Source organism: Schistocerca piceifrons, chromosome 3 (assembly GCF_021461385.2).
Source record: "Schistocerca piceifrons isolate TAMUIC-IGC-003096 chromosome 3, iqSchPice1.1, whole genome shotgun sequence".
Classification (NCBI taxonomy): domain Eukaryota; kingdom Metazoa; phylum Arthropoda; class Insecta; order Orthoptera; family Acrididae; genus Schistocerca; species Schistocerca piceifrons.
The window spans coordinates 941,176,464-941,464,821 of NC_060140.1; the positions used below are offsets into that span (position 1 = coordinate 941,176,464).

General features: G+C 40.7%; 1 protein-coding gene across 3 annotated transcripts; it reads right to left on the reverse strand.

The window, feature by feature from the left end:
* Positions 1-29,996: 29,996 nt before the first annotated feature.
* On the reverse strand, positions 29,997-216,462 carry LOC124787760 (activating transcription factor 7-interacting protein 1-like). 3 transcript variants are annotated; one of them, XM_047254633.1, is made up of 16 exons: positions 216,429-216,462; positions 211,152-211,811; positions 104,510-107,065; positions 90,314-90,645; positions 84,380-84,520; positions 82,870-82,980; positions 82,490-82,561; positions 70,287-70,487; positions 69,854-70,055; positions 63,567-63,733; positions 61,482-61,583; positions 52,935-53,037; positions 41,147-41,301; positions 38,786-38,894; positions 33,060-33,226; positions 29,997-31,568 (listed from the first exon to the last, which is right to left on the reverse strand). In XM_047254633.1, exons 2-16 carry the CDS (start codon positions 211,759-211,761, stop codon positions 31,464-31,466), a joined length of 5,133 nt encoding a protein of 1,710 aa, XP_047110589.1. In that variant the 5' UTR covers positions 211,762-211,811; positions 216,429-216,462; the 3' UTR covers positions 29,997-31,463. The 3 variants fall into 3 exon arrangements, with proteins under 3 accessions (XP_047110589.1, XP_047110590.1, XP_047110591.1); XM_047254634.1 differs by lacking the exon at positions 216,429-216,462 and adding an exon at positions 215,886-216,303; XM_047254635.1 differs by lacking the exon at positions 216,429-216,462 and adding an exon at positions 212,713-212,738.
* Between the last annotated feature and the right edge of the window lie 71,896 nt (positions 216,463-288,358).

Consider the following 288,358-nt stretch of genomic DNA (forward strand, 5'->3'; position numbering starts at 1 on the left):
AGCCATCCGACCGCCACCTCTTCCTAGTAAATGGTGAGGAGAGGCCTCAGCCTGTGCTGGGATCCTGGAGAGAGGAAGGAATGTACTTTATTTATTTTGGAACAATTTATTTAGAGATGAATTTTGAGAGATAGTATATGTATCACAGTAATACAGAACACACTCTCTGACATGCTTGGGGTGTCACGCCAAACAGCATGCAGACATGAAAACATCTCATTAATTACCCATTTATAATGCTCTGCAGACGCATAATCCATCTAAAAGACTCTGCAAACATGCTTGCTAATCGTCAACTCTCGAAATCATGCACCACTCTTTATTTAAACAATATGAGGCACTACAACCATCCAGTGTGGTCGCCATGGGGTCCAGAGCCCAACTGACCTAGTACACAGTACAACACCAGAGGGCACTGTTGTCCATTCCATGACATAATCCTAGATGGCGAGGGAAAATGGCGGGCAACAGAGTGGTCACCAAGGGGTCCAGAGTCCAACTGACCTAGTACACAGTACCGCCACCAGAGGGCGCTATATCTTGTTCCATGATATAATCCAAGATGGCGGGCCCCAGGGGTGAGGGAAAATGGTGGGAAACAGTGTGTTCACCACAACGTCTGCAGTCCAACTGGCCACCAGAGGGTGCTGTCTCTGTTCCATGACGTAACCCAAGATGGCTGTCTGGAGGGGAAAATGACTCAGCCTGTCCTGGGCTGCTGGAGAGAGGAAGGAGTGTACTTTATTTATTTTGGAACAATTTACTCAGGGGCGAATTTTGAGAGATATTATATTTATCACACTGATACAAAACAGATGCTCTGACATCCTTTGGATCACGCCACGCAGCCTACAGACCTGTATACCACTTGTAAATAACGCTCTGCAGACACGCAAACAACTCCTAAATTAACGAAATAATTTCAGTACAGACATGCAAACTCCTCCTAAATAATGCAGTATACTGATGTGCAGACGTCAAATCTACTTGTAAACTGTCCAGATAATGCATAGCACAGCCCAGAGACCTGCTCACAAAATAATGCAACAGACACGCAATCAACATGCACACAGGCATCGCCTGCTGCCACCTGTGCACTGGACCGCACACAGGACGCTACCGACAGCCGCCCCTCCCCCCCCCCCCCCTCCCCCCTGCGAAGCTCCTTGGCCGTCAGCTGCCAAGCCACACACAGGTGCCCATTCAGCTCCCTCAAGCATGAGGTGGTGGCATCCCTTTCATACTTGACACCTGAGAAATTCTTATCGAAATACGTGATCACCTAGACACCATTGCTGACATGGCCGGGGGATGGAAGCGAAGACCTATTTGCAGAGCGAAGAGGCTCCAAGGGCGCACACATGTCGATGCCACTGCCGGACGCAAGCCAGCGCGAGCCATCGCTCTCAAAAAACGGTTCAAATGGCTCTGAGCACTATGGGGCTTAACAAAAATGGTTCAAATGGCTCTGAGCACTATCGGACTCAACTTCTGAGGTCATCAGTCCCCTAGAACTTAGAACTACTTAAACCTAACTAACCTAAGGACATGACACGCATCCATGCCCGAGGCAGGATTCGAACCTGCGACCGTAGCGGTCTCGCGGTTCCAGACTGACACGCCTAGAACCGCACGGCCACACCGGCCGGCCATCGCTCTCATGCTGCTGCTGTCTACAGCGAGCAGGTGAAAGTTGCCTCTGTTTTTGGTTATACAGTTAGAGTTCTTCAAGTATTATACTGATGTCACAGAACTCCAAGGCACGCTCACGCCAGTCCCATATGCTAGATGCCTCTGGGCAACACGTGTGTTTACCATTGCTGGCGCAATACCTGTGGATACTGATGTCTCAAAATAGCACAGGGTGCATTGACCCTAATGGAACATGCGAGCTGTATCTAGCCATGCAAGCGTACCCAGCGTGGTACACGCATCGCGCAAAATGTTCGTCCTGCTATCGATGTATGTCCTAGAAACGTTAAACATTCTGACTGCTAAAAGCCTGTGCACATTCATGAAAACACCGTTAGTCATAAAAGCATTCTTGTTGTTTGGAAAGGGAGCACAGACGAGGGGAAATCAGAACAATTACGGAAACAGAATTCGAAGCACTGTCTTACAGAAGAGAAAAACTGGCTGGAATTTTCGGTATCCTACAGCTACAGGTCTTGAGATGTACCAATGGCACAGTGGTGGATGAATGACAACATCCCCGCCAGAGATGGATGGTCTTGGCACAAAGGAGTCTTGTGAATGAATAGAGCATTATGGTTGTATTCTGGACAGATCACCATGTTGCACCAACAATTAAACCCTGCAACATGCCCTAAGATCGTCAAATACAGAAAGACCCTTACTCAATTATACTGCTCTCTCACTTGAATATTAGCTTGAATATTAGAGCACAAAACAGTTCTCCAATCTAGTAATATATCACCGCGTACCATGTCAATGTAGTAAACATACAATTCGTATCCTGTGCCATACAAAATCAGTCCTTTTGCATAATTTGTACATACACCACGAAGACAAACAACACTGTATAAACTGCTCGCATCTCTAGACATTTCCCTGTGATGTCGGCAGACATCCACCCCTGACGGGTGACCAGATTGCCCTCAGCAGACTGAAGTCACTCTCAAAACTGTGCTACAAATTTGGGCTCATCACCCCTCTGCACAAACGTGTTATTGTTTTTGGTCCAGACCTGCCTGCTTGCTCTTCTACACCCATCTCCAGACACTGGGATTCCAAGAACACATGTATTTTCGCATGGTTTGTAAGTGGTGGGTCCTTGAGGTACAGCAAAACGCGAACACAAGAAGTAAATTTAAACAGTTTTATTAACAAAGGCGGATTATAAAACATGCACGGTACACGCTCCTATCATCACTGTGTCTGACATTTTAACACCGGCTAACTACGGTCATATCGAAAGGCTCCATGGTGAACTAAGAAAAGAGACATATTTGCGCCCGTGGCCATGCTAGTTAATACAGCCCGCTGCAGAAGGTGGCCAGTCGCATTCTCCCTGTCTCAGTGTGGCCGGACGCTCGTCTACTGACCAAGCAAATTGTCAGCATTCCAGACAGGTCGGCTGGCTGGCACGTGTTAATGTATGTACGGCTGCGCGCAGTCCGTAGACCCTTACAATTGTCTGCTTCCGTGATTCTCTACACTTTCATGTCGACGTTTTCTCGGATTCCTCTTCTTGCCGCATAGTTGTTCCCTTGTACAAATTGTTCTATGTGAACCAGAAGATACACAAGTACTTCCTCAGTTTCCCCACATTTTGGTGCATATTTGACCAATTTATACCTATCCTGCTGTCATTTTTCGCAATTCTTTCGATTTTGTGTCAGATTTATCCACGCGATCATGACATAACCTCTCGTTCTGTGTTCTAAAATTGTTTCTAAGTGTACCACACCTGCCAACACCTAGCCCAGATGCACTGATCGAGAGGTATAGTATAGCATTGTACTCGGCTGTGTCCAGTCACCTGCACATTTGGAGAGGGTTTGCTCTGTTCTCCGTATGTCTGTGTGTGCCTACGTATATGTGTCACGGAAGGCTCCCACAAGCCAGTCCCCCCGCCCCCTCTGGTGGACCAAACTTCAGACATAGAACTCGTTTTCATATGTAGCGCATGATTGATCCACCTGTGAGCCCTATCCAAGATGCGGTGTGTGGTGGTTCTGCCTCTGAACATCAGTCCGGATATATATACAGTGCATAGCAGATCCACACTTGAACACCAACTCGGTTGTGGTATATTGTGGATCAGAACCCCAACACCGCTTCGTACACTGTGTGTGCCAGATCCACCTTCAAACCCTATTCCGTGTACAGCATGTCGTGGATCTGCATCCCAACATCCCTCCGAATATAATGCACAGTGGATTCACACTTGAACCCTAACTCAGGTCTACTATGGCTTGTGGATAGCTTTTGTGATCGCATGAAAATTTGAGAAGATTGAATATGGAGGTGTGTTTGTGCTGCACTGTTCTTCCCTCCAATATCAATTGTTCAGTTGATTGCTTCTGCATATTTCGCGCCTTTATTTAGCAGAGAGGAGATCAATTGTGGTGTGTGCATCTAGCATGTGGAAGATACATTTGACTGTTCTGTAGACATGAGAAACACTTTAGTTGAATTTGTAAATTATAGGGATAATTTGGAATCTGCTACATCACCGATATCGGTATTGACGAGTGGAAATATCAGTTTTCTCTGTTTTTTTTCGAGTTTCCCCGTAAATGTCTTCGCAGATGTGACAAGTTTCTAGTTAGTCAGTGGTCTACAGCCTGCCCCATATAGCCAAAGTTTTGGGTTTGTAGAGAAATAATTTCAAGTCTTCATCTTCTGAATTAAGTTGCACGAGTGATCAGTATGATTCTGCTGTGCGCTTTATATCGAGAAGTACTGTGAAAATGGTATAGTATTATGGCAAACCATGCGAAAATACATGTATTCTTGTAATCCCAGAGTCTGGAGATGATTGTAGAAGAGCAAGCAAACAGGTCTGGACAAAAAACAGTAACGCGTTTGTGCAGAGAGGGGATGAGCCCAATTTTGTAGAACAGTTTTGAGAGTGACTTCAGTCTGCTGAGAGCAATCTGGTCACCCATCGGGGGTGGATGACCGCCAACATCATGGGGAAATATCTAGTGCTGCGAGAAGTGTACACAGTGCTGCCTGTCTTCGCAGCATATGTACAAATGATGTAAAAGGACTGATTTTGTATGGCACAGGATACGAATTGTATGTTTACTACATCGACACGGTATGTGGTGATATATTACTGGGCTGGAGATCAGTTTCGCACTCTAATATTAAAACTGCTGTCCTCAGTGGGCGAGAAGTGTAATTGAGTAAGAGTCTTTCCGTATTTGACGATCTGTAGGGCACATTGCAGGGTATAATTGTTGGTGCAATATGGTAATCTATGTAAAAATACAATCATAATGCTCTACTCATTTACAAAACAGACAGCCACCTTGGGTAACGTCATGGAATGGAGACAGCGCCCTCTGGTGATGGTACTGTGTACTATGCCAGTTGGACTCCAGACCTCTTGGTGAACACAATGTTTTCCACCAATGTCCCTCACTCTCCAGCCGCCATCTTGGATTACGTAACGGAATGGACGACAGTGCCCTCTGGTGACGGTACTGTCTACTAGGTCAGCTGGACTCTGGACTCCCTGGTGACCACACTGGATGGCTGTAGTGCCTCAAAATTGTTTAGATATAGACTGGTGCATGACTTCAAGAGTTGACATTTAGCATTTTTGCAGAGTCTTATAGATGGATTATTATTTCGACAATTTACAAGTTGTTTGGGTCTCTGGACATAAATGTATTTCATTATTTTACAAGTGGTTTGCAGGTCTGTAGGCTGTGCAATGCATTATTTTTGGCTGTTTACAGTTACGAAGTGCATCTGTAGAGCATTATACATGGGTAATTTACGAGTTGTTTGCATGTTTGTATGCTATGTGGCGTGATCCCAAGCATGTCAGAGTATGCGTTCTGTATCACTGTGATAAATATACTACCTCTCAAAATCCATCCCTAAATAAATTGTTCCAAAATAAATGAAGTACACTACTTCCTCTCTCCAGGATCCCAGCACAGGCTGAGGCCTCTCCTCACCATTTTCTAGGAAGAGGTGACGGTCGGATGGCTTAGGTTAGTGGAGGTAGCCCAAGTGTCCTTTCTTTCCCGCCATTTTCTTAGTTTAGTAGAGATAGCCCAATTGACCTATCTTCCTTCCAAAATTCAAACTTCCCACCAATCCCTAGGAAGAAGTGTGTTGCATTGTCCTGATGAAATTTGAACTTCTCGCCATTTTCTGGGGGAGGGGAGGGGGGATAGGTTAGTGGAGATAGTTCACTTGGATGACATCACGGCCGTCATATTAGATGGCGTCATGCACTGTTGCCAAGTCTACACACTGCCATATTGGATGACATCATCGCCGCCATCTTAGATATCGGTACTTGGGGTAGTGTCCCTCTTGTCCTGATACTTCAGCCAACTATAAACGCAATTTTTAATGGTGTCAGCCAACTTTAAATGTAAGTCACCACACTGGACTTTACAGGACATCAATGTAAGTCTTCTGTATTATCTCAGTTTGTACAGTGTGTATTCTGTTGATGCACTTGTTCATATAAAGAGTAGAACTGGGCAGTAAAAAATATGAAGTGTGACTTTCTATTGTTTTCAAAAACTTAGTTTTAACATTCACTCCCCCTGCAGGCAATACCTACTCATGCCAAATTTAGGCTGTTGTAATACACCGCAAGAAGTAGAAGAAAAATGATATTCAAAACATTGAGTCAACATTTGTGACCATGTCTTGTATTTCATAACACATTTAAATATAAGTAAAATTACTGATATTGCTCAATTAATCACCTGCTCGCATAGAAAAAAATTCCATGGCCGAGGTCGTTAATGCACGCTTCTGGGTTGGCACTTGACTTGCAGGTATCGAACCCTGCTAGTGGGAAAAAATTTCACTACCAGCATTTGGCCGGCAAGGGAGAAGTTTCTGATCACCAGACTTTGCGATAATCTCTTGGTTTATGTTCCAAACCTTTCCACAATGTCTCTTGAGGTGAGGACGAACTGTTCCCAATGGTGCCAACTATTAACGAACGTTTCACATACACTCAGTACATCTTGGGGGCCGGCAGCCAATTTATCACATTCTTGCAATAGCTAGTCTACTGGGTGCTCATAAAATACTAATTTATGTAGTTTACCAATTAATAATAAGATTGGTACATATGTGGATGCCCCACAGTGTCAGTATCTGCTCTTAAGCAAAAAAGTTTGACGGTCAGGTAACTGCATTGAAATGTAACATTGTTAAACCCCTCTATAAGCAAAGCGATAGGAGAGATGCCAATAACTAGCGACTTGCTTCACTACTAGCATCATTTTCCAAAATTTTGAGGTCATTCATTTTAGAATAGAACACCACCTGAGCAACAACTATATCCTCAGAAAATCATAGTTAGGGTTTAAGAAGGGCTGCCCTACTGAAAATACCATTCACAAGTTCACTCTCCAAATGTTAAAAACACTAAATAACAAAATAGCACCAATTGATGTTCTCTGTGGCCTATCTAGTGCATCTGACTGACGTAATCACAATATTCTCCTAGATAAAATGAGGTTTTTGCAATTGATGGAACATCCAAAAAAATATCCGTACCTGACCAAAAGAAGGCAGAAAGTTGTAGTTAATAATTCAACCAATGTAATCAGGAGAGATTCTTTTGACTGGGGAGAAATAACACATGTGGTTCCCCCAAGGCACAAAATTAAGTCTGCCATTGTTTGTCATCTGCGTCTAACATATAAAAGCAGAATTAGTTATTTTTGCAGATGACACTAATATTGTAATCAATCCAAATGCACACACAGTAGCAGAAAAATGGTAAAAATCTTCACAACAATATCATTGACTTGCTCCCTGTGAGTAATCTCAGTGTCAATTTTAAAAAGGTGCTACATATTCAGTTCTCCGTCTACAGAAGTACTACACAAATGATAAGTAAAACCTGTGTAGAAAAATAATAAATAGGATGGACACTTCATAATTTTTAGGTGAAGAAAAAAGACGTTTGTTACTACATGTTGCAGTTATCCTTGGCACAAAAAGGGACACACTTACCAAGTGATACAAAAAGTCTGACAGACAGCAAGGTACAATATGAAAATGAACTGAAAGGATTTCTTCTTGACAACTTCTCCTGCTCCACAGAAGAATTTCTATTATTGTTAAACGTTAAAGGTGGTGGTTAGGAATTACTAATTCAGATCTATACTTTTTTTTTAAAGAAAAAAAGGCAACTTCACAAATGTTCAGCATGTAGCCATATTTACAAATTAATAGGTCATGTGAATATAATACGACTCATTCCACATCATTACAGTTTATAATGCAAATGATCCCTGAAATATGAAACTAAACTAAACTCAGGGGTGCATTCAGCCCTGACTTGACTTGTATGGTTGACAGTGTACAGCCGCTTTGAACAGTGCATGTGAAGGTGGAGCTCTTGGAATGAGAGAATATCTGGCAGTGGACTGGCCTATCCATTCCCCCGACTAACGTCCCGCCGAGCACATCTGGGATGCATCGGAGAGAAGTCCTGTAGCACATCCACGTGCACTAATGAGTATCCAGCAGCCATCAACTGCACTGTCGGAGGAATGGAATACCCTGCCACAAGAACTCCTGACCAATATTGTGGCCAGCATGGGAGCGCACCACAGAGCACGAGCTGGCAATCGTAGTGATCGCACACCTTGTTAAAGACCAGGTCCCGGGGACCACCATGGATTGTGGTGACTTCAGTGTAATTACTGTCTTTGAATAAAAGTGCCATTTCTGTTCATCTCAAGCATATGTCTTTCAGTTACCTTCTGTGCTATGCTGCAGCAGTTCTTTCTATGTACAGTCCCAGTTACATCGAGCTACATTACCTGGCAGTGACATGTCATGCAGCAGTTACTTCCATCCTTAAGTTTTGTACACCAGTGTATTAAGACTTAACCTAAATTAAAAAAAAGAACCTACTTCTCAGTCAAGTAGCTCCTCAAGTTTCCTCTTAAGCCTGAATGTACACTCTTCCAATAAAGGAAAAGTTGCTGGCAGGACAATTTAACCCGTATCCTCAAAATGTCAGTCAGACATATTGAGCTCTTAGCTAAATATAACATATTGAAGTTAGCAGCAAAGCCATTAATTTGAAAAAGAAAAGTATTCTGTGGCTTCCCCAATAATTGCCCTTCTTATTGTCCTCATTTGGATACTTTTATGACACAACTGACGCCAGTTGTCTCATAACATATTATGAAGTCTACAACTTAATACTTCTCTATCTTAAGAGTTAGGTGCTAATCTTTACACCAGACTAATATTTTGTCAAGATAGGATTCAGCATTACACAATAAAAGCTGTTGTAGTATATTCTCATAGATAATCATGTCATACCATAAACAATGAGATGTCAAGTAACACTTCATTCGATTATTAATGTGCTGTATGAATCACAGCAAAATTATGTGAGAAACTATCTTTTAGATCCAAGAGTCACTTCAAACAATAAAAGAAAAAAAAAACTTTGACATCATAACAATATTAGGAACTGAGTACAACAGTCGGCCATTCAAGACAATGGCTGAAGGAAGAAACAATAGAAGAGAGTCAATGGACATTCAGCAAATGGTAGAAAGAAACGATATGTTTTCCTGTAACATTTAATTTTCAAGTCCCATTTCATACACAGTTTTCTCTTATTTAAAAGATACAGGATCACTTGCTGAGATAGCCAGCACCCCTGTCATATCTCATGTTTGTGCCAGCATATGTCACTACCTGGCTACCAGAAGCACCTCCCGACCTTATTTCAACTGAAGATTCAATTAAAGGATGCAAATAATTCCAGTTTCAAGTCCAAAAAAACTTTGTGTTATATTTAAATTCATTTTGTTCTATTTACCTGAATATGAAGGAATATGGAACAAATCAAGATATAACTCATGGACAAGTGCTTTAGTCACCAAGGGAAATGGAATTTTCCGTCGTGTCATATAACTAATGTTGGCAGGGGTTCTACTGGTTGTCTGCTGGTCATTTTAGTGCAGGATCAACAAGACTAACAATGTACAACATAAAACCCACCATTCCCTAATTGTGTCAGAATAGTCCGAGGAATACATGTATGTGAGGCTATGAGAATGCTTACATGGCCACCATATCACCTGACTTAACTGTTACTGACCACACCTGTGACACCACACTTCTTGATGCACAGTCATGGTTGCAAATATGCATAGGGTGTGCTACACATTACTTGGTAAGGATATCTAACTTCCTCAGAAGTGTACAACAAAGCGAAGCAGCAGTTATAAACTAAACAAAGAATTAAATAATTGTTACACTCCTATCAGCCATGTGTACCTGTTGATGCTTTTCTAAATATAGTAAAAGTAACAGTAATGCTACAACTTTGAATAACTGATGCTTACCCACTTACATTAAATTGCTGTTATTTCCTCCATATTGCTGGCTTAATATTTGAACTAAATGATAAACTGAGAACTTATAACTGCATTAGTACCTTCGGCAAACACTTGGAAAAACTGCATTACCCAGGAGGAAACAGGGAGCTTTAAGCCCTAGATTACATAAAAGATATCATACATATCATTAGTACTACAAAATAGTTTATGAATTAACAGAATTTAGAGTGATGTAAGGAGGCACCTATGTAATGATCTCAGAGCCCTTAATGATAATTTGCACATTCCTTATTGCATACGACTGGTCATTGTCCTTGTGTAGCCTGGTACATGAGACATCTTGGGTTCTGGAAAGGCAACACAATAGCATGCATGCAACACATCTAGCTCACAGGAGACTACAATGAACTGTCTGTCTGAACAGGCCCCCTCTCCTTTTTGTGTTATAGTATCATTCCAACACTTGGTAAAGTTGTGTGTTTACGTTACAGCTTTCTTACTCACACAGAGCAGCCTCTTCCCCCCTCCCCCCCCCACACACAGCTCCCCAGTTAAAAAATGTACCTGCGTGTGGGAGGGGGGGGGGTGAGGGGACAGAAAAGAATTTGTCTGAATGCTAGTGAAGTTTTCAGTCCTGTTCATGGGTCTGTCGATGAACCAATGCCTCTACTATATGGTGAGTTGTGAGCTTTACTCCTAAACTGTTTATATTCAACTAGAACTTTCCATGCCATATTTATATATGATCATAGCTTCTTATGGCTATTACCAGTCCTATTACTTACCAAATACTTTGGGTTTGTTTGGCAAATAAATGCAAACATCCTTTCAACATAGCTAAGGGAAAGCAGTTTCACCACTGGGTTTGATAATGGGCTGGAGAGGTGAAAGCAAAGCTCCTAAATATACAGGTGGAAAATGAGAAATTAGCATATAGTTGTAGTTCTTCCATATAAATGTTTTATTCATGCATTATCTAAACTTAATACTCTCTTTAAAAAAAATGACACACCATGAAGAAATACTCTGAATGGGATGGAAACTGGTCGATGGATGCACATGTGCAGACAAATTAATGCAATATCCCCAAGAAATTGGATGATTTATTCAAGAGAAAGAGCTTCATAAAATTGAGCAAGTCAGCAACACATTGGTCCAACTCTGGCACTTTTGCAAGCAGTTATTCCACTTGGCACTGATTGACAGAATTGTTGGATTTGCTCCTGAGGGGTATCTTGCCAAATTCAGTTCAATCAACACATTAGATCATCAAAAATCTTCAGCTGCCCTGACTATAATGCTCCAAACTTTTTCAGTTGTGGAGAGATCCAACAACCTCATTGGACAATATAAAGTTGGCAAGCACAAAGACAAGCAATAAAACTCTAACCATTTGCGAGAGGGCATTATTTTGCTGACACGTAAGCCCAGATTGGCCTGCCAAGACATGCAACAAAATGGAGCATAGAACATAGACAACATACTGGTAGTATGTCATGGATGAGGATCAAAGGAGTCCTGCTATGAACTGAAATGGCACCCCAGACAACCACTCCTGGTTAGAGGGCCATACGGTGGGAAACGGTCAGGTTGGGGTCGCACGACTGTTTGTGGATCTCCAGACACGTCTTTGTTGGATATTGGGGCTCAGTTTGAAGTGGGACTAAGCACTGAAGGCAATTCTACTCCAGTCAAAGAGATTCCAGGCTGAAGGTGCCCAGCACCACTGCAGACACACTTGTTGGTGTACGGAGGTCAATGGTAGTCAATCTGAGGGACACTGTGAGCCAACTATTAATGGTACTTGTGGTCACTGAAGTACTAGCTGCATGTTAGTTCGATGACAATGATGAATCTGGGGCTCAGGCAATTGCTCATTCCTCACGTTCAATCATTTCTCTAGGTCGACCGCTTCCTTTTTTACGCTGTGTTTAGTCGTGGTTCACCCACTCCTGTCAACATTATCAAATAGTATAATTGTATATTAATGACCTTGCAGACAATATTAATGGCATGGAATGTTATCGGGAAGGCAACAAGAATGTGGTATGCAAATAGAATAACTAATTCACAGGATAAAGTTAAAACCACAGTCATTTGTGAAGGAAGTGTTTGGTCAGCAGCACAGGGTCAGTTCATAGTAAAAATATTTATGTCACTGATAAGTCAGATATATGTACAATATTTAACAATCACTTTCTGAGAATTGCTGGTGAATTAAATAAAAACTTAGTTTCTACAGGATATCACATAACTCTCTTGGAAAATGCCTTTCTGAGGCTGATGTTTGAAATACTCCCATGTGATACAGACTAGGGGAGATGGAGTCAATAATTAAATCACTGAAGACTAAGGATTTCCTACCTAGCAGAATATTAAAGTACTGTGCTGCACTTGTTACCTATGTACTTAGCCATATTTGTAGTTTTTCCATCAAGAATGGTCAGTTACCTGGACAATTAATGTACTCACTAGTAAAGACACTTTATAAAAAGGGAGAAAGGGATAATGTACACAATTTTATACCCATTTCTATGCCATCAGTGTTTTCTAAAATAAATTGGTCATTTTATTTCACATAATTTGCTATCAAATATGCAGTTCAGTTTTAGATGTGGTTTAACGACTTAAAATGCTATATTCTCTTTTCTCTCTGAGTTACTGGATGGATTAAATAAAAGGTTTCGAATGCTAGATCTCTTTTTTGGTTTAATTAAGGCATTTGATCACAAAATTGCCCCAGAAGTTGGATCTTTATGGAATATGGAGAGTAGGTTACAATTGGTTAAGCTCTTACTTTAACAACAGACAGAAAAAGGTCATTATCCACAGTGTCGAGGACGGCTATGATGTGGGGTCTGAGTGAAGCATGGTCAAATAGGAGTGCCCCAGGGATCAGTGCTGGAGCCTCTCCTGTTCCTTATTTATGCCCTCTAGTATTACAGGTGATTCTAAAATGTTTCTGTTTGCTGATGACACTAGTATCTTAGTAAAGGATGTTGTGTGCAACATTGGCACTGTTTCAAATAGTGCAGTTAATGGCTTGTAGAAAATAAACTAATGCTAAATCACACTAAGACTCAGTTTTTACAGTTTCTAACACACAATTCAACAAAACCCGATGTTTTAATTTCACAGAATGGGTATATGATTAGTGAAGCAGAACAGCTCAAATTTCTTGGTGTTCAGATAGATAGTAAACTGTCATATGGTGTTGTATTTTGGGCAATCACAAAGGATATTTTTGGCTCATAAACGGGCAATAGGTGGTGCAAGTTCAGAAACTTCTTGTTGACCCCTGTTCACTAGTCTGGGTATTCTGACACTGGCCTCTAAATATATATATTCCTTACTGTAATTTCTTGTTAACAACATCAACTTATTCCCCAGAATTAGCAGCTTGCACTCAGTTAATACTAGGCAGAAATCCATTCTGCATTCGGATCACACTTCCTTGACTCTTGTGCAGAAAGGTGTGCAGTATACTGCTGCACCCATTTTAAACAAACTGCCACATGAATTCAGAAATTTTAGCAGCAATCCACGCACTTTCAAATCAAAGCTGAAAAGTTTCCTCATGGCTCACACCTTCTATTCTGTCAAGGAGTTTCTTGAAAAATTAAGCTGATTTCTGAGTTATATTGTTGATTGCATTTATATAAACTTATTGCTTGTCTTTGTTTGGGTTCATAATCATTATAGTTTATCTGTTATTACTTTTATGTTGAAATTTCATGTACTTGGACATTTGCTCCTCAATTTGGTCCTATGGAAATAGAAGTGTAAAATAAATACAACATCAGACATTTTGCAGATGATACAGTTCCCTGTAATGAAGTACTATCTGAAAGAAGCTGCATAAATATTAACAGTCAGATCTTGATGAGATTTTAAAGTGGTGCAGGGATTGGCAACTTGCTTTAAATGTTCAGAAATGTAAAATTTCGCACTTCATAAACCAAAACAACATAGTATCCTATGACTATAATACCATTGAGTCACTGTTGGAATGAGCAAACTCATACAAATACCTGAGTATAACACTTTGTAGGGATACAAAATGGAATGATCACGTAGGTTCAGTTATCGGAGGGGAAAATTGCTGCCCTTCAGGCTGAATTAGACAAGGCCAGGGGAGATCTTGACAGGTTAAGGAGGGAGAAGGGTAAAGAGAGGTGGGAAGTGGCAACAGGCAACAGGAGGAAGAGGCCTAGAACTTTGTCTGACAGCTTTATGGTGAATGTGGGAAATAGATTTGACCTGTTGCTTCAGTTAGAAGCTGGTGAGCCTCAAGCAGTTGCAGGTGTAGACAGGGCACAACAAACTTTCAGCAGCAGATTGAAAAGTAAGAATGTAGGGAAATCAGAAAAGAGAAAGAAAGTGTTGTTGTTAGGTAGTTCCCATGGAAGAGGTGTTGGCCAACTCTTGCAGGATGAACTAGGATCAGAATACCAGGTCACCAATTTTTTTAAACCTAGTGCTGGTCTGGAGCAGGTGACAGAGGATGTAGGATCACTTTGCAAAGATTTCACTAAGGAAGACACCGTGGTTATAGTGGGTGGGGCAGGTAACAGTATTGACAGAAATCCTGGGTACAGTATAGAGTGTGACCTGGCGAAGATTGCATCAGCATCGAAGCATACTAGTGTTGAGTTTGTATCTGTTCTTGGGCGCCATGACCGACCTCATTTGAACTCTTCTGTCAAGAGAGTTAATTTGGAGCTGGAACGGCTGCTCATGTCGGGTGCGGGGTCACACATTGGTGTGGTTCATGTTGATTCTCTCAGTAGGTGGGATTATACTAGGCATGGCCTTCACCTCAACAGGAAGGGGAAGGGTAAATTGGCTGGGGAAATAGCAGGAAAGTTAAAGGGGGGAGGCACTGTCATGAGTGGTAAAATACCAGTGGTTATAGGATTCAGAAAAGACCCTTTTTTAGGGTAGGGAGGACAGAAAGAAAGCAAATTTTAAGAGAGGTTAGAACTGAGACAAACCTTCAGTTTGAAAAAGAAATCAAAAAACATAATTCCAGCTTATTACATCAGCATAAACAGCCATTGGTTAAGAATTTTCAACTGTCAGCAGATATTTTAACTCCACCCAATTTTAACTCAGACAATGTGAAATGTCAGCTATCTTTATTGCATCAAAATATTCGAGGACTGAGAAATAAAATTAATGAATTAACTATATGCATAGATGAAGTAGAGTCTTCAAACCCAGCTGACGTAATCTGCCTCTCTGAACATCATGTGACCACTGGTATAGAACTTTTAAGTGTTACAGGGTTTAGGTTAGCATCTCACTTTTGTAGATCAGAAATGGAGAAAGGAGGAGTTGCCACATTCATCAGGAACTGTCATAAATTTAAGAACATAGACATTCATAAATTTTGCCTAGAACAGCATATGGAAGCATGTGCAACAGAATTAGATTTTCACAAAAAATCTTTCATAATATTAAGTGTATATCGAGCACCTGCAGGTAACTTTAATCTGTTTGTAAACCACCTTGAAGCTGTACTGGCCCATTTAATAACCAAAAACAAAGAAATAGTGGTTGCTGGTGATTTCAATGTAGATTTCCTTAAAGACTCTCCGAATAAGAACTTATTTGAGTTAGTAACACTATCATTCAACTTAATTCCCACAGTAAAGTTCCCCACTAGGATAGCCACTTGCTCACAAACAGCCATTGATAATATCTTTATAGAAAAGTCCAATGAACAAAATTATATTACAAAACCAATAGCCAATGGCCTCTCAGACCATGACATGCAGTTCCTTCTGTTAAATGTTAATACTGAACAGAATATAAAATCTGTTAAATCTGAGCTCAAGAGGGTAATCAGTAAGCCAAAAATTGATTATTTTAGGACACTCCTCAGAGACATTCACTGGACTGATGTTTACAGTGCTCATGGCATGAATGAAAAATATAACATTTTTGCTAATAAAGTGCTTACCTTATTTGAACACTGCTTTCCCCCAAAACTTACCAAGGTTAGAGGAAAATCTACAAAGAAGCCATGGATTACTCGAGGAATAAGGGTATCTTGTAAAACAAAAAGAAAACTGTATCTGTCAATCCGAAACATTTCCAATGTTGATGCTATAGCACATTATAAGAAATACTGCAAAATATTAAAGACTGTAATATGGATGTCAAAGCAAATATATTACAAGGAAAAGATAGTCATATCAGATAACAAAATAAAGACAATATGGGATATAGTGAAGGAGGAGACCGGTAGGACCAGACATGAAGAGGAACAAATAGCATTAAGAGTAAATGATACATTGGTGACAGATGTGTATAGTGTTGCAGAACTTTTTAACAAACATTTTATAACTGTTACTGAAAAGATGGGGTTGTCAGGTTCGGTAGATGCTGCTATGGATTACCTTAGACCAGACATTTCAAGTAATTTCCATAATATGAATTTGACCCTCACTACCCCAACAGAAATAATGTCCATCATAAAATCTTTAAAATCAAAAACATCTAGTGGGTATGATGAAATATCAACAAAGTTAATTAAAGAATGTGATTCTGAGCTAAGTAACATATTAAGCTATCTGTGTAACCAGTCGTTTATCAGTGGAATATTTCCTGAATGGCTGAAATATGCTGAAGTTAAGCCACTGTTTAAGAAGGGAGATAAAGAAATAGCATCAAATTTCCGTCCAATTTCACTGTTACCAGCATTCTCAAAAATTTTCGAAAAAGTAATGTACCGTCGTCTTTATAACCATCTTATCTCAAATAACATACTGTCAAAGTCACAGTTTGGATTTCTAAAAGGTTCTGATATTGAGAAGGCTATCTTCACTTACAGTGAAAATGTGCTTAATTCATTAGACAAAAAATTGCAGGCAACTGGTATATTTTGTGATCTATCAAAGGCATTTGACTGTGTAAATCACAATATCCTTTTAAGTAAACTAGAATATTATAGTGTAACAGGAAATGCTGCAAAATGGTTCAAATCTTATATCTCTGGCAGGAAACAAAGGGTGTTATTAGGAAAGAGCTTGATACATGTCTATCAGGCATCATCCAACTGGGAACTAATTACATGTGGGGTCCCACAAGGTTCCATTTTGGGGCCCTTACTTTTTCTTGTGTATATCAATGACCTTTCATCAGTAACATTACCAGATGCCAAGTTTGTTTTGTTTGCCGATGATACAAACATTGCAATAAATAGCAAATCAAGTGTAGTCTTAGAAAGATCAGCCAATAAAATATTTGTGGACATTAATCACTGGTTCCTAGCCAATTCTTTGTCACTAAACTTTGAAAAAACACACTACATGCAGTTCAGAACTTGTAAGGGGTGTCCCAAGAGTATATGTCTAACATATGATGACAAGAAGATAGAAGAAGTGGACAGTGTTAAATTCTTGGGATTACAGCTTGATAATAAATTCAATTGGGAGGAGCACACCACAGAACTGCTGAAGCGTCTTAACAAATCTCTGTTTGCAATGCGAATTTTGTCAGACGTAGGGGATATAAAAATGAAAAAGCTGGCATACTATGCTTACTTTCATTCCATAATGTCATATGGGATTATTTTTTGGGGTAATTCATCAAGCCAAGCTAAAGTTTTCCGGGCACAAAAACGTGCAGTAAGAATTATATGTGGTGTGAACTCAAGAACATCCTGCAGAAGCCTGTTTAGGGAACTAGGGATACTAACTACAGCTTCCCAGTATATTTATTCCTTAATGAAATTTGTCATTAAAAATATATCACTTTTTCAAACCAACAGCTCAATTCATGGAATCAATACTAGAAATAAGAATAATCTTCACAAGAATTTAAAGTCACTTAGTCTTGTACAAAAAGGTGTGCATTATTCAGGAACACACATTTTCAATAACTTGCCAGCAGCCATAAAAAGCTTAACAACCAATGAAATTCAGTTTAAGAGAAGCCTAAAGGATTTATTGGTGGCCAACTCCTTCTACTCCATTGATGAATTTCTTAGTAAAACCAACTGATTTGTATATAAGTACAACATAACTTCTGCACAATTTCAGTGCAGTAATGTGTTCACTGAAAATTTGTGTGTGTGTGTGTAAGTATAATCTAACTTCTGCACCATTTCAGTGCAGTAATGTGTTCATTGTAAATAAGTATTACAGTAGTTGTATTACATGTTTATTACCTTATAAATAAATAAAAAACGTTTTTTATTTTAAATTCAGTGCATTAGTATTTGTAAAATGACTCTTAGTGTTCATTAAAAATGACGATCATTCCACTTGGGACCTGTGGAATGGTACATTAGCTTATTTGTTTTAGTTGTAAATATTTGTCATGTATTGTTGTTTTTCTGACATGTTCCACATCCAGGAGGACCTCCTCACTACGGATCAATTGGAATGAAAGTAAATCTAATCTAATCTAATCTAATCAGTAATGCAGGTGGCAGACTTCGGTATATTGGTGGAATATTGGAGACATGCACTCAGTCTGCAAAAGGAGATTGCTTACAAATCAATCATGTGACCCATTCTAGAGTATTGCTCAAGTGTGGGGGGACCCATACCGAATAACACTAACAGGAGATGTTGAATGTATACAGAGAAGAGCAGCATAAATGGTCACAGGTTTGTTTAATCTGTGGGAGAGTGTCACAGAGATGTGTCTCAGGCAGAGCCCATCATCAAAACATCTGCCAAATAAAACTTAATCATCATAAAAATACAAAGTACACATGACACAAAGAGTAAAAATATAAAAACATTCACAAAAGCATACATCCCACACAACATGCATTAATACATAAATTTGTGTCATGTAATTACATTCTCAACATTGCTACTCAACTGATGGTAGGCTGTCACTTCAAAAACTGACTACCAGAACATGTGCCATCAGGAGGCATACTTATATGGTTGTAGTGGTATAAAAAGTGTACATAAAACGTAAACAGACAAATTAATAATAAATAGGAGCAAAAAACTTTCAGGAAAATTATTAAGCAATAGTCAAACACGTATAAACAAAAATACATCAATGTATCATGTGATTCATTTGAGAGCTGGTGGGAAGGGTACGAAGGGAGTACGAAGGAAGGGGAGGGAGTGGTAGGAGACAGCACACTGAAATAATCACAAACCGACTGTAATTCACATAGACGAGAGGAAAACCAACAACATATAGCAATGTTGAATCCAGTGTTATAGAAGAAAGAATCACCTCAGTCCCTTTACAAGACGCCTGTAAACCAGACTGGGCACAGGAAGGAGAGGATACATAAAGTATAGAGAGAGGTGCTCTGTTACTAAAAAAAATTACAAAACAATGAAATATTTGAAATTTCCAGGTAGTGTATGGATTTACAAATTTCACTGAAAATCGCAAATAGTATTAAGCCTATAACTAAAGCACCAAGGAGACAGTCACTGTGGTTTTGTTAGGTAATGTACCATATGCACATACAATAAAAGTGAAATTAATGCAGTATCAGGATACGAGGCATGGAAGAGAACGCTCCACAAAACTGAGATGGGGGTGGCATAAGGCATGCAGTGAAAAACCTTTTTTGACTTAAATGCCATTGCAGCCACAAGGTTAATATACAGTATATTAATTTAAAAGTGGTGCAACAGACATCTGAACTGTATTCACTTCTCGCCAAGTATTTTTCAGCACTGATGAGAGGCTGGGGAAGAGGAGGGGGGGAGGTACAGATTGAGACAGTCACAAACCCACCATAATTCATATTGATGAGAGCCAGTAACACAAATCATAAAACTTCCTAACAGGTTAAACTGCTGTTTGGTACACTTGATTCTTGACACACACACACACACACACACACACACACACACACACACACACACACACACACAAAATCCAGCGATCTGGGAACTCGAACTCATGATCCAATAACTGCTTAACCCAGACACCCTTTATGACTAAGCATTTAGCACCACAACAGGCTAACTAGACATGATTAAGTAAAGCCTGACAAAAAAGGCAGGAACAAGTCAGAAAATGAGGAAAGCCACCTATATGATGAAACTTTGCCAAAATAGCAAGGCAGTACATCTCGGGACATTTTCCACAGCTGGCGGATCCCATGAATTCGAGGGTTGAACAGTTACAGATACTCACACCAAATGTAAGCCTACCATGTCATCTCTTGGTCGGGTTAGTAACAGAACATGACAGTCACTAGTTATGACAGACATTAACACTAACACAGGTCAGTCAGCATATGTACCACTGGTGAGGACACCAAGGGAGAGGATAGCAAAGATATTAAGGAAGCAATGTCAATTGGAGCCTTTTTGTTCATTGATAACTCTCTCCATTCTGGTTTTTAGGGTTTCTGTAAATAACCATATATGATTCTTCTATACTGCCAAATTTGACAGTGCTGTATGTTCCCATAATATGTTCACTCTGCAGAAGTGTGTGTGTGTGTGTGTGTGTGTGTGTGTGTGTGTGTGTGTGTGTGCTGACTTGAAACTTCCTGGCAGATTAAAACTGAGGGCCAGGTTTGAGTCCTGACCTGGCACACAGTTTAACCTGTTAGGAAGTCTCATGCTTTATGTTACTGGCTGTCATCTGCATGAATTATGACTGGTTTGTGACTGTCTCAATCCCTACCTCCCCCCCCCCCCCATCCCCCATTTCCCACCAACCCTAAAATGAATCACATAATTTATTGAATATATCTAAAAACAAAGATGATGTGACTTACCAAACGAAAGTGCTGGCACGTCGATACACACACAAACAAACACAAATATACACACAAAATTCTAGCTTTCGCAACCAACGGTTACTTCGTCAGGAAAGAGGGAAGGAGAGGGAAAGACGAAAGGATGTGGGTTTTAAAGGAGAGGGTAAGGAGTCATTGCAATCCCGGGAGCGGAAAGACTTACTTTAGGGGGAAAAAAGGACGGGTATACACCGCACACACACACACATATCCATCCACACATATACAGACACATTAAAACGCAAAGAGTTTGGGCACAGATGTCAATCCACGAATTGTATGTTTGCCCATTTACTTCTGTCTCTGTCATCCTCCAAACTAGCTGTTGGATCTGCTTCACCTCTTTGATGTCTACCAGCTGGCTGACATACTAATACTTTCTTAGGGAGAGTACCGTCTGCTCAGAGAACATTTCCTGCCCATCTAGGAATCACCTTTTCAATATCAGCTTTCTTGAACTGTTGATACAGACCTTCATTGTGCCTTCTTTCCCTTGTTTCAGCTTCTGTATTCTATACTGGACCATATGCTTTCCTTAACAATCCTCCTCTCAAATGGACAGATGTGCTCTTCCATTGTCTGTGTACTAGCTCGTGTCACACAATCATACAATATAACTAGTTGCACTCGGGACACGTACAGCTGTATCTTGCTTTCCTAGAATACAATGTGTGATGAGTATAGGTGGTTTAAACTGTAGTTCACCTGGTTCGGTTTTGATGTTTTTTGTCAAATTTCCTTCTCTATCTCACTTTTATTCAACAATGTTGACCCCAGTAGTAGTAGTAGTAGTAGTAGTAGTAATCTATTTTGGCCATCCACTTTTAATATAGCTACAACCATACAACTATGCCACTTGGTGGCATGTGTTGATACCATCAATTGAAAATCTATGTTGAGAATGTAATTATGTGACAATACTACTTGATGAGGCATTCTATATGCTATATAAACTTAGTTGTGAGTTTTGTAAATATTTTTACTGTTAATGTCATGTGTGCATTGTGCGTGGCTTTCATGGAAGTTAAGATTCATTTAGCAAATATTTTGATGACGGGCTACACCCAAAACACATCACCAAATATAATTTTTAACAGCTAGTAATCTGTTGATGTTGCCACCTAATAAAGCATTAATGTTAAGACATGCTCAAAAAATGGCTCTGAACACTATGCGACTTAACTTCTGAGGTCATAAGTCACCTAGAACTTAGAACTAATTAAACCTAACTAACCTAAGGACATCACACACATCCATGCCCGAGGCAGGATTCGAACCTGCGACCGTAGCGATTGCTCGGCTCCAAACTGTAGTGCCTAGAACCGCATGGCCACTCCTGCCAGCTAATACATGCTCAGAATTACCAACTGTTGCATCACACACTACAATGCCTGGAGGTGGTCCTTTATGTCATCCATTGTAGTAGTTGATGCTAACGTAGTAGAAGCTGCATTCATTCCTCCAGTTAGTCTTGCAATAGGCTAGCAGACTTAGGTTAAAAAGTGATGCGGTGAGAGTGGAAGCCTCAGACAGTAGTTTTGCTAATAGTCCAGCTTTCCCAATCCATCATTTACCGACATGCCTGGCTTCCCTCACACATTTGTTCCCATTTCCAACTAATAAGAGGGTCACTCCAAAAGAAATGCACACTATTTTTGTAAAAATACAGTTTTCATTCCGCATGTGTGAAAGTTTTACAAGTTCAAGCTGTTCCCGTGAGTGGCACCGTCACAGCAGGTCCTCAAGATGGCTGCTACACTTGATGTTCGTCAGAAGCAACATGCTGTCATAGAATTCCTGTGCTGTGAAAACGAGACAGTGGGAAACATCCACAAGAGGTTGAAAAAGGTGAATGGAGATACTGCTGTTGATCGCGGTACAGTCAGTCAGTGGGCAAGCAGGTTACGTGATGAAACTGGGCACAACAATATTGAGGATTGTCCTCGCAGCGGCAGGCCTCGTACTGCACACACTCCAGACAAAGTGCAGAGACTTAACAAATTGGTGACTGCTGACACACGCATCACAATGAATGACTTGTCATGCTACGTTGGGACAGGGGAAGTGTTTGCAGAATACTGAAAGTGTTGGCGTTAAAAAAGGTTTGTGCCAGGTGGGTTCCCAGGATGTTGACAGTGGCTCACAAAGAAACAAGAAAAACGGTATGCAGCAAACCTTTAGAACAGTACGAGAAAGGTGGAGATGAATTTCTTGGAAGAACTGTGACAGGTGATAAAACATTGCTCCATCATTTTTCACCAGAGACGAAGAGGCAATCAATGGAGTAGCATCATGCAAATTCACCCAAGAAAAAAAATTCAAAACCACACCTTCTACTGGAAAAGTTATGGCTATAGTGTTTTTCGATTTCGAAGGACTCTTCCTTGTGGACATCACGCGAAGTGGAACCACTATAAATTCTGATGCATATGTGACGACACTGAAGAAACTTCAAGCTCGACTGAATCGTGTTCGACCACATCGGCAAAGGCAGGATGTTTTGCTGTTGCACGACAATGCATGGCCACATGTCAGTCAGAAAACCATGGAAGCGATCACAAAACTCAATGGACACCGAAACACCCACCTTACAGTCCTGACCTGACTCCATGTGACTATCATCTCCTTGGGAAACTGAAATACTCTCTTCGTGGAACAAGGTTTGAAGATGACTCCCTTGTGCACGCTGCCAAACAGTGGCTCCAACAGGTTGGTCCAGAATTTTACTGTGCAGGTGTACAGGTGCTGGTTCTAAGATGGCATAGGGCAGTTGAGAGGGATGGAAATTATGTGGAGAAATGAAAATATTGTTCCTAAAGGATGTATCTACACACTGTAAAACTTTCAGACATGTAGAATAAAAGATGGATTTAAAATATAAAAAAATTTAAAAAAAATTGTGTGCATTTCTTTTGGAGTGACCCTTGTATAAAAGTTGTTCCACACTCAACTATAAAAATGATGTAAGTCCTTTTTCTCTCAAAGAACCTCTTACAACAGGTCTTGCGAAGTAAAATTTATTTTTTTCGAATGAAGCAAACTTTGGGAAAGCAGTTATAAAATAGCAATCCAATGAAAACAAAAAACAAAGCTGTACCATTACGGCTTTGATTTTTTGTACATAATCTTAGGACAATACAGAAAGAACAAAGTCAACAAAAATTGTACAATTGTTGCCCAGTGTAACTGTGTTTTGCAAAGATGCCCTTTTATCAGTATATTCATGCATGCAGTAACTATGAAAAATTGTACACTTTAAAATCTGGGCACCACTTTTCATTTTCGTGACACATTTGAATTAATACAAAATTTTGTTTTACCTTAAATTTACACGTGAAGACATTTGTTGTATATGTGCTTTACCGTGTTATGGCCATTTGAACTTTTTGCTGCCCAAGTCTGCATCTTTTACTTCTACATCTGTCAATGACACACTATCCAAGATAACTTGCTGCATCCTCCCTATCAAAAAATCCTCAATCCAGTCACATACTTCACTTGATACACCATACAATCATACTTTTGACAATAAGCATTGATGTGGTATTGATTCGAGTGCTTATTGGAAATTGAGGAATACTGCATTTACCCAACTCCCTTGATTCATGTCATGTGAGAAAAGTGCAAATTGTACTGCACATGATCAAGATTTTCAAAATCCACACTGGTTGGTGTGAAGGAGGTCATTCTGTTCGAGAAACGTTATTACATTTGAGATCAGAATGTGCCGAGATTTTACACAAATGGATGTTAGGGATGCTCAAAAGTAGTATTCTTGAAGATGAGTGTCTTCCACCTAGTAGGCACGGTTTTTTGTTCAAGCTGTCTACAGTAGATTAGAATTAAAAGAGGGGCTCATTCAGCTGCAAATTCTGTATAGAAACTGAAAGGGATTTCATCGACTTCTGGAGCTATGTTCAGTTTTAATGATTTCAGCAGTTTCTCAATGCCACTGGCACTAACATCTATTTCATCTTTTCAGTGGCATGAGTATTAAATTGGGGCAATACTCCTGCATTTTCCTTTGTAAAGGAACATTTGAAAATGGAATTAAGCATTTCTGGTTTTGTTTTGCTATGCTCAGTTTCAGTTTGTCTTGTTCATGACTGTCAGGATACTAACCTCAATGACATTAACAGCCTTTAGTGAAGCCTTCAGCATACTTGGCAAGAGAATCTTCATCAATTTCCTTGTGTGTCCAGATGCTATGAGAGTTATTTTTTTGATGGGAGTGGGATGACAGCTGTCCCAACTGTAACACTGTTGAAAGCAGGCTTGATATGAACAGAAGTATGGATGGAGCCATCAGAGGTGGAGGTCAACATCCAGGATGGTACCACATTTAGCTGAGGACCAGGGGGAAGCATATGAGAGTGAAGATGCCGAGGCTATGGAGGAATGACGATAAGGTGTCTTAGCTCTAACTCCAGATCATAAATACCACTTATGAAGCTGAAGGCAAGGGGTTTGAGATGTTGGGAAGCTAGGAAGGTTTTCTCTAGATGGCCAATAAATGGCTTGATATAGATCACGGTGTCCTGTAGACATTCACTGCCATACCATAAATTAGTTTGTGCAGGTTCCCCTCAAAGTAATATCTGTACGTGAGGATGTAATTATATCTAAAAACAAAGATGATGTGACTTACCAAACGAAAGTTCTGGCAGGTCGATAGACACACAAACATACACACAAAATTCAAGCTTTCGCAACCAACGGTTGCTTCGTCAGGAAAGAGGGAAGGAGAGGGAAAGACGAAAGGATGTGGGTTTTAAGGGAGAGGGTAAAGAGTCATTCCAATCCCGGGAGCGGAAAGACTTACCTTAGGGAGGAAAAAGGACAGGTATACACTCGCGCGCGCGCACACACACACACACACACACACACACACACACACACACACACACACACACACCCATCTGCGTGTGTGTATGTGCGGATGGATATGTGTGTGTGTGTGTGTGTGTGTGTGCGCACTCGAGTGTATACCTGTCCTTTTTTCCCCCTAAGGTAAGTCTTTCCGCTCCCGGGATTGGAATGACTCCTTACCCTCTCCCTTAAAACCCACATCCTTTCGTCTTTCCCTCGCCTTCCCTCTTTCCTGACGAAGCAACCGTTGCGAAAGCTTGAATTTTGTGTGTGTGTTTGTGTTCTGGCAGGTCGATAGACACACAAACATACACACAAAATTCAAGCTTTCGCAACCAACGGTTGCTTCGTCAGGAAAGAGGGAAGGAGAGGGAAAGACGAAAGGATGTGGGTTTTAAGGGAGAGGGTAAAGAGTCATTCCAATCCCGGGAGCGGAAAGACTTACCTTAGGGAGGAAAAAGGACAGGTATACACTCGCGCGCGCGCGCGCTAGCGCGCACACACACACACACACACACACACACACACACACACACACACACACCCATCTGCGTGTGTGTATGTGCGGATGGATATGTGTGTGTGTGTGTGCGCACTCGAGTGTATACCTGTCCTTTTTTCCCCCTAAGGTAAGTCTTTCCGCTCCCGGGATTGGAATGACTCCTTACCCTCTCCCTTAAAACCCACATCCTTTCGTCTTTCCCTCGCCTTCCCTCTTTCCTGACGAAGCAACCGTTGCGAAAGCTTGAATTTTGTGTGTGTGTTTGTGTGTCTATCGACCTGCCAGCACTTTCGTTTGGTAAGTCACATCATCTTTGTTTTTAGATATATTTTTCCCACGTGGAATGTTTCCCTCTATTATACTCATATCATTAATGAGGACGTAATTACATGGATAAGAAAAGATGCGGTAGATTTTAAGTCTGAAGTATGTCAGGAGAAGTAGCATTTGACAGCAGCAAGCGAGTGGACATATGGGATGTCTGTGCACAGGGAAGTGGCATCAACAGTGACAAGTGGGGATCCAAGTGGTCAATGAGTCGGGACTGTTAATCTGCAAAAGAAATAGTTTGTATCTCCGATATGGGAGGCTAGAGATTAGATTTTGTCTGCAGGATTTTCTTTTTCTCGTCATTTGGTTTTCTGACAATTTCTGTTCACTTCCTCACAAACATTCCAGAATAATTTTTTTTTTTTTTCTGACAGTGGTAGCTCATCAGGGAATCCTTTATTTTTAATCTGTTAGTACTGGTCCCAAGGAATTGCACTGAAAGTCTCTGTTGGCTTTCGAAATAAAGCTGTCTGCTATTTTTAAAAGAAAATCCACCAATCATAATATTACTATGTGAACATGAAAACTGATATATCGATTTTTATTATTAATTAGGCAAGGATGCCAATGAAACTTACATAATTCGAAAGGTATTTTGCCATAGATGTGCACAAAGAAAAAAAAAAATCAAGTGTGTACGTAACCGTTGAGAGTGGCAAAAATCAATAGATGCTTTCATAATCATAACTGTGATAATACCTCTTTATCACGTGTTAAATTTCCAATAGGTAAACATCGAAAACTGAAGCACTACCACTGTCCATCTGTCCCACGTACCAATCAGGAGCGATGGTATAAATGGCAGACAAAACTAACATCATTTCATAAAATCGCATTCCAGACACTTTCGTGGTTACATGGTGCAGTTGCAGGAAAACATAAAAACTGATACATCAATAATGTTCGTCAGTCGTAGAAATCAAAATATTGTAATAATGAAGTCTATAAATAATGTTGTGTGTTGGTGTCCTTGTTTCGCTTACTTTTCTGTGAAAATAGCTTTGTGGTCATTTGCTGCCTTTACCAGAAAATCTGAAGTAATTTCCCGACTTTTAATTTGTGTGTTTTGAATAACTATGACTTCCAACTTCCCTTATTATATGGCAACTATATTTTTTTAGTCTATGCCTTGAACGAGAATGCTAATGGGTCGGAGTGAAAGATGCACAGCTAAACAGACAAAATTTTTGAGAGGAGAAAATATAAGTAACAGGAATATGATTATTTCTAACGATAATGCAACTGTTTTATTTAACATTACATTTAGAGGTGCACTAACCATAATTCCATGTAATTTTGAAGTTACAACTGTGGTGTGAGGATCTACATTGCAGATTTTGTGATGCAAAACATTTCGCATCAGATGTTACTGTACATGACACAAAGGCATTTGTATTGTGATGTCGTAAGGGAAAAATTAATTTGCTGGTGTTAATACAAAATTTATTTTTCCAACACACTTTATCAAGGGCGCTCTTTGAATAAGCCAAGAATTGAAGATAAATTGAGAATTACTTCAGTGACACTGGTAGCTACTATCAGCATTTACTATGGTCAGTTCTGATACAAAAATTTTATGAAGAGTGTATGACAAACGAAGTTTCTTCATCATAGGTCAGGTCCAATGACTTCTACATATGGTTATTTTCACCATTGTTATATGGGATTATATTCTCATGACAGGCACTCCTGTTCACAGCAGAGTAGAGACTAAATGAACAATCAAACCACTTGTGCAGTAACAACAACAACAATGTAATGCATGAAATTGCATTTGAGTTAGAAAGTTCTGATCATTTTGTGCGTTCTTTCACTGCAATGAACGATAACTGTGAATTAGTCTAAAATAAAAACAGAAAAATTTGTGTGGTTATACAGTTAATAAAAATTTAGATCTCTGGTGTTATAAGACACAATCAGACTGATGTGGCCTCTATTTTTAATACAGTTGATGGTGAGCCACCATTCTAAAGAAATATGGTGAGGGTTTTTTTTAGGAACTCTGGTATAGTCAAAAACATCTCTGTTTTAGACTTGTCACTGGATATATTAGCACATCCATTATTTTCTAATGGAGATACTGGGTGGTATGCTGATTTGTTCCACAACCCATCAGGTATGCCCACTGCAAGAGTGCATAAAAATGAAGTTGTTATTCCGCAATTCGCATGCTGTCACCTCACAATTACAGCAGTGTTCAAGCAAGAACCAAGAACTTGCATATGAATAAATTTCAATTATTATACAAAAATTGGACTTGTGTAACTTCATAAACACAATTGGTCGAATATAGACCACAGGTGATTCTAGTGTGCATAATTTTCTTTAACTATGTTGGCAGTTTTTCAACACAGAATGTAGTGTGGGTGAAATTAAAACATGAAAAGAACATATTCTCCAGAACTTTAGATACTTCCGTTGAAAGTGTTAGTATGCTGTCATTTGACTAACTGCCCTGCAAATGGAGTTCAGTTACAACATTGCATCCGTTTTTTTCTAATGGCATCTGCAGGCAGTTGTGCAACTACAGCAGCTGCATGACGTTCATGGACTTCAGAAATCTGATTAGTACCTTTGTTACTGGCATAGGCAATTTCTTTTGACTTAAATAATTTCACCTTTATTCAGTTTCTGTTTGCCACCAATATTTTTGGCAATCTCCTTTGTGTTTGTTATACAGGCACTCAAAGCTGTTGAGTATCAAATGCATATGCAATCACAGAGAACAAGTGAATTGTTGGAACGGGCATTAACTGCTGCAACCTGCCATCTCATAAGCAGACCGAGCAAGGCTCTGCTAAAATGTTAATATGCACATCCTGCTATGGCTGAATGTAGTATATCCCAGCCATTCCCAAATGCTACAACATATGAAGAGAGACCTAAATGACGTAAAGTCTACATTCTTCAAAACATTGGTTCACTGTGGTTACACAAAAGTAGGCCAGTAGTAGAAAATAAGAATCGGGAACAGCCAGCAGCAAGAAAACTATGGAAATGTGATAAAGGCAAAGCAAGCATTGCCTTGCAAATATGCCACAGCCACTCTTTCCAGCACCTCCACTGGCGACAGTTCTAACATACATGTCAGTCACTATACAACCCAATATAAAAACTCATACTTATCTTACAGGCAGCGGGACATTAAAGGTTGCCCCGAAACAACAGCCATTAAAAATTGCCTCAATTTCAATGGTACTTTAATGTTATCCAAATAAAAAGTTGTGCCAGTTATATAACACACCACAATGATTTTAATCCTGAGTGTACAGAAATGGTCCATTTTCTAAATTGAGCGGGTCCCTGTAGTAACCATCAGAGCAGTGTAATTACTTCTTGTTTAATTTTTAGGAGGAAAAATATTTTACAGTATTTGACAGGAATAGCCTACACAGATAATCAGTCTAGTACCTAATTGAAACAGCAAAAAATTACCTTCAGTGGTGGTATCACGCAGTGCGTATCATTTTTTCCACAGGATCCAGAAATGATAACATTTTAAGAATCAATTACTTTTATTTACTTTCATATTTTATTGTTGTTACACATTTGACTGGAACAACCATTCTGCTGGCAGTGAGATCTGTAGTCGACATGATACCCAAACCATGCCGACAACGTGGCACAGTTTTTTCGAAGTATTAACACTGTAGATAGTCTTAAAACTAACCGTTAAAAATGAACACAAGGTACACTAAAAAGAATTGCAGGTAATGAAAAGTTCTCAAAATTTATGTAACAACAATTCTATTTTTTAAAAAATGCAGTTTTTCTTTGTAGGAATTATTATAAGCAAATTTACCATTTAAAGCTCATTTACACAAATAATTAAATTATATATATGTATATTTACAGACAGAAAGAAAAATATATACAACTTTCTACATCCTGCTGGTAGCCATTAACAGATTTTCTGAAGGGGGGGAAAAAAACCAACAACAATAACAACAACAGAAATTGACATAGCAAACCTTTTCTTTCAGGGTTAAGTTCACTCCAAAAGACCAAATAAATAAATAAAAAATAACTGTTTTATCAATACACTAGAAATTTTATGTCTTAAGCATTGCACGTATAATACACACATCTCAGGTATACTAAACAAATGCAATAACAATCATTGCTTCAGATTCTGCAATTCACCAATAAAATGGTGGCAAAATGTGAGTAAATTTCAAAGACTAGTGCTGAGTGCTTCAGTTAATGCAAAATATGAATGAAATTTTATGCTATTTCTTCATTCATCCATAATTTTTTCACGAAGGAATACATGTCGTTTCTGCAGCTAAAGTTCACTTTTAGCCTATTTACAATTAATTTCGAAGACTACAACTGTATGACAAATTGTGTATCATCCATCAAAACACACACACACACACACACACACACACACACACACACACACACGCGCGGACACTAAATTAATTGGACCTTACAAAAACAAGAGTAATCTTCACAAATGTACTAAGTTTTGAGGACCACTATTTATCAATGTGTTTGAGCAAATACTTTAACATCTGAGATTACTTTTTTACACTCTTGTTTACATATTGGGACACCATCTAACTGCAGTAAGTTTTGGAGTTATTGTGTACATTCTTTTTTCTCCCATGAATGATGGTAAGAAACTTACATTCCATTCCTGGAACACAAACCATTGACATTCAAGTAGTCCAAATTTGCAGCTGCCAAAAAGATTTTCCATTATAAGATTCTGTACATAAATATTTACACCTGTTTCTGTTTTTCTGCTTTCACTTTTTTGCGTGTATTTACAACAAACATTTTCATTACACAAAAAACACATGTAATAAAAAAGTTCTCAGCAATTTATTTACATTGTACAGCAGCAAAACACTGTCTGTATGGCATTCAGAGTTACCTCAACTATTCACAGATTTCTATATAAATACCATGGCACTATTTACAATAAAACAGCCAGCAAGAAACAATGCATCAGTATCTACTTCCGAGTCAGTACAATACTCCCTGGTAAGCTGAATGGTCCCACACGAGAATGTATGTCAACAGCTCTCACAGCAAAGTGATATTTGTGTCCTTCGACAAACTGCAAAGAAAAAGAAATGTCTACAATAATACAACAAATTTTTGTTACTTATAAAATTATTACATTTTCACCTATGAAATCAAGCATAGATCAAAAGCATAGACAGTACATTTCAATCTACAAACCAAACATGTGCACACCCAGCTACAACATATAGGCTTGTTGGCAACATTGACACAGAAAATGTTTTAAATCTGCTTGCAGCCTGTGCTAGTCAGATGTGCCCGATCCACATGGTGTTCACTTGGCTGTGATGTGAAGGAAGGAGGGGGAGGGGAAGTATTCTTCCCCACAATCTGACTGCAGTTTCCCAAGCGCCACTGCACTTGCATAGTATTTACGGCCCTGCAGATCCCACTCTCTTGAACATAGATGCCAAAGTTGTATGCGCTATGTGCTCCCTTTACTTGCCACTACAACTGGAGCTGTGAAGGCTACACAGCTGTTGAGTTATAATCACTGAGTGCTCACTCACAAGGCAAGTGAGGCGAGCCATGTGCATATCAAGTCACAGGGAAAAAATTCCGAAAAAATTCCATCACTCCACTTCACTATGCAGATGTAATGCTCTAAGTCTCGTGTCATTATATTTGCTGAGAGAGAGATATTTCAGCATCAGCAACGGCTGATACAGATGTACTGTTTTCCTGGGTGTATTTGTAACTTTATACAGTGTTACTTATGGCACTTTATGAAACTGCTAGTGGTATTAATAGCTTCATGAACACTACTGGCATATAGCATGCCCATTTGGCCAAAAGTATAGTATGCCAGCCTTAGTTTGCACTCATACCTCAATAATTCTACATCTCTGAAAGTCTATTTTCTGAAAGTTACCTATTGTATTACAATTTCACTTACACCTACATTAATGTGTTTACAGTATTTGAGATCCATCATGATGCTATAATGCTCTTATCATCATTTTTCTTCTATCTCACTACACACAAAAGTAATACCTGAGTAAGACTAATAACAGTCCACAAAAATAAAAACAAACTATAGGAGCATCAAAGTAAAACTAAACTTTTGTCATGTTTTCTTGACATTCCTAAAGTGTTAACTTTCAAATGTGGAAAATGGACGATATTCCAGCTCATTACTGATTACTGTTTATCACATCAGCTGTCAGCATATTTTCATTTTTTACCTGATCTACAATATCTTTAATCTCAAAGTCTAACTACAGCCAATATTTTCAATCAAGTGTACCACAAAGCACAATATGTCCTTTTTTCTGCACTTCCTATCATTACCTATTACACTGATGTAGGCTGGTTCAAAAAATAAATTCTTTTCAGTCTACAAAGCCTCTTCCTATAATCTGCCCTGTCATTTCAAATTTTAGGCTGCATAGTCTTATTTAACACACAAGAAGACTGGATAAAGACAAATACATATGAGTCATGGTGTTTACAAATTATATGCAAACCTAACTCCATAAAACTGTATCTACACGTCACATGAAATTAATGTCAGGCAGATACATACCTGTGTCAACGTGCAAGCCATTGGCAATGGTAAAGCCTTGACATCTCCAACTTTTTTCCAATGTGCTGTACTTGGAGGCGATGAACTCTCCTGATACGCATACAGCTGGTAGCTGGCAATGGCTGCATATTCATTTGTCACAGGCATATTCCACGACAGAACAATACCTGCAAGACATTTAATATTAAAAACACGCAGTTGTGATTCGAAAGGAAGGTGAGAAGAAAGAATAAGTTTGATTATGTATCATTAGAAAGAAAACTATCTTTTGGATACAGTTTGTAAGAGATCTGCATTAACCATTATTCAGGTAAACAGCTGTCTGAAAATTTCTCCCATTATTACATGTGCTTATGTACTCCAATTAATTTAAAAAGCAGATATTATTAAGGATCTAGTTCTACTTGTTCCAAAACTGTTATTCTTCCTTAAATAATATCAATATATTCATGCTAGCCAAATTTATCCTCATACTTTGATCTCAGTGAAAATCCCTTCGAAAAACTTCTACAATAGTATGGAGGCATAAACCAGAAATACAGGTAAGTACTGAAGTCTACGTCAGAGTCATCTTTATTGTTCTTCTGTCACTACTTTGTATTTTTATAAGAGTTTTAAAATAAGAAGTACCAATTCTCAAACATTATTTAATTGCATTCAAATAACATAACAGTAACTATCATGTCTTCAGTACATATTACTCCCTCGTGAAAATCTATTATTTTTCCTTTTATGCAGTAGATTTGAAGCTACAAAATCATTATATAAGAAACTTCTGTGTCAGAATCCTAACTATATGTCAATCAATACTATTCTAGGACCATTCCATTCTAATGTAGCCTACTTAGTAATCCAGTCAAAAACAACCAACCATAGCACTTTTTTCCTTTATATTAATTTTGATGGGGGCTTAACTGAAAGATCTTGCTCTGTAGATATTGTAAATACGTTTCTGGTACCTGATACAGCATTTTTTCCAGGAACTGTCTTAAAAACAAAAAGAAGGTTTCCCAAGTTGGTGCTAATCAGTTCAAAAGCAGTAAGCTTATAACAGTTCTCCCACTTCTCAATGACCATGAAAATTGACCTGCTGAACTTTATAGAGTTAACATAAAAACTTACACAGAAGGGGAGCTGTTAAACAACAAGAAAACGGACATAAACCTAGGAAGCTATAACTGAATTACCAGAAAAATTTACATATGCACAGAACAAGCTGCAGTGCACTAGTGCAAATCTCTCAATCTTGACAGGTGCTCTCCAAGTACTACAACTACTGGTGGTACGAAGGAACATAAGTAACAAGCAGAGGTTCCAGTGGTGCAATTGACCTTTTTGCAACCACCTATGTGGCGTTGCAGATTGAGAATCTGGGTATCACATCCTGAAGCCCTTCTTTACGAGTAAAAGCCAAAAAACAGTTTGGCCTACTCTACTAGAGCTTTAAATTAATACAACATTTTCAAATGACACCACAGCATAATGGATAGCGTTACAGATTGAGAAACTGAAGGAGACCCGTTCGAATCCTGTCACATGGTTACAAATTATTTTGTTTAGTTATTTGCTTCAAATGTAATGGTTTTCTAAATTTTTTCAAAGTGATTTTTAACCATTGTATTAAGTTTCTTATTTGTTCTCATTTCTCCATTGAGCTCAAAATCATTGATGGATTTGCAGTTACCAATAAGAAATTTGTGATTTTGTTGCGTTTAAAATGCCTGACAATGTAAATTCATCAACCAGCAAATGTTATGACGAACGAATGGAGAAATTTGATGAAAAACAAGGACAACTTTCACGAATTCCTTATGCAATGCATTGTCTATGTAAAAGAGGTGGTTTCTCCTTTCTGAAAAACCCAATTTTAAAAATGTAAACACAGTAGCGATGAGTGAACAAATCACAGAGAAAACGATTCAACTCATGATGCAGAGTGTTATTGTTCAGGAACAGTGAGACTGATTAAGAGGGTTTGCATGATCAGGTAAGACTTTCCATACTACCATCTGTAAATTTTTGGATTTCCTCATCCGCTATTAATATAACTGCAAATCCACCAATGATTCTGAGCCCATTGGAGGAATGAGAACCAATAAGGAAGTTAATACAATGGCTAAAATGACTTGGCAAAAGTTTATAAAATTCGAAACATTTCAATTCAAGCAAATAACAGAAGAAAAATAAAATTAAAAAAATAATAAATAAAAATTGTAAGCAAGTGACAGGATTCTAACCCGCCACCTTCAGTTTCCCAATCTGCTACGATATCCATTACACTATGGCAGCATTGGAAAATCTGGTATTGAATTAATACTCTAGTGGAACAAGCTGAATTGTTTTTCGGCTTTTACTCATAAATGAGGGCCCACCACGGTGAATGGCTTCACAGTGTGATACTTGGATTCTTACCCTACACCATCATACAGGTGGTTGCAAAAAGTCAGTTGCAACACTGGGTCCTCTCCTTTTAAGTCTTTAGCATTATTTTCAACATAGAATGCTTTCCTAAATCAAATGGGTACATTCATGATGGCCACACAAATAAGACACATCAACACTACCAGGTGGCCCACTGCTTCACAAGATCAACTGCAATAGATGCCCGATGAAGCAGGCAACAGGGGAGTTGAGTGTACTGAGCAACATTTTTATGTAGCACAGCCACACAGAATCAGCTGGTGGTGTTATGGCTCTGGAACTGGCACAGTGTCATGCTGACAAAAATGTCATATAAGCCTTGTGGGCAAATGAAGGCTCAAGAGTTAGTGAGACTGAGGTCTTATTACCTTGCCCATACTATTCACCATCTACTCTCTGCTGCTTTTGTCTTGTTTGTTTAATTTATCTTATGTTCATCTCCTCTTTTCCTTATCTCAGTTGCTCCTTCCATTACCAGCCCACACTCTATTTGCCTGCATTTATTTTCTCCTCAAATTTCCCAACTTGTAGTCCTTTTGCCAGGCTGATATTATGTAGTTGAATGGATTAAAAAATCTACTCACCAAGCAGCGGCAGGAGAACACACATATACAAAAAGGTTTTACTTATGCAAGCTTTTGGGGCCAGTGGCTCCTCCTTCCAGCTGAGGCAGAGGGTTGAAAGGGATGGAAGAGGCAAAGAACTGGAGAGGTTTAGAAAAAGGGATAGAGCTCGGGAAAGTCACCCAGAACTGCAAGTTAGGGAAGACTTACCGGACAGTGTTGGAAGGAAAGACACTGTTGGAAACTACAATGAACGAGATTTGAAAACATGAGAGCTTAAAGGTGTAAGACAGGGTAATATGCAAGACAGAGATTACTGCTAAAATATCGTTCACAAGTCAAGAGTGAAATGCTTAGTGCATTCTATGTAACAAAGGTGGAAGCGGGCAACAAAAAATAGACAGGTCAGAAAATGAAAGACGTAGAACACTAAAACGGAGTGAAGGAAGGAGAAGTTACAGTGAAGAAATGGTGAGATGGAAGAAATTTGTGTAAAGTAAAGCCAGGTGGGTGGCGAGAACTGAGGACATGTAGTAGCACTAGTTCTCACCTGTGAAGTTTTGAGACACTTGTGCCTGGGAGAAGAATCCAGATGGCATGTGTGGTAAAACAGGCACTGAGGTCATGACTTTATGTTGTAGAGCAAGTAAGTTATCAGTTAGGACAAATGGGTATAGGCAGAAGGTGTGTACCGGCAACACACAATATCGTGTTGCAGAGCAAGCTATACCCCATGACATTCGTTACTTCAGTGGCTGTTTCACCACAGGCTGTAACTGGATGCTTCCCCCACATGCCAGTTTCTGAGAACTCCACATGTCCTTGGTTCTCGCCACCCACCTGGCCTTAATTTATGTTAATTTCTTCACAGTAACTACTCCTTTCTTCACTCTGTTTTAGTTTTCTACATCTTTCATTTTCTGACCTGTCTATTTTCCGCCAGTCCCCTACCTACCACTTCTGTTACAGAAAATGCACTTAGCTTTTCACTCTCTTATTAACTCGTGCATGATGTTTTAGCAGTACTCTCTGTTTTGTATATTATCCTTTCTTCCACCTTGAAGCTCGCTCATTTTGAAATCTCATCCGGTGCAGTCCCCAACAGTCAGTCTTTCCTTCCCAGCCCGTCCAGTACGCCTCCCCTGACCCGGGGTTCGGGGGACTTTTCCAAACTACTCCTTTTCCTAAACGTCTTCAGTTGATTTCCCTTCACTCCTCTTCCTGCCCCTTCAACTGTTCTGACGGAAGAAGGAGCCACTGGCTCTGTAAGATTGCACAAGGAAAACCTTTTTTTTTATACGTGTATTCTCCTGCCGCCACTTGGTGAATAGATTTTTTATTTATCCAATTACATTATATTGTCAAAAATTGATTATTTTCTTTTCCATGTTGAGTATCTTTACATAGTTTTATAAATTTCCCAGTTTAAATCCCCCATCTACCCTTTTACCTCACTATCTCCAAAATTAACAGTAAATCAATGAAGTCTAATACAGCTATTCCACTTTTACGTTTCTGGAACTAAGGTTTTCCCAGTATTTATGACAATTATTACTGCTCCCTTCAAATTTCCTATCTTCACATTGGTAATTCTCACCCTATTTTGCATGAACATATTTATAATTATCCTGTGATTTATGCTTTACGAAAAACTGTTCGCAGAGAAAAACTGACAATTGATGTGAAATGACACTGGTATGGCACTGGATATCAAGTACTGTTTACAAATGTTACATGGTTAATGTTTCCTGACACCAGAGCCTTTTACTCAGCAGATCTGAACAGGTAAAAATTGGAACAATTCATGTTTATCTCCTGCTGTTGCCAAGCCCTATTCAGTACAGAGGCTGATGGGAGTAACTGGGTTTGTTCGAAAGAAAGTATCATGATCAAAACCATTTTCAAACTGTCTCTACTGTGTAAGTGCACATGCGGAGCTTTGTGACTTATCATCGTGACACCTTTGTTGAATCATATTAGCATGTTTCGCTGTTTGGCTACTTGGAGTGCTGACACCTTTGCTCACTTTGCATTGTGCACGTTTTTGGTTTAAATATAACACTACTTCCATATTTTTTCTTGCTTAGCAAGACAGGACTACACAGAAAGAGATGCAGGACAACACATGTGCAAACATCATACAAAATACTTACATAAATGCACTTGACAAGGAGAATAAATTTTTGAAATGCCTCTCGGTAAGCATGAAAAAATATGTAACTGGTGCAATGTTTCACTATTTAAATAACGAATGACAGCTGCAGGATTTATGAAATTAAGTCAAATGTTTCTATTTTCCACACAGTTACCAGCAGTTTTTATTAGATAATAAACAAGCCCTTATGAGTATTTTGATGCCTATTATGTAAATATATCGTACACAAAATGTGAACATTGAAGAGAGGTACTACATGAAACGTTTACTGCTTCAAACATTATTTCCTACATTTCAGATTCTCCCACATTTCACATTTTCCCTCATTTTACACAATTTTTTTAAAAATGTACCCTGAAAAGTGAAAAAGTAGCATTTCACTGTATTTATTAACTGTGTACAATTTAATTCCAGTTATTAGCATAGTCATGCCATAAAAGTTATCATTACACATAACTATTGCAAATTTCAGAAAAATAATGGTTTTATACTTACGTGAATGAATATTATTTCCCTTTAGAATACACACAAATCATTAAAATGAAAAACAAAATTTAACAATAATATCTTAAAAAGTAAGTACCTACCTTGGTGCCTGCTCTGTTTTGATATTTTTAATTCGGGTCTTGGTGGCATCTTCTTTAAGTCTGGATTATTTAGATTCAAGTTTGGTGCCACGGGAAGAGGTGCAGGGTGCTGAAACAAAGAAGATTATATTGTAATTTATTTCGTAGCAGTTGAAAGTGCTAACAGGTGAAATACAGAGGCTGAAAAGATGGATGGTAATTTATATTCCAGTCTCTCTCTCTCTCAAGCACAAACTTGTTATCCTGGAGCCCTGAGCAAAACAAACTACGTAGAGTGTCAGTAAACTGAACAGTCAGTTCCTACTGAACCCAAGACAAGTATTCCGTTAGTATCTATCATTCATTTGGTAGACACCTCTTGTTCTGTGCAAGCTGCCTCCCAACTATCTCCACATGGAAGAAACATACATCTAAGCACCTAAGATTTAATACCAGTACTTGATTTATTTAAGTTTCTGTCATACGTACCAAGGTTTCCCAACTGATTTCTGAGAGTGGCAAATGGTTTCCATACTTGATTTTCTTATTTATTTTATAATAATGTACACTCTCAGTTTTAATTATTCAAACATTATCTCTAATCAAAACTGAGATTACATTTAATGCTATTCAATGTAAATACAATTTTTATCTGAAATGTACTTGCATCACAATGTTGAAAATTTCTTCAAGAGTTAGTACTCAATCTCTATTTGAGGTCTGCATCAAATGCCATATGAAGTAGATATGTAAACAATGTTTCAATATCTTTAATGTAATGCTACCAACATATGACAATGTCTGCAACATGGGGACATAATGCACCACCCATTCAGAAATTTTGACATTTTCTTTTATTACAAACAAATGCAATAATGCACAAGTAGTATCAGGAATGTAAGAACCTTTGATTCAAATATGTTTGGCATTACATGCGTTGTTAAAGTTCTTACTTTAAATACTGTGCACATGCTGGAAAAACAGAAAATATCAGCTTTCATTTTTCCAGTCATCGTCACTTTCTTCTCCCTTTTATCCAACATCAGGCCATGTTTGGACATTTATGGTACTTTTCCACTTTCCTTTGCCTATCCATAATAATTCTTCGGTAACTGCTTTTGTTCCAGTTCAGATTCCGTCCTCTTAAACTGGTCTTGAATTAGTGAATCCACCTAGCTCTGGGTCTCCTCCTTGCCCTCAGACATAATGGTGTTCTTGGTATTCTCCCATTTTCCATTTTCTTTACATGTCCAAACCTATTAACCAACTCTTCTAAATTTTATCATTCAACTTTTACACTCCAATTTCCTTCCTAACATCTTCATTTCCCACTCTGTCTCTCATTTCCTCTGGCACACTTCTTAGGAATTTCATTCACTGGCTTTGATTGTACTCTTCCGTCTTCGACTCATTGTCCAGGTCTCCAATGCATACATCAATTTGAGTGTAAAGTACGTTTTGTACAGCACTTTCTTGCACTTCATTGGTTTCTCCCTTCCCCAGACATATTGCTGAAATGCACTGCTGTGTTGTACCCTTTTGCCAATTTCTTTCTCCATCCTTACATTCTGCATTACCTCAGATCCTAAATATTTAATGTTGCCCACAATTTCACTTTCCGAAGAAAGAATAGAAAAATTATCAACAAAAGTTTATTAATTTATTGTAGCCAAGTATCTAACTTCACTCTGTTCTTCTCCAATGGTAATGCACAGTTTCCAACTGACCGTTAACAGTAAGACGACACTTCCTTGAACACTCATTACTTTCAAGTATGTATTTCATAACCACATCTCAAATGTGCATCCAATTCATATATCCAAATTATTGTTAACAAAATATTTGTTATTTACTGTACCTGCTGCATTCAGACAGAAATATTGTGCTTTAAACACAGTGTCGAGACATTTGGCTTAAATAACTACATTATTATTTTAACCTGACAAAAATCTGTGAGCAACCGATGAAAATGTGAGTATTGTATGACAATGAACAGACAGTTTTCTCAGATGTGGAATACAAGCAGTCCATAAGGCTGCTTTATATTTTAACATTCCACTATTTTCCATCAGAAGCTCACAAACTATAACAGGGACTCCACAAACACAGTCAGCTGTAATTAAGTCAGTAATGAGCACTTCTGCTTTCAACATTGATAATGCAGAACAGCATTTTTTTTGTCAATGTCTCCACTTTTGACTACAGAATGATTCCTTGAAAGGTTACAAAACAGGTTTTTGCAAAACAGATCTGTATGTTAAAAATGGCTATATTAACAACGAACAATCTAAAGAATATAAAAAAAATTAAATGGCAAAATTTTATACTACTGTTTGTGGAGCAGATGTGTTCTACAATGTTATAAAGAGTTCCTGGACACACCTGAGCATGTTGAGGCAAAGACCGCGACTGAGGAGAAGCTGTTAAACCCTGTGCAGGACGAATTTGTGGCCTGCTCGGTGAACCTTGGGCTACTGATGGTTGCAAACCCGCAGGACGTGTCGATGTTGGAACCTGCTGGCCCACTGTTCCAGACCCTAGGGAAGAAAATTTAACAACACCTACAGACATACCCACAAATTACTCTAACTTTCTGTTTATCACACTTAAATCTAACGATATGGCTACATAATTCAGTGTGCACATACCTGCACTAAAGCAATAACACATTCAAAAATGTGCACTAAAGCAATTACACATTCAAAAATGAGGACATAAAAGCTTTACATGATTACTGAAAACAGATTAGCACAATTTTTCAATCCCTTCAAGACTGTCTGCCTTATTTCAGAATTTTTTTTTAGTTTATCTTGTCGGTTTTACACATTGTGCTGTAAGCTGTACAAGTAGTGAATACATATCCAGTCCAAGCTCTGTCTCATCAACAATCTTCATAAGGAGTGTATATGCCCATGAAAAATGACAATGACGCAAGTAGAGGAAAGTTCCCAAAACTGAATCCCCATTTCACTTTCAATTTTTAAAAATAGAAAATAGTAAGTATGTTTTAAAAGGCTTGGTGATGTTCTGCATCATTTACATTTTACTTTCAGAAAATACACTGAAAAACAGTTGTCGAAATTGGACCCCTCAAAAAGAAATGAAAATGAAAGGTAGCAAATCGAATAAAGCATCATACAGTTTCAAAGCATCATACAGTTTCAAAGCATCATACAGTTTCAAAGCATCATACAGTTTCAAAGCATCATACAGTTTCAAAGCATCATACAGTTTCAAAGCATCATACAGTTTCAAAGCATCATACAGTTTCAAAGCATCATACAGTTTCAAAGCATCATACAGTTTCAAAGCATCATACAGTTTCAAAGCATCATACAGTTTCAAAGCATCATACAGTTTCAAAGCATCATACAGTTTCAAAGCATCATACAGTTTCAAAGCATCATACAGTTTCAAAGCATCAATATAACTACGGATATTAGTTTTTTAGAAATATGTAAATGCATTAAAAATACAGAATAACAGTAATAAATATGTTTAGTGACAGTAATCAAAGACATTCTTTAACTTTTACAGCTTCCAATTGGGCTGTTTAAGGTGTGTATGCGATTACAGTAGAACTTTACCTTTACTACGCATCAAAAGACGTAATCTTTTACTGATGTAAAATAGGCTATGACATCAAACAGTTTTGTTTTAGAACATGTAGAACCCTGAGATGCTCAAGTGTACCTGATGACTGACGAATACTCAGACCTGCCCAATATGTTTAAGACTGACATGGGTCAAGCTCTACAGTCATTTGTGGTTCATCCCTATCACATTCTACTGTTATCTAGAAATCTCTGGTTATCTAGAAGTATCTGATTTCATACTATTTGTTTCTTTAACATTCATAGATGAAGGAATATCATTTTTTGTTTGCCTGTTCAATGTATTCAGCACCTGCAAACAGCTTCTCATTCAATGTGCTTGCACTTGTTACTTTAAACCCACAAGAGATTCACTTTGAAGTGAGGGGACAGTACTTCTAAACACACAATAATGAAAGAGATATAAAGATTGGACACTGATGACCAATTCCAAAGAAATGTAAATACAGAAGACTGATAACCAATTCTGCAATCCTGTACATACACATCCCTTACAGGCGCATATATGCTTAACAGATGACAAACCATTTAAGGATGAAAACCACTCAAACTGCATTTTGTCTCAAACTGCATTTTGTCCCACTAATATACTGTATTTGTTCGACTATAAGGCAGCCCTTAACATAAGACAACCCCTTTGCTTAAGAAGTTCCTTGAGACATTTTTATTGTTAGCATACTCTGACTAATCAAAAATACAAGCTGTTTTGAAGTATCTGAAAAAAAAATTAACATACTTTTTGTAAACTTATGCAGTTTACTGACTTTTTATATTTTGATAATGCAAGCAGAAATAAAATAAAAAGAAATTGTTTACATTATTTTTTATTTTCATTTCCTTTTTCTAACTAGCTTTGTCTGTGTCGTCATAATCATCATCATCTGTAAGCCTACTAGCATTTCTTTAATCCTGACAGTCCCACATGTCACTTTCTGAACCATCCACAGCACTGGCTATAAAGCACTTTCTGAAACCTTTCATTACAGATTCACTTGAGATTCTGCACCATGCAGTAAGAATCTATTGGCCAAGTGTGGATATTGAAGGTTTCTTTAATTTCCCCCTGGAGTGGGGACATGGTCCCCTTGAACAGGCCACTCATTGTAAAACTGTAGCAGGTGAACCTTTAAAAAGGTCTATTTACAGTAACATATATTACTTGAAGTTGTGTGGTTATCCCACCAGTAATGGGCTAGGACTGCTGTCAGATCCTTAACTCTCTGGGTGAGGTGTCCCCTGAAAAAAATCGGATACCAATTATTTTCCTACTGTTAAGCAAAGAGCCTGGTATTCTGTTTGAAGCAACCCAATCTAACATCAGGACTTTCTTGGCACATAAAGTTAAGTCCTGCAGGCAGTTTTCCTATCTGTGTTACTTTCCTGCGAAAGATCACATATGGGGGGTGAGCTTCCTTCCACTTGCTAACACACCCAGCATTGCTGCTATTCTGGCATTTTCATTGCTACAACTTCTTATAGGAACACTTAACACCCTTCATGTTGACAATAACATACCAAAATAAACATGCATTTGATCGGGATTGCCAACATGGCCCACAAAATACTCATGCCATTTCCGAAAATGGATTATCTGTAGGGATGAAAATTTAACATCTTTTATTGTGTGTAAATGATTACACAAAAACATTTAGAAAGTTATCACACTACTTGACTACAAACTAGGCCTCAGTGATTTGAAATTGGCTGTTAAAAGTTGTTACTGTGGAGGCTTTTTCATTGGAATGTTTGCTTTTTCTAAAACTTCAACACTTTTTTTATGGTCTTTGGCTCTATGTAAGATTCCAACAAATGACTTATACCTGTTGAGAAGCTGCAGCATTATCCTCTCAGTGAATGGAGTGTTTCTTGATGATTATCAAAATTGGCAGAACATTGATCTTTACCTTTTGTGGGCATTCATAGCCACCTGACCTACACGTTGCGTCACAACAGATAGAACCGACAATGTACTTAGCAATGAAGTAGAACAGAGAATAACTAACTCTCTTCACATCATACGGGAAGATTTTCGGTGTGGCCTAAATATTGTTACATGTTTTGTGGTCTGCAGACACTATAAACTGGCACTCAGCTCGTGTGCGTAAAACTGGAATAAATAGCGCAAGAGGGGAGAGGAGCAATACTGGGAAACAAGCCCCGCCTCCCTCTTGCAGGGCAACCAGCCTACACCCTTCTCAAGTGCTTTTGTAAAAGCAGAAATGGCACATGGCCATTGGGCTCACTGATCCCTTCTGCCGTAATAATCCAACTCTGATGGGACCAAGATGTACTTCAGAATAAGAAAGGATAACAATGATCAACGCACAACCAAAACATTCGGTAATGGCTACTGAGCAATTGCTTGTTGAGATTGGCAGCGTCATAAACGAGGCAGTTCAATTATGGCCTCTACCAGTATTTTAACTAAAGCTATCATTAATGCCCAAAATGTTAGGTCACGATAAGGCAGAAAATGTAAAATCCTGTGCTCATCGGTTTTGTTACATATCAAATATGTTGAAATATTTCGTAACTGCGTAGTAAAAATGTGTACAAAAAGAAGTTGAAATGGATAAATTACAATGCAGATGCTTGCCGCTGTATGAGAGAGGTTTCAATACAAATATAACTTGAGAGCTAATTGCTAATATTACGTTCAGTTTGGCATGAATTATTATTATAGTTCTGGCTGTAGGGCATGTCGTTATATATTAGATAAGAGTGATGATAATCTAATTATAGCAGAACTATACAAGAGTAATAGAAGCAAAAACAGTACAGAATGAGCACATACAATAGTGAAGTATACAAGTTACACTGATGTACTACAGGGTGACGCATATAAAACCAGTACACCTCACGAACTGGTTTATCATCTCTAGCTGAATTGCTTGTGAAGTTTCAACACTTTCAAGAAAGTTGGCTGAACTGCATTTTATCAGAAAGTTGAGGGCATATATATATATATCTCTCTCTCTCTCTCTCTCTCTCTCTCTCTCTCTCTCTCTCTCTCTCTCTCTCTCTCTGTGTGTGTGTGTGTGTGTGTGTGTGTGTGTGTGTGTGTCAGTTGTGAGAAACTCTTATAGTTAAGTTATTACAAAAATGGGGCAGTTTGCATTATAACAGCGAATTGATACTGTGCAGAATTACATAAAGACAGCCCCCAATTAAAGAATGTAAAGAAATGTTTCAAATGAAGTATCCTGGTAAAAATTTATAATAATAATAATAATAATAATAATAATAATAAAAACTCCTCATGAACAGAACTATTCAAGATCTGTATCAGAAATGGAGGGCTGTAGAACCCATTCAGAATGTGCAGAGAAATAGGCATCTGACAGTGAGGACCCCTGAAACTATAGACAGAATCCGCATGGACATTAAGAGAAGTCCCCATTAAGTCAGCAGGGAAGTTATCACAGCAGGCTGATGTATTTTGTACATCTTGTACTAAAATATATGAAATTAAAAGCCTTCCATATGACGGTAGTGCAAGACGTGAAATTTGAGGATCAGGAAAAAACAGTGCATTATTGTAACTGGATGTTAACATCAATTGCTAACAGTTACTTTGACATCTTGCTTTACACCATGTCAGATGAGGTCTGGTTTAATTTTTCACATTATGTAAATTCCTGGAATTGCAGATACTGGCCACAGGGAAACCCACATATCCTGTATGAAGAACCTCTCCACTTAGAGAAGATAGGAGTTTGGTGTGCATTGTCTGGCGGGCACTTATTGGCTCCATATTGTTCAATTATACCTTACACACACACACACACACACACACACACACACACACAAATCGTTGTTCCATAGATCATGAATATGAAACGTGTCACTTCAACATAAGTTTTCTTTACAGAAAATAATTCATTCATTTATTTATTTATTTATTTATTTATTTACAGTTACTACTTCATATCTAAGAATTCATCTGTTGAGTAGAAGTAGTTGTAATTCAGAAATTCTTTTAATTTGCTTTTAAATGTTGGTTAGCTGACTGAAAGACTTAATACCATTTGGCAAACGACCAAAGATTTTTGTGGCACCATAATTAACCATTTCTACGAAAAAGTGAAGTTTAATCCAGAATAGTGAAGATCATCCTTTCTTCTAGTGTTGAAGCTTTTCACTTCGCTGTTATTTTTGAATTGGGATGGGTTATTAATGACAAATTTCATAAGTGAATATATGTACTGCAAAGGCACTGTAAATATCCCCGAGTTTCTTAAATAAATGTCTGCAAGATGATTTTGGGTGGGCTTCAGCTATTATTCTGATTACAGTATTTTGTGCAATGAATACTTCCTCTCTTAATGACGAATTTCCCCAAAATATGCCGCCATATGAAAGCAGTGAATGAAAAGAGGCATAGTAGGCTAATTTATTGATATGTTTATCATCAAAATTTGCAATAACCCTAACAGCATAAGTAGCTGAAGTTTCAGCAGATCATCAACATGCCTCTTCCAATTCAATTTCTCATCAATACACACACCCAGAAATTATGAGTATTCTGCCTTAGCAACAGACTTCTGTTCATAGCCTATATTTATCAATGGTGTTATGCCGTTTACTATGCAGAATTGTATAAACTGTATTTTCTCAAAATTTAGTTAGAGTCCATTTGCAGATAACCACTTAATAATTTTCTGAAAGACATTATTTGAAATTTCCTCAGCTGATTCTTGCTTCTTGGGTGCGATTACTATACTTTTATCATCATCAGCAAAAAGAACTAGCTTTGCGTCTTCATGAATATAGAGTGGCAAGTCGTTAATATATATTAAGAACAATACGGGACCCAAGACTGAACCCTGTGGGATACTGTTCTTGATACCTCCACAGTTAGAGGACTCTGTTGGTCTTTGCAGACTATCTGTATTGTTAATTTCAACCTTCTGCATTCTTCCAGTTAAGTATGAATTAAACCATTTGTGCACTGTCCCACTCATACCACAATACTTAAGCTTATCTACAAGAATTTCATGATTCACACAATCAAAAGCCTTTGAGAGATCACAAAATATCCCAATGGGTGATGTTCAGTTATCCAATGCATTTAATATTTGATCAGTGAAAGCACATACAGCATTTTCTGTTGAAAATGCCTGTCTGAAAACCAAACTGACATTTTGTTAGTACTTCATTTCTACAAATGTGTTATGCTACTCTTGAATACATTACTTTTTCAAGAATTTTTGATAAAGCTGTCAGAGATGAGACTGGGCTGTAGTTGTTTGCATCACATCTATCCACCTTTTTGTGCGATGGTTTAACAATAATCTATTTCAGTCTCTCTGGAAAAATGTCCTGTTTCCGTGAGCTGCTACATATGTGGCTGAGAATCCTACTTATTTGTTGGGAACAAGCTTCTACTACTTTGTTGGAAATGCCACCATGCCATGTGAGCTTTTACTTTTGAGTGAATTTATTATTTTCCTAATTTCAGTAGGAGAGGTAGGTTGAATTTCAATTTTATCAAATTGCATAGGTACTGCCTCTTCAATATACTGCCTTGCATTTTCTAATGAATAGCTGGATCCTATTTTCTCTACAACACTTAAAACTTCTTTTAATACAATGCAGTAGTTTTTATAATGTTTCACTGTTTCAGGGTCATTACTCCTCCTAGCTATAAGATGCATTTCCCTTTTCTGTTTACAAGATATTTTTATCCCTGTAGTAAGCCATGGCTTTTTACATGGTTTCTTTCAGTTATATTTCACTGTTTTCTTAGGGAAACATTTCAAATATACTCACAAAGGTATCATGGAATAGGTTAAATTTTAAATTACCATCATGTTCCCTGTACACCTCATCCCAGTCTAGCTGTTGCAAGCTTTCCCTAAAATTTTGAATTGTTAAATCATTAAATGACCACACTGATTTGGAGGACTGTTTTGCATTACTGTATGGAGCTACATCATATACTGTAAACTAGCTGTGCATCATGATCAGACAGACCATTCTTAACAGGGAAAGTTTTTAGAATGAGATTTTCACTCTGCTGTGGAGTGTGCACTGATATGAAACTTCCTGCCAGATTAAAACTGCGTGCCAGACCGAGACTAACTCGGGACCTGCGAACCGCAGTAGAGCTTCTGTAAAGTTTGGAAGGTAGGAGGCGAGGTACTGGCAGAAGTAAAGCTGGGGCGTCAGTCGTGCTTGGATAGCTCAGATGATAGAGCACTTACCCATGAAAGGCAAAGATCCCGAGTTCCAAGTCTCGGTCTGGCACACAGTTTTAATCTGCCAGGAAGTTTCAGTAAAATTTTTTATCTGAATAAATTTATCTTGGTCTATGAAAACATTATCAGTGTGCTGCTTTCCTGTACCACACAAAGGATGCATTCTCCATAAATGCAATTCATGTCATTAAATCACAAATATTCATTATAAGTCCATTCATAATAATTAAATCATAATATGATACTTATTTCAGCAAGTCTTTTCTTCCTTTTGAGCCGACAGCTTCGGCACCTGCATGGGCACTTCCTAGTGGCAGTTCTCGAAACATATAAGGAAGGTGCTGTAGTTGACTCGACTCCCATTTGGCCATTTGTAATGTCACAGGAAGGATGCATGAAACATGGGCAGATGCATGTGCAACAGGAAGATTGCATTCAGCATCTTTTCTCTTATGCTTCCTTGAACTCCAGGTGCATTAATGATGGATGAACAAAGCACATTTAATGTGTCAGAATGATATTTTAGCCATCAGTTTCAGACAACGAGTGACTGTAATAGTGATGTTATAGAGCAGCAAGTGTTTTTATTAAACTTTCCACTAACAGCCATTCAGTGAAAAGTTGGAACTTGTTAAGAATTGTCAATCAACCCCATCTCAGCAATTTACAGACAGAGAACAAATCCAGGAATTTCACACAAACATTTAATCCTGATTACAAAAAAAAAAAACAATCTGGTTATGCAGCCATGTTTGATTCTCGGAAAAGACAAATCTCCCTGTAAAAGTAAATATAGTTATGCGGACCTTAATAATCTACACACTGCAGGAAAAATCAGAATCTCTATTCATGCCTGGATAACCCTGGGAACACTTGGTAAAAGTAGGACTAATTTACAATTAGATGAACAAAAACATACGAGCATTTGAAAGCACAATGAACAAATGTAACAGGACCAGGAAATGCTTAAGAGATTGACAGCAGCCATCCACTTTTTAAGACAATTAGAATTAGAATTATACGCTACTGGCCATTAAAATTGCTACACCAAGAAGAAATGCAGACGATAAACGAGTATTCATTGGACAAATATATTATACTAGAACAGACATGCGATTACATTTTCACGCAATTTGGGTGCATAGATCCTGAGAAATCAGTACCCAGAACAACCACCTCTGGCTGTAATAACGGCCTTGATACGCCTGGGCATTGAGTCAAACAGTTTGGATGGCATGTACAGGTACAACTGGCCATGCAGCTTCAACACGATACCACAGTTCATCATGAGCAGGGACTGGCATATTGTGACAAGCCAGTTGCTCGGCCACCACTGACCCGACATTTTCAATTGGTGAGAGATCTGGAGAATGTGCCGGCCAGGGCAGCAGTCCAACATTTTCTGTATCCTGAAAGGCCCGTACAGGACCTGCAACATGCGGTCGTGCATTATCCTGCTGAAATGAAGGGTTTCGCAGGGATCCAATGAAGGGTAGAGCCACGGGTCTTAACACATCTGAAATGTAATGTCCACTGTCCAAAGTGCCGTCAATGCGAACAAGATGTGAACGAGACGTGTAACCAATAGCACCCCATACCATCACACCGGATGATACGCCAGTATGGCGATGACGAATACACGCTTCCAATTTGTGTTCACCGCGATGTCGCCAAACACGGATGCGACCATCATGATGCTGTAAACAGAACCTGGATTCATCGGAAAAAATGTTTTGCCATTAGTGAACCCAGGTTCATCACTGAGTACACCATCGCAGGCGCTCCTGTCTGTGATGCAGCATCAAGGGTAACCACAGCCATGGTCTCCGAGCTGATAGTCCATGCTGCTGCAAACGTCATTGAACTGTTCGTGCAGATGGTTGTTGTCCTGCAAACGTCCCCATCTGTTGACTCAGGGATCGAGACATGGCTGCACGATCCATTACAGCCATGCGGATAAGATGTCTGTCATCTCAACTGCTAGTGATACGATGAGACAAACAGAACATTGATGTGTTTGAGCTTTGGTGCTGGTGTAGGATGCTATGCATAAAATGGACCAAAAGAACAACACACCACCATTGGGATCCAGCACGGCGTTCCGTATTACCCTCCTGAACCCACCGATTCCATATCCTGCTAATAGTCATTGGATCTCGATCAACGCGATCAGCAATGTCGTAATACGATAAACCGCAATCATGATAGGCTACAATCCGACCTTTATCAAAGTCGGAAATGTGATGGTACGCATTTCTCCTCCTTACACGAGGCATCACAACAACGTTTCACCACGCAACGCCAGTCAACTGCTGTTTGTGTATGAGAAATCGGTAGGAAACTTTCCTCATGTCAGCATGTTGTAGGTGTCGCCACCGGTGCCAACCTTATGTGAATGGTCAGAAAAGCTAATCATTGCATATCACAGCATCTTCTTCCTGTCGGTTAAATTTCGCGTCTGTAGTACGTCATCATCTTGGTGTAGCAATTTTATGGCCAGTAGCGTAATTTCGAGGATACTGGAAAAAGCTGTGTTTCTAACAATCGAGGCAACTACTTTGGAAAAAATCACCAAAATTTGGATGCACCTGCTATTAATAAAGCAAGGCGATTTCTCATTATGTTACGAGATTTTCAATTTAACTTCCTATCGTGTGTGTTTTGGAACTGGTTTCATGACAGCTGTTACATTTAACAGTGTGCAGTCAAATTCTTTGGAATTAAATTTGCAGCAAAGAAACTGAAGACTTGAAAGCTGTGCACAAGATACAATAGCTTTGACAATGGCTTTGAGAAAGTACAGTGCAAGACTGAAAGCAACCAGTATGTGATACTCCAAGGAAGATAAGAACAGAAAATTGCACAGAAACATATGCAAAGGGTGAGAGAGGATTGATATTGAGATATTAGATACTATAACCAAGCACTTAAATCTCAGACTTGATTCACTGCCTGACTTAAAGTTTATTGAAATACTGAACTCAAAGAAGTTCTCGAGTTTTGCAGATGTGTTTCCTATGGAGCCATTTGAAAGTTTAGGAAAACATATGGGAAGTTGTTTCATATTGTTAGGTTGAAGTCTGAAGTGCAGGCCATGTTTATGTCACATCTTGTAGCCATGACTGTGAAGGAAATACAAAGTTTTCTGTATCGAAGTGAACTTCACACTAGACTTCCAGAACTCTATAAACTAAGTGAACTGATGTTAACGATACTGACTACACTATCATCAGTAGGACAATCATTTTCCTGCACTGAAAAGAATAAAGACCTTTACTGGGAATGCACAAGGGCAAAATCGTCTGTCTGTATTCTCCATCATGTCCACAGACAAGGAGCTATTGGTGTAGGTGAAAGTTTGAAACTCATTTTTCGATGACATTACTGAGGAGTTTTGCAAGAAGAACTGCAGAGTGGAGTTCCAGTACAGATAAAATCACAGTTGTGTACAACTGGCAAGTTTCATGCTGCATGCCTTACCACCATTTTCAGGATATGCCACTGATGTAAATACTTAAGAAACTCATTCTCCAAGGAGGAGGAAGGGAACAAGATTAGTGTTTAATGTCGCATCAACAGCAAAGCCAAGAAGCCATTAGGGAAGGAAACCTGTGTGCCCTTTCAAAGGAACCATCCTGACATTTGCCTGAAGCAATTTAGGGAAATCACAGAAAACATAAATGTGGATGACCAAACATGCATTTGAACAGTCATCCTCCCACATTCAACTCCAGTATGTAGGCTGGCAATGGCAAGGAAAGCGTTTCTGAAGAAGAGAAATTTGTTAACATCCAGTATTGATTTAAGTGTCAGGAAGTCATTTCTGAAAGTATTCGTATGGAGTGTAGCCATGTATGGAAGTGAAACATGGACGATAAATAGTTTGGACAAGAAGAGAATAGAAGCTTTCGAAATGTGGTGCTACAGAAGAATGCTGAAGATTAGATGGGTAGATCACATAACTAATGAGGAAGTATTGAATAGGATTGGGGAGAAGAGAAGTTTGTGGCACAACTTGACCAGAAGAAGGGATCGGTTGGTAGGACATGTTCTGAGGCATCAAGGGATCACCAATTTAGTATTGGAGGGCAGCGTGGAGGGTAAAAATCGTAGAGGGAGACCAAGAGATGAATACACTAAGCAGATTCAGAAGGATGTAGGTTGCAGTAGGTAATGGGAGATGAAGAAGCTTGCACAGGATAGAGTAGCATGGAGAGCTGCATCAAACCAGTCTCAGGACTGAAGACCACAACAACAACAACATGCTGAGCACTGCGCCACCTGCGCCACCTCTCTCAGTCATTCTCTAATGAAATTCTGTGCACTGCACAAATAATATTGCAAAAGAAAACTTACCCACAAGTGGTGACACAGAAACAACTGCTCCATTTTTAACATAAACAGCAGGTGCTGGATTTTTTTGTCCATTGGTCACAGTTACTACAGCATTCGGAACAACCTGTAGACAAAAATTATTTAATCCTTAGAAATCATATCCAGTTCGATTACTTCAAACACAATAAAAAGCACAAATAATAAAAAATATTTAAAAAAATTGAAGAACAGATAAACTAGAAATAAAATAACAAGTCTATAGTCTGTCTCTTTCTCATACTGAATTGCAAATTGTTTTAATAAATGAATTGTCCAAGAGTATAAACAGTATTGGGTTTCAACCTGTCAAAGCATGAATAATTGAAGAAAGGCATTGAAAAACCAGACAGCAGACCCAACACATTTTTAGCAACTCACTAATCTCTCATTTGGAGGATTTTTTACATTTTCTTAGCAACATCTGCAAATCCTCCCCTTTCTACATCTTACGTATGTTTCTCCTGAATAATCTAAAAGTAAAATACAAAGGAAAATTAGTTTTTAATATTCCATAAATAACAAGGTCATCAAACACTAATGGGGAAGGACTGGAAATGGCAATGACCTTTTCAAAGGAACTATCACAGCATTTGCCTTGAGCAGTAGGGAAATCCAGGCAATGTATATCTGGATGGTTGGATGGGAATTTGAACTGCCATCATCCTGATCAAAAGCACAGTATCTTATCGCTGTGACACTTTACTACGTTTCCTTAAAGTTCCAATAACACGATTCACTATTTACTTGAGTCTTCTGGTTACAGTACAAATGTTCCTATGGCAGAAAAAACACTTCTGCACACAGCATTTATTATGAGTTAAGATTTTCAAAGAAGTACTTCACTCCAGTGCATCCCTTAACTAAGGTCACAGGATGTCACTCTTTGAAATTAGTTAAGTGATGAAATCCTAGTGCAGCTTTTCAATATTTTAGGGCCATTGTAAACACACCACAGCCATATACAACGGTACTTTTGTGTGTGTGTGTGTGTGTGTGTGTGTGTGTGTGTGTGTGTGTGTGTGTGTTTGGGGGGGGAGAAGAGAGAATACAACAGGAGAAGAGTAGTATGACGACGGAAATGATGCATCTGCAATCGGAAAATGGCCCAGAGCTAACACCAACAACTAACAATGTCATTCTACACCATGCAACTACCTACCTGAGATGGTAAATAAAACCCAGAAAAGTCACTTCAGACAGGTGTTGTCTGTATGTAAGGTTTTTATGTTTGTTCAATACCCAATATACAAAAATCTGTTTCACAGAAAAAGGCTTTTTTTGCAGTTCTATAGAAAACAGGAGAATAGACCATGTATGTAGGAACTTCAGAAGTAAGTTATGTATGTTGTCCCACACTGAGATCACTACAAAACAACAGTGGTGCATTGTCAGAAAAAGAGTACATATTCTGGGCATCCTTCAAATAGATCTGCTGCTGCACATGTAATAGCTGCATCACAGTGTAACAGCAACTGGAAACATAATCCAAAGTTGAAGTACGTGACACAGTACAACTCCTGTGGTCAAAAGATCTACATTGCAAATAGATTCACCTCGAAATTCTGGCAGTATATTCAATGTCATGACCAACTTGGATGCTGTGTAGGTTTGGTGAGTGGCAGAATATCACTGTGAAAGGGGTGAGAAGGATAGTGGGTAGAAAATTCCTCCTTTAAGGGTATGGTGAGAGGTAGTCGAAATCCTGGCAGAGAATGTGATTTAATTGCTCCAGTCTTGGATGGTACTGAGTCATGAGGGAAATGCTCCTTTGTGACTGGATAGTGGGAATGTGTTAGGTGATAGGTGGCTGGATAGAAAGAACATAGGACACCTGCTTCTGTACAAGGCTGGGAGAGTAATTTCTGTCTGTGATGGCCTCAGTGAGAACCTTAGGATATTTGGAGAGAGACTGCTCATCATTTCAAATGTGACAGCCACATGTCGCTAGGCTATGTGGATGGATGTCTCGGTATGGAATGAGTGGCAACTGTTAAAGTGATTGCTGGTGGTGCTGGTGATTGGTAGGTATGATACGGACTGAAGTACTGCTGTAGCTATCTTTGAGGTGTAAGCCAACATTGAGGAAGGTGGCTTGTTGGGTTGAGAAGAACCAGGTATGCGCATGGGGGACAAGGTGGTGTGGTTCTGAAGGAATATAAATAGGGTTTCTTCACCCACAGTCCACATCACAAAGATGTCATCGACAAATTTGAACCATTTGAGGGACTTGGGATTCTGGGTGGTTAGGAAGGTTTCCTCTTGATGGCCCATGAGTAAGTTGGCATAGGATGGTGTCATGCAGGTCCCCACTGCTGAAACAGATTTGTTTGTAGACGATGCACCCAAAAGCGAAGTAATTGCGGGTGATGATATAGTTGGTCATGGAGACCAGGGAGGTAGGTTTATCAAAAATGTATGGACTATCTTGGCACACTCCCCGGCCGACCCACATTCCCACCCACACTAGGTGGAAATGTGGATTGGCTGGGGAGTATGCCGAGATAATCCACGCATTTGCAATAAACAATGTGTCCAGATGGCACAATGGTTAATGCAACTGCCTAGTAAGTGGAAGATCCCAGGTTCGAGTCCCAGTCAGGCACACATTTTCACTAGGCGCCACCAGTTTCGCATAAAGTCCCAATGCAGATGACATCTCCCTTTCCCTTTTCCCCTCCTCCAACTTCAGTTTATATAATATGTATCACAGCTGCAGATTCTGCTTCGTGTCTTTCTTCCAGGTGTGTCCACAAAAACAGATAGCATGCATTCGTATAAAATCTGTTACCATTCATGCTGCACTTCTTTCTATATGTTCTATATCACCTGTTAGTCTGATTCGGTAGGCATCCCACACACTTGAGGAACAATCTAGGAAGGGTTGCCCGAGTGCTTCATAACAAATCTCCAATGTAGACTGACTGCACTTTCCTACCAGTGAAGCAAAGACTGCCAACCTGCTTTACCTACAATCTGGTCATAACATCTCATATCACTACAGATAGTTACACCCAGGTATTTGTATGAGCTGACTGATTCCACTTGTGAGTCACCAATATTGTAGTCAAATAGTACTATATTTTATCATTTTGTGAAGTGAACGATTTTACATTTCTTAACATTAAAGTTAGTTGTCAACCTTAAAAGATTTTATTGAATATTTCTTCACCCCCTTCCTCCCCTATCCCTCTCAAAGGCATGTCTACATTTCCCTGAGGCACTCCTGACATTATTTCTTCATCTGGTGATGATGCTCAACCCAATATCACATGATGCAACCTCATTACCAAGATACTGTCAACAGTTCCCAAATTTCTTTTGACACTCATATAATTGTATTTCATTAATAAGTGCTAGAGTGGTACTGAGTAACTTTTTTTCACCCAATTGACTGCCTTGATCTGTAGCTTTCAGGAGATTACACGAAAAAGTGAGAGTTGGGTTTCACGTGAACAATGTTTTGGGAATTCACACTGGTTGGCAGGGAGGTCATTCCGTTTGAACTCCGAGTATATCCCAAGATTCAACAGAAATCAAGTTAGTTTCATGTTCCTTTCAGTCTGCTTTTAAATTTTAATTTGCAGTCCCTCAAACATATTATATCACTGAGTAAGTTATCAAAAATTTTAGCTGCAGCACTGTGCACCTCTCTCTGTGCTAAAGAGAACGTTAATGTGGAGTAAATAATGCTATTTTTCCTGCTGGTACTGTAATTATGTACATCACTGTTCATTTTGAATTTTAGTGAATAATTTACAACAAGCTTCATGGCGGAATAAATATAATGTGTTGCAGTAGTCAGTATGCCCAACTCCTTAAATAGGCTTCTACACGATGGTTTCAGGTGAACATCACACATTATTCTTACCGTATTTCTTTGAGCAACAAAGACTTTCTTTCCTAAAGATTAGCTACCCCACAACATTATTCCGTACACATTATTGAATTACAATACATAAAATATGTCAACTTCCTGATTTCTCTCCCACCAAGATTTGCAATGATGGGGCAAACAGGGCCGAACTAAGTTGTTTTACGAGTTCCAATAAGTGCTTTTTCCAATTTAGATTCTCATCAATACGTGCACTTAAGAATTTTGTAGTTTCCACTAAACTTAATATTTCTTCACCATGTGCTACATTTATCATTGCTTTAGTGCACCTAGAAGTGAAGAACTGAATGTTTTGTCTTTTAAAAATTGAAGATGGGACCATTCACAAAAAACCAATCAATGATAGTTTTAAAAAGACTGTTTAACATTCCTTCTGTTGGATGTCAATGATATTGGAAAGTAGTATTGTATAACACTTCCACATACACTTTTGTAAATGGGTGTGAGCTGTGTTTTCTTCCAATAGAGGGCACTGTTTTTTGTTGAAAGGATCTGTGATATGTTATTGTTAAAAGAAGGACTAACTCAGACACAATGGTTGCGAAGGATCACTGTGAGGAGTAGGTTTGGTAGAAGTCACAATGTTTGTATAGAATCTGATATGATTAACAGTGATCACTCTCTTGTCTGATAAATGTTTAGCAAGTCAGTTCCAGTTGTACTGGACAGTCCATCCCTCCCCCCCCCCCCCCCCTCCCTCCCCACATCTTTTTTGCAGCATGCATATTATTATTTCTGGCAACCAAGTATTGTAGTAGGCGAGAAAGGTTGGATAGGATCACTGGGATTGTGGTATAATGAAATACAGAAAAATCTCCATGTAGGGGCTTTACCAGTTCTGCCAACTACTATGCTCTGAAGAATAATGCAAGTTCATATGTACTGCATATCATATATCATCCTAAGTTGTCATGCTCAGTGCTGAGCGTCGTGACCCCATGAACCAAAGGTCTCCATCCCGGACAGTTGCCAGCTTCTCTTAGTGCCTGAGAAGACGTAGACCTGCAATGATCTTGATTTGATATATCCATCTGCTCACTGCTCTTCCTCTTGGTCTCGTGCCCTTGATCTTTCCTTGCAAAATTATTTTCTCTAGACTCTCTCTGCCTCTTCTCACAATATGGCCAAAGAACTGGAGAATTTTATCGGTGACTCAAAAAGAAAGGTGTCTGGAGGTACCGAGTTGTTTAATAATGGACACATTTGTTGTTCTTTTGGTCCATTTTATGCATAGCATCCTACACCAGCACCAAAGCTCAAACACATCAATGTGCTGTTTGTCTCTGGCCTTGAGTGCCTATGTTTCGCAACCATAAAAGAAAACAGAAAACACGAGTGTTCCAACTAGCCGGATCTTTGTGCTGTTCGTTACTGCTCTGCTCTGCTCTGCCTGATCTTGGTGAGCTGCTTCACAGCCACTCGCCCTAGCGTGATCCGTCTTCTTATCTTATCTTCACAGCTTCCCATGCTGCAGATGGTTGACCCAAGATAGATGAAGGAATGCATGAATTCCAGTTCCTTTAATCGACCTGTGAGCTGCATCTGTTCTTCTCAATCAATTATCATGAGTTTGGACTTGTTGAGGTTGATGTCTAATCCATATGGTAGACTAATGTCCTTTATTCTTGTTAGTAGCTCAGCAAGTTCATCTTCGATGTTGGCTAAAAGCACAATGTCACCAACAAAATGAAGGAAGTTGATAGTTATCCCACCAATTGAGATGCCTTTGGTCCAACCATCAAGAGCTTTCCTAATGACATGTTCTGCATAGATGTTGACCAGTTGTGGGGATATGACACAACCCTGTCTCACACCTTTCGATACTCTGAAGGAATCTGATGTGCCAGCACTTGTCTTTAGAGCTGTGAAGTGATTATTGTATAGACTTTTGATCAATTCTATCAAGTGGGGTGACACACCGAACTCGGCAAGCAACTGCCACAGCTTTTCCAAGTGAACACAGTCAAAGGCTTTCCTATAGTCAAGGTAGCAGATGAAAACAGGAACACCAAACTCTCGCAATTTTTCTATTATTTTTCTTATGTTGAGGATCTGTTCACAAGTTCCTTTCTCTTCAACAAAACCCTGCTTGTTCTGTGGATATGAGAGGCTGAATGTACGGCTTCAGATGTGGGTTCAGGACGTGGAGAAAAATTTTACTTGTGTGAGATATTAGGGCAATAGTCCAGTAGCTGGAGCAGTTCCTGATAGTCCCTCCGTTGTGTAAGGGGATGAAGAAAGACTGACCAGTCATCCAGTCACTCCCCAGTTTCCCATATTCTTTTACATAAGGAATGCAGCACATCAATACCTTCCTGTCCCATTTCTTTGATCATTTCTCCAGATATACCGTCCAAAATCCCGAAAACACAGAAACAATCAAGCAAAATCATTCGCAGTGAAAAACAACAGTATGATAAACAGTGACTAACGGAGATTGAATCAGACTTCACGAAGAACAATACAAGAAACTTCTATAGAACGTTCAGAGAAAATATGACTAGATATCAACCACCCAACTTGTGCTTCAGAAGACCGGATGGAACGCTAGAAACCAATACCAAAAACAATTGTGACATTCTGGCAAATTACTTCGAAAAACTCCTCAACACAGACCCCGCTATGAAAGAAATAATAACAGAAACGAGCACGTACAATCCACATAGTGAACCTCCAACTCTAGAAGAAGTTAAAGAAATAATCAAGTCACTCAAGAATCTTAGAGCACCAGCAGAAGACGGCACCATCATAGAAGTGTGGAAGTTACAAGACCCAGAACTCACCAAAGACATCCACAGGATCTTGGAAGATATTTGGAAGACCATGAAAATTCCTGAAGACTATAAAACTGCCCTGATACACCCACTACACAAGAAAGGTGACAAGACTGACCCGAACAACTACCGAGGAAAATCCCTACTACCGGTCACATACAAGATTCTCGCTAAAGCTTTACTAAACAGAGTAGAATGCCAGACCGACAACTTGATTGGGGAATACCAAGCAGGCTTCCGTACAGGGCGGTCTTGTGCGGAACAAATTTGGAACCTGAAAATGATTTTACAACACAAACAGAACCTGATCATTACCTTCAAAAAGGCGTACGACTATCAACCAGTAAACTCACTTCAAAATTCTAGCAGAATACAAAGTAGACAACAAAACACAGGCTATCATAGAGCAAACTTTGACCAACACAACCTCCAAAGTAAAGTTCTGTGGGGAATTATCAGAGTCCTTTGAAATTCGCACAGGTGTCTGACAAAGCGATGACCTCTAAGCTCTCCTTTTCAATTTAGTGTTAGATAAGGTAATAAAAGAATGGGAAACATCACAACAGGGGATAAACTTAGGAAACCTACAGATTAAAAGGCTGGCTTTTGCAGACAATTTGGCGATTGTCACGAAAGGTATAAACCCAAATTACGCCACTACGACACGGTGGTGCTCCCCGAAGCACTATATGCAGCAGAGACCGCACTAACACTAGGGCATACACATATCAGACAACTAGAAAAAGTAGAACGGAAAATACTTAGGAAAATATTTGGCGCAACTAACAACAATGGAATATAGAGCAAGAAACGTACAGAGGAATTATACAAACATATGGGCACAATCACAGAAAAGATTAGAAAATGCAGACTACAATTCTATCACACAGACTGACCAAACAGTTCTTTGAATGGGTAACCACTAGAAACAACAAATGGGTGGCAGAGGTAAAAAACGACCTGAACCAAGTCAACATAACAGCAGACACAATAAACAACAGAATAAAATTCAGAAACATCATTAAGGAAATTAAACTACATGAGATACACTGTGACAAACGAACAGGCGTAAAATTGACAGAAGAACGCAAGCAAGACCACAGCCGGAAGATGAAAGAAATATGGGCAAACCAAAAAGGCAATCAAGATGAAGCCGAATACACGAAGCCGACGAGAAGCGTGGACAGAGGACCGGAAAAAGAAACACAGAGAGCGAATGAGGGAAGTTTGGGCAGCAAGGAACTGGCCATGTAGTTTAGTCCAACTGTGCTCTTTAAGGGCAAATCATCATGGCACATCTGTCATGGGTGATCAAGTATGATCTATTTCTATCTTAAACACATAACTTAGTAAAATAATGTGGCTAGAGTGAGGTAATAATCATTAATGCTCTTCATTTAGTTCTCCAACCTCATGAAAACTGGATACACCAAACACATTCATAATCCACATGGAAGAACTTTTACAAGTGAAATTCACACACTTTGAATGCAAACATGTTATGTTAGACCCAAATATGACTTATGAATATAATTGAAATAAGAATACTCTTTAATTTGTCACTTATTCTATGAATTCACACTGAGTTTCGGAGGATGTATCTCCGTCACATGAATTCTGTTAAAAATTTAACATAAATATTGATTTTTTGTGTTTATTATTTTATGTGCGATATGTAGCTCTTGGCTTTCAACGATCAGAAGTTGATTTTCAGAATCATATATGCTCTGCATGCCTCACACTTCAAAATTCTTAATGAATTCACCTAATGAAGAAAGTTATGATATCCTGAAATGTGTCTCAGAAAAGTAAGTGAGAAAGTAAAGGAGTGGTGTGTGTGTGTGTGTGTGTGTGCACACTGACCTGTGACGGGGAGCTTGCCAATAGAACAGGTCGCTGCTGCAGCTGATTCGTAGCTGGTACAAGGTATGTTAACCGAGGCACATTGCTGTTGGTTGTAACGCCCTAAAAAATTTCACACACATCTTTAAATATAAATAAAAAGAAAATATTTTGAGTATTAACCTAAAACTTAGCTAGTTTGTATCAGATGACCTACAGTCATTACAGATTTTTAGTAAATGAGTAATCACCACGTATTAGGAGAAAGAACTGGAAAAATGGAATTATAAATAAATATACCAGCAAAATTTTCTATTTACTAAACATCAGCAGAACGAAGCACATAGTGATATGTTCATCAACTTTTAAAATAGGAGATTCTATCAAACAAAACAGCAGATAGTGTTCAAGGATACAAATGAAATCAAAGAACATACTGAGTAAAAAAAAGTAGATATCAATGAGCTGAGTATCAGATTACACATACAAGGGAGACACTTAAAATACAATTGCAAGCATCTCATATCTGGTTAAATATGTGCACCAATTCCACTGATCACAGAAATGATTTCTGTTTTTGTTTACATTAGACTGACAAATTACGTTCACTTAAAAGACAATCAAAATTTACAGTGAAAGCATTCATCTGTAAACGTTTTTTATTTATTTCACACCTCTCTGGTCCCCCCCCCCCCCCATCCAACAGTTACATGTTCTACAATGCAGAATGAGTCAGATTTCTCAATGGAACATATTGCTGCATACAGTGATTTATATTGAGTTGTGTTCAGTCCATCTCCCTCTCTATTTCTTCTTCTTTTCTTTTTACACAAGATTATTTATGTTTACTTGTAGATGGATGAGCAATGTCATCACACACAGAAATCTGCAAAAATTCCTAACCACAAACATCGGATATATTTTCTTCCTGTCCTAATAACTTCCTCACATCATTACATTGATGTGATTTATAGATTTTCCAGTTCATGTGATTTAAAAACCAATCACCCACTTGAAATATGACATTTTATACAGAATCAAAATTAGCTTCTGTTGTATTGAGGGCTTATATAAAATCTACTGCAGTGCAGATTTGTAGTTGGCAAAAGTTTGTTTCTTGTGAGGATGAGCAATGGAGATCAGCATTTTTTCCAGAGTAAGTTGCCCATACATCAGGGTTAGTGAAGAGACTTAGAAGACTGAAGATTACTGAAGTTAGCTATTATTCATCCAGCTGACTGAAATACTTTCTCAAAATAACACAGCTAACTACAGGACCAAAACAGTGACCACAGGACAATTCAGTGCTGATTCTGAACACAGCTTTTGTTCTCTCTTGGTTTGGGCACACTGATCCATTTCTGAGATCACTTCAGATTCATTGCCTGCAACATGCTTTTTTACAAAAAGACAAAATTCTTATCAATAATTAATGCACTTTAGGTAACTACTCGTTCTTTCATTTAACACTTGACAGACAAATATAAAGGTTGGTTGGTAATAGTTTGCTTACACTGTAACAGGATCTCCCACTATGGACTGAAATACCTGTGTAGTATATTACAGCTTCTGCTCATTTCAATGCCTCATGTTGTAGGCTTCTTTACTACTAACTATGTGTGTTGGAAAGGTAAATACAGACTGGTATCTCGACTTCAGAGGCCCAACATTAAACAAGCCGGCTTTTACACATGCAGTTATTTGCAGCCCACACCTGCAGTGCCAGTATAAAACTGTTGAAGTTTGGAACCATCCAGCTATGGAAGGCAGCTAGAGAATATGGACCTTCCCCCCTCCCCTGAAGTATATACTTGTGTGTCCAACTGCTATTGAAGGGCACAGAGAGAGAGATGAATATTATTTGCTCAAGGAGAAAACCTAGAAATACTTACAATATAAGACATTAAGCACGTCATATTTCAATAGCAAACCAGGTTTCATTTGAATTTTTGACATGGTGACAATTCTAACTCAATTTTGTAAGACAACAACACACTCCCATTTCTTGTTAACTTTGTGACAATTCTCATTCAATTTTACAAGACTATAACGTGTGATCAAGCTTACTATAATATGTGTGATCAAGCTTCTGCAAATAGATATTACCGTAGCCAATATGTTTGCACCAGCAGCTACAGCAGTTGCAGTCACCGGTTGTGGAAGTATTCTGATGGAACTTGTGGGTGTCATGGTTGTGGCCGCACCAACAGAATTATTGGCTGGGACTGTATTTGTATTGACAGAGGTCATTACAGCTGTTGTCCTTGGTTGTGCTGCAATGAGAAGTTTTTTCCATGATCGTTTAAGGCTTCATTGGAAGATCATGAGTAACGTGGTACATATCTGCATATTAATACTGAAAGACACCTCAATGCACAAATAATTATAACAGAAAAGTACATCATATTTATTTGGCAACAGAACAATCCCTACAGTCTCTACAGCAGGACAGTGTAAATGTGTCAGTTGCTTTACTTAATGCCATGAAATATACATCAAGAATTTTTTTAAAAGCATGAATCCCATGAGTAGTACTTATCCACAAAGAAAGTTAGAAAGTCAAATCAATGCAATAATTCTTCCTGTCTTCTACAAATATTCTGTGCATTCCCTGGCTATTTCTCAAAACTGGATTTGCACTTACTGGCACAGAAAACGCCAACACATAATAACTGATATGTAAACAACCGTCTAATCGAAGCGTAGCACTTTATCCTGTACTTTCAGACTGAATATGGTAGGGACTAGAAAAATTCACATTTTGCAATAAATGCGAAATAGATGCAAATTCTGCCTCAAAATTCAAAAAAGGGAAATTACTTAAAAGACACTATTTAACAGTGAACTGTATTCATATGAACGATTTTATCAGAATAGTCTGAAATACCTTTAATGTCTGCATATAAATATTGAAAATGATCTGGCGCCATGCCAATTGTGGGCGGCTGAATCGTCTGTTTAAGATACATGCCAAATAGTGCAACATAGTAGTACTCAGCCATGGGACCTAGCATTTTACATCAAAGAAATGCATACGTTTGCTTGTTAGCCAATGATCAAAAGATGGTTAATGCGAAAACTTTTAACATGGAAAATTATATGGCTGATGTATTTAACTGTGATCGCATCAAATACCACTAAAGGGAAGGCATGAACTATGTCATGCTAAACTCGACAAGCAACTGCGCAGTAGACGTCCCCGAATGCCTTGTGTTGTGCATTGTTCGTGGTTTTCTTTTCTTACTTTGAAAAAAGTGAAGCAACTAATGCTGGACATCATGGATTTTGATTACCACCCTTACAATACCAGAAGAGATCAGCGATCCCTGTAACAATGTGTCAGTCCTGCTGTAGGCTGCTCTCCTGCTAAAGGGAGGCAGGGCTTGTTTCCCTACACCTCTCCTCTCCTCTCCCGTCTGGCAGTCACACTTCTAGTACATTTACACTCTTGGCTCTCTGTTACTATAGCCAATAGTGCCTGCATTCTATGCAATAGCGACTGGAAAATAAAATTCTACATTTTTCGACTGCGCTGAAATCCTTCCCCTAACCATAAAGTCGAAATACCGTACATTCTGTTCTACTTCTATGTTAAATAGTGTCTGTTCAATTTATAGCATTGTGAAGCATGGATCGCACTGTTATGAAAGCCCACGAAAGCTCGAAATAGCCTGCAGATTTTGTAATCATCGAATTGGGTGGAAAAAGACAAATAATGTCCCGAAACACCATAATTCGGTGACACATTTGGTTTACTGGTGGGAAAATGCTGCTGCTTTTAAACAGGCAGTCATTCTTGAAAGCTTAAATACTGTCAAACCAAGAAAACAAAGGCCATTTTGGAACTAAAAGTGCTGAAGTTTTTGCAAATGCAAACAATCCAGTCAAAAAGTTCACATCAGGACTTTTTTTTAAAAGCCAATTTCAAAGAACTAAGGCTTTGTTCATCTTTACTCATGTAGCACAATAACCTTTTATGTTAGTCCATATAATCGTTTACAAAAAAGTGAATTTTGCCAAAAATAGATGCTACAGGTTCCGGTTCCTAGTTATTGGTCTGGCTTTGCGAGCAATCAACGAAGTTTCAATCATTTATTGCACTAGCCTTGTTTTAGCTGTGTAACCTTAAAAACAGATCACTGGATACTCTTGTTGCACCTATCATAGTATCTTGTGTTGTTCTCCTTTGAATCACATGTTTTTGTAATATCTTTCTGTGATCATTATCAGCTTTCTAGAGTAAACATGCCATGACGCCCTGAAGACGTTGCTCTGGTGGAAAATGCTCAGAGCATGCATTACATTGCAAAGTGTTAAGAACTACATCTTCCACAATTTCCAGAATTTTAAGAAGGTACAGGGAAACACGAGCATATGTAAAGACAAAAGGGTCAGGCTTGAGAAGAGCAACGTTGGCAAGAGATTACCACTGCTTACAACTTCGAGTTCTCTCCAACTGAAACAACAACTGACATTTGTGACGGGCGAAAGTAGAGTTGTTGTCATCTTGAGGAAAAATTGTAGCACAACTCAATTAGAGATTCATGGTAAGCGCTGATTTCTTGCTAGTATGATTTTTTTTTTAAAAGTACATAGTGTTATAGATGAATAAAGACAGAGGAGCTGAGTGAATGCAGATGCTGATGTGCAACATCGAAGAGGAAACTCCTTGGCAGAAAACCATAATCTGCAGCAGAGAATCTAGCCACATGGAGATGGTATGACACCATCTGCTTAAGCAGTACTGCTGTTAAAAGTTTGAAAAATGGCATTGTTTTGTCAATTGTAAATGGTTCCATAGTATTTTAATATGGGCTTCGTGGTTCTGAGGTTGAGCTTTAGTCCTGAGCTGACCACAGTTTCAGTCAAACTATTGATCCATCTGAATGAAGCAACAAATGCCTAAGGGGTGGACCTTGGAGCCTTAGCAGAACAGTGATAAAGTCCATTCTAGGTAGTATTTTCAATTATAATTTAACGGAGTTCCCTTCACTAGCAATTTTCAGTAATTTTATTGAAGTGTAAAACAACAAAACTTGTCTAATCTCATAGCATTTGAACCCAGGATTAGGGAAGAAATAAAGGTTGAACTAACTTTAACAAGCACTTATGGATTATAGTTTTAGGAGCAGCTCAGTTCTGGGTTTTAGAGTGGGGTCGAAGCAAGATTATCTGAAACTGGAGGAATATCCAATTGTTGAAATTGGAGGAATATCCAACTGTTATCTTGTACAGAATGGTTTGCATTGCAGAGGTCTTGTCTACAAAGAGCAGTGTCTCCTTGTCTTATGACTGCAGGATTGTGCGATTTGCCTTGAGGGCTTTTAATATTCTGAAGTGCTTTCCTGTAAGAGTAACCGGGGCTACTGTTTAGTACTGGACGCTGAGTTACGGCCAGAATGATTAGATACCTTTCCTAAGAACTCATTTAGTCACATCTTTGCATGCATTTATGGAACCATTGGAAACTGAAGAACAGCTCTTAGTCACTTTGTTGAGACTGGATTGATTTTTCACAACCTTCTACACCAAATCATTGCGATAAGTACGGTAGATAGTATCCAACGCCTCAGAAAAATGAGTTTTGCTAAATTCAATAATTATACATAAAGACAGAGTAGTTATTTCAAGAGGAAAATATTAACAACAACATCTGAGCTAAAATGATTAAGAATATCATTTGAAAAAGGGTAGGAACATGCATTGCTTCATGAATATCTATTCTATAGCAGCTTAAGTCAGAGACTACTAATACAGTGTAATAGCGTAACTTAATTATTCATCTAAAATCATATGCTTACAGTTATGCATTTTTAAGAGTATGTATTCCTTGCTTTTGAATATGAATATACATAAAATTAATGATCAAAACCACAAGCAGTCCCTCCTATCAAGATAAATGTAATACCGGTTTTGCAACCATCATCTCCAGTTAATCAGGGGCGAGGTGCACATTGAAGCATGAAATCTATTTCACCAAGTCTGAGCGGTTAATGTTAGTGAGAGAACCATCCAAAGAAGTGTGAAAGAAGCCAATCTTCAATCCAGAAGAAATGCTATGGGCCTAGAACTGGCCAGAGCATCACACATCTTGACTACATCCCCACAAGAGCAAGCAGACCACCTGTGCATCTATAAAAGCATATATTATCTTCTGTTGCAGCAATCACAGTACTCAACACTTCAGGCATGCTCCCGATTAGTGCTGCAGTGTCCTCTGAAGGAATCATCTCCCATTCTTTCAGGAGGGCCTCTCATAGGTCCTCTAGGATCTCTGAAGGATGCTGTGGGCCTGGCTCCCTAGCTGATCCCACAATGGGAGCAAGTGTTGTTCACTGATGAGCTGTGATTTGACCTGCAGTCATCTGATGGTCAATTGGGGTCTGAAGGAGGATTGGAGAAACGGATACCCCTTGCACATTCTCACCCAGGACAACTTTCAAGGGTAGTTCTCTGACGATCTGTGCAGGAATCAGTATGACTGCAAGAACAGATTTGATCTTTGTGGAGCATGGGAGCCCATTTTACTTGTACATTGGTATGTAGATGAAATCCTTTTGGAGGGTGTTGTGCTGTTCCCTCTCTTTACTAATGACAGTTTAACATTAAACTGAGCACATATGGGATCAGCTAGGGAGGAGGGCCCATCAGCACTCTTCAGAGACAACAGGGGAAATGCAGGAAGCATCCTTGAAGGAATGGGAAACATTCCTCAAGAGGACATTGCAGCATTAATCAGTGGCTTGCCTGAAAGGTCGCATGCCGTGATTGGTGCAACAGGAGGTATATGCTTTTGAAGATGCGAAGGATGCCTGCCTGTGAAGTGACAGGTTAAGTGTAGAAAACCAAAACAGAAGTGCATCACCTTCATGAACTTGGGTCAAAATTTGCTGTAAATGTGAATCAGAATCTTTGGCACAAGAGCCATGGCATATTTAACACTATATCATCATACACTATGTGATCAGAAGTATCCGGACACCCCCCAAAACATAAGTTTTTCATATTAGGTGCATAGTGCTGCCACCTACTGCCAGGTACTCCATATCAGCGACGTCAGTCATCATTCAACATTGAGAGAGAGCAGAATGGGGAGCTCCGCAGAACTCATGGACTTCGAATGTGCTCAGATGATTGGGTGTCATTTGCGTCATACATCTGTACGCGAGATTTACACAATCCTGACTATCCCTAGGTCCACTGCTTTCGATGTGATGGTGATGTGGAAACGTGAGGGGACATGTACAGCACAAAAGCATACAGGTCGACCTCGTCTGTTGACTGACAGACTGCAGACAGTTGAAGAGGATCAATAATGTGTAACAGGCAGACATCTATCCAGACCATCACACAGGAATTCCAGACTACATCATGATCCACTGCAAGTACTATGACAGATAGCCAGGAGGTGAGAAAAGTTGGATTTCATGGTCGAGCGGCTGCTCATAAGCCACACATCGCACTGGTAAATGCCAAACAATGCCTCGCTTGGTGTAAGAAGCGTAAACATTGGACAATTGAACAGTGGAAAAACTTTGTGTGGAGTGACAAATCACAGTACACAATGTGGCTATTCGATGGCAGAGTGTGGATATGGTGAATGCCTGACGAGAGTGTCATCTGCCAGCATGTGTAGTCATGTTTTTCATGGAGGGGGCTTGCACTATAACAGCACAGGCCTACACTGATGTTTTAAGCACCTTCTTGCTTCCCCCTGTTGAAGAGCAATTCGGGGATGGCACCTGCATCTTTCAACACGATCGAGCACCTGTTCATAAGGCACAGCCTGTGGTGGATTGGTTACACGACAATAATATCCCTGTAATGGACTGGCCTGCATAGAGTCCTGACCTGACTCCTATAGAACACCTTTGGGATGCTTTGGAATGCCAACTTCGTGCCAGGCCTCACCGACAGACATCGATACCTGTCCTCGGTGCAGCGCTCCGTGAAGAATGGGCTGCGATTCCCCAAAAAACCATCCAGCACCTGATTGAATGTATGCCTGTGGAAGTGGAAGCTGTCATTAAGGCTATGGGTGGGCCAACACCATACTGAATTCCCGCATTACTGATGGAGTGTGCCATGAATTTTAAATTCATTTTCAACCAGGTACCTGGATACTTTTAATCACATAATATATGAAGTCACATCGCAATGTCTGGCATGAGATAGCGTTGGAAACACTTCTCATTACTATAGCATAGAAGAGACCAATAAGCAAAACCTATGTCTGCCACGCAGGTTACATCCTATTCCAAAATGGGAATACATGACCAGAACAGTTTAACTAAATTCTGAACCTTTCCTAGAAACCACAACTGTTACTTGCTTAAATAGCAGGACACCCAAAGCAAAAATTCTTTACCGACACACACAAAATGTCTTCTCACCTGAACGCCCGCGATCTCCGTCATCAGTTAAGTCTATTACTTGACGTGAACTTTTGTTGACAGTCCCAACAGGACTGTTACCTGCAGTGCTCGCAACCTTTGAACGTGTCATTTGTTGGACACGTGAATTGTTTGCTGAGGATGGGCTAGTGGTAGATGTATTGGTGTTTACACTGACTGACTGCTGCCTAGGCATCAAAGTCTGAAATAAGAATACACAATAGGCATTAAAATTTGTGTAAAAGCATGACAACCTGATCTGTAACTCACTCTCCCCCCCCCCCCCCCACCCCAAAAACACACACACACACACACACACACACACACACACACACACACACACACACACAAAAGAACAAAATTTCTTACGGTTAAAAATACGCTTAAGACCTAAGCCCATCATTACCACCATTGATATGTATTTCCATCTTACTTTTAAGCCACTATTTGGTTTCGGTGGTACACGAGTGCCTGCCGCTGGCACATTTGTCTGATTGTTCGTACTTGTTGCTGTTCTAGAGTACTGAGGTGATGACGTAGTTCCACGTGTAGAAACTGAAGCACTCTGTGTTGTGGGCACAGTAGAAATATTCGATGCAATAGGAGACTGAGGGCTTTGCCTCTGCACCGTATTCTGTAACACAAAAGAAATGCAAATTAAAGCCACCAAACCTTGCATTTCAACATCAGATATATATTTATGACATCAAAAGCAGACAAAATGCATTGCTCATTAGTCACTAGAAGAGTTCAAGGCCAGATACTACAGGGTGACAGCAACCAGATGGAGAAAGGCATAAACAGGTGCTCTGAGGACTAAGAAGAGGAACTTAGGAAAGCTACTTAAAGGAGGAGGAAGAGCACAAAGCATCAAGATGACTGGAGGGGAATGGTAGGAGCTTAGGGAGAAAGATAAGTACTGCAGAAGAAAGAAGTCCTTGGTGCCAAAAGACGCTGTGCAGGAAAGCGGTTAATCAGTTTGTTAAATGTTCCATAAGCCATTTGAATGATTCTTTTATCAAAATGATGTGTAATGAGTCAATTTACAAGATAATTATGTATACATGATTAATGTTAACATTAATGAACACACAATTGTGTTTAGTCCTACACAAGCACCTACATCTCATATTTTAAATTATGATTTAAAGCTGGCTTCAAACGGCCTACCCGACGGGAGGCATTTCCATACCACCCGTCACAAATTTTATGTTACTGGGCAAATGACCAAAAATTTTTGTTGGTGCATGTTGAGCTCCTTTCTGAGCCACTGACAGCTTCTCCTTGAACAGGTACCTATATGATATCCGTGAGTGAACACCACATAATATTCTTACTGCTCGTTTTTGTAGAATCAGTATTTTCTTGCTATATGATGAACAGCCCCAGAAAAATACTGTAGAAGAAATTACTGAGTGGAAATGTGGAAAATGTGTCAGACAATTGATTTGCTTGTTTCAGACAGTTGATTTGTTTGTTTCAAAACTAGCAATTACATGAAGAGCAAAAGTAGCTAATTTAACTGTTTGAGCTCACTAATTGCTTCTTACAGTTCAAGTTTTCATCAATATGTAAACCCAAAAATTTGGAGGATTCTACCATATTTACTGGACATGTACTACATCAATTGTTGGTATAATTCTATTTGTTATCCAGAATTGCATACAGCGTTTTTCTCCAAATTTTGGGTCAATCAATTTTCAGAGAATCGCTAAATAATTATTTGTAAATAGTCATTAACAATCACTTCTGTGTTTTGTTCTCTAATGGGATTTATTGTAACACTACTATCAACCACATAAAGTACACATTTTGCTTGTTGACTGTTAAGTGGAAGGTCATTCACATATATATAAGAGGAATAGGACTGGACCCAAAATTGAATCCTGTGAAACTCTTTGTGAACTGCAGTGCTCAGAGACCATAACTTCAACAGAGGGAGGCTGAAGCAGACAGCTCATCACCATGTGGAGCTCATTCCCTACATTGTCAATAGCCAGGAAAGAACAGGTGTTGGGTGTTGTGTTTATCTCAAGCAATGCGAACAAACCTATCAAAGCCACTGGGTCAGTGTCTTTTAAATTGCCAGGGCAGCAATGCAATCATATGGAAGAAGTAGGTGATCTGGATTACTTTCTGAGAACATTTTACTTGATACAAGATTTGGTATGTATTCAAGAGGCAAATACCTGATTACAGACAATTTTGTTTCACACTTGGATTTTAGTGACAGTCAATGGACAATGTTAAGGATGGGCTTTTGATACCATACGATGAACAATGCAAGAAAATTCCTTATGGAGAGAAGTGATACTGTTGCTTCATGGCCTGTATCTTTAAGAAGAATGCAGGAGATTCGAGACAGCGTGACATGTCACTCATTACTTGGACAAAATCTATATGAACCAGAATCATGCAAGGACATTGTGCTGAGAAATGAATGATGGGGTGTGGTGGTCTTACAGTTGCAATATTCAATGGTAGTTGCTTTACTATTGTACTTGCAGGGTCAGGAGAGAGAAGATTTATTCGCAAAAGTGAACTAATATTTAAGGCTTCAGAGTCGAACAGTTCTGCGGATTACAAGAGTGAGACGACGTACAGTGTATTTAAACAACAGCTTATAAAGCAGTTATTGCCATACCTCAACCAAATTCAGTTATTGTGAGGGATAACGCGAATGTCCACTCAGTGCAACTGAATGAAGTCCCATACCAGGAAATCTGGTATTATCGTTTGGATATTGGGCAATAACATCCTTCACAATCCATCTGAACTAGAGCAGAATTGATGCTGCCTGTCGATGCAAGTACCTACGAGATAGGAAAGATCGCTGAACAACATGGGCACCAAGGAATTAGCCCACCACCATAACACTGCTATTACAATCCCATCATGATTAAATGCGCCCCATTTGAAAGTTTATGATGCATAGAATAACAATACTTTTAAAACTGCAGATGTCGGAAGACTTATGCATGCAGTGATTGAGAGCATGGGCATGGGCAGATTGTGTAAGACACGCAGAAAAATTACAGGCCAAGGACTATTAACAGTAATTAGTAGGGACCGTATTATGGAGCCTTTTGTAATAAACCTTTGTGGGACATACTCATTACAATCTGACAGCGAAGACAATGGCATCAATTTATTGGCTTGAACTTGGCAAGTATTAAATTTCTCATTGCCTTGTCTATGTGGATGATGAATCCATGATTGCATTACACAGTTTTAGTAGCAATGAACCCATCTCTGAACCAATGATGGAGTTTTACATTTATTTGTGTAGAGGCAAATAATGATATCTTGAACATGCATGGAAATAATTTCTCAATTTCACAAAATTGGTCATCTTGTTATGATTTGGCAAACAGGCCAAGTAGAAGATTATTTACATGACCAGTTCAGGCGTGAGTCGTGCTTCGGTAGCTCAGATGGTAGAGCAATTGCCCGCGAAGGGCAAAGGTCCCGAGTTCGAGTCTCGGTCGGGCACACAGTTTTAATCTGCCAGGAAGTTTCATGACCAGTTCAGTTCATACGGTTAACTAATTTACAAAACACTAGTAAACAATCAACAGATAGCATTATTTCATTAATGCCACTGGTGAGTAACACACAATATACTGTTTATATTTCCACTTAGGTGGTTTCCTCTCCCGCCACCCCCCCCCCCCCCCCCACACACACACACACACACACACACACACACACACACACACACACACACACACACACACACTCATCACTGGGACTGTTGTTACTGCCTGTCTTGGCTGGTGCACATGTACGTGGTAGAAAGTGTCATTTGTAATTGTTGTACACTCAAGTCATTATTAAAATTCATTCTCATTTTTGTCATGTTCATATGACCACAATATTTTCACTTCTGCAGTCAAAATCCTATCAGTATGCATCCTTTTTGCTGCTGTCTGTGGTCATCACGAATTTTAGCAGACAAAAACATGATCTACAAAACCAGCAGTATATTGTCGGTCTATTCGCTATTATATCACTTCCTACATATGGTAAAATCCCGTTTTTATATTTCCCGAATTTTACATTTTCCCACTTTTTATGTCGATTTTGTTGGTCCCAACAGAAGTTCCATCTATCAATACAACGCTTTCCCATAATTAATGATTCCACATTACAACATTGCATTCCTGCTCAAGTCAGCCTTGGAAGAAAGCAGAAAATGCAGACTATATGCTAAGTTATTGATCATGTAGTGTAGTGTTAGTGTGGTAAGCAAGATATTCACTGCGGGCATATTGGGTCACAGACACCTGTACTATAGGTTCGCAGTGTGTGGAAGGGGGGGAAAGCATGCGGAGTTACTGCCATCATCATGATCGCAATCTGATGATAGTGACCCTAGCATCAACCTTCCCTCTGCTCACTTCATTGTATTACAACAGCTATAGTTTACATTCACAGTCATTTACACACGTTATTCCCTGATGCCGTAATAGATGTCCTATCATCATGTCCCTTCTTTTCAGTATTTTCTGCATATTCTTTTCCTCTCCTATTCTGTGCAGAACCACCTCATTCCTTTCCTTATCAGCCTACCTAATTTTTAGCATCCTGTTGCCACACTCCTCAAATGGTTCAACTCTCTTCTGTTCCAGTTTTCCTGAAGTCCATGTTTCACTATCACACAATGCTGTCCTCCAAACATACAGTCTCAGAAATTTCCTCCTCAAATTAAGAACTATGTTTCATGCTAGTGGACTTCTCTTGGGCAGCAGTGCCCTTTTTGCCAGTGCTAGTCTGCTTTTGAGGTTCTCCTTGCTCCATTTGTCAATGGTTATTCTGCTGCCTACGTAGCAGAATTCCTTAACTTCATCTACTTCATGACCATCAATCTTGTTAATTTACTCGCTGCTCTCATTTCTGCTACTTATTATTTTCATCTTTCCTTGATTTACTCTCCATCCATATTCCGTACTCATTAGCAATTCATTCCACTCAGCAGATCTTTTAATTCTGCTTCACCATCACTGAGGATATCAATGTCGTCAGAAAATTGTATCATTGCTATCCTTTCAACTTTAATTTTAATTCCACTCCTAAACCTTTCTTTTATTTCAATCACTGCTCCTTCAATGTATAGATTTGACAGTAGGAGCAAAAGACTACACACTTTAATCCAAGCACTTCGTTCTTGGTTTTCTGCTCTTCTTATCCCCTCTTGGCTCTTGTATATTACCTGTCTCTCCTGTAAGCTTGCCCCATATTTTCCTCAGAATTTCAACCATCTTCCACTATTTGAAACTGTAGAATGCTTTTTCCAGGTCGACAATTTGTTTCTTTAGTCTTCCTTCCATTATTAAACGCAACGTCAGAATTGCCTCTCTCGTACCTTTCCTGAAGCCACACTGATCATCTAACAGTGCCTCTAGTTTCTTTTCCATTTTTATCTATATTGTTCTTGTCAGAAATTTGGGATGCATGAATTGCTAAACTGATTGTGCAATAATTCTCACACTTGACAGCTATCGCAGTCTTCGGAATCGTGGGGACAATGTTTTTCCACAAGTCAGATGGTATATCACCATACTCATACATTCTACACGCCAACGTGAATAGTCTATCTGCTGCCACTTCCCCGAAATGATTTTAAATATTCAGATGGAATATTATCCATCCCTTGTGCCTTATTTGAGCTTTTAAGTCTTCCAAAGCTCTTTCAAATTCTGATTCTAATACTGGATCCCCTCTCTCTTCTAAATCTACTTCTGTTTTTCCTTCTATTACATCAGGTAAATCTTCTCACTCAGAGGCCATCAATGTACTCCCCACCTATCAGCTCCCACCTCCACACTTAAAAGTGGAATTCCAGTTGCACTCTTAACGTTACTACCATTTCAACGAAGGTTGTATTGACTTTTCTATATGCTGAACGAGTCCTTCCGGCAATCATTTCTTTTTCGATTTCTTCACATTTTTCATGCAGCAATTTTGTCTTGGCTTCCTCCTTTGTATCTATGTTTTCTTTCCACCTTTTGTCATTGCCCTTTTTAGACATGTCCATCCCTCTTCAACTGTACTGTCTACTGAGTTATTCCTTATTGCAAGTATCTAAAAACTTAAGAGAACTTCTATCACATCTCTGCATTCCTTAGTACTTCCATATGCCACTTTTTTGTGTATTGATCCTTCCTGACCAATCTCTTAAACTTCAGCCTATTCTTCATCACTACTATATTGTGATCTGAGTCTATATCTTTTCCTGGGTATGTCTTACAATCCAATACATGATTTCGTAATATGTCTGTTTCTCCTCTCTCATTCCTATCACCAAGCCAATATTGTCCCATAAGCATTCCTTCTACTCCTTCCTTTACAACAACATTCCAGTCCCCTACAGCTATTAGATTTTCATTTCCCTTTATGTACTTAATTACCCATTCAATACCATCATATACTTTCCCTATCTCTTCGTCTTCATCTACAGTTTGCAACGTCAGCATGAATACCTGAACTGTCATTGTCAGTATTGGTTTGCTGTCAATTCTGATGAGAACAACCCAATCACTGGTCTGTTCACAGTAACACACTCTCATCTCCTATACATAACAAATCCTACATCCATTATAACATTTTCTGCTGCTGTTGCTATTACTGTATACTCATCTGACCAGAAATTCTTCTCTTCTTTCCATTTCACTTCACTCATCCCCCCTATATGTAGAGTGAGCCTTTGCATTTCCCTTTTCAGGTTTTCCAGCTTCCCTGCCGTGTTCAAGCTTCTGACATTCAATGCCACGACTCTTAGAACATTGCCCTTTTGTTGGTTATTCAATCTTTCTCATGGTCACCTCCCCCCTTGGGTGCCACCTCCCAGAGATCGTTATGACACTTTTTCAATTACAGGCCGCATGTCCTGTGGATACACATTGCTCATTTCCTTTTAGGGGGCATAGGGGCAGTTTCTCACCCGGTAGCCAGAGGCTGCAATCGTGTGTGCGCGCGCGTGTGTGTGTGTGTGTGTGTGTGTGTGTGTGTGTGTGTGTGTGTGTGTGTGTGTGTGTGTGGGAGGGGGGGGGGGGTCGCCTGCACGCACTTGCTCGTTGTCTCCGATGAAGGCCTTGTTGGCTGAAAGCTTATTTTCTGACTGTCTTTTTGTTGTGCCTACCTATGACTCAGCATCTCCGCTACATGGTGAGTAGCAACTGTCCTTTTCATAATATGGTTAAGAAATATTTCGTTACAACGAAAAACTTTTTAAGCTATGAAAACTGGTATTTCATTTCTCTGTCAGATATAAAGAAATGTGTGTTAGAGGATGAAATTTTCTATGGACTCACCATAAGAATGCAAGAGGCATGATAACAGAACCATTTTACTCAAGCTAACAGAATCACTTTTCGGTGAAAAGTACATTTGCAAAGACCATGCTTCTGTAGCCTTAGTGTGGGAAGTTCAGAAGGTGTTGCAGTTTGTGAAAAACATGAAAGTCTGTGCAAATCATACAGTCTACACAAACAAAGCAACAGGCTCTAGGTTAGAAAACAATAAAATTGAACCATTCTCGATCTAGTTACACTTATTGGGCTAAATCCTATAATTTTTGATATTTTTGAATTATTTCCGTTTGTGTAACGTCATGTTTACATGGACAACTGATGTTTACAGGTTCTTTAATGCTGATTAGACTCTAAACAAGTTATCTGACAAGCATCTCATTTATAGGGAGGTATACTGCAATATTCTAGCAACAAAGCGTCTGTATGCAAAACAATTACCACGGAAGAGGTTAACAAACATTTCAAAGAGTTGATGGTTGCTTTTGTGAAACCAGCAGAACTCAACAGTGTGTAAACTGTTCAGTTTAAGGAAGCTGTATCATAGTGAACTTAGGGCAAATCCAGTACCAGCACATGGTCCAAAGCCAAGAGACTAAATACCACCAACATTCATGTGTGGATTGTTATGCACAAGACAGATATACTTCACTCAGTCTCAGAAGGTATAAGTTCTATTAACTGATGACTATGGACAGGAAAAGTTTGCATTTGTAATAAAAGCAAATTTAGGTGCGAATTGAGTCAAAATGCAAAAAAATTCAAAACTGCCTAATAAATGCTATTTTTGTGCGAAATATATCCAAATAAATTATTCTATTTGCAGAATTTAGAGGTAACTTTATTTTCTACATATAAATAGATTGTTGACAAGGTAATTAACTGAAATAACTCAATGAATAGAAGTTGATATACGTTGACTTGGTATTGCTTTACTGTCACGACCAATTTTAGCTGGCCAAAGACATAATGATGATTGTTTCTCACATGTCAACAAATATGACGACTTCAATCTCAACTACACTAAACAATTCAAGAGTCATTAACTCTGCATGTTACTACTGGTTTTATAGATACAGTTGCCCTAAACACAATGTTGCCTTTTAATTACTGCTGGTAGTGACAAGAGAGCAATTAATGCTGGTCAATGTAGTTTGATGATCTATTCTGCTACCCTCGCCAGCCACCATGTCGAATCCAAAAATCTGTCTCTCAGATCATTTTGTTTTTACTGTTTCGTTGCTTGTATGTGAATTATGGTTTGCACGCCTATGAATGCATATGACAGGTACAGCAGTATGCGAGTTGTGGTTTAGATGCCACAGATTCACAGATAGTGCTCAGCAAATTTTGCACCTATCAAAATAAGTGGGAGAAGAAAGATTACATCAGAGAAGCATTACGCCCACTGTCAAGAAAATGTTACTGCTTCTCAAAAGAGGCAATCATCAATTGTTGAATGCTTAAGTGGTGCTAAAAGAAGAAAACAAGACAAAGACATTTTCAGAAAATACTGTTGACACATTTTTAAATGCAAGTTGGAAAATGATGCATTATGGTCATGGACTTCAGAATTATCCAACGATGATCTGTAATGTGGGAAGACTGTGTAAGAAATATTTGTCACATACACAATTTGTGTTTGTAACTTTAGATTGTGGTGTACGATACAAGTAAGGGAAACAGGCACTCTTTGGGTCTGGTGCGTTAAGTCTTACATGAAAAACACGTGAGTTTTGTGCACAACACGAATATATCATCATTTGCAGAACTTAAGTAGTGAATGAAATGGCATATTCTGGTCACTTTTGTCTTAAATTCAAGAGGAATTATCCAAGTGACAAAACTATTTCTCAAATGGGTGATATATTTTTTTTAAATCACATTTCGTATTATATTGTGATAACTGGTGTAGCGAGCTTTGTTTCAAAATAAGCTGCCGAAAAAATGAGAAATTCACAAAACAAGTAAGTTAATACTGTAGTCCTTATCATGCTAGTTTTCTCATTGACAATTTTCCATCTAAGATTTATGAATTAATGTTGAAAGTTAAGTTTCACAGCACACACACAAAAAAAATTCTAGACCTTGTGCATCATATTACTTGCTACAGTATATTCGTAAAAAGAGGTATTTACTTTTTCATATACCAAAACGTTTACTGCATTTTATGAGTTTTATTCATTTCATGTCTTGACGTTATCTATAGAAGCGCTTTTTACTGCTGCGATATAGCATGCCTAGTGTGGCATGCAGTGTCCTCTTTAAAGTCACATGAACATCTTATTTTATCCTTACCAACCTCCTTTACTTTACAGATACTGGCAAACGGGAAAGTGACTAACATAATTTTGAAAGTCATCTGTTGTAGAAAATCATATGGTAATGATCACTTGCACAAAATACACTCCAAGATTTTGTCATAATTACTTCACACTTGGCCAAGATTCACCAGTAACAATAAAATTTTCATGTGTTAATTACAGCAGTACTTAAGATGCCATAATACAGGAAGACTACATGCTTGATAATTACTTGCTGGAACATGCAGTGCAAAAAATAAAAGCAATGACTGTAGATGTAATAAATGCATTACCAAGTTCCAACAACCATTTTATACTGAATAAAATGAACTTGTAAAACAGCAGATCTACTACACTAATTTTACTGCCAAAACTAACTTCTCGTCAGATTATGACTATGGTGTTTATTTTGTGACTTGTGTTTCACTGTTTCTAGAAATTGCCTCTGAGCACAAAAGTGCACAAGTGAAGCTGTAGCTGGGAGAAAAATATACATCTTGTGTGACAAAACCACAGAAAGGATGGGATGCTGTGTTTTCACTGTCCCGTTTCAGGTGTTAGACTTTGAAGACTTCCAAGTTATTCCTTGCTGCAATGAAATTCCTCATCAAGTCAGATAATTCAAAGAACTGATCTCTATTAATATTAGAGATAAGTGATCACAAAGTCCCATATGAAGCAGTACAGGCACTAGTAAGTGACAGTGCTCCATATACGACACTATGTTACGAAACTTTTAAGGTCATAACTGATATCAACTAATGCACATACAATTTTGGGCACACAAGCTCAGTTTGGTCAGCAAGTGCTTGACTATAGCTAAGTCTGACATATCAAGTTGTGACAATGGTAAAATCTGCTTTCTTAAACACCCGGAAGTGAAAATATAAATACATTCAGTTTTTAAAGTCCGACAGTGGAAATGTAAAAGAAACAAAAATTTTATTGTGACTCGTTGGAATAGCTAGTTTGGAGCTGTATTTTATTTGGAAAATTACTTCCATGAGATTGTCAGTTTTTCCAGTTGCCAGATATGAGACATACTAGCAATAGTGGTGTGAATTTTATAAAAAAAAAATTGACACAGAGATGTGAACAGAATTCAAACACACATGGTGTTTGTTCATGATCATGCCAGGTTTATGGATCTGCTAACACTACTTGAGGGACCAAAATATCCACATCACATGCTGTATCTTAAATTAAACAACCTAGAATTAAACTCTGCAGACACATGTGAGGGACAATATTCATACTCAACAAAAAATGACGTGCAAATTGTTTTGGGAGCAAACCGTTTGTAAAGATCTCTCTTTTCAAGTCAAATAACTTTGCCAAAAGTAAGTTTACAGCATTCTGAAGCAAGGAAAACAACTGTAAGGAACTTGGGGCTTTGGCACATGCATTTTATCTTAGAAATGTCATTTTGAATAGTGCTAAAGATTCTCAAACTGAGACACTTCCGAGTTTCTCAACTGTAGCAACACACACAGTGCCTAGTGGGTATGCGTGTCTCAAAAGAGGCGGTTGAGAAGGAGCTAAAGGGATGTAACAGAGTTGATGTGATCAATGTTTTTATGATCATTCAAACAGAAGTGAATACAGAATGTATGCTAAACATTGTTTGGATTTATTGTGGACACCACAAACAATGGTGACAGTGAAAGAATTCAGTCCCACTATAATACGGTTGTTTTTCATTCCTCAAACTCACTGATGATACAGTAGTATTAAATGAAGCAGTTGCCAAGAATAGGGTGTAACTGTGGGTAATCAGATTATGATTCTAATTATAACTAGAAAAATAGATGCTCATTCGGCAGAATTCTGCCACTGGTATTTACACCAAATTGTAAATATTCTTGACTTCCACAGAAGTGCTTTGCTCATGGACTTGGCTGCCTTCATAAGGAGACAAATATATAGCAGCCATCTTTGGAAGTTGGAAAATCCTAATGCAACTCATTTGTTTCACTGCTCACAGATTTGCTATAAATGTGCTGGCTAAAATTGTTCATGACGACCTGAGTGGGCCATATCTTATGCCTAACACGTTCTGTGGAGGAAATTACTGTATCTTTCTCCATAAGTACTACCAGAGATGTTGGGGAATGTCAGTTAACCCTTGTACAACCTTGTTAGTATGCAAAACAGACATTTTGAATGCAGGAATATTCACAATTTGGTGTGGGTACCATTGGTGGGATTCATGTAACCATTGTGATTCCAGCCTGACGGGGCTCCATTACACTCACAAACTGTTGAAGTGGGAAGGATGGGGAAGTACCATGGCCATCACCATATTCTCCCGACCTCACTCCTATGGATTTCTTTCTATAGTAGGGGATGAAGTATATGGCTGAAGTGGCAGCGGTTATTTATGAAAACATTTGGTAGTTTTGAGTGGGTTAGACAAGTATTAGCACATAGGTGCCAGCTGTATATTTACGCAAATGGATGCAGTTTTCAGCAAAATCTCTAAAACAATATTCATCCACAGTAGTTTCAACAGCACCACCTACCACTGCTAGTGCCAGAAACCTGCACAGACACCTAGCAGAGAAACAGTGCACCTGTGATATTTTTGTCACATAGAAAATATTTTTATCTCCTCTAAATGCACTAAAATTCTGTGTATGTAGCTTTTTAACATCTAGTACATACAGATTCTCAGGAGGATTCAGTCTGTGTTGGATGCTAAAAAATGGGCCCGCACCATGGATTAATGTTCATACTGCACACCGACAAGTAGTACCACACAAACAGCACAACAAATCTACAATAAAACTTAATTACACAGGACAAATATTGACATTTGCTTACAGGGACTTATATCCATGATGAATATATAGTAACATCACTCCCAGAACATAACATATACAATGCAACACTCGAAATGCTGTTAATAAGACTTACATTCTCAGAATTTTACACAACCTTTTTTTTTCCTTCATCAACGTATCTTAGCATTCTTCCACAACTTCCATTCTACACATCTCTTCAGAAGGCTACAGAAAACTTACCACTGACGAAACTTGCTGTTCCATTCTTTTTCTTTTGTGGAGGAGGGCCCTGGAAGGGTCAGACGCTACATCCTAAAAAACACAAAAAATTAAGAAGTCAATATCCGTTATGTTTTCCTTTCTTCTTTTTTAAACACTACAATAAACTACCAAGTGATGAAATAACTAAACCTCCCTGACAAAAAATGAAAAATTTTAACAGTAAATGTGAAATGTTAGCCATTCAAAGTGGATACGAAAGCAGAATTAGCTCCTTGTCACTGGGAAATGCCCACAAAGATACCTAATGCTAAGTGTTTAATACAGTAACAACTATCTTACAGTTACAATACCGAAATTCTTCCCATTTATGGGCATGAAAACACAGTACATATACTCACATGTACTTGGAGTCCTACTGATCTAGTCACCTTCACAGGAATCACAGGTCGATCTTTCCGTGTCTTCATATCATTCTGGTACCTTTTCATTACCAGCTCCATGTCTCTAACCTTGTAATTAGAATGAAGGCCATATTGTGTAAGTAGAGACACTTCACTTCAAACAATCTGTACAATTTTTTTTTTCAATTAGATTACAAGAGATTTTTGATACTTGTTCTCACACAGTGTTTTGAAAGGACCAGTCACAAACTCATGATACAAATAATAATAATAATAATAATAATATCAAACAACGGAAAATTCAGGATGGAATGTAACAATATTATGAACAGGGAAGTTGCTACTCACCATACAGCAGAGATGCTGAGTCACAGATAGGCACAACAAAAAGACTATCACAAAAAAAAAAAAAAAAAAAAAAAAAAAAAGCTTTCAGCCATTAAGGCCAATGTCAAAAACAGACACGCACGCAATAGCGCAGGCGTGCAATGCACACGCACAAACACAACTCACACCACACGACTGTGTGTGTGTGTGTGTGTGTGTGTGTGTGTGTGTGTGTGTGTTTGTTTTATTGTTGACGAAGGCCTTATTGACCAAAAGCTTTATTTGTGACAACCTTTTTGTTGTGCCTATCCATGACTCAGCATCTCCGTTAAATAATAATAATAATAATAATAATAATAATAATAATGCATGATTAACTATTACATGGTTAACAGTTTTAATGCTCACATGCCCAAAGAGGTCTGTGTCAACATCTTTCCAGGCAATGTTATGTATGGACAGAATTTTTTAACAATCATACAAGTTTTAAGTCACAGACAGGCACCACAATAAGACAACTAGACATTTGAGCTTTCGGCAAAAAGGCCTTCTCCTAAAGTATGAAAACCGCACACACATTAAGTAATTGGGCTACTAATGAAGATATGTCACAAATGCAATTCAAAGTGGGCTAAAGTGCAGTGAATTTAAAAGAAGAATTCTTGAAATTCAAACACAGCATTTCCGATAAGACAACTGACACAGAGGAAACTCTCTCCTCATACTGAAGACAGCAGAAAATTTGAAGAAATAGGGGGTTATTCCATACCATTGATTATTCTCTTTAAATCCATGAGGAAAAAACCCTGTCAATTTCCAAATATTTTAAGACGGGCAAACATCTCTATGAAAGTCGCCACGGGATATCTACGTAATAAGTTTATTGCAGCACATTTTCATTTTCCAAAGAATGAATTATTAAATTTAAATCTTACTGTTCACATTCAAGCAAACAATTAAGTATTGTTATTTCCGATGCAAATCAGTTACTGTTCAGATTAGATAATAAAGGACAGTTTCTTGCACAGTACCTACACTCACATTTCAGTAACTATGTCATACAGCGCACAAGAAATCAAGTTACTTCATTATGCTGTTCCACTGCAGTTTTAATATTAAGGAACTGCTTTCCACTAACATGCAGATTGTAGCATTAATTCTCCAGGAAACATGTTTTTACCTGCTTACACATTGCTAAACTCTTCTTTCGCCATAGCTCCATTTGATTTTCAACAGCTTGCTGCTTCTGACGCAGTAAGCCTATTTCGTGACGATAGGCTAGAGCTTCACAGATTTTTTCCACGAAAAATTCCTCCAGTTCCTGTAAAACGAGAAGTCAATTTTTAGCTGATAAGCCTTTATGTTCTTCAGTACAACACTCATGTGCATAATGCAGCATAACTGACTTTCATACTAACTTTTATGGTCTAATAATAGTATGAAACATCTTTCAATACACACAAAGAATATATAAATAATAATTCCAAGACCTAGCCCTCATTTATACCTGTGAATAAGCATTTAATACAGTAATTACTAATTTCAATTATGTCATACTCTCATTTTTTTCAGTAACTGACTGTTTAAAACATAAATAAAAAATGTGATGCTGTCACTAATCTTTAAGTTTTGATTTACGATACATTTCAGAGGCTTTGCTCTACCAGGTGGCAGTTCCGGTGTTTAGATCAGGTGCATTGTTCCCACGAAAACCAATTATGTCTTATCTGCAGATTCTGTGCACCTTCATTTGGTACTTACCTCAAGAGCCCTGCATTCGACCTTTACACATTCATTGTAAATAATGAATGTGTAAAGGTCTAACACCAAGCTCGAGAGGAGAGCACACTACAAAAACACATAGGACTGCAGATATGTCAAAATCACTTGTTTTTCAGGAAACAAAACGCCTTGTGGTACTGCCACATGACTAAGCAAAGCTACCTAAACACAATGAAAATCTAAACTTAAACGAAAGTAAACAATTTATGAAAATACAATTGGATAGGTAAAACAATCCACTCAGGAAACAGTGGCAGAGAAAACATATATGGAAATTAAGGAAATTTCCAAGCTTTTGGAGTGTCTTGGGAGAAGGGCTTAAAAGGAATGAAGAGGGGAAAATACTGGAAAGGTTTAGGAAATGAGGAAATTGCAGAAAGGTTACCCAAGGCCCCAGGTCAGGGGAGACTTACTGGATGGGACAAGAAGAAAAGACTTTTCTTCTCATCTTCTGCCAGTAGAAGATGCCACTGGCTCCAAAAGCTTGTACATTTTCTTAACTTTTGTGCGTGTGTGTTCTCCTGCTGCCACTTGGTGAGTAGATTTTTTACCCATCCAATGACATTATTAAAAGTAAATGAGTAATATTTGTACACATAATTCAACGTTTTCACTAATTATCCTAAATTTTTCCCATTTTGTGTGTACTGTACATTTATTATTTGGTATGGGCCATAGTACACATCTTTAATACTTAATAACATTGTTATACAGTGTTCTGTCAGAAAACCTGCGGTGGTATGATCATGAAATGGATACTCCGTGGAACTAATAGAAATACCCCTTCATCGTCAGGATAAAAGATATTCATTCTTCAATAGTAAGTTACCCCCTATTGTTTAAAGACAAATTTGTAGATAAAAAACTAAATGAGGCTCATAGGAGGATTGAACCAGATTTATTTAGGACACGTGCAGGGCAAAGTGGTGGACAGAAGTAGGAGGCAGCTGATGCCAACAATGAGGATTCTTTAGGGATACCAGAGTTCAGCACCCCATTGGTGACAAGGTCAACAGAGAGGCTGTGTGCTAATTATCTATAAAAAGTATTAGTGCTGTTGTGAGTTGTCAATTCCTACTCGTCTCCTTTTACACAATACAAAATTATAAATTATTTTACAGAGTAGAATGAGTAGTCAAGGACAAACTTAGTTTGTTTTCATATTAAATTTGCTGTCTGTTATACATTTTGATTGTGTAAGTGATCAAAAATTTTGGTGGCAGCATTGTGCACCCCCTTTTTTGTATTAAATATAATCTTAATGTGGAGTAATGAGAATAATATTTCTTCAAGTATTTTAATTATGTACATCACTGTTCCCTTTGAACTGCAGTCAATTATATAAACTTCAAGAGTGAATAAATATACAGTACTGTGAAGCAGTAGTCAAAATGCCCAACTCCTTAAACAGATGTCTACAAGATGATCATTGGTGAGCACTATATACACTCCTGGAAATGGAAAAAAGAACACATTGACACCGGTGTGTCAGACCCACCATACTTGCTCCGGACACTGCGAGAGGGCTGTACAAGCAATTATCACACGCACGGCACAGCGGACACACCAGGAACCGCGGTGTTGGCCGTCGAATGGCGCTAGCTGCGCAGCATTCGTGCACCGCCGCCGTCAGTGTCAGCCAGTTTGCTGTGGCATACGGAGCTCCATCGCAGTCTTTAACACTGGTAGCATGCCGCGACAGCGTGGACATGAACCGTATGTGCAGTTGACGGACTTTGAGCGAGGGCGTATAGTGGGCACGCGGGAGGCCGGGTGGACGTACCGCCGAATTGCTCAACACGTGGGGCGTGAGGTCTCCACAGTACATCGATGTTGTCGCCAGTGGTCGGCGGAAGGTGCACGTGCCCGTCGACCTGGGACCGGACCGCAGCGACGCACGGATGCACGCCAAGACCGTAGGATCCTACGCAGTGCCGTAGGGGAACGCACCGCCACTTCCCAGCAAATTAGGGACACTGTTGCTCCTGGGGTATCGGCGAGGACCATTCGCAACCGTCTCCATGAAGCTGGGCTACGGTCCCGCACACCGTTAGGCCGTCTTCCGCTCACGCCCCAACATCGTGGAGCCCGCCTCCAGTGGTGTCGCGACAGGCGTGAATGGAGGGACGAATGGAGACGTGTCGTCTTCAGCGATGAGAGTCGCTTCTGCCTTGGTGCCAATGATGGTCGTACGCGTGTATGGCGCCGTGCAGGTGAGCGCCACAATCAGGACTGCATACGACCGAGGCACACAGGGCCAACACCCGGCATCATGGTGTGGGGAGCGATCTCCTACACTGGCCGTACACCACTGGTGATCGCCGAGGGGACACTGAATAGTGCACGGTACATCCAAACCGTCATCGAACCCATCGTTCTACCATTCCTAGACTGGCAAGAGAACTTGCTGTTCCAACAGGACAATGCACGTCCGCATGTATCCCGTGCCACCCAACGTGCTCTAGAAGGTGTAAGTCAACTATCCTGGCCAGCAAGATCTCCGGATCTGTCCCCCACTGAGCATGTTTGGGACTGGATGAAGCGTCGTCTCACGCGGTCTGCACGTCCAGCACGAACGCTGGTCCAACTGAGGCGCCAGGTGGAAATGGCATGGCAAGCCGTTCCACAGGACTACATCCAGCATCTCTACGATCGTCTCCATGGGAGAATAGCAGCCTGCATTGCTGCGAAAGGTGGATATACACTGTACTAGTGCCGACATTGTGCATGCTCTGTTGCCTGTGTCTATGTGCATGTGGTTCTGTCAGTGTGATCATGTGATGTATCTGACCCCAGGAATGTGTCAATAAAGTTTCCCCTTCCTGGGACAATGAATTCACGGTGTTCTTATTTCAATTTCCAGGAGTGTATTACTCTTACAGCATGTTCTTCAGCAATGAACACTTAGTTTTTTAAAAAAGATGTGTTACCCCAGTATATTAATCTGTATGACATTACTGAATGAAAATACATAAAATATTTGAACTTACTGATTTTTCCCCCTCCCCAAGATTTACTATTTTAAGTGCACATAAACTAAATTGTTTTAGAAGTTGTACAATATATTTTTTCAAGTTTAATTTCTCATTAATATGGATACCTAAATTTTGGACATATCCACGTTAGTTGTTATTTGCTCACCATGTGTTAAACTTATCACTGGTGTAGTACCTCTAGATATACAGGACTGAATGTGTTGTCTCTTTCTGAAATTGAGAACGAGACTATTTGCAAAAACTCACTAAATAATACTTTTAAGAACATTATTTACCATTTTTTTCTGTTGCTTTATCTATGTTTGGACTGATTCCAATACTAGTGACATCCGCAAAAAGAACTAATGTTGCCTGTTGTGTGTTAGATGAAAGATTGTTTATGAACAGCGTATTTCTTATAACGTTTAAAAATCTCCGAAGTGACTTACATGACGCTGAGGCAAGTAATATAATGTAAGACACATTGGCTTGCAAATGTGAGGATATACCCCTAAAATGGATGAGAAATGTTGAACATGTGTGATCACCAGATGATGTACCTTGCTGCACATGCTGTGATTAAGCCTACTCGTCTGTTGCACTTGATCATTCCAACACAAATAAGTATTCATGTTGGTGTGGCCTTGGACCCAAGTGTGCGACTATAGCACACTAGGCTCAGGGTTCGAGTCTTGCATTTGGGAGGCAGTATTTTTTTCCATTACTTTAAATAATCGTGTGTTTTGCACTGAGGTGAGATTTATTATTTTTTTTAGTAGTCTCTCAGTCTTTGCTGGTTTCTTGCAAAGTATAGCTCCATACAACAAAAACATACCATACTACGTCACAAGTAAACTAATATAAGCTTATGAATTACATCATTACCAGTAAAGAATCTATGTTTTCTTTACTAAATAAGATCTTTAAATAAAAATAAGAAGACACAAAAGGAAAGAGAAACAAAACAAGAACGACTTTTACTTGGATACAGTGAGGACAATAATTCTGTAACTTCTATGTTTACAACATATGACATTTGCCAGGTGACATCACATGAAACATTTCTCATTGTTCATTTTTGGTTTATTTCCCGACATTTGCAATCCCGCGTGTCTTATATTAAATTACTTGTCTCAGTGTCACCTACATCACTTCTACAATTTTTAAACGATAATAAGAAACACCCTGCATACAATAAACAAAAGTGGACCTAAGACTGAGCCTTGTTGAATCCCAGTTATTTCTCCCCTGCTTCCATGAGTTGAATTATTCAGTATAACTTTCTACATTCTTTTAGTTACATATGAAACTATTCATTGGTTTGTTATACCATCAATTAAAAAAACAAAAAAAAACAACTCAGTTTGTCCAAAAGAGAATACTGTGATTCACACAGTCAAATGCCTTAAATACATCACAGACAATACCAACTGGTGCTATTTTGTTATTTAGTGTTTATCTTAAGTTTGGTTAGTGAATGTGGAAGGTGGCAGTCTCAGTTAAGCAACTATTGTGAAAGCCAAATGTGATTTACTGAGAATATAATTGTTGCTCAGGTAGGATACTATTCTAGCACACAAGACCTCAAAAATTTTGGAAGATGTCAGTAGTGAAACAGGTCAGTAGTCACTGACATCTCTCCTACCATCTTTCTTATTGAGGCATTTAACAATGGTGTATGTCAATCATTCTGAAAAAAGAAATACCCAATTTCATGATGTGTTACACATTTCAGCAAGACAGTGCTCGTTACTGTTAACAAGCCGACTGTTGGAAACTCCATCAAATACAGACAAGCTTTTATTTTTGTGAGAATACATAATTTTCTTAATTTCAGTATAATGTCTACATACACCTGAATTATTGTGAAGGTAAAACATTATTTATGAGCTTTGTGTTTCAGTACAGCATGCAAGACCTGATACCTTATAAGTCTTTTAACAGAATTTTTCTGCAATGTAACTGTCCTTGGATATGGTACATTTCGTTTATCACGTTAAAACATGGTCTCTAGCCTTTTACCTTTATTACTTTCAAATCTTTGTATCTTATTACTTTGTTCTCGTCTCCAAAGGAGACGGGCTCTTCAAATTTCAGAGTCACTTGCTCTCACTTCATGATCTTGTCCATATCTACAACTAATAGCTTCAGCTTCATATTTATTTGACATATAACTCTGAAAACACACATACTTTGCTGTGATCCATTTTTGTATGCCTGTTCAGTAAGCAACTTGGATGCGTGTAGTTTAGGAACCTTTGCCTGTTTTACTTTACCACTTCTCGAACAACAAGATTATAACACAGTCACTAAAAGTATACATTGAGGACCTTAATGTACATACTAACAATACTTACAGCTACAGTTAAATTCTTTAGGTCTTTGGCTCTAATTTTCTCCAAAAATATTCGGCGATTTCCTATCTCTCCAGTGACTACACCATTTGCAACTACCGTTCGTTCAATTTTTTTCACAACTTTATTGTAGTCTTCATTCAACCGCACTCTTTTTGCATCCTCTTCTGTAGATGAATCCAAGACAGGTCTCTTTGCAGATTCAGCACTTGTCTGGGTTAGTTTTTCAGGGCTGTTAGCTCCAGAACTGCTGGCCAATGAAGCTCCACGTGTACGTTTTGATATTCTATCTGGCACCACATCTTCAATTGAACGCTTCCGTCTGCGTCTCACAGCTGCATAGATAAAGGTAGAAATCATACAAAAGTCAGAAAAAATGTGGTAGTGCTACTGAAACTACTTTCTTATCATAGTTAAAATCTAATTTTGCTATGAAATAAATATGAGCTACAGTGATGAAAATTTTTGTTGTATTCTCTCTCTCTCTCTCTCTCTCTCTCTCTCTCTGTCTCTGTGTGTGTGTGTGTGTGTGTGTGTGTGTGTGTGTGTGTGTGTGTGGTTTTTACAGAAAACAGCTCATATTTTTAAGTTTATATGTTTCAACTGAATGCATCATGCAATGCAAAATATAGTGACTGTAAAATTAGCTCTAATTAACACTCACATTCATGCAGCTTATACTAAATTTGTAGAGCATTGTAACTTAACAATTTAAAATAGTATTTTCATTTACTTAGGAATACTCAAACGAAACTACTACTTTTTCATTTCTGCATTCATAATCAGTGACTCCTCTTGTGGTGATAACATTTAAACCACATCTGACAAGGACTAATAGCTGGATACAAATAATTTATGGACTGATATACTAACTAGACTGTGGTTAAAATGACACAAATACCAGTGAGCACAGAACCTATGTCATTAAAAGTAAAAAAGGCCGCAGTACTGGATGGGATACTAGTGAGGTTCCGAGCCAACCATATGGAACAACTGGCCTCTTTTACTATTGTTCACTGGAACAATAAAAGATCTCACATTACTTGGAAAGCTTTCAGGTTATTCCAGTCTCCAAGAAGGGCAGCAGTACATATAAGCAAGTAAAGAACTAGAAAGAAACAGAATCAAAGAATCGGAAATAGAATTTTTGGAGACAACATGGATAGCAGAAAGTTAAGGGCAACACAAGAAGACGACGAAGGAATACAGGAAAAATAGGAAATGATCAAAAATGGAGAGTCAGAAGTAATGTTATTCTAGTTGGTCAATACGAAGATAAAAGAGCAAAATCAAATGTTACCACAATTTCTCAGTATTTATGAAGTTGACATACTGCCTGATAATAAAAATGTGAACAGTTTATGAGGAATTATTATTCAGTTTTTGCTTTATTCTTGGGTAACACTTCAAACATAAACTTTGTTATAAATTACTCAACAAGTTGCCTGCCACTGTAAGAGGTTACACCACATTCCTCGACATAAATGAATATGAAGAACACAATATATAATGCAACTCTGATGACATGACAAGAAATTTATCTGTTTCTAGTAGTTTAGTGATACATACAACATTTTATATGCTGCATAAATGCTGAACCTAATGAACAGAAACAGACTCTACCAAACTGCATGTGGGTGAGAACTCCTATGATTTCTGCAAACTATTGTGTACATGAGGTTTAACATTGCTGCCATGAGCATCATGCATACTTAAAAAATAGAACTAATGACAAGTGGGAGTACCTAAAAATAAGCACCAATTGTCAACTGGGATGAACAGCTTCCATAGTATACATTAAAAACCACCATTAAAGGTGAGCAGCGTATGTTTGTCAAAGGAGCTTCCCATACTTTGCTCCAGGTGCAATAAAACTCCAAATTATGGGTGCTTGCCACACTTTCTTCTCTAGCAACACCAACAGGAGCCAGAAATATTGAACATTACAGACTTCATTAATATCAGTCCAATTACAAACTTACAAGTAATGTCGAAGTTCTTGGCTACAGAGTGAACAGTTCTACAGCCATGCACTACTATACAGGTGACGGAGGAAGACAAAATTGTAGCTCAATAGCTAAACATTTTGGAAAGATCACACAGACTTAACATCTAGCAACCACGAAATTAATCCCTTCTGCATTTGCCACATAAGGTGAACAAGCAATGACATATATTTTCATTACGGTGACAACTGTGACAGGTTTTCAAAGAATAAGCACACACAGAATCTAAGATGATTTGGGAATACTCTGGGAACACCGATTATGATACCATGTTTTACTACTTCTGCCTATTGAGTTAAAGAAGCATTTCCATATTCTGGAATGTATTCAACTTCAATAAATGATACATTCACAATTGAATGAGGTTTAATCACTAAAAAAGTCATTGTCCATAAATTTAGCCATCTCTAAACAATTAGTAAAGGAGCTGATGTACACAGACAGAAATCTTCATAAAACTCATGTCACTGTTAGTCAACTAAGAACTGAGTGTAAATCACAATATCCTTTTAAGTAAACTAGAATATTATAGTGTAACAGGAAATGCTGCAAAATGGTTCAAATCTTATCTCTCTGGCAGGAAACAAAGGGTGTTATTAGGAAAGAGCTTGATACATGTCTATCAGGCATCATCCAACTGGGAACTAATTACATGTGGGGTCCCACAAGGTTCCATTTTGGGGCCCTCACTTTTTCTTGTGTATATCAATGACCTTTCATCAGTAACATTACCAGATGCCAAGTTTGTTTTGTTTGCCGATGATACAAACATTGCAATAAATAGCAAATCAAGTGTAGTCTTAGAAAGATCAGCCAATAAAATATTTGTGGACATTAATCACTGGTTCCTAGCCAATTCTTTGCCACTAAACTTTGAAAAAACACACTACATGCAGTTCAGAACTTGTAAGGGGTGTCCCAAGAGTATATGTCTAACATATGATGACAAGAAGATAGAAGAAGTGGACAGTGTTAAATTCTTGGGATTACAGCTTGATAATAAATTCAATTGGGAGGAGCACACCACAGAACTGCTGAAGCGTCTTAACAAATCTCTGTTTGCAATGCGAATTTTGTCAGACGTAGGGGATATAAAAATGAAAAAGCTGGCATACTATGCTTACTTTCATTCCATAATGTCATACGGGATTATTTTTTGGGGTAATTCATCAAGCCAAGCTAAAGTTTTCCGGGCACAAAAACGTGCAGTAAGAATTATATGTGGTGTGAACTCAAGAACATCCTGCAGAAGCCTGTTTAGGGAACTAGGGATACTAACTACAGCTTCCCAGTATATTTATTCCTTAACGAAATTTGTCATTAAAAATATATCACTTTTTCAAACCAACAGCTCAATTCATGGAATCAATACTAGAAATAAGAATAATCTTCACAAGAATTTAAAGTCACTTAGTCTTGTATAAAAAGGTGTGCATTATTCAGGAACACACATTTTCAATAACTTGCCAGCAGCCATAAAAAGCTTAACAACCAATGAAATTCAGTTTAAGAGAAGCCTAAAGGATTTATTGGTGGCCAACTCCTTCTACTCCATTGATGAATTTCTTAGTAAAACCAACTGATTTGTATGTAAGTACAACATAACTTCTGCACAATTTCAGTGCAGTAATGTGTTCACTGAAAATTTGTGTGTGTGTGTGTGTGTGTGTGTGTGTGTGTGTGTGTGTGTGTGTGTGTGTGAGTATAATCTAACTTCTGCACCATTTCAGTGCAGTAATGTGTTCATTGTAAATAAGTATTACAGTAGTTGTATTACATGTTTATTACCTTATAAATAAATAAAAAACGTTTTTTATTTTAAATTCAGTGCATTAGTATTTGTAAAATGACTCTTAGTGTTCATTAAAAATGACGATCATTCCACTTGGGACCTGTGGAATGGTACATTAGCTTATTTGTTTTAGTTGTAAATATTTGTCATGTATTGTTGTTTTTCTGACATGTTCCACATCCAGGAGGACCTCCTCACTACGGATCAATTGGAATGAAAGTAAATCTAATCTAATCTAAACGCAACATCTTTGAAGATTACAGGGTCTTAATGGGGTAAACCTCAATGTCCAAGCCACGTGTTTAGATCCACGGGAGTTACTACTATGGTGGTTTGCAGAGTACAGAGGTAGATGTACAAGACAGCCATCTTGATGGACCACTAAGTATACCAAATATGTGGTGGCTGCTCAACAAACTGAAGTGCAGATAACAGGGTAAATCAGTGTTTGTAACTATTTAGACAAATTCATTTCCAGTCCAATAAAAAACTGGTAATATTCACTTGAGCTCTCTTCTGACACAATCAGAGCATGAAATGTGCATGCCGATACCAAGCTTTGAGATTCAGAAGCTTTCTGCTCAGTTTTGGGACTGCTGTGAGCATTGGTCTGTAGAGAATTACCATTATCAGCTTATCTTGTGAAACTCTTCAATATTTGGCAAGTTAGTGGATCACATTTATTGTTCTCAGACAACCTACTGCTATGTGCAAGTTAATGTGACATATTAAGGTCCAAGTGAAGGAATATAAACAGCCTTGGGAAAACATCCAACTACTACTAAGCCTCAATCATACTACATACAAGTCTTGCTAAATGGGTAATAATATAGAGCTTAGTAATACAACCACTTTTACTTTCTATTTAGGAGCAAATTACAGAACCCTAGGCTCCAGATAAGCTAGTGGAATTGAAAGAAGAGTTGAGTAAAATCAAAAGCTATATATAGTTACCAGAAGTATGACAAAAGAACAAACACCAAACTGAATCAAAATACATAATGTCATGTTCTACAACAGAGGGACAGAGCACGGAGGAAACTATGGCATATACTTTATTTAATCCAGATTATTAACAGTAACAAGATGCGCACTAAAACTGTCACAGACTACCTATACTTTTACAGGTACCTTCTTCTGAAATCATTCAAATCTATTCACCAATGTGTTCTTATTCTAAAGAACAGCAAGAAACCTCTGAAGAATTAAAATGTGTTACCCAAACGCCACAGCAAGAAAACTATAGGGAATTTAACTAAAAAGGACAAAAACTAATGAACATTTGTTCAGGGGGAAACTAGATATATCAGTCACACATAACTAGAAAATGTACTTGACAAGAACTAAATGGAACCAAAAATGAAACTGCATATTTTAACACAAAAAAACTAAATGTATAGGATGTGAGAGTCCTAAATTAGTACAATGCAGAGCATTCATGTACAAAGTAAAAAAGAAAAAAAATTCATCATGAAGAAAATTAGATACGCACATTATTAAAATTCATTTAACAACAAATTATATTACACAAAATGTTCAGAATGCTACAAAATTAATATGATACATCGACAAAGATTTGCATACAAACATCCTAAAGATGTTGTAGGTACAAAGAAGGCAAACTAGAAGGAAATCTAAAATGGAACAAGGCAATTATTAGAGAGAAGACAAAAATTTCAACAAAATAATATTAGTGTCATCATAGAATATGATTGATTAAACAAGACAATTTCTAAATGACTGGGAGGATGTGGGATGATACAATAAGAATTTGCTAATAGAAATAAGCTAAAATAATGAGTATCAACAAAATAAAACTTTTACTGGGTAGACACTACACATCAGTGACAATGGTAGGTGAAAACTCTCAAAAACAAAGCAAAATCATTTGAAGATTTTTTAAACATCTGTTCTGGATATTAAGGTGCAAATCATTACATGCTATTGCACTCTCATGGAATCGTGGAGTACATATAAATATTCACAAACCGCGAGATTACATTTTGTTTCGTGTACGATCTTTGGAGTTAATTAACAGTTAAACAAAGCTTCTCTTTTATTGTATACAAACACACAAAATTCCCTTTGTGGTAGCAGAGCATGGTTGGGAGTGGTTACATCTGTTTTTGCAGTTACCATTGCACCAAGTATTTAAAAAGCCCCTAGCATGTTGTCTTTCGAGTTCACGCAAACAATATCAGAGCTATGACAGGAACAAACAACAGACAATTATGCAAACCTCTATTTGCTGAGGCAATACTGACCTTACGACTTATCTTAGAAGAAAGATTAAGGAAATGCAAACCTACGTTTCTAGCATTTGTAGACTTAGAGAAAGCTTTTGACAATGTTCACTGGAATACTCTCTTTCAAATTCTAAAGGTGGCAGGGGTAAAATACAGGGAGCGAAAGGCTATTTACAATTTGTACAGAAACCAGATGGCAGTTATAAGAGTCGAGGGACATGAAAGGGAAGCAGTGGCTGGGAAGGGAGTGAGACAGGGTTGTAGCCCATCCTCGATGTTATTCAATCTGTATATTGAGCAAGCAGTAAAGGAAACAAAAGAAAAATTCGGAGTAGATGTTAAAATCCATGGAGAAGAAATAAAAACGTTGAGGTTCGCCGATGACATTGTAATTCTGTCAGAGACAGCAAAGGACTTGGAAGAGCAGTTGAACGGAATGGATGGAGTCTTGAAGGGAGGATATAAGATGAACATCAACAAAAGCAAAACAAGGATAATGAAATGTAGTCGAATCAAGTCGGGTGATGCTGAGGGAATTAGATTAGGAAATGAGGCACTTAAAGTAGTAAAGGAGTTTTGCTATTTGGGGAGCAAAATAACTGATGATGGTCGAAGTAGAGAGGATATAAAATGTAGACTGGCAATCGCAAGGAAAGAGTTTCTGAAGAAGAGAAATTTGTTAATATCGAGTATAGACTTAAGTGTCAGGAAGTCATTTCTGAAAGTATTTGTATGGAGTGTAGCCATGTATGGAAGTGAAACATGGACGGTAAATAGTTTGGATAAGAAGAGAATAGAAGCTTTCGAAATGTGGTGCTACAGAAGATTGCTGAAGATTAGATGGGTAGATCACATAACTAATGAGGAAGTATTGAATAGGATTGGGGAGAAGAGAAGTTTGTGGCACAACTTGACTAGAAGAAGGGATCGGTTGGTAGGACATGTTCTGAGGCATCAAGGGATCACCAATTTAGTATTGGAGGGCAGCGTGGAGGGTAAAAATCATAGGGGGAGACCAAGAGATGAATACTCTAAGCAGATTCAGAAGGATGTAGGTTGCAGTAGATACTGGGAGATGATGAAGCTTGCACAGGATAGAGTAGCATGGAGAGCTGCATCAAACCAGTCTCAGGACTGAAGACCACCACAACAACAACAACTACTACTATTTGCAAGCCTTGACTTATTGACAATTCACATTATTTGAAAATACTCCGTATTACATTGCTTTGAAGCTTAGCAATAAAATACAGCCAGAGATCAAGGACTGCAAGCTAGAACCAACAGGAGTAAACCTTGAAATATGTTTCAAAAGGAAATGTCACTAAAGTGTGGTTGATTTTATAAATGAGGAAGACAAGGAGGAGGTATTAAATTTGGTTTGTTCTATGCGCATGCGTGTGTTCTTTTAATGAAGATGTAGTGTATGTTGTTTTCATGTGTGTCCATGCTTATAAAACATGTACGGTATGTGTGTAAACTATGTATGTAAGTACCCAGGTGTATAGAAATGTTCCCTTTTTATGGAGAATGTGTTTTTTTACGTGTCAGTGTCATCATAGACACACAGATTGCATGTCCATATTTATAAACAACAGAAACAATCATGAAAATTACTTAAAAAGAAAAAAGTTTAAACTATAGCGAAAATTTTCAAAAAAGAACAAGAAGAAATATAACATGTATTTATCTTTTTCTGTTGTAATGTGCTTCTGGGTACACGTGTATGCTTTCTTTTAATGTATCTCTTTATGTATACCTACGGAGGCATAGAATTACTCATTGATGAGTCACCAATGTTTCAATCAAATAACTGCATATAACATGTCACATGACAATAAAGATTCTATTTATTCTCTTCTATTCAATATAACCACAGCTACTGTGTATGTGGACTGTTACTGTTTTTGCATGCTTTTAACACAAGAAGACAAGTCCAAATCAAAACCAATTTTACACTGACAAACTCACCAGATGTGATAATTGTGAGAGTTGGAAGTTCTCTCAGTACAAGCATTTTAGGAACATGTTGAATACTTGGACTCTGTTTGTGTGGGACCAACACTAATAAAAAGAAAAAAAGTCAAGGTGAGATCAAGACTAATTTTATTATTAGATCCATTCAATTATGTGCCCATACAAGATGCATCTAAAACCAAAGAATTCTGGGGAAAAATGGAGCAAGCTTTTGATGACAGCAGTTGTAACAGGTGAGTAGTATTAGCAATGGTGAGTAACCTTATTACCACTGCTTTGGAATCGTCAAAAGTGTATAAGTTTACGTGAACAATATTATGTCCACTGTTCATAAATTAAGAAACATTAAATTGTATCTCCATAATGAGAGGCTTGGGAACATAAGCTGGCTGGCTTGTCTGAAACTTAGAAACCAATGATCTGAACTGAAGGCTTGACAATAAGACTGGGACAGACCTTACAAAAACAAAGCTTTTATTAGAAGTAACAGACTGTAAGAGGCTAGCACTCTTCACAGGAAAAAGGTGTGTTCAAGAAAAACAAGTGCAAGCGCAAAACGTAAAGAAAGGTAACAAAAGGCCATGGTGCTTCAATCACAAGAAATGTGGCCACACTGCCAGACAGTACCACGTAACAAAGAGAAACACAGCAAGCGAATCTGAGGAAGATAAAACTTTTGTCAGAGGTTTTACAGCTACCACACTTCAATTTTGATGAATCCAGACATACAGTATGTCGACTCAGGTGCCTCAATGCACATGACAAATCTATATGACTGGATATATTGTAATGGCCTAAAGACAATAAAATCTTTATTATTATTATTATTATTATTATTATTATTTTATGTACGGAGCCCACCAATAACTACTGTAACACAATAAATACACCAAAACTTGCTACTAATATTGTCAGTTCCTGCAATGGTCACAAATGGATGCTAAGTACATTTTTCGCAAGATGGTTGTGATGATATATGTAGCAGGGATTGAACATTTGTATTGTGCATTTAGCAACACTGATAAATAGAATAAAATTTTCACTCTGGGGCAGAGAGTATGCTGATATGAAACTTTCTGGCAGATTAAAACTGTGTGCCGACCCGAGATTCCAACTCAGAACCTTGGCCTTTCATGGGCAAGTGCTCTAACTAACTGAGCTACCCAAGCACAGCTCACGACCCATCCTCACAGCTTTACTTCCGCCAGTACCTCGCCTCCTACCTTCCAAATTTTACAGAAGCTCTACTGCAAAACTTGCAGAAGTAGCACTCCTGGAAGAAAGGATATTGCAGAGACGTAGCTTTGCCACAGCATGGGGTATGTTTCCACAGAAATTGAACACTTAAATAATTTACATTTACTAAACACACACAGAAGAGACTGCTAATCTAACATTTTCCTGTGGCATCAATGCAAAAGGCATTTGAATTTTACAGATGTAAATAAATTATCAGATTTGTCTGCTATTGGTACTTTCACATGCACAACATATCTTGAAGTTAAGCAAACCAAATGGCCATTCAATAATGCTCAATCAAAAGCATCACAACTATCACAGTTATTTCACACTGACATGTGGTCCCATGGGAGCAGGATCACTGTGAGGTGTGGGATATTTAAATATTTTCGTTAATGACTACTCCAGAAGAAATTTTACAAGTATTTTCTGAACGCAAACTCTGTATACTGGGAGCTTTCAAAAATCTACTGGAAAATACTATGGACAAGTAATTGTTTGGAGTATTCAAAGGAAAGGGGAAAAAAATCAACATAACAATAAAACCATTTGAAATTTTCATATGGCATTTTGGGATAACACAGTGAGATGAGTACAGGGATGCGAATGCAGAGCTGGCACCTCTGCCTAAGAAATCAATGCTGTGCCTGCAGCAGGCAAGATGGTGCTCACCATCTTTTGATGTCTGAGGTCTGATATTCATCGAATTCCTCGAGCGCGGAAAAACCATTAAACATGTATTGAAAGACATTGAGTAGCCTATGCATGTCCATCAAGATCATACAACCTGGGCTGCTCATGGAGGGGGTGATTCTGCTCGATGATAATGTATATCCCCACATACCAAAGTTCACATGAAGTGTTATGGTCAAGTTCAAGTGGGGACAGCTTTAGCATCAACCCTACAGCCCAGACATGTCTCTTGTGACTTAAATGTGTTTGGTCTATTAAAGAAATAAAAAATCCCAAAGGGACACACTTCCACTCAATGAGCTGAAGGACACAGTCAAGGACTGGCTCCTGTCACAGCCACAGGAATTCTGAAAACAGGGAATCATTAGACTTGTGAAACACTGGAATAGTTGTGAACTGGCCTCTGGAGATTACTATTGAGTACAGATTTCACTTAAACCCACAATGTTGCTTTGTACTTTTTCCTCTTCCCTCATAAAAATCATTTGTTCAGACAATGGTAAAGGGTATTTTACCACGGACTTTGACATCATCTTAAACAAAAATAATATAAAGCATCAGATGATTTCTCCATATTTCCGCAACAGGATGGGTTCACACAGCACATGAACAGAACACTTGTGGAAAACGCTAAGTGTATGTTATTTGATGCTGGTTTACGTAAACAATTCTGAGCAGAGGCAACAGTGACTGCTGCCTATATTATTAATTAGTCACCTACCAAAGTGACTGACGGATAAGTGAATTTTTGGCTCCTAAATTATGACTAATTTTCAAGGAAAAAAGCCAAAAATGAGACTCCTATTCCAGAAAGCTTATATCTCTCAGCTAATTAAAGTCTACAAAGGGCATCATCAGACTGATTTTGACTCATATGTGATTATAAGAAGAAATTAAACACAAGAAATGAGAAGAGATGATATAAAAACAAAGACAGCTTGTAAATATACAGATGATATTTTCACCACAAGCATTAGCAATGATGATGAATGTCACTCAGAGATGATGGGAGGATAAGACATACTCTTATGAGTCCACAAAAACGTGTGTGTTTAGTACAGAGAGAAAATAACAGAGTGAACTCAGTTTATTTTGTCCAGTTCCATGTATGAATGAACCTCAAGCTGTTTAAGTTTTATTGTCTGCTCATGATCAGTGGACAAATGTGATGGATGAAGAATATACCTCCTCGATGATAAATAAAATGTAGTTATTGGTAGATATTCCTCAAAGAAAAAGGTTTCACTTTTTACATGGTTATTTATAATGAAGTTCTGAATTCCCACTGAAGTGATTGCAAAATCTGATGAAGTCCTACTGAAAGAAGAGAGAGCATATCTTACAGACAAGCAGTAGGATATCTGCTGTATCTTGTAGAAGTGACAAGACCGGGTGTCTTTCATAATTCAGTGAACAAGTCAATACTCCAGTGATCCACCTACACTGACTCAGTATGACACTAGTTCCCAGGTAGCTTCAGGAACCGAAGGAGCTACTCACTATGTTTCACTAAAGAAGATTCTGTAGAAATAACTGGATGTTATGATGCTGACTGGGACAATGATCCTGCAGATAGAAGGTCCTGTACTGGATAGCGAGCTGTAGCACTTTCTACGACAGAGGCAATATGTATTCATGGTTCTGTGGCTTCAACAGCTACAAACTGAACTCTATCAATGAGGAAATAATGCAGTAGTCACACACTGCAATAATCAAAGTTCGATAAGATGCTGTCTACAGGCAGCTATAATCCTAGAATGAAACTTAAAACAATGGAAAATCCAGGATGCTATGTAACATCATTATTAAAAGGATAGCTGCTACTCACCACACAGCAGAGATGCTGAGTCACAGAGGCAAATCAGAAACACCATCAGAAAGTGACCTTTCGGCCAAAAAGGCTTTTTTGATACAACATTACAAGGTCAAAAATCAAGTTTGTGCTCATGAAAGCTCTTGAAAGGGAGTGACATGGTCATGTAAGTCATACATTTTTATTGTAATTAATACAATGGGTATGCATTTTGGTGGGATTTTTAAGACATTAGAATGCAAATCATTATATGATTTTAGTGTCTCATGAATTGTGGAGTATATACACATATTCAGAGACTCCGAGATTTTCAGTTCTGTGTTGGAGTAGATAAAGTTGCGTGTTTCTGTTATTGCACTAACTGCTTAAAATTACCTTCAGTATGCATATTGCAAGAAACTACTAAGAAAATTGTGAAGTTAACACGGAGACAGAATGGCAGCCAGTACTTCCTTTCAGGAGGAGAAATTCTGAGTAGTCGTTGAGAGGGCCCCACTTGTGACATGTTTGTTGGCAGTACTTGGAATTTTCCCTCCTGAAGGTAAGTAATGGCTAGTCATTCTGCCTACTTTTCATTTTAAAAATCCCATGTGATTTTTGTATTCTGATAATATAAATGAAAGACAGCAAGAAAAAAGTAAAACTGTAAATTAATTTGATATTTTAAGAAAGGAAATGTGCCTAGAGATAATGGTAACTGAAAATAAATGACTAAACCTGGAAGAAATGCAAAAAGAACTTGGAAAAAAACGGCTGCAGAGGAATAACATGTCTCAAAATTATAAGAATTCCTCCACGTCAAATTAAAAGCACCAGCCAGAATAAAATTACCTGTAATATGAAAGATTTATTTTCATATTTTCACTAACTGCTTAGGAAAAAACTAGATGGGTAAATAAACATGGATGGCAGATGCACCAGTTGTGGTGGTTAGGTGATATTAGAATACGTCAGGTGGAACACTGATGCATATGTCTGGAAAGTGTAGCACATGGAAAAGTTTGTACATGTTCTACATCCAGTAATGGGAGCTTAATGGCTGGTGGTTGTGGTGGTGGTTGTTAATGTTGTTGTTATGGACAGATAGTGATAAATCAATTAAGCAATCTTCTTAGATGAAGAAGCACACTGTGCAAATGATAGGGACATTTTTGTTAAACTGTAAGTACAGTACCTGTTCATGCAAGAATAGGTGGAAACACAACAGACTTTCAGACTTTTCTGCTTCCCAAGTAGTTTCTTACTAAAGTTTGAAATTATATCAAAAAATATTATGCACCACTAAATTATTTAAAAACTGAACCTGGTGAAAAGTGCTCAAAGTAGTGCATCAGAAAATGTCTCCATATCCTACTACTATGCCTACCATAGAAAGTAGACACTGAATCAGTAATTCACTGATTATTTCCAGTCCTTCCCCCTCTGGCTATCTAAAAGCCTTTCTTTTCTCCCAGTTTTCAATTGTTCTGCACATCCACCTCCACCAACCACTGCCAACCAAGGAAATTCAGTTCAATTCTGGGCACCCTATCTAATGTCACTGGACAGTGATAACTGATCTTATCAAAAAACTTTCAGTAGCAATGTAATTTCATTGTGCGTGTGCGCGCGTGCTTTAATGTGTTTAGGGTAGTTTTGTATAAAAAAAAAAAGCACAATTTGTAATTTCAATAGTGCAAATGAAGACAAGTGGTCCCTTTTTAGCTGTAGTTATAAATGCCTACAGATGATGTCAATTTTCAAAATGGCCATACAGTAAAATAAAAAATACTAACACTTTGTCAAACAAAAGCAGCATAGGGTTCACAATTTCTCTCAATTTGGGGTCAATTTACTTTGTTTTAAATTTATGTATACTGCAACATGCTGTAGAACTGAAAGGGGTTAACCAAATAACACTTAACATTATCTTAAAAAACTCTGTACCATTTGACAAAGGATATTTTAAGAGTAACATATACGCAGAACTTGTCTCTTAAATACATCCAGTTAAACAACAGCAATACAGTGAAACTTTAAAACCTCTTACACCTCTTTTCCATCACATGTCATTTTAACAGTTTAGAACGCAAGAAACAATTTTAACATCCAGAAAGCAAATGCCCAGTGCTATGAAAGAAGGAATACAGTGACTTAATGTTATATACTAGCCACAATAATCCAAGGAAGGAGCACATGCTAGAAGCACAATGAGAAGCTAATGCAACTGTGAATGCCATGCCGTGTTATGTTACGTATACTTCAGCAGTTCAGAATCAAAAACATGTTGCTCTATGAAATTATGTAGCTGGAAGCATTGTTTAAGGAATAACTGCATTCCATATAGATAAAAATCAGGCCATACCAAAAGTGGCAATAAGAATAGTGCATGCACAGTAAAACACACATATGCAACTCCTTCACCCCCAGAAGCTATCAACCGTCTGTCCCTACCTTCTGCTATGCCTGGAGCTTCCTGAACGTTCTCAGGCTGCACTTCTTGGTCTGCCACATGAACTCCTAAGGCAGATGTGTTGTCAGAAATCAGCATATCAGATGGTGGCAAGTTATGCACTTCCGATGGGAGTGGTGGTACTGAAGCCTCACAACCAGTGAAAGGGACACTCTCCCCATCTTGCAAAGTAACTGTATCAACAGCATCTTTTAAAGCATTAGCAACATCTGACAATGTCAGCGGTTCTTCATCTTCACAAGTACCTGCTGTAACAATAGTGCCACCGGAGGTCCCTTCTGTAATATTACTATCTAGCTCAGAGTCTGTTGTTTTTTGTGTGTTGTTACCTGCTACATCAGTTTCTGGTAATCTGACATGGCTTTCCACTTCAGCTTCGGTTGCTCTTGATGTCTCACAGCCTTTCACTTCATCTGTAGTTTTATTTTCCAGGTCCAACACTTTATTCGTAACACCGAATAGTTCACTTTTAGAATCCACATATTTCTCTTCCTCCACAGATCCTTCAACTTTCAACTCATCGTCTACCACTTCGTTTGTTTCACTCGTGTTAACATTTACATCATCAACAAGAACAGATGACTTGCTCTCTTTCATCTCCAGTTCACTCTCTCCAGCACCTGGCTCAACGGTTTGATTCATCGTCAGCACATTCTCATTATTATCTGCCATCTTATCACATTCAGAAGAACAACTTTCCTGCGCTCGCAACCCCTTTTTCTTAATTACATCTCCTATCCTGTTATCCACTGTACCATTACAAACCACTTCCTTCCCACTGACACGTATGTCACTAGTTTTTTTATCACTATTACTTTCAGACATTGCACTGAGCATCTCCCCATCCGCTTGTTTATCTTCCAATACATTTTTACTAACAGCTTCTAAGCAATTCGACATCAGTTCTGAATTCTCTTGAGAAACATCAGTACAAGAGGAAGCAGAACCATCAAGAACAGAGACAGAGTTTGTTATAGCAATAGAGTTTTGAGGGGCAGCTGATTTGCTTTCTGCCAAGGGTAATACCATCTCACGCTCTTTCGTGTCGTCATTCCCTTCCTCGGGAACAGTGTCTGAGTTTTGAGAGAAAGCTAATTTGCTTTCTGCCAAGGGTAACACTGCCTCACTGTCTTTTGGATCATCACTCCCTTTCTCAAGAACAGTGGTACTGTTTGTTATAGCAACCAAGTTTTGAGAGGCAGCTAATTTGCTTTCTGCTAAGGGTAATATTGTATCAATGTCTTTTGTATCATCACTCCCTTCCTCAGAAACATCAACAGCGTTATTCGTAGTAACTGAGTTTTGAGAAGCAGCTAATTCGCTTTCTGCCAAAGGTAAAATTGTCTCACTCTCTTTAATATCATTGTTCTCTTCCCCTGGAAAAGTGACAGAGTTTGTTATAGTAACAGAGTTTTGAGATGAGGCTGATTCGCTTTCTGCCAAGGGTAATACTGTCTCATTGTCTTTCATATCATCACTCCGTTGCTCAGGAACAGTGACAGAGAAAGAATCCATTATACTAATGGAGTTTTGAGAAGCACCTAAGTTGCTTTCTGTCATAGGTAATATTGTCTCACTCTCTTTCATATCAACACACCCTTCCCTTTCATTTTTCACACAAACCTCACTTACATTAACATCACTATCAGGCTTCATATCATGGTTGTTAACAGAAGACACATTTTCCCTGTAATTAATATCTTCATCTGCAATGCTTAACTCATTTATGTCTTCACTTTTTACTGAAAATACTTCCAATGTCCTTGTATTATCAACAGGCTCTACCGCAAAAGATCTGCAGTCTTTATCTTTAGAAGTTAAATCTTCATCCTCACCATTACTACCAACTCCACTGAAAGAATCACTCTCAGCACTTGTTCTAACAGCTAATACGTCTGTAACTGACTTGGCATTCTCCCCAATTACAGGACAAACTATTTTTGCAATAGAAGATGGCACATCCTCCTCTGTGTTTGTAACAGCCACGTCCCCTGCAGTTTTCAGATCTGTTACTGATTCCTCAGAAGTATTTTCTTTATCTACAGAAGAATTCTGTGTTATATCAGAGGCCACCTCACTTTCAGAAAATTTCGGCTCACTCGCTGGTAAAACGTTATTGGTTGAGCAATCCTCTGGAAAACCAGTCTCACTATTACTGCTATTCTCTCTCTCACTTATATGACTATCTGAGATACTTAAATTACCACTTTGTTCTCCACTATGAGTAACTGAATGTTCTGTAGTAAATTTGTCTAATTCCAATGAAATATCTGACTCAGTATGAGGTTTCAGTTTACTACCAATTTCCTGCTTTGAAACAGAAGTAGAACAAGTACTAGAACACACACCATCACAAGAACATTTCACAGTATCAGAATCACTTGCAACATCACAGCACAGCTCAGATCTTTCTGGCTCAAGTTCTGTTGAATAACAGTCATCACTACCAGGAGATTCAGCATGTGCGTTGTTACAGTCCTTCTCCTGCATACAAGTTGTATCTGATCCACATTCTTCATCACTTCTGAGCAGCTTCCCTGAAAATAATTAAAAAAACACGAAGTTAAGATGTAGAAATATTGGGAAATTTCAGAAGTTAACTAGGGACTTGATGTTGAATTTATCCCAGCATATAAACTGTTTAAACAACTCTCAGCAATGCAGACGGGAGGATGCCTTCGACAACTGCGATATTTCAGCAGGTGCACATCCTGTTGCTTTTACGGCACAAATGCCATGAGAGAGTGCTGTGCCACGACTTGCATTTGTGTCTCGAAAACAACAGAGTGCACACATGCCGAAATATCAGCTGTTGTTGAAGATGTCACTCGACTAGGTTTATGTAAGTTGTTTGACAAGGACTTAATATTCCTTTCAGATAAATATCACTTGCAGGAGGGAGGTAAGTTTAAGTAATAAAGGTAACCAGAATTTATTAGATTTTATAACTCAACAGACAGCCTCCACAAGAAAGGAATATTAAGAGTTTAACATAATGATAGTAGTAACATCATCAGAGACAGATCACAAGGAATCCCTTGAGTACGAGGACAGAAATTCAATCTTTAATAAGCCTCATTTGCAAGTGTTGTGCTAACAATTACGACAGGGAAAATAATAGCAGTTAATGACTCACCATTTGCGTCAGTCAGGAGGATGAAAGAAAATGAATGTCCAGGAAAAAGGGGTGATGAGGACTTATGGAATGTGATGGCATGCAACTGAATGCAAAACAGTATGTCATGGAGCTTATTGTTAAAGCAGCTATCCTTTAAGGCATCACTGCAGATAGTGAGATAATATGTTTTATAGGAATGGAAAAACAAACATCCAGAGGCTGATTCCAGGTGGTATGAACTGCAATGTCACACACTTTTCAGGAGGGATAGTTTGCTCTAAAGGAGTATGATTTTTATACGTGGACCAGGAACAGTGCAAAAGCAAGTTATTTTGATCAGCTATTGGCCGAAACAGTGCTGATGCCGTAGTTTCAGTTCTCTTATGCCCATTTTCCTGCTCTTGCTTGCTATGACGTAAATGTTCCGCACTGCCCTTACAAGGTCATGCACAAAAGAAGATAAATTTCCAGCCAATTTACCATCCAGGTTAACAGTCAGCATAATTTTATGTGAATGTATTAAGCACTTAAGTTACTGATCTGGTTAAAATTCTCTTGGTACCTCTACTTTTTTGGGTTCCTTTCATATATATTTCCTCTTCAACTCCTTATAGTCTATAGAGTTTCACAAATTTCTTAGTGAATGAAGGGGTTAGTTTGTTTATCTCATCTACAAATTTTCAGCCCAATTCCGCAGTCTGCTATGCGTTTTCAATTTGACACTTTGTTTGAAATTTCATTAGCTTGCAATGTCCAGTTCTGTAGCACTGTTTGGGTTATGCAACCATCCACTGATTCCCTTCAAATCACTAATCCATATCATACACACATTTTGTTGTGCATAACATAGGAGGTTAATATCAAGCACATTCTGTAAATTATATCAAGTGTCCTTGATACATGCAAACACCAGTTTTTAAAACAAGTGCGCCTTGTCCTCCCTCAAATATCCGTAATGCACTACAAATCATATTTTTGCAGACTTATCCGAAATCTGTTCATGATTGTTTTTAACTATGCTGCAGATGACCTTCCATGTATGTAATTATATTTAGCATCTCCTCCTTGGACAAAGATTGTCTTTTACAACATTTCACTGGAAATGGGATCTGTGGCTCCCTGTCCAACAAGTATGACGAAATACATGGCTGGATGCTTGTTTCAATATCACTTTCACTTACTAACCACGTACTGTCAGACTAAGCAGTTCAACCATGCTCCATAGATGCATGCTGGGCTCATCACTGGATACCTCCAGTCTTGTTCCACTGCCACTAACAACCAATATTTTTGTGGCATGGCAGACACTATGTGGGGCATCAAATGCCATAAGCAACATTTTTCTTTTGCAACCTCACAGTCAAGACGTTCCTTGTCAGACTGGACTATAATGTGCACAGGAATGATAGGTGAAACAAAATAAACTCAAGGGTAGAAAAGTAAAAGCACTTTCTTGCTCTGCTACAAAAGTAAGTGATATTAATGATTTCAGCAGTTTCTTGCTGCCAGTAACACTAAAACTGAACAAGGCCCTAAGGCCTCGTGGGACTCCTATGAAATTCTCAACAGAGTTTACAGTTGAGTTAACACCTCTTATCATACTACAGCCACTGATCACTAACAAAAAACTGTGTCCAGTAGCTCGAAGAAAGTTCAAGCCACATTCATCTACAAACAAGGGTAACAGGAGTGATCCAAAAAAACTACTGTCCAATATCACTGACATCCATATGTTCTCATGTGCTCTTGAATCTTCGAAAATATTCTGAGCTCAAGCACAGTGACATATCTACAATCTCCATGCCCACCCACATCGATTTGAAAATATCGGTCACGTGAACCCAACATGACATCCTAAAAGGTACAGATCAAGGTCATCAGGTGGATGTATCACTTCTTAGGCTAAAAAGTACTTTCAACTCAGTGTCACACGAAAGCTTGTTAATGGAAGAAAGACCATGAGGGGTGGCAAAAAGAATATTTGTAAGGACTGAGGATTTATTGGTAAGGAGGATGCAACATGTCATCTCACATGAAGCATAACAAAGATGCTGTAGTTATTTCCAGTGTTCCCCAGAGAAGGGCGTTGGGAACATTGCGTTTCATTTTGTAAACTGATGACCTGGTGTAAAATATTAATAGAGACATCACACTCTCTGCAGATGATGCAGTTATTATTCCATGAAAGTGTGCTTACAAAGCTTCAGAAACCATTATCAAAAGAGGAATCTAGGAATATACTATGGCCTCCTATTTATCACTCCTACAGAGCTGTAGGAAGAGCAGGACAAGACTTCAGACATGGAAAGGTAAGAAACCCTAACAAGTTGTGTGCAATGGCAACTACTATACCCCCATGCACTTCAAAGTGTTTTCCAGAATATTTATGTGGATGTTCAATTTACCTCAGTTTTTCACAAGACACCATGCAGTGTGTAGCACTGCTTGTTTGTGCTGCTTAAAAGTAATTCCTAGCATTTGTGTGAATTTATTTAAGAAAATATCATTATCTTCAGATACCACATTACAATCTCTCTCTCTCTCTCTCTCTCTCTCTCTCTCTCTCTCTCTCTCTCTCTCTGTGTGGTGTGTGTGTGTGTGTGTGTGTGTGTGTGTGTGTGTGTGTGTGTGTGTGTGTGTGTGTGTGTGTGTGTGCGCGCGCGCGCGCGCGCGTGTGTGTGTCCACGTAATATATATTTGAAGGACAATGAACAGTAAAGACAAGAATGGTATAGACTCTTTTGCAATGTGGTGTTACACAAGAAAAATTAAAACATGATGGATACACTGGGCAATCAATGAATAGCTGCCTAATCGAGTTGTGAGAGAGGATCTTTATAACACAACTTGACTAGTTGACTAAATAGGTTGACAGGAAACATCCTGAAGCATTATGGAATAGATAGTATGGTAACAGAGAGGAAGATGCAGGTGTAAATTATCAAGAGCAATAAGTAGGTTCAAACTGATGTGGGGTGCAATAGTTATGCAGAGATGTAGAGACATCCATAGGATAGACTAGAAAGGATAACAACACTGCAGGTGCAAGAAGCATATTAAGGAAGCTTGCCTCCCCCCCCCCCCCCCCATACATAGGTTTCTATGGAGGGACATTGTTTTAACATGAACACTCAACTATTGATAGTATGCAAAATTGGCAAGTTTTTGCTGAATGTTTAATAACCACAAGTGAATCTACATAGATACTTAAGCAACTATGGTTCTTGATGAAAAATGTGCTTTTTCGAACAGCAACAGCTTGTGAGGTACCATGCCTTCTAGAACTGACCTTACATTTAGCAAAATAGTTTACAATTACTACTACTACTAGTACTACTGCTACTATTATTATTATTATTATTATTTTGCAAAGTGATGCTGTGTGTTCTGCCAATTTTGGATCTGTGTTTTTGCCACAAACTGTAAATAATCTACAACTTCTGCTCAGCCCTAATTACAACTCAAAATGTTATATACAACGCCATACACAACTACAAGTGGAGGTGCCCAGAGAGTAAACTTTTATTTCTCCAAACGTACAAAGACTCATTACCAGTAGCGCAGCTATAAACTATCACAATGGCTACGAAGATGAGGCACAAACAAAGGTGTCATAGTGAGGTGGCTCCGAGTGCAAGTGAGCCAAGTCGCTGCCATCGGGCATCCTACATCATGGCGGTTGTAGCCCAGAGCCAGTGGAGCGGTGACTCTGTGTGTGTGTTCCAGTGGGTCCGCTGGGTCCCGGACAACCGCTATTGGCATTGGACAGAAACTTGCCATTCCATTACCAACATAACAATGCCCGTGGAGTGGTACCGATACGTAATACCACACAATATTACTCATTATTCCCTTGCCATATAATTTATCCACAGTCTAAGTTGTTCTCTTTCTTCATTTTTTATAAATTATAGAGTGCAGCAATCAGTTGTCCTTTTTTTAGATTTTATTATGCAAATCTAAATTTCTGCTAGTGGCTAGCCATTCTCATGCACTATTCTCGATGCATGTAAGTCCCTGTTGTGACTGATACCTGAACATTTCTTTGACTACTACTTTCTCCACTGTTTCACGAAAATAAAAACTACATAACAAATCCAGTGCCTCTACTTCGATATCTTTCTCCCGGTGTTTCCCTTCTCTTACTTGTGTTGGATCTCTGTTACTTTTGTAACCACATTTCTCATGCACATATTTTATTTCTCCATTCCTCGCAATGATGGCTTCTTCAATTTTGTAAGAATCATCTTACTTTACACTTACCTTCTTCAGTCAAAATTACACCTATAGTACCTTATAACGCTTGCATCGTTTTTGACTTCTCAAACTTTATCCATCAATAACTAAGAAGTCTGATCCGTTAGTCATCAGAGTTCTGTTTTTACAATTACCTATCTCCCTATTGACAGAGAAAAATCTCTTACCAGAAATTTAACTGAGACATATTAAAACTTTTCTAAAGATACACACAAGCATAGTGTTCCTCATTTTGTCGCTTTTATATTCCTATTCGTCTGATTTCTGTGCCACGTAACGGGAATTACCAGCTTCCTCATAGTTATTCCATGCTGAATAATGATTTCCCTGTCTTATATTTGAATAAATAGTCTTTTTCTCTAGTTTTGCGCATCATTTTACAACAGTATCATCCATGGCTGTTCTTGTTTTATTTAAACTTATTCACACTATATCTACTAAAATGTGGTTTTAATTGTATTTTCATTTGCTCTTGTGTAATACATTTTTGATGTCCACATATCTGTACTATGTAATAAATAAATCTTATCTCTTTCAAGGTTTTCTTCCTGATTTGTTATGAAGTATATCCTGCACTATTACACTTATCTTACTATTTGATATTTAGTAATTTTTCATACTTAAAGTTAGATTCTCAACTTACTCTGAATACATCTAATGGTCTCCTTTCACCTTTACAAGAAATTACAAGTGCTCACCTGTTAGTAAATATTGGTTTAATTCGGTTACTAGTGAGTGTGTCCCTGTCCTGTTTGTTGTAACAAACTACTTAGACTTCCCCATCTACACACATGCAACTAACATTATACCATTTCTTAGTGATGGGCTTAATCTGTGACAATTACCTATCAAAAAGTAATTTCATCCTATAACAAAACTTACCTTCAATGGAATTATCCTTTTTCTCATTTTAGCAGTATTCCATTGTGAAAATATGTAATGCACTTTTCTATTTATGACGGAGAGAATTCTGTCTCTCTATTGCGCACTGTTTCCTAGTCAACCTGTGATCACATATTTACACTCTTTGATATCAGTGCTTCATAATATGATTATTTTATATCAAACTAATGTTCAAATTTAGAGAGATTAAGCCACCAATTACATATCTGACACGCATGGCCATTACAACTACGAAGATAGGATATTAAAAGATATTTAATCTCTCTGTGGGCAAATTTGACTATTACTTTTAGTTTAGAAAAATTCCAATTACTGCTGTCTGTATTCTTATTTAAGTAAGAGGCATTTCCCATTTCACTGTTATAAAGTTTTAACCTTTTCCCCCAAAATCGCTCAACCTTGTATGAACGATGTATGGAAACAAACAACCATTTGTTCAGACAATTACCAAGTAAAGAACCTAACCATTCAAATACATGAACACAGAAATATACACTTTGATGATGGAGTTATAACTTTAAAATATTATAATTCAATAAAAAGAATTTGTAGGCCTGCTTTGAACATGGGTCCTGCATCTATATCCACATCTTATGCACAGAGCAGGAGTAGTATTCTGCTTAAAAACCTCTGTGCACACCATAATTAGACTAATCTTTAATACAATACTTTGGGGGCCGAAGAAAAAATAAATATTTATTTTCTTCACTTAATACTGGTTATTTTAAACTTTGTAAGTAGACTTTGGCAGCAGGATAACTGTCAGCTACCTTCAAATGCCTGCCAATTTTCAGTGTTTATGTGACACTCTCCAGTAACTCAAAACTTGTGATCATTCATGCTGCCCTTCTTTGTATACATTCAACATCCCTTGTTAGTCCTATTTTGTAAGCAATCTCCACTGTAGAGAGAATGCGTTTTCTCATTATCTTACAAATGAAGTTAAGTCTGCCACCTACTATATCTACAATTGAAGCTACGAGATCATTCCATTACAAATTGCCAGAAATTGTTACATACTGGTAATTGTCCAAGTTGACTGATTCCAGCTGTGAACTGATGATGTAGTCACATGATACTATGTGTCAGTGTTCTGTGAAATGTACAATATTGCATTTATAAACAGTTTAATCAGGCGCCCAATCTTTTCACCATTTCAAAATCTTTTAATCAGAATGAGTATTTGTGCAGTTTTTTTTCCTTCAGATAATACTTCATGAAAAATATTTCCTCATCTGCAGTTTACTATTAATATTTAACGCACAACATGTATTGGGTTCCTCACTGTGCATTTCACTCAGACACCACTAAGTTACTTTTACTTACGTTAATATAAAATAATCAACATTCTACATGTCAAGGTATTCTCATTCAGTCACAGATTTCGTGTGTGAGGCCATATGATCATACTTTTATTGATACGCATTTGTGTGGTTCTGTGCCTGATGCTTTTCAGAAGTGAAGAAACACAGTACCCACCTGATTCCCTTGATTCATGACTTTCAGATATCATGTGATAAAAACACAAGTTGAGTTTTGCATGACAAATGTATTTGGAATCCATGCCAATTGGCATGTAGGAGGTCATTCTTCTTCAGTTAGCTCATTATGTTTGAGCTCAGTACATATTCTAGGATTCTACAACAGATGGACATCAAAGACATTCAACAATTGTTTTATGGGTAATTTCTACCACCCCTTTAGACAAGTATGATCTGTCCTTTCCTCCAACTACTGGGCAAAGCTTTTTCTTTAAGGGATCTATGACAGATTATGGTTACCAACATAGTCCAATTCAATCCCAAATTCTGTATAAAATCTGGTGATGACTGGGCCCTGCACTTCTACAGTTTCAGATGTTTCATCTATTTCTCAACACCACTGAGACTCATATCACTCACCTTTGCAGTGGTGCAAGACAAAAGTGGAGCAATGTCCCTTTACCCCTGCTTTGTAAAGGAACATTTGAAAATTGGGCTCAGCATATCTTTTTTTCTTGTTTTATTACTTTCAGTTCCTGTGTCATCTGTAGTACAATCTTTATATGTATGATCAAATAAATTAATTGGATAGATAAATCTACTCACCAAGCGGCAGCAGAACACACACAAAATACGTTTATAATCACGCAAACTTTCGGAGCCGTGTCTCTTCCTTCAGGCAAAAGGATTGAAGTGGGAGGAAGAGGTGTGAAGGAAAAGGACTGGAAGAGGTCTAGAAAAAAGGGGGAGATTTCGGGAAAGTCACACAAACGCGGGTCAGGGGCCCATCCTTTTTTTCACCCCTCTGCCTTGCCCTTCTGTCTGAATGAGCCACTGGCTCCGAAAGGTTGCCTAATGATAACCTTTTAAGTGTGTGTTCTGCAGCCACTTTGTGATGATTTTTTATCTATCCAATTAACTTATTTTGTCAAAAATAGATTGTTTTCATTTTTACATATGATCAGAATTTCTTTGGGTTTTTGAGAAACCTTTAAATTTCTTTCCCTGGTGCAGAACTGTAATTAATAATGATTGTAAGCACTATGTGATGAATATTTTGGACTATGGCATAAGGATGTAGACAATGTGAGAAATGGAGATTATGATTGGTCTGGAGAGTATGCACAGGTAGCCAAAATTATTTTTAGACGGCCACTCAGGATAAGCTGGAAATCTGGGTTCGAGTGCCAGTTTGGCACAAATTTTCACACGTCACTAATAGGTTGTATATGCCAAAGAATTTGCAGTCAGCAAATGAATTATGGACTATGCCATACAGCTGTGGATAGTCAACAAGGTCTGCTCTTTCAGACAAAGTCAAGTATTACGCAGCAGCTGCTGTGTCAGTGTGTTTGCAATAAAGCATCCCTCCCATCACAAACTGTTCTACTAGGTACATATATATCCAGTGCATGATCACCTATTCTTCTAAGCTTGAGCCAGACTACTTCTATATGCTCCTCCCCAAGTATAATTGTTTTTTGAATTCATATTTGCAATACGACAGAATGTTTCTTTATCCAGCTCATTGAACATTAAGCATTCATAACTTCTCAGGATGGCTGGTCATGCTCACTACCTGTGAAAATAAAATGATCCAAGCATTTACTGAATCACCCTCAAACATATAGGACTTCAGCTATAATAGTAAGGCAATAGACAATGTCTTGAAGGAAAACTGCTAATGGGCACTAACTATTACAAGTTGTATTCTAATTCATACAAAGTGTGTGTGTTTACACATCAAAACTTTTCCTTGGATGGCTTGTACATGAAGTATTTTACTTGCTTATAGCCCAACTGTTTTGAAAATTTAAGTTTCAGTGCCTGTGAAAGTTTTTGTTGCAAAGTGATATACTAAGACCACACACTCTTGTCTTTTATCACAAGCACATGTTACATAGTAAACCAACTAATATCTAATGCAGGAAAGAGGTATTAACTTTATCCACCAGTAAACTCGCAATACAAACCTACAGCTGAATTACTCTTTTAGTAATGAATATAAAATATTAATATAATGTGTAATATTAATATATGTAATATTACAATTTTAAGTACAGTCATTGTTGTTCCCCAATGACATAAAATATTATCCTGCTTTGGGTAATGAATATTTTTCCAATGTTGAATACTGTATATGTTTAGAAAGTTTATTAAGGTAACTATTATTTCATATAAATCTGTAGTCCACAAGGTACTCAATGCATTACACAAGGTAGTTCTTACTGTACCATGTATTAGGGTTTCTTTCTGTTGCATGTGCTGGTGGAGCAGAGACAGAACGACTGCTCAGTGTACAATGTAATTAGTCTTCTCTTGATTTCATGGTCACTATGATGCCAATATTGACGACCATATAATTTTATACAAAAGGGGGAATTTTATTTCCTGACTTCATAGTAAGAAATCTACAATTACCCTTAAGCTTTTAATTGAAAATGCTAATTCACGGAAACACCCTTTCCTTTGCACTAGAAAGCCTGTAATAACATTTACACGGTCTTGTGGTGTGGCAGTTACGCTTTTTTATTAAAGAATAAAATACTGGAAATGATGTGTACAATCTTGATTTAGATTGGGTGTTCGGCTATCTATGCTCATCGGATGGAAAGGGGGTGGGGGTGGGGGGCAGTAAACTATCTGCGCTGCTTTATCTGCCCACAGCATCTGAAACTATTTTAATAAATTATTAACGAAGCCCAATAACGACTGCACCTCCCAGCAATGTTTCTACGTTTGAGCAATTGTCACAATATTATCAAACAGAAGTTTCTCACAATGCATCAAAACTTTGTTTATTTTATTATATAGAAGAAAGTGTCGCCGTCCCAATCAACCCTCTTAAGACTCAAGCCGGCTACTGTTATGTCAAGTATTAATAAACTTCCAAAATGCTTCCCACTAGTCATTCCATTTTTGATTTGGGATAATTATCAATTTTCTGTTCTAAATTCTACGATATGTGTCAACAGTCGCCAGTATTCATTGCATTGGTATTAAATTCACCCCCATTTAAAGTTGTGACAAAATGATTGTACCACTTAGAAATGAACGCTTTCCTTGCACGACGACGACGAATCAAGACTGCAATATTTTATGTGGTTTCGCCTTTCTATTCTATTTCATTTCGCTTTCATAGTGTGGTTCGGAATAAATTTGAGACAACGCACATATGCAATGCACGGACAATGGTGGAATATGTTGTGTTCCCTTACATTTGAAATACGCAACCTGTAGCATTTTATTCTGCAACTGTTTCGGCACTGACATTTACCAATAACTTTTTAGTTGCCGCAAAGTTGACTGACGGCTGGCAGGAATACGCGAGACACTCGGCAACGCTGCAACGTTGCCACGCACAAGCACATCCAATGCAGTTTTCTTATCCCTGAGGAAATACATTACATACTTCAGCAATAAATAAATACGTTGCGATATTTCGCTTCTATGTAAGTTGTTTAAAAACGTGCACAGTAACACGGAGGAGGGGGGGGGGGGGGGGGTTGTACCTGCACAACAGACTTTGAACAAATCGATATGGCAGGGCTGGCAAGAGTTTTCAGCAATTGGTTCTAACTCCGAGGTACATTAAAACTGACACGTCAAAATTAGCACTGTCATCAACCTGAAGATTGGTTTGAACACCACATTACCTTAATACGCATGGTCCTATTTAGAGGTAAAGTGCGGTTGTTCCTCCGACCTCTGAACTGACTGTCCTCACCAGGTATAGGGAGACCTACAGTTTAATGTGGACTGCGGCGTAACTCTGCATTTTTTCAAATCAACAAAAATGCAAGAGATGAAAGAAGTCATAAGTGACCGTTCAAAATCTCAGACATGGCCGGGGATCGAACTATAAACCTCTTCTTTCGTAGTCTGCCATTTTACTACTAAGCCACATCGTCACATAAATCAGTGTGTTCGAGTTTCACCACATGTAATGTGCTACAACTGCTGTTGGTGCCAAGATCAGCTAGCTAATGGCACGTAACAAACGCGACAGTTTCTATTGTCAAGGAATAGAAACAGACGTCGATACATTCTGCAGTTATCTCAACAGAGTTTGTAGTCCCTTTTTAATTCCCAACTGGTACTCCAACAAACTGTAATGCATAAGGTACACCTGGAATCTCAGGACCCATTTACGTTTTGAGTATGTTTTGGGAAAAAAAGAAAGCAGTTGGATGGAATTTAAATATTAAACATCTATTTAAGATTTTTTAAAATTACATTCATCATTTTTGGTCATATCTTACGTTTAAAAAAGAAAGTAGAAAGACACTGTAGTGCATGAAATGCAGAATGTGAAACATGCTTTTCATAAGTCCTACACATCGGCTACAAGTACTAAACTACACAGCTGAAACTTCACATTTAAATGCAGAATAGACTATGCTTCAAAACTTAAACCAAAAGGAAAGTTCAAATCCAGTACAAAAATTTCTTTAGGTACAATTTATGGGGGGATTTTATTATAATATTTTCAGCTGAATGACAACCTCATTTCAGAAAATAATACATAATAGCAATTGCTATACAACAATAGATTCTGGTCATTCATTCAATGTCTTCACTAATCAATTTCAATATTTTGATTCATCTAAATTACTGAAACCGATTGGCCACAATCGCTGTAACTTTCACTTATGTCATTGATATCACTGCCCAGTGATTCGTTTAGGGTATCTGTAATATCTTCCTCGTTCATTTTTCTGACATATGGTAGCGCAAATTCAAAGTACTGAAAAAAAACTTTCACTAAAGATACATCTGGGTCCTGGTGCCCCAATCACCTTCATATAAGCAAAATTGGCAAAGCCACGACTTCATCGATGTTGTGGGCTGTAACCAACTGAATTGTAGGGAAGGACAGAGAGAGGCAAGGTCCGTGTTACCACACAAAAAAGGGATTTCCCTCGGGTCCCTAAGATCCAGGTGTATCAGTAAAATGTTAAAATTTACTACATTGAGTGAGCAGATCTTTGCTGACGACTAATGAAAAGGAAAGCTAAAGTGTTTGAAGTCCCATCGACATGGACGTCATTTGCGTTTGATTCCGTCAAGTTTGAGGAAAAGATTAGACAACGTATCATTGCGGCTTTCTCAAGATATGTATATAAGCAAACGGCATCATAAATGTTGATGGCAGGATGGGAATTTGGAAGTCTTAGGCTACATATACTCTACAAGCCACTGTTACGTGAGTGCGTCCTATTAGGGCATTCTTCAGTTCCATCATGTATGGATCACGGAAAGAATACTTAAAAGTGCGTGTGCGTGACCCCATCCCACGGAAGCGACATGTAGGCGGTTGTAATATATACGTAGATTCATAACCGAGTTGGTTCTACAAACCTAAGTAAGTTTTCACGGGGCAGTTCCTGTCTACTTCAAGTCTGACAGATCATTTCTTTCAGCATCTTCGTGACACTCTCCTTTTGATCAAACAAACCTGTAATCACTTGTGCGGCCCTTCTTCGTATCCGTTCAATATCCCCTGTTAGTACCATTCGGTACTGATCCCACGTATTTGAGCAATATTGTAGGCTGGGTCAACTTGAATGCAGCGTCCTTTGTACCATGACTGCATTTCCGTAGTATTCTACCAATGAACCGCAATCTGCCGCCAGATTTACCTACAACTGAGACTATGTGATCATTCCATTTCGTATCCCTCCAAACTGTTACATACAGGTATTTGTATGAATTGACCGAGTCCATAACCGTGACTCTGGTACTGCATTCATAGCGAACGACGTTTTACCGCTTTGTGAAGCGCAAAATTTCACATTTCTGAACGTTTAAAACGCATGGATAATATCTGCATGATTTTGAAATTTTATAAAAATATGACAAAATTTGCACAGCTTCCTTCAGACAGCACTTCATTATAGACAAAAATCTAGGAATACTGCAACTACCTTACTGCCTTGATCCATTGCTTTCAGTATGTCTTGAGAGTTGGTTTTCACATGATCTACGTCTTGGGAATCCATGCCGGATGGCATGAAGGTCATTCTCTTCAAGAAATTTTAGTATGTTTGAGCTCAGAGTATGTTCTTAGATGCTGCAACAAATGGATGTCGAGGTTATTGGACGGTAGTTTTCTGGATCACTTCTGCTACCCTTCCCGTAGACGGCTGTCATCACATACCATGTGCTACAAAGCCACTCTTTGTGCAAAGATCAGCTAGCTGGGCACGATTTTTTGTTCGAGGCATCTATTGTAGATTATTAGATTATAGTTAAAAGTTGGACTAACTCGCTCGCGCATTTAGTATATAATTGATAAAGATTCCATTAAGCCTTGGAGCTTTTTAAAATTTCGGCTGTTTCTCAACACCACTGACACATCTATTTCTCTCAGTTCTGGAGTGGTACGATAAATTGGGCAATACTCCTGAAGGAACATCTGAAAACGGAGTTAAGCACTTCTGGTTTCTCTTTGCTACCTCGGTTTAATTTCTTGTCTCGGTCATAAGAGACGACACAACTTCAGTGTCACTAACAGCCCTTACATACGACCAGAATTTCTTTGAGTTTTGAGAGAGATCCTACGATAATACTCTGTTTCGATAGTGCTGAAGGCTTCTCGCAGTTATCACTTGATAGACAAATGCATTTCATTCCGCTTTCACACTTATTCTACAGTAATCTATTTCTTTAGAAATTTCCTTCTTTATAGTGACTGTATAACATGGAGGGTACCTCCCGTCATGAACTGTTCTGCTAAATACACATCTACAGGTGAAAGGTCAACTATTCTTCTAAACCTGAGCCACAGTAGTTCTACATGCTCCTCTGCTGAATTCCTTTTTGAGATATAACACTATGACCTCTCATCTAGTTAGCTGGAAATATAAGTTCTTCTACTTGTTTCAGTTTCCCTTTGTTACTTTCATGATCACTGTTGTTACAACTGCCTGATGGTCACTCATACCAGTTTCCATAGTGACTGTATAACATGGAGGGTACCTCCCGTCATGAACTGTTCTACTAAATACACATCTACAGGTGAAAGGTCAACTATTCTTCTAAACCTGAGCCACAGTAGTTCTACATGCTCCTCTGCTGAATTCCTTGTTGAGATATAACACTATGACCTCTCAGCTAGTTAGCTGAAAATATAAGTTGTTCTACTTGTTTCAGTTTCCCTTTGTTACTTTCATGATCACTGTTGTTACAACTGCCTGATGGTCACTCATACCAGTTTCCATGTGGACATCCTCGAAGAGGTCAGATCTATTTGTTGACTTTAAAGCTTAAATATTTCCATCATGAGTAGGGTTACTAACAATCTATTCTTGGTAGTTTTCAGAGAAGGCATTTAGTAATGATTCACATGAAGTCTTGCCCCACCCACCAATAACTAAACTATACTTTTCCCAATTGACTGTTGGGTAATGAAAGTCTCCAGTATTATTGGGGAACTTAAGTGCAAGCGAACTGAGGTTTTCGCAAAAGTTTTCAGTTACATCAAGAGGCGATTCTGGTGGGCGATAGAAGGATGCAATAGTAAGTTTATGCCCACCCCTAATGCTGATTCTTGCTCAATCTCGCATGCAGCTTCAATTTCTACATCAGAAAATTCTCTCTTCTCGAATACGACTCAAATGTGGCAACAACTCGCTCAAGGACATAAAAAAAATGGTACCGGCAGAAAGTGAATGAGCTTTTCCTCAGAACGTCGTTTATTTTAATATCTGGCGCTACAAAATTTCACACGCACACATTTTCCTCTACCATCACTGAAATCAACGGACAACCCAAACTAGACTATCAATGGCTAAATAAAAGGCTTTCCTAAACCCAAAAGTTGATACCAATACACTAGTTCTGTATTTGGTGCTATCATATTAAGGATGGTATGGCCTTTTTCTACCATCTGAACTGACATAACCAGTCATCTATCAATTTCAAGACATCCTGTTTCTTTCTTATGTTTTCTCCCCTTTGAAGTATGTAAACGTTCAAGTACAACTAATGAACATTCCGTTATAAGCTTCCACTTAAACTTTATTTTACACTACTTATTTAACGTCTTATTCTTGCATGATTTCGAGGGGTTCTTCACATTTTGCTTCATTTCCTCTACTGGCACATAGTATAACTACTCGAAAAACTGAACTGACACAGGATCCTATTTTTGCTCATGTCTCTCAAATGGTGAATTTGTCCTACTTTGTATCATCTAATTGCAGACAAACATTTTAGAAACCCTTCTGTTTTATTCCAAGCACCAAAATCGTTCAATTTAAAGTGACTTCTTGTTGCACCTACTCTTGCTTTTATAATTTTTGTTGAGGTCTAGATGAATTAGAATAAGTCAAACTATAGTTTATTCATGACCTCCATTCCTGCGCTTTATTCAGAACGATTTAACTGTTTATGATCAATAACACTGCTGGCCTCTCCCAATTCCGTTCATCTTACAAGCTTCTCTTTCCCTACATCCAACCTGTCTCAGTTTACAAAACTGTGAGACCACATGTAGCAAGTAAATTTTCGTCACTCTTTTTGTGTTTGTATTTGTTACTTCCACACCTTAGTCTTATGAAGTGAAAAAATCTCTTCATCCGTCGAAACCAACCAAGTGAGCACTTTCTCCTCGAGGTGACTTCTAGCTGATTAATTCAACGCAGTATATTTAGAGTTATTCAGACACAGAAAATGCTATTTTTCCAATAGTCTCTCCGTTTGTGGCAAAAATAAGGAAAACCGAACAAAAATTGAAGAGACGTGTAGTAAGTATGGACTATACGGAGACATAAATACTGAAGATTTAGGAGGTGGTACTTTTCTGAATATGAACAGGGAATGTAATTCATTTCTTATAATTAGTAGAAAGTTTCTAGAGAATCCTGCGATGTTCTCCTCCATTACAGCTACAGCGATTCCAGTTTCTATACCACTGGGGCTTCACTCAGTTCAACTGATCTCAGCTCAAGTTTAGTTGAGAAATCATTATCAGCGATTACTGCAGCTTTGTTTGGATGGTCAAAGTTTGCTATTTGTGTTACCTTTCACAGACACACTTCAAATCATCAATAGCAATACTCCGCCCAACAGGCAAACAGTTTCCTTTATATTCATTTTTCAATATTCTTTGTAACATCTTTTAAGGTTTCTTGTAGGTGTTACAAAATGGATCTGCAACGACATACACGGCAGTCTCTTGATACCTTGGAAATTAGCTTAAAACCTACTTTTTATTCAAACTTGAAATCACATTTTGTGTGACTAATTCTTCAAAAAGCACGAGAAATTATGTTTAAAATTTTCAAATATGCCAGGACTAAAGTTGTCTTCTACCCTCAGAATTAAGTCTTTTCACGTTTTCCGGTTATTACAGAAGGAATAAATTTCTGTATTAAAATGCTATCTGACACTTGATCAGCACAATAGGAGGCAATAAATTATTGCTTACCATATTTGTCATTTATTCCGTATCACAAACGTAGAAGTTCTAAGACGCTTTCTTTGCTGCAAAAATATTGAAATGAAGCCAACTAGTGCTGCCTCCAAGAGCAATCTCCCTGAAACGCAAATGTTTATATCAATGTGGCCACCACGTTTTCTAAAACAGATGGCAGCCCAGGAAAAATTCCTCACAAATTCTGTCGGGAAAAAATATTTAAAATCACAAAAAATATCAGAAAGTATCCAATTGTCCAAGGGCCAAACTCAAGAGATGACCGTATTCTTTAGGTTAATGTCTGTTTTACGTTCACTGAACTTGGCGCAACGTTCCTCGCGTCTGTTGTTTTCACTAGACCAGTAACCTTAATTCTCATTATTACGAGTTTTTATTCAGGGTTCAATAAATCTTATAATAAAGCCAATCTCTGCTCCACCTCTCTCTCTCTCTCTCTCTCTCTCTCTCTCTCTCTCTCTCTCTCTCTCTGAAAGAATGACAGATATATGGACACATCATACTATCACGCAGCACGGTTCTTAAAAATGACGCAATCCTCTCATTAATGTCACTATTTATTACCACCACGGAATCAGAAAGAGACTTCGAACTTCAAAAAACAACCTCGATACACTAACTCTTAGAAGCAGAGATCATCCACCACTGTTCATGTCACTTATCAAGATGGCGGCGCAGTGGCTTTCAACCTTGCTGTCCAAATCGGTAGTAGAGGATATTTGGCATTTATCGCCATAATTACCAACTAAAAGAAGAAAGCTAGTATAATAACAATATATGGAGAAAATTTTCAGAATAAACCAATAAATCTCAGCAGAGCTTCTTCGTAATTGTGCCCTACAGCAACCACCACCCTGTTCAACTGCAGTAGTAGTTTCATGACAGACGGCGCGGATCCAACCAACAACCGCAAAAACAGAACTACAAATGATACATTGTAAATAATTTAAAAACCCCTTAATTACGTCAACGAACTTCGTTAACAGACAATGCTACCTTTTAAAGTTAGTCTTCACAAGTGGCATTTGAAAAGCTAGCCATCTTTTGCGTTTGTACATTGTGCGAAATATGTTCAGACTATAGTGCAGTGATCAACTTATTTACTGCCATAGTATTTATGGTTTCCTATGAGCATCATGATTTTATGAAGAATACATTTCCGAAACGGTGCTACAGAAATCACGGGGCAATTTAGCTGAAAGCGGATCACTGGTTAGGCCGAGATCAGCTAGGACAACACAATTTACTTATGTGAGAAAACCACAAAACGTACACGAAGAAACCGTAACATACTAGGAGCCTGAGCAAATGCAACTGAAGAGAAACCCTTAACATTGGGTGTGGCCGCTCCTCAACTGACTGCTTTCATCAGAAGTTTCTTATACTCGACGTCTGTTGGCTTACTCCAACATGTACAGAGAACATAACAGAATGTATAAAAATTTGTCAAAAAATGACAGCAAGTCCAGCAAGAGTTCGTCGCAGGCTGCTAGGTCTATCATTCGACAGTTTCAAGTGTGTCGAACACATGCAGCATACTCCTCCAAGATCCAAAATTATTTGTAAAATATACAAGTGTACCCAGCAAGTAATATCCAAAGTTATAATGCGAGTAGAATCTTAGGACACAAATGTTTTTCAACTCTCACGTACTTAAGATACAATACTGAGACACACAAAATACATTCTCATCTTCCTACGATTTCCTCGACTCTACTAAAAGCCACGTGACGTACGACTCACCCGGACGGTACGTTCGAAGAACGGCCGTTCTAAATAGCTCGTCGCTTTAGCGTGAATTTCTGCATTCCTCGGCACCAACAACATAGGACTGCCAAGTAAACGTAGAAACCGCCGTTGCTTCTCCCCTCAAAACAGGGAGCGCTGCCACGAATGCAGCGAAACAGGCTGCTCAGCGCGAAGGGTCCCGTCACGTGACAACATGGCCGCCGCACAACATGCATTATATCGTGCTGCCCCGTTCAATTACAAATCTCTAAAGACAATCTTCGCTCTTCATTTGAAACATATTGGCAGTTTCTCGAACTGCGATGTGCACACCAACAGCTATTAAGTATGCTAACTGGTGACCAAGAGCTTAACACTGTGGACACATTGATTATCAAGTTTACATGCCCACATAAGATGCAAAGCAAATGGAAGTGGACAAAATAATGTATTATATGTGCAGTTTGTGGAAGTCTGTGCGAAAAAAATGGGAAAGGACAAGTAAGAATTGTAATCATGGAAGATTGGCAAAATGGAAAAGGCACATGAAACAACGCAGCTAGCGACTATGGACTAATCGGAGACTGGAATTGTGAGAAAGGGCAGAAGAAACAACGTAGGTGGAGACTGGACTGAGAAAGAGCAATGAAAGGGGAGAAAAATGGCAGCCTTCTGTGGAGTTTAATACCTGGATTTCTAATTCTTGCTTTAGGCATCATCAACGACGATTATATACATGGAAAGCTCCGAGTGATATTGCTAGGGTGTCAAATACACTTTTTCATAATCAACCTGAGATTCAAAAACACGAACGAAAACTAAGTCTACACAGTCACTATGTCGATGATAATTTTGAACAAGTACGTGTAGTAGTAGTCACTCAATAGTGTAATGTCATTAGCAACACAATGCTGGAAGGAGATATAAATTGAAGAAAAGCACAAGGCATATGAAAGGGTGGATAAAAGAAAGTGTATTGGATAAAATGGATGAACTTGTGAAACGAAAAAACGGCAAGGCTGAAAAGGTAGAAGATTATATAGAAAACAAAGCAATGAACTAAGAAGGTTAACCGAACTGGTTACAGAGAACTGGATGAGGAACCAAGGTGAAGAATTAGAAGAATTGGGAGAAAACGAATAAATATACAGAACAGTGAAGACGGTCAGTAGAGGAGTACCGAAAATAAGCAAACAAGGGCGTTATATCGTGTCATGTTACACAGGCTGCAACAAGAGTCATGCAGCAAGAAAAGGAAGATACTGGGGAAGACCAGTTCCGGTTCAGAAAGGGTAAAGGAACTACAGATGGTGCAGGTTATCTGAAGTAGATTGGATAATAAATGACAGAAATTAACATGGTGATGTACATTTGATTTATCGACTGAGAAATGGCATTCGATGGAGTCAGCTGGAGAATACTGCTGAGAAGAGACTGGAAAGACAGAAGGATAATAGAGATGTGCCCACAGCACAATGTAATAGAGTACGGAACGAGGGGACTGAACAGACGAGCATTGGAAGGGGTCTACGGCAAGAATGCTTACCGTCGTCTAAACTATTTAACATGGACAAGAACGGATAGGTGAGTACGCAGTAGGTGACGAAGCAGGAGGTATTGCAATTGGAGAGAGAGGATAAAGGGTATAAAAAGAACGCGGATGTTCAAGCAGTGCTGGTGGAATCAAAAGCAGCTACAGGAGTGACATCTTGGATATTCGGGAATCCAGCCGGATGTTCGCGTCGTTCTCGCACGATATTTCAACAGCGTGCCTCGCTGTCTTCTTTAGGTGCTACCTGAGACTGAGGCACGCTGTTGAAATATCGTGCGAGAACGACGCGAACATCCGGCTGGATTCCCGAATATCCGAGATGTCAACAGATCGCCGGGAAAGCATGAAGAATTACAGCTACAGGAGTGTTTACTGAAGGAAGGGGGTGATGAGTATGGTATGACGATAAATATACGAAAGACAAAACAGAGGATATCTATAAAAAAAAAGAGCATTCGAGAAGGCGAAGCAGTTACGAACAGTTACAAGGATTCCAATGCAGCCAAGAAAATTTGCTAAATGATATGTCAGGAGTGTTGTATTACACGGCAGTGAATCATGGACAGTTAATAAGAAAGATACTTAGAAAATTCTTGAAATATGGCTATGGAGAAGAATGCCAAAGGCGAAGAGGTCTGCCAGACTTAAGAATGAAAAAGTAATGAAAAAAACGGGAGGATAAAGAAGATTATTGGAAGTAATTAGAGAGGGCATTATACTGCCTAGGAACTGTCTGTAACAAAGAATTATAGAGGTAATGGTAGCAAGAGAAACGTGATGGACGACATTAGAAATGGACGAACATACAGTTGAAAGAAGATGCTCAGAACACTACACGATCGAGAGCCTCCAGTTGAAAACTGTTATAAGACGGAAAAAAGAAGAACCAAGAGCGTACTCATGTCTGGGCTGGTGCGGGAGGAGGAAGCGGGTCAAGTCAGTTGAATAGTTTTGAAATTTAACGACGGATGGCTCTGTCAATACCCACAGCACACACTGGTTTTCTTCAAACTGTTACACTGAACTGATACGTCTGTGTCTGGTGGGGCAGTTTGGGTGCTCGTTTGACGAAGATTTTTTCCTATGGGCGGGGTAGTTACCCTCCACTGGGTACGAGACTGACGGCAACACCGAAAAATGAGAACAGTTTAATCAGCATGTCTTCCGGTATAACAATAAAAAATATGCTCGTCAAACGGCTCTCATGATTACTGGACTGCCACCAATGGCCAGGATGGTAGTTGGCAAGGCGCTATTACACAATGGTGTAGGCAAAGTACGTCAAATATTTGACACAGAATGAAGTCGTCCAAAAATCTCTAGACAGAAGAATTGGTAATGTTACCATATTTCACTTGTAGGACACAAGGGAAGATACAGGTTGCGAATTATCAGCGCGCACATTAAAACAGCTTTCACTGTGTCAAACCCTTCTTCAGAAACTATAATCACGTCTGTATAAAAAGTGCAAATCTTCGGTACCTGTGTAAAAAGTCGGGCGTACTAACGGTCTCGGGAAAACATCTAGTGCACGTTTCTAAGTGCACAGCGATGTCAGGTAAAATGACTACTTCCCAATGAAGCATTAAAAACATTTTGTGAGTGTACACTGATGGATCAAAACATAATGACCACCTCCTCACTAGCTTGTTTGTCCGTCTTTGGAACGAAATACATCACTGAATCTGTGTCTCAGAGATCCGATAGTTTGTTGGTAGGTTTGTACAGGTATGTGGCATTAGATGTCTACGCAGTGGTCTTTTAATTCCCGTAAATAACTGGCAGCTGATCTGCGTTCGCGGTGATGGTGCCCGATGGCGACCCCGCAGGTGGGTCCTATAGGATTTACATCAGGCGAATTTGGTCGCCGGAACATCAACTCGAGTTCGTTATAATTCTTCTCAAACTACTGTAGCACGGTTCTGGCTCCGAGACACGGGCAATAATACTGCTGAAAGATGACACCGCCGTCGGGGAAGATATCAAGCATGAAGGAAATCAGGTGGTTCGCAGCTGTCAGCGTGTCTTGCACTACTACCACAGTTCCCATGCAAGCGCAGATGTCCTCCATCGCATTATACTGGTCCCAGCAGCCCGCATCCATGGCGCGCTGCTCGTTTCGCCGCCATTCACGTCGATGACGGCGATTGCGGAGACGACCAGCGGCCTAGTGTAGCAAAAATGTGATTCACCATTGATCGACGGTCAAAGTCCCTACGGTTCCGTGCCTACTGCAGTCGTAATTGATGTCATTAGGTCAGCATACGAACACGTACGGGTGGTCTGCTGCGGAGCTCCACGTTCAACAATGTACGATGAAGGGTGTGCTCCGAAACACCTGTGCGTGCAACAGCATTGTGCTCTTTCGGCAGAAACGCCACAGATCACCATCTTACTACTTACAGAGCAGACAAGCCTCCGAACCCCAGGTTCTGTGAAGAGTGGTGTACGTCCAACCATTTAGCACCTTAGAGGCAGTTTCACCGTCCTATCTATTTCCGCAGATGCTCATGACGATAGTACATGAACATTCAACCAGATTCATCGTTTTCGAGATACTCGTTCAGAAGCTCTGCTTATCACAATGGATTTCCTTATTTCCAATCCGCATCTTCGCTAGGTTGATCCCCCGCCCTTGTCTGCTCCGCTAATTTAACCCTTTCGTTCATCTTCTTGTCAATTGACACATGTTCACCGACTGCACAGTGGAAAAACAAAGTCTACATTTCTTCACGCTGGTGGAACATGGCAACTATCTAGTACAGGGCGTGTGCCAAATGGAGATCTTTCGTCTCCTTTGAATAGGAAAGTCAACAGCCGAATGTTTGTCGTGCTGTGTTACGTGTGCTGTAGTGTGTGAAACGTGCTTCACATTTTATCCTTTCTGTTTCGAGCCTGTCGAAGATTTGTGGAAGACAAAGATGTTACCAGTTTCTTAAAGGTAAGGTTATTGTATATGTGTTATTTTGGTTGATGTTTTTGTTTCACTGTTAGCTACATTTTTTTCAAATCTGGTTGTCGTCGTTTGACATCATTGTGACGACGCACGTTCATGTTGGCATGGACATTCCCGTTTTTATAGGTAAAATTTTTGATGTTCAGTTGAAAAAAAATTAGAAAGCTAATCATTCTCAATATATTTAATGGATATTCCGATTATTTTCACATATCACATAGCTGATTTCAGTAAATAATTTAATTTTTCAGACTGATATGGCGAAACTTTCTGACATGGAAACTGAGCACATTCTTCTAGAGCTCAATGGTAGTATGAGCTTTCAGAGTTCTCAGACACTGAAGAGGCTGGACCTGAAACTTTTAGAGGTACCGCAGATACGAGGAATGAACAATGGGAGTGCCGGACCTCACAGCATGAAAGATACACTCTAGAACCTGAAAAAGAAGTTTCACAAGCAGAACATGAACAGCCACAAGGTAATTTCAAATGAAAAAAATGCTTTTCAGACGCCTTGGCACTACTTTCAGTGGTCCAGATATTACAGGTGAAGTAGTAAGAAGTCCTGATGAATATTTTTAAGAATACTTGACAATGATATTTCAGTAGTTACTTTCGGAACAAACAAATTTGCATTCAGTGCAGAAAAATGGGGTGCCAGTGAAATGTACCAGCTCTGAAATATGAAAACTAACTGGAGTACATATTTTGATGGGCACATTATGATTTCCCAGATTGCGTATGTATTGGGAGCCTCAGACAAGAATACAGGATTCTGTAATCAGGGAAACTTGTCTCAGTCTGAAACATGAAGAGAGAAAGTATTGACTAGCAAATGATCCCTTCAAACTTTTGTCTAAAAAATTTTGTTCGTTGTGGAGTTTCCGGAATTGTGTATGATACTGAAGCATATCAGGGTAAAAATACGGGAATTTGAAGTGAGCAGAAGCACCTTGGCCTTGGTTGTTCCGTTGTGATGCGACTAAGTGAACACATTCCACAAGGCTGCGGGTACAAACTAAATTTCAACAATTATTTTACCTCTATGTCACTGGTATGCGAACTGCTCAAAAAGATCTTTTCCATTGGGACCATCAGAGCTAACCGGTTACAAAAGTGCCCACTTTAAATCCGAGTCGGAACTGAACAATGACGGAAGAGGATCTGTCGATGTTTGTGTGACCACCGAAGATCTCTGGTCTCGTTCGCTGGCTCGATAATAATGCTGTCACTCTCACTTCCTCATACGTGGGTGCAGACATTATCGGTAAAGTAAAGCGGTTGAGTGCAGCACAGAAGCAACATCTGGAGCTCACAAGACCAGCCATCGTACAGCATTACCGTGCATTTATGGGCGGCGTTGACACACCTGATTTTTTCATCTCTCTTTACAGAATACACATAGAAACTAAGAAGTTGTCTGTAAAAGTAATTTTTCACATAGTCGGTCTCTCCATATGCAACTCATGGCTACAATAGCTGAGAGATCTGGTTGCCAAGGAAATGGGCGTAAACAGAAAATGGATCTGCCGAAATTCAAAAATCTGGTAGCTGAAGCTTTAATTATACTGGAGAAGGAAAACAGCTCCACTTTGAGGACAAGAGGACGTCCGCGATTGACTGAGGATGGGTTTGGAGATGAAGAACCCACATCGGATGCGGATGCGGTAAAAACATCGCAAAGAGAGGTGAGGCCAGTTTCATAGGCCAGATATGACGGGGTTCCTCACTGGCCACATTAAATTGAAGGGAGAGAGCAATGATGCAAATTAGAAAAATGCAATGGCAGAACCCGAGTTCAACGTTCCAAATACCATGTAACACTTTGTTTGAACAAAAGTAATAGTTTTGTTAAATTTCATATTAAATAATTTGTTCCAATAATTTTGTTACTCGAATGGTATACTAATTATTTCTGTACCAACAAGTTGTTGGCCGCACTCTTTAGTTATATGTACCCATAGCGACACAATAGTGTCAAATGACATTTTTCAAAAACCATTTTCAAATTTTTTCAGGAAACATGTTGATTAGTCAGCGATTCGTTTTCGAATATAATTGCGTTACACCTAATGTTAACAGAAAATGCAGTCGTTAAAATGTAGCGTCTGGCTCTGACATTTCAAATAATGTGAATAATGTGCTCCATTCGCCTAGTGAATTGACACCGAATTGGAAAAATAAGGTTAATATTTTATTCTGTCTAACGCCCTAATGTTTTTGTTGCGTTAGTGATTAAATGTCATCGTTACTGTGACTCTCAGTTTATTTCGGAATCTCTATTCCAATGTAACTACGCACCAACAGCGTGGCACCCAGTTCTCCCTTCGGTTCAAGTGATATGTTGAAGCAGTTCCCAAAACGCGTGTAGCACTGCTTTGCGAACATGGCGTCAGGCAAACATGCCCAACTATTGTAGGATATATATGAGTAGTTTGGTGGGAGTGTTAAACACCAAATCACACACAACCGATACAGTATTTGGTTGCAATTTCAAATCTTGCTTCAAAGGCAATGAGAGAGTTATCTTAATAGTTGTGAATCCAATCCAGACACTTTCACATCCTGAAGTAATGTTCACATTCGAATTGTCTTCACGTGAGGGCTGATTCGCAACGACTGTCACCTTTAAGTGACGTGGAAGGTCATCCTTTTCTTAACAAGATTTAGCGTGTTATGAAACTTGGGTTCATCATTACAAACCAGAGTCCGAAAGGCAAAGCTTGGAATGGACGCACACTACCTCGCCTTTCCGAAAGGAATTCGGAACGCAACAGGGAGAAAGCTACGGAAGTATGCGACAAGTCGGAATTTGGGCTGGACGGGAAGCGTGCTCTATGAGCAGAAACGCTTAAATCCAGGTTACAGTCGCGGTCCGGTATAAATTTTCACTTGTCACTTCAGTGCCCTCATGTGGCTCACGACGGCATCTTTCATTCCTAATCAGCGGAAAAAGTCATGTTGACCGTCTTTTGGGATTGTTTGGAAGATCAGCGTATAAAGCAAAGACAGCAATGTGAGAAAAAAACGTGACAGATCTCAAAGAAATGGCATGATATTGCTACATGAGAGTGCTCGCCTTCACGTTGCCCAGCTGTCCCAACAAACCACTGAAAACAATATATTGGGAGATACTTCCCCATTCTCCCTACAGCCTAGATTTGGCTCCCTCGTATTTTCATTTGTTTCATCCACCCAAGTGGGCACTACGTGGGAAAAGGAGATGGTCAAAGAATTTGTGGCAAAGTGGCTCAAACTCCAAGACAAACTTCTTTGCATCAGAAATTTAAAAAATTAGTTCATCGTACGGACACGTGTGTACTAGTAGTGGTGGGGATTAAGTTGTGAAGTAGAATGTCGCATTTCGTAAAAATACCGTTTGGTTTTCTACATCAATTTGTCTCTTTAATAACAATGTCCTTCGGGCTATCGTTTTTCTGGCAGAACCATCAGCATGTAACTATAAGCAGCCTAAATCATAATTTTCAAACTGAAATCTGTATCTGCGCAACCAAATCTCCGAACTGTAAACCTGTTTTCCGTCGGTTCCAGAGTTCCTCGTGAATGTAACAGAAAATGTCGCATATTGTGTGTCCAACATCGCTGCTCTCGTTTACAATGTGACAGCGTCCTGGTTGCAGTGTATTTCCTGTAAGCTATCTTCCAGATCTGTAGTCACACTCTGCAAGGCCCGCCAATCTTTCGATTTCTTCATTCGGCATACAGGGGTTACACAAAAATATGGAAACGCCAAAACAACACGTTGCCATATCTAACACGGTATAGGAAACCAGTTGGCTTTCAAAAAAGCTTCCAGTCGCCTCAGAATGGACAAACAGGTTCTGTTTGGTTTTCAAGGAAATATAACATCCTTCCTGCAAAATGGCGGAAAGTTCAGATAATGATGGCGGTAGGTAGCAACCACATACCCTTCTCTCCAAAGTAGACAACAAAGGCTGAGATACTACTGAAATCCGATGACTTGGGGGGGGGGGGGGGGATGCGACAATTCCTTCCCGTGCTCACAAAACCAATCCTGGACGATCTGACCTCTGAACTGGTGCCCTGTCATCTTTGAATACAGCATCGCCATTGGGGATCAAACACTGTGCCTTGGGATGGACCTGATCACCCAAAATAGTCATATAATCCATGGTAGTAATGGGACCTTGTAAAGTAGCCGTGGAGCCCATGGAAAACCATGACGTGGCTCTCCAAACCATCGCTGATCCCCGCCATGTTTCATTCCTGGGACATAAACTCGGCATGAAGTCGGAAACAGTGAGGGACATGGCTCATCCGATCGAATGACTTTCTTCCATTGCTCCATAGACTAGCTTTCATGTCTGCGGCTCCATGTTCTCCCCTGTTATGGACATTTGCATCCTGCTGAGTGGTTTTGAAATTCCAGCTCGCCCTGCAGTTCTCTGCTTATGGAGCTTTGGTGCCGGCAGCGTTCCAGAGCGAGCGATTCGGTTCAGCAGTGACTTTTGCAGCCGTCGTTCAAAAATTTTTCGTTATACCGCTTCGGTGACTGTCACGAACACTCAACGCTGTTTCGCCCGCGGTGCGATTTGACGGACGATGTCTTTAGTAAGTCACGGGTGCAAAATACTAACGCGAATTCTTTAAGACGAATGGAAAAACTGGTAGAAGCCGACCTCGGGGAGGATCAGTTTGGATTCCGTAGAAATACTGGAACACGTGAGGCAATACTGACCCTACGTCTTATCTTATAAGGTAGATTAAGGAAAGGCAAACCTACGTTTCTAGCATTTGCAGACTTGGAGAAAGCTTTTGACAATGTTGACTGGAATATTCTCTTTCAAATTCTGAAGGTGGCAGGGGTAAAATACACGGAGCGAAAGGCTATTTACAATTTGTACAGAAACCAGATGGCAGTTATAAGAGTCGAGGGACATGAAAGGGAAGCAGTGGTTGGGAAGGGAGTGAGACAGGGTTGTAGCCTCTCCGCGTTGTTATTCAATCTGTATATTGAGCAAGCAGTAAAGGAAACTAAAGAAAAATTCGGAGTAGGTATTAAAATCCATGGAGAAGAAATAAAAACTGGACTTGGAAAAGCAGTTGAACGGAATGGACAGTGTCTTGAAGGGAGGATATAAGATGAACATCAACAAAAGCAAAACGGGGATAATGGAATGTAGTCGAATTAAGTCGGGTGATGCTGAGGGAATTAGATTAGGAAATGAGACACTTAAAGTAGTAAAGGAGTTTTGCTATTTGGGGAGCAATATAACCGATGATGGTCGAAGTAGAGAGGATATAAAATGTGGACTGGCAATGGCAAGGAAAGCGTTTCTGAAGAGAAATTTGTTAACATCGAGTATAGATCTAGGTGTCAGGAAGTCGTTTCTGAAAGTATTTGTATGGAGTGTAGCCATGTATGGAAGTGAAACATGGACGATAAATAGTTTGGACAAGAAGAGAATAGAATCTTTCGAAATGTGGTGCGACAGAAGTATGGTGAAGATTAGATGGGTAGATCACATCACTAATGAGGAGGTACTGAACAGAATTGGGGAGAAGAGAAATTTGTGGCACAACTTTACTAGAAGAAGGGGTCGATTGGTAGGACATGTTCTGAGGCATCAAGGGGTCACTAATTTAGTACTGGAGAGGAGCGTGGAGGGTAAAAATCGTAGAGGGAGACCAAGAGATGAATACACTAAGCAGATTCAGAAGGATGTAGGTTGCAGTAGGTAATGGGAGATGAAGAAGCTTGCACGGGATAGAGCAGCATGGAGAGCATCATCAAACCAGTCTCAGGACTGAAGACCACAGCAACTACAACAACAACATATTTCCGCTGCCTGTATGCGGTATAAATCTTGCCGCTTGAAACACCACCCACTTGGCTACCTTAGCTATGGAAGCATCCACCATACGGGCACTAACAATGTGACCAGGCTCGATTGCACAGAATTCTAACATGCTGCACTCACAAGTACATAGAACACGGATCTGACCACGGGCGACACATTGGGTACATAGCACAGGTCGCGTTCGTCGTTAAATATGACAGCGCAACCTGCAGGCCTGGCAGCATCTGCATTTATGTTTAAGCATACGTCTCTCGCGGTGTTTCCATATCTTTGTCCTATCCTAGTATTTTCGACTCATAGGTTTCTTTTACGTCTTTTTTACTTGACTGTATTTTGTTCTTGAAGGGCCATTCGAAACTCACTTTTTGATTAAAAATCACGTTGACATACATCAGACCTTTTAAATGTTGCTATACACGGAGTTCGCAATAGGTAAGGTGAGGCTGCCAAAGCTTTCCGAGATGGACACAACACTGATAGACGTCCGGTATTATCTTTGGCCACAATCATAGAAATAGCATTCACCCAATTATATAAATGTAAGATGTCATTTTCTGAAAAACAGAACCACATGTTTTTGCCGATGTTCCTTTTTGTTATTTCTTTGCTCGAAGAGTATTGAAATTACAAATGACACAGAAGATACATATTTCATGCACCATCTCATGATTGTTTCAATTTTATGGCCTTCTAGAAACTTTAGTCTAAAGACAAAAGAATACACAACAATGCCAACACAGAATGACAATGGGGAATAGCCGAGACACGAAAGATACGTCATAAAATAATGACAGTCTGTTCAGAGCGTTGCCAACAAGTGGAAAAGCACTGGTAACTTACCTGTAACACGGACCAGATATAAGGCAGAGAAAAGATATCAGAATATGGAATGGGCCCAACAACTATAATAGACTGCTTGAAACAGAGACTAACAAGGGCCTCAGAAATGTGACTTCTCAGAAACCTTTCAGAGACCTGAGGAGAAGTACGAAAGAGCTACTTTTCAAAATTACAATAACACAAGAATTACAGAATCCTCAACAATATTTTACAGAAAGTAAAACATTGTTCAGACATAAAAAGGGAGATTTAGTAAAATAATCTATTTCTTAAGAATTAACTGGCTCCATAAGCGCTGAAAATGCACCATTGAGAAAAAACGAAGCTCCCAGAAGACATGGTCAGATGCTCATGTAACTTCATAGACGTACACACTATAGGTAGATATGTAAATGATTTTTATTCCATTTCTTCCTTGGTTGAATGTCTACTGAATGTTTTAATTCCTCTGTTATCTGTATAGTTGTCTGTATAGTTATTCATTTTGTTTTTACTTTTGGTAAACCATTTATCTTTAACCGCAGATCAATAATAATAATTATTCACTCTAAGTGCTTCTTTGTTAACAATTTAAACGCTGAAAGTGAATTCTGTAGATGATAATGAAATGTAAGACACAAAGAAGTGTTTTGCGCTTTGGAATAAGTGAGTGAATAACTACACTTGGGCACGTAACCCATAGGACTGTAGCTGAAAATGGAATAAAATATACCCAGTTAGTGTTCCCAAGAGGCAATTTCACAGAACTATGGATGATTTATCATATTTTGTGTAGTTGTATGGAAAATCGGATTTTTTTCCTTTAGTGGTGTTAGTTTCATTCATCCGTTTGTCGCATATTGGACAGATCTTGGTATTACTATTAAATATTACGTAAATAAAGTATACTCGTAGAAATGTAGATCAATCCGCGGTTCTGTAAAGCTGTCATCATACACGATGTCTACTTGAATGGACGACGTTCAAATACAAACCCAGCTCTATTTGTTGTACTCATTACGTGTGCACACTACATAATGGGAACGGGTGTGCTACAAAACGCATGACTAATTTTGAGTGTTTTCCAGTGGAGTGAAGCTACGCATCGTATTCATAGTGGGGTCCATTGATGTTCGGCTCTGATTTATCGGCAAGATCTTCAGAGTAAAACTGAATGTAAGAACACTGGAATAAGAACCCTATTTAACGCTGTGGAATTCGACGTGTGTACTTTAAAAGGATTAATACCAATGTTGTTCAGGACGACTAGTCTCATCCGCCTGTGGATTGCCCGCAGGTCGTCGAATCCACGCAGCTGGTACCAGCATTCTGTGGTCCCGAGTACCTCGGCCACCTTTGTTCAAGGCGATGCCCCGGTAACTGCTGTCGCAGGTAGGCGGCACCCGACTGCACACGTTGGCTGATATCTTCAGCTACATTACGTAACTGAGCGCGCAACGGAAAAAGCCTGCTCAGTCATCCAACATGGCTCCCAATGGAGAAACCGAGCGGTTCAGGCAGCACTCAATCGGGAGGACCTATATTTAAATACTCACTTGGCCACCCAGATTTACGTTCTGCAGTCATTTCCATACATCACTTCAGACGGACGTCGCGAGGATTCCTTTGAGACTCTGCCTATTGCTTTCGCGATCCTTGATTAATGCAAATATGCCCTTACTCCGAGTTTAATAACATAATGAACCTCTAGTGCTACGTTACAGTGCCATATCTCTTCTGTTTTTGGGCTACCTAATTTCGAAACCGAATAGATGGAAATTATAACATTGGTTGGCTGGTATGACTGGTTGTTGATGTTGATCATCCGTACGTCGGGTGTGGGCGTCAAGCTCGGCGACCGCTCGGTATGATTCACGAGAAGCAGGGTATGAATCAGCACCGCGTTTAAGTTCCTTGAAATCGTCAGCAGCACATAATAACGCTAGTTCGCACAGTATCCAATGGGCACAATACCAAAAGCTTTTTCCAGTTTAAACATCTGAAACCCTAACGGACATCCAAATGGGCAAGGGCGTTCACCGACGCCACCGAAAAACACATTTATGTTAACTATCGAGTTTCCATTGCACTCCAAAATTAGAGACACAACAAAGAAGGGTCAGGTATACGACTGATTGGGAAACACCAAACGGAGAAAAAATGGAAACAACCTTTTAGCGCATATAGTTAACTCCCCAAACCTGCACACTAACCTGAAACAAACATGTGACTGTTTCTAGCGAAGTGCCATCACTATTATGACTTTGGGAAAGGTTATTCCCGAGTGGCCAAAAGAATAATGGCGATGATATCCCGAGATTTGGTAATAGTTTCCCAAACTACTGACATTAGGAAAACAAGAAATAGATCCCAGAGGGTTTCCATGAGTCGTAAACGAACATAACATGTCTAACCGGGCTTCTAATCAGGATAGTTGCGATGACTCACGAATGATTGCCTACTTGACATGGGTTATCCTCCGGTCCTAAAGACAACCAATCTGCGAATTGTGCCAACTATTACTAACACTGGAAACAGAGGATGTGTTTAATATTCAGATATTACGTGTCTGGACAGCCAGATAAGGAGCAGGCTGGCTGCTGTGGTACTTGGGGAGAACGGACCTTGACATTCACGGGCCAAGCTAATCGATCGGCTACATACTAGGAGGGTAGGTGCACATACACACATCCATTTATCTTAATTCTACCAGTAATGGTTACCATATGCAACTTACACATTCTGTGTTAACTGGAGTCAAATGTGGACTATTAATGGCGGCAGCGAGCTTACTGCACGGTTCAGAAACGTGGTAACGTTGCCAGCGCGTTGCGGCACGCTGCGCGGAGACGTGGCAACAGCGCGCCCGCGGCGGCTGCGGCTCCCGCCCAGCTTGCCTGGGCTGGGCTGCGCTCAGAGCTGGTTGCCACTCAACGCGTCGCTCCGGCCACGTCGGCCCCAACGTTGACGCTCGCCTTTGCTGCCCAACCACTGCGAAATGCCTGCTTTGTCGCGCCAGTCGCACTGCTGCAGTCTCGGGCTACAGTTCGCTCGTCTTTCGTAAAAATTATCGTACAAGGGAACGAAATACCCTGAAAACTGGCTACCAAGTGAACACGATCCCACAATGATGTTTGTTGTTCTTTGCGGTGGTCGTGTGACGATCTTTTCGCCAATTCCAACTCCCATCGTCATCGTAACCCACGAGTCAGTTACCACTTTCGCTTCGGAATGGGTCTTTTGTTCCTCACAATCTCATACATTCAAATTACACTGTTTTGCAAGCTAAATTTTTTATAAGTAGCAAAACTTAGTAAGTCCAACAAGTATCCCTATGCGACTTTAGAAAATACGCATCCGTTTCAGCGGTAATATGTGGAACAGTAACCGAATGAAGTACTTTTCGGATGGGGCACCCATTACGCCCACTTTGGAACGATCACGTCACGTAGGTAGAACAACGTTAGTTATGTTCCACACGAAAATAACTGTAACGCTATAATTTATTATCTTGCTTTTGTTTACGTAAGAGTTTACTTGGCGTCTGAGATAACGCCACCAAATCAGTAGAATAGGTTAAGAAATATTTCAGAAGGCCGCATCAGTGTCCCATGTTCGAAGAACTATCACGTCATGATAAATTAGGGGAAAATGAAGAAACATCGATCACAATGGTCTCACGAGGATTTAAACCCCGTCCCCTCAGGTCGTTACATAGACTGTGCACTCTACAACAGCAGTTTATCACAAAACGTTCGTGTCACGTGTAAGCACGTGACTTACGATGGATAGTGTTTATCCTCATGTAGAAGGAAGGCAAATCACAAATCCTTTCAAGTACAAGCAGTAGTGCGGGGCTAGTCACTTCATTCGTCCAGCATTCTCTCTCTCTCTCTCTCTCTCTCTATGCGCGTGTCTTGTGTAGTCAGATCTAAGCACTCATTTCTTCTTCCCCTCTGAACTACCATCATCAGACAACCTAAGATTGCGATAATCTGTCAAGTACTTTCTCTAGCCACTGCTTTTAGACCCACCTTTCTGTCTCCCCTCACAGCCCTCCCTACTTCTAGCTCCCCCCTCCTCTTTCTCCTCCTCCGCCCTCCCCCCTTGTAAGTACGATCTATCGCAGGCACGGACAGCAGACGCCAGCAGCTGACGCTGTTAAAGTTATCTGCTCGGCTGGCTTGGTATCCGATGCCTCCACACAACCAAATTTGGATTAGTTTATCAAACTTTTATAAGTTTGCAACGGGCACAGTGGTCAGTTCCACATAAGCTGATACCTATCAAGCAGTAGCTATTTTAGATTTACAGTGAACAACACAACCAGGTTATGCCTACAACATCAAATTCTCAACCACTCATTCTATTCGGTTATCCTCTCTGCTAATTCTTCAAAGAATACAAAAGGTGTGAACTCAACCACGTTCTGTGATCAAACTCAAGTGTCATGCCACGTCATTTCGACTTGTTGACACCGTCAACAAGAGGCGCGATAAATGCTGAACGACGCACAACACTTCTGTAACCAAGTCAGGCAGATACATAGCATGGATGGAGGTTGCATCTGTTAGAAGCTAGTACAGGAACGCTATGGAAATCAAATAATATAGGTTAATAACTTTAAAGCTTATCCCTTAATATATAAATAAGTTAATATTATCCCGGGTTCGATTCCCGGCGGGGTCAGGGATTTTCTCTGCCTCGTGATGGCTGGGTGTTGTGTGATGTCATTAGGTTAGTTAGGTTTAAGTAGTTCTAAGTCCTAGGGGACTGATGACCATAGATGTTAAGTCCCATAGTGCTCAGAGCCATTTTTGAGTTAATATTATGCTGGGCTAATCCTTCCTGGATGTCTGAAAAGTAATGTTATGCAAATCTTGACCATACATTATACTGATCCTCCATTCCGTCCACAGTGTCAATAGTATTCAATATGCCTACTTTTGGAACGACTGAAAATTTCTTCCGCAATAGGTACAAGAGTCTAAGGCATCTCTGAGGTCTTATGTTCCATAGAAGGCAATAGAGATGGCTGATATAAGCAAATACATGTTTTTAACAGAAAACGTGCGCTCTCAATTCAAAAAAATTGGTGTCTCCATAAGTTTCAGTATGTACTCGCATTGTGTGTAAAAACTTGAAATGGGTTAATCTGAAGCATAAGAGAGGCATAAAAGAAAAAAATGCACTTTGCTTGCTATGACTATCTTCCACCAAACACTCATAATAAACGATAGGTAAAGTGGAACAGGATTACAAGAGCGGAACGGAATACTGTGGTTCAGTCTTGACTGTTCTGCTGTTGGTCAGTAGGAAATTATTTTCATATATAACGGTCAAGAGGCCACGTTACTGTATTAATACTTTCTCAACATATATAGCGTGAGGCAGCTAAGACAGACCACCGCAAATATATCGAGAACGAGTCAATATATTGAGGTGCGGTCTTCGCCAAGTTACGGCGGACAATATGGCGAATCTCCCGACGTAGGCAAGTGATTTTTTCGTTTATAGTCGCCGAATTACGCCACCGACTTGTTTTTAATGGAACTACATGCCTATTTCTGAAGCTTCTAACAGGAGTTCAACGATATAACATCTATGAGACTCGATCAAATAGTTATCAGAGTAACAAAGCGGCGAACTACTGTCCCCGTCGTCAGAAGATGATGTTCCACAAACGCTGCCCCATTATACCAAATGTAAGCAAGCACTTAACTGAGGTATTGTTCGTAGTTTATCATCACGGCTGTCATAGCAAGCATTCAAAGTGCTGACCTTGAGCTGCTAAACGCTATAGAGTGATTCTGGAGAAACAATGCTGCAGGTTGTATTTCATTTGGAGTTAACGGCATCAAAGGCCCTTGTTACTAGGCACTGACTTCTAGGCATGACTTTTGAGTCATCTGCGTGTCCTGATAAGACCTCTTGTTTCAGTTTTCGCTACAGATGAAACTATGCAAGTATTAAGATTGGTGCGAGTGCAGGTCATTTCGCATTTCCTGAATGGCCGTTCCAATGCTCTCCAAATGTTCTCTTTAAGAGCCTGTCATTACAAGTGCGGAATGGGAGCGACTTCCGTCATATTGATAGCACAGTGGCTGCCTTTCTTCCAGTGAGACGTCTAATAATTACGGGAGCATACCTGAAGAAAGAGAGATACCAGAGTGTGTGTACATTCCCATCCATGAAACAAGGACAAATGATGCATGTCTTGAAAACAAGCACCAGACGGTGATACACCAAGAGCGTTGTTCTTATCCACTTCGAGCCAGGGAGCTGCAGATTTACCGAAATGTGAAGTGCTGAAATGCGATGGGATGTAGTGTTTGCAGAACGCTGGCTGATCTCTCTCATACTTCCGACATGCCTCATTCGCATTGTGTTAGTACTGTTGAAATGTTAGTTTCATTTCTTCATTCATTTGCTATTCTTTCCGTTGATGTATTTTATTCTCCACCCTACCAGTTTCTGGAACTTTTTTCACAATGTTTTGATAAGACAGATCGTTAAGTACTTGGCAATGATCTGGATACTCTTCAGCCTAACAACCGCACTGCCGCTCCAATAGTTGGCGGCGTTCGCCATAAACAATATTCACTTTTTCGACTGTCGTATACATTGAGGATGTCTCAATAGCTTTACGAGTAAGTTACCTCATTGCTACAACAGCAGAACACATACTGATGGACTTCAAGCGTATAGGTAAACACAATAACCACACCTGAGTTACATGTTTACTATTATTTAGTATAATAGGTCAGCCCTTTGTGGAACCTCTCCAGGTGTGGATCCTCTTCTCCTGACTGCGGAACAGTGGTTTGCGGCGCTGTTACCTTGATACTACGTGATCTATTCCAGTACATGTTACGTCGCTTTAGTTCTCTTGGAAGCTTGTTTGAAATGCCACAGGGAGAAGTATATAGTTCCACTGAAAAAATAGGTGGTGTACGCCTGTCTCAGCTGCCTCACCCTGCATTAAGCCAAAATGTGAGATTTCACAACAATCTTAGCTTTTTCACATAAGCTCTCTTGTGATGAATCGAAAAACAATTATACATTCTTACTATCAGAAAAAGCCGCGATTCGCTTGCCTTTATTTTCATTCGTTTTCTGAAAACACTCCAGATAACTCGAGAACGTTGTAAAAATTGACATTTAAGAAATCGATATTAAATCCGCGTAAATATTCAATCATACTCTAATTTGCTTCCCCCATGAACCATGGACCTTGCCGTTGGTGGGGAGGCTTGCGTGCCTCAGCGATACAGATGGCCGTACCGTAGGTGCAACCACAACGGAGGGGTATCTGTTGAGAGGCCAGACAAACATGTGGTTCCTGAAGAGGGGCAGCAGCCTTTTCAGTAGTTGCAGGAGCAATAGTCTGGATGATTGACTGATCTGGCCTTGCAACACTAACCAAAACGGCCTTGCTGTGCTGGTACTGCGAACGGCTGAAAGCAAGGGGAAACTACAGCCGTAATTTTTCCCGAGGACATGCAGCTTTACTGTATGATTAAATGATGATGGCGTTCTCTTAGGTAAAATATTCCGGAGGTAAAATAGTCCCTCATTCGGATCTCCGGGCGGGGACTACTGAAGAGGGCGTCGTTATCAGGAGAAAGAAAACTGGCATCCTACGGATCGGAGCGTGGAATGTCAGATCCCCTAATCGGGCAGGTAGGTTAGAAAATTTAAAAAGGGAAACGGATAGGTTAAAGTTAGATATAGTGGGAATTAGTGAAGTTCGGTGGCAGGAGGAACAAGACTTTTGGTCAGGTGATTACAGGGTTATAAATCCAAAATCAAATAGGGGTAATGCAGGAGTAGGTTTAATAATGAATAAAAAAAATAGGAGTTCGGGTAAGCTACTACCAACAGCATTGTGAATGCATTATTGTGGCCAAGATAGACATGAAGCCCATGCCTACTACAGTAGTACAAGTTTATATGCCAACTAACTCTGCAGATGATGAAGAAATTGCTGAAATGTATGATGAGATAAAAGAAATTATTCAGGTAGTGAAGGGAGATGAAAATTTAATAGTCATGGGTGACTGGAATTCGTCAGTAGGAAAAGGGAGAGAAGGAAACATAGTAGGTGAATATGGATTGGGGGGAAGAAATGAAAGAGGAAGCCGCCTTGTAGAATTTTGCACAGAGCATAACTTAATCATAGCTAACACTTGGTTCAAGAATCATAAAAGAAGGTTGTATACCTGGAAGAATCCTGAAGATACTAATAGGTATCAGATAGATTATATAATGGTAAGACAGAGATTTAGGAACCAGGTTTTAAATTGTAAGACATTTCCAGGGGCAGATGTGGATTCTGACCACAATCTATTGGTTATGAACTGCAGATTGAAACTGAAGAAACTGCAAAAAGGTGGGAATTTAAGGAGATGGGACCTGGATAAACTGAAAGAACCAGAGGTCGTAGAGAGTTTCAGGGAGAGCATAAGGGAACAGTTGACAGGAATGGGGGAAAGAAATACAGTACAAGAAGAATGGGTAGCTCTGAGGGATGAAGTAGTGAAGGCAGCAGAGGATCAAGTAGGTAAAAAGACGAGGGCTAATAGAAATCCTTGGGTAACAGAAGAAATATTGAATTTAATTGATGAAAGGAGAAAATATAAAAATGCAGTAAATGAAGCAGGCAAAAGGGAATACAAATGTCTCAAAAATGAGATCGCAGGAAGTGCAAAATGGCTAAGCAGGGATGGCTAGAGGACAAATGTAAGGATGTAGAGGCTTGTCTCACTAGGGGTAAGATAGATACTGCCTACAGGAAAATTAAAGAGACCTTTGGAGAGAAGAGAACCACTTGTATGAATATCAAGAGCTCAGATGGCAACCCAGTTCTAAGCAAAGAAGGGAAGGGAGAAAGGTGGAAGGAGTATATAGAGGTTTGCAAAAACAGACAATGTCTTATGGGATAACAGCAATCAGTGATTTTATAATGTTACTTTAAATCCGTCTTGATTGCAAACTTTTTTATTATTCATATGACCGGTTTCGGTTCATTCAGAACCATTTTCAGATCTGATATTTAAGTTACAGGAGTAACCCGTCCAATTCAGCAACTATTGCTGAATTGGACGGGTTACTCCTGTAACTTAAATATCAGATCTGAAGATGGTTCTGAATGAACCGAAACCGGACATATGAATAATAAAAAAAGTTTGCAATCAAGACGGATTTAAAGTAACAGTATATAGAGGGTTTATATAAGGGCGATGTACTTGAGGACAGTATTATGGAAATGGAAGAGGATGTAGATGAAGATGAAATGGGAGATAAGATACTGCGTGAAGAGTTTGACAGAGCACTGAAAGACCTGAGTCGAAACAAGGCCCCGGGAGTAGACAACATTCCATTAGAACTACTGATGACCTTGGGAGAGCCAGTCATGACAAAACTCTACCATCTGGTGAGCAAGATGTATGAGACAGGCGAAATACCCACAGACTTCAAGAAGAATATAATAATTCCAATCCCAAAGAAAGCAGGTGCTGACTGATGTGAAATTTACCGAACTATCAGTTTAATAAGTCACAGCTGCAAAATACTAACGCGAATTCTTTACAGACGAATGGAAAAACTGGTAGAAGCGGACCTCGGGGAAGATCAGTTTGGATTCCGTAGAAATGTTGGAACACGTGAGGCAATACTAACCTTACGACTTATCTTAGAAGAAAGATTAAGAAAAGGCAAACCTACGTTTCTGGCATTTGTAGACTTAGAGAAAGCTTTTGACGACGTTAACTGGAATACTCTCTTTCAAATTCTGAAGGTGGCAGGTATAAAATACAGGGAGCGAAAGGCTATTTACAATTTGTACAGAAACCAGATGGCAGTTATAAGAGTCGAGGGGCATGAAAGGGAAGCAGTGGTTGGGAAAGGAGTGAGACAGGGTTGTAGCCTCTCCCCGATGTTATTCAATCTGTTTATTGAGCAAGCAGTAAAGGAAACAAAAGAAAAATTCGGAGTAGGTATTAAAATTCATGGAGAAGTAGTAAAAACTATGAGGTTCGCCGATGACATTGTAATTCTGTCAGAGACAGCAAAGGACTTGGAAGAGCAGTTGAACGGAATGGACAGTATCTTGAAAGGAGGATGTAAGATGAACATCAACAAAAGCAAAACGAGGATAATGGAATGTAGTCAAATTAAATCGGGTGATGCTGAGGGGATTAGATTAGGAAAGGAGACACTTAAAGTAGTAAAGGAGTTTTGCTATTTAGGGAGTAAAATAACTGATGATGGTCGAAGTAGAGAGGATATAAAATGTGGACTGGCAATCGCAAGGAAAGCGTTTCTGACGAACAGAAATTTGTTAACATCGAGCAGAGATTTAAGTATCAGGAAGTCGGTTCTGAAAGTATTTGGAGTGTAGCCATGTATGGAAGTGAAACATGGACGATAACTAGTTTGGACAAGAAGAGAATGGAAGCTTTCGAAATGTGGTGCTACAGAAGAATGCTGAAGATAAGGTGGGTAGATCACGTAACTAATGAGGAGGTATTGAATAGGATTGGGGAGAAGAGAAGGTTGTGGCACAACTTGACTAGAAGAAGGGATCGGTTGGTAGGACATGTTTTGAGGCATCAAGGGATCACAAATTTAGCATTGGAGGGCAGCGTGGAGGGTAAAAATCGTAGAGGGAGACCAAGAGGTGAATACACTAAGCAGATTCAGAAGGATGTAGGCTGCAGTAGGTACTGGGAGATGAAGCAGCTTGCACAGGATAGAGTAGCATGGAGAGCTGCATCAAACCAGTCTCAGGACTGAAGACCACAACAACAACACTCTAATTTGAAATAATGTACTGTCACTCATTCATATACGGAACACCGAGAACATTTCAAAACACTCCGTTAAAGCAAACAAACCATCTATAACAATCTAAGACATTCAAGAACATTCGAAAACGTCAATGAACACTCTGGGATAATACAGAACGCACTGGAGTATTCAAAAACATTCGACAATATTTTAGAACGCAAACTGTTCACTACGTTAAGCAATTCTCTTCCATTTATTTCACTTTCCGTCACTTCCGGTTTTCCGTTATCCGCCCAAATCAATTTTCTACGTATGTTGACGCATGGGGCTCGCCATCGACTATATGAATCCTCCTGAACACGAACGCTTCCTTACCGAACCCCTTCAGTTTCAAACCCTATGTCGTCGGTGGTATGGGGACAAAGGACTACCAATCATAAAATTCTGCGCCATATTCTCAAAACTATTCAAAATAGATTAAGATACCGCTCGACACGTCGTCTCTGCTTTGTGCTTAAAAACTAAGTACCTCTTATTTCTTTTTACCTTTGGATCCAGATCAGCTTTGGAGCTTTGGTGAAGCTCTTCCTCGGAACACCATCATATACATTCGCAGATTATTCTTTCTCCAGATATTTCCCTCAGCACTCATACTCTGCAGTACTGATAATCAGAATGTCAGTATTAATATTTTTGTCTTGCCTTATATTATTGATTTATGAGTGCTCCGTGCTTTGCTTCTGCGAGTAAGGCAGTCGTGACCTGCATACTCCACATTTTGTTGTACCTTGTTGGGTCCGAAAATTTCTGAATTATCGAAATGGGGAGCGTATAGAACAAATTTTAACACTTAATTATGAAATCTCTCTTTTCCTGCAAAGAATGGTGAACCGTACGGGAATAAAAACCAATAACCCATATGGGCGCAATACAACAGCAATAATCTCTCAACCATATGCGATGTCCACTAAACTTAAGAAGTACTCATTCTCCATGCAAGCGCTAAGGTACGCTCAGATTTGGGATGTACACTGCTCAACCAGATAATTATGACCACCCACCCGTATGTCCACCTTCGGCACGGATGACAGAAACATGGAAGAAATGAGGCCTTGGCTGGCCGCTGGAGGGAGTTGGCGCCACATCTGCACACCCAAGTCATCTAATTCCCTTGAATTCCGGGGAGGGGGCGACGAGCTCTGACGCGACGATCAGTCTCATCCCAGATGTGTTCGGCTGGGTTCAATTTGCGGGGACCAGCACATCAATTGGAAGTCGCCACTGTATTCCTCGAACCACTCCATCACACTCCTGGCCATGTGACACGGCGCATTATCTTGTTGAAAACTGCCACTGTCGGCGGGAAACATGATTGTCATGAAGAGGTGTAGTAGTCTTCAACCAGTATACGATACTTCTTGGGCGTCACGGTGCCTTGCACGAACTCCACTGGACCAACTGATGCCCACGTGAATGTTCCCCACAACGTAACGGAGCCGCCGCTAGCTTGTCTCCGTCGACAGTACAGGTGTAAAGGAGATGTTCCCATGGAAGACGACACATTCGCACACTCCCATCGGCATGATGGTGAATGTATAGGGATTCATCAGAGCATGCAACGTGCTGCCACTGCGCCAACGTCCAGAGCCGATGGTCACGTACCCATTTCAGTCGTAGTTGCCGTTGTCGTGGTGTTAACATTGGCACATGCATCGGTCGTCGGCTGCGGAAGCCATAGCTGGGAGTGGTCGGTGCACTCAGTATTCAGACACACTTGTACTCTGCCCAGCATTAAAGTCTGATGTTAGTTCCACCAGTTCGCTGCCTGTCCTGTTTCATCCGTCTGCCCAGCCTACGACGTCCGCCATCTATGTAACGAGCAGTGGTCACCCAACGGCACGACGCCTGGACGTGGTTTGGTTGGTTGAGGTTTAAGGGACCAAACAGCAAGGTCATCAGTCCCTTCTGGACGTGGTTTCAAAAAAATGGTTCAAATGGCTCTGAGCACTATGGGACTTAACATCTGAGGTCATCAGTCCCCTAGAACTTAGAACTACTTAAACCTAACTAACCTAAGGACATCACACACATCCGTGCCCGAGGCAGGATTCGAACCTGGGACCGTAGCGGTCGCGCGGTTCCAGACTGAAGCGCCTAAAACCGCACGGCCACACCGGCCGGCGGACATGGTTTCACCTCTGTTTCGCCACGTGTTGAAGACTCACCACAACATTCCTCGAACACACAACAATCGTACACTTTCCGAAACGCTCGTGCCGAGCCTCCGGGACATCACAATCTGCCCTCAGTCAAACTCAGATCGCTCGCCTTCCCCATTCTCCACACGGGCAGCACGCTCACCGATACTACAGCCCTCTGACCAGCAGTCATTCCTCGCCAGATGCTGCTGCTACGCATGGACAGATTTAGATCGATAGGACGGTCGTCACAATGTTCTAGCGGATCAGTGTATCTGTGTGTTCTGTAGATGATAAGCAATTGCAATAAGAAGAGAAAGAATAGATTCTTTTGGAATGTGGTGCAGCAAAACACTTCTGAAGATTAGTCAGTTACATCGAGTGACTAACGAGGTGGTTCTGAATTAAACTAGGAAGAAAAAAAAAATCCGTGCACGACGTCATTAAAAGAAGGGATCGGTTGGTAGGACGTATCCTGAGGCATCAAAGACTCAGATTTGTCCATGGGAGGATGTGAATAGTTGTAGAGGAAGACTAAGGGATGACTACAGTAGGCAGGTTCGAACTGATGTAGGATGCAGTAGTTATGCAGAGATGAGACGTCCACAGGATGGAAAACTATGGGAAAACTGCATCAAATCCGTCTTCATACAGGAGAAGGGGGAAAAAAATGATAAGTACTGCCAACTTGAAAAATCTAATGGCATTAAAAATATTTATTACATACCTGCCACACTGTTTCTACCTGCGCTTTTGGTGAGGAACCTCTTATGTTAACATTCAACAACAGATTCGCTGAAAAGATACAAATCCGCTTCCAAAGTTTGGGCCACTCAAGAGTAGTACTACGAGGTGAGGATAGCAACCAACAGCTGCAGAGTTATCGTACAAATTGGACTTTTAGGGACAGGGACGATCCTGCAAGCTTTCCTCTGAACACGAGCAATGTCTTACTGTACGGAAGGAAGATACAAGGTTTAGCGTTCCACAGACAACAAGACTTTTACAAACTGAGCCACGTTCGGACTGGTCAAGGATGAAGGACACTGGCCCCGTGATTTCCATAGAAACCCACCTAGCATTCGCCTTAATTTACGGAAACCACCGAAAATCTAAATCTGAATGGGCGGAAAGGGAATTCAATCCCTGCGATTCAGAACGTATTGTGCTTAAACCAACGCGTCACTTTGATCGTTTACCGAACTGTTCGAAAGCATGCGCTTTTGTGGTGTGCTGATCACAAAAGAAAAACAACACGAATGGGAGTCGTCTGCGGCGGAAGAACAGTGGGAATGGCAGCTCTTGACCCACGCGCACCTTGGGCCCAACAGTCTTCTAGTTTTTACCTGCTCCTGAGCATCTGCCTGCCCTCTTAGCCTCCCTTCGGGTGCTGCAACGAGCGGCCGAGCAGCAGGAAGCGTCTCTTATGCTGCACCGAACTAACGCCTTTTCAGCTACAAGATTTATTTATTTTTATTTCGTGAACTGCTGTTACATGAACTAGCAACAACAGATTTTCTGTATACTTCTAAGCTAAGGATTCAACAACAGAAAAACTACTGATCTATTTCATGGTGAGGGCTGGTCTGATGAAAAAGTCTTTGAAACAGATATGACCGACCAGCGTGTTACACAGAAGTGTAATCAGTCTATGAAATACACAGTTCAAGAGAAAATTGTGTATGTGTTTCCAGAATACTGTTAAGTGTGTCATCCAAACGACAGACGCGGTTAAGTGGTTTTCACTTTTTTTAATAAAAGCAGCGGTAATCAAACGTTTCAGAATGTGAAATTTGAAATATTTAACAGACTTCGCACATTGCGTACTGTATTCTCCTAATTGTAAGATGAAGAGGGGCGTTGTAAGTATTTGAAAATTTACAAGTGATACGTGCAAGTCTTCCCTAAGCACTGTAGATATTTCTCGAAACAGTAATTCACTGTTAACTGACGTTAATAACTGTACCGTACAACTGCTTGCCATTTTTTCTCACAGTGCAACATATGGACGCTAACTGAGAAGTACATTTAAATGCAATGTTCACTATTTTAGCTACACTGGACTATTGGATCAGATTAAAGAGCTCAGAAATACGTCTTAGGATGTTGACTTGGAGTATCTAATCGCAATAATAGTCCAGGCCTTGCATATAATGTCAATAGGGTCTCACTGAAGACAGAAAACTGTAGACAGTATCTGTACGACTTGTATAGCGTTGCGAACAATAATCTCTGTTGTGTGTTCGGCATCTGTACCACAATAAGTGAAAATATGGTCTCCAACCCGATTGCATCACCCACCCAGACATAATGTTTTAACCACTTGTCACGAATACTCGGCTACCATGATTCAGTGAGAAACATTAGGTAACCCAATGCGTGATTTATAAAACCAGTATCGTCCTTTGAATACAATGCACAGTTCACTCATGTAGCAAGTATACAGGCATTTCCATAGCTTTCCAATATCCGAACTTTTCATCAGTCGAGCTTTTCCTTTCCATCAAAAGCATGTACTTAAATGGGGATGCTTTAACATGGTACAGTGTGATCACTGACGTACTATAGTGTTCTGTGGTCCAGATTCCAGTACTCTAAGACAAATTACCCAAGACGTTAAAGGCAGAAATAAATGGCTACTGGCAGAAGTATATACACACGAGCAGATTCCGCCAGACTAGACGAACTTTATGAAAAGCTTCCATACGTGCAAGTCTCCTATCAGCACAGGGGCTCTGTTGAGGCAACAGTAATTCGTCCATTCCGTCAATAAGTTTTGTGTTTCCTCTTCAAAACGTACCGTATCCACAGTCAAGTTTATGCCTGAGTTACCATGGCTTGTACTGAAAAGCAAAACAAAAGATTGATACGCCAGTTATTTCAGCTATAATATATTTACTTATGCAGCTCCATTTTGAAGCAGGCACCACTCTCTAACTGCATGTTAATTTTCCATTTAACACCCATGTCAAATAACTGTGACAATAATATAACTGATACTAATATTAAACTGTTTTGGCAAAGCCAGTCATTGGAAGTGGATTGTGTGCTTTTTTTTCCAGTTCTGAACTCACGTGATAATCCTGATTACACCCCCTCCCCTCCACTTCCATTCTCCCATGACCGAACACGAGCAGGTATGCAAATATTGTTAGGGGAGAGAGGGGGGAGAGGGAAAGAGGGAGGGAGGTAGGGGGAGAGGGAGAGGGGGGGGAGAGAGAGAGAGAGAGAGAGAGAGAGAGAGAGAGAGAGAGAGAGAGTTGCGGTCTTGTACTGCTTACCTGATGGATAACGCCAGAGTGGCGTCTAGTAAGTATAAATTGGGATTTGTACTGTGCGCGCTCAGTAGAATTAAGGTCAATAGACCAGGGGCATTCAGTGGGCATTGTGATCCCACATGTAATCGTCATATACATCTCCGTAAGAACGAACGTAATATTACTCCAAACTGCTTTATCCTCTCCCTCCTCGAGAGCAACAGATACTCTGCATTCAAATATGACCTCTCCAAGTTTCTGAGCAATCATCTGTAAGAAATCCATTTTCATCGGTCGCCACTCCTCACAAGTGCATATCACCATTTCGGTTCCTTCCATAGTACTGGATGGACGGTAAACGGGTCCCTCGTTTATTTCCAGCAGAACCACGACCGTGAGAGAAAATGGGAAACTAGCTGTAAACAGTACAAATTATCAAGTCTTCCAAGGCGTTACTAGCTTTCCCCTTTGCGATAATCGGTAAGTGCATAGCATTCACTATGTGGCCTGCTGGTGCCCAACTGAAAGCACTACGTGACGTCATGCTCAGCATTAAGCAATTAGTGCAGTCACGACGCGTCAAAACTCTGTAAATGTTTTCTGTCGAAGTGAAATTTCACAGATATAAAAGAAGTTACTCATGTTCAGGTCCACTATTTGGAATTGCAAAGTGAAACGGATACGTGACTGAGCAACTGTCAGACTAGGATCGCATAATGTAGTGCAGTGGTCGTCAAACTGCGGCCTGGGTCAAGAATTCGTACGGCCCGCAACTGGCAGGCGGCCAACTTATCGTGCCCTTAATATAGCTTGCCTACTGCGGGTTCATAACATACTAATTCGTCTAGGTTACCAATTCTTGATAATAATGTGCACCCTAAAAGCCGCTTCACACTGTCAATACTGGCTCTTGGACGAAGTCTGGTGACGACTGATTTAACGCGTAATGCGTGGGCCACTCACTCTTCAGACATCAGGGTCACTTATTGCAGAGGATTTCAGCTGTAGCTATGTTAGTAAGGCCCGTGACATTGTGCGTCCGCAGGACCTGTTTTCCCTGTCTTCCTGCTAACAATGGAACAGTGAAATAAGATTTATGTTGTGAGAAGTCAGCATTCACGACTTGTCTAACAGTGTCCGGGTCACGTGAAGCTCACCTGGCAAACAGTATTCACTGGCGTGTGTAATGTCGACCGCGAAATTCGGAAGCCGATATGCGATTACTGGCAGTCATTTATCCTATTTTGAGCTGGGATTCGTAGTTTTGGCCTATGGCAAACTGAACGCAGTTGTTAAACAACATTTTGGAGAACCGCAAACTTTGAGATATATTTGGAATGTCCTGTAAGTGAATCAGCATGCTAATATCACATTCCACAAAACAGAAACCAGTACAACCTGGTTTTAAGATACGGGACTGATTCGTGTATGGACCACCAATCCCCATCTGAATCTTACCGAATGTTCCCAATGAACTAAAGCCTTGTTTACATGCTAGACCAACTGCTCACGAAACGAACAGTTAGCATTCACCACGCTTCAGGAACAAAGTCCCATTCAGTATTTATGAACTTGTGGAAAAGCTTCCCCGAAATTCAAATGCTGTAACACTAATAACAAGAGGTCTTACGCGGTGTCAGTTACGTAGTTTTGTATCACTGGAACTAACAGAAATGCCCATCCGAAATATTTTCGTCACAGGGATACGTTGTTAACTATACTTACAGGGTCAGGTCAGCAAACACTAGCCACATAGGCTACAGGTAAGAATGATGAACGCCTTCTTCTTCAGTTCCCTTATGCATCAAGCATTGCGGTAGCCTCGTTCTATCCATTCTTCCATTCTACTCTATTCTCGCGCTCTCTTAATTCTGAAGATTAATTATCCCACCGCTTTGGCCCAGTTTCTCGAGAACTCTTCCCACGGGATGCGGAATCTTCCTCGTCCAGCTCCTCTCTACAAACGCATCTCAAATACTTATTTAGCTTCTCTTTCGTTTTCCATTCTCTCAACATGCATGCGCATACCACCTCAAATGAAGCTCCTCAAACATTACACTCATTGCTTTCAGGTCCAATCTCTTCCAAATTCTTTCATTTCTAGATCTCTCTCTTCTGATCTTTCCTGTTTTGTTCACAAACTTCCATTTCTGTGGTATTAATCATAGTTTTAATGCCAAACCCTTCATACCAAACGCCATACTTTATTGTAAACGACGATCACACAAGAAACTGAGGTTTAACATCTCACATTACTTTTCCTACTACGCTGGACATTGCTTTGAACGGCCTCAACTGATCAGATAGTTCTAGCACCTGTTTCACTACCGACCGACCATATGAACAACTTTTTTTCAACTTTATGCTGTTCCGCCAAAGGAAGGTGTACTGAAGGTTGTACCTACTACTTTGGTTTAATCAACAAGCAACGAATTGGGATCTAGCAACTGTCACTTTTTGCTGATGGTACAAGCATAGTCATCGAGCTCAATACAGCTGCAACAGAAGGATCAATGAATGAATCATTCAGACATCTCCGTAAATGACGTGTCACCAGAAGAGGGGAAAATCATCTTTAATTCAGTACAATTCAGATATAAAACGTAAGTATCAACAGAAATATCAGAGGTAAAGGGAGGTATTTGCATGATACCGGTAACTTCGTGATCAGTTTGTTAGTTAACTCACTGCGACCACACCTGTACGAGACGCAACGCGCTAATCCGCTTGTAGCTTCTTAGGACATCATCATTGTTCGCAGCACAAGTTATTATTGATTTTAGCTCCAAATGCCCAGTAGAGAGAGATTTTACTTGTTTCGCTTTTCGTATAGGAGTCAGTAGTTTCAGTAGTGTCCACTGGATAAACCAATGTAAAGGCAAAAACTACATATTTTCTTCACCAGGAATGTAGCTAATTCGTTACGTATTGCACTTAGTTTTGTTATTTACGGGACAAAATCTACTGAAGTTTGAAGAATTTCTTTATGCTTTACGTGTGCAGTGTACTAACAAGGCAACTCCCCATCGTACCTTCACATTTAGTGGTAAAATGGCCCGTCAAAAACTGTACACATATCAACCATGAAAACTGCAAGGAGGTACACCGAACTCTGGGAAAAGAAAACTGGAAACAGCGAACGATACAAGATCAAGATAGCCTATGGAATATCGAGTGAAGTACAATAGTTGCGACGTCGTGGTTGGGCTTCGGTCCGTGTTCAAATCTCCCTCGAGCCCTTTTTCGCAAAATTATGAACCGCCCGTCCGTCACGTGTGTGTATTCAAATTACTGTCGAGTTGCGTTCCGTTTTGGAAGTTTTGACTCTTGAATTGCATTGTTGTAACATAGTTCACATTCCATTATTTGTTGTCTTCATTTCAGTGGGAGGTCTATACGACATCTAGTCTTCTCTCACTATTCATCACATTAACTAATCTATTCTTACCACATTACTCATATTCTATAACCAATGTCCAGTATGACAATCGTCAAGACTATAATGCTAGAGTTGCTGAATGAAAGGCGCCTGGCTGTCAGGAGAACAATGCGTGATGCGTGATGGCATTTGATCTTTAATTCAGTCGCGAGGGAGATCTGAACACTGATCTCCCGCTCTGCAGTCCCAACACTGTGACCACACAACCACGAGGCCGTGATTCTTGCAATGCGGTTGATATTGCACGTCTTGATTTTGGACCGTTCACTGTTTCTACTTTGCTTCTTTTTTCACAGTTCATTACACCACCTCCTTGTTTTCATGCCTGAACTGTGTTCAGTTTCTGAAGGGCTATCCAGTGGCCCATTTTACGACTATACCTGAGGAGGGTGAGATGGGGAGTTTCCCTTGTAAGCAAAACAAATCGAGTATAATTCGCTCCAGGTTCCTGTAAATCTATCTTCCGTTTCGTATATCAGGTCACAAAATGCAAAAAGGAATGACCAAATATCGAGAGTAGTTGTTGTGGTCTTCAGCCCAGAGACTGGTTTGATGCAGCTCTCCATGCTACTCTATCCTGTGCAAGCTTCTTCATCTCCAAGTACCTACTGCAACCTACATCCTTCTGAATCTGCTTAGTGTATTCATCTCTTGATTTCCCTCTACGATTTTTACCCTCCACGCTGCCCTCCAGTACTAAATCGGTGATCCCTTGATGCCCCAGAACGTGTCCTACCAACCGATCCCTTCTTCTAGTCAAGTTGTGCCACAAACTCCTCTTCTCCCCAATTCTATTCAATACTTCCTCATTAGTTATGTGATCTACCCATCTAATCTTCAGCATTATTCTGTAACACCACATTTCAAAAGCTTCTATTCTCTTCTTGTCTAAACTATTTATCGTCCACGTTTCACTTCCATAAATGGCTACACTCCACACACACTTCCAGAAACAACTTCCTGACAAATCTATACTCGATGTTAACAAATTTCTCTTCTTCAGAAACGCTTTCCTTGCCATTTCCAGTCTACATTTTATATCCTCTCTACTTCAACCATCATCAGTTATTTTGCTCCCCAAATAGCAAAACTCATTTACTACTTTAAGCGTCTCATTTTCTAATCTAATTTCCGCAGCATCACCCGATTTAATTCGACTACATTCCATTATCCTCGTTTTCCTTCTGTTGAGGTTCATCTTATATCCTCCTTTCAAGACACTGTCCATTCCGTTCAGCTGCTCTTCCAGGTCCTTTGCTGTCTGACAGAATTACAATGTCATCGGCGAACCTCAAAGTTTTTATTTCTTCTCCGTGGATTTTAATTCCTACTCCGAATTTTTCTTTTGTTTCCTTTACTGCTTGCTCAATATACAGATTGAATAACATCGGGGATAGGCTACAACGCTGTCTCACTCCCTTTCCAAACACTGCTTCCCTTTCATGTCCCTCGACTCTTATAAGTGCCATCTGGTTCCTGTGCAAATTGTAAATAGCCTTTTGCTCCCTGTGTTTTACCCCTGCCACCTTCAGAATTTGATATCGAGAGTATCGGACGTTAATTAACAGAAGCAGTGAATCCGGCAAAAAATTATGAGATGATGAGTTTATGCAGCTGCAAAAATGACAATTCCATAGAGTTCAATAACAGACGCTCTTTCTCAACATTAAGATAAGGATGAGTTACTAAATTTTTAAGTTAGGAAAACCATTTGCACCACGGGAGTCCATATCCTAGGGCAAGTTGGTGCCGCACATCGCCCGGCTTTCAGGAAAGGAAAGAATGTAGTTTGGACAGGTGGTGTTTTTAAACAAAATTATTTTAAAGTTGGTATTCGGAGGTTTTTAACAGTGTCGGAACAAACTTTTTATGGCTATTTACAAGTCGCCATTCGTCTTCCAGAATATTAAAAAAATTCCATACCCCCTTGGGTTGGCTCCACCCCACCTCCGCCCCCTACAAACTATCGTACGGGCGCTCGTGATTTGCACTGACATCGGATATGGAAATTCAGCTCTTTGATAATATTATAAGGATGAAAAAAACTGGGCTTTGGCTTGACAGTTAAGCCACGGTAAGGAAACTATCAGACAGCAAAGACTGCCATAGTCCGATCCACGAACGATGGCGCTTCGCGCTTGTCATGGCACGGACATGGATTGCGTTGTTCACGATTACCAGTGAAAGTTGCGGAATGCGCATGCTTTCCGTTTGAAGAAAGCGTATATCCTACAAATTATGCTTCTCGCTTGCTTACGCAGAATTTATCACTTGCCACCACAATCAGCGATGACAACTCGCAACAAATGGAATTAAAATTCACTGAACAACTCGCTACAATCACGTTTAATACTCGCATTAGCTACGGCATTTACAGCACAGCGCTCAGAACATCATGAACGCTCACTGGCTGCCGTAGAATACGTGACATAGGTAAGCAGAACAAGCCTAAAATCGATCGCCATGGTTCGTGACTGTACTCAACAGAAATTTCTAAATCCACACAGGGATTTCAACAGAAGAAACACACTCACTCACTGGATTCCAGAGAATCTTGCTGCCTACAGACCTTCAACTGGCAATACGAAAATTAATGAAGAAATTAGAGTAGTTTCTAATGAAATTCAACATCAAGGCCAATCTGGAACTGTGACGAAACTTGAATGTTGTTAAACCCAGGACAGTAGTAAAAACAATAAGAAACTCTTACTTTAGTTCGACATGTGTGCGCAAATGGGATATGGATACTCTATATTTAATGCGGTTTCCATTTTTAATGCCATCTGATGCACTGAACAGCTAAGAATGGATTGTTTACCAAACATTTTTGCGTAACTTTCCATAATGGGATGGATCGCCAGTGAGCTAGCAATTGTTCCAGTTTGTCAGCAAGTCCATCCCACCCATAGGGCCAGTTGTATTGATTATGGGCTCCCAATCATTGCACACCAATTCAAATATAATCAAAGATGTCAGAACAGCATCATCTTACTGTACCTGTGTGTACTACACACTACTGCAGCCTCTCGATGTAGGAATTTAGAAGTGTCTCAAATCTCACTGGGCAGACAATATGAGTTCTCACATGAAAGAAAACAGAACCAGAGAAAACCAATAGAACTAACTTCAATAGAATCCTTAATCCAGCTTTTGATAAGACGTTTACAAGGTATCACTAGCTTTCAGAAACACCATAGATTCTAGACTACAGTAACTGAAACATCACATCAATACATCCCTAAGGAACCAGAGGCAGTGAAGAAAACGAAGGGAACTATCAGGAGTAGAAAGAGGTGGGAAGGCAAAATGTCTCACCCCTATCTAAGAAAACTAATAAAAACCATCATTTCCATCTACATCTCAGAGAGATGTAGCCAGAAGACGCAACCTGTGGAGATGTCACTGATGTTGGTGTACTTGGAGGCGTCCATATAGATAATGTGAGAAATCAGATCAGTGCAAAATGGGTGCAGTGTGTCATTTGTATAGTTCCACATGATGTCTTGTGTCAGTCTTCATACACTAAAGAAGAAATGTTCATGTGTGTTATGGCTACTGCATTAAATGCTAATTCTGATTAAATTTAGCATTTATTTTATCAGGATAGCACCAAGTCACAAGCAGTATTTTTTGGTTGGTTGGCTTGTGGGGGTTGAAGGGCCCTGGCAGTAGGTTTTATTTTTACTTGTTTTGCTCCATATTTTTACATGATCACGATTAGGAACCCTGGAATTTAATATATCAAGTGCAACAATATGTTATCTTACACTGGTATTAAAGAGAAAATTTCATTTACCATATAGTACCCTAAATTCAAAATACAACAGTTGGCAGATTACATTGCCATCACCACATATTACAACAGCTGTACAACAGCGGTTGCAAAGTCTACGTCAATGTGTGTTCAAGGCTAATGTATTTGTTATATTAAATTCATAAGTTTCTGATGCTGCTCTTGTAAAATTATACAGCAGAACCAATAAAAATAATACTTACTCATTACGATTTATGGCTGTCCTGACAAACTCAATTTCAACAGTCACTATTTCCCCTGCAGAAAATCCCTATCTCCCTAAAAATAAGTTACACCTAATGGCATACATCATTCACTCTACTAATCATATTACTATCATGAAATTACCCACCAATGCCTATTGTACTTGACCATCATTCAAAATTCCATTTGAACTTCTAACATACAACTTCTTGTAGTTTTATTTGTAGTTGATCTTATCAATATCATCTGTATAAATTGATGAAATACTTTCATGTTAGACTGTGAAAAAATGTAAAAGCAAATGCATCACAAACATACCTCCCTCTACCTTATAAATGAATATTCGAAATTCCTAAGTGTGCCTCGTGATCAGAGTTTGGAACTGGAAATCATGTATTGGACATAGTCTCAAAAACATCCGTTCAGGATTATTTGGTTCAAGAGTAACTGCTAATTTTGGAATCCGAAGCATCAGAAAGTGAGCATAATTTGCTCATATCAATTCATTAATGTAAATATTGAATAATTTTCTTGGGTAATTTCACAACAAGACTGAACATTTATTCACAGTACATAAATGTAAGGATAATATGAAACATCCGCCTTAAACACTCATGTAGCTAATTAAACATCGGCAATACACAAAAACATTAAATTTGTTGTGAATAAACAGTCATCACTTTTAAATTAATACAACATTCATAAATCAACACTAGGGAGACAAATTATCCATAATTTTACTCATACACAGAAAGAAACAAAGTATGTAGCCATAAAAGTATCTCTCTTGAGAAATTAAAGTGCAGACAGATAATGAAAACAGTTTTAATATCACATTGATATTATTTCTATATTACAGCTCTTACTTTGTAAATTTCTGACAGTGTGTGTTGTTGAGGTATTATTATTAGTTTCTGTTTTAATCTTGCTGAAAGAAATCCAAGTTATATAAATGACTAGCATGTCGCCATATTTTCACCGAGAAAATGTAGCTTCTTTGTAAACCTACTGCTATGTTCCTCACCACAGATACAGTAGTTATTGCAAATAGGTTCCACAAAGTATGCAAATAACGAACGCCAATACTTTTCAGGTGACACTGAAAAGCACTCTGCCATAAAATTTCTTTATGTAAGACTGGGAATTGTTCTATGAACACAATTTTCTAAAATATTGTTATCCGTATGCTACCTTTGTTTATTCGGAAGTATAATATGATAAGCTGTTACTGTGTTTGTGATTTTCCTAGGCAAACTCAATTCAGAATCCAACTGCCCTATGCTTTTAGTTTGTGTAAGAACTATAAATCGCAAGAGTGCCCATGTTTGAAATCTTTCACTTCTCTGTCTCTAAAATATAACTAAACATTGCCAATACTTAAGAGCACAACTCAACGAAGCAATTATTCACGTTTACCTTTCTGAAGCAATTTCTAGCCTATATAGCCGAGGTCATTTGTTATTCATGTAACTGAGATACTATAGCAGTTATAGTCTAATACGTATTTTGTAAGGTTTACTGGTATCTTGTTTGGTATTCTTTCTAGCTGATCACAAAAAAATTGGAAATCTCTAAACTCCGAGTGAAACTCCAAAGACCCAATGCAAAATTTCTGAGGATATACAAATAATACTATTGGTTTATCATATTACATTTCTATATTATCTTGTTTCCTATCTGAGAACGCATAATCATCGTTCAACATTCTAACGCACAGTTATCGCCGTGGTGCTGAACTTTCGGATGTGCAAATCAAGCACAAACAATGTGTTCCCAATTTCTTACGCCAAAACGAGGAAATCAAATGGGATACGAAAACATCATTATCATCACCATCGTCGTCATGCCATTTAACGTCCACTTCTGAATATGGGCACTTCTAGATTTTTCCATTCATTTTCATTAGTCACTATGTCTTCTTCCCCCTGGATCCCAGAACCATTTGCTTGTTTAGATGTCTCTCATAGTAACTAACAACATGCATCTTTCAACTGCTCGCTGAAGAACCCTCCCTTTTCAAATCGGTTCCATCTGCATAAAGTCTATGTCTCTGCTGTCTGAAAAAAACTAGTAACAGACACAGAAAATAAATTTTCAGTTTCAGACGCAATCTAAACTAGTTTGGAAAACTTTATTAAGTTCACCAAAAGCGTTTCTTGTATGCACAAAGTGATAGTTTCCTATTTACCGAGTGAAGGATGTTTGCATCTTCTAAGATAAAACGGTGTTTTCGTTTGTCTCATCTTAACACATTCCTGATCGCTTAATCCATCATGTAGACATTTTTGTCGTCTCTAATCTAGGTCAGGGACATCATTTATGGTGTATACTGTAAGGAAATATATCACACGATGTACTGGAAAAGAAAAGTATAGAACATTGGGAACTAAATGATTGCAGCTTGGAGAGAGACAGAATGGTATCTGTCGCTTCTAGGTTTAGTTGCAAATCCCATTCAATGTTTTAAAACATGACGACAAAGCACAATACCCAATCAAATGTCTCGACGTATGCGCGGGTGCTTAATGGTATTTCAACTGAGCTTTATAAGCTAGAAGCTCTGTGGTAGCAAACCGACACTGAGCATAATCTCTCAGTTAAGAGTACCAAAATAATCCCAACGGACTGACAGGAAATTTAGTTTCCAACTTAAAATTTGGCAGCCTTCGTCCTGCAAGTCATCACAGACTAACACTTGAAAATGCAATCTTCACCAACTGATTTTTATTTTTAATGGGCGTATTGAGAAAACTAGTGTAAAACACTGATCCACTGCCACTGGGAATCGTGTTAAGTAACTCTGAAACATGACCCAGCTAGTGTCCTTGAAAAATTGTTCATCAAAATAACTACGCGCCAAAGCAGTAGCGCAAGTAAGGTGAATCTCTTGTCATGTGAGATGTTGCCAGCACTTCTGGTGCTTGCTGATTGAAGTAGTCCAGAAAGAACTTCGAACGTCACTTGTCTTAATGCTGGGTTTCGATTGAAGCAGCTGGTTTGCCAAAGATGAGCTCATACACCCACATGAAGTTCTGGGAGAAGAATGTGACGATATCCATATGTCTGAAGAAATATACCACAGATCTTCGTCAATCTCAGGACAAGGATGACAAATAATGCTACAGTACGCTTTAACTTTTGTGTCATCGCTTCTTTCCTCTAGCACCTACAATAGAACACACTCTTCTACTCATCTGCAAATGAAATAGTTAAAAGTAATGGCTCTGGCAGAGAAAAGTTTCGTGAAGCAATAAACTCAGTATCGATTTACACATATACTTAATTCCTATAACGGTTAGCCACACTGCCACCAGCAACTGGGCATTTAAACCCGAATCAGACACGATGGGCAAACACATCACTTCCTGCACTAGTTCAAATGGTTCTGAGCACTATGCGACTTAACTTCTGAGGTCATCGATCGCCTAGAACTTAGAACTAATTAAACCTAACTAACCTAAGGACATCACACACATCCATGCCCGAGGCAGGATTCGAACCTGCGACCGTAGCGGTCGCTCGGTTCCAGACTGTAGTGCCTAGAACCGCACGGCCACTCCGGCCGGCCCTGCACTAGTAGTTTCACATAACCTGAACTGCGGATCTTATATAAACGCCACTTTGTGTCAAATGCTGGATTCGCGAATGTAAAGTACATCATACATTTGTGAACAACATATGAAAATGGGCGCAGTCTTGAATAATCTGTTTCGCACCTTTGTCGCCAGTTAGTCGTTCCCACTGCCTGTAAGAAGGAAATTTGGGTGTTTAGTCGACAACAGTGTCGTTAGAGGTAGAGCACAAAGATCAGATCTGGCAGGAAACCTTATTAGTACGCTGTAAGAAGAATCCATGTACGGTTTCGTTTTTGTCGTACAATTTGGATCGTGAATTAGCCACCGATTTTTTCTCAGCTTTCTGGTTGTCACACTTACTGAGACGTACACTGCAAGAGGGCATACCATGCGGATACCAGATCTCAGTATTCCCCTCTGCTGCCGGACAACACCACCTGTACACCTCACTCAGACGAGCCGCGTTACTCTGCAACTAAATAACTTTCGACAGTCAACTCAATAGTCTCTGCCGTGTATTGCCCTCTGTGGCCTTCATGTCAAAAATAGCACGAAACCATGCCAGGAAAGTAGACCCATTACACACTGACCTGCAGTATGGAAAGACTACATTTTGCCCGCTTTCCGAGTGAATCTTCCACGAGCCAGTTACAGCGTCTCTCTCTCACTATCGATCACGCGTCAAATCTGTGTCGTCATTATACACTGATAACAAAGATAAAGACAACAGAGAGCTATAGGGCTCCTTTGGATCCCTATGTTATGTGAGAAAGTGAAAGGTAAGTTTTACTTTTCGCAATAAAATTATGAGCAAGTGCCGATAGTGAGCCTACAGAAATTACGCGAAAGAAATATGGCGGCTGGGATAGAACTAAACGGTTGCGGCCCCCACTCCCCAGTCCAAGCAGTTGGACGAGTCCAAACCGGCGATGCGGCCCCGACCCGAGGGGAGGCCGCCTGCCTCCCGTCAGCTTCCTTCACTGCCCCCTCGGCTCATCTTTCCTCGCTCACTTTCTGCCGATCTATTCATGTGAACTAAGAATTGCCTTAATTTCAATCTCTCATTACAGCTGTTTTGCGAATTTACCGTGATGTGTAAGATCTCAACACTGTTCTCGCCAATTGCACGTTCTTGGTACGCTACTAAAATTGAAATCACATAACAAAAGGAGATAATAGCATTTACTACTACGCGATCATCGCTGCTAACTGATTCATATGTTTTATGCTACGCTTCGATAAAGAGCGCGTGAGAACTTCAAACACTAGTGAAATGTCATTACGAATCATTCTTATCAAGATGAAAAATTGGTGTGCAGAGACATGACTGGGAAAGTTGCAGCAGGCCCCTGAGAAGGTATCAGTATAATTTTGTGAATGGATAAAAGGCTGAAAAAAAACTAACGTGCATTTACAGTTGTATAGATCTACCGTCAACCTAAAAAAATAGGCATTATAAACTGGAATGAATCTAAAATAGCAAATCTGTATAAAGATCATCACATATTCCAGTATACAGTGCCTATTTTTAGGTTGACGGTATAGCTATGAACAACTGTAAATGCACGTTACTCTTTTTCAGCGTTTTACCCATTTACAAAACTATAAGAGCTTGGTGCAACTTTCTCATACCATCGTGAATAACTGTCTCTTCCGTCAACTGGTACACAGTTCTTACGGTTTATAGTATTGCAGCTATGACAAGACAATACAGCACTTCAGGTTAAGGCTTCATCAACACGAAGGTTGGTTTGAACACCGCAGCCTTTTCTAGACATGGCCTTCATCCGACCTCTGAACAGACTTACACATCTAGTTAAAGGGAACTACAGTTATCGTGGAACGCAACAGGGCACTTTCAAATCAACAAGCGTTGCCGGGAACGAAAGATGGGAAACGCTGCGTAAGAATCCTAGAATTAATTGAGGATCGAACACGATGTATTGTACCCATAGTTTGTTACATTACGATAGACACCGAGCCACACAACGTAACATTATTTAGTCGTCAAGGGTACTCCAATGTACTATCTAAAAATTGGGTCTTACTTGATTAAATGAGAAGTGCTTTTTGTAAGGAACTTCATATTTCTTAAGATGTATGCATAATACAAATAATTTGAGCCCAGAAATGCAGGTAGGAATTACATGCTTAGTATTAAACTGCCACTTGTTTTATTGGGGATTACTGACAGTCTCCAGGTATGTGCTTAAGCAACTGGTAAAGCGTTATTTGTTATTATCTTATGCTGAACAGTCTGTAATGATGAAGATATGTAAGCCCAAATGCAAAGCATTTCCCGCCTTCTTTATTTAAATCACAAACAACGTAAAAATTAAAGTTAGTGATATACACCCACTCACAAAATTACTATGCATATCCTGGGCGCTGAAGTCATAGTACGTTGTCTGAACTTCATACATACTTTTACAAATGCGTTATTCACATTAGTTGATAAGTGAAGACGAATTACGAATCTCGAGCTAGCCAACACCCACATTTACCAACGTCCGTCTTGTAGCCTTTAATCTTGGCGAGACTTAGATCGCACATCGAGTCGACTTCTGAGTATCCATGCAATTTTTGATACGAGGATACTCTGAACAAGAATGAAACTAGGTACAATCATAGTCTGTGTTGAAAGTGCTACTCAATTTGTGATGAGTTTCAAAATACGACTGGGACCAATTGTCTTTACCTCTCAAATTTTCCCATAGTCTTTTCTACATGAGCGCTCCTGTGTCACTCATAAAACTGTTCATAAATCTGGAGTATCCAACATTCACAGCAAAGCAATCTACAACTGCTAATTATGTAATTACGAGAAAAATAAGGAAGACCATAGAAATGTTAAGCAGTGAAATAAGAACTAAGATGTATGCAGTAATTGTTGTCATATGGTAATAAACTTCTACTACGGCAAGGAATTGGATGTTACTACTCGACGCTTTTTTCTGAGAAAAGTTTAACTCCATTATCTAACGTACACATAGAAGAAAAGGAACTGTTAATAGCAATTTTCTACACATAACCTCCCTTCTCCACAATATCGCACGAAATTCCAACGAAAATGGTTTTTAGATAAAATACAGCGTTAGGTAGAGGGGAAAATACTTAACCAATATGTGTCTCGACGGCGAATACTCCCGGCTACTACATTCTATTGAATACACGAACTCAAGAGGGACAACGTAACTACAACTGTCAATCAAAATTACTGGACTTTAAGTGGTCCGTAACTTCACTTACTGAACTGTATTTCACAACAGTTTACCAGTCTCTTGTTATGACGATGAGAATAGAATTTCTCATACATGTACCACCGGCCTATTTTAATGTTTTGTTCATGATGAACGCGTAAACCAAGGCATAGATATCTATGTTACACATATTTTAATCAAGACTGGATACCTTTATAATACTCAGTAATCGCGCAACTATTTTCTGAAAATAATGATCACACCAGCAAGATACCTTAATGTATTGCATGTATGAATGCAACAACCAAACTAGTCTCAAAAAACATTAAAACCAATTTTTTGTTTCTCCTATTTTTCGAAGTACTGTAACTAAGGCCATCGTCCTTGACGTCGCGCTGGTGCCCTGAAAACATTATTTTTACACTGAATTTGGTCGGAAACACGATTGCGACTATATTTTCAAAGAGTATTCTATATTTTGATCATGTTGCAATCCATACGTTTCACAATTTGTAGATATTCCCTACGACGAATTCTGATATTTATTTCAGGCTCTGAAAACATGATTCACTGCAATGGATTGAAACAATATTAATTTCCGTTCCAGTCTAAACTTGTCTTCCAAATTAGTTCGATTAAAATAGTTTTGTTACATGCTGACAAATTTAGCGTGGATTGGAGCAACTATATCCTTTCTTATAATTTGTTTCTTCCAACACTATAATTTATGGCATCTGATTTTTTTCGTGTAATATAAGTGAAGTTTGTAATTTCTTGAGCTCCCTATGTACCAGCCAGCATAAGTGCCTGTTTAGTTAGTTTCATTGTACAGCAGCCATAATAACTACAAAATAGCACTTAAAACATTAGCTTCGCGGCAGCCATCTTCCTCATGCGCACGAAACACAAGGAACTGGCAGAAGAAATCGATGAGCAAAGAACAAAACACAAACGCTAAAATTTGCAGCACAAGAATCGTTTACGGAACGTAAATGTATTTTTGTACTAAGTTACGGCTTATGTAATGGAACAAAGTTACTTACACGATAGAAAACAACCACCTTGAAAGACGTTGGTAGGATTGAACATGAAATTTAGCTTTAATCAAAACAATAGTTCTAATTCAAATTTATTACAAGAACAGAAGGCACATCAAAATTGTCCGACACCAGCAATGGAGAATCAGACTTTGACATTGCCAGCCACTCATGCTGGCGAAAAGCCATAAAAATCGTCTAACAAACGTCGGCCGAAGATTCAGATACAAAAGCCATGAGGCAATACCTAAGAAAGCGGAACGTTTCAAAATTTGCAACCGTCGACAACAGCTGAAGGAACACAAACAGAAGATATCTGAGCAAATTTCCAAGATCACTTGTATTTTCTTTGAAAAATACTGGGATGATTAATGTGAACAGCAACGTCCTTTGCTTAATTTTTCACATGGGACCTAACGTTTAACTACAGTGTTTACTCTATGTTTCTTCAACAGAGCATCCTCTGAGTAATGACAAGTCTAAAAACTAACACAACGACAATAAATTTATGTCCCGACATGCTTTACGTTTCATAGTTCCCAATAGCTTGGTGTTCTATTTGGAATGAAGTGAGATACTGGTTTTCTTTTTACCTTTTATTTTCCTGTTGCCGGAAGAACTGGCCATGTAAGAACGCATAACATCACGGAAGATCCACATAGTATACTATTTACTACACATTCAACTAAATTATTTGAAGAGCTTCAATAATATCGTTCTAGTCCATTTAGACTATCCTGCAGTCCCTGTTCGCACCAAGAGATGCTTGTCTCCCATTGGTTGATGAAATGACGTAAGCACCAAAGCACTGCATCGGCTGAAGGAAGACATGAAACTTCGCAACCGCCAACAATACTCAACTAAACAAAGAACACAGTTTCCCTCTTAACGTTTAGTACTCGTATCAGAGTCCAGTACAACTCTCTTCGTAGTTCCTTCAGCACACAAATCGTGTCAGATTCAACAGACAAAGAACATTACGCAACTTAATATTTACTAATGGCCTGCACAAGAATGTGGAGTTTACGATTGACCATCTTGTGAAAGGAGTTCTCTCATATTGTTTACGTTTTAACACAATTCGGAGGTAAGTATCACAGCAAAGAATGTGAATATTTTCAGTGACGATCGAGTGTGACTAACATTATTTGAAGAACGTCGCAGAGGTGACGTACGATTTAAGTTCAGAGTAATTTTGTTTACAACGCGACTAGCTGATTTACACATGTTTTACAATGTTGCTAATGTACTCGTATTTTATTTCAGTATATTTGATGCCATTAATATGAAGACAAATGGCTACGAAGGCTATTGCGACTTTAGTCAAAAGAAGAGAGCCGCTTCCAGGATCCTTTCGTCTCATAACTGAGTCTGTGGGTTCAAATGTACCTTTAAAGCTTAGATATTAAGTTGATTGGTTTTTCATACACCAATTTTGGTAGTTCAAGATTTTTCCTATCTGCTACTCCATATACAGAGTGTTCCCAAATTCCCATTACGACCTTCTAGGACTCGTCGAGGGGAGTGAGTACATAATATTTTGAATAGGAACCAATGTCAGCCGTTTGAAAACATGTTTGCTATGTAGGTGGATGACACGGCAATCCTGGTGGGGGCAGCTGTGTCGCATCGACTGATGGCATTTAACGTCTATCCAACCTCTTTGACCTATTTCGAGCTTCATTCACGTCTCTGTTAGTGTTAGACCAACATGGTTGACTACACGTTTGACGAATACACCGACATGATCCTTCTGAATGGCGAAGCTCACGGTAATGAAAGAGCTGCTCGTCGCCTTTATTAAATTCGTTCTCCATAAGGTAGGACTCTACCGCATGGATTTTTCGCCACAATTACGCGACGGGTTCGAGAAAGGGTACCTCACCGTCAGCAGGCGTGACTGAAGTGGTCTAAGGAGACGCCGCACAACCGAACTGGAAGAAGCCGTACAGTGCCACGTCAAAAAGAACCCGTTAACGAGGACATGAGCAATTTATTTGGCTATTAAAGAGTGCAATTGTAAAACAAGTGATGTACTGGGTCACGCCTAATCAGTTACTTGTAATAGTGGTCGCGTTACCAACATGTTTTCAAATGGTTCCGGACATAGAATCAATTCACAACATTATCTACTCACACCCCTCTACAAGTATTACAAGTCTGTAACAGTAAGTTCCGAATACCCTGTATTTGCTCTACATTGGCCAAATTGTCTATTATGAAGTGTGCACTAAGCAATACTTTTTGTGGCAGGAAAGAAATTTACAGTTATTAATAGTATTTTCATCTTTAAACTAATATTACTTAATGCTCGCCTACACTATTAAACACACTCCTGCACTGATGAGGTATGGACTATTCAAAGCTCGAATCTGTGACCTGACCTCCATAATTCTTCTACCAACGTTTTATTCTCGACTGTTTTCACTCGCGCACTGCCCCGTCTTTAAAGCGGTGCTTTCTTGTACGTTACTTTGTAACTTCTAAAAAGCATTTATCAGATGACAAGGGTCACTGACTATCCACAATGGCATGCCGAATTACAACAGTACCTATTTTACCCCTGATGGAAAACAGTGCCATCGTCCTTTTCCTTATTACTACAAGAAAAGTAAACTATTTGGAACTCCGTGCAAAGCAATAACGCACGTTCAGCCGGGCATCTGTCTGAAACCAGACATCAGGAAGAAATAAATTTGATCGTATGTATGTCCTAGGATTCTGTCTGTTCCTTTCGAGGCACCACAGGGGCATTCAGGAGGAGGTTCTCAAGCGATCACATTTAGTTAATTTGAGAACCATATTAAAAATTCAATATACCAGTCCGCGAAATGTGCCCCCACTTTCAAACTGCGTCCACCAACCGCAGCCATCAACACGTAAAACTTATGTAAGAGTGCTGCAAATCTCCGTCGCCATTTTACACTTCGCCTGGAACCACAGAACGCCCACATTCATCAAATGGCAAGAGACATACTTCCGACCAAAGCAAGTTTCCAGCTGCTACTTCGGCGACTATGCGAAGCATGTAGAAGCAGCCAAATGCAGTATCTTTGAGATTACGAGTATGAAAACGAGATGCTGATTGAGTTCCATCCGAAAACAGGTATCCTCGTTAGAGCGCCAACCTGTAGGTGCAGGTATGACGATCGAGTGAAACTTCGCGCTCACTTTAACAGCCACCGTCTACGAGGCTTTCGATAAAAGTACTGAAATTTCGTCGGAGTTTTAAAATCCGCAGTCCATCAGTGAATCCAACAGATAGACCTGTTCAAAGTATAATGTTTTCCTGTAGCAGATGAAAGTGACACAAAGACATCACAGGTTATTTAAGAGCTATCTTAAAAAAAAAGCGTGTTATAAAACTTTTGATACATCTTGCACAGTTTTAGGAAGCTTCAACGGTGCAACGTGGTGCATTCACAACGAACTAATACACTAGAGAAAATTGAGGAGACATTTTTTTTCGCAAACTAACATTCAAGCTGATCAGTGCCAACACAATGTTACCGATATGTTAGATAAACGTACCGCACAATCTGCAACTGAGCACACTGGCTTAAGCTTCCAGAAATTTCTCAAACTCAGAATTCTGATTTTGGAAGATAATTAGTATGACGTCTTCCTTTGGTCCTGTCGATCGACAGTATTTTTCACGATCCCACCCACCTCAGTCAAGCATATTCTACAAGGTAACTGCATTTCTAAAATACTTGTCAGTTATTTTTCTTGTGAATTATTTCCTGCAAAAACAATGACTCGTTTTTTATGTAATACGTTTATCTATGTGTGTGCTCAGTTCTATTCCAGATTTTCTGCTTTGGACTGAACTGGGACATTAATGCCTTGCATGAGTCTGTTGGTGACTAGTTCATCATCCACACGGGACTCAATGAGGAAACAAGCATCCACTGGATTCCAAAGTTCTCAAGATGCTATTTTGAAACCAACAGACAATGTACTGAAGCAAGGACAATATGCATATCAAGCCTTATTTTCATTTGGTAAGCCCAGTGGCCATGAAGCTTAACGCACTATCCAGTTGAATTGGGTTCGAAGTGTGGACAGAGTTCGTAGTCGTGTGGCTAGGCGGAGAATGGTTTGAGTTCGGCAGTTTTGCGCACTCAAGGCTGGCAGCAGTTCGCTTGGTTGGGGGGGAGGGGGGGGGGAGCAGGAAGGGTTCCTTCGCCTGCATTGCTGGAGGTCAATGCCACTTTGCCACGCATGCGCAGTAGTCACTAATCGCAACAGACCTGGGGTGCGAACAGATGTGGGGTGCGATCGACCCATAGAACGATGTCATTGGCGTGTGATCATCGCTGAACTTTCTCAAGTTTTTGAAACCGCGTGTTCGAACGTGTGACGAATCATCACCTGTATGCAAAAGAATTTCGTATTATTCTACAGTGACATGTCATAAAATTTTGTTTCCAGTCTGATTTGGCGAATGATGGAAAAAATATGTATATTACTGGCGCCAAAAAACTGAATTTTGCCGACTGATACCTCAAGTGATTACATGTCATGCACTGCCACTACACCGATAATAAACAGAATTACCGTGATAATGACGTAAGTTAGTAGCTGGTCTGAAACGTTTTCATGGGTCACACAACAAGTCTATAAACTTATTAAACTGATTTATTCATCAACTAACGGGAAAAATAAGATTTCAGTTGCAACGGATTTTAGATCGACGGGAGGTGTTCTCATACTAGCGTATGATATGTGTAGTGTGTTGACAAAGCTACGTACCTTGTTATTTAAACTCCATACCATGTTCCACAATAAACCCCTTTAAATTTTAAACCCAAACGTCTTATTCGTAAACCACTTCACAGGGGTTGCGAAATGATGGATTATGTGAGCTATCGACAGTGGTATATCATTACACACATCTAACACTTTTTTTTTAAATCATTTCTTACCAAGTGGCAAGTGGGTATTAAGTATTCTATACGTAGGAGTGCCACGTTTTGGGTTGAAGAAAATTCTGAACCACGTTTTTGAGAAATGTTGAATGATTCAAGACTACCTGTGACTAACTGACCCTATTACTACGAATAGCTATTGTTTATTGGCAAGAAATAGGCGAATATTGTGGATCCTGAAGTTTCACGCAGTGTCAGTTCAATATGTTTCGCTTCGTATTGCAATACAGAGTACTGATTTGTGGTGATTAAAGTAATTTCATTTCTACTGTGAAATCTATACCGCAATGCCCAAGTGACCATTCTAGTTCGCACGAAAGTTCGGTGTGGCCACAGTGCAGTGCGACCTCTGTTGATGTATTCCACAGACTGAAGTTTTATCTACGGGTCGTAATGGTGTACCCACGTTTCGTCTTCTGTCGCAGGTCAGATGTTCCCGCCTCAACACCTTTAAACTTACTCGCCCAACGATGCAGAGTACTCATATGAAAAAAAGTTGCTCGAAAAGTGCCTAATGATATGCCATCAACACCAACAATCGGCGTTTGGTAAAATCCATTTTCCTGGTGTCATCGCTTGTTGATATACTGGGGCGTGCAGGGAGTTAATCTACAACGTCTTTCGACCCACTTTGAAAACTTTGTACCCATTATAAACGCTTCTTCATGTCCTCAAGATTCGACTAGAGCAATATCCATCATTCCCAGAGCACTGTTAATATTTATTACATTTTTAACACAAAATTCAATGGAAATCCTTTGTTCCATTTGCCCACAAGTTAAAAAGGGCCAAACATGCCAAAACACGCAACGCGTGTCAGAAACACGAATTCAAATGCAAAAATATTATGAGATAATCACCTACGTGGTAAACAGTCCCTGAACCTACCGCAAAACGCGCTGCGTCATCAGGCTATGCATCCCATGGTGTACATACACGCAGGCACTATGTGATTACATTATAGATGTGTTTTGTTAGAATGATCAACGCGGAAAACTTTTTGAACTCTTGAAGTGACATGGATATAGGAATTTCACGAAGACTTCCATTATCAGCCAACGTACACAGTGACGTTATAAAACAGCATCATCAGTGAAGCACTATATCCGATCATCGCTCTAGCATTCATTGAAAACCAGCAAACAGAGTTAACCGAACTACAAATATCACCACACGAAACAAACCAGGTCAACTCGTCCTGATGCAACTGACAAATACGGGAGTTCTCGCTCATGCGTCAGCCGAGAATCCACTCAGACAGAACAAACTCACAGCTTTGTTGGAGAGATCCCGTCATTTGTCTGTGGATCAATGGCAGGTTTTACGAAATAACATAACACGGTACATTGTGTGGCGAACAACTGGTCGCATACGATTTAGGCATTCCCTACCACACCTTGAATAGCCTGCTAAATAATCCGATCTTAGGTCCACAGAAAAGTTTGGGCCTAACTCGATCAGCAATTGATACGCAGAAATCAATCAACATCCTTGCAATCTGATAGCTCCACAGGATCTAATCATCAATTATTGGTATCAGCTAGATACGGCACGTCTGTCGTAATTTGTGGACACAACTTCTAGACGAACTGAGATCAAAAAATCTAGAGGCAGTGTTACACGTCACTGGAGACAGTTAAACGAGGACAATTAAGTTTTAAAACACGCCTTCTTTCTAGCGTGTGTTCTTGACACACTAAGAAAAATACCCCAAATAACTGACTAATGCCATGAAGGAAGCGGTTTCCTTCAAATAGAGCTTTTAACGGAATTAATGAAGGGAATGCAGCCGGGTGACGTCGACGACAACTGCCGATATTTGGACAGGAACACACACGGCAATTTTAAAGGAAAAACTGGGCAGTTTTGTCTTGAAAATGGCAGGGCGTACCCCTGTGCAACGGCTGGACTAATGTTTAATGTCAAGACAACGAAAATTTGACAAATACACCTATCACTAAAGCATGTAGATGTAGTTTCTAGATTCGTTTATCTCGGATCCCAGATTTCTGTCTATGGTGACTGAAGTCACGAAATCAAGAGACTGCTTGTTACTTGGTAGAAAGGCAATATCTAACCTTGACAATGTTTTAAGGAGTAGGGACGTAACTTTAACAACAAACGTCAGTGCATTAAGGGCTATAGTCTTCCTAATTGTGATGTACGAATACGAGAACTGGATTCCTTTGAATAGATCCTTTGAACTGAGATTTGGAGGAAGCGCCTTAAAAGTTCCATGCACTGCAAAGAGGGTTGGTGTTACAGCAATCAAAACCAGAGTGTTCCTTGGAAAGTCTGATACTGAATCAGAAACTGAGCTGCTTTGGGCACATCATCATAATACATCGAAGGCACAAGGAAAAGGGGATGGCGAAGGATGAGATGGATTGATCGCATCACAGAAGTAATGGATTCCAACCTGGAAAGCCTTCGAGTGATAGCACAGGCTACCAGAAATTAGCTTACAAAAGTTTATTCGGTCATGGACAGATGGAACTGATTAAACGAGCAGAGAGAGAGAGAGAGAGATGCGTCTGTGCATTATACACCAGGCAAGTTATGTGCGGCGAGGCAGCCACAGGGCAAACATTGTGATCGGCGCTGTCCCGAAGGCGGAAGGTTGACTACAAGTCCACAGAATGAGGTTCCGAATGACGGTGGGCACGTCCAAAGTTTCCAAATGTCATACATACCTCGTTTTAGTAGGTATCAGCCTTAATTAGCTTATACATAAGTATATTACAGCGACGATACATTCATAAAAAAATCATTACGTGTCCTCAGGAAGCATCTGTAGCCAGAAGGTCTTTGAGGTCAACCCCAAAAGGGCATTACGAAATCTTTGCAGTGCTGCCTCGTTTATTTTACATTCACAGCGTTTCTAGTGACAACACATTTCATAATCTGTCAAAACGGCTCTGTAAACGCCAGTTTTTCACCATAATGTCCTCTTGCTGAATAGCACGAGGAGAGAGGATCAACGTTGCATCCATAAGGTGGGGTTATATTCACGAAGCGTTCTGCCCCGTTTTCCAATCTGCAGCAACTTTTCCCTTTTCCCTGAGTGGACTATAACAACAATCAACTTGCATGCGCAGCATTCTCTAAGCTGAAGATGCCCTATAAACTTAATGAATATCAAGTCTATAAACTTAACGAGTATCAAGTCAGAGACGCAAATAGTCTTCTCTAAATACCGGAGGCATTTCCTCCAAGCAGCAGCACACTGCCAATTTACAAGAAAATTTGTGCCTCAAAACCATTTGTCAGTCCCCTTTCTTCAACTGCGATGACTGTTTATGATTAGCGACGGACATTACGACAAAATTCGTTAAAACATTGGCAGCTTTTGTGTGGGCAGTTACATCAGCACTTATTTCTTACATCAAGAAAAACGAACAACAGTGCGACAAGTCCAATTGAGATAACTCCACCTATGTACTCCGATATTTCACACCGAGGGCCATTCGGAGGCATAGGAACAGTGATGGTTAATTTTCATCAGGCCGACTAACATCTCCGTTGCAGCATACCGGATGGCTCTTACCCTTCTTTCTAACAGAGGTTCTCAACGTAATTCAACAGCACCTACTGCTTTGTAGCTTCCATTTATGATATTTGCAATTATGCCAAATTTGAATTAACAGTAAACAACGAGTGAACCGTTCGCAAACTCTGTCGTTTCAAACATACTGTCATCCAAGGATCGATCGAATCAGAACACGGCATGTAGCGTAATTTACGGGCTATGCGTTTGCCCAAAATATACGAGGGTTGGAACTTAAATAGTGGCAACTATTTATTCACAACCGATAAAAAGGAGTTACACGTTTGCACCTGTTACTGTCCTTCAAAGCAGGCACCAGCGTTGTGTAGAACCCGTTGCCAGCGAGTGGAAGGCCGTTAGCCGTTAGCTAGCCTGTTCTGTTGGTGGTGCGAATGGAGCGGTCTGCTGCCTGTCGATTCTCTCTAACAGTTCTGAAGCGAATGCCACGAAGTGGTTCCTTCATCTTCGCAATCAAATCAAAGTCACAAGGACTTAAGTCCGGCGAGTATGGTGGACGGTACAGTACTTCCCAGTCCCATCGACCGAACAGAGCACCCCACAGCTTGCGCCGTATGCGCCCGCTCATTGCCGTGCAAAATGATGGGTGGGTTGCCTGAAAGTATCGCCGCTTCTTTCGCAAAGCTGGTCGCAGGTGATGCTAAAAAATCGAAAAGTCTGCCGTGGAGGAACGTAATGCGTTATGATAACACCATTACAGTCACACACGAGAATCGCCATAACTTTAGACCGCTCCATTCGCACCAACAACAGAACAGGTTCTGCTAACGGTGTACTACGCCTTCCACATCGCTGCAATGGGTTCTACACAACGCTGGTGACTACTTTGAAGGACAGTAACAGGTGAAAACCTGTAACTATTTGTATCGGTTGTGAATTAGAGTTCCAACGCTCGTAATTAGTAATATGTACAGGTTATCTTGTGGCATGACAAAGACTATTTCTGGAAAGTCCCATGTCACAAATTGCAGTGCGACATGGGTACAGGTATCTACCTTCGACGTCAACAACATCACGATTTACTTACATCTGAAGCGCCAGCTGAGTTCTCGATAATATTAAACCACTTGCAGCAATAGGCGCTTGAGCATACTACTAAATACTGTGCATACATAAGGCTGAAGAATGTTGGGAAGGGAGTTTAACTGACTTAGCGATCTTTAAGAAACGGATCAGAAGTTTCGATTGGCCACGGATCCAGGAAGAGGATATGACGTGGCCTTTCCGGGTTGTAGGGGGGATAAATATATTCCCTTTAGGTGGATAAGGGGGACGCCGTGGAAACCTAAAGCAGGATGGCAGTTTGGGAATGGCACCGTTTCTCCTGAGTCCGAGGCTACAGCCTCAGTCACTCGCTATCTCCCTGGTACCTTCCTTATTCTGGAGCCCGCCCTATCCCAACTGCTCAGTTGCCCATCAGCACACAGACCGAAACCCTGTTAGCAACCACAAGCCTGCATATATATATCTGTGTGTGTGTGTGTGTGTGTGTGTGTGTGTGTGTGTGTGTGTGTGTGTGTGTGTGTGTGCGAGGGGGAGGTTTGAGACCACGATTCCGTTATCTTCGCCTTGCGATGCAGCACAGGAAACAGCAACGGGAATCCTAGCGATGACTCACGACGAATGAATGCCGAGTTATGACAAATCTAACGGTCCACGACAAAGCACCAGTAGAATACCTCAAGATCAGTTCAGCTGAATAAGCGGATAATCAAGTTCACTGCTTCAGTCACACTTAAAAGAACCAAGGCTTCTTGCCCAATTTTACCTTAGGTGCTATTTGGAAGAAAGTGGTACACATTTCGGCACTGAAGTGCCCGTTTGAACTTATTTCGCACTTTTTTCTTCTTTACTCTCTGCCTCTCCATTATTTCACACTTTCTTCTTGCGTTATGTAGTCCAGACTGTTTATTTAATGTGTCTCTATCCCTAGCACCAGATACAGTAACCCCAAATCTTGCTTCTTAAGTTTCTTCTGAAACAATCCATAGCTAACCAGAACTCTCGCTTGGTTGCAAATACCAACAATCTTTATAAGACATGTAAGCGAAAATTGACGATCGAATATCACCATAATTCATATAAGCTGATTATAAATATACCTATTTTTGCTAAAGCTTGTTACAATTGACGCAAGAGCCTGAAAACAGGGTTGTTTACGGGATATTCTCACAGTTTTAGCACATTGGCGCTATGAAAGCACTGGCCTGACGACTATAATCACCAAATGACTTCTGAGGAAGCTCTTCCCATTATTAACTGGATTACCTCCATCACTGGAATACTACCCGCAGGCAGAAACGCTACAGATACGATTTCTCATTCTGGTGAGCGTTCATTGACAGCTGGTGAAAGGTGTTCCACTCTCTTCATACCTCCTGGCATTTTCTAGTCAAACACAAACACACACACACACACACACACACACACACACACAGAGAGAGAGAGAGAGAGAGAGAGAGAGAGAGAGAGAGAGAGAGAGAGAGAGAGAGTGTGTGTAAATTGCTCCAGACGGCTAGAGATCTACCATCGCGACGCTACACCGCCACTGCCGCTCCCAAGATCGGGGCCCCAATCTCAAGGGCGCAGCCCCGAATCCTCCCGAAACCAGGTAGGTCAGCAGGTAACAGGACCGAAGCCTCCCAAACTGACACAATGCTACACAGCATTGTGTGTGCTAATGACCACAGCTGCCTGCGGCCACTTCGAAGATCGCGGCAGTTGCCATAGAAGATATTTGTGAGAGACCGTCAAAAATAATTTACCAGAAGTTAAGAGGAGAAGATACGCAAGATATAACTACGAGAGATGTCAACAATTTCCGTAACTCTATTTACAAAGCTAGGCGTAAAATTCTGCCAAAACTGCCAACCATGTTAAAAAAATTAATTATGAAGAAATCAAGGCTATAAATGATCCCAGTTCCTAAAAATAAATATTTAAATAAGATAAAAGATAAAACTTTTCAACATACAATACACGCGAAACATGTTTACGTCTTCTACTGTAACTTCATATGCTTTCCTTTGCCTGCTTGGAGTATTCATAACGTTTAGAACTGCTACCTGCTTCAAACGGGAGGGTTCGGTCCCATCGTGTTTCAGATCCTTGCGGGCTTGGGAGGATTCGGTACCTTTTTTCTGACCGCGGGAGGATTCGAGGCTGCACCCAATCTCAAGTGATGGGGATGGAGGAGGGTGGGGGGGGGGGGGGTGGGCAGGAGGAGGAGTAGTAACATCTTCGTAAGAAACGTGGGTCAATCTGTCTCCCCAAATATAAGCAACTAGTAAGGTCCCCTGCTTAGGGTTACAAGTGACGCCCGGCCGATGGTCTTTAAGGCGGAAAAGGAATTTGACTTCCCCAGAAAGCAGAAGAGCCATCGAAACATATCAGGTAGCGGCAGTACACCATGTTAGGGCTGGCCACCACAGACGTCTGATTACCCAACTCAGGGGCGGCCTGGACTCTTGTTCTGGGCCCAACAAACTCGGACACGAGCCGTTCCATTGAACGTTTCTGAAGGCTCATGTTATGGACATTTGAATGGATGTTATATCAGGGGGCCAATTCTCAGTCGACCAAGGTTGTCCCAAGTAGGAAGTCGGATTCTGGAGGACCAGCCGAAAAAATGCGTAAGGGAAGAGCCGGAGCTCCCAAGAACCTACACAAGGATTAAAATTAAAAGGATTTTCAGAATTGAGACCATATGTGTACGGACAATTACCGAGACTGGTAAACTTAAAACAGGTAATAGCTGAGATGAAAGCACCGGAATACTAGTCATATAAGAACCAAGGTACAATGGGGCCTGAAGATTCCCTATAGTGCTAAAAGGAAAAGCAGGAATCAGAGTAGGGAAAGAAAAATGCGTAACGTGCTTATGTATGGGTTTTACAGTAGACAAAGAGATACGAGGGTGGCATGACTAGAGTGAAGAGTAGGTTAGAAAGGATATCAATGCTGACAGTCGACACAAGGAACAAAATGTACACAACAGTGAATGGACACGCGCCTATTAATGACAAGAACGCGAAAGATAAAGTAATAGTTTCTGGAAGAAGCTAAATGACTATGAAAACCATACCACACAGACAAGTAAACATCGTCTTAGGCGATTATAACGTGCAGACTGGAAGGGAGAACCAACATAATGGAATATTAAGTAAGAACCCAGTGCACCATAGTACAAACAAAAAAGGGGAAAGGTTAACTGAGCTGTGTCGAGGACACACTTCAGAATTACACAGAGATTGACCATGTAACAACCAGTCCGATAGAAACTAAGAGATCATGAACACTAACTTCGGGAAGAGGATAAGCATAGAATCAGAACTAATTTACAGTAATCCTGTGTCACTGGATTTCAAACAGGGGAAGATGGCAACAGACGAATAGAGCACGAGGAACGATGAAGACAGGGGCAAATAAGATGCAATCAACTACAAGGAAGAAGTTCGAGAAAACAAACTGGAAGACAGTGAAGTTGAAATTCGGGAAGCTGTCTGAACTTTGGGGAAAGAAAAAGGTTCTGTTAGCGAAACAAGGACAGTAAAGAGTTGGGGCACACACGAGAGTGTCACATCTTCCAACAACGGATGAGGTTGCATTGGCCAGAATTAATCTAACAAATAAGGCAACTGGAGAAGATGGGACAGGAACCGAGATAAGTGAGGACGTGACACGGTGGTACACAACATGAACAAGATTTGAAGGTAAAGGAAGTTACCAGAGGTTGGAAGAATGCGATCATAGTGCTAATACATACTAAGGCTCTGCTGAAACTTCTCTTCACGAGATTAGAAGAATGGATAGGAAGAACAGTTGGAGACTATAAAGCGTTATTTAGGAAGAGAGTGCACAGAATAGATATTTATCCTGTAACAACCGACAGAGCATAGGCCCTTAAAGAACAAAAAAGCGGTAGTAACCTTCGAGGACTTAACGATGGCATTTGATTTCATCAACAGACAGGCTCTAGAAAAGATCCTGAAGAACAGAGAACTAGACGACATTACACGAGAATCAGCAACGGAAATTCTGACACACAACCCATAGGAAGAGATTCAGAGAAGTACTATCAGGAGAGTTTGAGATCAAGTCTGGTGTCAAGCAGGGAGATGGATTGTCGCCAACTTTGTTCAACTTAGCATTAGATGAAGTGATCGGACAATGGAGAAGAAACAAGAAAAAAGGGATACCAAAGACGCACGTGTGAGTCAAAAGGACAATCGGTCCAATAGGACTGCATAGCGGCATAGCATTTTGCGGTCCACGTAGGCAGTGAGACGGAAGAAGACCCAAAGACACAACTCAACAAGATAGCCATGAAGGGCGAAACTGAGGATCACCTACAAGATAAAGGCATCATGCAAAAGCTGGACATACTTAAATACCTGGAAATTCATAACAAGAAAAAAAACAGGAGCAATGAGGGGAAAAATAGAGAAGACGAAGAATATGAAATCAGCCTTCTGTACGACGAGACATATACCCAATTAAAAAAATTATCTACAGGCGAAGATCTGACAGTGGAAGGCAACAGTGAGCACTGCGATTCTATAAGCGACTGAGATGATAACCCTACAAAGAATTGGTGCAAAACAAAAGAAAAATCCTGAGGAAACGACCCCAAAAGAAATGGCGCGAGATGGATGCGAAGACCTAGGAAATAACTGTGTTAGAGCAAGAGGACAATATAAGGAGAAACGAAATGAAAAAGAGCAAGGTTTTCAGAAATGTAATCACGATAAGTGTGGTCAGAATGACGAATGGAGTATGAGAAACAAAAGGGAGGACAAGAGGAAAGACAGGAACTCCGGAAGGATCGGTCGGAACTGGAGATCAAGGTGGAAGGGAAGGAAAATGGGAGAAGCAGTACACACCGACCAAGATGGAGACCGACGACAGAAGGATACGGGGAGAAGACAAGAGATGGGGAATACTGAAGAAATCCGAGAAAGAGCGGGACAGACAAAGAAAACGGAAAAGAGAGATTCTGTGAGAAGAGTAAATTGCAATCAATGAAGAGCTACCCGTGGTCCTACATCGACATTGCTAAGACTTAATTACCGAACGTATCTTCATCTCTTGCCTAAAATCTGTTTCGTACATTGCTGAGGGATGATAGTGGGAATTCAGATAATTTCTAATAAAATAACCAGCTAGCAGTTGCTCCTGAAATATTTCGTTTTTCTATGAGGCAGCTACCAACTGCGTCATTCGAATGGCTATTAGAGAATTTGATGCTGAATTTCTTGAAAAATCTCCAGCGACGGACCTCTCTGCCCAAATAAGCGTTCTTTAATAACAATCATTTCCATGATTGTATCACGCACATTCCAGTGCTTGTATTTCAAGAGTGCATTTGAAACAGGGATGCTCTTCGTTAGTTTTAATTCGACTGCGTTGGTGCTACCGCTCAATTAGTTCTCCTCAGGAAAGTTTTATTTAAGCGTTGACATCACCTACTGGCAAGACTAGATAGTGTTGGAAAGTCGTCTCACTGCTGAGGAGACTATAAATTAGAGGGTAACTCTTATACTGTTCATACAGTGGACGACGAAAAAAACTGAAGCACCTAGAAGGGAAGGAGGAAACGAAATGATACTTCACGAATTGAGAAAGTGTGTGATATTATTTCAGTGATTACAAAATTGAGTCAAATTTACAAGGACTGTCGCAGTGAGTCCACTTAACAGTATGAAGTTGCACCCCCTCTGTCCTGGATGGAGGCACTGGTGCTGTTGGGAAAGGTGTCCTAAAATCCTTGTATTCTGAGGCATACTCACCCAATACCGTTTTAACTGGTCCGTGATATCCCGGATAGTGGCAATGGGATGGAGTTGAGGTATGAGCTGGTACCACACGTGTTCCACTGGGGTATGATCCGGGGATCTTGCTGGCGACAGCAGTACCTCAACATCATGCAGACCGTTCATAGAGACACGTGCCATATTTGGATGAGGAGCACTGGCCTGTTTAAATATGGCAGCGCGATACAGTTGGACGTGAGGTAACAATGGACACAGGCTGTGCCGTCAGCGTTCCCTAAGTCACTACCAGCCATGCCCTGAAATCACAGTAGATGGGTCCCCACAACATGACGCCAGCAGTAACGAACTGCTGGACCTCTTCAAAAGTTGGGAAAAGAATGGGAAAGCTCCCCAGTCGCCGTCATACTTATAGGCGAAGGTCGCCAAGGTTACTGCAGAACCACAATTCATCGTTGAACACTTATGTTGAACCATTCATCAGCATCCCAGTCACGGCCCCACTCCAGAGGTAATCATTTGTGTTGTGGTGTTAATAGCACCCTACGCACAGTAAGGTAATCCCCCAGTCCGACTGCTGCTAGTCTCCGACTATTGGTGCGGGGTGACAAGAGTGGTACAGGAAGTCCATTACTCGTTCTCAGATGGCTAGCCCAGATGTAAAGGGGTTACGATGTGCCTCGTGCAAAATATGGCGAGCCTGCCTTGTGGTGATCAGATGTGGTCGACCGCATCCGTGCTGAATATGCATGCCCTCACGTCGTAAAGTAGTCCAACATCATGCCACTGTCACATCTGAATGCCACACAAATTTGGATACTGATTCAACCAAGCGACCCCTTCCAAATTCGGTCAGATGCTGATACTGCTGTGTCACAGGAGTACGTAGCACCTCCGTGTCCCTCACATTCGAAGTCTGACGCTGCTCGCATTCCTTACATATCCCACCAGCAATGGTACAACACTAATGCACACTGGTTGCTGTTCAACCTACAGCAGATAACTACAATTCTGATTATTTACAAACCCGCCAATTGTGTGCACGAATTTACACAGACATACAACCTTGTCTTTGAGTGCGTCACTTTTTTTTCAGGCAATGCATCTTTCAGCTGTCAGAACAGATAGCAGGATGCATTTCTTCTGCAGTTGTCTTAAATATCATTTCACAAGCCTAGACCTATATTCAACTGAGAACCTATATCAAACTTTATTCTGAAAATGTTATTAATGTAATCAACGATTAAATAAAGTTAAGGTACCTTTTTATCGAGCCGCTAATTTTTTAATATTTCATCTAGCCAAAGGATACAGTTTCAAGCTTTATAATCTCGATACTTTCTTCTGCTATTTTTCTACTAAATTAGATATTTGACTACCAAATAGTATATTACTAACAAATATAATGGAATGTAGTCGAATTTAGTCGGGTGATGTTGAGGGTATTAGATTAGGAAGTGAGACACTTAAAGTAGTAAAGGAGTTTTGCTATTTGGGGAGCAAAATTACTGATGATGGTCGAAGTAGAGAGGATATAAAATGTAGACTGGCAATGGCAAGGGAAGCGTTTCTGAAGAAGAGAAATTTGTTAACATCGAGTATAGATTTAAGTGTCAGGAAGTCATTTCTGAAAGTATTTGTATGGAGTGTAGCTATGTATGGAAGTGAAACATGGGCGATAAATAGTTTGGACAAGAAGAGAATAGAAGCTTTCGAAATGTGGTGCTACAGAAGAATGCTGAAGATTAGATGGGTAGATCACATAACTAATGAAGTATTAAATAGGATTGGGGAGAAGAGAAGTTTGTGGCACAACTTGACCAGAAGAAGGGATCGGTTGGTAGGACATGTTCTGAGGCATCAAAGGATCTCCAATTTAGTATTGGAGGGCAGCGTGGAGGGTAAAAATCGTAGGGGGAGACAAATAGATGAATACACTAAGCAGATTCAGAAGGATGTAGGTTGCAGTAGGTACTGGGAGATGAAGAAGCTTGCACAGGATAGAGTAGCATGGAGAGCTGCATCAAACCAGTCTCAGGACTGAAGACCACAACAACAACAACAAATATACACTGAAGCGCCAAAGAAAATGGTATAGGCATGAGTATTCAAATACAGAGATACGTAAACAGGCAGAATACTGCACTGCGGCCGGCAATGCCTATATGAGACAAGTGTCTGGCGCAGTTGTTAGATCGGTTGCTGCTGCTACAATGGCAGGTTATCAAGATCTAAGTGAGATTGAACGTAGTGTTACAGTTGGCGCACGAGCGATGGAACACAGCATCTCCGAGGTAGTGATGAAGTGGGGTTTTCCCGTACGACAATGTCACGAGTGTACCGTGAATATCAGGAATCCGGTAAAACATCAAATCTCCGACATCGCTGCGGCCGGAAAAACACCCTGCAAAAACGGGACCAACGATGACTGAAGAGAATCGGTCAACGTCACAGAAGTGCAACTCTTCCGCGAATTGCAGCAGATTTCAATGCTGGGCCATCAAGTGTCCGCGCGAAAACGATTGAACGAAACGTCATCGATGGGCTATCGGAGCCGAAGGCCCACTCATGTACCCTTGATGGCTGCACGACACAAAAGCTTTACGCCTCGCCTGGGCCCGTCAACACCGACATCGGACTTTTTAGACTGGAAACATGTTTCCTCGTCGTGCTTGTCTCGTTTCAAATTGCATCCAGTGAATGGACGTGTACGGGTATGGAGACAACCTCATGAATCCATGGACCCTGCATTTCAGCAGGCGACTGTCAAGATGGGGGTTGGGTTGTTTGGGGAAGACCAGACAGCTAGGTCATCGGTCTCATCGGATTATGGAAGGACGCGGAAGGAAGTCGGCCGTGCCCTTTCAAAGGAACCATCCCGGCATTTGCCCGGAGAGAATTAGGGAAATAACGGAAAAACTAAATCATGATGGCCGGACGCGGGATTGAACCGTCGTCCTTCCGAATGCGAGTCCAGTGTGCTAGCCACTGCGCCACCTCGTTCGGTGACTGTCAAGCTGGAGGCGGCTCTGTCATGGTGTGGGGCGTGTGCAGTTGGAGTGATCTGGGTCCCCTGATACGTCTAGATACGACTGACAGGTGACACGTACGTAAGCATGCTGTCTGATCACCTGCATCCATTCATGTCCGTTGTGCATTCCGGCGGACTTGGACAATTCCTCCAGGACAATGCGACACCCCACACGCCCAGAACTGCTACAGAGTGGCTCCAGGAACACTCTTCCGAGTATACACACTTCCGCTGGCCACCAAACTCCCCGGATATGAACATTATTGAGCATATCTGGGATGCCTTGCAACGTGCTGCACAGAAGAGATCTCGACCCCCTCGTACTCTTACGGATTTATGAACAGCCCTGCAGGGTTCATGGCGTCAGTTCCCTCTAACACTATTTCAGACATTCGTGACAAAAAATAAAAAGACCTACAGCCGTCCTTATATTTTATTTTGTCGCTGCCAGTTTCGACGCTTCGTTGCGTCCTCTTCAGGCTGTTTTGGTGCATCCCCATGCATAACCCATCAGTTGCCAGCATTACTGTTAATGTGTCAACACCCCAACCATCAACTGTCAAATCAGTGCCGACAGATTATCTGCGAATCCAGTAATGCTGGCAACTGATGGGTTATGCATGGGGGTCGTATCAACCTGTATCGCATCAAAACAGCCTAAAGATGACGCAATGACGCGTCGAAACTGGTAGCGACAAAATAAAATCATAAGGACGGCTGTAGGTGTTTTTATTTTTTGTCAGGATAGTAAACGGCCGTCGTCCCAGAGACGTCCTGCTAAAAGGATGGACATACAAAAGATTTCAGACATTAGTCGAGTCCATGCCACGTCGTGTTGCGGCACTTCTGCGTGCTCGCAGGGACCCTACACGATATTAGGCAAGTGTATCAGTTTCTTTGGCTCTTCAGTGTATTTGAATAGCATGAAATCAGAAGTTGACGTTTTAGAAGAAGTATGAAACCTGGCAACTACTAAGACACATTGTAAATAACAAACCAAAAAATAATTTCTAATTAATAAATGATTATATTCCAGGCCAAACGTCTCGGGAGAGACGCAGTCACAACAACACAAAGGTTTAGAAGATCTTTTTGAAGTAAGGCTAGCATTGCTGAACTGTTAGGGATTAATGTACAGATAAACCCACCACAGATCGCAAATAATTTTATTTATTACTATTTTCACTCATGAGACAGGAGCACCTTCACTGTCTTGATGGAAACAATGGTTTAACTTTTTTGAAATCTTTAATGTGTCGCCATCAGAGCAATAAATACCTGAGCGAAACCAGAGGGAGAGCAAAGTACGAAGATGGTTTCCTAAGTCTGGTAAATTTCCGTGAAAGAATGGAACATTTTTGTTGTGCCTTGATGGTTAGTATATTTGTTAGTCCATGCATCGTATAAACAATGTCAACAATATACAGTATACAGTCTATTGTTGACAGCCGTATGGATTGGTAAGAATGTCGACTGCTACTGAAAATGGAGGAAACAGTTTGGTGCCGTTATTAAACATTTGCATTTGAAGTGTTGGACTGCCGCACAAATCTAAACAGGATTGGATGGAGCTCACGCGGGCTCTACACCATCAATGAAGGCCATTTAATTTTGGATTAATGAACCTGAAGGTGGTCGGACAAGCACAGAAGGCGAAACGCTCTCCGGCAATCCAGCTGAGGTCACCACAAAGGAAACTACCGACAAAATCGATGATACGGTAAAGGAAAACCGCCGAATAAAAATTCGTGGGATTGCTGAGACGGTAGGAATCTCGACTGAGCGAGTGCATAGCATTCTGCATAGGACACTGGCTACGAAAAAACAGTCGATCAAAAGAGCAACCAGTACAACATTTGAACACAATATCTGGCTATGTTTAATCGTAATTCACAGGACTTTTTGCGGTGATTTGTATTAATGAAACCTGGATCCATAACTACATATCAGTCAAAACGGCGGTCAACACAATGGACAGAAGCTGCTGACCATTTTGTCAGCTGGGATCCCAAGGACTATTTGGAAAAAGGCAGAACCATAACTGTATCCTATTACACTTCATTGTTGGATCGTCTGAGACTTGAGTTGGCTGAAACAAGATCAAGAGTGCTGCGCAAAATAGTACTCATTCCCCAGGATAATGCATCTTCCCACACAACAGCGATAACCACACTTGGGATCAAATGACTTCTTCCTGTTCCGTAACATGAAATTTGGCTTGCTGGAAGCTGGAGGATCTCCGGAACATGTGTACATCGCTCAAATGAGACTGTGTCGAGAAGTAAAATCAGAGGTTAGGAAAAGAACTTTTTTTTACTTTTTTACCACAATTATCAAAGTACACTCGTAATACTGGCCCGGAAAATATTTGTAAGACTGACATGAAATTATCCATGTTCATCGACATAACTGTCGATCTTAGGGAATGCCGGAAACCGTGATTTCGTTGCTGTCACATCTCTGCACATGCGCATCTCCCGCATGCTCTGTCCGAGTACTTCGCTGCGTTGTTACGTCTGAGTGAGTGAGAGAGGAGTAGATGTGTTTAGTGACCAGTTGGATGCAACACATTATGCTGTCCCTATGAAACAGCGCGTGTTCAATGTACAAATCCCGACGAAATCTCAACGCCCTTTATCTGTGCAAGCAGGAATTCAGAGACCTATGTCGACACATTGCCGAAAATGATATGTATATGTATTCCTAGAAATTTTACTGTTGTGCCCTAGTTAAAGCGTCCAGATGAGTTCTGACGAGAAGTGGGATCAGGACTTTTGGATGCTGTTTTTGATTTCTTTAAATGAGGTCTGGTCCGATCTGCCAGGGTATGTGAACCCACAGAAAATGCGCAATTATGCGTCACAAAATGGGTCAATTCCACATCAGGCTTATTGTAAATATTTTTCGGGCCATTTTTATTTTGCCCACCCAGTAGTGATCAATAAAATGTGAGCTGTGGTCATCTGAACATAAAGAACGTCTTTTGGAAGAGAAATCAGAGACCGTACGGAACGATTTTCTCACACGCTATTCGAAGGTGGGACGGTTAAGAAATAGTGTGAAATTGGTTCTACGAATCCTTTGTCAAACACTTGTGCGTAAACTGCAGAGTAATCGTGTAGATGTAGGAGCGGATACCTTCCTACGGGATTAGAAAAATATGTTCCTATTAAATAACTGTCTAATAAATAATCACAAGCTCGCTAAATATCCCAGGTACCAACAAATAACTGTCCTAAATCAGGTAGGAAGATAAAGGGCGACAGGGATAGTAACTACGTCTGTTTTTACCCTTCGGTGCTATACAGCCTAGTTTTCTCCTGTATGGGAAACCGAAACATTTATGCAACATTTCGTGTTCCTTTGTTACTTAGTCGAAAAGAAATACTACTCCCATCTGGAGACACAATTTACATTCCATAAGTTAAGTTCCGTGACGTACTCTTGATACCAAGGGCACTACAGGCAAAATAAACTTTCTATGTGAACATGTTTTCTCTACGCCACAAGTCGTATTCAACAATGAACGCTCATCTACTACCTTGAAATATGGATGTCCATGGTCCGATGGCCGCGCCTGGAAGTCCACTGCAGCAGCGTCTAAATTTTAACATCGTCGAGCAACTGCGAAAAAAAAGAGAACTCGACATGGGCTACACCTGCTACACAGTTGTCTCGCCACCAATACGTACTGGATAGAAATCACGGTTCTAAGCCTTAACAACAATGCTCAATCACTCTTACGCAAACGACTGAGATCATTTACGATCTATGGACTGCGGTTATCAGTTAATTCTCCATGGTAGTCGAGCGAAACAGCTGAAGCGCAGTACGTTCAGTCGCCAAGATTCCCTAGGAAGTACAACGCTATACGTCAATACGAGACATGAAATACCAAAACGAAAGCTCGGCGTTGCATCCTCGGAAATTTAAGGCGTATGATTGGGCAAGTATAACATTCAGCTCGTTCGTAATGTGCACAGAAAAATTCGACACTTCAGAGATCCTAGCGTGAAGAGAAAGAATGTGCGAAGCAACCACATCTCGATACACTCACATGGCTGTCTCTGGAAACAGCAGAGTATCAGGCATATACATTCGTTGTCAGATGTGAGAGTATACATTCTCCTTTATCTACATGTGTAGTCGAATTAAAAACGACTAATAAGCTTCTTTATTGGGAAAGGTTTTGCACCATGCATGTTAAGGTACGGAATTCAGTTTTTCTGATGTACCAAAAGACTCTTTCGTTGAATGGTTTACTATTGAATCCATCCGTTTCTCTAATAGTAAGCATGTATGCATCCGCCGGGAGCACGCGCCTAAATGGTGACAATGATTGCTATGCGTCACAGACAACTCTTTTTCCCTATTTCGCATGAATTTTCTGGAGACTGTACCCGCAAACACAGAGCATTTCTACAGATGTCGAATATCTGTATGGTGCCACTGGCAACTTACAGTAGCGACCCACTGGCGGAATTCCAATTGATTTTGTGAACATTTTATGATGGCCAACGACTAGACAATAGGTAGAGTTAAATCCGTCGCTATAGCCTCCAGAATGTAGCAGATTCAGCCATGGATCACATGATCAAACCATCAGGTCAGTGCTTCCATAGTGATTCTTAATTATCTGATTATACTGACATAAATGAAATTTTACTACATACTACGTTCACGACCCGCGTTGTCTAAATTGTGATGCTCTTGGAAATCGTCCCTCTGCTTCACAATAGTGAAAGTGTATTGAATGTTTCTCTGTCAGCGTGGTCTTTATGTGACGTATCACTCCGATAATGTCGCCGAGCATAAGAATATCCACTGATCTCACAAATTCTGTACTTTTGTTCCCGCTCCAAATGTCTATACAATAGGCCTTTTCATAATAAATATTTCCATGTTCTACAGAAGTGAGCTTGCCACGTACGTTCAGTTCACAGTATGACTGCTTTACTCATGGTCGTGCTACACTTATGATGGACTTACCTTACTCTCGTAGGCACGCTGGAGTGCGGTGTGCGGTATTTTTGGGGTCATAAGTAAAGCGAGAATTAATACAAAACCGCCCAGATACTGCAGACTCACGCGCGCCTCCCGAAGAGGTTTCATGTGAGCAAGTCCACAGAACGAATTTCTTACAGCCATCAGTTCAAGTGATTACAAAACACTAGGTACAGTCAATACTGGTATAAGAGCATTTCCCAGTTAGTTCATACTTCAGTCCCGCCTCTTGTCTGTGGTATTTATCACAATATGTTACCAAATGCAATACGATTCTGGAGGCTGACAAGAATCCTAACGTCGTAAAAAGAATACCAGGAGTTCCGCTATTTGTGGTGAATAATCGTTCAGAAAAAGGCAGTTTTATCGTTCCGAAGTACTGTACCTGAAGGCGCTTCTCAAACATTAACTCACTGAATCTTGTTTGTACAACTAACAGCGCGAGACAAAAGGTTTCTTACTGCGTGTCGTGAACAGGCTGCCACTACATATCTTTATTTAATTGTACTTCAATATCGTTGATCGAGTGTGTCTACCAACTTTCAAGTTGAAACTGACCTCTGCAGTTTCTTTAACACATGCCAATTGCATTTTTTAAGGAATTCTTGTACCTCGTGTAAGCTGATCAATTAGTGACTATACACGCTGCCTGTACAATGCATTAGCCTCTTCCTTAAGGGGCTAATACGTGAATATATGTCAAGGAATCTTTTTTTTTTAATTTGTGTCTCAAAAATTCTCTGTAGCTTTCTAAACAAGTAAAAGTTTGCTTCCAGGAAACTGAACCGAATAAAAGACTCAAAATTAGAAGAATTTAAAAGTGGTTGCACATATGATGGACGCTCCCATGTCAGACAGCTGTGTTTCATAACTCTGCTCTCACCATTAGCATTCTTTGCCATTTGACGCAAGATTATTAGAGAAGTGTTTACATGGTAAGACTCAAAACTCAAATGAGAGTTTTAACAACTGAATATAGGAAGTGTTCTGGTAGGATTAAATATTTCGAAAATGGGTGTGCTAGATGCTCTGCTAGGTTTCAATGATGGTGCAGTGTCAAGGTTTAAGACTATCGAATCGATGAGAGGGCCTGGTGGACTAAATATGCAGAGAACTTTAATCGCAATTAACCACAGGAGAGACTTCCATGCAGAGAAATCAGTATTGGAAGAGAGCAAAGAAGCAAGAATAAGAATTAGTGTGAAAAAGAAAAGGGAGGAAGAACACCAGAAACAAGATGAATATGAACATGGGATGTATTAGTGTTTTGCAGATAGAGAACCAAGTTTTAACTTGAATTTCCGAAAGTTCACATTTATTATGTTCTGGTACAACGGTTACAAACTATCGAAGACATAGGACTGAAATTTTGTAGGTTGGTTGGCTTGTTTGGGGGAAGAGACCAAACAGCGAGGTCATCGGTCTCATCGGATTAGGGAAGGATGGAGAAGGAAGCCGGCCGTGCCCTTTCAAAGGAACCATCCCAGCATTTGCCTGGAGCGATTTAGGGAAATCACGGAAAACCTAAATCAGGATGGCCGGACGCGGGATTGAACCGTCGTCCTCCCGAATGCGAGTCCCGTGTGCTACCACAGCGCCACCTCGCTCGCTGAAATTTTGTATACTGAAACAAAATGTGCTTACGTAACTAGAAAGTAGACTATTCTTATGACTTAAATTTGAAACTTGAGGACACACTGAAGAAAACCTACGAGTTAAATACCGAAACTCTTGATAATCATTTAAAAACTTTTAACCGTAATTTATGACAGCAACATCTTTCTAAAAAGTCTAACTTAAAGATAATAGTGTAAAGAACTTCTAAAAAAATCAAGCTTCTACTTCGTTTTTATTTCAAGGAATGTATACCTACGCCGTACGTAAGTAACATGCTTTATTTCACTTGCAACACTGAATGCAATTTACAAAAAAAGTATGAGACCAAAAGCTGTGGTTTGTACATCAAAAGGTCCCATACAGATCTGTTAAAACACGATAAGCATTACATGCGCTCGTAACTTATTCTTTGAACTATACTATTAAAAAAAAAAAAAAAAGACTTTTTTGAAAGATTTCCCCGTGTTTCCCCTTAAAATCAATTTCAATTTCTCAGTATGTTACCTATAGTTGAGCTGATACGAAAGGAGCAACGATCCCGTCGAAAAAAAGTTACGTACCGGGAATTATATTTTGTTGTTTGCAGGTACATAACTGAGCCTGGTACACTCTGAAATCTCAGCGCAACTGTACCGTCACACTCCGCCATAGGAGCCAAAACAAAACGGCATAGCCCGCTGAAAAAATGGCGTACTTCGGTAATTCGTTTTCGGCAGCAGCGGAAATGTTGCAGCTGTCGTAGCCCACTTCAGGTGACGTCTCCACCGTCTCCATTACTCTGACACAGCTAAAACATTTCCGCTGCTGCCGAAAACTAAGTACCGCACGATATACCATATTTTTTCAATGGGCTTTGCCATTTTGTTTTGATGATCTAGCAGCGTGCTATTGTACTGTGACGCGGAGATTGCAAGGTGTTCCAAGACTGCGGACAAACAAAGAAATAATTAACAGCGTAACTCTTTATTTTCCGAAGTGATAATTAAAACTTTACGACTACCATCGTACATATAATCACCCAAATATTGCTCTTTGTTGCGTCTACATCTATATTCTGCAAACCACCGTTAAGTGCATGGCAGAGGGTACATGCCATTGTACCAGTTCTTAGGGTTTCTTCCCGTCCGATTCACTTTGGAGTGCGGGAAGAATGACAATGATAGAGTGATCATTTAAAGCCGATTCTTGATACTTTGTTACTGGACTTTCTCGGGATGGTTTTCCTCTATCTTCAAGAGTCTTCCAATTCAGTTCCTTCAATATCTCTGACAATTTACGAAGGATCAAAGAAACCTGTGACTATTCGTGCTGCCCTTCTCTGTGTACGTTCAATATCCCCTTTTAGTCCTATTTGGTACGAGTCCACATACTTTAGCATCATTCTAGAACCGGCCGCATTAGTGATATGTAAACAATCTCCTCCGTAGGCTGATTGCACTTCCTCCTCAGTATTCTACCAATAAACAGAAGGCTACCACCTGCTTTACCCACGACTGAGACAATGAGGTTATTACATTTGATATCCCACGAAGTGTTACACGTAGGTATTTGCACGAGTTGGCCGATTCCAAGAGTGACTCGCTGATATTATAGTTACAGGACACTACTTTGTCTTTTTCTGGAATGCTCTACTTTACATTTCTGAACATTTAAAGCAAGTTATCAATCTTTGCACTACTTCGAAATCTTATCAAGATCTGACTGAATATTTATGTAGCTTCTTTCAGAGAATACTTCATTATAGATAACTATATTACCTGCAAGAAGTCTGAGGTTGCTATTAATATTGTCCACTAGTTCATTAATTAACAGCAACAGTCCGAACACACTTCCCCGGAGCACACCCGAAGTTGCTGGACATTGGCTACTTCCGCAAAATCTATAGTTTACGCCACAATGTTGAAGTGCGAACCAGGTTGTTACTTCTACATTTGACGATGACTCTCCATCCAAGACAACATGCTGTGTCCTCCCTACCAAAAAGTCCTCATTCCAGTCACAGATTTCACTTGAGACCCCATGTGATCATACGTTTGAGATTAAGCGTAGGAGTGGTATTGAGTCAAACGCTTTTCGGAAATCAAGAAATACTGTATTACCTGGCTGCCTTGATCCAAAGCTTTCAGTATATCACGTGAGGAAACTGCGAAATGGGTTTCACACTATCGATTTTTCGGAATCCACGCTGGTTGCCATGTTCGAGATACTTCATTATGTTTGAGGTCATAATGTGTGCTAAGATTCTAGAACAAATCGATGTCAAGGATATTGGACGGTAGTTCAATAATTTCGTAATTAATGTTACTAACAATCTTAGTTGGTTGATTTTGGTACTTACCAGATCGTCCGATTTGGAACCAGTGATTATCATCTTGTCTTACCTAGTACGTGAAGCTTTTCATCCCAACTGTTTATTAGAATTTGTGGCAATCCTAGCGATGCACAATCGTGGAGCTTTGGAAACTTCTGTAGTTGATACGGCCGTCACAAATATGTTTCTCCTCGCGGCTGCTACAGTGGGGATGCTACGACTTCAAAAACTGTCAGTCGGGTTTCTTTTCTCGCTGAAGTTTCTAATCTTCGTCCTCTCTTCTTTTGCTTCTCCATTAATGTACGTATGGTAGCCTCAAAAGCCAGTATCTTCTTCAGGTTACTGGCATAAGCCCTTTACAATATGCCGGTCTGTCCAATTTTCTTTGCCCTCATGGTTTGTAGCTTTCACGTTACAAAGGTAGTTTCGACTATCATTTTCATTTTCTCTTCAATTACATTGTACATTGGTATCCTAATTATGTACTCGCAACCCATACACTCCATATACATTGTTTTTACAACTTGTAAATGTCATTAAAATCCGTAAGGTGGATATAGTAACATTGTACAAACAAGGGCAAAATGGGTTAGTGATACTATAAAAATTTAGCAGTTTTCTTTACTCCACACTGAAAACGATACGTCTTCTACGGCATCAAACCATTAGGAATTAGATGGGAAAGGAATCTTGGACAAGAATCTTTGATAAGTTTCGCAAAATATTTCCTTCCACTATACGAGGAATTTCATTTACCATCTGCAATATAATTTTTTTGCATCACTGTCTCATTCTACTATCACAAAAAAAACTAGGTAAGTAGTATATGCTACTATTGCACGAGATTCTTGATTGTGAAGCTTTGAACTCGTGTTGACATTCAGCACATTATTACAGGTCCCTCTTTAAACAATCGCCTAACATACGAGCCTCGCTGTCACTGTTGTGAGCATTCCCAACACGTAAGGTAATGATTTGCGATGTACACTCGAGAATTAAATATCACTTCGGAAATATGAAGTAGGTAATGTAACAAATAACATCTGTCAGCCATTGAGCCCACGAATGATTTGACTACCATTAGCCAAGAAAGGAAGCTATCGTTGGGGCTACTAACACGAAGAAAATGAAGATGCTTTAAAACATTTACTGGAAACGCTACAGAAATCGTTGACTACTTCTCAACAAATACGCCACTGCAAATGTTACATCTTTATGTCAACAAGCAGTAAAGGAAACAAAAGAAAATTTTGGCGAAGAAATTAATGCTTAGGGAGAAGTAATAAAAACTCTTCAGGTTTGTCAATGACATCATTGCCAGAGGCAGCGAAGGACTTGGTAGAACAGCTGAATGGCATGGTTTTTGTCTCGAAAGAAGAATACAAGATGCACAACAAAAAAAGCTGAACAAGGGTAATGGAATTAGTTGAATTACACCACGCAATGTTGATGGAATTAGGTTAGGAGACGAAAAAATGGGGTTGAGTTCTTCTATTTGAACAGTAAAATAACTATTGATGGCTGCAGTAAAGTGGATATAATACGAGGGTAGGAAATTTAATAGTGGCAACTATTTATTTACAGCTCGTACAAAATAGATACGTGTTTCAAAGTTTTACTGAGCTACAAAGTAGTCACCAGCATAGTGTATAACCCGTTGCCAGCGATGTGGAAGTCGTAGGATACTCTTAGCAGTGCTAGTTGTGTTGACAGCTGGAGCGGCGCGGTCTATTGCCTGACGAGTTGACGAGTTTGTAGCAGTTCTGAAGCGAATGCCATGAAGTATTTCCTTCAGTTTAGAAATCGAGTTGAACTCACGAGAGCTTATGTCAGTGGAGTGCAGTAGGTGGTATAGCACTTAGCAGCCACATCAGTCAAACGTATGTCACAGCTTGCACTGTACGCGCTTGAGCATTGTCCTGCACAATGATGGTCAGGTCATGCAGAAAATGTCATCTACTCTGTCTCTACGCTGTTCATTTTTGGAACACAACCTACGACCAGCTTAGAGACAGAAGTGATGACACTATCTGCATGACCTGACCATCATCTTGCAGGACAATGCTCAAGCACGTACAGAGCAAGCTGTTACTGATCTGTTTGACTGATGGGGCTGCAAAGTGCGATACCACCTAGTGCACTCCCCTGACTTAAGCCCTCGTAAGTTCAACTCGATTTCGCGTCAGAACTGCAACAAATTCGTCGGGCAATAGACCGCGCCGCTCGAACTGTCAACACAACCGGCACTGCTAAGAATATCATACGCCTTCCACATCGCTGGCAACGGGTTATACACATTGCTGGTGACTACTTTGAAGGTCAGTAAAACTGAGACACGCATCTATTTTGTACGAGCTGTAAATAAATACTTGCCACTATTAAAGTTCCAACCCTCGTATGTAGGGCTGCAATGACAAGAAAAGAATTTCTGACGAAGAGAAATTCGGTAACATCGAGTATAGATTTAAGTGTTAAGAACTTTTTCCTGAATGTATTTGAAATGTAGTCTTGTCTGGAAGTGAAACGTGGGCAGTGAACAATTCAATTCAGACAATAAGACAGTAGAAGCTTTTAAATTGTGATGATACCAAAGAATGCTGAAGTTTGGTTGGAGAGATCACATATCTAATGAGGTGGTCCTGAAGAGCATTGGGGTGAAAGACATTTGTGGAACCATTTGACTAAAAGAAGGGATCTGCTCATCGGACGTTATGAGACATCAAGCGATCTCCAATTTAGTATTAGAGGGAAAGTGGGAAGTAAAAATTGGGAGGGAGACCAAGAGATGAATACAGCAAGCAGGTTCAAATGATGTAGGTTGCAATTATTTGGAGATGACGAGGCTTGCATAGGATATAGTAGTATAGAGAGCTGCATCAAACCAGTCTTCGGACTGAAGATGGCAACAACAGTGTCATCTTTAGAAACCGGCTGCGCCTTTTAGGCGTTGCGAGAACGGCATCGAAGAAATCCCGTCAGATGTGGGAAAAGACGGAATTCTCTGGAAGAAATATCAGCACCATAAAATAAATCGTCGAACACCTCAAAATATCAACATAGGAAATACGTTGTGTTAAGAGTCAATGTGTGAGACCACTGCCGTGGAACTGCAAAATTTTTACACATCTAGTCTACATGGTCCTCAGTTTCTAAGACAGAAATAAGTGCGTGAATGGCTGCTAAGTTCTGTAACTGTACAGCGTCGAACTGATGTCATTCACTGACGAGGGGCGGCTGCCCACTCGGCTCTTCAACATGAGATTTCTGACAACCTCTTAAAACCTGTGACGGGCATACCTGTACACTACACAGGGCTGGCGCCGAATTTTGAGCGGTGCTGCATTCTGCGGGTCGAATGCTGTCAAATATCTGTTCTCGCCGTTGTCAACGCGAGACAAAGCGATCTGGAAGTGCCAACTACTACGTCCTACATACTTCACGCATAAGCATTTGCTTTTGGCAGTATATTGCCTGAAAACCTTCGTCTCTGTGGTGGCCGTATCGCCTAGATAAACATTCCGAAAAGCCTACCCACTGTGTAGGAGAATTTAAGACTCGTTTTACACATTGAGTAAATTCACTATTTTTGTTCATTTCTATGAGCTACACTACTGATGGGATAAAACAGTAAATAATCATAATGCCTGTAACAAAGAGCTCCCAACCAATCTCTATATCTGGAGGATGCTGTAATGCTGCAGATGCACGAAGCGAGTATCTGCACATGGATAACAGCCTAAAAATTCATTCGAAATATACCTACGTATTTTACGAATAAAATAAGATGTTCAGCAAACGGTGCCTAGTTACAATGTTAACAGATAGCAGTATCAATCTCTCTTATGAAGATTTTCTTGTCGCCAGTTTTTCAACAGGTCTGATGTAGCCCGCCGCCTATTCCTTTCTTGTGTCAACCTCTTCATCTCAAAGCAGCACTTGCAGCCTATGTTTTGCTTTCAATTATTTGTTGAATTTATTCCAATCTGTCTCCTCCAACAGTTTTTACCCTCAACAGCTCCCTCACATACCACTGAAGTTATTCCGCAATGTCTTGACACATCCCATATCATCTTGTCTCTTTTTTCTGTCAGTTTTCCACATGTTCCTCTTCTTGTCAATTCTGCAGAGAACCTCATTTCTTCTCAGTCCATCTAATTTTCAACATCATTCTACACCAGAACATCACTAACGTTTCGATTCTCTTTTTTCTGTTCTCCCAGTTCATGGTTCATTTGAATACAATGCTGTGTTCCAAATGTACAGTCTCAGAAAATCCTTCCTCAAATCAAGATGCTCCAGAACACCACACTGGACTTTCAGTTTGTTATTAATCATACATGTGAGTAGTTCAGTTCTTTACCTGCAGGTTTACTTCGTGAGCCCGTCCTCCAAGGACCAGGTACCACATGAATGGGTATGCAAACATGATGACGCGAACAGTGTTCATTCGTAACAAGTCCATGTGCCTCCCCTGTCACGAGATACCTCGCAGAACGATGTCTAAGACTTAACAAGAGTATATCGTTCAGCACTAGCCAACCGGTATATTGATTCACAATGCACCCTCTACTCAAAATGTCACTGGAGGCCACACAGTTAGCCATGGATAATTATTTCACAGAATGCATTTTCTCTGTCCGCCAGCATTCAACACCACACGGAACGTCTCTTTGCATATGTTCGTGCGACTTAAGACTCGTGAATAAAAGCAATTAGATTCCGATGAAAGCGGATATCCTGTGTGGGAACGGCGACGAACGAGTATCTGCTTCTCAGACCATTCTTCCTCAAAGCACTAGGGTCTCCCGGGACCTAACGCGCGGCCAGTGGCTGCTTTTCTCACTTACCGATGACGTATGAAATATCTAAGCATGTGTGTGTGTGTGTGTGTGTGTGTGTGTGTGTGTGTGTGAGAACGGGTTCATCACCTGTCACACCCATTAAATGGCCGACGGTAGGAGTCCATCAGCTCTGCGTAGGCCCATTTTACCATCACAACGTCTCCGTGCGAATACTAGCTACGCACTTGTTCGATGCTGCAAGTAACCTCACAGCACACAATTTTCTGTAGCAGCGTATGGAAGCTTCTGACTGCAATAGCTAAAAGTTCGCAGGAAAGAGTCCAGTTTAAGCATTCATTTACAATATTCAGCAAAACTTTTAACCAGGCTCTTAAAACCAAAATTACATTTTCACTGAATACAAAACGGCACTATTGGTTAAAGGTAAAACACTAAGCGTTGAGAGACAGCGAACGCGTATGTAAAAAAGTCTCGTTTAACCCATATCCAACATGTCAGTTTTCGTCAAGTGATTGTGAAATTTGATATGAAGTTAACAGTCGCAAGTTTCTAAGTATTTAATGTGAAGACTGTGACTTCATTTGTATTTTAACTATCTATCGCGCTGTTCAAAAAGTTAGTAACTACATTTGATACTACTTCGACAAAAATATTTCAAGAAGACTAAACTAGAGGGCAAATCTGACCGGGGAACAAAAATACCTCAGTTAAGAGTTTTTTCCATTAGCTTGCGTCCACATTCAGTGAGTTCCATTACTTATGTACATCCGTGAACAGTACGCCCACACTATCTGCAATGAGAATACCATTTTACAAGTTCTCGCGTTTACTTGGAGCCAAAAATCAGTAGATGGGGATTTTAGGTCACCATACGAGGGGAAGATCAGCCAACACTTAAAAAGTCGTAAAAGAAACTAATCTACAATGTTTGTTTGGGCATCAAGCGCAAAAGCAAGGGCATTCACAAGACGTTTTTCTGGTAGTTTCCAGTACAGTCTGGTTCAGAGCCAGCCGGCGAATGAAACACGAGGAGAAATATTTTGTGATGTCTGCACAACAGTTACTGCTACATGCAAGCGAGAGGTATCAATTACAACAAAGTTAGTGAAAAAATAGCTCACAAATGTTTTCAGATTGGGAGCGCAACGTATTAGCGTTGAACTGTCGCTTGCATGTGGTAGCGATGTTTTACGTGGATTTGAAAAATGGTTCCTTAAGTTTTCAAGTATTCAAACTGCTTACACTCGCATGATTTACCAAAATCCCCGACGACACGTGAGATTGAAATGAAGGAGTGGTTCCACTTGTGTTCCAAAATATGGCTTTATAAAAACTCCCTGACATGCAAAATGTGTGTCTGAATTAGTCTTGAACACGCACTCCGCCTTTCGCGGCCAACACTTCAGCAGCTGTCAAGTAGCACATGCGTCATGGCTGCCTACACACCATTCTTCCGGTTTCTTACTCTCCCAAGCTCCACGAAAGCCCTCCCTCAGTCTTTGCTACACTAGCATTCGAGGCAAAAAGGATGGTGCAAAGGACGTCCCAAACACAGCCTGGAGGCTGTTTCCTAGTCGATACGCCTCTTCCCATCTGTAAGAGGCTAGCGTGGCTACAGGAGCTTTCTACAAGGTTTACAAGTTAGATAGCCGACTTCAACAGCTAAGCGTTTGGACTACAGCCATCTCAAAAATCCCCGACAGATAACTGCCTGCCGGGAATGTTACGGCGCAGATGATGACATGATTTGTACAAGAAACGTTGCGTCTCATCGAAGTTTCAACACGGTTGAAACCCTGAGAACTATTCATCAGTTCCGGCTCCTCTCGTATTCTCCCTAAGCCGAGCGAACGGACCCCCCTATGCATCGCTCAAGCAACAAGCTATACGGGTCCGCTGACGCCAACGAGACCTGTCACGCCACGTTGCCACATCACACGCAGCGTCGCACTCTGGGTTTCCGCTGAAACGGGGCCATCACTGCCGCAATTGCAAGACGAATGTTGAAACATGGACTGCGAATCTGGTACTTCAAGCAGCTAGCACAAACGAGCTAACAGTCAGATTAATTGTTTTGGCATTAATTTCTAGTTGAATCTCTTCCGAAGGATCCACATTACTAGCTTTCCACACTGAAGTATAATTATGTAACTACCAAGCTGTAACGTTGGGAGCTGATGACGTGAATTAAATTTTATGCTGCAGCCAGGACTCAACCCGAGGTCTTATTGCTTACTAGGCAGATATGCTGACCATTACACTACCGCAGCTTTATGGTCAACATAGCTTCATGCACTACCCAAGTCAAATACTCTCCCCAACACAAACTCCTGGCTGCACCATAAATTTTGATTCATTACTTCAGCTTCCAACGTTATCGTAGATAAATTAGAGACTTAAATGTCTCACGGAAACTTCAATTTAAGATCTGTACCAAAGCTGTGTTCCAAATCTGCGTACAACTGGCTTCTGAGCGGAGGAAACAGCATTTGTCGTCACTGCCAACGTAGGACTCTCCCCCCCACACACACACCATTGCAACGGCAGTGTGTGTGTGTGTGTGTGTGTGTGAGTGTGTGTGTGTGTGTGAGAGAGAGAGAGAGAGAGAGAGAGAGAGAGAGAGAGAGAGAGAGAGGAGGGGGAGGGGGGGAGAGAGAGAGAGAGGAAGGGGAGGGGGGAGAGAGAGAGAGAGAGAGAGAGAGAGAGAGAGAGAGAGAGGAGGGGGAGGGGGGGGGGAGAGAGAGAGAGAGAGAGAGAGAGAGAGAGAGAGAGAGAGAGAGAGAGAGAGAGACGGACGAATCGCCAGTCACGTGTTTTATTCATGTATCCCTTACAGTTGTTCTGCTGAAAAGTAATTTTAGCTTGAAGCAAAAGATAACTGGATGTTTCTTTTCTAAATCATGTGGGCAACTAAATTTCGTTCTAATATCCATTTTATTGATATTCACAGACGGAAAAAATAGCAACACCAAAAAATAATACTGAGTAATGAAATTTTGGGAATATATTTGTTTAGGTACTATATTTAAGAGATTAACACTGCAAGATCAGAGGTTAATGTACACGCGAGATAACACTATTGCAACTATACATTGCTGGTACATAAATACCCTGTGTAACAGCCAGAATGTTGAATGCGAACATGCAAACGTGCATGGATTGTGATGTACTGGTGCCTGACGTCAGTTTGTAGAATGGAGTTACATGCCTGTAGCACTTTTGTCGGTCAATGCTGTTTGTGGATGTCCCAAGGGCAGATCTGTTGATCCAGCACGATAAGGCAAAATGTCGACACCTATAGCGCATGTTGGGTTACAACAGCGGTATGTGGCTGAGCGTTATCCCGTAGGAAAACAACCCTAGCGTGCTGTTCATGAATGGCAACACAACAGGTCGAATCACAAGACTGGCGTACAAGTTTGCAGTCAGGGTGCGTGGGATAACCACGCGAGTGCTCCTACTGTCATACGAAATCGCACTTCAGACCGTTACCTCCAGACTCAGCTTTCAGTAGAAAGACCTCTCTACCCTGCCCTCTAATGAAACACCGAAGTCGCAAATGCCAGTGGTTTGAGGTATGTGGGATGCACGCCACAGGGCGTCTGGCTCCGGGTTGTTCTTGACGTAACCGATTTATAATGTTTCGTTGTGTCATTGTGGTGCCGACTGTTGCTGCAGATGCGGTAGGATGCGCCAGAGACAAGCGCTTCCTTCGCGATAGTGACCGTACATTCTCTGACCACCAACCATTTACAGTGGCTACATTCCTGCCAAGTGCTGCAATATTCTCGAAGGAAATTCCAGCTTCTCATAGCCCTGTTGCACGACTTCAGTGACGTGTTGATAATAACGTCTTAGTCACCTTGGAGGCATTCCTGACCAACTACTCACGACGTCAAATCTCAAAGTAATCTGAAAGGTAACTAACGCTCAAGACCGTTACCAGTATTTAAAGCACAACTGATTTGCATCCTCATCAGTGGCGCTACTAGCAACTGTGTTACGATTTTTTTCCGCCACTGTATTTTTAACGAATCACTCACCAATTTTCTGACTAAAAACTAACCACAGATGAAACAAAATAGAGAACCCACATGTCCTTTCTCAATATATTGAATTCCAGTCACATTTTGCTGACAACTTGAGTTAAATACTCAAAATAAAGTTTATAAATGCAATCTGTGGAAATAATTATTAGTTTTCGTCACATACACCAGAACATGAGTGAAGGAGGAACAAAACTAAGTTCTTGTACACTCCAGCTTTTCTTTCAGTGTTAAGTACACAACCAATGAACAGATCTGACATGCTATTTCTACTGTAATCCAAAACAGCGTGAGAATATTAAACTATGCATGAGTATATGCATGAGTATATGCATGAGTGCAGTAATAATTCTATTCTAGAAAATGACATGCAGTTCTACAGGTAAACAAACTGGCAATGAATTAATCGCATTGTCCGATTCTCATAGATGCTATCATTCATGAAGAATGCCATATAACAAATTAATTATACACACACCAAAATTTTAGTCAGCTCAATACAATTCATAACTCAGTCTGACTTGCGCACACTTAGTATTATTCTCAAAACATGTAGGCTCTCAGCATGTGCACTTGCCCAACTTATGTATATGAGATGCTACAAGCCCATCACACAGGGAAAGCTTTGCCTAATCAGACTAAATTTGTATTGGAAATTCAAAAGGATGGATGGAATTTTCCCAAGGGTACCTGGTCAAGACAACCAACATACTGTTAATGTGAATCTTCAAGTAATACAAGTTTAGCTCACATATATGAATACCACATTCCACATTTTTAAAAACAGTTTGCGCTATCACAGGTACATATTATCCTTTAGTCAAAGATGTCCATCACGGAAATGAAATCTAGCTCCAGTAACGGGAATCCAATTATCCAGCATTTAGCTTTCAACCAATATTTACAGAATTGCAGCTCTTCATTGTCTTCAGGTTGCTTTTGCAAGTCATGGATGGGGCTAGGAGCACACTTCAGCATGAAGCATGCCACTTCAGTCTTCAGAAGACAATACAGAGGGACATCATCAACAGAGTGAATACTTTCACAAGCATCTAGTACTAACAAGTTGTTACCCCGAGGATGACACCAGGTCTCGTGACTCTACAGGTTGGTAGGTGAGAGAACGTAGCATTATTTCTTGCTCTTGTCTCCACAACAAACTGTATTATTGGCATAATTTTGAAAACAGATGTCTGATCTGGCCAGGAAACATAATGGAGTTTCTTCATACTCCAAACACGAATTTTTGAACAATTATAGTCGAGTGTTCTCCACACCATCTTCATCTTCAAGCATTTTTCAGTTCTGAGGGGCATCTCTGTCAAAAGGTGCAATGTATAAGATGCCTTCTGAAGTACTAGCAGAAATTTTTCCATTGAGAGGAGCTCCACCTCCCCCCCCCCCTCCCAGCATTGTAGATTCGCCACTTGTAATAACACGGGCCTGTCAAATATTAGCCACAGTGGTATTTTTCCACATAAAAATACTTATCGTCCAGAAAAAACGACAACCAACTTTTATTTCTTTCCTTTTTGTGTTATCTTAGGTTCAACTGCACCATTTTCATGAACTGTTGTGTAGTCCTCTACAGCCACACAATTAGAAACTACGCCACTACCTTCCACATTCAGCTCAAGTGCTCATCAGATATGTATATCTTCAATCGTTGTCTTGCAGTCATTTTGACAGTTTCGTTGCGTCCAGTAACGCTTTCTACGCTGCTCTCTTTTCATAATGTACGTTATTCGCAATTTTCGAAACTGTAGACCACCACATACGAAGTTGAGCGTTTTGTTCCACCAAATGTAAGTACATGCCACAAAACTAATGTTGATGAACAGTATTCTGTGCGAAGCGTCGGGGTGTACTTGGAAGAAACGCGATATATTTTAAAACCACTGGAGGTGACTTATGTCCATCATGTCTTTGTTCCATATTTTAGTACCTTCCTTCCCCAAATCTACACACATACTCTATACACCACTGAAGTGCATGAGAAAGGGCACTTGCCATTGCATATTAATACAATAATACGAATGTCCAAATGTTATACACTTCGTTGTAGTTTTATTAACATTGGGTGCGCGTATATGTTCACCTATTTCTCTCACATGGCAGCTTTGTTTTGCTTTAGGGCGCAAAAAAGGTGGGGTCTTACGCCCACTCACATAAGTGCTCTCCTCTAGCTAGGAATTAACCTACACCTCGCTTGGCCGAGCGACGCATTCTTCTTGACTCTGGTGATTACATATTTACTACGCGACTTCGTGGATTAGTGGTAAAGTGTCAAATTAGAAATCTACATGTCGCGCTTACTCCTGCGACACTGATCTGTCACTTAATTCCCCCAGTTCTGGCAATGCCGGTTAATGTGGAAAATGCCGAGTTGCAATGTGGCTCCCTCTACGTTAAAAAGTACTCCCCCTGTTAACTGGTTGGTAAAACAGTTCGGAGATCCGACAGAGCTGTAGGCATACTACCTCCAACAGAACCATGCCTTGTAAACTACTCTCGTGTTCAAAACCAATCTCCAGACTGATGACTGCTTAACTTACGGATCATGCTGTGGTAAGATATGCCATTCGCTTTAACGATAATGTTGATCGGCTGGAAAGAAAATAACGGAAGAACAGAATAGCTTCAGTGTAGCCCGTTGCCAACAAAAAATATGAATTATGTATGATTTTAAGGAGCACCTACGAAAATATTGTTAATCTTTCTATACCTCCGGTCCTATCACAGCATCAGTAAAAAATCTCAAAGTATTTTTTCACGTACATTTCAAGCAAACATCCGCTGTTTTACATCGATAAGAGTTAATTCCTGGAAAATTATGTCCGTGAACTGTATCAAAGTCTGCAGATCAGGGCGAACTACAATTTACCGACCAGAAAGTAGTGCATGTCTACAACAAAACACCTGACTCGACAACAAATGTTTACAAATGATCGTTCAATATTGAGAAATATGTATCGACTCTTGCTGTGCCCAGGAGCAATAGCGCTTAGACGCACTGGACTTTTTCTGATACGATATTGTTTCACTGTACGACACTAAAGCAACTCTATGTTTGTACTGCAATCTTAACTGGCTGGATCTAAAGCATCAGCCATATGCGACAAATCACCCGTACATTGTGATGCTATTTGTACGCTGGTCTTTGACCTTGCCAGTGACGCAACTAGTTGCACGCTCAAACTCCACTGCGTCTTCTCAAACTCGCCTCCTCCGTTCAGTGTCACATTTGTTCAGTTTTCTTTTAGTTATCACCGGTGCACACACTCGTGGTAAGTAGACTTATTACTCACGTAAATATTACATCCTTGAGCCAGGTACTGCTTCATGTGCAGGAATGATGTGACTTCCAAAAAGGAATCACAGAACGATCCTAGTGATTTATACTTTTCCCTGCCGGTGTAGTAATAGAGTCCCCGGACTTTGCAGGAGAACAGGACGCGTGTCACATGAGTATTCACTCCAGTTCCACGAAAATAGCATCAATCGGATGGTGTAAGAACAAAGGTACATCATACAAGCTGCCTTACTGACAAACTGTCAGAAACGATCCTAAATAAAATCTATAGGTGACTAGCAAAACTTCCTTCACGGCATTTTGAATGCCATCGGTCTTCCTTTGATATCCACCCTCACTTCTTGGAAAGCCGAGAACCTACTACGAGTTGGTAGCTCTGGTGTGTTACGCACATCGACATCAACAGCGAATCAACTTGAAACGGAGACGTTATTCGTGACGTTCTGAGACTGGTGATTCAGCTTCAATTCGGTACCAATCACTCGTAATTTGAGAATGAGATACAAATGATGCTTTCTGAAAGCGAACAGTTCGATCCCTGTCCAGCCATTAAGAGGTCGTAACGCCTTTGGAAACCAGCACGTCCCATCCTGCTAAAAAAAAACTTGGGGAATTATGCGTCTAACTAGTTGTTCCACATCATATGAAGGGTTAGCTGTTCGTTACTCAAGGGATGTTACTTTTCCACGGTGGGTCTTAAAGTACTAACATAAAACTGATTATAGTCATCACTGTACTTGTTCGGAAAACAGTTTATTTGGGGCTTTAAAAAGGGACCATTCTTGTCCAGCAATAGAATCTGTGGGGGGACGCCCTTTAAGTTACACTGGATGCCGACATATATATGCATACTCAAACTAAAGAAAATATACCGCCAATATTAATTGCACATTACAGTGATACGCTGCAGACATCTGAAATGCCATTTACTTTTCATAATGCAGTTTCTCATGATGGAAAAACTATTCGCTCATATCACCTCAGGTTTAAAATACTTTTACAAAATTTTCATGGTTTACAGTCATCTTTTCAGGAAACGCCGTAAATTATTCTGCCAACCACGGTGGAATTCAATGAAGCAATACTTCGCTTACATCAAAATATTTGGTGTTTAATTACTGTCATCTGGGGTTACATTGCCTACTGGCGAAATTGTGTCAACTTTTTACGAAGCAAACTAGTGGCAGTACCTTAAGATGGCGAGTCAAGAAACCACACCACGGACTTTCCTAGGCGGCGGATGACACCGGATTTTCACGTAAAACAAAACTTGTGCACCTATAGTATCCCGACATTCCCTCAGTTTCTACATCAATTCGACAAGAGCCCATCACTTGGACGATACTAGCAGCACCCGAAGAATACATTTTAATTAAAATCAAGAAGGCTCGTTCCTCTCGTTCCAATGGCTACCAGCCTGTTGAACACATTAATCTCTGAAAAGATGCTGAACTTCGCGACCTTCGCACGGGATCTGGCACCAATAAACCGCTAAACAGGAGCACTCTATTCAGGTCTTAAAGAATGTCATTTATTTGAAACAACTTCACATTTTGGCACACACAAACAACTTATGCAGTTCTTTGCAATGAGAAGCACCATCTGTTGCTTTATGGGCAATCGATGTCTTATGTCAACAGCGTTCAACCATGCCGAATGTTCATCGATTCATCGAAGCCAAGAAATGGCACAAAGGAAACTTATGCGTCACGACCGGTCGGATACTGTGAACATGCGACGATTTGAAAGTGATATCATCTACATGGGGTCGCAGACAATGTCCGCCAGATACTTCCGTTTGACCGACAGGCGGCGTATCAGAGCTAGAAAGGACCATTACACAAAGAAAATGCAAATTGGAAATAGAATGCAGCTAGGAAATGAAAACGCTCTTCGTGTGTCGTTTGGGAATTTCTTAAGGAAATTTGTCAAAGAAACCGATGTTTTAGACACCTGTGCAACAAGTTTCCAGTGTTACGTTACGTGGAAGTGAAAGGTGTGTTAATGTGTCCATCATTGCTGACAGCTATTTCCAAGAGTTACTGTGCGATTCTGAAAGATATGCACGGCTGGCATTCAAGTAAATCCACTCCTTGGAAATTATAACTCTGCCGACTGAGTGGATGTAGTGTAAAGAAAACTAGTTTGCACAAACAGCTGGGTTCCAACACAATCCACCAAAAGAAGGGTGCACAAACGAATGTTTGTTAGGAGTTGTCGGAGGGGGGAGGGGGGTGCGCACGTCCTGGGGGCGTGGAGTATTTTTTTAATATTTTGGAAGGCGAATGGCAGCCATAAAAAAAAGTTCCAGTCCCGACACTGTTAAGAACCTATACAATACGGACGATTAAATCTTTTAAGGAAACACCTGACCACACTACACTTTTCCTTTTCCCTAAGAGCAACCCTTTCCCCCCCTTCCTAGGGGTAATGGGTGCCCTTGCTCTAAATTCATCTCCTCGACTCCTCTTAAATCTTTCCTGAGAACCGAGGATCATTCACCGATATACGTGGCAAATGTTCTCATCAAAGCACATCTATGATGGAGTCACGCTGTCAGAGAACAGCGATGTTGTTTTACCGCAACTGGACGCTTGAATGTGCCGAGCCAAATGTTCTGAACAACCCGAAGTCTATAGTCAAGAAATTAAAACTCACGCGGTAACAAAAGAAATGCGTTTCATATCAATAAGTATGTATTTTCTACATGTATTATACATGCAGGCATATCCCTTAGTACTTCCACACAGTGATTTAATGTTCTAATAAAGCGACAGCCTATGTACCATTTGCCTTAATAATATACAGCTAATACCGCACACAATAATAATATGGACAACAGAAATGATTTACATAATGAATCAAATTTCAACTGTCTTAGAGGGGATGCCAGGTACCAATATACTTACCCATTCTTATTTTGTCAGTAAGCTGAGACGAGACCACAGCGCGTTCTAGTCATTTATCAGGGACTTTGTTCCCACTAATAAAATCAGCAAAAACGGTTAAGACAAAGATTTTTACATACAATTGTTAGACCTTACATTAGTTTGATCCTCGTCCACGCCTACATATAAAATTACAGTTGCCTATTACTAACTGCACAATATTCGCTTTTATTTTCAATTCGCCAGCGGTTTTGTCTAGGCTAATGCCTGAATGAACATAAGAACTTATGGAAGAAAAATTTTAGTTTTTACGAGACATCTCGACTGTAATGTTCACACATCGTAAGGATGCACGTCGCTTTTGCACAAGTTTTATCTGTGCAACAAGTTAATAATATGATTATGTTAGTATCGCCTGGATGGTTTTGGATCTCCTCCATTCCAAAAGAATTTTCGATATATATTACAAAGGACCAAAATTACTACAAACCACCGGAATAATATAAAGACTGCAAAAAGAATTACTAACGTGAAGCAGAAGGAAGAAGAAAATATACGAAGAAACTATGAACCATTTTCTAAACCTGAAACTCAGACCAGAACACCACACCAGAGATAACCTGAAACTCAGACCAGAACACTACACCAGAGATAGGGAGGTTTCACCATGTCGACTACTATTCATGTGATGTACCATCACCTGCCCCTTTGAAGATAACAGAGGGAGTGAATCAGAGAAAACAAACCTTACTCACCTGGTATTTCACTGTCTTCATCTTTAACTACCGGGCTCGCGTCGTCTGCTTCTGTAGCTTCGTTCTCCTGCTCTTCATTATCATAGTTTTGTTCAATGTCTTCAGGCACGCCGTTAATGGCGTCACGATCTTCAGTCTCAGGCAATATTTGTTCGCTGGGGTCGTGATCCATGTCTTCAAATGGGCTAGTAGCTCTCGGAGACATCTCGCCTTCGTCTTCACTCTCAGTAATGCGAAGTTTCAAACTTGCTTCGGAACCCCCGTCATCAAACACGTAATTTTCTTTTTCGCTCGACGAGTCGTTATCGCCGACTGGTGTTCTGCATGAAATTCTTTCCAAATCATCTGACGAAGCACCATCACCATTATTTAGCGACAATGGTTCTAACGTTTTCTTTAAATCAGCTTTTACATCGCTGTCTCCGTTTAATAAATCCGAAACTGGTGCCGACTGAACGTCTTTTATCTTTGGTTTACTTGGCGACAAATCGAAAGAGTCCGCAGAATCAGGTGCGAGCAACGCACCAGACTGATCCGACTTTTCACCATCTTGCGAGCACTTCACAACGGGAGTTTCACTTGAGCTTTCAAACATGCTTGTTAGTTTCATAGCTCCTCCTCAGCACGAATGTGTCATTTCTGTTGTAAATATGTCGAGCCCTGGAAAAGAAATGGAATTCATTGACATTTAACAACTTACCAATTACCACCCACAGTAGTGCTGTGTAAAAGTGTGGGGGCGGAAGAGGTGGACGGGGGAAATAAGGGAGAGGAAGTAAGCAGAGAGGGGTGGGGGAGGGGAGAGGAAGAGCCGGAGGCGGCCCTAAAACACACACACACACACACACACACACACAGAATAAAATATGTTGACCACCGCAGACAAGGTCAAATCGATCACTTTGGGCGTTTGTATTCATTACTTGTACCATCTGCTACGAAAATAATTTACTGCAAATCAAGAGTAAATACAATCAACATTCTTTGGGTACATCTAAGAACCATTACTACTTTAATTTGCTTTCAAGGCTCAGTTCCTTGATAAATGACAGTTGCCATAATTGACGACGCCGTTAAACCACATGTTAGTCAGTCTTAAGGTATCTACATTTCGAAAGCGAGAACACTCAAACCACATAGTTTAACCTGACTTATGGAAATATTAGTGCTTCCCGTTTCCACTGCGTGACTATTCAGAGGCAAGCTGAACGACCTAACTTCATAATGTGAGACAGAACCAGAGACACGATCGCGGAAAAGATTTTACTCGTCCGACGTCCAACTGGCGTGATGCCACGTCGCTACTGTGCAAACCTCAGTCCTATAGTACACCCACTATCGAGATTCCTCTTACAGATTTCGCCTCCAGTCTATGCTTAGTTGATATTAGTACATTACGTGTATTGAACAGATGAGTATCCCTACGCGAAACAGTGCAAAGGGCTCTACGCCTAAACGGACTGGAAATAGTATCACATTCTACACAGCATACTACTCGAAACGTACTTAAAATACCATCTTTTAGGATGGGTGACTTATGTATTGAAACTATAATACTGACACTCAAGTGAAAGCCACAGCTGCGGTTTCTGAACGCTGCCTATCGCCTGACTGAAGTCCACACTGCCCTGCAAGTGTGACGTATCGTGCTGCGAGGCAATTCCAATATGGCGGATGGCCTTGACTAAATACGAAGTTCCCCTAAATAAAATTCATAGCCGGGTTAAATAAACCTTATAAAGATTATAAAGGCGATACATCGCAATAAAACCTAAATCTGCTATCAACTGTAAGAAAATAAGAAATAACAGCCCTTTTTCAATGCTTCCATTTGAAATTGCTGTTACGTATGAACTGGATACAAGGGAACTACTTTAGAATCCAAGACTATCAGCTTCAGAGGACAAACCAATTAACAATTATTAATAAGCAACCCAACAAGAAGTCACATCTTATACCATATCCATAGTCCTCTAACACAATGCTAAAGATTTGTTTACTAATCCTCATTTGTAACCAACTAGCATCGCACTACGTCTAACCACCTCGTTACCATAATGACGAAGGTTGCTCGACAGTTTACATAATTCCATATTGTACTAATTATCTCCACGGGTATGTTAAATCTTAGGCAAAGCTACATTAACGAACCAGTTCAGAAAAAAATTATACCAGCCGTTCCACCTATAGAAATCGTGGACTGTAGCAAACACTCCTAAATTTTCGATGTGGGCAACAAGATCCAATTTCGTAAAAGAGTTGCTACTATACTGCCATCAGGTGGAGAGGACAGCAGTTATGCGACTGTCAACCTTTTAATTAAACTGACCGAAGGGATGTAAAGCGCTCACATCTTACACCCCAAATAATACTACCCTGTCTTGTGATCTGTTAAGTGGTAGTTACTCCAAATCCTTTGTGCAGTAGTTTGGTCTAAATTAGTTTGCCGATGAGCACTCGTTCCCGTACCTAGTTATAAGTAAAAACATAGCGTTATTGGCAAATTTTGGAAAAAAGTGTAAATTTTCTCTGGGACACTGCTGCAGTCATTGATCGACTTCAGGCAATCAAATCATAATATCTAGCTTCCATTAACGTGTGTTGGTCCATCTGGGGCGTATTACATCACCTGCAATTCTAGGCAGCTTCCATGACTTGACCGTGACCACATCTATGTCATCATGAATATTGCTGTGCCATTTTTGGACATCGTGTGTATACTAACACGGCCTGTGCTTTTGCATTTGAGTAAATTTTTCTTTATAACTCTACATTACGGCTTATTCACGTTCTCCCGACAGTCCCAACTAAAAAAAAAATTTTTTTTTGATGGTTCTGAAATACTATCAACCAGAACAAGATCTTTGAAAAGTCTCATTTTAGGTACTTCGCAACAATTTATTTCTGAACGTCTCAGAAAAATAAAGTTTGACGCACCCTTAAGAATTAGTGAGCGGAAGCTTACAGGCTGATCTACATCTGCAAAAGCCTTAATATTTCTTCTACGAGTAGCTTTATGCCAGTGTTCGTGAAAATGCTGCTTCATTACTTCAGCCAAGGTTGTGCCCATTGCAAGCCAAGAATTCTAACTGATCACAGCTGTGTGCACCAAATTCCCCTACATCAACCAACCTCTTAATTTAGTGTATTAACAACGTCATTAGAATCCAAGTATAAGCTCAAGATGGCGAGTGCTTGAGACTAGGATATGTAACTTGCCTTCCTCAGGAATCATCCCAGCATTCAAGTGTTCATGACAACCAATGCAGAACCTAATTGAAATCGCGCCTTTAAGATGTGGACTTCGGCCAAACCTCCCGAATATTTCCGCGTCTTAACCAATGGGCTGGCCCGCTCAGTAGCACGTCGATACCAACTTTATGGGACAATTAGCGTGGGTTCTAGTAGTAAACCTCTGGATATCGGGCTACGTTAAAAGGAACAATTTCCGTGTCCTGCTACACAACTACAAGGTATTTGCGATAATTTTTCTGTACAGGAAAGTGTATGCACACAAGCACTGTGCCCACAAAATCAATCCCACTGCGAAACCTTCCATTCATCGGCGAGTCCTGCTTGTCGTTCAGGTGCTGCCCGGGCTAGCCGTAAGCGCTGTTGCCACATGTATCACAGTCTTCCGAGAGGAGAGAGAGAAGAACATTACTAAATGTTAATCAGCCAGAGCTGACTTGACCCACCCGCAGTCGCGACTCATTTGATACTCCTTACAACCAAACCAGTTCGTACAGACAAAATTATATATGCAAGATGAGAAATGTTGCAATCTGCAGTTCAACTCGCTTTAATCACTTATCTTTCGGGTCTCAGAAAAATTTCCCAGACCTACAACTGGGCCAGTAGAACAATGCAATAACAGAAGCTAATTACAAGGATACCGTTTTACTCATTATTACATAGGCCTACCGAACCTCATGGCTTAGACAGGGCCTGTAGTAACAAACTGAACACCGACGGTCAGATTTTCAGGGTGCGAGGAGTGTACCACCATTTCTAAACTCGTGCCTAACAATCGCCAGTGATGAGCAATAATTTATTGATTTTTGAATCGCCGGAAATGCATATAATGCGCATGCGCGAGTAGCTATGGTGCTGGGGAAAGTGCTGCTCGAAACTAGGCGAACTGGAGAATGTACAGACAGAGTCAAATGAAGAAGAATCTTCTTACAGACTTTTGAGGTATGCTTATTGTGTGCCCTCTGATGGGACCAAATAGTTCTGTTCGGTATTATACCTCGTCCTGGAAGACTTAAGTTACAGGAGAGTCTAGAACGATATCATCGTACACAGTGAAAACTACAAACTTTGGTGTAGGACGCTGCGGATGTAAAGCAAATGCCGTTGTGCATATGCACAGTTTTGCATAAAGGCACACAACTGATGCCTCAGGCGAGACAACCATCTATATAAACACATTTTCAAACACAGACTATCACAATTTGTCAAACACTTCCGGCAACAAACTACCACACGCCTGCATATACACTTCCCTGCTACGTTTCACGCCATGCACACAACCAGCTCAACAAAACAGGTTCGGGAAATAAAACATTTTTGTTTACGTCTGTTATATGTAAAATTTATTTCCTGAAGCCACCTAGTTACTAAGAACCAAACACAATGTGTTTCACCTCGAAACAACAAATCCTTTCCAATGCCCCGTGAAAGGTAAACGATGTACACGATAATCATAGACTGGTTCATACTTTTACTTACGTGATGATAATATGACAAGGTCGAAACAACCACTAGTCACTATGCTTTGAAACTGAAAATCTGCAGTCAATGCTGATGACGTGAACAAGTACTAGACGTTGACAAATTTTAGTCATCGTGGGACTCTCATCAAACATGACGAATAGCAGAAAGGAAACTTCTGCTGGCACATAAACATTGCCCTATCAGTCCAATTCACTGAGGATCAGTGACCCCATACTCTCGTGTTAGCCACTGTCTTACAAACACGGCGATCTTTTCCAACGTCAGAGAACTAAAACTCGAAACACTGCGGACACATCGAAACACAAGAGTTGTTCGTACTGAGAGGTCAACATTAATATTATACCTAAATAACCGCCACTCTCAACGAACTCGTTATTTACACCTTTCGTGTACCGATGACTAAAACACATAATATCAAACGTTCATTGCGTTATGATTATTACAGTGGGCATGTTTGTTGTTAAGGACACGGATAGGTTCCACTTCGTAAGCCCATCAGAGTCTACGAACTACTTAATACAACAAAATCTCACTCACCAAAGTATCTCTGTGTACACCGCCTGTGTTTTCCCAATGCATATGGCTAGCGTGCGCATGCGCACAAGTTTCGCACGGCCGACGCTGACTGCAGCGCCATCTCTTGGCGCTACTGGTAACTACGTGAAGCCCTATTGATATTTGGTTCGCAGTTAAAACTTCTCTGATTTTCGAAACTAACGCTACAAAAACCTTTACGAGACACAGAGCTTCCGTAATACAACGGTACCATCCTGAAGGAATCTCACAATTTCTGTCAACTGTAATCAATATCGCTGCGGAAGATTATGTGTCGGTCCCAGCCAAACGGTAGCACTTACTTGCTTCCAATGTGCGACTGACGAGCAAAAGATCGTCATGAATATGTTGGCGTCTTTGGAGATGGCATTGTAACCAATTGTTGTTCTAGGCGCCAATTAATCAAGAAAATATGTTCCGATTAAGAACCAAGATGTACTTCATACAGTTACGGTACGGTAATATGACGCCATTAATGGGAGCAATTTCTGCGTTGCCCTTATAAACGACCGTAGCGCTTGTCTACGATGATAAGTCGGACCTAGGTCCAAAGCGTTCAGAGCTCTTTCCATATTCTTACTAGAAATCAAGACACTCATCGAACAAAAAGTTACTATTTTATACCACTTTATTCTAAAGGTGATTTTCATTTTTCCTGTAGAAATACATCGCCCCCTACGACAATTAACATCTTACTACCGTTGTCAAAGAATTTTTATACATTTTAAAGTATTTCGTACCTAAACTTGTATTTGTCAGAGGTTATGTGTACATGTGACATCTAGTATTATTTTACGGTAGCTATCGGAACTACGTGTATTTTTTTCCTTGTTTTGTACAGAAGTTGTTATCTGTTTAATGTGATATTGTAAGCAGCTGAATAATCATGTTCTTGAAAGCTAAATTTGAGAAAGAAATAGGAACCGCGACATTCCCGGCAGAGATATTGAGATAAAATGTTAAAGGAAACCTGTCTTAAAGTAAGTAACGTGCTTTGTGCCCGTAAGTTATTTCTGGTTTAGGTTTATATTCGTTACTGAGATTGCTAGGGCTACCATACGATGTCCTTGGGCCATTTACCTAGGATCAACATCATCTCAGAATATCATCAACGCGAACCTCGGTATGTTGATGTGCCTTTAAATCCTAAAATGAACCCAAATGCTTCAATAATTATTTTAATACCGGTAACATCCCGAACAGGTTCACTGATATGAAATACCTGAAGTAAGGAATCATGATCAGTTCATGAAACAGATTTCAATATGTGACAATTTCATCATTCATTCTTTGTGGTTTCAGAGGCGCTACCACTTACGATTTCCATTAGTCTAAACTTTTGTGCTCATTACAACTGTTACCTGACTGCTATAAATATGTTATATTAGTGAAAGCCAGGTCTATTTCGCAAGTTAGTCACTTCTTTACCTGTAATTTTATTCACACAGTTTGCATGATTTTTACATCGCTTTATACTTCCTTTTCGACATCGCAGATTTAAAAAGTTTATTTTAGTTAGCTACCAGTTACAAATCTTTTGTTGATTTGCTTAAATTATTTAATAAAGCAACATGTTTCTAGGTACAAATCTCATCCTTAGGCGACAATAAAAATAAAAAAATTAACTAAAGCACACATAAACACTGGAGTAATTCTGGGCAATCTTGGCATGTACTGTGGCTATCTTTGTTCATAGGAAATGGCCGTCTTCTTGTGTTTTTGTCTAATACATCCATTACAATCGTTCCTTGGATCTTGTTAACCACTGTTTATAAATTGCAAGATAATACAGGAAGGGAATACGGTAATGATATTATCTTAAAAAACATAATATCTGCGGTTAGTGTTACAGAATTAAATATTTTATTAAACTATGGAGTGGTTCAGTGGTTTTATGATAACAAAGAGGTGGCTATCTAATCATTCAAAGCATCGGAATTCAACTCTCGCTCGGTCTTGGGATTTCTCTTCTGATTTTGTTTATTCATAACATGGCTTATCTCTGCATTCGTCTTTTATAGGGATATGTCAAAAACTTTTAGAACAGTTTATTAAATTTGTTTGTAGTCGAGAAAATTAAAACAGTAAATTTCTATTTTATGGGATAAGATAATAGATGACTGTCAATCCCACGGAACGAGTGATAACTATAAAACTGTGTTACTGTTATAAGCGTTTGAAGATTCCCCAACGGAATCATATTAAACTGGACAAACAGGGACATCGAGTATACGTCAAGGAATGCAGTGGAAATTGACACAGGCATTATCTGACTCGTGGAAGCGTGAGACAGAAACGCTGACTTGGAATGTCAGATATTTGAAGTAAAACGCCACGTGCCCGTGGGAATATTTTCAGACAATGCCAAGCAATAGTTCTTTGGATATGCGAATGGTCCTAACACATCATGACTAAAATCAGTCTAACGACCCACTGGTCTGTGAATTTTAAGTATTTATTATTCTGTAACTGAAACGACAGGAAACTCAAGTATAGTACAATGAAAAGTACCCTCTACCACGCATGTTTCGCTAATCTGCAGTGCTTACTTGTAGATGTGGCTGCACTATTGATGAGTCAAAATGTGGTTATTTCCGAAAAATGTGTACAAGGAACCTATGTATATATTACGTACATTCATATTTCGAGTGTTGCATAGATGAGAAAAATGTTTACGATTGAACAATCTGATGAAACTCAAATTTCTTCTACTGAAAATACTTTAGATGAACCGTCGAAAGTTCTCGTCTTTTAGGTGAAACTGCTGGGCACTGGTTTATGAATAGAGGGAAAATGAAGCAATACCAGTCCATATTGCGCGCCAGATAAATGATACTTCCTCTATTGGGCATTAACTCTTTTTTTCCCTTTTTTTTCTACACTCGTCTTGGCAAATGCGAGGCGGAATAACCAAGTGTGCCTCAGAAACATTATACAGATAAACAAGATGCGCAGAGATGTAACACTTCTGTGTAACACACTTTCCCCTGTCTGCGTAAGTGATAGCTATAGCGAGAGGGTGGCGGTTAGGCAGTAGAAATGAAATAAAGTAATTGCCATATCAGAGGAGGAAGACCAAGTGAATGCGAAAACTAGATGGAAAATGCATCAGTGATCATCCATTCTCTAGTTTTTCGACTCATCTGGCAGCTTCAAAGACATTTAAATCAAAACATCTTGATATATTCGCGCTTTTTTATCTGTTAATATTAGTACCCATGTCATGTAATATGCATCGCGCCAAGCAAAGTAACATGATACATGCTGTCGTCCCCCAGGAACACATCCACATATTTTATCCTCCCCAGAAAAACTTTGGTCTTCAGCCATATGATACTATATGTTGTTTACTATAGTTGGGGAAACTTTTGAATTTTTGGCACAGGATCAAGGACTTTGCCTATAAATTGCAAGATGAAGGTGTGCCAACACCTTGCACCTAAGAGAGCTCGCTGTACGGGGGAAGTAGGGTTAACTCGAGCGAATCTCAAAATGTTATCTCTACCAGATAAACTGAAAAGCTCGTTCCCTTCTTTTGCATCCCCAACTCCGCTCAGGGCTTATATGCCTTTTTTGTGTCATGATAGGAGCATTTTTCATTCTGGTTTTCAAATTTTACTCTGCCGTAATTTGGACATTAGACCGTCGTAGCTTAGCAACCGATGTAGGGTTTTTTTTTTTCCACTCGGGCGACGACTGCACCGATACATGTTTCTTGTTGTCTTTTCGTACCATGCTGCTTATATCGTGGCAGCAAATAAAGCTTTAACAAAGCAATGAGACCATTAATTACGAGTAATTGTCTACCTTCTTACAAAATTTCAAGCGATTCCTGTAAGTTTCATCGTAGCAATGGCGCGCGTAAAAAAACTCAAAATTTCGCACGTCAAATTCGTAGATTTTTGAAAGCAAATTTTTTAATTTTATCGTAATAATACGTAACTTTATTTATCAGAATCACTTTAAACCGTTTCGGCGCATTCAATTAACGTAGGAACTAATTTCACGTGTTGTTTTTAGCTGCCGGCCGATGTGGCCGAGCAGTTCTAGGCGCTTCAGTCTGGAACCGTGCGATCGCCACGGTCGCAGGTTCGAATCCTGCCACGGGCATGGATGTGTGTGATGTCCTTAGGTTAGTTAGGTTTAAGTAGTTCTAAGTTCTAGAGGACTGATGACCTCAGTTGTAAAGTCCCATAGTGTTCAGAGCCAATTGAACCATTTTTTTTGTTTTTTTTTGTTTGTTTTAGCTCGACTTTAATACATTGCATCTTGACAACGGATAAAGATCATTGGATTGAAAAAATTCATTTTGATATCTACCTTCGTGCAAACCTTGAACCGATTCGTACAGGTTTAAATTACAGAAGTGGCGCGCTTAAAGAACCTCCCAGAAAAACTAGTTTTTCGCACCTAAAATCCAGACGTAGCAAGATTTTTTCAAACGGTTAAAATGTATCTTATACCACGGTATGATACACGTGGGGACCAAATTTAAACCACCGGTCTTGCTCCAATCCGGAGTTATTTAAGGATCACTGTTTTTACACGTAAAATGTAAACAGTGCACACACAAAAATGTTGCCATTACCTGAGCATTAATTTCAGCCCAATTAAAATCTTTTGCAAAAGGAATGAATCGGATTTGCACCATTTGCCTTGCGCCTGCTCCCGTTCGTTGTTCAAACCTTGTTTAATATACTGTAACAGAGCTACAGTAAAACAGATGAATGACTACAGATGGCCGCTGGTCCGGACTAAACCAACAACTTTTTACCATGTTCCTAGTTCAAATAGGAACCGAACACCACGATTCCGGCAAAACCGCGATTCTGCGTCCGATATTTTCGAACATATTTGTTACAGCGTTACGGTTACAGCGCGATATATCGTGGATGCACACCTTTTGCCTGCCATGGCTTCTTCTGCGTTGAAATTATGGGGACATCCGTTTCCTTCTACACGTTTTCTTACGTTGTACATGGTTAAATCGAACATTACCTCTTCAAATGTAACGACATGCTCTTCCAATTCATTTCCAGCTTCATCGGTAAGCTTGTTACTACGGCCAAAAAATTTACATCTCAGTTTGTTGCTTAGAATTTGTTTTCTGCATGACTCTTAATTTTTGGCTTCGGCGTATTTCACGGGCGTGCAGATTCATTTAATCCATGCTTCCCATTTACAAACACTGATACAGTTAAATGCAGCTCATCTGTGCTTCACTGTCCATAACGCCTTCCTGTTGCCATAATGTAGTACAAAATAATTTTTTAATTAATAACTCAGGATAAAGAACGCATGAGAAACTTCACCTCATCATTTCTAAACATTACGTTGCAATAATAACGCTGAAAGCATGCAGGCAACGTCTACATTGTCTACAAACGAATCACAACAAATATAGTTTCATTACTGTCTGAAAACTAAAATTATTTCATGTATGTTCACCCATAAATAAATCATTACGTTGCCACTTACCTTATAACAGCAATTCTCAATACGACAAAAAGTTAAATGAAAAATACAATATATTCAACGCTATCTTCACACGATCTGTTCTGCATCACACAGAGCTTATAGCTGACAATATGGCTCCGAAGAACACGTAGTTCATGCTGACCCCACAAATTTCGGTTAGTACAAGAGGTACGAATTTTCCAGCAGTGATAAAATTAAAGAGACGGTACAATGTAAGCAAGTTCCCCTGTGTGGGCCTCTGCCCCTCATAAATTTTGTGACTCCTTCCAAAACCTTGAACGATCTGGATTCTGCCTAGCTTTTCGCACCAGATTACCTTCTCCCACAGAAACGTTCCTTTCGTCAGTTGTCGGAGTCAGCGGCCTCGCGGACAGCTTGCGAGACGATCCACGCCATGTATCGCTCGCCAGACTTATCCAGCAACTTTTTTTTTTTTGGCTGGACCAGGACTAATCCTCTGAACTGTTCCAATATTAAATCAGTCTGAATGCGGGTCGCCAGCGACTTCTGGATCCGCGAGATAGGGTTACAAATGTCACCATTCCTGTAACGCGCAGAACTGTCCTGTAGCGATTCAAAAATTTGCAGAAAACTTTCGGATCCAGCTACTCGATCGGAAAAAGTACACCGCAAGACAGAGAAGAATGGAAAATATGCCAGAGGCACACCTCGGACAAGACAAGATGGTTTCGGTGAAATGTACGAACACGTCGGGCAATACTGATCCTACGGATTATCTTACAAGATTTACGATTCAACGGGCCCGCAGCATGGAAGATATCTCTTAGAGACAGTATGTAATAAAATTCAGATTGTTACTATGACCGTTTAATGGAATCAGCACTGAAAATTTTACAGATAGTACCTAAAGGTTTAACAGTGAATGTATTTGAAGAGATGGAACCCTACTTACACACATACAACGCCCTGATCACATTTTGAATGAAAACGGTTTAAAACATAAGCATTCCATAGAAAATTTTATTGCATTACTAACCAAAGATAAGTGATAGACACAAATTAACCACCCGCGGACACACTGATCACAAAGATCATACATACAGCCCGAAGTGATAACTGCAACACACCGTAGCAACAATGTAACTATATAGCATCTTCGGTCAAGTGTCACAACCATCAATTCGTCTAATCTGACGATAGAACGCTAATTAATGTAAAAAAAATGCAAGAAAATACTGTTAATAACAGGAGCAAACCACAAACCGGCTTATAGCATAAGAGTCTTTAACCTACACCATGTTGCTATACAATACGGAACGACAGCGAGCACTGATGATATACGGACGTAAGTACCAAATTCGTATACATGTAAAAATGATTGACCGACGTCATAATAAAATAAAAATGTTATGTTAACTTTCGCAGATGGTCTGAAAATGGCATTCTAGCCGTAATAGATCCATCACAATAAATCGTCATTAAAATACCATAGCAGCAATCTGGATTGTATTACTTAATATCTTACAACAGTTGTTCCCAACCAGCAAGTAATTACCTCCAGAGCGGTAACATGAAACTTTGTGAGGTGTAAAAACGAAATGGGTTCGATAAAGATTTAGTAACCAATTTAATTATTTTCTTTTCTTAAATAATCACTGTTATGGTGGGCTCAAAAATATAATAGATCATCATAGTCAGGCATGTGACATCTACTGCAAGATAAAAGCGTCCTTTAGATATATCCGCGCATCACGATCTTCGTCAGTTGGAATCCGCGTTGCTCCTGCATATTTTACCGAGCGAGGTGGCGCAGTGAGTAGTACACTAGACCCGCATGCGGGAGGACAGCTATTCAAATCTGCGTCCCGCCATCCAGATTTAGGTTTTCCGTGATTTTCCTAAATCGCTCCAGAAAAATACCGGGATGGTTCCGTTGCAGAGGGCACGGCCGATTTGCTGTCCTGTCCTTGAAACATTCCGAGCGCGTGCTTCGTTTCTAAGGACCTCGATGTCGACGGGACGTTAAACCTTAATCTCCCACCCTCGCTTCTCCTGCATATTTTAATATTTTACCCACCTACGTCTTCTAGGTTTCCTTTTATTTCTTACGATATTTTACTACCACCCTCGGAAATGTCCCACTGTCCCTGGCCTTGATTTAGCTGCGGTTGTTTCTTCGGGTTTCCAGTTCACAATCACATCACCGACAGTCGACTTCGAGCAGCTTTAGAAAGACTGAAATAGCCCCAATGGGTTTGTTACTCAGGTGACATCCAATGACTAGTCCACGTGTGAAGTCACTGATATCTGCTGACGAAACCATTCTTCTGTTACTGTTCTCTATTGACGACACAGTATACCATATTTCCCAGCCGTTTTTATACTGACGGGTCCGTCTCTTGTGCCATCTAGTAGTCAATTCCGCATTACATAGATGTGTCCAGATACTTTCGAACAGATAGTGTGTGTTGCACCAATTGTGTCCTGAACCGGATCATAAGGTTGCCATATGTGTCATAACATTTAGAATAAGTTCATGATCCGTGCGCTTGAATCCCAACACCTTATTGTAGCCCTTACTCTTGAGAACGCATCTACATGTGGGAACACATCCTATTTGTTTAGCTCGATCTACCTCTGGGGCTATTACTGGACCAGAAACTAAGTTTATAGGAGGAGCTGCAGGTAAAGATCACAACGGACCGGAACATCTACATCCACATACATACTCCGCAATCCACCATAGGGTGCGTGGCGGAGGGTACCTCGTACCACAACTAGCATCTTCTCTCCCTGTTCCACTCCCAAACAGAACGAGGGAAAAATGACTGCCTATATGCCTCTGTACGAGCCGTAATCTCTCTTATCTTATCTTTGTGGTCTTTCCGCGAAATGTAAGTTGGCGGCAGTAAAATTGTACACTAATGTACTGCCGCGCCTTTTCCAGGGCAATTACAGTCACTTTCCTCTCCTCGACCGCAATGTAATCGTTGAGATCCACCCGTCACTCCATCTGTACCCTACCACACCTCTCACATCCGAAACGGAAGTTCCAGTCCAAAATGTCCAAAAATGTATCTTATTATGGATGTTGAACAAAATAGCGGAAGCTTTGTATTAACACTGTTACCAGTTTCTTCACCATTATTTTTTTAAAAGAAATATTCTTCCACTAACTAGTTTAGGATCTACTGAAGGCCCATCTACAAATGGTATTTGCAGGCGCTTCACATCTTACATCACGTGCGGCTAATCGCTGGGACCGCGCCGACGTTATGTAATTCCTGAAGTTGCAAGTGCAGCACTTCAAAGCGATCCATTACAGAGAAATCTGTGGAACACAGCACTTAGATGCACTTGGTTTAACAACTTCTGGAAGTATCAAACAAGTGAAGATGAGCTTTCAGTGACTCCAAAGCAAACTTATGGAGGTGTGGCCGAGCGGTTCTAGGCGCTACAGTCTGGAACCTCGCGACCGCTACGGTCGCAGGTTCGAATCCTGCCTCGGGCATGGATGTGTGTGATGTCCTTAGGTTAGTTAGGTTTAAGTAGTTCTAAGTTCTAGGGGACTGATGACCTCAGACGTTAAGTCCCATAGTGCTCAGAGCTATTTAAACCAAGCGAGACTTATGGAAGATTAAGATTAAATGTTTTTAAAAACCATTATGAAGTGGCTGGTCGCATTTTTAATACAAAAACTCCGCTATTTCATCCTCTTCCTATCTAAGTCCCACGGTCTCAGAATTTCTACTTCGTGACAACTAGGTTGTTCCCCAACATACATATTACATCCTTTTCCATATAACATCGTTTCCGACTCCTTCCTTGTCTATTTTCTTTGCTTCACAGTTACTAGGAAGTCTACAACCACCACCACTACCATCACCACCATCACCATCATCATCACTTCGTGGGAAAGGGCACGTCACCAGTATCACTTCATGCACATTATATTTGCTGTAACCTCATCAGTTTAATAAGTCACAGCTGCAAAATACTAACGCGAATTCTTTACAGACGAATGGAAAAACTAGTAGAAGATGACCTCGGGGAAGATCAGTTTGGATTCCGTAGAAATGTTGGAACACGTGAGGCAATACTAACCTTATGACTTATCTTAGAAGAAAGATTAAGAAAAGGCAAACCTACGTTTCTAGCATTTGTAGACTTAGAGAAAGCTTTTGACAATGTTAACTGGAATACTCTCTTTCAAATTCTGAAGGTGGCAGGGGTAAAATACAGGGAGCGAAAGGCTATTTACAATTTGTACAGAAACCAGATGGCAGTTATAAGAGTCGAGGGGCATGAAAGGGAAGCAGTGGTTGGGAAGGGAGTGAGACAGGGTTGTAGCCTCTCCCCGATCTTATTCAATCTGTATATTTAGCAAGCAGTAAAGGAAACAAAAGACAAATTCGGAGTAGGTATTAAAATCCATGGAGAAGAAATAAAAACTTTGAGGTTCGCCGATGACATTGTAATTCTGTCAGAGACAGCAAAGGACTTGGAAGAGCAGTTGAACGGAATGGACAGTGTCTTGAAAGGAGGATATAAGATGAACATCAACAAAAGCAAAACGAGGATAATGGAATATAGTCGAATTAAGTCGGGTGATGCTGAGGGAATTAGATTAGGAAATGAGACACTTAAAGTAGTAAAGGAGTTTTGCTATTTAGGGAGTAAAATAACTGATGATGGTCGAAGTAGAGAGGATATAAAAAGTAGACTGGCAATGGCAAGGAAATCGTTTCTGAAGAAGAGAAATTTGTTAACATCGAGTATAGATTTAAGTGTTAGGAAGTCGTTTCTGAAAGTTTTTGTATGGAGTGTAGCCATGTATAGAAGTGAAACATGGACGGTAACTAGTATGGAGAATAAGAGAATAGAAGCTTTCGAAATGTGGTGCTACAGAAGAATGCTGAAGATAAGGTGGTTAGATCACGTAACTAATGAGGAGGTATTGAATAGAATTGGGGAGAAGAGAAGTTTGTGGCACAACTTGACTAGAAGAAGGGATCGGTTGGTAGGACATGTTTTGAGGCATCAAGGGATCACAAATTTAGCATTGGAGGGCAGCGTGGAGGGTAAAAATCGTAGAGGGAGACCAAGAGATGAATACACTAAGCAGATTCAGAAGGATGTAGGTTGCAGTAGGTACTGGGAGATGAAGAAGCTTGCACAGGATAGAGTAGCATGGAGAGCTGCATCAAACCAGTCTCAGGACTGAAGACCACAACAACAACAACACCCTCATGAAATTCATTTTTCTGCATTTTTATACGCAAACCAAAGGCTGAAGAGCAGTAATTATGTCGCTGCCAACCCACTATGAACAGAGGGAATGTAAAAATAAATAAATAAAAAGAAAACCACACACTCGTCAAGAGTGATCAAGACGATAAGGACATTCGTGAAGCTTCGTAACATGTCGGAGGAAGGCAATGGCGAACCACATCGACAGGGATCTAAATAGTGCTCAGCACCGAAACAGTGATTCATTTGGTCAGTTATAACGGATGCAGGAAAGAAGATATACCAGTGACTTTGCGACGAAATAACAAAGCAGGTCCACTAGTACGTTCATTATCATACTGCCATCATTGGAGGAATCTTTGATCATCCAACAGTCAACCACGCGGCTGCTACGGTCGCAGGTTCGAATCCTGCCTCGGGCATGGATGTGTGTGCTGTCCTTAGGTTAGTCAGGTTCAAGTAGTTCTAAGTCTAGGGGACTGATGACCTCAGATGTTAAGTCCCATGGTGGTTAGGGCCATTTGAACCATCCAACAGTCAACTGGGAAAATTTCAATGGTTTAAATGTTCAGCATGACATCCTGCAAAACATAATTAAGTATGTTCTCAGTGACTACCTATAACAGATTGTTCGGAAGCCTCCTCCTGATATATTGCATCTAACAGCAAACAAAGACAATTGATATCCACATAGAAACGGGTATCAGTGGCGACGAGGCAGTGGTAGCGACAATGATTACCAAAGTACAGAGTACAACTAAAACAAGTTCACGGAGTCCTATGTTCAGCAAACTAGATAAAGAGGCAGTAGTGTCGTATCTCACTAAGGAACCCGAAAGACTTAGCTCTGCAGAGGAGCATGTAGAAGAACTGTGGCTCAGATTTAGAAGAATAGTTGACCTTGCACTGGATAAACATCTACCTACCAGTACGGTTCATGATGCCAGGGACGCTCCATGGCAGACAGTCACTGAAAATAACATCTAAAGAACAGAAACCACTCCATAAAAAGTTTTTCACCTGTAATCTGTTACAATTAAAACCTAGTTGTCCCAAGAGGCAGTGGCCAATAAATTTACATGTCAAAAATTATGTTTTAGTTCTTTGATGAAATACCACAAGAGGGTGGTACAGATTTGATTGTCGCTGTGACTCATGATTGTAATGATGCACCCACCTTTCGTCCACGTTTTCGAATTGTGCATAAAATCCTCTGGAGTGCGCTATATTGCAATATTTTATGTTGAAATCGACTTCTGCCTTCCTTGTTAGTAAAAAATAAGCAAAAGTGGAACCGAGTACACGCAGTGCATTTTGATGGTCAGTTTTCCTCAGTTGCAATGGTTACTACATCAACTGACTCGATACACACATTTTTGCGATTTTTCTTTACCTTGGCATACTCTGTTTCAATGCTTTGCATAGCAAACGTCGCAATATCCATTTCAGATGGCTACTACCTAGAACTGGCATGTACAGTAGAACAATGAGTAAGAAGAATCTTGCTTTCCAACAGTACCAGACTCATTGGCGCCTTTTACTGTACAAATTCGGCGCTGGACGTCTTTCAAGTTCATTAGAAAGTACATATAAAATTTACTCGCAACAGCAGAAGTACAGCGAGTAAAATATTTACGTTTTTGATAGGATATTGCACACCACAGAATTTCTGGAACGCTTGCAATCAAGTTATGCGGTAACTAAATACTATTACATTCTTAACTACAGACCTACGTAATTTATAAGTGTTCTATGGTTATTTTAAATGGCGCATGTAATAGGATGTTCTTACTCGTGACAAAGCACAAACTGGCAGCCTAACGTGAAAACTGCGCAAAAGACTGCACAAAATATGTGTACAAAGACTTTAATCATAGTCTAGCAACATAGTGAAAAGAATGAAACGCCATTTCCTTCACGTGGAAACCAAATTCAGAGAGGACGGCCTGTTGGAGAAGAAGCTTCCAGTGCTCAATCAGCACAATTTTGGAAGACTGCTTGGCGTGTTACACATATAAACGCCTACTGGATTGTTTTAAGCCAAAACTTACGAACAACACCTGGCTTGTGACAATGCAAGCCTGTTTTGGTAGCAGAATAACCAGGGCTGCCTGTGCTGGGTAGAGGAAAGATCAATACGCATTGGCCCATTTCTGCCAATGGCTGCGGAGGCGACGTTATCAAGCTACGCTCTCAATTCCACGCAGACGGGTTCGTGTTCCTTCGAGATTCCCGTATGTTCTCTAGGGTGACCATTGTTTACAGGTAGCATGCATGTGCCTTCCAATCTTTTTTTACTGGGACAGTCCCTATTCTCAACTGAATGTACTCATTTCTCCTAAAAATCGAAACGTCCAGAAATTTCGTCTTATTGTTTCCGTTATTTTTGTGTCTATTTTTTTCGATTTATACAGTTTCGCTACAGTGATAGTAAGTATACTACTAGGATACTGGATAAAATTCTCTTCAGGCATGATTCTGAGGAACACAAGCATCTCGCATACAACACATCGTATTGGGTCTTTGGTGGAGACTATGCTTCGACGGAGTTTGGTTGATGGAGACGTATTACGGCGTGTATACATTATATCGTGACAGATTACTAATTGCTTCGGGTATTTTCAGCAGTGATTTTGGTTAGTTGTATCGGTATATTGGCTGTATTAATCATGCTGGAACGTAAGAAAAAATTAACCGTAAGCTTTTTGCAGGATTCCCTGCTCATTTTAAGAATGGATTAGATAGTTCGTGGTGCGAATTTTAACATCGATTCCATGTCAAGTGGTCTAAGGGCCTCCGTCTCATATTTTGTTCAAATTTTGCGTTCAAGTTTGCTAAACAATCAAAGCAAGGTAAATAAATTTCCACATTGTGAGCGGAAGCCTCGTAAGCGATGTTTCAAACTTTTTGACCGAGTTTGAGGTGCCCCATTTCAGAATCTAATTGACGTAAAATTGGGAAAATGGGCAAGGACATTTTGCAGTGTGTACATTCAACAAGTGTGCTGTAATTTGATTTACTATTTGTAATGTGAGTGACACTCAAATTCGTCAATAATTTTGTCGCAACGAAATTCCTCTTTACGCAGTTGGTTTGCGTAGCGTTCCTTTTGTGATCTTGTCGTGCAGTAGCTTTTATTTAAAATGAATCATGTAAGTTTCAACCCTTTTGGGTTTACAGCTTTTAAGACGTATATGGAAATGAAGGATCGGATACAGTGCGTACTTTGCCTGTATGTAGCGCAATATTGAAGAAAAAACAGATTATAGAAATTTAAACTTACAGTGCAAGTACCAGCGTAAAATTACAGACATGCTGTGAAACATCACTAAATGCTTTCTCTGAAAACTATCTAGATCCGATAGTTCGGAACCCCACTCATGATGGAAATGTACTGGATCCAATGGCAACAGACACACGCGACAGCTTTGAGGATGTCTACATCGAAACTGGTACCAGTGAGCATGCCATGGTTGTGGCAACAATGATTACCAAAGTTCAAAGGACAACTAAAACAAGCAGTAAACTAGAGAAAAAATCAGTAGTGTCATATCTCAGTGAGGAATATGAAACTTTCAGCACAGGACAGGAGCAAGTAGAGGAACTATGTCTCAAGTTTAAGAGAGTCGTTCACCAGACACTGGATAGATATGTAACCAATGGAAGATTTATAATGGCAGGGACCCTCCATAGTGTACAGTAAAGAAATTTCTTAAGAAACAGGCACTATTACATAAGAGGTGTAAACAAAGCATAGGACTAAAGATAGAGAGATGCTAACTGAAATGCGTTTGCTTGTCAACAATGTGTGAAGTTTTCGAGGACTACCGTATCAGAATATTGTCAAACGATCTTTCACAAAACTCAAATAAATTCTGGTCGTATATAGAGGCTATTAATTGCACCAAAGTTAGTGTCCCGTCACTAGCGAATGAGACAGGAACTGAAATAGAGGGTTTGAAAACAAAAGCTGAAATTGCCATCTTAGGCACTGTATAATACTTAAAACACTTGATAATGACACTTTGAAGCCGAAATAATGATCGTGTAAGTGACTGTAACACTGCAGGACTGATGACTTCAGCAGTTAAGTCCCATAGTGCTCAGAGCCATTTTTGTAACACTGCAAATAAACAACAGTCTAATTGCGGAACTGACTTTAAAGAAAAGCTGAAATGCGTAACTCTTCTTGCAAATGTTCCTTTGCAAAGTAAAACCCAGGAGAATTGCCCCAATTTAACCCCCGTACCACCGAAAAGATGAGTGAAATAGGTATTAGTATAAGTGTGTTGATAAAGAGCTAAAATAATTAAACCCGAACAAAGTTCCAGTGCCCGATGGAATCCCTATCAGATTCTATACTGAATTCGCGGCTGAGTTGGTCCCTCTTCTAACTATAATCTGTCGTAGATCTCTCGAGCAGAAAACCAAGTAATTGGAAGAAAGCACACGTCACGCCAGTCTACAAGAAGGGAAGTAGAAGCGACCCACAAAAGTAGCGTCCAATATCCTTGACATCGATTAGTTGTAAAATTTTAGAACATATTCTGAGCTAGAACGTAATGAAATATGTCGAACAGAATCCAGCATGGATTCCGAAAACATCGATCATGTGAATCCAACTCACACTGTCTCTCATGACATACTGAAAGCTTTGGATCGTGGCAGTCAGGTAAATGCGGTATTCCTTGATTTCCGAAAAACATTTCACTCAGTACCACCATTACGCTTATTGTCAAAAGTACGATCATATGGGGTATGAAGTGAAACTTCTAAGTGGATTGAGGACTTTCTGGTTGGAAGGGCGCAGCATGTTACCTTGGATGGGGAATCATTGTCAGATGTAGAAGTAGCAACCTGGTTCGCACTTAAGCGCTGTGGCGAAAATTATAGATTTTTCGGAACTAGCCAAGTCCCAGCAGGAATACCAGTAGCTAAAAACTTTCATCAATGACACCACTTCAGGGTCCTACCGACCACGTGCGCCGACAAGTTTTCGATAATGTTCACAACCGGTCCAACCTGGAGCGCGTCCAACTTTCGTCTAGTTTCGCAATGCTTTACATGCGTCGCGATCTAGACAGCTGTTCACACGTAAAGCTCCGGACGGACGAGGTCAAGCTATAATTGCAACGCCCTTACACCGGCCATATCACGTCTTAAGAAGAGACAGACAGACGCTGGACATTGCTGTAAACGAGAAGTCCGCAACCGCGTCAATAAACCGCGTGTGAAGCCTGCGTACATTTCCCTCAAGGCACCACCAACAAGTGCAACATTAAGACCACAGCGTCACCAAGAACCAGCGCACCGATTCCACCGGAGTTGCAATGATCGGCCACTACAGAACAACAAAAGGCCCGCAAGACCCAGTTCGGTCGACATGTGCATTTCTGGCCCATTTCTGAGACGACGCTCCGTCCGCTTCCGCGAAGGGGCTGATGTACACTGTTGTTGTTGCTGTTGTTGTGGTCTTCAGTCCTGAGACTGGTTTGATGCAGCTCTCCATGCTACTCTATCCTGTGCAAGCTTTTTCATCTCCCAGTACCTACTGCAACCTACATCCTTCTGAATCTGCTTAGTGTATTCATCTCTTGGTCTCCCTCTACGATTTTTACCCTCCACGCTGCCCTCCAATACTAAATTGGTGATGTACACTACTGGCCATTAAAATTGCTACAACACAAATACTTGCAGATGATAAACGGGTATTCATTGGACAAATATATTACACTAGAACTGACATGAGATTACATTTTCACGCAATTTGGGTGCATAGATCCTGAGAAATCAGTAGCCAGAACAACCACCTCTGGCCGTAATAACGGCCTTGATACGAATGGGCATTGAGTCAAACAGAGCTTGGATGGCGTGTACAGGTACAGCTGCCCATGCAGCTTCAACACGATACCACAGTTCATCAAGAGTAGTCACTGGCGTATTGTGACGAGCCAATTGCTCGGCCACCATTGACCACACGTTTTCAATTGGTGAGAGATCTGGAGAATGTGCTTGCCAGGGCAGCAGTCGAACATTTTCTGCATCCACAAAGGCCCGTACAGGACTTGCAACATGCGGTCGTGCATTATCCTGCTGAAATGTAGGGTTTCGCAGGGATCGAATGAAGGGTAGAGTCACGGGTCGTAACACATCTGAAATGCAACGTCGACTGTTCAAAGTGCCGTCAATGCGAACAAGAGGTGACCAAGACGTGTAACCAATGGCACCCCATACCATCACGCCGGGTGATACGCCAGTATGGCGATGACGAATACACGCTTCCAATGTCCGTGCACCGCGATGTCGCCAAAAATGGATGCGACCATCATGATGCTGTAAACAGAATCTGGATTCATCCAAAAAATGACGTTTTGCCATTCGTGCACCCAGGTTCGTCGCTGAGTACACCATCGCAGGCGCTCCTGTCTGTGTTGCAGCGTCAAGGGTAACCTCAGCCATGGTCTCCGAGTTGATAGTCCATGCTGCTGCAAATATCGTCGAACTGTTCGTGCAGATGGTTATAGTCTTGTAAACGTCTCCATCTGTTGACTCAGGGATCGAGACGTGGCTGCACGATCCGTTACAGCCATACGGATAAGATGCCTGTCATCTCGAGTGCTAGTGATTCGAGGCCGTTGGGATCCAGCACGGCGTTCCGTATTACCCTCCTGAACCCACCGATTCCATATGCTACTAACAGTCATTGGATCTCTACCAACGCGAGCAGCAATGTCGCGCCACGATAAACAGCAATCGCGACAGGATACAATCCGACCTTCATCAAAGTCGGAAACGTGATGGTACGCATTTCTCCTCCTTACACGAGGCATCACAACAACGTTGACAATGCCGGTCAACTGCTGTTTGTGTATGAGAAAGCGGTTGGAAACTTTCCTTATGTCAGCACGTTGTAGGTGTCGCCACCGGCGCCAACCTTGTGTGAAAGCTGTGAAAAGCTAATCATTTGCGTATCACAGCGTCTTCTTCCTGTAGGTTAAATTTCGCGTCTGTAGGACATCTTCGTGGTGTAGCAATTTTAATGGCCAGTAGTGTAGTACCTAATGTACGTGTCCCGACATCAATGTAGATTCGTGCCAACGAGAGATATTATGTGTATTCGGAGCTGTACCGTCACGTGTGCGTGGCGACAAATGAATCGTAGCTGTCATGTTTGTAAACTAGTCGCCAGTCGCCCTGTGTTTTGTATATATTCTGACGGTACCTGAGTGTTTACTCCTTGGCGTATGAATTTTGATATGATTGTGTGTGTTCCATATTTGGTTGCTCTGTGCTTACGGTTGCTGCTGGTTAAAACAGTAATGAGTATCATGCTGTTGATGAAATACTAGGGGTGTTTGAGAAGTCCGTGCAAAAATAAAAACTACTTACGCGTTTGGGGCAAACCTTTTTTTTATTTTTCGATATAGTCTCCTTGTAAACTTATACACTTCGTCTAACGCTGTTCTAATTTGTTGATCCCTTCCGAATAATAGGAGTTGTCCAAATCTGCAAAATAGCTATTAGTTGCTGCAATCGCCTCCTCGTTTGAATAAAATCTTTGTCCCGCCAGCCGTTTCTTCGAATTGGGGAGCAAACAGTAGTCCAAGGGAGCCAAATCTGGAGAATAGGGGGGATGTGAAACGAGTTGGAATCCTATTTCCAATAATTTTGCGACCACAACTGCTGAGGTGTGTGCTGGTGCATTGTCGTGATGGAAAAGGACCTGTTGTGGTCCAATCGCCGGCGTTTTTCTTGCAGCTCGGTTTTCAAACGGTCCAATAACGATGAATAATATGCACCTGTAATAGTTTTACCCTTTTCCAGATAGTCTATGAGGATTATGCCTTGCGAATCCCAAAAGACAGTCGCCATAACCTTTCTGGCCGAAGGAATGGTCTTCGCCATTTTTTGGTGCAGATTCTCCCTTGGTAACCCAAGGTAGATTGTTGTTTGGCCTCAGGAGCATAGTAATATATCCATGTTTCATCCACAGTGACGAAACGACGCTTAAAGTCCTGCGGATTCTTCCTGAATAGCTGCAAACCATCCTTGCAACACTTCACACGATTCCGTTTTTGGTCAAGCGTGAGCAATCACGGAACTCATCTTGCGGAGATAGCTTTCTCATCCCAAATGTTTGTACAAAATATTGTGTACCCATTCATTCGAGATGCCCACAGCAATCTCACGCACCTTAACTCATCCATCACCATATCATGGATTTTATCACTGATTTCTGGAGTCGTAACCTCCACAGTTCGTCCAGAACGTTCAGCACCACTTGAGCCCATATGGTCACTCCGAAAATTTTGAAACCCCTTATAAACTGTTCTAATCGAAGGTGCAGGGTCACCGCAATGTTTATCAAGCTTCTCTTTAGTCTCCTGAGGCGTTTTGCTTTTCGTAAAGTAATGTTTAAGCACCACACGAAATTCTTTTTTGTCCATTTTTTGACAATCACTCGACTTCATTGATTCACACGAATGCCAAACACAAAGAAATACACCAATATGGCTGAAACTTGGTGTGTGTCCTTTTCAAAGATGCTACTAACTAAACAAGACCTCGATACGTGCCGGTCTTGCCATTTCTCGGACTTTGCACGGACTTTTTAAACGCCCCTCGTATTCTACCGCTCAGGAACGATTTTTCTATTGATATTCGTCTCCTGTAATGATCTGTTTTACGAGCTAGTAAATAAACCCAGTCATTCACCAACAAAGAATTTTAATCCAGCTCAATTTCTAGTCTCAAACTGAAAATGTTGTTTTTGAAAGGTCGGACAACCCAAATTATGCTGAATCCGACAATGTAAAATGTAGGTATACCAAACACATAATGTGAAACTAGAAGAAAATATGTGCACGCTCTGATGCTGTTGAGGCTCTTCCAAGTCTTCCATCTTAACGTTCTTGTCGCTGGGAATCTCCTTTAGTGAAGTGTAGTCGCTTGCAGGCTCGGTAAATTCCTTGCGGGATTTAAGTCTTCCTCGTGCGTAGGAAGCTTCAAATAAGGAGTGACGTCCATAGAAGGTATGCTTAAGCTGCTTGCTGTGTTTCTCGTTTCGCTCTGATTTACAGTTTCAAAAAGAATTAGTCGCTGCTGAGAGTTGGAATATCTATGACTGTATCATACTCTGCAAGCCACCTAACGGTATGTGGTGGAGGGTACTTCTGGGACCACTAATGAGTCCCCCCTTCCCTTTTCCACTCGCCAATGACGCGTGGGGAGAATGATCGTCTGAAAACATCCGTGTCATCTCTAATTTCTCGAATTTTCTAGTCGTGGTCACTTCGCGAGAAGTATGTGCGAGGAAGTGATACGTGGCCCGACCCCTCCCAGAAAGTGCCCTCTTGAAATTTCAGTAGTACGCCTACAAACGTCTCCTTGTGAACCGTTCCATTGATCTTGGAAAGCAACCTTCGGTTTTGCTAAAATTCTTAAAGACTCAAATCTTCGGTACGACTATGCCTAGAGAGAAAGATGGACGAGAGAATGCATGATACTGCAGCGGTATTTTTCAGCAACATTTCAACGTCAAAGGAGAATATCTTTTTCAGTTTCAAATTCATAACTATGTTCTGTATAAATCTCTGTAATCCATCATCATATATTCATGTCATACCTTCACTGTCCCTACTATCGCCTGCTAGAATGAATATATGGTTTGTCTGTAGATGGCTCTTCGGGTTTTTTTCGTAATTGCCGTGACGTTTCCCTTGCCTCGAAACCTGGCAGAAAACCCGAAGAGATTCTGGTCTATGTGAAGTATGTTAGCGGCAAGAAACAATCAATGCCTTCTCTGTGGAATAGCAATGGAGATACTATCGAAGACAGTGCTGCCAAAGCAGAGTTACTAAACTCGCCCTTCCGAAATGCCTTCACAAAAGAAGACGAATTAAATACTCCAGAATTCAAATCGAGAACAACTACCAACATGAGTAACGTAGAAGTAATTTTCCTCGGAGCAGTGAAGCAACTCAAATCACTTAATAAAAGCAAGTCTTCTGGTCCAGTCCGTATACCAATTAGGTTCCTTTCAGAGTATGCTGATGCATCAGCTCCATACTTAACAATCATATACAACCGTTCGCTCGACGAAAGATCCGTAGCCAAAGACTGGAAAGTTGCACAGGTCACACCAATATTCAAGAAAGGTAGTAGGAGTAATCCACTAAATTACAGGCCCATATCGTTAACGTCGATATGCAGCAGGATATTAGAACATATATTGTGTTCGAACATTATGAATTACCTCGAAGAAAACGGTCTATTGACACACAGTTAACATGGGTTTAGAAAACATCGTTCCTGTGAAACACAACTAGCTCTTTATTCGCACGAAGTGTTGAGAGGATTTCAGATCGATTCCGTATTTCTGGATTTCCGGAAGGCTTTTAACACTGTACCACACAAGCGGTTTATAGTGAAATTGGGTGCTTATGGAATATCGTCTCAGTTATGCGACTGGATTTGTGGCTTCCTGTCAGAGAGGTCACAGTTCGTAATAATTGACGGAAAGTCATCGAGTAAAACAGAAGTGATTTCTAGCGTTCCCCAAGGTAGTGTTATAGGCCCTTTGCTGTTCCTTTTCTATATAAACGATTTTGGGAGACACTCTGAGGAGCCGTCTCCGGTTGTTTGCAGATGAGGCTGTCGTTTATCGACTAATAAAGTCATCACAAGATGAAAACAAACTACAAAACGATTGAGAAAAGATATCTGAATGGTGCGAAAAGTGGCAGTTGACCCTAAATAACCAAAAGTGTGAGGTCATCCACATGAGTGCTAAAAGGAACTCGTTAAACATCGGCTACACGATAAATCAGTCTAATCTAAAAGCCGTAAATTCAACTAAGTACCTAGGTATTACAATTACGAACAACTTAAATTGGAAGGAACACATAGAAAATGTTGTGGGGAAGGCTAACCAAAGGCTGCGTTTTATTGGCAGGACACTTAGAAAGTGTAACAGACCTACTAAGGAGACTGCCTACACTGCACTTGTCCGTCCTCTTTTAGAATACTGCTTGCGCGATGTGGGGTTCTTACCAGATAGGACTGACGGAGTACATCGAAAAAGTTCAAAGAAAGGCAGCACGTTTCGTATTATCGCGAAATATGGGATAGAGTGTCACAGAAATGATACAGGATTTGGGCTGGACATAATTAAAAGAAAGTCGTTTTTCGTTGCGACGGAATCTTCTCACGGAATTCCAGTCACCAACTTTCTCCTCCGAATGCGAAAATATTGTGTTGACACCGACCTACATAGGGAGGAACGATCACCACGATAAAATAAGGGAAATCAGAGTTCGTATGGAAAGATACAGGTGTTCGTTCTTTCCGCGCACTGTACGTGACTGGAATAATAGAGAATTGTGAAGGTGGTTCGATGAACCCTCTGCCAGCCACTTGAATGTGATTTGCAGAGTATCCATGTAGATGTAGATGTAGAAGGGAACTTTAGCGAACCTTTGTGTAGAGCTTTCAATACTGCTACGTTTGGTCAGAGAGGCATCAGTGGCCACTGGTCAGCATCCATTGTGAGGCTGGTATAGGTACAAACCGCTTAAGCTCTCTGAGCCTTTCCGGGTTGCTGTGTAGACTCCGACGACGGGGTAGGTTTGTTTTCTGCTTCCCTAACACGCCAGTGAGCGACAATGCTGTGTGTAGCATCTCTAGTTGCTAAGTTTAAATGTGCAAGAGTTAGCTTTGTTCGAGTTTCCGGCAGGCATCCTGGCGTGTGCCATTGATACTCATACCACGCCAACTAATTCAGTCAGGAAACGGTATTAATTCCATTACTATTCGGTTTATTCGATGGGATATTTTGTGCAGCTGGAACTTGACGTGGACGAACGGTACCAACGCTTGATGTACAGTTTTTGTTAGTTTCGTGTATCATGTATGAATGTGTCATGTGCTTTGTGGGATCCTTGTGTTAAATTTTATTTAATTTACCGCCCAATTTGCGTTTCTTTCCCACGAACTTAATAGCTCGTACGCTGTTGCACCACATGCGTTTATTTGTAAATTCGACGTAATCACCTCGTTTTAGAATTGATTCGGTAGATGTGCATGGTAAATTTATTTACAAAATTACCGAGTTGTACGGCATTTCGGAAGTGGGCTTTGTTCTCTGAAATTGACCGTTAAAGCCAGTCGCGCCCAGACCCTGTGAGCTTCATGTGGAGTAGGGAAACTTTCTTCTAAATTCTATCCTTTGTTGTGTGAGTAATCAGTATGAACGAGCGTGTGTGATCTTGATTAAATGTAAACAGTAATTTAGAAGACTTGCCCCCACATGTGCCGGTTCAGTTGATGCGTTGTATAATGTACCATGTGTCGAGATTCACGCGTCAGCATTCCAAGTAACTGGTTTAACTTAACATCTATGTGTTTGTTACTTTTAAGGAGGAAATAAATGTTAATTATTAGTAAATTCGTGGCTCCTACATCTCACAGCGCCATTCCGCTTCCTAATCAGGATCCTTAAAATCAGTCAGTTTGCATCTCCCCGTAATAACATTGCAATGAAATTTATCATGATTATTGTATATCCAATATATGGACTGGTATTTTATTAGATCACCAAATGATCTGTGAGGTGGGGACTTTTTATCAGTTTACTTAATTAGTATTCAAACAAATTTTGCCCACTAATCAGAAATTTTGTGTTTGGTACCTGTTCGAGGCAAACGAACTGTGATTCTTGAGATTTAGGAAATCAGAAAAGAGATATTTCGCGAGACTGATCCTACCACTACCTCGCAGTAGTAAAAGATGACAGGTATCATTCAGCCTCTCCGTGAAACACACCGCAGCTCTTGTAACATCTGCCAATGGAGTTTGTTGAGTACCTCTGCAACGCTCCCGCGCCGATTAAATGATCCCGTGAAGAAACGCGCCGCTCTTCATTCGATCTCCTGTATCTCTTCTAGCAGTCCTAACTGGCAAGGATCCCGAACAGATGAACAATACTCAAGAATCGGTCGAACAAGTGTCTTGCATGCCACTTCCTTCCTTAAGATTCTTCCTACGAATCTCAGCCTGGTATCAGCTTTTCTTACTATTTCCTTTATGTGGTTTACATCTACATGGTTACTCTGCAATTCACACTTAAGTGCCTGGCAGAGGGTTCATCGAACCATTTTCATAATACTTCTCTACCATTCCACCGTCGAACGGCGCGTGGGAAAAAGGAACACCTAAATCTTTCCGTTCGAGCTCTGATTTCTCTTATTTTATTATGACGATCATTTCTCCCTACGTAGGTGGGTGTCAACAAAATATTTTCGAATTTGGAAGAGAAAGTTGGTCATTGAAATTTCGTAAATAGATCTCGTCGCAAAGAAAACCGCCTTTGTTTCAGTGACTGCCATCCCAACCCGCGTATCATATCAGTGACACACTCACCCCTATTGCGCGATAACACGAAACGGCCTGCCCTTCTTTGCACTTTTTCCATGTCCTCCGTCAATCCTACCTGGTAAGGATCCCACACTGCGTTGCAATATTCCAGCAGAGGACGGACAAGTGTAATGTAGGCTGTCTCTTTAGTGGGTTTTGTCGCATCTTCTAAGTGTTCTGCCAACGAAGCGCTGTCTTTGTTTCGCATTCCCCACAATGTTATCTACGAGGGCTTTCCAACTTAAGTTGCTCGTAATTGTAATTCCTAGCTATTTAGTTGAATTGACAGCCCTTAGATCTCTGTGATTTATCGTATACCCAAAATTTATCGGATTTCTTTTAGTTCAAATGGTTCAAATGGCTCTGAGCACTATGGGACTTAACATCTATGGTCATCAGTTCCCTAGAACTTAGAACTACTTAAACCTAACTAACCTAAGGACGTCACACACATCCATGCCCGAGGCAGGATTCGAACCTACGACCGTAGCAGTCGCGCGGCTCCGGACTGAGCGCCTAGAACCGCTAGACCACCGCGGCTGGCTTTCTTTTAGTACCCATGTGGATGACCTCGCACTTTCCTTTGTTTAGTGCCAATTGCCACTTTTCGCACCATACATAAATTCTCTCTAGTTCATTTGGCAATGGGAATTGATCGTCTGATGATTTTACTAGACGGTAAATTACAGCGTCATCTGCAAACAATCTACGGGGGCTGCTCAGATTATCACCTAGATCATTTATGTAAATCAGGAACAGCAGGGGGCCTATGACAGCACCTTGTGGGACGCCACATATCATTTCTGTTCTGCTCGATGATTTACGGTCTATCACTACGAACTGTGACCTCTCTGAGAGGAAATCACGAATCCATTCACACAACTGAGACGATGCTCCATATGCACGCAATTTGGTTAATAGTCGCTTGTGAGGAACGGTAGGAAAAGCTTTCTGGAAATCTAGGAATATCGATCTGAGATCCCTTGTTGACAGCACTCATTACTTCATGGGAATAAAGAGCTAGCTGCGTAGCACAAGAACGATATTTTCTGAATGCGTACTGATTGTGTATCATTAAGTTATTTTCTTCAAGGTGATTCATAATGTTCGAGTACAGTATATGGTCCAAAATCCTACTGCAAATTGAGGTCAGTGATATGGGTCTGTAATTCAGTGGGTTACTCTTGTTTCCTTTCTTGAACTTAAGGTCGCTCTGGGTAGGTACCCATATATACTATGCAATGGCTACTGTTTCCAGCAATGTTATCAGTAGTATAGTTATACGTTAGTGGATTTCTTTTCCTATGTATGTGCAGTCTTATGTATGAGGTCCCGGGTTCGGTTCTCGGCGGGGTCAGGGATTTTCACCTGCCTCGAGATGACTGGGTGTTGTTGTGTCGTCATCATCATCGTCACTCATCCCCATTACGGTCGGAGGAAGGCAACGTCAAACCACCTCCATTAGGACCTTGCCTAGTAAGGCGGTGCGGGTCTCCCGCATCGTTACCCTACGCTCTGTTACGGAGTATGAGACTTCATCATCATCATCATCGTTTGCGCACTATGTTCATTTATTTATGTTCACGGTCAATTGCCAGAGGCTACACCATTCATCAACCATTTGCAAGTCTTCTTTCTTCTGGTGCTGCTACTTCCTTATACGAGGGCTATGCACAAAGTACATTACGTTTCGGAATTAAAAATAAATAAAGTATTGGAAATTTTTTTATTATACACAGATGAAAGCCACACTTCAATACTACTTTTCTACATAGTTGCCATTTAAATTAAGGCACTTATCGTAGCGATGGACGAGCTTGGAAATTCCTTCGTCGTAAAATTATTTTTTTGTTTTATTTGCTTTATATATATATGTATAGCGTTTCTTGTGTTTTTATTGCGTTTTATTTGTTTTGAATATAGATGTACAACAAATAAAACACAATTATTTGCAATTATATATTTTAGTAAGTATATTTCTGTAAGTATATATTTTTTATTTATTTTTTGTTATATATATATATATATATATATATATATATATATATATATATATATATATATATATATATATATATATAATTTATTTTTTGTTTTTATTTCATTTCACTTGTTTTGAGTATATACATATACAATCATAGAAAATTATATATATATATATATATATATATATATATATATATATATATTCAAATATGTATAAATGACAAACAAAACCCAATGAAAAAACATAAAAAAATAAATAATGTATACTTACAAATCACTAAATAAACTTGTCCAACTAAATCTCTCTTGATCTTTGTTGATCCATTATGGACCGTGGGACAACAGCTGGCATGTATTCCTTGATGCAATAATTTACCAACAGCCACATGTATTGTACAAATTAATTTTATGAACTTCTTTTGTGCTACCACTTTTGGCATTACATTGATGTCATCTTCAGACCACTGTACAATGAGTAGAACAAATGAACTATTATAAAAAATATAGAACATACTGTATAAATTGACATGTATCATGTATTTTGAGCCTCATCCATAACCTTTTGCTCTTCGTTTTAATGGAGTAGCTAACCCAACCATGTTTTTTTATCTTAATTTGTGCGAACTTGGGAGTGATGCCTTCGGCGGTGCACCTCCTGCCTGCCGACTAAACACACGCGTTCAGCAGAAAGTAGACGGCAACAGAAAACCAACCCAGGAAGGACAATGTTACTTGTCTGGTGAGTTATATTTTTTTGTATGCTGTTGAATTAACCGGGGGGGGGGGGGGACAATGTTACATGTGAGTAGACTGCCGAGTTTTAGTTTTCGCATGTATACATCTACAGCATTAGTTATTTTAAAATGATGATAAGCATAGAACGTTTTTCTCACCATATCTTTAACAATAAAGGAGTATTCACTTGAAAATGGCTAAAAGCCGAAATCATCTGATAGTGATATAAATAACAGTAAATGGATATAAGCTGAGATAAAAAAGGGAATTGCCCCTTAATTACAATATTCTGTCATCATAATGTCCATAAAGGAGACGTGAAATTTGGATTTTGTGTGCTTGTCAAACTATTCTGAAAATTTTGCATATGTGTTTGCCACATTAGCTCATCAAAAACACACCTTGCCATGAAATAGACATTGCACAACCTGTCGATCAATTACATTCATGAAAAAATTTTGCAATTACAGGAACCGAGTTTGCATGTTCATTATTCACCATGAAAGCGTGCAATGTCAACATGTGTTATATATCTCTCCCTCCATTTGCACTATTAACTGAACTACCCAGCTATAAAACTCCTCAAATACATACACTACCTAATTTCTACCATACCAAAGCCTAAGTAAGATGAAAATCAGTGTTAGTTGAAGAATGATACTGTCATCTGTTAAAAAAGTGTGGAATTGTGTGGCACAGCTGGTTGATAGTCTACCTGAATCCATGGTATGAATCTACTACTCCTACTCCTGCTCTCCATCCTCCTACTACTACTGTTACTATTACTAATGCTACTATTACAGTTAATTGGGAATCTGCTTTCAGTCTATGGTATGAATCTACTACTACCTTGCCACATGTGCACTGTCAAACTAGAGCTAGGATTTTTGCATATTTGCATGATAGTGCATATAAATGCGTATTTAAGGGGATATTTCATATATATATATATATATATATATATATATATATATATATATATATATATATATATATATATAACTTTTGCAGATTTATGCATATATTTTACTTTTGCAGTAATGATTCTTGAAATACAAGTATTTCACCACAATAGTTTAAGAAGAAGAGTAAGACCTGAGCAAATTTCTCTTTTATTGCTCTGTTTACGTAGAATTACTTCTCTGTCATATTTACAAGTCCATAAAAGGGCGCCTAAAAATTAGGCGAACATACCAATCAGCAATGAGCGGTTCCTGTACTATAAAAATATCTCTCGACAGCTTAACAAAAACTAAATAGCAATCAAAAATCATGTGGCAAGCCTTTAAAGTTCGGTCGGCCATCACGTCATAAAGGTCAGTACGGTTTGTATTGTGTAACAAACGAAGCTGCCGGCATCAACAGCGACATTTCCAAGTATGAAAAAGTTCCATTGTCAGCTACCTATAAACCAGTAAGTAGTGTGCTGTTCGTGATTTCTGAAGTGTGCGCAGGAGGAGACCATATTACCACAATGCCGAAGGAGAAGAACAGTAAAGCTTATTTACTTCGACAGTGGATTGCTGGAAATCCTACTCTAACAACAGATAGAAATGTAGTATTGTGCCAAGTGTGTGAGAAGCGCGTAAGTTCTATTTTTGCTTTCTCAAAGTTAAAAATCAATCTGATTTTCGAGTTAGGTTTTTACTTAATGAAAATAAACTTACTTTATTTTTATACCATTGTTATAGGTGCCCAGTAATAAAAAATTCCAGATTACACAACATTTACAGACAGCTGCTCACATAAATGCTGCTAATAAAAATATCTCCAACATCCAGACAACCTTACCAGCAGCATTTTCTGCAAGCAGAAGTGGAAATGAGGGCAACTATAACGTTTGGAAAGATCTCTGCAAAGCTTTAGTTTCAGCCAACATCCCTTTCAATAAATTAAATAATGTAGAATTTCGAGGGTTCCTCGAAAAATATACCAAAAGTAAAGTTCATGATGAATCAACAATAAGGAAAAACAATCTTGACAAAGTTTACGAAGAGGTAAGTTTAAACATTTATTTAATCATATTAGTTTGCATGTCAGCTACCCCCATATCTCCCACCCTCCATTTAAGTTTCATTAAAACTTCAATTTTTTAAAGAATTTTAAATCTATTACATGAAAATATTTTAAAATCGAAACACAAAATTTCGTATGGCCTATAGAGTCAATGAGTTTACGATCAAGAAACATTTTTTGTTATACTTTACCCCCTCGCCCCCCGCATTTTACACTTGTGCTCCCCCCCCCCCCAAACAAAAAGTGAGACCAATATTACCATGGCTGTTCTTTACAAATTTTCAATAAAATAATTCTTTTCAGGTAATACAAGAGATCAGAGATGATATTGGGGATTCAAACGTGTGGTTATCTGTAGATGAAACGACTGACTCATGTGGGAGATATATTGCCAACGTTGTCGTCGGAAAAATGGCGGAATCTGAACCAGGAACACCTCATCTCATTGTCTCCAGAGTACTGGAAAAAATAAATCATTCTACTATTGCTAGGGTTGTTCGTGATGCATCACGCGTTTTGTGGCCCGCTGAAGAAAACGAGGAAAGACTCCTGGTGATAGTTACAGATGCAGCAGCATATATGATTAAGGCTGCTAAAGCTTTGTAGGTATTTTATCCCAAGGCAGTTCACATAACTTGTTTAGCACATGCTCTTCACCGACTGGCTGAAGAAATTCGAGCGTATTTTTCAGAAGTAAATGCCTTAATTTCCTCTGTAAAAAAAGTGTTTGTGAAGGCGCCATCAAGAGTAAAATTATTTATTGTAATGATGCCAGGTATTCGATTACCCCCACTGCCGATCATCACGAGGTGGGGAACATGGATAGAAGCAGTTCCGTATTACAGTGAGCATTTAGAAGATATGAAAAGGGTGCTGGACGTGATGGACAGAAACGAAGCAGCACGTATCCCAGCTGCAATTAGTGCTTGCAATGAGGAGAGTCTCCAGACTAAATTAATGTTTATTAGGACCTATTTCAGTAAACTCCCAACCACCATCAAACGTTTGGAAAAAAAGCAATGCCTCTATTTTCTGCCCTTGAGATCTACGAAACAGCTGTCGTCGGAGACATACCAGGAGAAATAGGAAAGTCTCTTCGCAACAGAACTGAGAAAACTGAAGCAAAGAATCCAGGTTTAATGTTTCTTCAGGATGTGAATAAGGTGTTACAAGGATAATCTGAAAAACAGCTTAATGGTTATTCTGTAAGTAACATAGCCTCTTTTTGGTACTGTCCTGTGACTTCGTGTGATGTAGAGAGATCTTTCTCTTCGTATAAAAACATTTTAAGTGACAGAAGGAAATCATTTCTTCCAGAATACTGTGAAAAATATTTAATTGTTTATTGCAATAAAAGCAACTGATGCTAAAATAGACTAAGAGAAAGTGACAAACAGACAGTAATAAATATTAACTTTATTAATTAATGTTTTAAGAATAACTGTATAATCAGATTACTTTAGGAGGATTAAATGATGTGAGAAAGTTGAAATAATGAATTTTATTTATTATGCATATTTTAAAGTTTTTAGAGCATATTTATCAGATTTTTAAAGCATAGATGCATGCATATATTTGTACTTTTCAGTGCATATAAATCTGAGCACTAGTCATAACATGTCTTTATGAAGCTTTAAGAGCATGTTTCCCCCAAATGACTATTGTAGTGGTCGGTTAAAAATGCATTATGAAATACACAGATATATCACTATTTTTTATGTAAGACAGTCAATTTCAGTCCAACATGAGACCGTCTTCAGATACCAAAACCAAATCAGCTATGCATTCACCACCTACATAAAATATCGTACTGGAGTTTCATTCCTCTAATGTTACATCTTGTTCTACTATACGTGTTGCCCCACAACATACTTTTCAGTGATAAACATTCTCCAACTTTCGAAGTTACTATGCATTCTATCGGAATGATTTAAAATTGCAGCTGTTGAACAGGAATTGGACAGGTTTGGTAACATTTAATGTCAATAATCTGTAGGGAGCAGTGTTGACGCAAAATTCGTTGGTTTTGGTACAAAATCTAGTGGCTTTGGTACAATGTTCGCTGATTTCGGTATAAATTGACTGAGTTCGACGAAAATTCAATGATTTGCAGTAAGTATGCTGTTACGGCACAGAGTAGTATGGGCTAGAAGCCAGAAATACGTTATTCAAACTCACTCACATTGCCTCAGGCAAATTCAAGTCATGACAGAGACAGACGCGGAAAGCAGGAAGGGAGTCATTATGTCGCAAGTGAGTCACTGCCTGGCGACTAAGCACACGCATTCAGCAGAAAGTAGACTGCGACTGAAAACCAAAGAAAGCGAGAAAAGCATATTCGTCAGCTCGTGAGACATGTTGCAAGAGACTCTATCTCTTTCATAAGAGTACATAGAGGGGAACCAACACAGCAGTTAACTCCCTATTAAGTGAAAGAGCAGAGTAAAGAGGAAAAATTCAATCATTACGAACAGAGCCTTGGATAGTAGCCTCAAGTCACCTCCCTTTAAACACCCCGCTCTCCAGCTCTCGTCATGAGTTAATAACTGGGATCGGTGGAATTCACAATAATAGCACTCGATTCCATAATTACGAGGGTCAAATGGTTCAAATGGCTCTGAGCACTATGGGACTTAACATCTATGGTCATCAGTCCCCTAGAACTTAGAACTACTTAAACCTAACTAACCTAAGGACAGCACACAACACCCAGCCATCACGAGGCAGAGAAAAAATCCCTGACCCCGCCGGGAATCGAACCCGGGAACCCGGGCGTGGGAAGCGAGAACGCTACCGCACGACCACGAGATGCGGGCAATTACGAGGGTCACTTCAAAAGAAATGCACACTATTTTTGTGAAAACACAGTTTGCATTCTGCATGTGTGAAAGTTGTACAGTGTGTAGATACATCCTTCCCGCTTGTTTTCAAACTTAGTTCAACCTGTTCCCGTGAGTGGCGCCGTCACAGTATGTCTTCAAGATGATTGCTACACTTGGCGTTCGTCAGAAGCAACGTGCTGTCATAGAATTCCTGTGCTGTGAAAACGAGACAGCGGGAAACATCCATAATAGGTTGAAAAAGGTATATGGAGATGCTGCTGTCGATCGCAGTACAGTTAGTCGGTGGGCAAGCAGGTTACGTGATGAAAGCGGGCACGGCAATATTGAGGATTGTCCTCGCAGCGGCAGGCCTCGTACTGCGCACACTCCAGACAATGTACAGAGAGTTAAGGAATTGGTGACTGCTGACAGACGCATCACAGTGAACGAATTGTCAAGCTACGTTGGGATAGGGGATGGAAGTGTTTGCAGAATACTGAAAGTGTTGGCGTTAAAAAAGGTTTGTGCCAGATGGGTTCCCAGGATGTTGTCAGTGGCTCACAAAGAAACAAGAAAAACGGTATGCAGCGAACTTTTGGAACAGTACGAGGCTGGTGGAGATGAATTTCTTGGAAGAATTGTGACAGGTGATGAAACATGGCTCCATCATTTTTCACCAGAGACGAAGAGACAATGAATGGAGTGGCATCATGCAAATTCACCCAAGAAAAAAAATTCAAAACCACACCTTCTGCTGGAAAAGTTATGGCTACGGTGTTTTTCGATTCAGAAGGACTCTTGCTTGTGGACATTATGCCAAGTGGAACCACCATAAATTCTGATGCATATGTGACGACACTGAAGAAACTTCAAGTTCGACTGAGTCGTGTTCGACCACGCAGGATGTTTTGCTGTTGCACGACAATGCACGGCCAAATATCAGTCAAAAAACCAAGGAAGCGATCACAAAACTCGGATGGACAACACTGAAACACCCGCCTCACAGCCCTGACCTGGCTCCATGTGACTATCATCTCTTTGGGAAACTGAAAGACTCTCTTCGTGGAACAAGGTTTGAAGATGATGACTCCCTTGTGCACGCTGCCAAACAGTGGCTCCAACAGGTTGGTCCAGAATTTTATCCTGTGGGTATACAGGCGCTGGTTCCAAGATGGCGTAACGCAGTTGAGAGGGATGGAAATTATGTGGAGAAATGAAAATATTGTTCCTAAAGGATGTATCTACACGCTGTAAAACTTTCAAACATGTAGAATAAAAGATGGATTTAAAAAAAATAGTGTGCATTTCTTTTGGAGTGACCCTTGTACGATACTGTAGTGAATCTGTGCCCTAGATGCTACAGGATAGTCTATGAACTAGCCGAAGACGTACTTAAGATGATGGCCTTCACTTGATGAACTTCATGCTGCTCGCCACCTACCTTCGACTAATGGAGAAACTGTTTTCCGACAACACCACATCGCAGAGCGCTGCCACCAGCAGTCTTCAACACGGAAGCCAGCAACACGTTCCTGTTTAACACTCAGTCTCCGTCGGTTGCTGACACCTACCAAGGATAGGGAGGAGACCAACCGACCACGTGACTACCGATACCAGGCACGTCGCGGACAGATCATCAGGGGTCAGCGTAGAATTCGGAGTGGGTCCAAGTGGACTCCAGCGGCCAGCCGGAAAAAGCCGCGCCTGCTCGCTGGGACTCCGCCGTGGCGCCAGGGTAGCTGACGTCATGTCCTGGGCGCGCAACCACTGAGCTGACTCTGTAATATGATCCACTATAATCCAACAAGCAGCTGAATGAGCTACAGCCGAGGCTGGTGCGGAAGAACGACGACTTGTAAACATTAAATGCCTGAACCCTAATAATGTTTTATTAGCGTCGAAGACACTTCACAGTTTCCCAACAGCTATCCTGACTTCACACAAAGGCGTCTCTGTTTGACCCTCTGTAATGCATAATACCCTGTAGGTCCATTTGGTCTTCTGTCATTGTGCAATAGCTGTTCATAACTGTCTTTGATACAAGGACAGAATCGTGCTAAAGTGGTTGTTGAGAGCACACAATGAAGTCAAGAAAGTCTTACATGTGTGCCTGGTATGTACGCTCATCAGAAACACTTGCTAGCAACCAGGTGTACCACTCCACACAAATCGACTACCAGCATGAAAACCTGTCACAATCAAAGACATTGGGCTCCATTCGCGATGCTATGTGGTGCTGTGACCTTTCTGTAGCCTAACGTATAAGACGACCGGCTGTATACACGTGACTAGCTGAAGCTGCAGACTGGCGCCTCAGCATCCACCGTCTAGATGGCACTGGAGTCTGGAGTCTACCGCTCCTGGCAGTGTTCTCGTCTTGAAATGGTGTGCACAGGAAGCCTATCGACTACTACTATCGTAGGCCCGCCCAGTTAGCCGTGTGGTCTGATGCACGGCTTTCCGGATTGGGAAGGAGCGACTGGTCCCCAGCACGAATCTGCCCGGCGGACTTGTGTCGACGTGCAGTGAGCCGGCCAGTCTGTGGATGGTTTTTAGGCGGTTTTCCATCGACCGCGGCGAATGCTGGCTGGTTCCCCTTATTCCGCCTCAGCTACACTGTGTCGGCGATTGCTGCGCAAAGAAGTTCTCCACGTAGGCATACACCACCATTACTCTACCATGCAAACATAGGGTTACACTTGTCTGGTGTGAGACGTTCCCTGGGGGGGGGGACCACCAGGGGCCGAACCGCACAATAACCCTGATAGAGTGGTGCAGTGTGGGGCGGCGGAGAAGTGAAGTGGTCTGCAGTAGTCGTCGTGGGGTCCACTGCGGCTGTGGTGAGGGGGGAGCCTCTCTGTCGTTTCTAGGCCCCTGGTTAACATACAATACAACACATGCCGTTCTTTTTCGTCATCAGTATTTGTATCATTCTTTGATGCTCGCAGCTCAACTTTCCACTTTGTACAAACCGATTGCATTCATGGCTATGGAGTGAACATTTATGTAGCATATGTGTGTGTTTTGACTGATCTGCAGAGGATGGTTATTGATGGGGCTAACTAGTGCTTCTTTAATAGCAGCCACCCATCTTACACATTAACTTTTCGTGGTAAATGGAAAGGCCGTGTGGCTAGGGCCTCCCGTCGGGTACACCGGTCGCCTGGTGCAAGTCTTTCGAGTTGACGCCACTTCGGCGACTTGGATGTCGATGGGGGTGAAATGATGATGATAAGGACAACACAACACCCAGTCCCTGAGCAGAGGAAATCTCCGACGTAGCCAGGAATTGAACCTGGACCGTTAGGTATGACATTCCATCGCACTGATCACTCAGCTACCACGGGTGGACATTTTTCGTGGTGAATGATAAAAGCATATTACCGGGACATTCCATTACATGAGTCGTACTCAAGGAATAAGTATGCATCTTCTGATTTTTGAATTTCTCTCTGAGATACTTGAACTAACAAAATGTTGTTGAACGTATATATACACTGATCAGCAGAACATTATGGCCACCGACCTACTATCGATATAAACCCATCCAGGCGGTAGCAGCGTCACCTGGCGAGGAATGACTGCTAGTCAGACACACACACGCTGCAAGTGAGCCTGCTGTCCGTGTGTAGAATGGGGAAGGCGCGCCATCTGTCTGAGACTGACAGATGGCAGAGTGTGACGGCCCGGAGGCTCGGTACGAGCATTTCGGAAGCTGTACTACTTGTTTGGTGTTCGATGAGTGCTGTGGTGAGTGTGTTCAACACGTGGCGAAACCAAGCAAGTTGAAACCACATCCACACGTCGTGGGGCTGAGCAGCCACCTCTCATTATAGATGTCGGATGTCGTAGGCTGGGCAGACTGTTAAAACAGGGCAGCCAGCGAACTGTGATGAAACTAACATTAGATTTTAATGCTGGCCAGAGTAAAAGTGTATCTCACACAGTGCACCGAACGCTCCTAACGATGTGCCTCTGTGGGTGATGACCAATGCTTTGCCATGTTAACACCATGGCACCAACAACTATAACTGAAACGGCCTGGTGAGCATCAGAATCGGACGTTGGCACAGTGGCTCTGCGACGTATGGTCTGCTGAATCCCAACACCTTCTTCATCAAGCCGACGAGAGGGCGCGAATTCGTTATATTCCAGGGAAACAGCTCCTTGACACCTGTACTGTGGGATGGAGACAAACTGACATCGGCTCCACGATGCTGTGGGGAACATTCACTTAGCCATCTATGAGTCCAGTGGAGCTTGTGCAAGGAACCATGTTGGCAAAGGATTATCGTACACTGGTTGCAGACCACGTACACCCCTTTATAATGACCATGTCTCCCGATGGAAGTGACATTTTTCAATAGCTAATGCTCCATGTCCCAAGGCCGAGGCCAGGACTGTGACAGAATGGTACAAGGAATATGCCAGATCTGAACCTTATAGAACACCTCTGGGATGTGACTGAACATGGTGTCAGAGCTCATCACCCCTTCCCCAGAATTTACAGGATTAGATGACTTGTGTGGCAGATGTGGTGCCAATTACTTCCAAGGACCTACCAAGGCCTCATTGCTTCTATGTCATAATGTGTCACTGTTGTTATTCATGCTAAAGGTGCCCATACTAGCTGTTGGGTAGGTGGTCATAATTTGGGCTGAAGAGGCTATATGTATGGACTATTGTTCAACTGACATCGTTTTCAACTTAGGGGATCTAGTTTTGGCGGAGTCTGGTTGGGTTTTTTGAATTTCCCGCCATTTTAAACATAGGACACATGGGCTCTTGGCTTTTTAACTTGAAACTCAAAAAATGGTTCACATGGCTCTAAGCACTATGGGGCTTGACATCTGAGGTCATCAGTCCCCTAGACTTAGAACTACTTAAACCTAACTAACCTATGGACATCACACACATCCATGCCCGAGGCAGGATTTGAACTTGTGACGGTAGCGGCAGCACAGTTCCAGACTGAAGCGCCTAAACCCACTCGGCCACAACGCCCAACTTGAAACTCCGTGCCTGTGGTCTGTGGCTGAGATGGAGATGGTGCAGGGTGTAACATCTGGGAGGAGGACAACTGCGTCAGTTGCACTATTTTAGATTTGCATTTTCTGCTGGTATGTAGGGTCTTGGATTCTAAACTTGAGAGTTGGTGCACATGGTCTGTTGCAGGGTAATTGGATTCGGTTGTTGCAGTCTACCACTGTGTGGGGGCAGCTGAACTTGGCTAGTTGCCCTGTGGTGTCAATGGAAGCCCAGAAACTATCTTACCTTACTGTAAATGTTTAAGCAGTGAAAATGGGGTAGCAACTGGTGGGGGGTTAGTGGTTTACAGCACAGTGGGATTTTGAATTTCCCGCCATTTTAAACGGAGTCTTGGATTTGTCAAGTGGCCTGTGATATCAGGGAAAACTCTAGTAGCGATCTTCGATCACTGTCTTGGATTCTGACATCACAGGACTGGGGAAATCTGCTGCCTTGCAAGCAGGCCTCATATCCCGAGTTCCACAACCTTGGGTTCTGGTGTCATAGGGCTGGGGAAAACCCAGTGGCCATCTCAAATTCTGACATCAAACAGCTGGAGAAATTTGATAACCATGCAGGCTGGGCCCATATCCACAGCTCCGCCATCTTGGATTCTATACTGACAGACATGCAACCTGTTCCCATTTGCATCCCTCAGACCACGATTTTTTTATTTCCCGCCAGTTTGCACTCACGGCAAAAAAAAAAAAAAAATGGCTCTGAGCACTATGGGACTTAACATCTTAGGTCATCAGTCCCCTAGAACTTAGAACTAGTTAAACCTAACTAACCTAAGGACATCACACACATCCATGCCCGAGGCAGGATTCGAACCTGCGACCGTAGCAGTCGCGCGGTTCCGGACTGCGCGCCTAGAACCGCGAGACCACCGCGGCCGGCCACTCACGGCAATTGGACTCTTAGCACAAGTGAGATGTGATGTCATAGAAGTGGGAGAAAACCCTGTAGCACAACTGGGCTATCGAATTTCCCCTAATTTTTGAACTTCCTGTCATTTCAAACATGGAACAATTGGGTTATGATGGCAGTGGGGTTTGGGGAGGAGTGTATGGGTATGATGTTATGGATGAACGCACAACCATATTACTGATGAGGACTTAACGAAAAAATTGCATTTCAAGTACGTTTATACCAACTAGGACAACAGATACTGAAGTAAAAAAAAATGGCTCTGAGCACTATGGGACTCAACTGCTGTGGTCATCAGTCCCCTAGAACTTAGAACTACTTAAACCTAACTAACCTAAGGACATCACACACATCCATGCCCGAGACAGGATTCGAACCTGCGGTCGTAGCAGTCGCACGGTTCCGGACTGCGCGCCTAGAACCGCGAGACCACCGCGGCCGGCTACTGAAGTCAGTGGCAGCTCATAACTACACATTTGTAAATACCTCACAAACAGCTCGTTACCCTTGTGTTTTGAAACGTTTTTCCTTCTGTCATCATACAGTTTCACTCAGTCAGTTATCATTACGAACTGTGATAAATCCTGTATACAAGTCTCAGTTTGGGGCCCCAAGTGGCTGTCTGGGCCTTAAACCCGCCCCGCTCATAGGGCACACAGATTAGCACGGGTTCAGGAACAGTGGAATTGGACATTTTAAGCATAGAAAAAGGTCGCCTGGACTGATGAGCTGCAGCATGTGTTGATACAGGGCGAGGCGAGCATACGAGTGCGTCGCAACTCCAGCCCATACAGTCGCAACACTCCTGCTCATTTCTGTTATTGTCCGCCCCTATAGCTGAGTGGTCAGCGTGACGGATTGCCGTACTACGGGCCCGGGTTCGATTCCCGGCTAGGTCGGGGATTTTCTCCACTCAAGGACTGGGTGTTGTCTTCATCATCATTTCATCCCCATCCGGCGCGCAGGTCACCCAATGTGGCGTCGAATGTAATAACACCTGCACCAAGGCGGCCGGACCTGCCCCGTAAGGGGCCTCCCGGCTAATGACGCTAAACGCTCATTTCCATTTCTGTACCGAGCGAGGTGGCGCAGTGGTAGCACACTGGACTCTCGTTCGAGAGGACGACGGTTCAATCCCGCGTCCGGCCATCCCGATTTAGGTTTTCCGTGATTTCCCTAAATCGCTCCAGGCAAATGCTGGGATGATTCCTTTGAAAGGGCACGGTCGACTTCCTTCCCATCCTTCCCTAATCCAATGAGACCGATGACCTCGCTGTTTGGTCTCTTCCCCCGAACAACCCAACCCAACCCTCCATTTCTGTTATACACCGCGATGGCAGTGCCCTGTGCAGTCAGTAAGGAACAGTTGGATATACGATATCCGTTGACCGTGAATAGTATCTTTTAAATTGTTCTGTAACAAAATTTTTACAAAAAGTTGTGTATGTAGAGCAATGTACTGCAGCAATAAAAAAGACTTCACATTTGTCATTCTTTATGTTTTCTTATAATCTTGAATGGTATGAAACGTAACACGGCTCTTAAGTTACAGTACTCTTATACGACGTCATATACCTACACAACAGTAGAAGTTTTGTTCTCTACACTTTGAAACAAACCAGCTTACGAATCAGGAAATAAAACGCTGGATCCGAATGCAATATCTGCACAGTTTAAGCTACCAACACGCTATCACAACAATCGCTAAAGAGTAAATGGTTCCATAGCTCTGACATTCAAACAGAAAACTCATTAAAACAGTTTCTTGACTATGCAAATCATTTTACCTCCTCATCGCTACAAACCAGAATGAAACGACAAATGGCGTGCCATTCGTTTTTACATGTAATCGTGCATGTTATTCTTATGCTTGAAATATTGCTTTTATATTACATTGCCTTCGGAGGGTTAAGTAGCAGTCATATGCAATTTCAAAAGCATTTCTTCGTGATATATTGTAGCTTATGTTACTCGATTCATGTGGTTTGGCTATGTTAATATTTATTTTATAATTTATGTCTCTTTATATTTTGCTAATGTTTGGGATTCAGATGTATAACTATTTTGCAAACTGCGTAAAAAATAAATACAAATACAAAAAGATGGAGATCAGGCATAGAACAGATCTGGAACGTGAGAACACTTTTGAAAGTCAGACAGACAAGAAACACCGTAGTTACCTTTGTTGACTTTAAAAAAGGATACGACTCCACAGAGCGACAAACGCTCTTTGACATACTGGGAGAACATTGCATCGACAGAGAAACCATGGCAATTATACAACAGACGCTCACAGACACCACCTCGAGGATTAAGTTCGTGGGAGAAATTTCGGAACCCTTCCAGATACACACCGGTGTCCGACAAGGAGATGGGCTTTCACCAGTCCCGTTTAATATAGTCTTAGACAAAAGTGTCAAACAATGGGAAGAACAAATTAAAGGGATACAGCTAGGAAGAACACGTGAAACCAATCATAAAATGTCTGGCATTTGCAGATGACAAAGCCATATTTACTAATAACACACAGGAGACAAAGGAGGCACTGGAACACCTACATAAAATAGCTGCGAAAATAGGTCAACAAATATGCGTGAAGACTCGATAAATGGAACGACAAACCAACAATGTACACATCATGCAAACGATGTATGGATCCGTAAAAAGAGTCGAAAAATGATATATTTGGGGGAATACATACAAATAGCAGGATCAAACAAGGCGTCCAACATAGAACGAACAGAAAGGCTCCAGAAAGCATACAAACTCACATGGTCACGTTATAATAAGAAAAGCATATAAAGACAGGCCAAAATTAGACAATACAAAACAGTTGTGCTACCGGAAGGACTATATGCGTCAGAAACGACCACAGTTGGAGCATCAGGCATTATAGAGACAGAAAAAATAGAAAGCAAAATTCTCAGGAAAATATTCGGACCAATACACAAAGATGGCATATGAATGAAAATACCTACCAATGAGTTATACCAACACACTGACAGACTGACAGACATGATCAGAAAACGCAGACTAAATTTCTACGGACACATACAGAGAATGGACAACACTAGACTTACAAAGAGAATCTTTGATGTAGTAAAACACTCAAGCCTTAAAACAAATTGCTACCATGAAATAGAGGAAGTCATAAGGCAACTGGGGATCAACAAACAAATGATAAAAGGCAGAAAGGAATTCGGGAACAAAATTAGGAACGCAAAATTTATGGTAAATGAGACGAGGAAGACGGGAGCATTATGGATGGAACAAAGGAAACAAGGGCATAGTCAAAGGATGAAGAGATTTTGGGAAGAGAAAAGGGGGAAAGGAAATAAGTGAAAATTGTGTCATCATGAGATATTTGAGTTCAAACACTGTCCATAAGGGCAAAAATGATATGAACAAATGAAATACAAATACTGTATGATTCGTCTGCAGAACCGACATGAACATTACTAAAAACACGCATTATTCTTACGATATACATGACGTTAAGCCTTCTACCGCATTGGGCGCTAGTGTCGGTCCGCCTGTCGGACGGTAACAATGGCGACTGTGGTACGTCGAAAACCAAATCCTGCTTGGTAAGAGGCAGCTGGTACTGCCACACATGTATTCTCGTCACGGGGATGTTTACACGGGATGAATTAGGACCACTGTTAGTCTGCCGCCAATTCTCACTATAATCTGATTCACGAACGATGGCGGTTCGTGCAGGTTGAGGCACGATCGGTGATTGCATTGTTGCTGGTTCCGAGTGACAGGTGCGGTACTAGCATACACGTGCTTTGCACCTGAAGAAAGCGTGTATCCTGCAAATTATGTCTCTCGCTTGCTTATTTCTCGCTTACCAACTAATAGCATAAAAATCCATTAAATAACACGCTGCGATCACGTTTAATGCTCGCATTGGCTATATTCACAGCAGAGCGCTCAGAACACTACTTAACACCCATTGGCTGTCGGAGAATGAGTGACGTAGGTGCGCAGAACAAGCGTATAGTCGACCTACATTGTTCGAGAATCGAGCAGTACCATATGGTAGGTGTGCATCTCTGTGCTCGCCCACGCCAACTCCAGGTGGCTGAACTTCGAGTGAAGCAATGCATCATCCTGTAGTAGTTCCCATGTCCCATGAGAGTGGTTTATTGTCTGATTGAAACGCCCCGAACTTGAGTGTATTTGTGTGACCTAATTACAGCTCTACAGAGTACACCTAGGACACCAGCGAGTGATACGTGCGCAACTTTACGCAGGTCTCTCGAAACTCTCGAGTTCAGGGAAGCGGTTAAGCAGTTACGCACCAGGATGGCCCCCCAATGCTGTTGATGTCTCGTGGAGACCATGCTACGACGTGTTGTTGGTATGATCTGGCCCCAAATGGAGATACTTCATCTCTACCAGGTAGATATCGCTAATTCACTTGTTCATAAGGATGCTCGCTGAAGTGGATGCCAAGGAATACGGCGCAGCCTTGACGAGGGAACCATCCCGGCACTCGCCTGACGTGATTTAAACAGACCACGCGACAACTAAACCTAGACCGAAGGACTTGATTTTAGACACCGCTCCTGTCAAATAATAATCCACTTCCTTAATTACTGCGCCGTATTTTTCGGTATTTTCGTTAAAAGGTTTTCATGACTTCTGAGTGGTTTTCAGTGCACTCATTGATAATCTTGAGGAATTCCATCTTCTTTCATGACCATGATCTTTCGTTGGTTCGAGGTATCCAGAGAAGCTGACGGAGACAACATTGGCCTCACAAATACTGCCATAATACACTACTGGCCATTAAAATTACTACACCACTAAGATGACGTGCTACAGACGCGAAATTTAACCGACAGGAAGAAGATGCTGTGATATGCAAATTGTTAGCTTCTCAGAGCATTCACACAAGGTTGGCGCCGGTAACGACACCTACAACGTGCTCACATGAGGAAAGTTTCCAACCGATTCCTCATACACAAGCAGCAGTTGACCGGCGTTGCCTGGTGGAACATTGTTGTGATGCCTCGTGTAAGGAGGAGAAATGCGTACCATCACGTTTCCGACTTTGATCAAGGTCGGATTGTAGCCCATCGCGATTGCGGTTTATCGTATCGCGACATTGCTGCTCGCGTTGGTCGAGATCCAATGACTGTTAGCAGAATATGGAATCGGTGGGTTCTGGAGGGTAATACGAAACGCCGTGCTGGATCCCAACGGCCTCGTATCACTAGCAGTCGAGACGACAGGCATCTCATCCGCATGGCTGTAACGGATCGTGCAGCCACGTCTCGATCCCTGAGTCAACAGATGGGGACGTTTGCAAGACAACAACCATCTGCACGAGCAGTTCGACGACGTTTGCAGCAGCATGGACTATCAGCTCGGAGACCATGGCTGCGTTACCCTCTGCGCTGCATCACAGACAGGAGCGCCTGCGATGGTGTACCTAACGACGAACCTGGGTGCACGAATGGCAAAACGTCAGCCATTTTTTCAGATGAATCCAGGTTCTGTTTACAGTATCATGATGGTCGCATCCGTGTTTGGCGACACCACGGTGAATGCACAATGGAAGCGTGTATTCGTCATCGCCATACTGGCGTATCACCCGGCGTGATGGTATAGGGTGCCATTGGTTACACGTCTCGGTCACCTCTTGTTCGCACTGACGGCACCTTGAACAGTGGACGTTACATTTCAGATGTGTTACGACCCATGGCTCTACCCTTCATTCGATCCCTGCGAAACCCTACATTTCAGCAGGATAATGCACGACCGGATGTTGCAGGTCATGTACGGGCCTTTCTGGATACAGAAAATGCTCAACTGCTGCCCTGGCCAGCACATTCTCCAGATCTCTCACCAATTGAAAACGTCTGGTCAATGGTGACCGAGCGACTGGCTCGCACAATATGCCAGTCACTACTCTTGATGAACTGTGGTATCGTGTTGAAGCTGCACGGGCAGCTGTACCTGTACACACCATCCAACCTCTGTTTGACTCAATGCCCAGGTGTATCAAGGCCGTTATTAGGGCCAGAGGTGGTTGTTCTGGGTACTGATTTCTCAGGATCTATGCACCCAAATTGCGTGGAGATGTAATCACATGTCAGTTCTAGTATAATATATTTGTCCAATGGATACCCGTTTATCATCTGCATTTTTTCTTGGTGTAGCAATTTTAATGGCCAGTAGTGTAAGAAGGAAAATCAGAGCTTGACGTCGATCATCGTAAGTGATGATAAACCAAGCGACACAGTTTCACTGAGCCTTTCAGTCAACGTTCGCCGTATGTTTTAATCAAGTGTTAAACTTTGGATACATGCCTGATTACATAATTCTTAAGTTTGCCAAATACAGTAAACTGCAGAATGCGACCGTAACAGCAAAGTGCAACGTACGTAACAGCAAAGTGCAACGTAGATGATATCCTAACGGCATTCCAAAAGTTCATGTCCCGATCCCTAACTTAACGATCAGCGAACCTAAAGCTTTGTTTTTGTTGGCTCCATACTTTGGAAGTACTTTCTTCAGAAATCAAACCTACAATAGTGCGCTTTCTTGTTGTACAGGCTGACATGAAAACTGTCCACCCCCGGTAGCTGAATGCTCAGCATGACCGATAGTCAATCTTCTGGGCCCGTGTTCGATTCCCGGCTAGGTCGCGGAATTTTGTCCGCCCAGGGGCTGGCTGTTGTGCTGTCCTCGTCATCCTATCATCCTCATCATTATTCTATCATCCTCATCGACTGCAGCTCGCCGAAGTGGTGTCAAATTGAATGACCGGTACCAGGCAAACGGCCAGCCCGACGGGGGGCCCTATCAATGCTATTAAATAAATAAAATAACATGAAAACTGTTTTACTATCCGGCAGCAGAATGAAAAATAGTGAAGTGTGAGCAGTAACGACGTACCTCCAACTGTAAGTACTTAAGCTACAGCAAAGCCACAATTGTATGAGACAGGTCATTAGGTGGTAATCTCGTTGCATGTTTCACTATTAAGAAATGCCATCGAGAATTTGTGAAGACAGTCTTATGACGGTATCGAATGCACTGGAAGTCCTTCAACTGAGTCGCTGTGCCTCAGATCACAATGAAACTGCCATCTACCACATACGTCAAACTAGATCTGATATCACCATTCACGGGATTCTTTCCATCAGACTCTGCTCCTACAAATTCTTTTCCTGCATTTATTGACTCACTCTCTCTATTGCGTGTCCGGTGGCCACAGCATTACAAATAAACATTCTCAAAATTACAGTGCGTTATAGATTTGCAGACGAAATTAAATCTTTTCCCTTTGACATCAGGAGGAACTCAAGGATCCTTGAGAAATTTCTTAGCCATCTTCGGGCAAAATTCTCCTTTTCCGAAAACGTATCTTCGCATCCGTAGGTAAATGTTCTAGTCGAGATAATGACCTTGTCTCAAGGCCAGTGATAATGACTTCCAGTGTAAGTTCACACGCTTCTGCTACATATATTCAAGGTCATCCCTACTTCACTGCCGCTCCCTCCCAGGGAATACCTGCTGTTCATCAGTGTCATCTCAAACCTTCCCCTTCCCCCTCACTATCCGCCCCTCCGCCCTGGACCAACAAGATTCAAGACCCTTGATTAACTGGAGGTCTTGAATAGGCCGTTCATTCTGGAACTGTGCACCATAGACAGAGGATTGGGGGGGTGGTTATTTGTTAAGAATAAATTAATTTCATTACAATTACTTTAAGTCGTGTCACTCGAGGTCTAGGATGTTGGATTATAGTAACAACAACTTACCACAACGGAGGGGTATCTGTTGAGAGGACAGACAAACGTGTGGTTCCTGAAGAGGGGCAGCAGCCTTTTCAGTAGTTGCAGGGGCCACAGTCTGGATGATTGACTGATCTGGCCTTGTATCACTAACCAAAACGGCCTTGCTGTGCTGGTACTGCGAACGGCTGAAAGCAAGGGGAAACTACAGCCATAATTTTTCCCGAGGACATGCAGCTTTACTGTATTCAGACTTCAAGAAGAATATAATAATTCCAATCCCAAAAAGAAAGCAGTTGCTGACAGATGTGAAAATTACGGAACCATCAGTTTAATAAGCCACGGCTGCAAAATACTAACACGCATTCTTTACAGACGGAAGGAAAAACTGGTAGAAGCCGACCTCGGGGAAGATCAGTTTGGATTCAGTAGAAATATTGGAACACATGAGGCAATACTGACCCTACGACTTATCTTAGAAGAAAGATTAAGAAAAGGCAAACCTACGTATCTTGCATTTGCAGACTTAGAGAAAGCTTTTGACAATGTTGACTGGAATACTCCCTTTCAAATTCTGAAAGTGGCAGGGGTAAAAATACAGGGAGCGAAAGGTTATTTACAATTTGGACAGAAACCAGGTGGAAGTTATTAGTCGAGGGGCGTGAAAGGGAAGCAGTGGTTGAGAAGGGAGTGAGGCAGGGTTGTAGCCTATCCCCGATGTTATTCAATCTGTATATTGAGCAAGCAGTAGCTAAAGGAAACAAAAGAAAAACTTGGAGTAGGAGTTAGAATCCATGGAGAAGAAATAAAAACTTTGAGGTTCGCCTGTGACATTGTAATTCTGTCAGAGACAGCAAAGGACCTGAAAGAGCAGCTAAACGGAATGGACAGTGTGTTGAAAGGAGGATATAAGATGAACATCAACAAAAGCAAAACGAGGATAATGGAATGTACTCGTAGTCGAATTAAATCGGGCGAAGCTCAAGGAATCATCCTTTCTTTGTATTATAACTGTCACAAATGGCATTCTATCTTGGGAAGACTTGAACGCTGCAGAAACATTCATATCCACATTGCACCCAGACTGTATGCTCATCCGTTTTCTTTATATTCCAGTAAGTGAATGAAATTGTCACTGAAAACTTTTCAATTTCCGGGAAGTAATTGTGTTCACCTCAAAGGTTCCTGAACAAGCTTCTCGAGGACACAGTTCGTCCGGTCATGGATTTAATGTACCTCGGTGCTCAGTGGGTAAATCTCAGAAATCATGGATTTGTGATTTAAGAGGTACAGCACTGTATACAACTTAAAGAACATAATTCAGAAGTGATGGTAGTAGATAAGCAATGTATGTTCTAAGCTGTAGAGGTTTATACACGCAAAAACAACTTCAACAGGAGAAGGACTGAAATGGGTAGCGCTATCTAAAATAAAGAAAACCAACTCAGTGGCGAATATGCTTCGCAACACGTTGATGCGACCCTGCGATCTCTTGCAACTGTCGGATGACATCGTATTTTGACCGTTGCGTGGATACGAATGAAGTGTCGCAGCTTCAGCCATTTAGCCATTTCGTAAACAATGCATTATCCTAGTACAATAATGCTTTGTTCACCAAATGGCACCTATGGCATACTGTACCTTAATCGGAAGATGGGTATGCATAGCCGAAATTGGTAATGTCTGTGAGCCAAACTCCTGCCGCATCATGCATGACTTTTAAATGTATTACTTTTGCATTATTTCTCCACATGTGACACTGAATGCACCTACAAAAGCATATCATGGTACCACACGCAGTTCAGGAGATATGACGTCACAAACACTGAGTTGTGTGAAAAACTGCCGATCGTGCACGACATTTAACTTCCTTACTTCTTTTCTGCTAACTCTATTCGCAACATATTTCGCTGACGGTATCCACATACACCGATCAATGTACCTACACAAACACATTGTGCGACACATAGCTCAAGAGATATGACATTATAAACACTGAGACACGTGATAAAATGCCGCAACATTCATGATGTTTTAAGACATTTATTCTTTACTGCTAAGACAGTCCTACAATCGAGTCAACGCAAGAAAGTCCCTGACATCTCGCAGAGCTTTTTACAGCTCCCATCTGCAAACGGTTGTAGGTGAGAACGATTGCTGCCTATAGAGCCATGAAGAGGCGTTACCATAGAGACGTTTACAAAATCGCGCTGTAAACACGAGAAGCATCTGCGCCCAGAGTACAGAAACTATCCGGGATCATGTTTCTTAGTTTGCATTCTGTACATACACATTTGTAGAATATGCGTATTTCTTTGTACGACTGTTTCGTGATATCAAAGGTCTTTCCACGAATATATGGAAATGATATTTCTTCGGTATGTCACTACAAAGACAATTCATTTTTAGTTTTCTTTCGTAATAGAAAATTGTCTACAGGCACATTCGAGCAATGTCAGTATTGTCAGCTAGTCATATTGTAATCATTAAAACATGAGCAAGAATTTTAGATATGTTATTTGTCCAGAATGAGATTTTCACTCTGCAGCGGAGTGTGCGTTGATGTGAAAGTTCCTGGCAGATTAAAACTGTGTGCCGGACCGAAACTAGAACTCGGGACCTTTGCCTTTCGCGGGCAAGTGCTCTACCAACTGAGCTACTCAAGCTCAACTCACGCCTCCTCCTCACAGCTTCACTTTTGACAGTCCCTCGTCTCCTACCTTCGAAACTTTACAGAAGCTCTCCTGCGAACCCTGCAGAACCAACACTCCTGAAAGGTTGGAGGCGAGATACTGGCAGAAGTAAAGCTGTGAGTACCGGGCGTGAGTCGTGCTTCGGTTGCTCAGATGGTAGAGCACTTGCCCGCGAAAGGCAAAGGGCCCGCGTTCGAGTCTCGGTCCGGCACACAGTTTTAATCTGCCAGGAAGTTTAAAAACTTGGCTACTTTTTTTCTCAGTCAGGTCGGCTTGGTTTGTGACCAGTACCAGACCCATGTCTTTGATCATCAGTTTTTTAGCGGTAGGATCGTCGCATGCTTTTTTCTAAAGCGCCCTTCTGTATAATCCTTCTCAGGGCAACTGATAATTTCATCCATACACTGATGTCACAAAATTCATGGGATACGGTGACAAAAGCCACGGCATACGGTGACAAAAGTCATGGGATATTTCCTTATACCGTGTTGGACCTAATTTTGTCCACCATAGTGCAGCGGCTCCACGTGGTATGGACTCAACATATCGTTGGAAGTCCCCTGCAGAAATACTGAGTCATTCTGTCTCTATAGCCGTCCATAATTGCGAAAAGGTCTGCCGGTGCAGGATTTTGTGTACAAACCGATCTCTCGATAATGTCCCATAAATGTTTGATGGGATTCATGTCGGGCGATCCGGGTGGCCAGACCATTCGCTCGAACTGTCCAGAATGTTCACTAACAATTGTGGCCGAGTGTCATGCCGCATTGTCATCCATAAAATTTCGATCGTTATTTGGGAACTTTAAGTCCATATATGGCTGCAGATGGTCTCCAAGTAGCCGAACATAACAATTTCCAGTCGAATATCGGTTCAGTTGGGCCAGAGGACCCAGTCTATTCCATGTAAACACAGCCAACACCATTATGGAGCCAGTTTGAACAGCCTTATTGACAAACTGGATCCATGACTTCATGGGGTCTGCGTCACACTCGAACCCTACCATCAGCTCTTACCGAGTGAAATCGGGACTCGTGTGATCAGGCCATGGTTACCCAGTCGTCTGGCGTCCAACTGATATGGTCACGACCCCATGAGAGGTGCTGTTTACGATGTCGTGCTGTTAGCAAAGCCATTCATGTCGGTCGTCTATTGCCATAGCTGATTAACGCCAAATTTCGACACATTTTCCAAATGGGTACATTCTTCGTACATCCCACATTGATTTCTGTGGTTATTTCACGTACTTGTCTATGCAAACTGGCAACTCTATGCGAACACTGCTGCTCTCGGTTGTTAAATGAGGGCTGTCAGCCACTGCATTGTCTTTGGCGAGAAGTAATACCTGAAATGTTTTCTCGATACACTCTTGAAGTTTATGTCAAAATGCTGAATTCGCTAGCGTTTTCCGAAATGGAATGTCTCATGCGTCTAGCTGCAACTACCATTCCGCATTCAAAGTCTGTTAATTTCCGTCGTGCAGTGATATTCATGTGCGGAAACTTTTCACACCAGTGACCTGAGTACAAATGATCGGTCTGCCAATGCGCTGCCGTTGTATACCTTGTGTACGCGATGCTATGCGGTCTGTATATGTGCACATCGCTGTCCCACGACTTTTTTACATCTCAGCATGAAAGGTGGTAACCCTTCAGGCACGCTATCTTTCACCCCTTGTTAATTACGTAGTCCCTGCAGAGGCATTGCAGCCAATTCAGCTACGTAGCGAGCCATAAGGACGAGTAATTATAGGCAACACAGGGAATGACAGAGTTTGTTTCCCGCTAGCAATAATAGTTGCAGTGTTAGATTTTTGTCCTTGTCGTTGAGGACAGCAAGGAGACGTGGCCAGAGCGGAGGAAGTGAAAGAAACAGCCATAGGCTCTTCCAGGAAAGCATCTGACAAACAAGAATTAACTGATGAAATTGTCAATAATCTCTTTCAGAAAATTACTAAGTGGTTCCTTGTAAACGGACTCTCACTGAATTTTGATAAGGCACAGTACATAGAGTTCCGTACAGTAAATGGTATGACGCCATTAATAAATATAGACCTTAATCAGAAGCATATAGCTAAGGTAGAATATTCCAAATTTTTAGGTGCGTCCATTGAAGAGATATTAAATTGGAAGAAACACATTGATGATCTGCTGAAACGTTTGAGTTCAGCTACTTATGCAATAAGGGTCATGGCAAATTTTGGTGATAAAAATCTTAGTAAATTAGCTTACTACGCCTATTTTCACTCATTGCTTGCATATGGCATCATATTTTGGGCCAATTCATCACTGAGGAATAAAGTATTTATTGCACAAAAGCGTGTAATCAGAATAATAGCTGGAGTCCACCCAAGATCATCCTGCAGACATTTATTTAAGTATCTAGGGATATTCACAGTAGCTTCTCAGTATATATACTCTCTTATGAAATTTGTTATTAACAACCAAACCCAATTCAAAAGTAATAGCAGTGAGCATAACTACAATACTAGGAGAAAGGATGATCTTCACTATTCAAGATTAAATCTAACTTTGGTACAGAAAGGGGTGAATTATACTGTCACTAAAGTCTTTGGTCACTTACCAAATAGTATTAAAAGTCAGACAGATAACCAACAAGTATTTAAGAAGAAATTAAAAGAATTTCTGAATGACAACTCCTTCTACTCCATAGAGGAAATTTTAGATATAAATTAAGAAAAAAAGAAAAAGCCAAACGAAAAAATTATTTAAAAAATTTAAAAAAATAAATAAAAAAGTTGTTATATTAACTTAATTATGTTGTTAAATTAAGTTAATTATGTCATGTATTGGAAAATTTGACTCGTTCCACATCATTACTAAATATCGTATTCATGATCTATGGAACTAGTGTTAATCTAATCTAATCTAATCTGATCTACAAAAATGTGATCGCTTTGTTTGTGAGCGCAGGCGGTGCATCACACCATCAATCGGTCCACAACGGCGGCCCGGTCTTCAGCAGGACAATGGCCAGTGACCGGAATTCCAGAGGCGTATTGTCCACCTTGGGTGTGCGACCGACAGAGCTTTATGATTGGCTCTGGGGAGGAGCGCATTGTCCGCCGCAGGTGTGGAATGTTCAGACGTTTCTCTGGCGCCAACTTTAGCGGGGGAGAAAGATTTTGGCAGCAAACTTTCTCACTGGAGGAAGACCGCTGTACCGTGTCTAGACGGGAGTTCTGGCGCGGTGTCATAAGTCGCCATTGGCGCAATCAGCGCGGGCAGCTTGGCAATTGGAGTGGACAATTTTTGGCGACACCCCAAGAATTTGGTATCGAGGAGGGAGGAGAGGAGAGATTTTGTAAGTATTTGGTGGACGTCCACCAAGGGGACGGTGTGGGCAGTTCGGCCGAGGTACGTTGTACGTTCGGCAAAATGGCAGAGAGCCGCCACAGAGGACAGCTGTAAGTAGGCTATTTACGTGTTTGTACACTACTGGCCATTAAAACTGCTACACCACGAAGATGACGTGCTACAGACACGAAATTTAACCGACACGAAGAAGATGCTGTGATATGCAAATAATTAGCTTTTCAGAGCATTCACACAAAGTTGGTGCCGGTGGTGACACCTACAACGTGCTGACATGAGAAAAGTTTCCAACCGATTTCTCATACACAAACAGCAGTTGACCGGCGTTGCCTGATGAAACGTTGTTGTGATGCCTCGTGTAAGGAGCAGAAATGCGTACCATCACGTTTACGACTTTGATAAAGGTCGGGTTGTAGCCCATCGCGATTGCGGTTTATCGTATCGCGACATTGCTGCTCGCGTTGGTCGAGATCCAATGACTGTTAGCAGAAAATGGAATCGGTGGGTTCTGGAGGGTAATACGAAACGCCGTGCTGGATCCCAACGGCCTCGTATCACTAGCAGTCGAGATGACAGGCATCTCATCCGCATGGCTGTAACGGATCGTGCAGCCACGTCTCGATCCCTGAGTCAACAGATGGGGACGTTTGCAAGACAACAACCATCTGCACGAATATTTCGACGACATTAGCAGCAGCATGGTCTATCAGCTCGGAAACCACGGCTGCGGTTACCCCTCCACGCTGCACTACAGACAGGAACGCCTGCGATGGTGTACTCAACGACGAACCTGGTTGCACGAATGCCAAACGTCATTTTTTCGGATGAATCCAGGTTGTGTTTACAGCATCGTGACGGTCGCATACGCGTTTGCCGACATCGCGGTGAACACACATTCTCCAGATCTCTCACCAATTGAAAACGTCTGATCAATGGTGGCCGAGCAACTGGCTCGTCACATTACGCCAGTCACTACTCTTGATGAACTGTGCTATCGTGTTGAAGCTGCATGGGCAGCTTTACCTGTACACGCCATCCAAGCTCTGTATGGCTCAATGCCCAGGCGTATCAAGGCCGTTATTGCGGCCAGACGTGGTTGTTCTGGGTACTGATTTCTCAGGATGTATGCACCCAAATTGCGTGAAAATGTAATCGCATGTCTGTTCTAGTATAATATATTTGTCCAATGAATACCCGTTTATCATCTGCACTTCTTCTTGTTGTAGCAACTTCAATGGCCAGTAGTGTATGTTGGTAGTGTTATGTAGCGCTCTGTATTAATAACTCTGACAGCACTGTGTGCACTCTGTAAGAGACTCTGTGGCTGGTCGGACTGTGCAGTTGGAGGTGAACAGTCAGCAGTGATGGAAGTTAGATGTGAGAAGTCAGCAGTGATGGAGGTTAGAGGTTAATAATTAGCAGTGTTATAGGTCTGCAGCATTAGCCCGAGCGGACGATCTGGACGTGTCTGACTTGGGGATTGAATATTATTCAGGATTATATAATTTTTGGAACTGGATGTCATGAACGATTATGTATTTTTTTTAACTGGATGTCACATTATTAAGGTAAAAATACATTGCTTGCTTTGCAACAAAATCTTTTCTTTGCTAACCACATGCCTATCAGTAGTTAGAGCTTTCAGTAGTTAGAATCTTTTATTTAGCTGGCAGTATTGGAGCTTGCGGCATTGCTGTAGTTCGGGTAATGGAGACTTTTGTGAGATAAGTGACTTATGTAATGTATAGATTATTGTTAGGATTTCTTCTTATTCAGGGCCATTCTTTTGAGTTAATTTGAAAGCAGTCAGATCGCGTTATCCTTGAATATTGTAAGTGATTACTGAATAGGAAAAGTTTGAGTTCTGTTTGTCAGGGCAAATTCTGTAGGTCAGTGTTGAAATGATAAAGACAAGCAAAGAGACAGTAAGTTCAGTTTCAGAATTAAATAACGTAGAAGTTGCACCTTCTCAGTTATTTCAATTGTCTCCACATCGCCCGTTCTGCAGTTCAGTGACAAGCATATCGGCACGTTGGGCCTATCAGCATTCTTTGTCTGTGTAGTCAGTCTTCACTGCACCCACACTACATCGTCTCTTGCAATCACTCATCATAAATCTCGCAAAACAAATGATTCTGTGTTCCTTCTGATCGCCCTCGTCCTGTTACTGGCATAACTCTGAATCTATGGCACAACAGGAACCATACGTGGTGAAGAAAAACTTCTTGTAAAAGTCGGGAATGTGAAGTGAAATATTCCTAGCTTCCGAGACCTTCGTAGCCTGAACTCGCGCTCGTGCTCATCAGACAAACATAAGGAAATGTTCTTCTTTAGTAGTTCCGACAGGTCGACATTATTCCCAGCATAGTCTTTTACATATTTCCGGGAAAAGAACGCCCTCGACTGTTGCTGGTTTTTGGGTGAGGGAAATTGGATGTTAGCTTCCAACTTCCCCTCACCCGCACACGCATCCTCGCTGCTTATGATATGATATCTGGATCGTACTTCCTGAAAGGGAAGCCTACATCTGCCTTGTCTCAGAGTCATATCTTATGAGCCATTGGTCGTCGGGAATGTCGCAGAGATTTGCAGTTTTCTACAAAACTCTTTGCGGAAAATGCAGTGTCATCGAAGAATAATGTGACTTGCTTGGAAAGATCCGAATCCAAGACTGCATATATGGTGAGAATGTGCGGAGCGACACTGAGGTTTAACCTGGATAGCAGAGGTGTGTATTCATTGCTCTTGCCATAGATTAGGAACGGCATATATTTCATAGACTTTCCCGAAAGTGGAATTTGCCAGTACAATGCGGTCATGTAGGGCATGGTGGAGTATTTGACTGTCTTAAACCAGGCCAGAAGACCCTTTGTAGCTCCTGGCCGAACACTTTCTGCGCTTAAAATAGCATCTAACACCAATAGGATCCCTTCGCCCCCCCCCCCCCCCCGTCCCAGCTGTAAACACAGCATTGTTATAGATGCTATTTCACCGTCTAATTAACCCTCTCTGTAACAGCTGCTGAATATCGATCTCCAGTACCTTGGGTTTAGAAAGTGTGATATACAGAACATGAAATCCCATCTGAGGCCTGCGATCATTTTTATGTTGTAACTGTTCAGGCTTTCCCGGCGATCTAATGACATCTTGGGTTGTCGGGTGTTCTGCCGGATATCAGCGTCGTACTGGCACGATATTTCAGTCACGTAGCTCGTAACCGTCATCAGGTGCGACCTGAGACTGCTCCTCGAGTGGACCTGGTCCAGTATTTATGCCATGGACCTGGTCCAGTATTTATGCCATAGACATAAATACTGGACCAGGTCCACTCGAGGAGCAGTCTCAGGTCGCACCTGATGAAGGTCACGAGCTACGTGACTGAAATATCGTGCAAGTACGACGCTGATATCCGGCAGAACACCCGACAACCCAAGATGTCATTTTTATGTTAATAATTGGCAACCAATGCTTTACAATCGCAATAAAGTGATGAGATGTCCAACTGACTCTTTTATTAGAACATGTTAGGCGTTTCGGGATTACACCCATCTTCAGATATCACAAACTTCAACTCCTTCCTCACCAACCAGGCATACAGCATTGGGAACTCAAAGAAAGTGTCGAATAACATATGACTGCAACACAAGCAGTCTTCAAGTTCTGCCTGGTTGGTTAGGAACGAGTTGAAGTTTGTGATGTCTGAAGATGGGTGTAATCCCGAAACGCGTAACATGTTCTAATAAAAGAGCCAACTGAACATCTCATGACTTTATTGCGATTGTACAGCATTGGTTGCCAATTATTTTAGAAAGTGTGGTAGGGTAGGGAGGTAGATATATGTCGTCACCCTCCTGTGTCTCTCTTGGAATACATTAGTGTATGATTGTAACTCCGTGAATAAAATAGTCTGCTGCCCCGGAAGTAACAGCTTCCTTCTCTAACTGTAGACGTTAGTACGGCCTCCAGAAGACTTGCGATAGGGAGCGTCTCTTCCTGGGAGCAGAGACTGCTTCCTGCCTGACGGAATCCCATCCCAGGGGTCCGGTCTCGGCTGAGGGTGCCGCATAAGCTGTACTGCAAGGGGGCGCTCACCCCTCCTGTGTACCGCAAGTGGCTCCCAGAAGGGCAGAACCACTCTCACTCTGTTTACACAAATACTGACTTCTTCATTTTCACAATCAATAAGGGCACCAGCGAGACTCAACCAGTCAGCAAACAAAATTGTAGGCACTGACAGTTGACTCATAACAAGCGCTGGCTGATACCAAATAAACCCCTTCAAGGAGAACTCCAAAATACACTACTGGCCATTAAAACTGCTACACCACGAAGATGACATGTTACATGCCTGGAGAAACGTTGTTGTGATGCCTCGTGTAAGGAGGAGAAATGCGCACCATCACGTTTCCGACTTTGATAAAGGTCGGATTGTAGCCTATCGCGATTGCGGTTTATTGTACCGCGACATTGCTGTGCGCGTTGGTCGAGATCCAATGACTGTTAGCAGAATGCGGAATCGGTGGGTTCAGGAGGGTAATACGGAACGCCGTGTTGGATCCCAACGGTCTCGTATCACTAGCAGTCGGGATGACAGGCATCTTATCCGCATGGCTGTAACGTATCGTGCAGCCACGTCTCGATCCCTGAGTCAACAGATGGGGACGTTTGCAAGACAACAACCATCTGCACGAACAGTTCGACGACGTTTGCAGCAGCATAGACTATCAGCTCGGTGACCGTGGCTGCGGTTGCCCTTGAAGCTGCATCACAGACAGGAGCGCCTACGATGGTGTACTCAACGACGAACCTGGGTGCACAAATGGCAAAACGTCATTTTTTCGGATGAATCCAGATTCTGTTTACAGCTTCGTGATGGTCGCATCCGTGTTTGGCGACATCGCGCTGAACGCACACTGGAAGCGTGTTTTTGTCATCGCCATACTGGCGTATCACCCGACGTGATGGTATGGGGTGCCATTGGTTACACGTCTCGGTCACCTCTTGTTGGCGTTGACGGCACTTTGAACAGTGGACGTTAGATTTCAGATGTGTTACGACCCGTGGCTCTACCCTTCATTCGATCCCTGCGAAACCCTACATTTCAGCACGGTAATGCACGACCGCATGTTGCAGGTCCTGTACGGGCTTTTTTGGATACAGAAAATGTTCGACTGCTGCCCTGGCCAGCACATTCTCCAGATCTCTCACCAATTGAAGCCGTCTGGTCAATGGTGGCCGAGCAACTGGCTCGTCACAATACGCCAGTCACTACTCTTGATGAACTGTGGTATCGTGTTGAAGCTGCATGGGCAGCTTTACCTGTACACGCCATCCAAGCTCTGTATGGCTCAATGCCCAGGCGTATTAAGGCCGTTATTACGGCCAGAGGTGGTTGTTCTGGGTACTGATTTCTCAGGATCTATGCACCCAAACTGCGTAAAAATGTAATCTCATGTCAGTTATAGTATAATATCTTTGCCAAATGAATTCCCGTTTAACATCTGCATTTCTTATTGGTGTAGCAATGTTAATGGCCAGAAGTTATCGAACGATTTGGGTAGGGTGCTAGTTGCGCCTTTTATCCTCAACGCAGTCACTGGGAAAATTTCTACAAGGATTTTCTATGTGGAATCTCAACAGTGTAATCTGTACGGGGCTTTCCTATGCCTGCTCAGACAAGAAGTACTAATAAGCCAGCAAGTTTTGTAGAGGATTTTGAGGAAGTTCATCTACCTTCTCGAATCACTGCACACAGCCAGATGGAGTAACTTCATTGTGCTTGTTAGTTTTCCACAGTCACCTCCATAATGAAAGCAGTTGCCACCAGTGGCGCATTTTCCCTGGCATTTTGTGGTGGCGCACGCCGCCAATGATTTGACTTTCGCTTCCTCCGCTCCAGGTATTAGCGGGCTGCATGATCATCACTTTCCTTTCATTCAGATTAGTCTGATTATTGCCCCGATTCCATCCACACTGATCGTCTGCCCGACCGGATTTCTCCGTGCTCTGAGTGTTATTAACCTGCGATCAGTAATTGCAGCGACTTAATTATTCGTTTGTTGAAAGGTGATAATTCTATTCCACTTGAAAATCGTCGAGAGTGTGTAATGCTATTGTAAATATAATACTGCCATTAATCTGTATATTTTAAATTTTTTTCCGTAATAATTTTGAAAAATTAAGCAAATACTATAAGGAGAGTAAGCTTTTGTTAAGTGTAGTTTATCTGTTTAAAATAACCTCTTTGACGTAGGTGGAATAAATGTATTAAAACATATTTTGTAAATAATTATGTAATATTTCAAGTACAACTGTAATTAATTATGTCAATTTTGTATGTATATGCTGTCATGCAATTGTAGATGGTTCATACATAGGGTGTAAATTGAATAGATGTAGCGATCATAGGTAGAACGCAACTCCGTTCTGTGGTGGAATGGAAAAGGTGGTGGGGCGCGCGAGTGAGAATTGGCGCGCAAGTGGCTCAGACAGTCGGTAGCTGCCCTGCAAGTGGTGAACACGCATTACGTTGGTCAAGCACTAGAGGCCCCGAATTTACCTGCAAGATTGGGTTTTGGCGCAGTACGGCAATAAATTAATAGCTCAGAAACTTGCAATTTTATCGTCGCCAGCAAGAGGAAGACAGAGCTAAGTACATCAAGAGCCGTACCTGCGCAATGTTACTATGCAGAACCGCCTCACGCCACCTTCGACATCAGTAACAGGCAAAGTACATTATTTAGAAGTGTATCACAGTATGAACCATCCATCTTCAATCAGTGGAATATAAGTGTTAAATGTCCCTTTGTGTTTAACCGTAATTTTCCTATGTCATTTACCTCAATTGGGTCCTTACCTAAATGAATTTATTCCGAGTATGGTGGTGTTTATTGAAGCTTGAATAACAGTAAATTACTGGCAATAGTACTGTTTTGGTAATAAATTCTGAAAATCATTATTAAATACTAGAGTTTGCACGTATCAGTTTAAGGGACACCGCTTTGCGTGACCATGAGGATAAGTTTTCAATAGCATTTCTGAAAGTAAAGTAACATAATTGTTTAACCGCAACTACCTTAACAGTAATTGTTCGTGTTGCTTCTCCATATCAAAGAAAGCCAGACAAATATTGGTGTTAGTAAGACGTTTACAAATAACAGTCCTAAAGAAATGAAATTTAGTCATGTTAAATAATAGTTTTGGTCATATGAATGATAGCTATAAGTTTAATATTTTTTGTATCCTTGTTGAAACATATGTGTGTCTTCTTTAAATAATTAATGAAGTATAGTGATAAATTCCATAAGTAACAGAAAGTGGGAGTAATAGTACTTACTGCCAAGTGACCGCAGTAAATGGAAATTAAGTGGTTGTGTTTAAACTACGTAGTAAGTGAAAGTAGTTATTTATTCAGTGTCGAAAATTGACTTCATCTTTTTGTGTAGACACTGTGCCCGATTTGGGCTGGCGGCCGTTTTGTTAAGTGAAACAGTTTATTGTTATAACAGGCTTTGCCTGATAAAAGGTTTCCAAAAGTAATTATTCTCACTGCTTTTCCCCCAAACTGTATGATTCGGAGAAAAATAGTTCGATACTTTACCATTGGGTTGAACACGGTTAAAATCTCTCTCCGAGATTCGATGGTTTGTAGTGTTAGTGCTGTGTGATTTTGTGGTGGTGTTCCTGCCGCTACTTACTGCACAGTTCTGACATTCCGAATCGCGAATCTTCCGTCATTACAGTGGTAGGACTTAAACGTTCTGGTACCGTATTGACGAGAACGCGAAAGTACCGTTGCAAGTGGACAAAACCTTCGTCTAGGGTGGAGAAATCTTTCAGAGACTGCTCTGTGGTGCCGGCAGGAACTGCCAGCAGCTGTCTCCGTGCTCATTCCGGTATCTGACGACAAATCAAGGGTGTCATAACCTCAGGATCTATTGGTGGTTCCAGGTGGCGCACTTCTGAACCTCGCACAGAAAGAACTCCTGGAGATTTAGCCACTCGACTGCATGCCAGGCCAGTCATTAGAGAGCATGTGACACTCTACTCTTGCACCCGGCTCGAGTAACGGGCCGGGAAGTCTGTGCTCAGTTGTGCGAAATCAGAAAAGCAATGACTGGCGATATGCTACAATATTGGCTTTGGAATCGAGGTTCTGTTGGGACGCAGTCAGTGACTAACAAGGACTGATAATGACAATGTCATGCTACTTTCAAAAATTTTGCAGGACATTAACCATAAGTATCCTTAAGTTCATCCCACTGAAGCGTTCCCAGTTAGGAGGCGTGAATGTAACGGGAGGGTCCCATGGCTGCGGATTATTTACTACAGGAGAATAAAACAACTCCTTTGTGTCTGATTTCTGTGAATTTATTCCCACAGAACAGTAATGGCTCTCTCCATAGTAGTACATGATCCTATTTGTTTTGCTCGGTCTACCTCTGAGACTACTACTGGAGCAGAGACTAAGTTTATAGGAGGAGCTGCAGGCAAAGATCACAACGGACCGGAACACACGATGGCATCCGTCAAAGAGGCCAAGTGCAGCAGTGCCGTTATTCCTGATGCACTGCCTGGTTCAGTGTTGCCTCCACCTGAAGCAACAGCCCAGGCGGTAAGAACCACCCAGGGACCTACTGACAAAGCCTTACCCTTCCTGGACTCAGAAACACCCCAGTAAGCTGTAACGCTTTGAAACTTACTGCTAATCATATCATCTAACTTCAGCTCTAACTCTACCCACAGCGCCATTATCTTTCCTGCAACACCCATCTTAAACTCCTTCAACTTCCTCCGAGTTAATTCAAACCTTATAGCAATCGCGCAAAGTAGCTCCTTGTGGCTTGAAATGACACTACTAGCGTTTCCCGACTGCCTGCTCAGCAACTTGAACGTAGCTGAAGTCCATCTATTTGTCTTGCAGTCATAACAGCAGGTTCTCCTATACCATGAAACGTGTCCTCATTCTCATCAGTGTTGACTCTCCCAGGCCTTCCTGTTCTTTACAAGCACTTGGTCCTGTTTTTAGAAGGTCTACATCTACATCTGCATCTACACCAATATTCCGCAAGTCACCTGACGGTGTGTGGCGGAGGGTACCTTGAGGACCTCTATCGGTTCTCCCTTCTATTACAGTCTCGTATTGTTCGTGGAAAGAAGGATTGTCGGTATGCCTCTGTGTGGGCTCTAATCCCTCTGATTTTATCCTCGTGGTCTCTTCGCGAGATACACGTAGGAGGAGCAATATACTGCTTGACTCCTCGGTGAAGGTATGTTCTTGAAACTTCAACAAAAGCCCGTACCGAGCTTCTGAGCGTCTCTCCTGCAGAGTCTTCCACTGGAGTTTATCTATCATCTCCGTAACGCTTTCGCGATTACTAAATGATCCTGTAACGAAGCGCGCTGCTCTCCGTTGGATCTTCTCTATCTCTTCTGTCAACCCTATCTGGTACGGATCCCACACTGCTGAGCAGTATTCAAGCAGTGGGAGAACAAGCGTACTGTATCCTGCTTCCTTTGTTTTCGGATTGCATTTCCTTAGGATTCTTCCTATGAATCTGAGTCAGGCATCTGCTTTACCGACGATTAATTATATATGGTCATTCCATTTTAAATCAATCCTCTTGGCTACTACCACATTTATGGAATTAACTGCTTGCAGTTGCTGACCTGCTATGTTGTAGCTAAATGATAAGGGATCTATCTTTCTATGTATTCGCAGCACATTACACTTGTCTGCATTGAGATTCAATTGCCATTTCCTGCAGCATGTGTCAATTCGCTGCAGATCCTCCTGCATTTCAGTACAATTGTCCATTGTTACAACCTCTCGATATACCATAGGATCATCCGTAAAAAGCCTCAGTGAACTTCTGATGTTGTCCACAAGGTCATTTATATATATTATGAATAACAACGGTTCTACGACACTCCCCTGCGGCACACCTGAAATCACTCTTACTTCGGAAGACTTCTCTCCATTGAGAATGATATGCTGCGTTCTGTTATCTAGGAACTCTTCAATCCAATCACACCATTGGTCTGATAGTCCATATGCTCTTACTTTGTTCATTAAACAACTGTGGGGAACTGTATCAAACGCCTTGCGGAAGCAAAAAACACGGCATCTACCTGGGAACCCGTGTCTATGGCCCTCTGAGTCTCGTGGACGAAAAGCGCGACCTGGGTTTCACACGATCGTCTTTTTCGAAACCCATGCTGATTCCTACAGAGTAGATTTCTAGTCTCCAGAAAAGTCATTATACTCGAACACAATACGTGTTCCAAAATTCTACAACTGATAGACGTTAGAGATATAGGTCTACAGTTCTGCACATCTGTTCGACGTCCATTCTTGAAAACGGGGATGACCTGTGCCCTTTTCCAATCCTTTGGAACGCTACGCTCTTCTAGAGACCTACGGTACACCGCTGCAAGAAGGGGGGCAAGCTCCTTCGCGTACTCTGTGTAAAATCGAACTGGTACCCCATCAGGTCCAGCGGCCTTTCCTCTTTTGAGCGATTTTAGTTGTTTTTCTATCCCTCTGTCATCTATTTCGATATCTACCATTTTGTCATCTGTGCGACAATGTGGAGAAGGAACTACAGTGCAGTCTTCCTCTAGAGCGCCTAGACAAGTGGAAATATCGTTGCTTTGTGTCTGGAAATAAGTTCTGTACTGGTTCTGATGCGCACGATAGTTAATTAAAGTTTGCGCCTAATTGGGAAAAACCAGTTTTGCTCCCTCTGATTCTACTCTTGAATTTTTGTACTTCCAAAAATGTATGTAATTTCTTACTATAGGCTTCTAATTTTTCCTCTAACCTTGCTTCTTGCTCTTCCGATCTAGCCTCCCACTTATCTCATTAAGGAGATTGTGGTCAGCACCTGACACACAATATTCTGCAACACATCAGTGACAACAGTCTGGAGCCGCGCAGGATTAGCCGAGCGGCCCAAGGCGCTGCAGTCATGGACTGTGCGGCTGGTCCCAGCGGAGGTTCGAGTCCTCCCTCGAGCATGGGTGTGTGTGTTTGTCCTCAGGATAATTTAGGTTAAGTAGTGTGTAAATTTAGAGATTGATGACCTTGGCAGTTAAGTCCCATAAGATTTCACACACATTTGAACATTTTTTGAACAACAATCTGGCGTCTGCAAGCAACGGTGTTGAGGGCTGTGAGACGGTTCTCTTGCAGCCAGCGTGCTGGGACACAGTAGCGTTGCTGGAGGTGTTGACGTCGACGGCGGTGGCGGAGCCCGTGTTGACGGTGTTGGCGACGGTGGTGCCAGAGGTGCCGCCGCTTCGCTCATGGCCGGGCTGCATGCTGGTACCGACCATAGCGTCGGCAGGAAGCGTGCTGCCAGCCCCTGCACCACCAGGGGTGCCCACCGGCAGCTCAGAATGGGTAACTGACCTTCCACAGGTAGTAATACTGTCCTTTCTACAAAGGCTCAGGTGTGGGACAGCGCACCTCACGGGGGTTTGTGGCCTGTCCTCTTCCTCGTCTGCTGAGCCACATGCTCTGCTCCATAGATATTCGCTCATGACTGGAGGCTTGCAGTAAGCAACCAAAGAAAAAGATTATATGAATGCGTTGTGTCCATTCTTTCAGACATGTCTGTAAGAACACACTTTCATATAATTTGATATGCCTATTTGGGCAATTTTGGACAGGTCAGGAAAACTGCTGGTGAACCCTGTGGATGCCTTGGGCAGATGGAGGGAATATTTTGAAGAGTTGCTCAAAGTAGGTGAAAATGCGATCAGTAATGTTTCGGATTTCGAGGTAGAATGGGATAGGAATGATTATGGAAATAGGATCACATTTGAGGAAGTGGAAAAAATGGTCAACAGATTGCAGTGCAATAAAGCGGCTGGGGTGGATGAAATTAAGTCGGAACTCATCAAATACAGTGGAATGTCAGGTCTTAAATGGCTACACAGGATAATTGAAATGGCCTGGGAGTTGGGACAGGTTCCATCACACTGGACGAAAGCAGTAATCACACCAATCTTTAAACATGGAAACAGAACAGATTGTAACAACTACAGAGGTATCTCTTTAATCAGGGTTGTGGGTAAAATCTTCTCAGGTATTGTTGAAAGGAAAGTGCGAGTATTAGTTGAGGAGCAATTAGATGAAAATCAGTGTGGGTTTAGGCCTCTTGTAGGTTGTCAGGACCAGATCTTTAGCTTACGGCAAATAATGGAGAAGTGTTATGAGTGGAACAGGGAATTGTATCTATGCTTTATAGATCTAGAAAAGGCATATGACCGGGTTCCTAGGAGGAAGTTATTGTCTGTTCTACGAGATTATGGAATAGGCGGCAAACTTTTGCCAGCAATTAAAGGTCTTTACATGGACAGTCAGGCAGCAGTTAGAGTTGACGGTAAATTGAGTTCATGGTTCAGAGTAGTTTCAGGGGTAAGACAAGGCTGCAACCTGTCTCCACTGTTGTTCATATTATTTATGGATCATATGTTGAAAACAATAGACTGGCTGGGTGAGATTAAGATACGTGAACACAAAATAAGCAGCCTTGCATATGTGGATGACTTAGTTGTGATGGCAGATTCGATTGAAAGTTTGCAAAGTAATATTTCAGAGCTAGATCAGAAATGTAAGGACTATGGTATGAAGATTAGCATCTCCAAAACGAAAGTAATGTCAGTGGGAAAGAAATATAAACGGATTGAGTGCCAAATAGGAGGAACAAAGTTAGAACAGGTGGACGGTTTCAAGTACTTAGGATGCATATTCTCACAGGATGGCAACATAGTGAAAGAACTGGAAGCGAGGAGTAGCAAAGCTAATGCAGTGAGCGCTCAGCTACGATCCACTCTCTTCTGCAAGAAGGAAGTCAGTACCAAGACTAAGTTATCCGTGCACCGTTCAATCTTTCGACCAACTTTGTTGTATGGGAGCGAAAGCTGGGTGGATTCAGGTGACCTTATCAACAAGGTTGAGGTTACGGATATGAAAGTAGCAAGGATGATTGCAGGTACTAGTAGATGGGAACAATGGCAGGAGGGTGTCCACAATGAGGAAATCAAAGAAAAACTGGGAATGAACTCTATAGATGTAGCAGTCAGGGCGAACAGGCTTAGATGGTGGGGTCATGTTGCACGCATGGGAGAAGCAAGGTTACCTAAGAGACTCATGGATTCAGCGGTAGAGGGTAGGAGGAGTCGGGGCAGACCGAGGAGAAGGTACCTGGATTCGGTTAAGAATGATTTTGAAGTAATAGGTTTAGCATCAGAAGAGGCACCAATGTTAGCACTGAATAGGGGATCATGGAGGAACTGTATAAGGTGGGCTATGCTCCCGACTGAACGCTGAAAGGCACAATCAGTCTTAAATGATGATGATGATGATGATTTGGGCAATGAATGCACATACTTCAGTGCGGATGCACAAATACATCCGACCTCCAGTGGGAATCTCTGAGCAGTGAACATGGAGCCAATGGAAAGGGACTGTGGATAGGTGGAATCATTCCATGTAGGCTTTCACGGCCGGCGTCTTCATGAATAAACACTTCCGGGCTCAGTTGCCGTGGTCGATCTGTAGAACTACTTCTCCCTGACGTTTCGTTCTCAGCTACGGAGAACATCTTCCGAGGTGAGTCAACGACTGGCTGCTAGGAGCTGGAGCCGTCGCTTATATGGATATCGTAGAGGGCGCCACTGCACGTCACGTGGCGTCGATGTGCAGCTATCTCTGGCTATCGTCTGTTCTCTCGATTGCAGGCAATCGATTGTCACGTGATTGATGCAACGTCGACCGCCGTATCCTATCCAATTTTAATCCTTCTTCTTTACGATTAAAAATGTGTTGATGTATGTGGATTTCAATTGCCTCTCTGTACATACGTGTATAATAATGCGACGTCCTCGCTAGCACGCTTGTTTCACCAAATTTTATTTCGTGATCTCCATCCTTAAAAACATGTTCCGCTACTGCCGATTTGTCGATATGTGCCAAGCGACTGTTTCTTTTGTGCTTCGTCAACCGTGTATTGATGCTTCTTTTTGTAGTTCCTATGTAGATCCTGCCACAACCGCACGGAATTTTATATACCCCTGGGGTGGCTAGGGGGTGACGAGGATCTTTTGTTGATCTTAGGCATTCACTAATTTTCTTAGTAGGTCTAAAAATGGTCTCTACCTGAAACTTGGCTAGTACTTTCCCAATGCGATCCGTGATATTATGGATGAACGGAAGAAATACTTTTCCAGCTGATGGTTGTTGCTGTCTCCTATTTTTAGGCATTTTTCTATTTGGGTGAAGTGCTCGGTTAATCTCGTTTTTCGTATAACCATTTTTCGCAAAGGTCATTCGTAAATGATTTAGTTCTTCTTGTAAGTAGCCTGGTTCACAAATATTATAGTTTCAGTACAATGGTGAATTTTATGAACAGATCGATGGGGTAGCCATGGGAAGCCCCCTAAGTCCCGCAATTGCGAATTTATTCATGGAATATTTTGAACATCAAGCACTGCAGTCGGCCAAAAAAAGCCCCTCGAAGTGGTATCGGTATGTGGATGATACCTTTGTAATATGGAATCATGAGGAAGAAGACTTGAATGATTTCCTGGTACACTTAAATAGCATCAACCCAAAGATTAAATTTACTATGGAGAAGGAGAAGAATGGACAACTTAACTTCTTGGATGTATCAGTTATCAAACGGGCGGATGGGACCTTAGGCCATAAGGTCTATAGGAAAGGTACACATACTGATCGCTACCTCCATAAGAACTCAAACCACCACCCTAGGCAAAAGAGGGGGGTCATAAAAACACTAGTGGATAGGGCCAATAATATTTGTGAACCAGGCTACTTACAAGAAGAACTAAATCATTTGCGAATGGCCTTTGTGAAAAATGGTTATACGACAAACGAGATTAACCGAGCACTTCACCCAAATAGAAAAATGCCTAAAAATAGGAGACAGCAACAACCATCAGCTGGAAAAGTATTTCTTCCATTCATCCATAATATCATGGATCGCATTGGGAAAGTACTAGCCAAGTTTCAGGTAGAGACCATTTTCAGACCAACTAAGAAAGTTAGTGAATGCCTAAGATCAACAAAAGATGCTCGTCACCCCCTAGCCACCCCAGGGGTATATAAAATTCCGTGCAGTTGTGGCAGGGTCTACATAGGAACTACAAAAAGAAGCATCAATATACGGTTGACGGAGCACAAAAGAAACTGTCGCTTGGGACATATCGACAAATCGGCAGTAGCGGAACATGTTTTTAAGGATGGAGATCACGAAATAAAATTTGGTGAAACAAGCGTGCTAGCGAGGACGTCGCATTATTATACACGTATGTACAGAGAGGCAATTGAAATCCACATACATCAACACATTTTTAATCGTAAAGAAGAAGGATTAAAATTGGATAGGATATGGCGGTCGACGTTGCATCAATCACGTGACAATCGATTGCCTGCAATCGAGAGAACAGACGATAGCCAGAGATAGCTACACATCGACGCCACGTGACGTGCGGTGGCGCCCTCTACGATCTCCATATAAGCGGCGGCCCCAGCACCTAGCAGCCAGTCGTTGACTCACCTCGGAAGATGTTCTCCGTAGTTCAGAACGAAACGTCAGGAAGAAGAGGTTCTACAGATCGACCACGGCAACTTAGTCCGGAAGTGTTTATTGATGTGGATAGGAGGCATCGTTGGGAATGTGGATCAGCGTGAGGTGTGCCGAGACAGCCTGCGCACTTGCGATAACGCTTTGTACCGAGTGCGCAGTGGTTAGAGCACCTGTGTAGGGAGCTGGAGATCCCGGTTTCGTATCACAGTTCGGTACCCATTGTCACAGATTGATGTACTTTGGGCAAGTGAGAGACTGTTTGTTTACTATTGGGACAGTGTATCTTTGAAATGTTGCATTGTATGTTCTGTGACTATGAAATAAAGTGTTTTTAGACTGCTAATCGCTGCTCTACTGTGATTCACGACATAAAAATTTGGTGCCGAAACCCGGGAGACAATTTCCACGATTGCCGTTGTGAAACACGAATTCTGGACGCACGTCACGCGGCAATACTACGAGGGGGTTTACTGCAGCGATTTGTCACACCACGCAAGAAGCACTTCGACGACAACCGCCTGCATACAGAGCTAAGTTCAATAGAATTATCACACGACATCTTTTGTAATGCCATTTGTAAAGGCAACTGATAGCATTATTGCCGCTCTGTACTGCTATTGTAGCTGTTCGGACAAGTTTCTTATGGCATTAAGCGATTCGCCGGAAGACGCGGACTACCCCACACGATATATACAGATAAAGCGAAAACATTCCACACCACGAATATGGAACTAGCCCAACTTTGGAAGTCATTAACCAACACAAAAAATTATCAGTTCCTCGCCCACTACGGTATTACTTGGAAATTCATTGCCTCCCGGTCGGCTTGGTGGGGAGGATGGTGGGAAAGAATGGTAGGCACTATAAAGCGTTGCCTACGGAAGGTATTGGCACTCGCAAAGCTCACTGAGTAACAACTGAACACTACCTCGATCAGTATTGAAGCAGCGGTGAACTCCAGGCCAATCACACCGGGAGATGATTGTGATGCACTCACAGCTTCCCATTTTTTGACGGGAGAAAAACTTATGACTATTCCGACGGGACCAGAGCCTTCAGCGAACACGAATTTAACAAAGGAATTCCGACTGAGACAGCAACTCTGTGACAGGTCTAGGAACCGTTGGATTAAAGAATACCTATTGGAGCTCCGGAACTACCATGAAGTTAAACGCCCTTCGTGACGAGTCATCCCCTTTCGCCCTGGCGACATCGTGCTGGTCGAAGAGGGCCTTCGTCCGCGACATATGTGGAAGAAGGCAAGGATAGAAAAGGTGCCACCAGGAAGAGACGGCAGGGTGAGGACGATAATACTCCGGGCACCAGAAGGTCTCATCATTAGCCGTCCTGTGCAGCTGGCCGTACCTTTGGACGTCGACCAGGGTGTGGGGAGGATGTCACAGAGTGATGTACTTCTGGCAAGTGGGAGACTGATTGTTTACTCTTAGGACAGTGTATCTTTGACATGTTCTATTGTATGTTCTGTGAGTATGAAATAAAGTGTTGTTAGACTGCTAATCGCTGCTCTACTGTGATTCACGACACCCATTTTTACTCGTCGCCGCTGATCCCGTGTAAAGTGCCCCTGCAGCTGACAGCAGTGATCCCTATCAGTTTACATAGAAAGAAAAAGAATTTTCTAGAATTTTAGAAGCTTTATGCAGTATTTCAGTTACCACCTACAGAATGTGGCTAGTGGGAAATGGGTAGCACTCCCGTCACCACTCGTGGATCTGTCAAGTGTGGCCAACAATGAACTGGAATGAGATTACGACAGCTGCGATGCAAAAAACGCACTCAGGACTGTCTAATGGATTTGGAGATTATGAAACCTAGTCTAGTCCTGTCATGGTCGCCATATAGTATCTTATCCGTCATCTGTAGCGACAGGGGATAGAAATGGGGAACGTGCAGCCTATCTCTGTTTCCCTATTGGCCACGAAGCTGAACTCACCTGCTAACCTTCTGTACAGGTACCATAGACACGTAAGTCTTCTTCGTCTGTTACAGGCATTTAGTCGCCAAAATTGATGATATAATTAAATAAAACGAGGTAGAGCCAAAACTACACATCAATAATAACCATTAACTGAAATTAACTTTGAATGTATGGAAAAATAACACACAAATGTAAGGTAGTTTCTGTCATGGTGTTTTATCGAGTCCACACACAATTCCGAGACGTGAAATTGTTGTAGGGCTTGTGTGTTGCATGGTTTCAAAAAGTCTCCATGTTATGAAGTTAACAGTTTTAATTACATAGAAAGCCAAATAAGTTGGTGGTCTACTAAGAGATATTGAGAACAAGTTTAATCAGTTTCACTATATACGAGGGTTGGAACTTCAATAGTGGCAACTGTTTATTTACAGCTCGTACTAAACAGATAGCCAGCCGGAGTGGCCGAGCGGTTCTAAGCTCTAGGGGACTGATGACCTCAGAAGTTAAGTCCCATAGAGCTCAGAGCCATTTGAACCATTTGAACTAAACAGATAGGTGTTTCAAAGTTTTACTGACCTTCAGAGTAGTCACCAACATTGTGTATAACCCGTTGCCAGCCATGTGGAAGTAGTAGGATACTCTTAGCAGTTCCAGTTGTGTTGACAGTTGAGCGGCGCGGTCTATTGCCCGACGAATTTGTAGCAGCTCTGAAGCGAATGCCGTGAAGTGTTTCCTTCAGTTTAGAAATCGAGTTGAACTTACGAGGGCTTAAGTCAGGGGAGTGCAGTAAGTGGTACAGCATTTAGCAGCTCCATCAGTCAAACAAATCAGTAACAGCTTCTTGCACTGTATGTGCTTGAGCATTGTTCTGCAAAATGATGGTCAGGTCCTGCAGAAAGTGTCATCACTTCTGTCTCTAAGCTGGTCGTAGGTTGTGTTCCAAAAATGAACAGCATAGAGACAGGACGAGGGCGCGTTAAATTTGGCAACTTCCTTGTCTCCCTTTGGCTGTTGGTAACCGGAGTGCACTCAGCCCTTGTGAGGTAAACGGAGGAACTACTTGGTTGTGAGTAGCGACTCAAGTCTCGTAAACTGACATACGGCTGGGAGAGCAGTGTGCTGACCACATGCCCCTCCATCTCCGCATCTACTGCCGCCTGTGGGCTGAGGACGACACGGCGACCGGTCGGTACCGTTGGGCCACCATCGCCTGTTCGGGCGGAGTTTTGTTTTGTTTCTTTCTGCAATCCCTCACAGTTGTTGCATGACGATATTTGCCCCGACACATCATCTTCATCAGTGAACAACCCTATGTTGTGTACCAAGCGAGAGGTGCACAACAGATATGGCGAGAGGCCACCACTACACAGGCTCAACCACTCGCCTGAGCCTCTCATGCAGCAGCCCCCGGGCTGCCCTCACAAACCCGGGCCTCTTCCTACTTCCGGACCACTTCCTCCAGCGTGATGCATACGTCCGCCGATAGTGTGGACAGCCGGCAGGAGACGCTCTCAACTGTGGAATACGTTGCTTCTGCCTTGTACTACAAGACACGGGAATCCTTCTGCCGACAGTCACCGAAACACGACATGCCACAGACACTCCGATAGTTATGAACCAGGAGTTACACTGTTTTGTTCAGTGCCGTCTAATATACAGTACTGGCCATTAAAATTGCAACACCAAGAAGAAATGCAGATGATAAACGGGTATTCATTGGACAAATATATTATTCTAGAACTGACATGTGATCAATTTTCACGCAATTTGGGAGCATAGATCCTAAGAAACCAGGACCCAGAACAACCACCTCTGGCCGTAATAACGGCCTTCAAACGCCTGGGCATTGAGTCAGACAGAGCTTGGACGGTGTGTACAGGTACAGCTGCCCATGCAGCTTCAACACGACACCACAGTTCATCAAGAGTAGTGACTGGCGTATTGTGACGAGCCAGTTGCTCGGCCACCATTGACCAGACGTTTTCAATTGGTGGGATATCTGGAGAATGTGCTGGCCAGGGCAGCAGTCGAACATTTTGTGTATCCAGAAAGGCCCGTACAGGACCTGCAACACGCGGTCGTGCATTATCCTGCTGAAATGTAGGGTTTCACAGGGATCGAAGGAAGGGTAGAGCCACGGGTCGTAACACATCTGAAATGTAACGTCCACTGTTCAAAGCGCCGTCAATGCGAACAAGAGGTGACCGAGACGTGTAACCAATGGCATCCCATACCATCACGCCGGGTGATACGCCAGTATGGCGATGACGAATACACGCTTCCAATGTGTCACCGCGATGTCGAAAAACACGGATGCGACCATCATGATGCTGTAAACAGAACCTGGATTCATCCGAAAAAATGATGTTTTGCCATTCGCGCAACCAGGTTCGTTGTTGAGTACAACATCGCAGGCGCTCCTGTCTGTGATGCAGCGTCAAGGGTAACGCAGCCATGGTCTCCGAGCTGATAGTCCATGTTGCTGCAAACGTCGTCGAACTGTTCGTGCAGATGGTTGTTGTCTTGCAAACGTCCCCATCTGTTGACTCAGGGATCGAGACTTGGCTGCACGATCCGTTACAGGCATGCGGATAAGATGCCCGTCATCTCGACTGCTAGTGATATGAGGCCGTTGGAATCCAGCACGGCGTTCCGTATTACCCTCCTGAACCCACCGATTCCATATTCTGCTAACAGTCATTGGATCTCGACCAACGGGAGCAGCAATGTCGCGATACGATAAACCGCAATCGCGATAGGCTACAATCCGACCTTTATCAAAGTCGGAAACGTGATGGTACGCATTTCTCCTCCATACACGAGGCATCACAACAACGTTTGACCAGGCAACGCCGTTCAACTACTGTTTGTGTATGAGAAATCGGTTGGAAACTTTCCTCATGTCACCACGTTGTAGGTGTCGCCACCGGTGCCAACCTTGTGCGAATGCTCTGA

Coding starts and splice junctions, on each gene's coding strand:
- LOC124787760 (XM_047254633.1), bottom strand. CDS start 211,761: ATGAAACTAACAAGCATGTTTGAAAGCTCAAGTGAAACTCCCGTTGTG. Junction 70,488..82,489: donor AACAGCAAGTTTCGTCAGTG/GTAAGTTTTCTG, acceptor TTTGTGTTACAG/AATACGGTGCAGAGGCAAAG. Junction 53,038..61,481: donor TGGCAAGCTCCCCGTCACAG/GTCAGTGTGCAC, acceptor TTTTGTCTACAG/GTTGTTCCGAATGCTGTAGT.